Source organism: Lepidochelys kempii, chromosome 6, assembly GCF_965140285.1.
Source record: "Lepidochelys kempii isolate rLepKem1 chromosome 6, rLepKem1.hap1, whole genome shotgun sequence".
NCBI lineage: Eukaryota > Metazoa > Chordata > Testudines > Cheloniidae > Lepidochelys > Lepidochelys kempii.
Window position 1 is genome coordinate 5823259 of NC_136385.1, and position 288358 is coordinate 6111616.

General features: G+C 45.8%; 2 protein-coding genes and 5 pseudogenes across 2 annotated transcripts; all 7 read right to left on the reverse strand.

Moving 5' to 3' along the window:
- Nucleotides 1-32169: 32169 nt before the first annotated feature.
- On the reverse strand, nt 32170-110249 carry LOC144930609 (up-regulator of cell proliferation pseudogene; annotated as a pseudogene).
- Nucleotides 110250-111079: 830 nt separating this feature from the next.
- On the reverse strand, nt 111080-195494 carry LOC140912728 (up-regulator of cell proliferation pseudogene; annotated as a pseudogene).
- A 3619-nt stretch (nt 195495-199113) lies between these two features.
- On the reverse strand, nt 199114-206944 carry LOC140912712 (up-regulator of cell proliferation pseudogene; annotated as a pseudogene).
- Nucleotides 206945-261466: 54522 nt separating this feature from the next.
- Nucleotides 261467-262423, reverse strand: LOC140912731 (olfactory receptor 5AR1). The gene has a single exon (XM_073347697.2). The coding sequence runs from the start codon at nt 262403-262405 to the stop codon at nt 261467-261469; it is 939 nt and encodes a 312-aa protein (XP_073203798.2). The 5' UTR covers nt 262406-262423.
- A 15860-nt stretch (nt 262424-278283) lies between these two features.
- LOC140912732 (olfactory receptor 5AP2-like) lies at nt 278284-279215 on the reverse strand (annotated as a pseudogene).
- Nucleotides 279216-283279: 4064 nt separating this feature from the next.
- Nucleotides 283280-284224, reverse strand: LOC140912741 (olfactory receptor 5J3). The gene has a single exon (XM_073347726.1). The coding sequence runs from the start codon at nt 284222-284224 to the stop codon at nt 283280-283282; it is 945 nt and encodes a 314-aa protein (XP_073203827.1).
- Nucleotides 284225-285367: 1143 nt separating this feature from the next.
- Nucleotides 285368-286425, reverse strand: LOC140912750 (olfactory receptor-like protein COR4; annotated as a pseudogene).
- Between the last annotated feature and the right edge of the window lie 1933 nt (nt 286426-288358).

Here is a 288358-nt window from a genome sequence, read left to right on the forward strand (position 1 = left end):
TTTTACCGAATCAAATGGCCACATGATGGAACTGACTCTCATAGATCACCTGACCACGATGGCGTGCTTCATCCTCTTCTGAACATGTACCGTCGATTGATAGGACAGATCAGTTCCAAATTTGCAAAGGCCATTGAAACCTTTATTTTGCTAAATGTAGATTTCCCACTGATTTCATGTCATGCTACAAATGACCTCTCCGAAATTCCCAGCTATCGACCTGGGTCAATGAATCCATCACCTGCAAGAAGAATGAAGGGAGCCCCTTCAGGACACTTGGAAGGAGTTCAGATACTGTATGGACTGCTGATGACAAGAGGGAAGCCATTTGCTGAAGGGAGGTACAAAGTCCCTGGCACTGACCAAATCCCTAAGCTCTGTCCATGGCAGCAGTTCCTGGCCCATCCCCTTTGCTGACCTTCTGATAACATCTTCCTCCTCTGGGTCTAGGGAGCAAACTCTGGGTCCCTTCCCTCACTCTGGCACAATCTGTGCCCAGAGTGTCTGAGTCCCTCACCGAAAATGGGTCTCTCCTCCCTTCTCCTCCCTGTGGGGCGGGGGAGACTTGTACCCCCATTTTAAGGACAGGGAATGAAAGTGAGGAAGTGACGTCTCCAAGGTCACACCGAGCAATGTCGGGGAGAGCTGGGAACTGACTGGGTTCTACAGGAGTGCCCTCCCCAGAGGGGCAGCTTCACTTTCGGCCCTTCCTCCTCTCCTTCCCTCTTGACCCGTCTTTGAAGGGGGCTCTGAAAGGGAAATGAGCAAGGGTTTCCTCCCTGCTCTGTCTTCCAGGTTCTGGGATCTGTCCATGTCGCCAACAGCAATGCAGCCTGCAGCTGGCCCGGCTTGGGGAGCCATGGCCTCATCCTGTGAAATCGAGAAGTACTGGCTCTCAGGGATGCTTAGATGGAAAACCACACACCCCACCCGGAGGTAGGAGCCACCCATTCCCAGGTTGTCCTGAGGAGCCGCAATTCCTCCAGGAGCTGGGGAAGGGCACAGTGATCAGTTTATCAAAAGGTAGGGAAGGATCGTGTAAGAAGAAGGTCTAAGAGAGAAGGAGCATGAGCTACTCTCTGTATTTGGGCGTGGCAGGGATCAAGAGAAGGGACAGGGGCTGTTAGAGAGCAATGGTGAGGTACAAGGGGTGTCAGAGGTGGGGGCAAGGCCTGAAAAGTTCAGATACATTAGAACAATTGTGCCAGAGACTCACCGGTTGACGTGACTGAAAGCTCTGAACTTGGGTTGGCCAAAATCATCCTCCTCCGATGGGAACATCCCAAAAGTCTGTAGAAGCTTAGCCTCTGAGGTGAACGTTGTGGCCCCAACCTCTCTGCTCTGTACCTCACAGGATTCCCACTGGCTGTTCCAATCCAGGATGAAAACTATGCCACCGAAGTCTCACAGCACCTGGGCAGTGAAGTGGCCACTTAAACCCACTGTGATGCACAGACCTTGCCCTGGCTGTCTGCACAGGGCTGAATTTCACCCATTCAGAGTGTAAGGAAATAATTGGCTGAAGGCCTTTTTCTGCTCGGATGTGGTTCTAGGGGGAAAGAACCATGGAGATTTTTAACCCGTATTGCTCCCGGGACTGGTGCTGCAGTGATGCAGAGAAGTGCTGATGCACTGGATTTTTTTGGATCCCCCCCCACTATTAATCCATTCTCTTCCTCTCTTTTAACTGGTAGTCTAAGGGCACCCCATGCTTCATGTGGGTATTCTTGGGTGGGCAGATTGCATCAGACCTGCACCACAATAAATACTTGTGAACGACATATGCAGACACTAAAGTTCTGAAGCCTAATTCTCAGAAACTTTTCTCTTCAATGTAGAATCAGGATTTTGTTTTTAATTTATTTTTTGAAGGTGCTAAGCAGATGCTATCCTGTAATAAGAGGAAACAGAAGCAAAAACGGAAAGAATGTTACTTAAACCAATGAACAGATGCAGAGAGTGGAAACACAGGAAAGCAAACGAATGAATCCTGTGAGTAAATAACCTGGAAGCAAATGGGGGAGAAAACCTCATCTGGGTAATTGTGGTTCTTGGGATAAAGATCAGGTTCCTGGTGCGTAGCCTGGCTGAGATTCTGCCTTTTCCCTGGATCCCAGACCTGGGCTTCACACGTCATTCTCCTTATTTTATTCTTAGGGAAAAAGGATCCCCAAAGCAGGTGTGAGGATCTTCGACTAATGTCTGCAAGAAGCTTCAGCCACCTTCACAGGTAGAAGTCACTGTCTTTCCTACAACGCCACTAGTGCCCTTTCTGCTCTCCAGACCTGCTCCCTGCAGCAGGACAGAGACACCCCTTAACTCCCCGAGTCCTGATTTCCTGCCATTCAAGGGGCTGGGGGCTTGCATTGCCCCCACCCCCACCATCAGATACTTTTCCGATGGGAATCTCCCTAGAGCAGGGGAGAAATCTGTTCTTCCCTTAGAACCAGTCTGCTCAGTAAATCAACCCACACTGACCTCATCTTGGCTGCTTTGTTTATCCATGATTAGTGGTGTTGCCGGCACCCAGCGCCGAGAGGCTGAACAACAGCTTGAGTTGGTTCGTTACCTGGTGTGCTGCACCCAATAATCACAGCGGGGTGGAGAAACAGAAAAGTTTATTTGCAGCTGCAAAAAGGTACAGGGAGAATAAAATCTCAAATCCTGCACACAGAGCAGGAAGTTACACAGGCTTTTATACATTCTTTTTTCCAGCATACTTATCCAATAGCAAGCTGCCCCAAGTATCCATATAGCCAGCCAATCCAGTTCCCAGCTAGTTCCCTGATTTTCTGTATCATTTGTTAAACTATACATAAAGCTGCTTTATTTAGCATTGTTCTTCCATCTTTCCCCTGTTTGGCCTTGCTTAGTTGCAGGCAGTCTGACTCTGCAACATATTGTTGCAGATTCTTAGCATAACTGCTGTGTGTGCCTCCAGGCGGGGGGTGGGGGGGGGCAAGGACACTTGGGCCTAGTACGCAGAGCTGCTGCGAGTGCCTCCAGGCAGGAGGGGGGGCCAAGGACACCTGGTCCTAGTGCGAGGGGGCTTTATCGACAGTCGTGGTCTTCCATCCCCTCGAGTTACCTAGTGGCCATGCCCCAGTGTCCCCAACAGTGGTATCTTTGGAAATTCCTTCGTGTGTGGGGGAGAGAGCTGGAGCGGGGGATACGGGAGCTCCAGCAGATTCCCCTGAAGAACACCACCCTGTCTTTCTCTGGTCAGGGTCAGACTAGCCGTCCATTGCAGAGGTGAAGACCAGATGGGAGCTGCTGGATTGACCTTGATATGCCATGTCCTTGTGTGGATGAAGGACCTACATCTCAGGGATGGCCAGCAGCAGATGTATCATGTGTCCAGGAATAGTCTGAACAACCTACACTGACAGGTAAGTAAAGTCGTGGCCACATGCAGTGGTGAGCTGGAGCCGGTTCGCACGAACCGGTTGTTACATTTTGAAGCCATTTTAGAACCAGTTGTTAACCCGCTTCCCTGCAGGGGGCGCTGAGGCTTTGATGGGCTCCGGCCGGGAAGTGATGTAATTCCTCCTCCGGCCGCCGGGGGCGCTGCGCTGTGGGAGCCACGTGGGCTGCCGCCTGGCCCTGGGCATGAGCCCTGGGGCTGCTGCTGCTCCCCTGGCCCTGGGGCTCCCACTACTGCCTGCTGGGTCCCTGGCTGCTCTGCTGGGCCTGGGCTGCGTCCTGCTGCTCTCCCCGTGAGCACCCACCACCCTGCCTGCAGCCACCCCCTGCCGCACCCCCTGCCCGCAGCCAGCCCCTGTCTCCAGCCACCCCCTGCTGCTCCCACCCCCACATCCACTCGTGCCCTGCTGTTCCCAGGGCAGTAACCCTGCACACCTGCTTCAATGGGGGGGGGGAGGGAGCAGCTGGGACCTACACATGTGCACACCCTAGGGTGACCAGACAGCAAGTGTGAAAAATCAGGACATGGGGTGGGGGGTAATAGGAGCCGGGGGGTAATAGGAGCCTATATAAGAAAGACCCCAAAATCAGGACTGTCCCTATAAAATCAGGACATCTGGTCACCCTAGCACACCCCCAGGGAGTGGCAGGGACCCACACATGTGAAACGGAGCTCATTTCTAGTACAGGCCCATCTTTTTAAAAAAGAACTTTAGGCAGGATTAATATACATCCATATTTTCCCAGACAGGTCAGGCTTTTTGGTTCTTAAATCGCCGTCCAGGAATACAGACGTATGCTGATCCTGTTTGTACAAAAAATACATACTGGGGCACATCCCTTAAATCAGAACTTTTTATAGGGAACCGGTTGTTAAGATTTTGGCAGCTCATCACTGGCCACATGTAGACACCACAGGAATTGGGGGGATTGAACCAGGGTCCTTCAGCACAAGCTCCGCTCACTCATTGTCAACCAATCCAGCTCCACCCACTAGATCTCACCCCCTTTCACAGTCACAGAATCCAGGAGCCCTAAGTCTCAGATCCATGCCTCACATCACAAGGCCAAACCTCCTCCCAAAATGGGTGCTGTAGAAGGGACCATCTGCACAGACCCCTCTACATTACCCATCAGAGACTGCAGCCACGGGTGACCAGTGAATGAGCAGAGATCTCCCCTGTGGGAATCCGAGGGGCTGCACATTTGGGGTTTCACAGGGAAGGCGTCTGGCAGCCATTAACAGAGTGACCCTGTGAAGAGATTTTCCATCTCTAACGAAGGGTTTCTGTTCCCCCAGATCTCAGCCGCTCAGCAGAATGCAGGAGAGCCGAGTGCTGATGGGCTAGAGGGGTCACAGGAGTCACCGTGCAGCAGCTGTGGTGTCTACAGTCAGCATGGGCCAAACCCTGTGCTCCAGGCTGTTTCTCTGGATTGCGAAGGGGAGTTTGGCTTGGGGAATCGGTTGCTGGTGCCTGTGTCCACAACTGGGATGTTTTCAGGTGGCTACTCAATGGTCCATGAAGCGCCATCCAAGCAAGTGGAGAGTGGACATTAAAGAGCGAGGCTGGGACCTCCGCAGAGCTGCTGCAGTCCACCATCCACAGCCAGAAGAGATACAATGGGAAAGGTACGGAGATGGCTGGCCACAGCAGCAGCCGCCATCTCATAAACCTCTGCTCATGCTCTACACAACAGAGGCAGGACAAAGAGCCACACAGTGAGAGCTTGGGTTGCAATGAGCAATACACGGTTTTTCAGTAGATTATGCTGCCCCGACAGTCTACTGCCTGTAATGTGCACATCCAGCCTCCCAGGCTGACCTCAGTGGGAGTTAGGTGCTCTGTGCCCACAGGACACGGCTGGCCTTACTAGGAGGTGAACTGAGGTGGCCGCCTCAGGTGCCAGACTGTGGGGGGCGCCACTAGGACCCAGAGTGTAGAAAACTGTGTCTGCTGCTGGTGCATGTGGATTCTCTCTGCTCGAGATGCACAGAGAGGGTGGAGTGCTGTGCTGGAGGAAGGAGGGCACAAGAGACATAACAGGCAGGCAGGAGAAAAGGTGAGAGAGAATCACAGAAAGCAGCAGGAGCTGCAGGGAGAGAGAGGAGGAGGAGCCTCTTATGTACCTCTCTAGCATCCCCAGGAGCCTGGACTGATTAACCCCAGCTTCTCAGGGAGCTTCCTGTTTCCTGCTGCTTCCCTGAACCCACGTGAGGAGAACAGGAAGTCAGCTGAGGTAGTAGGAGCCAGTTAGGCCCTTAAGACGCTGATTTCTTCCCTCACTCAGGCCCTGCTACCAGCCTGCTTATTTGTCCCCTTCAACTGAGTGTTGAGAGCCACTATAGCTGGCACAGAACAGCAGTCATGAGTGAAAGAAGAAAACGTCCCTCTGAGGCAGCATTCAGAAAAAGAGAAATGCTTCTTTTGCTTTCTTTATCTAAGCAGGAAGGAGCTCTCCTGAGATACGTAGACACAAATGTTCACAGTGAGCCTTCCAGCCCCAGTGAGGATGTGAGTGGTGAGGAGATACCTGATCTTCCAGTTCATCAGAGTGCAGGTGACCTGGCAGCTACTGCAGCGTCCCTATCTGCATCTCCAATGGATGTAACCATGCACGTTCCTGAAGAAAAGTGTAGATCAGAGAAGAGTGTGGTGGAGGCGCAAGAAACTGCTGCTGCTGAGTTGAATTCCTTGAGTCTAGATGATCTAGGACTGTGGACCCACTTGAGCAGTAGCCTGAGGGACTTCCTTGTACTGCACGGGCCACAGCAAGTGAAAAACTTCATGTTCCCCAAAGACAATGAAAATAGTAGTTCCCATCCAACACATTACTGGCATGAAATCCCCAATGGTGAGAAAGTGGAGAGGCCACGGCTTATGTATTCAAAAATCGAGAATACTGCATTCTAATGTTCCAGCCTCTTGGGGCTCTACAGAAACAAAGGACTGGAGAAATCTGGCATGCCATGAGAAGGCAGCAAATCACCAGAGAGCATTCCATAGGTGGAAAGAGCTTGAGATGAGACTAAGGTTAAAGGCCTCCATAGATGATCAGCCTCAAGAGAAGATTGCATCAGAGTCTCTTTCCTGGCAAAATGTTCGGAAAAGGCTCCTTGCCATTGTGAGAATGCTTGCTACCCAAAACCTAGCACTGCGTGGCATGTCAGATCAGCTGTATGTGCCAAACAATGAAAACTTCCTTAAAATTGTGGAGCTGATGGCTGAGTTTGGTGCTGTACTCCAGGAGCTTCTAAGAAGTGTCATCACCCAAGAAATGTACACACACTACTACCTTGGAAAACCATTCAAAATGGGATCATTCAGTTACTGGCAACAAAAGTCAAATGGATGATTGTGGGAGATCTTAAGTCAGCAAGATATTACCCTTTTATTCTGGACTGCACACCTGACATCAGCCATACGAACACATGCCTTTAATGGTGAGTGTTGTGTGCAGGCCACAGAATCTCACCCACCCACTCCTAAAATAAACCTCTCACCTGCATCTGAGCCATTGAAGTCCTCAAATCATAGTTTAAAGACTTCAAGGTGCAGAGAATCCTCCAGCAAGTGACCCGTGCCCTATGCTGCAGAGGAAGGCAAAAGAACCCCAGGGCTTCTGCCAGTCTGCGCTGGGGGAAAATTCCTTCCTGACCCCAAATATGGCAATCAGCTGAACCCTGAGCATGTGGGCAAGATTCACCAGCCAGATACTACAGAGAATTCTTTTCTGGGTAACTCAGATCCCATTCCATCCAACATCCTGTCCCAGGCCACTAGGCCCCATCTACCACAAATAGTCAAAGATCAATTAATTGCCAAAATCATGTTAACCCATCATACTATCTCCTCCATAAATTTATCAAGCTTAATCTTGAAACCAGCTAGGTCTTTTGCCCCCACTGCTTCCCTTGGAAGGCTGTTCCAGAACTTCACTCCTCTGATGGTACTCTCCTCTAATTTCAAGTCTAAACTTCCTGTGGAAGTAACAAAAAGGGATTTAAGTTCAGCCATCTTAGTTCTGTTGAAAAGAAAGCAAAAGTCAGGCTAACTCTAATGCAAAACTTGTAAAGGCAAAACTGGTAAGCGTATAAAAATTGCAAAGCAAAGCTGGTTTTAACCTTGCCTTACAATAACAATAAAATGTAATTGTTTAACATTTTTGCTACAAATAAAATATAAACAAGTATAAACAAAACAAAGCTTTATTATTACATAAATAATAAAAAGGTATAAATACTTGCTTTACATTTTTTATACTTTAAAAATTTGCGTAAGGACACTCTGTCCAAATGGACATCTTCCTTCTTGCAATTGCCCAAAAATAAAACTGTCTCTAACTTGTTGCATCCAAACTAAAAGTAAGAACTTGTTTTCTTCCACAATTTGGTGCCGTGACTCGGATAACGATGCCCGGCTAAAACAGCAGCAACTACTACAAACCTTTCCCCTTCAAAGCCCAAAGCACCAAACAAAAGGTAAAAAAAAACCTATAAAAATCGATACTGGGGTATCAAAAAAAAAATCCTAACCATGGGACTGTCTGTCCCTTTGGGCTCGCGCCATGCAAACTTATTTATTATGCAACAAGGCCAAATGCAAAGTGGTGCTGAAAAACTTTTTTCCGCACCCCCAATATGAGGTTGAGGTCAAACCTAATCAAAGCTAAAAATTTTTGCTGCCTCAATAAGGGTGTATTACGTCGAAACATAAAACATTAAGGTTATAGATTAAAAAAATGCATCTAAATATAAAAGTAAATAAAATAAAAGTAAATAATAAATGTGTAAAAAGTAAGTGCTGTTATCAAGGTCTGGGACTTAAGCTAACCTCAGGCACACCAGGGCCCTCACTCTCTAAGTAAAAAAGTTCTAAACATAAGGGGGGAGGGGTCAGCCAAACCTCATGACCCAGCAAACAGTGCAAAAAAGTAAAAGCCCTTCCTACTTATAAGCTGCTACCCCGCAAACCCTTTCCCTAAAGTATGTAAAAATCTTTTTAGCTTTTAAGCAGCTAACACAGCAAACAAAATAAACTGGGGAAACTATTTTATAAGCCGCTAAGTGAACAAAATACTCCCTTGTGTAATTAAAAGTTTTACATAATAATCCCTCTAAACAATTCCCACTAAAAGGTACCTTCAATTTAAATAAAATCATACACATTAAAAAAAAAAGCTACAAAAACCTCCATAAGTCTCAAGTGCAAAAGCCAAAAAACTCCCTCCCCAAATTAAAAACTCAAGTACAAAATGTAAAAACTAAATGTAATGCAACCAAATGCCTCCCTACCCAAACTATATTGTTAACCCTCTCAGCTCTTTCATATCCCCAATTAGTTAAAGCTAAATGAAAATAAATAAATAAATAAATAAAGGGCGGGGGGGGGGGGAGGTTAATTTAAAAGTCAGTTTGGCCTAAAAATAAAAAAAGCTGCCCTGCATTCAAAAATCAAAAAACAGAGACCAAGCCAAGTAGAAAAAAACTGCTTTCACACCCAGCTGGCTGTAAAAAAAATATAAACACACATAAAACAAAAAGCAAATAAGTTGCAAAACTAAAATTACATTTGCAAAGATTGGCTGCCCGGTAAAACCCAACAGTCTGCCTTTGCAACCCTAAAGCCAGAATGGTTTGAAAACGCTAAAAAGGCCACAAACAGCCGGCGTAAACTAAAATACCAAGCAAAGATCCCTAAAAGGAACGCCCCAAAAAACCCAGGGCATAAAAATCCCTCCGAAAAGGAAAAGCAAGTTACAAAATTTTGCAGCGTACCTCTAAACAATCTATACACAAAACAACCTACCATCCACCTTTCTCTCTCTATCTCTCTCTCCTACCCCCAGGGCTGGCTAGCCCGGGCAGCGTGTGTACATGTATAAAAGTGGGTCAAGGTTTAAGTATTAACATTTTTTCTTTCTTTAAGTGACGTAAAAGCAATTCCTACACTCACCACTGTGTTAGTTTATTAATAAAGATTTAAAATTCAGTCACATGCTGTGTGCTCTTCATCTCCGCCCCTGCGATCCTGTGGTCTTAGCCTAATTAACTAAGGCACAGGCAAATTGGTAACAAAAAATCTGAGACAGTTGAAGAAAAAATTGCAAAGGGAAAAAGCCCTGAACAGTGCACCCCATCTATCTGTTTTATCCTTGTTATTTCACGTTTGCTTTGTTTGGCACTGTTGGTATTATAGGTTAAAAATTGCATAATTAAAAATAAGCCCCACTCTCCATTGTAGTATGCCTAAAAAACAAAACACAACAAAACGGTTTTGCATTCCGCTCTCCACCCCGGGCTGCAAACAAAGGGTGCAGGTGGGTCTACCCCAAGTCATAGCAAAACTAAGCAATAAAAAAAAATTAAAAAAATATGTGTACCCAACAGCTCAAGAAAATGAAGCAACTAAAAGCATAAATCACTATCCAAGCAGAAACTCAAACCTCCACCCAAACAAGTTGCAAGCCTTAAAACTAAACTTCCAGGCAAAAAAAGCGGAATGCACACTCCTGAAGCCCTGGCTAAGCAAGTACCAGCCTTTCAGGAACATGTGAAAATGTAACCATGTGGGCTCAGCATATGCCGCAATGGCCGTGTGTCTGCCGTAAAAAAACATGAAACAGTGACAACGCCAATTGGCCATGCATTCTGCCCAGGTGGCCAGCCTCACACGCCACCACCCGGGTAGCCCTTGGAAATAAAAATGTTTCCAAAAAATAACCCAAAGGGGTGGGGGCTAGTTAAAAAGCCCACCCTCCTTGCTAAAGTGGTAATAAAACAAGGCTTGTACCCATAAAAAGGAACGGTTCCGCAAAAAAAGCAAAATCGGGCCCAAGCAAGCAACACAACATTTTTTTTTAAAGTTAAAAACTTTAAAAGCATAGCTAATTACAAGCATCAAAAATTTAAATCCCTAGAACAATTAACTAACTTAGATTTTACTATTTTAAGTGTCATTTTAAAAAATAAGTAATTTAAAAAAACTAAAGTTAACTCTATAATTGTTAAAAAAATTAAGCAGATAAATTTTACAAAATGCTGGAAAAAAAAAGAAATTCTTGGTTTTTTTGCAGCCAGTCGGAAAAAAAAGGGGCCCTTTTCCAAAAAAAGGTCTGCAAATAAATCCAGGCAAAAAAATGATTTAATTAAAATCATTTGGCCATAAACATTTTAGTCAAATGAGCTAAAAATACATAAGGGGTTTTATTAAAACCTAACTGCCCCAAGAAAAAAACGGGGGCTTAAAATGGGTCTAAGCAGCCGTAAAATCTGCAGAACACTGCCAGGCATTAATAAAATGTGTTAGGTCTCTGTATTCACAGGTAAGAAAAGTCCTGCTCCAAGAAACCTCAACCAATCTGCTATTGGTTAAAAAACAGGTAACTGGGTCTATGTACAGGTCCATCAACACAAAACTGCTCTGGCCCCACGCTAAAAAGGCCCTTAGCAAGTCCTGCTAACTACCAACACTGCTGTAAAGTGCCAAGAGCTCACTGCCTGAACCCATGCTTCTTTCTGCAAAAAAGTCCCTCGGCCTCAAAATAACTCCACTTCAACTACTAATCAGCCGCTCCCTCCTTCTCGTATTGCTTTTCCTCCTTCTGGACAGCAAAACTAACAAACAAACAAACAAATTGAAGTGCTAGTAACCGCTCACATGTCCAGTAATGAAATTACCACACAGCCAGCATTTGCCAAAAAAACCCAGACCACTGCAGGGTAACGTGCTGGTCACTTCTCCCCTGCATGGTACTAAACCACAACTGCTTCAAGCAAAAAAACCCGCTCTCTCTGCTAAAACTGCCAACGTCCAAAAATTCCTAACTACAAAAAATATTAAAAACTAACCCTGGTAAAAAAACAAAAAAATATACACTGGCCAAAAAAGCCTTGTAAAACCCATGCTTAACAAAGTGGTATTAATTAAATGTGGGGCTTTATTCAACAGGCTGTGCCCTATGTTTTTAAATAAGTATCTTCAGCATATATTGTCCTTTCTGATTGGCTGTTAAATAACAACTACCAGAAACGCCTTGTTTCCACTGCCCCCGCCATTTTCTCCACTGTACTATCCCCCTGTAACACATCCAAGTACAGACAATACCATATAGTCTAATAACACCCAATAGCCAAGGCCTTCCCACTTTAGTAATTTATTTAAATATTGTTTAAAAATATTTTTAACGTTCAAAATATCCCATATAAGCAAACAATTAAGTAATACAAACCGGTCAGTAAAAGTAAAGGTATATCACATGACTACAAATAAGCCTAAAAAATTTAAAATGTAAATTAGTGGGTTTTATAATGGGGTTAATATAATGGCCATTCCAGGGATCTGTAGTATATATATATATAAAAAATGGGTCCTTATTGATTTTGGTGACCCAATTAGAAAATAATTAAATTCATATTTAAAAAAGGTGTGTTCTGCCACCAAAAAATTACCTGTACTAAAATAGTCCCAGTAATTAATAACCTAATCTGTACCATATTGCAATATACCCCTTCCTATGCTATTCATGTCAATGCTTCTTAAAGGTACATAAAAATTTTAAACAAATGTGGTACCGTATTTATTGAAAAAAAAGTTTTAAAATACTAATTTACAGTAATTTATGTTACATTAAAAAATGTAAAATTTGTTTGGCCCTATCTCATTTCAGGTCAATTTTATATATCCAAACTGCTCCAAGGGGGCTGCTGTTCTGTTGGCACAACAAAGGCCGTGGGTCTCCTCTAGAAAAAGGAAATCTGGTAAAACACCTATAAAATGGTGCCAGGAGTGCAGCAGCAATTTAAAACATTTCAAGGCCAACAGCATAATAAAAAATTAAAACAGCTAAAAAAGGCCACTGGTCTTATTACTAAAGGACAGTTAACCCAGGTACAGGCTAAAGTTGGTAAATTACATGTTATCTCCACCCTTAGTTCAAGGACCCAAAAGCGGTTAACAAAAATGGTATTAAATATCACTAAGGCAAAAAAAAAAATGCAGTAAAAACTGGCATGTTCAAACATGCAGAATTTCCCAGATAACCAGCTAACGGCCATTCAAAGTAACCTTAAGCATCAGGCTTGGTCCACTGCCCTTACTAGTGCTTCAAAAGTGCCATCTGATCTGTGGCCGTAAAAACAAACTTAAATGTTTTCAGGGTAAAGTTTCAGGCACTCGCAGTGCTCCTTCCAAGCCTACGGGCCGGTTAAAGGGGTGTGGGCTCCCACATACCAAATCCTGCCAGGTCCATAAAAAAATGCAGGTAAAGTTAAATAATTCACTGTAATATTTAAAAAATTAAACCACCTTGTATGCCTAGCCAATTTGTTGTCAGTGCTCCTAAAATAACACCTAATGTTTAAATAAAAATAAAAAATTAATAAACACTTTGGCCTTTAAAGCCCCCACAGCTTCAGTGCGTACAAAAGCTAAATCCAAAAAAAGTCGTCACTGTTTATAACAATGGTTGTTAAAAAGGTAGCAAACAGAAAACGACCCGAACAAAACACCTAATTTCCCAGTTAGTAACAGCCGTGTAAATGTTGAGGCCACCACTTTGTAAAATATACATTTTAATCTCATCACTGCTGCCAACAATTCCATTATTGGCCTGCAAATAAAGTCCTACAATTAAATCTTAGGTTTCAAATACCTTTGAATTAAACTACCTTCATACCAAACCAATTCCAAAACCTACACTCACTCCTACCAAAGGTTCAAAAAATCTCTAAATTACAAGGTCAAATTTATGTACTTCAAGTTATATTGTATTTATGTACTTCATTGATGTACATATATATTTATGTACTTCAAAGTATATTATATTATACTTCAAATTATATATTCAATTAAAAACCATGCATTCCACAATTTATAAAGTGTCTATCATAATGTAATGTGTTATGTAACTAAGGCTATAAATCAACCCCAGCAGATTGTTACAATAAAAACCGTAATGTTTATATTGTTTTTGTGTAGTTTAAAAATATGTTGTTGTAAAAAATGTAATAACAAAAATACCTTTCATGTTCAAACAGCGTGCTTTGTTGTTATATCCAGTCACAGTTGATAAGGCTAACCATTTAATCTAAAATCAAAAATACAAAATCTAATAAAAATAAAAAATTTAAAATGGTAGTTGTGCTAAAAAATGCACAAAAGGCGGGGGGGGGGGGTGTAAAAACAAAATTAAAAAACATTAAATGTCGGCCTCACAGTTGATTTAAAAACAAAGCAACAGTCAGGCTAATGCAGAACCATAATAACACAAAATTTGTAAAGGCAGACCTGCTTAAGCGTATAAAAAACTGCAAACAAAGCTGTTTAACCTTGCCTTAAAATAAAAATAAAATGTAATTGTTAGCAAAAAATTTTAAAAACAAATAAAATATCAAAAAAGTATAAACAAAGACACCATCTTATATAATCAAAGGGTATAAATACTGCTTTATATTGTTTATACTTTAAAAAACTACTAAGGCAAAGGTATTCTTCATCCATTGCATTTCTTCCCTTGCAATTGCTTAAAAATAAACTCTTTTTGGCTTGTTGCATTCAAACTAATATATTATGTGTGTATATATATATATTTATTTTCTTCCACAGTACTAAACCACAATTGCTCCAAAACAAACAAACAAACAAAACAAACAAACAAAGCCGCTCACTCTGCTAAAACCGCCAAAGTCCAAAAATTCCTAACTACAAAGAACATTAAAAACTGGCCCTGGTAAACAAGGCGAAGCGTTATACACTGGCAAAAAAAAAAAAACCCTTGTAAAATCCATGCTTAATAGTGTGGTATTAATTGGGTTTGGGGGTTTATTCCAAGGCTGCGCCCTGTGTTTTTCAATAAGTACCTTCAGCATGTATTGCCCTCCCTACTTCGCTTTCAAATAACAAATACCAAAGGTGCCTTGTTGCCACTGCCCCTGCCATTCCCTCCATGATACTTCTACCCCCGTAACACATCCAAATACAAACAACACCATATATTCTAATAAAACCCAATGGCCAAGGCCTTCACATTTTAATAATGTAATTAAATATTGTTTAAAAATTAGGTTAAAGGTTCAAAATATCCTATCTAAGAAAACAATTAAATAAAAAACAAACTAGTCCATAAAAAGAAAAGTATACAATATCACTACAAATAAGCCTCAAAAATCTAAAATTAAAATTCGTGGATTTTATAGCGGGGTTAATATAAAAGCCATCTTAGGGGTCTATAATATGTCATAAAAAAGGTCCTTATTGGTTTTGGTTGCCCAATTAGTAAATAATCAAATTCATATTTAAAAAAGGGTGTGTTCTGCCACCAAAAATTTACCTGTACTAAAATAGTCCCAGTAATTAATAACCTAATCTGTACCATATTGCAAAATACCCCTCCTATGCTATTCATGTCAATGCTTCTTAAAAGTATTTTAAATTATATAAACAACAAATGTGGTATGGTACTTTACTAAAAGAAATGTGTTAAAGTAAGAGTAATTAATGCTATATTAAAAACTATAAAATTTACTCTTCCCCTATTTAGCTTTCAGGTCACGTATATCTATCCCAACTGCTCCAAAAAACCTGCCATTCGGTTAGCAGAGCAAAGCGCCCGTGTCTCCTCTAAAAAAATATTTGGTCAAACACCTGTCAAGTGGGGCCAATAGTGCAGCAGCAATTGAAAACATTTATAAAAGCCAACAACATAATAAAAAATCAGGGCAGCTAAAAAAGGCCACTAGTCTTATGACTGAAGCACAGTTAACCCAAGTGCAAGCTGAAATGGATAAATTACATGTTATCTCCGCCCTTAGGTTAATAACCCAAAAGCTATTAATAAAAATGGTATTAAATATCACTAAGGCAAAAAAAATTGCAATAAAATCTGGCATGTTCCAAATTTCCTAAATAACCAGCTAGCGGCCATTCACAGTGACTTTAAGCACCAGGCCTGGCCCACTGCCCTTACTCGTGCTTCAAAAGTGCCATCTGATCTGTGGCCGTAAAAACAAACTTAAACGTTTTCAGGGTAAAGTTGCAGGCACTCGCAGTGCTCCTGCCAAGCCTACGGGCCGGTGAAAGGGGTGTGGGCTCCCACATACCAAATCCTGCCGGGTCCGTAAAAACAATGCATAGAACATGAAACAATTCACGGTAATATTAAAAAAATTAATTCCCCTGGTATGCCGAGCCAATTTGTTGTCAGTGCTCCTAAAATAACACCCAATGTTTACATAAAAATAAAAAGCCAATAAACATTTTTGGCCTTTAAAGCCCCCACAGCCTCAGTGCGTACAAAAGCTAAAGCCAAAAAAAATTTGTCACTGTTTCTAACAGCGTTTGTTAAAAAAGTAGAAAACAAACACCGACCCTAACAAAACACCGGCTCTTCCAAGCTAGTTACAGCTGTGTAAACGTTAAGGTCACCATTTGCAAAACATACATTTTAATTTCACCATTGCTGCAAAAAATCCTTATCTATTGGCCTGCAAATAAAATCCTATAATTAAATCTTAGGCTTCAAATACCCTTTCATTAAACCACCTTAATACCCGAACAATTCCAAAACCTACACTCACTCCTACCAAAGGTTCAAAAACTCTCTAAATTACAAGGCCAAATCTATGTGCTTCAAAATATATATCAAATTAAAAAACATGCCTTTCATACCATCTATAAAGCATTTATCTTATGGACTAATTATAATATATTGTGCTATGCAACTAAGGCTACAAAATAACTCCAGCATATTATTACACTAAACACATTAATGTTTGTATTGTTTTTGTTTAATTAAAAATATGTTATTGTTGTTATAAAAAACAGAATAACAAAAATACTTTTCATGTTCATACTAATTATGCATTATCGTTACATCCAACCAAAAGTTATGGAGCCGATCCTTTTAATCTAATATAAAAAATACAAGGTCTAATAACAATAAAAGTTTAAAAATGATGGTTGGGCTAAAAGCACTGAAGAGGGGAGTGTGAAAGTAAAAAAGGGCATTTAAGTGCAGCCATCTTAGTTCTGTTTAAAAAAAAAAAAAAAAAGCAAAAGTCAGGGTAACTCTAACCCCTAAGAATTCAAAACTTCTAAAGTCAAAACTGGTGTAAGCGTACAAAAATTGCAAAGCAAAAACCTTGCCTTAAAAGAACAATAAAATGTAATTGTAGCAAAAACATGTTAAAAACAAATACAATATAAAAAATGTATAGACAAAGCAGATTTTTATGTAATAAAAAGGTATAAATACTTGCTTTACATTGTTTATACTTTAAAAATTTGCATAAAAACAGACACCCTGTCCAAACGGCTGTCTTCCTTCTTGCAATTGCCTAAAAATAAAACTGTCTCTAACTTGTTGCATGCAAACTAAAAGTAAGAACTTGTCTTCTTCCACAGTATCCATTTGTTCTTGTGTCCACATTGGTACTGAGCTTAAAGAATTCCTCTCCCTCCATGGTATTTATCCCTCCGATGTATTTACAGAGAGCAATCACATGTTCCCTCAGCCTTCTTTTGGTTAGGCTAAAGCAGCCAAGCTCCTTGAGTCTCCTTTCATAAGACAGGTTTTCCATTTCTCGGATCATCCTAGTAGCTCTTCTCTGTACCTGTTCCTGTATCCTTCTTAAACATGGGAGATCAGAACTGCACACAGTCTTCCAGATGAGGTCTCACCAGTGCCTTGTAGAACGGTACTAACACCTCCTTATCTCTACTGGAAATACCTCACCTGATGCATGCCAAAACCGCATTAGCTTTCTTCACGGCCATATCACATTGGTGGCCCATAGTCATCCTGCGGTCAACCAATCCTCCAAGGGCCTTCTCCTCCTCTGTTACTTCCAATTGATGCATCTCCAGCTTATAACTAAAATTCTTGTTATTAATCCCTAAATGCATGACCTTACACTTCTCACTATTAATTTTCATCCTATGACTATTACTCCAGTTTACAAGGTCATTCAGGTCTTCCTGTATGATATCCCGGTCCTTCTCTGAATTGGCAATACCTCCCAGCTTTGTGTCATACACAAACATTATTAGCATATACTCACTTTTTGTGCCGAGGTCAGTAATAAAAAGATTAAATAAGATTGGCCCCAAAACCGATCCCTGAGGAACTCCACTGGTAACCTCCCTCCAGCCTGACAGTTCACCTTTCAGTAGGACCCTCTGTAATAATTTGTATTCTTGAACTAATAATTCCCCATGTGGCACCGTAACAAACGCCTTACTGAAATCTAGCTAAATTAGATCCACTGTGTTTCCTTTGTCTAAAAAATCTGTTACTGTCTCAAGGAAGGAGATCAGGTTGGTCTGGCACCATCTAACTTTTGTTAAACCATGTTGTATTTTGTCCCATTTACCATTGACCTCAATGTCCTTAACTACTTTCTCCTTCAAAATTTTTTCTATACTACAGATGTCAAACTAACAGGCCTGTAGTTACCCGGATCACTTGTTTTCCTTTCTTAAAAATAGGAACTATGTTAGCAATTCTCCAGTCATGTGGTACAACCTTTGCGTTTACAAATTCATTAAACATTCTTGCTCATGGGCTTGCAAGTTCATGTGCCAATTCCTTTAATATTCTTGGATGAAGATTATCTGGACCCCCCATTTAGTCCCATTCAGCTGTACAAGTTTGGCTTCTATCTCGGATATGGTAATCTCTACCTCCATAGCCTCATTCCCATTTGTCATGCTACCATTACCCTAAGATCCTCATTAGCCTCATTAAAGACAAAGGCAAAGTACTTGTTTAGCTATTGGGCCATGCCTAGATATTCTATGATTCTATGATTATCCTTAACTTCCATTCAGTCCTCAGTGTTTAACTGTCCCACTTCTTCTTTCTTTGTTTTCTTCTTATTTATATGGCTATAGCACCTTTTACTATTTGTTTTAATTCCCTTTGCAAGCTCCAACTCTACATGGCTTTTAGCCTTTCTCACTTTATCCCGACATGTTCTAACCTCAATAAGGTAGCTTTCCTTGCTGATCCCTCCCATCTTCCACACGCTGTATACTTTCTGCTTTGTCCTAATCACCTCTCTGAGATGCTTGCTTATCCAGCTTGGTCTACAAGTCCTGCCTATGAATTTTTTCCCCTTTCTTGGGATGCAGGCTTCTGACAGCTTCTGCAACTTTGACTTGCAGGAATCCCAGGCCTCCTCTGCCTTTAGATCCATAAGTTCTTCAGTCCAATCCACTTCCCTAACTAATGTCCTTCATTTTTTTAAAGTTAGCCCTTTTGAAATCAAAAACCCTACTCACAGATCTATTTTTTGTTATCCTTCCCTTCAGGTTAAGGTGAATTAGCTCATGATCACTGGAACCAAGGGTGTCCCCTACAACCATTTCTTCTAGGAGGTTCTCACAACTTACCAAAACCAAATCTAAAATGACATCCCCAGTTGTTGGTTCAGCAACTACTTGATGAAGGAATTCATCAGCTATCGCATCTATTAAAATCTGAGCCCTATTATTATTATTACTAGCACTTGTCCTCCAGTCTATATCTGGGAAGTTAAAGTCTCCCATGAGCTCACAGTTCCCATGAGTATTTACTTCATTAAAAACATTAAAGAGGGCAACAGTGGAAGAAAACATGAGTTTTTCATTGTGTCCTCCACCGCTTGGGTCACCACCACTGCTGCCTCTGTGTCTGCCTTTCCCTTCTCACCTCAGTCCTTCTCCTCCAGCAGAACTCCCCCTCAACCTCCCCTGTCTCCAGCTCTGTTGGCTGGCTCCTCTGCCGCTGCAGCCACCTACACTCCTTCCGGCCAGATGAGGGATTTCAAAACGTTCTGAAGAGTGCGCAGAAATGGGTAGAGGAGTTTCACACTGAAGCTATTTCCCCACCCATTCAAGAATACAAGAGTCACCAAAGAGGACGACATTTTGTATATGAGGCACGGGATAATCTCATAAGAGACCCCAAACAACAATTCAAAGCTGAATTCTTTAACCGGGTGCTAGACTGTGCGATACAATCAGTTGCAGAATGTTTCATGCAGCTCAAGGATCACAGCAGCATATTTGGGATGTTGTAGGATGTTCCCAAACTCCTCACTGTACCTGAAGAAGACCTAAACCAGCAATGCAGGGCACTAGAGACCCTGTTGACACATGATGACATGTGTGATATTGATGCAAGTGATATAGGTGATGAACTGAAAGCCCTTTTCAGATACATTCAACAGGATCAACTCCAAAGGCTGTTCTGGAATATGCATGCACAAATAAGATGACCACCATCTTTCCAAATTATTTTGTTGCTCTGTGCATATTTCTAACACTTCCTGTAACAGCTGCCAGTGGAGAACACAGCTTCTCCAAGCTGAAATTAGTAAAAACACATCTATGCTCCACAATGACCCAGGAGAGGCTAGTCAGCCTTGCAACCATCTCAATAGAGTATGAGTTGGCCCAGACTGTGGACCTTCAGGAAGCAGAAGCAGTTCAAATCTCTGCAACCAAGAAGGCACGGAAGCACCACTTTGATTATTCAAACATCAAAATGCCAGTGTTAACTTTCAAATGCCTGAACAGCAAATGTAACTTTTCTTGTCTGCATAATAAAGTGTACTGACAATTTTTGAACAAGGCATTTAAAGTTGTTAGTTCTCCTTTATTGGGGTAGGTAGCAGAGCAGTACCATGGGCGGAGTAGAACAGAAAGTAGGCAGAATTGAGACCTTTCAAAGTTTTGGCCCAAGCAAGGGGGCTTGGGGGTGTCATTTGAGCTCCCCGCCTGATAGGGTGACCAGACAGCAAATGTGAAAAATCAGGAGAGGGGGTGGGGGGTAATAGGAACCCATATAAGAAAAAGACCCAAAAGTCGGCACTGGCCCTATAAAGTTGGGACATCTGGTCACCCTAATGCCTGAGGTGCCAAAATGTTGTGGGCCGGCCCTGCCGGCAGGTGCAGTGTATTGAATAAAACAAACACATACAAAACAGGATGTGATTGAAGAGAATTAGTCATTAAATTACTTATTTCTTTTCTGTTTATCTTGATGGAGGTATTAAATCAGGAATCACAGACTCTGCAAGCCCCAAAGCTGTGGGAGAAAGGTGGCATAAATCCCGAGTTGGAATTAGACTTTCAACAAACCAGAGAGCCGGAGGAGACAGACCTTCCCCAAGACAATGTCCTCTTATCGCCCTTTGTTCTGTAGTGGCAGTGAACATGGTTAGAAGAGATTGGCACTGCCAGGTGTGAATGGGGCTTGTGAGAGTGAAGTATTTTCATTGTATTCTGCAGATAATATTGCTCAGATTCAAAAGGAGATGCCGAGTTAACTCAAGCTACACCTTATGCATTGCCCTAACTCGACTCCTGTCCACATAGAAAAACCCTAAAGATGTGCTGCTTATAACTCAAGTGAGCTGGCCCCTCGGGGCACAGGCTAAAGCCTAAGTTAGCACAACTCACCAGCTAACATGATCTTTCTGTAGTATGGATGCAAGCTAGCTGCACTTGAGTGCTTCTAATTCGCCAATGCCTTCCCACTCTTCCCCCTGTGTCCCAAGAAAGGACAGACAAGTTCTCCCACCATCCACTGGGGAAGAATCCATACAGTGGCTCAGCTCACTGCTGTGCAAAGAGCCTTAGGATGAGCTCCTAAAAGTCTGAGTGCCCCACCTGAGTGAGTGCAGTGCCAGTCTGGACACAGCAGGACCTTTGTTTATTCACAGTGTGGCTCTTCTCATGTGAGAGAGGCTGATTCAAGCCCAGTAATTGAGTGTAGAAAACTCAAGTTAACTCTGCAGTGAAGACAAAGCCTCAGCTCTTTCGGCTGACAGGGATCTATTCTACCACAGTGGTTCTCAACTGGGGGGGTCTGTGGCCCTGTGGGTGACGGGTGTCACAAGCAGGCTTAAGAGGATCTGCCCAAATAAACCAGAGAGCATGGCTGGCCTTAGACTCGGAGGCTTCTCTATCAAGCCTTAAAACCCACAGATTGTGTTAATCACTCCTATTTATGGACCAGGCGATTCCACAGGCTACTGCCCACTACCTCCAACTGTAACACAAACTTTAACTGTGACATCAGCAACATTAACATGAGCTTTCTAGAAACGTGAAGATACATGATCTATTCTTTTTGTGTGGGGGAAGTATGAATTCAGAGTTAAGGTTTTGTGTTGCAGTTCAAGCTAAAGGCATTTTTTTGTGTGTACTGTATTTCTTTATAGGGTTGCCTCTCGGTCCAAGTGCTTAGCAGTATTTGGGGCCTCTCCAGGTTGTTTCCATTAAGAGGAGAAATTGATTATAAATGTCCCATATTTCTTGGTACAATCTTGTTTACTTAAGAAGAAGGTGCACACAGTTCTGTTTCCCTGAACACAGTAGAAATGCAAACTTGCTTATAGCCAGTCCTGCGCCCTAACAAAGGGCTTTTTCTTGGCTTCCTCCACAGCCACATTACCAAGGCTTCTCTGGGTTTCTGCTGGCTTCCTTATTCCTTTCGATAGTTATCTGCAACATAAATCCATTCCCCAGCCCCTGCATTTTTGCAATCAGTCCTAGGGTTCTCCTCAGCCTGCTTGTCTCACCTACTACTCAGGCCTTGCCATGCTGGTCCATGCCTTGGGTGGTGGGTTCTGTTGTTTTTGCTCCCACTAAACCATGGGGTATTTAATTGCTCCCATATTTAGCCTAACTGAAAGGGTGCGTTGTCCACACCTGAACTTCAAAGGTGGCTATCAATGGACGGGATATATTTGACCTCCTTGTAGGAGGTGGAAAGAAGAAGAAACTGCAGTCGTAGGTGGGGAGGGAGAAAGAGCACAGATCCTAGCTCAGCTGCAAAGGCCTCCTTTGCCTTTCACAAAGATCATCAGTGCTGGGATCCCCAGTGATTGAACTAAGGATCTCTTGTACCATGGGCCAATCATCAGGGAGAGAACTCCTGACTAAGGATGCATGACATTAATGGGGGGGGGGGACATTTACAGAGGTTATAGCTGCCCCCACCATTCCTTCTCTCCCATGTTCCTCCCAGATATTCCTGCTCCCCCAGTCCTTCCATAGCATAGGCCAGAAGGGCCTCTCCTTGCCCCCCCAGTAACCTGCCTTTGCAGCTGGGGAGGTGTCCCATCAGCACTGGCTCCTCAGAGCAGGACATCCCTTCCCGCAAGCCGCAGGAGAAGCTCTCGGAGAGCAGAACTGGCACCTGAGCTCTGGAAACCGCTTCAGGGACAAGTTTCCTCTCTCTCAATTTGACAAGGGGCAGGAAGAAGAGGCATAAATCCCTGGAGCTGTGTCGAGAGCTGGAGGAAAGGACTGTGTGTCCATGGCTGAAGGTGGGAGGGGAATGGATGGAGATGTGGTTCTCTGCTCTCTCACACGGAACGTGTCAGCCAGCACAGCTGAGCCATCGTGGGGTTCTGTTAATTTTCTGCTGTTAGATGCCTGCCCTAAATTACTGCCTCCCATCTGAATGAAGGCAAAGCAAGAGGGGCACTGTGCCCTCACCCTTGACTGGACTTAGGGGATGTCTTCACCACCAAGCGTGGCAACGCTTTAATGTGGCTGTGTAGTCGCAGCACCAGCGCTGGGAAAGAGCTCTCCCAGTACTGTAAAAAAACCCACCCTGACCAGGGGAGTAGCTGCCAGTGCTGGGAGCATTTCCCCACCCCCGTGTCCCACCCAGCTACCAAGTGGCGGGAACTTTTACCAGCAGCAGAGGGTGGGGAACCCTGGTGGGCCAGCTTATATTCCATCTTAGTTCTGTTGAAGACTTGCCACTTTTAGGTCTGTAATCGAGTGACCAGAGAGATTGAAGTGTTCTCCAACCAGTTTTTGAATGTTATAATTCTTGACATCTGATTTGTGTCCATTTATTCTTTTACCTAGAGACTGTCCAGTTTGGCCAATGTACATGGCAGAGGGGCATTGCTGGCACATATCACATTGGTAGATGTGCAGATAAACGAGCCTCTGATAGTGTGGCTGATGTGATTAGGCCCTATGATGGTGTCCCCTGAATAGATATGTGGACACAGTTGGCAACGGGCTTTGTTGCAAGGATAGGTTCCTGGGTTAGTGGTTCTGTGGTGTGGTGTGTGGTTGCTGGTGAGTATTTGCCTCAGGTTGGGGGGCTGTCTGTAGGCAAGGACTGGCCTGTCTCCCAAGATTTGTGAGAATGATAGGTCGTCCCTCAGGATAGGTTGTAGATCCTTGCTGATGCGTTGGAGAGGTTTTAGTTGGGGGCTGAAGATGATGGCTAGTGGCGTTCTGTTATTTTCCTCATTGGGCCTGTCCTGTAGTAGGTGAATTCTGGGTACTCTTCTGTCTCTGTCAATTTGTTTCTTCGCTTCAGCAGGTGGGTATTGTAGTTGTAAGAATGCTTGATAGAGATCTTGTAGGTTTTTGTCCCTGTCTGAGGGGTTGGAGCAAATGCAGTTGTATCGTAGAGCTTGGCTATAGACAATGGATCGTGTGGTATGGTCTGGGTGAAAGCTGGAGGCATGTAGGTAGGAGCGGTCAGTAGGTTTCTGGTATAGGGTGGTGTTTATGTGACCATCGCTTATTAGCACCGTAGTGTCCAGGAAGTGGATCTCTTGTGTGGACTGGTCCAGGCTGAGGTTGATGGTGGGATGGAAATTGTTGAAATCATGGTGGAATTCCTCAAAGGCTACTTTCCCATGGGTCCAGATGATGAAGATGTCATCAATATAGCGCAAGTAGAGTAGGGGCAATAGGGGACGAGAGCTGAGGAAGCATTGTTCTAAGTCAGCCATAAAAATGTTTGCATACTGAGGGGCCATGCGGGTACCCATAGCAGTGCCGCTGATCTGAAGGTATACATTGTCCCCAAATGTGAAATAGTTATGGGTGAGGACAAAGTCACAAAGTTCAGCCACCAGGTTGGCCGTGACATTATTGGGGATAATGTTCCTGACAGCTTGTAGTCCATCTTTGTGTGGAATGTTGGTGTTGAGGGCTTCTACATCCATAGTGGCCAGGATGGTGTTATCAGGAAGATCACCGATGGATTGTAGTTTCCTCAGGAAGTCAGTGGTGTCTCGAAGATAGCTGGGAGTGCTGGTAGCGTAGGGCCTGAGGAGGGAGACTACATAGCCAGACAATCCTGCTGTCAGGGTGCCAATGACTCAGATGATGGGGCATCCAGGATTTCCAGGTTTATGGATCTTGGGTAGCAAATAGAATAGCCCTGGTCGGAGTTCCAGGGGTGTGTCTATGCGGATTTGTTCTTGTGCTTTTTCAGGGAGTTTCTTGAGCAAATGGTGTAGTTTCTTTTGGTAACTCTCAGTGGGATCAGAGGGTAATGGCTCGTAGAAAGTGGTGTTGGAGAGCTGCCGGGCAGCCTCTTGTTCATATGCTGACCTATTCATGATGACAACAGCACCTCCTTTGTCAGCCTTTTTGACTATGCTGTCAGAGTTGTTTCTGAGGCTGTGGATGGCATTGTGTTCTGCACAGCTGAGGTTATGGGGCAAGTGATGCTGCTTTTCAACAATTTCAGCCCATGCACGTCAGCGGAAGCACTCTGTGTAGAAATCCAGTCTCTTGTTTCGACCTTCAGGAGGAGTCCACCTAGAATCCTTCTTTTTGTAGTGTTGGTAGGAAGGTCTCTGTGGATTAGTATGTTGTTCAGAGGTGTGTTGGAAATATTCCTTGAGTCGGAGACGTTGAAAATAGGATTCTAGGTCACCGCAGAACTGTATGATGTTCGTGGGGGTGGAGGGGCAGAAGGAGAGGCCCCGAGATAGGACAGAGTCTTCTGCTGGGCTAAGAGTATAATTGGATAGATTAACAATATTGCTGGGTGGGTTAAGGGAACCATTGCTGTGGCCCCTTGTGGCATGTAGTAGTTTAGATAGTTTAGTGTCCTTTTTCTTTTGTAGAGAAGCAAAGTGTGTGTTGTAAATGGCTAGTCTAGTTTTTGTAAATTCCAGCCACGAGGAAGTTTGTGTGGAGGGTTGTTTTTTTATGAGAGTATCCAGTTCTGAGAGCTCATTCTTAATCTTTCCCTGTTTGCTGTAAAGGATGTTGATCAGGTGCTTCCGCAGTTTCTTTGAGAGCGTGTGGCACAAGCTGTCAGCATAGTCTGTGTGGTATGTAGATTGTAATGGATTTTTTACCTTCAGTCCTTTTGGTATGATGTCCATCTGTCTGCATTTGGAAAGGAAGATGATGCCTGTCTGTATCTGTACGAGTTTTTTCATGAATTTCCGATCTTCCAGTTTTGGACAGTTAAGATAGCGACCCTCATGTCTGTGATTGCGTGACCAGAGAGATGGAAGTGTTCTCCGACTGGTTTATGAATGTTATAATTCTTGACATCTGATTTGTGTCCATTTATTCTTTTACGTAGAGACTGTCCGGTTTGGCCAATGTACATGGCAGAGGGGCATTGCTGGCACATGATGGCATATATCATATTGGTGGATGTGCAGGTGAAGGAGCCTCTGATAGTGTGGCTGATGTGATTAGGCCCTTTGATGGTGTTCCCTGAATAGATATGTGGTAGATTGCGTGACCAGAGATCAGATATCACCATCGGCCCTTTACATGCTCCTCCTCCCACTGTCCTGTCCCTGCTTTGCCCCTTCACCCCCACAAGTCCTGCTGCTCCTCCATATCACCACCCCCCCCCCCCCGCACACACACACACAGCAGGACATATCCCACTCCCAGCGCTGTGCGGAGAACCAGCTCCTGTTTGGAGCACTGCACTTATTAACAGTCTGGCCGGCAGACTCCTTCCTTCCCCCACTGCCTCTGGCTGGGCCAGCACCCTGGGAAAGCCCAAGACCCTCCGGCCCGGGCCACTGGCCAGGAGGAGCCGAGCCCTCCGTGTGTCAAAGCCCTGGGCAATGCATGCATGGGGAAGCCGCTAAGCTCTGGACTGGGGTGGGAAACAATTTCCAGCCTGTTCCCAACCTGACCCTGCAGGCTTCACAGCAGCCCCCGGACAGGGGTTTAGTGCCCTCTTTGCCCTGCGGTCCAGCCCCCAAGGAGCGTGGGGCTGCTCTGTCCCCTAGGCACCCTCCCCTGCTGAGCTACCTCTCTGGCCGGGTTCTCTGAAGCCTCTGCAATCAGGTTACCTGGGCCCTGGTGCACAGTGCATTCTTAAGGCTTAACCCCTTCCTTCCCACGCTGTAGCCGGGGGGGACAGAAGGCATCTAGGTTATGTTGGTGGCCAGCAGAAGCATGGAGGTCTTAGCTGATTTATGTTACTGTGTGGGCAGGAAGGGACAAGCTGCTTCCAGCCACGGTGGGGGTGGGGGGAACAAGATGAGAATAGCTCTGCAAAGACGAGGGCCAGGTCATCATTTCCTCTCTACTCCTCCCCTGTGGCTGGAAGCAGCTCCTATCCCTTCCCTCCTGCACAGTGCCAATAGGCTGCTGGTGGCCACATGCCACATTTTGGTATAAGCCCTGGCAGAAATGGGGGGAGGCATGTGACCCTGCGTGCCCCCATCCATGTGTTGCCTTGGTAAGATGTGGCACCAGGTACCAGGAGAGGCAGGTCTGACCCGGGGGCCCAGCCAGGCATGGAGGGCAAAGAGCACCAGGCAGGGAAAGGGTCGAGTCCGTCAGTCACACACACATACACCCGTGTGAGAGAGGTGTATGGGCGTGTGTGTGCGTCACCTCACCCTGCAGGCGTGGGAAGGTGTGTGTGGGGGGGTGTCACACACCCCTAAATGTGAACCCTAAAGCCTTAAAGATAAGAAGATAAATAAAAAGAATCCAACTAGGCAGTATTTCTTTTTAATGGAGGCTCAGTCAACTTGATGCTAATTTGAATGTTTGTACTGCATAGTTCTGACTGATTGCCAGTGAACTCACGAGTAATTTTACGAGGTGTTCATATCCAGCATAGGGAAATATGGTCACCCTAATTATAAAACACACCACCATGTTGGGCTCTCTGCCCTATTTTCTGACAGTCTGCCCTGAGATTGGCACTCACAGTTGTGAGCCACTCCAGACAGCATGAAATTAGGAGAACCTGGTATAGGGGGAAGGGGGCACATAGCACCCCTAGCATGGAGGGAAGTTGGGAATGGGGGGCAGACAGAGCTCCTGGCCTGAGAGTGAAGGGAGGCCCTGGTTTAGAGGGAGGGAGTAATAGGGGGCACACAGAGCTCCTGGTGGGGGGAAGATTAGGGAAGTCTGGTATGGAGGGAGTGAAGGAAAATGGGGGGGGGGTAGGGGAATGGGAGCACATTCAGAACCCCTGCTATTGGGGGAGGAATGGGGGGAGTGAGGAATGGGGTACACAAAGCCCCTGGTATGGGGGGAATGGGAGTCACACAGAGCTGCTGTCATTGGAGGGGGAAACGGGGGGTAGTATGGGAGGAGGAGGGACTTTGGGGGGCACAGAGAGCCCCTGAAATAGAGGGGCATGGGAGCGTGGCATGCAGGAAGCTTGTGCGAGGGATGTGAGGGAATGGAGGGATGTGAGGATCCTCTGGGGTGTGAAATAAGTTCACCCGACAGTAGCAACTTAGTGTGTGACCCCCTTCGACACATACACTAAACCCAGAACATAAAGTTTGCAACATCAGCCTTATCCACAGGCCTGTGTCGGGGTACTGATATGGCAGGATGTAAGAGGCTGCACAGGGTGACTGTTGAAAAAAATGAGAAAACTGAATGAGATGATGGGGCTGGCTGCCTAGACAGGGAAAGGTACTTGGACAGAGCAGTGCTGGGGAAGGTCAGGGGGAGCTAGGGTAGCTCTGGCCTGACCAACTCCCAGGCTGAGGGCCTGATACAGGGCCTTGAGGAGGTATTAGGGCTGCAGAGGGGCAGCCAGGGGAGGAAGAGGCAGCAGATCCACCCCCTTACTGATGATGAGTGGCCAGTTCAGACTGCAGTTTGCCCCTGAGGGAAGGGGGCTAGGTGAAGAACGGCAGTGGGTCACTGAGGCGAGTGGTGGGATTAGGGGTAGCCAGTTCCCTGGAGGGGCAGCACCCAGAGAGTGGGGCACCGCCAGAGGGCAGTACCCCAGGAAAGTGCACCATGGTCTGGGAGGGATGTAGGGCCTAATGTGGTGGAGCTTGGAAAAGGGCAGGTAATTGTGGGCAAGACACCACCTGCAGAGGATGCTCCTGAGTGGCGAGAGCTAATGCCCTAGCCTGGCCAGCCTCGTATCTACCTCACAGTCTGTGTGAGAATCTAAAGAGATCCCCTCCCCCAACGAAGCGTCTGTGTTATGCAGTGGACGCTTATGGTAAGTCAGACATTTCAATAAGTATTCTGGGGAGAGCCGCTGGCCGGTGTCCCTCTGGGTTGACAGAAAATTGGCAGAAGAGAAGAAGTCACATCCCTAAAGAGCGCACATCATCCCCCTCTCCTGTGACCCTTGGCACCATCACAGGCTCTATTTGTATCCAGTCGTGAACCAAGAAGAAACTGAAAGGGTTTGAGCTCAGGTTCAGACTGTCCTTCATCAGAGAGCATGACTCGCAGGGCAAGAGCAGCTGCTTCGGGACACCGATATCTTTCTGCTCTCCTCCAGCTCCCAGGGACGTGCTCCCAGCCAGGAAGCTGGTATGGCAGGGCCAGGTCACTACTGAGCTGTGACTGAGAAAGGCCAAGAAACAAAACAGATCATAGCTAGAGACATAAAGGGTGACAAGAAAACATTCTACAACTACGTTAGAAGCAAGAGGAAGATCAAGGACAGGGTAGGCCCATTACTCAATGAAGAGGAAAAAAACAATAACAGAAAATGTGGAAATGGCAGCGGTGCTTAATGACTTCTTTGTTTCAGTGTTCAAGAAGAGGGTTAGTGGTAATTGGACATCTAGTATACTGAATGCCAGTGAAAGTGAGGTGGGATCCGAGGATAAAATAGGAAAAGAACAAGTAAAAAATTATTTAGACCAGTTAGATGTCTTCAGGTCACCAGGGCCTGATGAAATGCATCCTAGAATACTCAAGAAGCTGACTGAGGAGATATCTGAGCCATTAGTGATTATCTTTGAAAAGTCATGGAAAACGGGAGAGATTTCAGAAGACTTGAAAAGGGCATCTATAAAAAGGGAAATAAGGACAACCTGGGGAAATACAGACCAGTCAGCTTAACTTCTGTACCTGGAAAGATAATGGAGCAAATAATTAAGCTCTAAATTTGCAAACATCTGGAAGATAATAAGGTGATAAGTAATAGTCAGCATGGATTTGTCAAGAACAAATCCTGTCAAACCAACCTGATAGCTTTCTTTGACAGGGTAACGAGCCTTGTGGATGGGGAGAAGCAGTAGATGTGGTATATGTTGACGGTAGTAAGGCTTTTGATGCAGTCTCACATGACCTTCTCATAAACAAACTAACTAGGGAAAGACAACTTAGATGGAGTTACTATAAGATGCGTGCAAAACTGGTGGAAAACCATTCCCAGAGAGTAGCTATCAATGGCTAACTTCCTGTCAGGGTGGTTAAGCACTGAAATAAATTGCCTGTGGGGTTCTGGAATCTCCATCAGTGGAGATTTTTTAGAGTAGGTTAAACAAACACCTGTCTGGGATGATCTAGATAATGCTTAGTCATGCCATGAGTGCAGGGGACTGGATTAGATCAGTGGTTCTCAGCCGGGGGTCAGTGAGCCCTTTCAGGGGGGCCGCAGAGCCCCACGGCTGAAACCTGGAGCCCCAGTGCTGAAGCCTGGGGGCCCCCCTTCCTCCTAAGCCAGGAGCAGTGCAGGTCTGAAGCCAGTGGGCCCCCTGCCCTAGTTAGGAGCAGCGCGGGGCTGAAGCCCGTGGTGCCCTCCCCATGCCCCCCAAGCCGTGAGTGTCGCAGCCAGAAGCTAGGTGAGGCTGAAGCTGGCAGGGTCCCCACATCCCCTCCAAGCCAGGAGCAACGCGGTGCTCGAGCCAGCAAACCTCCCCTCCCCCACAAGCCAGGAGCAGCAGGGAGGCTGAAGCCGGGAGTCCCAGTGCCTTGCCCCTGAAGCTGGGCATTGCACTGGAAGCCCCCCTGCATGCATACAGCCCATAGCTACCCCCTGCCCATACACAGCCCTTAGCTATTCCCTCCCTGCACCGTGAGCTACTCCCCTCATTTCACACAGCCCCTAAATAACCTCCTGCCCGCACCTGAGCGGTTTTCAAACTTTTTGAACTGAGTCCCCCCTTTCAGTTATATTTTTGGTTGCATCCCCCCAGAGCCCAGACTAGCTGGGTGACCTCCTGAGTGAGACAGGGGGTGGAGATGGCACATCCTTCCTGCACCCTGCTGTGTGGAGCTGGAATGAGCCCTGCCAGGCCTTCCTCCCCCCAACCCCCCCAAAAATAGAAGTAAAACTATGCCTATGCCCAAGTGTGTCCCCCTGGCCTGGAGCCCATGTTTCCCCGCTGCTGGGCGCTGTTGTTTTTATAGGATGTTGAATGGGGCCTCAGCAAGAAAAAGGTTGAGAACCCCTGGATTTGATGATCTCTCAAGGTCCCTTCCAGTCCTATGATTCTATGTGGAAAGGAAAAATTTCTGGAGGCCGATCAGAGTGCAGTAATGCAACACCTCGTTCAGACTGACGCTGGGGCGTTTCAGCCGAGACGCACCAAGCGTTATGCTTCTGGTGGAGGTGGATTAGCAGGGGCACTCCCGCTACAAAGTCCAGGTGCTCTACGTGCCTTGCCAGTGTGGATGCGTCGTGAGTTAGGGTGCCTGGGGCTGCTTTAATGCACTCTAACTCACAAGTGTAGCCAAGTCCTTAGTGATTTTCAGCTATTAGGCTGGGCAGAAATGCTGTCCTGCCACAAGTAATTGTCAGCTCTTTTGAGCACTTAAAATAACAAAAGGCCCTATCTTCTGAACAGTGGGGAGAAACAGGTTAAACCAGACCAGGGACCCTTAGGGAGAGTTCACTCCTCCTGGCAGAGATACCTCTCCTCACCCCTCTTACCTTCACAGGAGTCAGGCATTCGAGCACCTGGCTTAATGAGTCCTTTCAGCTGTGGGTGACCCCTCATTTGAGACAGGTTAAGCACAGTTCTGCTCCCCTTTACTCATACAATAAATACAACAACACTGACAACAGCATTTCACTACCCCTTCATTCAGTACTAAAGTGATTTGTAACCCAACACAAGTCAATATTGATCACTTTGAGCAACACCTCTATATCTGATGGATATCTAGGCAGAGTAGGTGAGTTCATGTAAATACAATTTCCTCCTAAAGTCTCTCCCGCTAACAGCTAGTTGTCATGGGAGAACTCATTCGGACCCTGTTTACATAGTTATGTTAGGAAGAAGCTTCTCCTCTAAAAACGTTTCTATACAATTTCCATTAGATGGTTTCTTGCACCTCCCACTGAGACATTTTGTAATGGCCACTGTCAGAGACAGGATGGATCACTGGTTTGATCCAGTACAGCAGGGAGATGAGATACCGAGCTAGATGGCCTTTAGGTCTGATCCAATACAGCAAGGATGTGGGATACTAGGCTATATGGGTGATTGGTCTGATCCAGTACTGCAGAGAGGTGGGGATACCAGGCTAGATGGGCTGTTATTCTGGTTCAGCAAGGACACAGGGATACACGGACTATCAGTTTGCTTTGGTATGGCTGTTCCTGTGCAGCAGCCTTGCACTAACTGGAAGATGTGACCTGCAATTGATTTTTTGTTTTTAGTTTTCAATTTAAAAAACGGTACAGGCTGTCAGATTTGTTCATATTCCGTTTTTTTTTTAATTAAGGGTTTTGTTTTGTTGAAGTGTATCCTATTTAAAGAGACTCTTGGCATGTCTATTATTTCATGTAAAATGCTTCCTTTAGGCTCTTCAGCGCCTGCTCTTTCATTATATTTTTCCAGTCTCCTGGAAGTTCTGCTGCTTTAGCACCATACGCTCTAGCTAACTGGTCATTGAATGATTTGAAAACAAATTTCCGGAAATCAGAAGCATCAATGCTGGGATCAGGCTGAATGCGCCAGTCTGGGTAGTAATGGCGGTAATCTTTGTAGGGATGAAATTTCCCATCTGCGGCTGCAGTTCGGAATTCACGATTGGAAACCACATCAGAGGAGCATATGGAATGCTCAAGCTTTTGTGAATCACAATCCCTGAAGTTCCCTAACCCTTTGGGTCGATGGACTGATACAAAATGCTCTTTATGGTCAGTGCCTCCTGCTTCACAGGGGGCTTCACAGAACGGACACTGCTTCCCACAGCCAAACACTCGCTTGAAGATCTCATCCTGGGGTTTCACTGGCAGGCTGGAGAGTTTGGTCTCAAGTTCCAAATGATTAAACTGGGTTAAGATTTGTTGTTCCAGCTCCAGAAGGAAGATTTCAATGTTACCAGAAAGCTGCTCAATTTTTGCTGTGGTTTTAAACTGTACTCCAACTAAGCTATTGCTGGAAATGGCCAGGTCCTGCTGCAGCTCTTTGCAAAAGCTGTCTAAAAAGGCAGAAACTGTGTTATTGTTTTTATTTATGGAGTTTTTCAGAACTCCCTTGATTTTATTTATTATTCCGGATAGAATCCCTTTCTCCAAATCTCTCAAACTTGCCTTCCCTCCATAGTGGTCTATCAGACATCTCTGTATCCAGGATTTGACAAACTCTTCATAGTTACTTATGTATTTCACATAGTTGCCAAAGTTCATCTCTTCCAGCAGCTTCTTTAGCAAAAAGAACTGAAAGAAGCTTCGGCTGGCGTATTCAAGGGCCTGTTCACTGCTGAGAATATTGTCAACTATTTCTAGTCCGAGCCTTTTGTTGACATAACCCACCAGGGCAGGTTTGAGACACTGATCACAGAAATTCCTCACCCTTGTTTGGCTCTCTTTCTTTTCCAAATAGAGATCAGTAAATATGGAGAAATAATGAGGTTTCAGCTTCTCCAGACGTTGCTGAGGATCGTTTTCTTTGATAAAATCTTCATGCATCTTCTGAAATGCCCAAGCTGCTTCCCCCAAACGTGACGCTTCAGGTCAACTTCAAACAAAGGAGAAGTGTGAAGTTTCTCAATCTCCTCCTCTTTTAACCTCTCATTAACCATATGCAGCAGTTCTCCACAATAGGTTTCATCATAGTCTGTTTTGGATTTAACTTTTTCTTCAATGTATTTCTTGCATTCAGTCATTAAAGATAGAGCAAGCTCTTCAGTTTTACAGTAACATTCCTGTGAGAAGTATTCTACAACTGCTCTGGTCCATTTTAGGTTTAAGTATTCCTTCTTCATTGTGAAAGACTTCATTCTATAATCCAGCAGGCTTTTTGCATGTTGCAGTATCTGTCTGACAGCACCCGCTCTGTGCTTCAGATCCTTTCTCAGCTGGAGATCCATATCTTGAACAACTTGACATTTCTGTAAAGTACAGAGCGTTAACTCTGACAAGGTTTCTCGTCACATCGTTTCAAATTCTTTCTTCAGTTTCTCATGGTCGAGTTTATCTTCTCTGTTTCGGCATTCAGCCAAGAGTCTGGCAACTTCCCCTTCAATTTTCTGCTTGTACCCAGACTGGATATTGTCTATCTTGCGCTGTCCTCTTCGTATTCGAATTGCTTCCTCACAGTTACTGGTTGAATAATTTTCAAGTTCTCTTTTGAGGCTATTCGTGCTCCTTTTGAAATCTTCTCTGTACTTTTCTATCAGGTTCAAATTTGGAGCTTCACCTTTCAAATACTGTTCTAAGTTATTCAAGAGCTTCTGTTCTCCCTGCTGTAGTTTCCCTTGTGCTTCCATTTTTAAGCTGTGAAAGAGATCACCCTCTAGTGTCTCTGGCAGCTGATTCTAGATAAAAGTTTCTTTTTCAGATATCCAGAGATACATCTCCTTGCGGAAACCCCATTGCCATTCAGAATACTTCACAGACAGCAGGTTATAGGCTTCAGCTACAAGGCTGTTTCTAAAGCTAAAGATGAAGTTCTCATGTTTCACTGACTTCCACAAGCTCTTCAACCATACAATAAAATCAGGAATATCCTTTCCAGCTCTTTTCCGTGAACGGTTCTCTATGAATTCAAACAGTTATTTCTTTAGCTTTCACACCCTCTCACTGTATCCAGTGTTTACGGGAGCCATGGGAGGGACTTCATGCCACAAGCCAGGTATGTACCAATTGTGTTTTTCTGGGTCATACTCCATAATATCAGAAAATGTCATTTCCCTGCTTTGCTTTTCCATCCTTGCTGCAGCTTTGGTCATTTCATTCAGCTGCTCCAGGAGGTGTTTCCTGTCCCTCATATTTTGAACATGAGCAGACACATCACTGACGTTCTGGTGCACAAACTGGCAGTTTGGCTGTTTTCCTATTTCCTCCATTCTGAGAAATGCCTGGACCACAATTTGCAGAACATCCTTCATTTCTGTGGCATTCTCCATGGCCATGTTAACGATGGTGACGTCACTCAGTCCAATCACCAGGGTGGCCAGCTCATTGTCATGTTGATAACTGTCTTCCAGTGCTGTTAGTTCAGGGGCCTTCAGACCTTCAGTGTCTATCACCAGGATGAAATCACAGCCAAGCGGCTCCTGAACAGCTTCTGTAACTTTAATGAGCGTCATGAAGTCTCCTCGCGCACTTCGACCGCTACTCACTGCAAACTGCAGGCCGAATATGGTGTTGAGAGGATGGATTTCCCAGTGCTCTGCACTCTCAGCACTGTTATAACCACCATTCTGGATCTATCCCCTAGCCTGATATGGAGATGAGTTAGAACCTCTACTACCCAGTTCATGGGGATGTTGGAGGCATCTCCATCGGTCAGCTAAACAGGAAACCCTTCCAGCATCAGGTCAGCTGCTATGCATGGGAGACGGGTGAAATGTCTTTGGCTTTCTTCCATTTTCCCTTCTTTAACCATTGAGCATTCAGCTTCATAGAACTGCCCCAACTCACGCATGAAATACTCCACCCCCAAGGAACTATCAGATATTAATTCATCTAATTCCTCCAGCTGTTTTTGGTCCACTCCTGGAGTTTCACATTTCTCTTTATAGTCCGCCCGCATTTTAGAAAGATTCGCCTCGCAATATTATCCAGGATAAATTTCATCCATTTCAGAAAGTAATGTTTCTCCACTGGCTTCAGCTGTACTATTCCCTTGATGAACTTAGTCAAACCATTCGTACGGTCACACTGATTCTGCTGTCTGCGTATCTCTAACCATTTCTGTTTCAGTGCAGATTTATAGTCTTCAATGGCCATGACCCCTTGCCTTTTCATTCGGCACATCTCTTCTTCCACTTTAGCCAAGTTTTTCCATAGGTCTCCTTGCAGGCTCAGCATTTCCCTTTTGTATTTTGCCCCATCTCTTATTTCTGCAGTGATTTCTTCAGTATATTTGCTCACACATTGACATGCCTGACAGTCCTCATTCACCAGGATTCCTAGGTCAGGTGCCGTCACAGCCATGGCTTCCAAACTCACTGTCTTCAGAGATGAATTCACTATGGTTCCTATGGTGGACTGCACCTTTTTCACAAATCCTGCATTATTCATGGTACGATCTTTCACCAGTAGCTGTGATTTGCTCAGCTTCAACACTGAGGACAGCTTATTAAGGAATCCCAGAGTTTCTTTGGGTTTCTTATTCTTGTAGTTGAGGATGAAGTAATATTTAGAGCTGGATTCTTTCCAAGATGATATCAGTGCCTATTCTCTCTCACCGATGCTCTCGGTAACTATGAACACTGCGGAGGAGACCTCTGTTCAAAAGCTAAACTGTAGCCAGTGGGACTCAATGTCTCCACGCAGATTTGTAACTGCAATGGGTTCTGGGAAAAGATCAGAATTTTCCATCCCCCCAGGGAAATACCAGGCAATCTCAACCAGCCCATCTGCGATTTTCCGAAGGAAGTTCCCAGACTCCATGTCCCGCACTGATAAAGAAATCGTGGTGCTGCTGGGAGGGGCTGAGAACCTCATTGAGGAGGTGGGACTTGGAGAAGCTGCAGCTCCCCATCCACACAAAAGAAATGGTTGGCATTGACGTGAGCATCAAGCTCTCCTCTCTGAACCCTCTGTTCTCTGCCAGGGAGTGCGGCCTCCACTTCCGCACAATGTCCCTCATGGCCCACAGTATTAGGGTGCACTTGGGGGTGTCAAGGGTGAGTAGCAGCAGAGGAAAGGCAAACTGGCACATGGACATTTTGGACAGGATCTCCTGCTTTAGGAAGCTGTCTGAGCAAAGCAGAACAGCACAGAGAACATCAAGAGGTTGCAGAGAAATTTTCATCTCAGTGTCACTAAAACAGAAAGTGCCATCAATATGCAGCTTCTCCTCATAATCACCCATTTCTTCTGCAGGAGCCTTGTGCCCAATGCTTGTATTTCTGGCCGTCCCATTCAGAGCCATGACCTTCCTCAGGAAATGCCAAGGTAAATCATCTAATGCCTCTGGAATCTTGTTCTTGATGCTTTCTGGGCAAATCTCCAGGACATCCCTCAGCCTGATCTTGATGCTTCTGTGCTTCTCCAGGTTTAATCTGGACAGAACATCTTGAAATGCTTTACTTCTTTCTGCAGAAGGAAGTTAAAACAAACCAAAATTTCAGAGTAGAAAATGGTGACTTTATATACAGTTTACTCATTCCATAGACAGCCTGATGTTTGTAATTTAAAGAAAAGCAGTACCCAGTAAGTAACAGATGACTTATACATCCTGGGTTCAATTCTTCTCTTACTTATATTGATATAACAAAAATGAAGCCAATGGGATTACTTCTATACAAATAAAACATAGTTCTGGCCCACTTTGAACTCCGCTAATGTGAGGTTGGTTTGCATTTTTTGATCCCAATCCTTATCCTCAGTGCAGTGCAGAGTCCACTTTAAAATGGCTTAAGTGGCCAACTGAGAATTTCCTAGAAAATCTTCCAGTATAACCAGCTCTATGACATCGCAGCTCACAGCTACTGGAGGAGGGGGCATAGACTCAGGACCCTGTCTCTGTGGTGATCCCAGAAGCTGGAATGATCCCTTGGCTGCTCTAAGCTGCTGCTCAGGATCAGACTGGTGCCTGGCAGTCTGAGGATCAGGTGGCTGTGATGGTAGCCTTCACCCCTCACCCTGAGCTGTGCTGGGCATCAATGGCTCATCCGGAGGATCTGACCCTTGATTTCCCTTTCAGCAGTCAGTGCAGATTACACCTTCTGGGTTACGCCTTCATTTTTGATTTTCTTCATATCTTCCTCCATCTCTTTGCTGGGACATGTCTTTTACAGGTGTAGCTAACAGCACTGTGGCTTTGCTTACCTCCCAGCGACCAAATCAGTCCCTTCACTCACGCTACTTCCTCTCTCCTTTTGGGGAGCTGTGAGGACTGTCATTACTTACAAAGCAAATTTACCCACATTGCAACCTGGGGAGCTAATGCTAAGACACCTCCAGGCCAGTCCTGGTACGGTAATGTCTCCGGTGCAGTGTTAGGGTATTTGGACCTGATAAACGATTAACCCATTTATTATGTGTTATAGAGACATTATTAAGGTCACAAGAGCAAACTATTCCACTGCACAGGAAAGATAGGAAGAATGGCAAGAGACCACCCTGGCTTAACCAGGAGATCTTCCATGATCTAAAAATAAAAAAAAGAGTCCTACAAAAAGTGGAAACTAGGTCAGATGACAAAGGACGAATACAAACAAACAACACAAGTATGTAGGGGCAAAATTAGAAAGGCCAAGGCACAAAAGGAAATCAAACAAGCTAGGGACATAAAGGGTAACAAGAAAACATTCTACAAATACATTAGAAGCAAGAGGAAGACCAAGGACAGAGTAGGCCCATTACTCAAAGAAGACAAAAAACCAATAACAGAAAATGTGGAAATGGCAGACGTGCTTAATGACTTCTTTGTTTCGGTTTTCACCAAGAAGGTTGGTGGCGATTGGACACCTAACATAGTGAACACCAGTGAAAATGGGGTAGGTTCAAAACAGGAAAGAGCAAGGTGAAAATTACTTAGACAAGTGAGATGTCTTCAAGTCACTAGAGCCCAATGAAGTGCATCCTAGAATACACAAGGAGCTGACTGAGGAGATATCTGAGCCATTAGCTATTATCTTTGAAAAGTCATGGAAGTCGGGTGATATTCCAGAAGACTGGAAAAGGGCACATATAGTGCCTATCTATAAAAAGGGAAATAAGGACAACCCAGGGAATTACAGACCAGTCAGCTTAACTTCTGGACCCGGAAAGATAATGGAGCAAATAATGAAGGAATCAATTTGCAAACATCTAGAAGATAATAAGGCAATATGTAATAGTCAGCATGGATTTGTCAAGAACAAATCATATCAAACTGACTCGATAGTTTTCTTTGACAGGGTGACGGCCGTGTGGATGGGGGGAAGCGGTAGATGTGGTATATCGAGACTTTAGTAAGGCATCTGATATAGTCTCAAATGACCTTCTCATTAAAAAACTAGGGAAATACAACCATGATGGAGCTATTATAAGGTTGGTGCATAACTGGTTGGATAACCATTCCCAGAGTAGTTATCAATGGCTCACAGTCATGCTGGAAGGGCACAACGAGTCGGCTTCTGCAAGGATCAGTTCTGGGTCTAGTTCTGTTCAATATAGTCATCAATGATTTAGATAATGGCATAGAGAGTACACTTATAAAATTTGCAGACGATACCAAGGTGGGAGGAGTTGCAAGTGCTTTGGAGGATAGGATTATAATTGAAAAAGATCTGGACAAACTGGAGAAATGGTCTGAGGTAACTAGGACGAAATTCAATAAGAACAAATGCAAAGTATTCCACTTAGGAAGGAACAATCAGTTGTACATGTACAAAATGGAAAATGACTGCCTGGGAAGGATTACTGCAAAAAAGGGATCAAGAGGTCAGAGTGGACCACAAGCTAAATATGAGTTAACAGTGTAAGACTGTTGCAAAAAAAACCAAACATCATTCTGGGATGTATTAGCAGGAGTGTTGTAAGCAAGACATGCAAAGTAATTCTTCTGCTCCAGTCCACGTTGATTATGCCTCAGCTGGAGTATTGTGTCCAGTTCTGGGTGCCACATTTCAGTAAAGATGTGGACAAACTGGAAAAAGTCCAGAGAAGAGCAACAAAAATTATTCAAGATCTAGAAAGCATGACCTATGAGGGAAGATTGAAAAAATTGGGTTTGTTTAGTCTGGAAAAGAGAAGACTGAGAAGGGACATGATAACAGTTTTCAAGTACCTAAAAGGTTGTTTTAAGGAGGAGGAAGAAAAATTATTTTCCTATCCTCTGATGATTGGACAAGAAGCAATTGGCTTAAATTGCAGCAAGGGAAGTTTTGATAGGAAATTTTTCCTAATGTCCGAACTGTCAGGGTGGTTAAGCACTGGAATAAATTGGCTAGGGAGGTTGTGGAATCTCCGTCATTGGAGATTTTTAAGAGCAGGTTAGACAAACACCTGTCAGGGGTGGTCTATATGGTGCTTGGTCCTGCCTTGAGGGCAGGGGACTGGACTTGATGACCTCTCAAGGTCACTTCCAGGCCTATGATTGTATAATGAAGCACCAGCTCTGCTTTAGTTTAGGTTGAGAAGCCCTTTCTACTTAAATGTTATTTCTTCTTAGTGCTGTAAGATCTGTATGCTTACTTGGACTGTCTTGAAATTTGTTGTCTCATGGGGGAACAGGATAGGGTTAGTGACCCAAATTTCAGGGTCATTTGAGCAAGGAGTTCCCTAGGCACAGCTCGTCAAAAACACAGCATTTTGCAAAATCAGCAGTCTTATAATGGAGGGGATTGTGCACCACACAGCTCAAGATCCCCTACTTGATCTCAGTCACTCAGCATTTATTTCAGCCAGTGTGTGGCACTGACTGCCCGTTTGAGGAAGCAAAACTGAAAACATCTATTAAAGGAAACCTTTGTCTTTCTAGAACACTGCATGCAAACACTCATGAGCCAAAGAGATTGAAACGTGCATGGGCTGTGAGCCTAGGCAAGAGTCTTTCCAGACAGTCCACTCTCACAGTAGCTGGATGGCTCAAGTACATTTGAGCCCTACTCTACTCCACAGTATTAACAACCTTCCTCAGAATACCATCCTTGCCACCATGGATGTCACTTTCCTATACACCAATATCCCTCACAATGACAGGATAGCTGCCTGCCCCAAATATTTAAAAGACAATGGACAACCATCAATTATCCATCCCAAACACATAGCCAAACTCATCCAGTTCATCCTCGCCTGTCATAGATTTACCTTCAGCAATAAACATTTTGTCCAAAGCATGAGAACAGCCAGGGGTACTAGGATGGCTCCCCAATATGCTAACCTCTTCATGGGTCATCCTGAAGAAGAATTTCTGGAGAAGTGCATCATGAAACCAGTGATATACCTGAGAAATTTTCATCCTATGGGAAGACAGCTTAAACTCCCTCAGACTTCCACCACAACTTCAACAACCACCACCCATCCATTAAACTCTCTCTGGAGCTTTCCCACACTAGCATCAACTTCTGGACACCACAATCAGCTTCAGCAATGGAACCCTACAGACAACCATATACAAGAAACCCATGGATCACCACACCTACCTTCATAGATCTAGTAACCACCCCAACCATACCAAGAAATATGTTATTGACAGCCAGGCACTCAGATACCACAGAATGTGCTCTGAGGAGAAAGTAAGTGATATATACCTTAATGAAGGGATAGCCTATTTTTGTCAAGGTCCAAATTTCTTGGTCAAGGTACAGTCAAGGTCCAGAATCCAAGAAAAAAATGTTTAAAACCCCATAATGATAATAAAGAAATAAAAACATTGTGGGGTCCATTCAAAAGCATCTCGCATTCCGGATTTGGCCCACGGTCCACCTATTGACTATTCCTGGCTTAACACACTTGTTGTCGATATTGTGAAGGCCAAAACTATAACCGTGGTCAAAAAAGACCTAGGTAAATTGATGGAAGATAGGTCCATCAATGACTATTAGCCAGGATGGGCAGGGATGGTGTCCCTAGCCTCTCTTTGCCAGAAGTTGGGAATGGGTGACAGGGGATGGATCACTTGATGATTACCTTTTTTATTCATTCCTTCTGAAGCACCTGGCATTGGCCTCTGTCAGAAGACAGAACACTGAGCTAGATGGACTTTGGTCTGACCCAGTATGGCTGTTCTTATGTTCACTTAAAACCACCTTCACCAAACAAGGACACTTCATCAGAGAAGTAGATTGCATCATGCAACAGGCCACCCAAATACCCCAGGAGAATCTGCTTCAATACAGAAATAAACCCCCTTCTGACTGCATACCCCTATTTGTCACCTACCACCCCACACTGGAACCCATACAGTAAAGCTAGTGTAACCACCAATGGGTGTAAACAACTACACCCCATACTTGATGGGTACCCCATCATGAAAGAAATATTTCAAGAACCATCTCTTCTGGTCTTCGAACAATCTCTTCAAACTCATTGTTGCCCTGGTTTGAGGGATGTGTATACCCCATTATGTGATCAAACTAATTGCAACCATATTATGTGCATTCTGCCAATAGGAATTAATGAAATAGAACACCACATAGTTAAGGGTTAATTTGGAGACAGGCTTTTAGAAGCGAGGTCATATCTAGCTGATAGTTTTTTGCTAATCAGAATGGGAGGAGGGGACAGACAAGTAAACAACTGAGACTGAAAACCTTGGTGGTTGGAAAACTTTGAATCTAGGCACCTCTGATATGAAAAGTTGACTGAAAGTTAGAAAAGAGATGATCCAGTTGGGGTCATTATGACCTATGTGTTTTGTAGAAGTTAGTTATAAAAGATTAGCTAATAGAGTATATTGTGGAGCAGTCCTCTGAAGCCATCTTGAGACACTTTTTTCTGACACCCTTTCTCCCTGGTGGGTGAGCAACTGGCCACTGCAAACCTGCTGTTAATTACACAATACCATTCCAGATCTTAGGAAAAAGATCTGGGATGTTCTAAACCTATTGCTTATGTCTCTGTATGCTTAAATCTAATAAACTGCAGTGTTAGATAAGAGCATACTTACTTGCATTTAATCCTTGATCAGACAGAAGTGCTGTGTTCCTATTGATTGATTCCTGACACTGCATGGAGTGAAATAGTTAAGTTGCCCCTGCTGTGGGTTCTCAAAACCCCAGGTAACCCTCGTCATCAAGAGCAAGCTCCCCACAGACCAGGACACACCCACTCAAAGCAGCACCAGACTCTGCCAGAACTATAGATGCAAAACTTGCAGACATATCTCCATTACTATAATGATCAACATTCCACACAAAACACCTTTCAAGATCCCAGGATCTTATACATGCCTATCACATGTAGCACACTTCATCCAGTGCACTAAATGCCTGAATAATGATTATATGGATGAAACAGATAAGCATTATAAACTCAAATGAATATACACAGGAAAATGATAAAAGACAAAAACACCCTATCACCTGTGGGTGAACACTTTTCCTAAAGTAATCACTCTATATCTGACCTATCAGACCCAATCCTCAAAGGCAACTTGCACAGCATTTTCAAAAGAAGAACCAGGGAGCTTACATTCATTACTCTGCTGGACACCAAATCATGGATTATGGACATCATGGATTGAACAGAGACACTAGATTTATGGTTTATTAAAACAATCTGTAATCCACTAACCCCTTCTTTTTTTCCTATGTTTGCAGAGGTGCTAATGGCCCATTCTACTTTGAATGGTCCCTTACAATATTTGCTAACTACTTATGCTAAATAATCTGTTCCATCTTGCATTTTGCTCTGACATTGGGAGTAATGTTCCCAGACCTGAAGAAGAGCTCTTTGTGGCTCAAAAGCTTGTCACTCTCACCAACAGAAGTTGGTCTAAGAAAAGATATTACCTCACCCACATTGGCTTTCCAATATCCTGGGATCTACCCAGCTACATCTACACTGCAGACAACCCTATGCTTGTCAGAAATCTGAGAATCATCTCTAGGAATATTGACAGGTTTCAGAGTAGCAGCCGTGTTAGTCTGTATTCGCAAAAAGAAAAGGAGTCCTTCTGGCACCTTAGAGACTAACCAATTTATTTGAGAATAAGCTTTCGTGAGCTACAGCTCACTTCATTGGATGCATTCAGTGGAAAATACAGTGAGGAGATTTATGTACACACAGAACATGAAAAAATGGGTGTTATCATACACACTCACTTAAGATGAGCTATTACCAGCAGGAGAGTGGGGGCGGAGGGTGTGGGGAAGAAAACCATTCTTGATAACTTCTGGAAATGGCCCGCCTTGCTTATCACTACAAAAGGTTTTCTCCCGTGCCCCCCCCAGTGGTAATTATTATTTTCTGCGAGTATCTGCTGCTGTTCTTGTGACACAGTGCCCTCTGGTGGGCAAAAGGTGGAATGCAGCAACATTTTGGCAGAAGCTTTTTTTTTCTACACAAAAAATTAAAGATATGCATGGCTCATTAATTATGCATGCCTACAGTAGTACAGAATTCCTCCAGGAGTAACGTTTGGTGAAAACCTGATTTCACAACAGCTGTTCCTTTGTAGAAGATTTTCTTCTTTGATGAAACACAAATGCCTCATGATTAAAAAAATCCCATTCCCCATGCACCAAGTGAACACTCCAAGGGTTGAAATGCAGGACTATTCAAGTTCAAAATCTTGGTCTTTATCTTCAAGGTGCTCAATGGCCTTGGCCTAGTGTATCTAAAAAATCAACTAACGCTACAGGACAAAGACTGTGGTCAACATTTACTCTTGTCTGCCACAATGAAATGGAATTCTTTACAAGGTAAAGCTCGTCTAGGTAGGAGACAGAGTTTCCTTGAAAAGGTGACCAATAATTTAAATCTGATTGAATATCAGATGAGGAGTGAGCAGAGGGATTCAAAGAGGAAAGTGATGGGTTCAAATCAACAGGTAGAGAACATGCTTTTAGCAGCTCAACCTCAATACATTATTTCTTTAAAAAAATGCTTATGGATACACTGGACACAGAAATATTTTGGATTGCTTTTTCCCAAAATTGGCATTTCTGAATTGTTTGGGATATATACTCAATGTGTGTCCACCTCAGATACCCATCCTACCTGACCTTCAATGAAATTGAGGAGTTCAACATTAAAAATTAAACGTTGTTTTAAAACTAAGTATTTTAAATACTTGTGGCACCTTAGAGACTAACAAATTTATTTATATGCTCAAATACATTTGTTCGTCTCTAAGGTGACACAAGTCCTCCTTTTCTTTTTGCGAATACAGACTAACACGGCTGCTACTCTGAAACCTATTTTACATACATTATTCTTCCTCTATAATGTGGTCATGGCCTTTCCAGTGTGCAGTAAATCAGTTACTGAAATTGCGAACTGATGGTAGTTGGCTTATTTAGGCACATTATGGTACCTTTCCTCAGTCCTCAAGTCCATGCAGTTCCATCCCCCCTCTTGAGTCACATGAGCTTGGGGAGGAGAGAAACTATGGAGACAACCCAGAAACTCAGCTGAGGGGGACTGGGGCATGCAGCTCTAACGAGGACCTGCAGATTCTGATGGTGTCATCAATCACACGTTCATAGAATCATAGAATATCAGGGTTGGAAGGGACCTCAGGAGGTCATCTAGTCCAACCCCCTGCTCAAAGCAGGACCAATCCCCAATTAAATCATCCCAGCCAGGGCTTTGTCAAGCCTGACCGTGAAAACTTCTAAGGAAGGAGATTCTACCACCTCCAAAGGGAACGCATTCCAGTGTTTCACCACCCTCCGAGTGAAAAAGTTTTTCCTAATATCCAACCTAAACCTCCCCCACTGCAACTTGAGACCATTACTCCTTCTCCTGTCCTCTTCTACCACTGAGAATAGTCTAGAACCATCCTCTCTGGAACCACCTCTCAGGTAGTTGAAAGCAGCTATCAAATCCCCCCTCATTCTTCTCTTCTGCAGACTAAACAATCCCAGTTCCCTCAGCCTCTCCTCATAGGTCATGTGTTCCAGACTCCTAATCATTTTTGTTGCCCTTCGCTGGACTCTCTCCAATTTATCCACATCCTTCTTGTAGTGTGGGGCCCAAAACTGGACACAGTACTTCAGATGAGGCCTCACCAATGTCGAATAGAGGGGGACGATCACGTCCCTCGATCTGCTCGCTATGCCCCTACTTATACATCCCAAAATGCCACTGGCCTTCTTGGCAACAAGGGCACACTGCTGACTCATATCCAGCTTCTCGTCCACTGTCACCCCTAGGTCCTTTTCCGCAGAACTGCTGCCTAGCCATTCGGTCCCTAGTCTGTAGCTGTGCATTGGGTTTTTCCGTCCTAAGTGCAGGACCCTGCACTTATCCTTATTAAACCTCATCAGATTTCTTTTGGCCCAATCCTCCAATTTGTCTAGGTCCCTCTGTATCCTATCCCTGCCCTCCAGCGTATCAACCACTCCTCCCAGTTTAGTATCATCCGCAAATTTGCTGAGACTGCAATCCACACCATCCTCCAGATCATTTATGAAGATATTGAACAAAACCGGCCCCAGGACTGACCCCTGGGGCACTCCACTTGACACCGGCTGCCAACTAGACATGGAGCCATTGATCACTACACGTTGAGCCCGACAATCTAGCCAACTTTCTACCCACCTTATAGTGCATTCATCCAGCCCATACTTCTTTAACTTGCTGACAAGAATACTGTGGGAGACCATGTCAAAACCTTTGCTAAAGTCAAGAAACAACACATCCACTGCTTTCCCTTCATCCACAGAACCAGTAATCTCATCATAGAAGGCGATTAGATTAGTCAGGCATGACCTTCCCTTGGTGAATCCATGCTGACTGTTCCTGATCACTTTCCTCTCATGCAAGTGCTTCAAGATTGAATCTTTGAGGACCTGCTCCATGATTTTTCCGGGGACTGAGGTGAAAACCCGTTGTGGGTTTTTTATATATTTTCACTCTAGACATTAGTAGTATACAGCTCAATAGGATTCATCAATATATATATTTTTACAGGTTTCCACACCCTCTTTTGTCCTCCAGTTTCATATGTTGACACATACACATTTGGCACTGTTGACCATTTTTGAAGGAAAAAAAAGTATTTTTTCCTTTTCACAAGGCATATTTATTAGAGATGACTTGAAGAAGTCTTCTTCTGAAAGCAGTGAAATTGAGAAAGCCTTTACAAAATACATACACCACAGGAAGCTGAGTATTTTGTACATTGTGCAAAATGTGTTTTGCCAGGGGAAAAAAGACAAATGATTATTTTAAAAACAAAGTATATGGTTCTCTTTAAAACCATGGAGATAAACTGCAAGTTACAACCCAGGCATGGCAAACGTACCCTGGGAAAACACAATTCTTTTGGGAGGCTTTTGAGGATGCTATCAAAAAGCCCACAAGTTTCTGCTGGTGGATTTAAATGTTTTAGCACCCGAAGCCTACAGGTTAAGAACAAGCATTTCTCCCCCAGACTGGCCCTATGTATACACCTTGAAAAAAACAGAAAAGTAGTAATTTTTTTAACAATCCTTAGCCATTTTAAAAAAAAAGAGCATCCCCCTGATAAGCATGTCTAGCCATGTACACAGAAACCTAGCTCTTTTGAAACTCCTCATCAAAGCCAGACCGCATCAAAGGAAGGTTATTCTGTGCTCAGCCTCTGACAACCTGGTAGTGGCCAGCTCTGAAATAGCACTCAACTCTGTGAAAGGAAAAGTCCCCCAGAAACCCTAACAAGTAAGCATGCTAAAAAGAAAATGGGGGATTAGTAAAACACTGAGCGATTACAAAAACCTGTTCCTCAAAAGAATAAAAGATGATTGTAAAACAGATCAGGGGTTTTATCAAACATTTGTTGAGTTTTGCTGTCAGGCATTTTAAATAAAATGGTTGAAAAATTGTACCTCGTTCCTAGCCATCAGCTAGAACAAACACACCTCTAGTGATGAAACATGCCTCTAGTGATGAAGAAAATATCAGAACCACACCTCCTCACCAATTGGATTCAGAGATGAAAGACGTTCTTGAAAGATCCAGTTTATCAGACTCTGAAAAGGCTAAACTTTACGAGAGGGTCCTACAAAGGTATCTGGTATTGGCCAAGAAGGGTGAAGAGAAAAGACTAAAAGAAGTCTCTTTCTCCCAGAGTAAGAGGAGCAGGGGGCTGGGCCCATGGCCAAAAGGCGGAGGGTCATGGCCCCTTGGCCTCCCCATCTTCCAGCATCCCTGTCACCATGTGGTCATTTTCTGGCAGGGGCATGCCTATGGACAGAACTCTAAGGCTTTCAAGCCATGTGTAGGGCAGCTTGTGTTTGGAACAAAGGAAGCACAGGCTGCATGACAAAAGACTATAAAAGGCAGCTGCATCTTCTCCATTTTGTCTTCAGTCCTGCTTCTTATCTCTGGGTGAACTTTGCTACAAAATGAAGCTCTGAACAAAGGACTGAATGACCCATCCTAGCTGGGGTTGTGTTCCAGAGGGACATTCAAGCCAGCAAACTCACAAGTACTGATAGGAGCCTGATATATGGACTTTCAAATCTTTGTATATATGTAACTGCTTTACCATTTAACATCTATCTTCTTGTTCTTTCTTTTTTCTTTATAATAAACCTGGCTGGCAGAGTGGTATTTTGGGTAGTATCCAAACCTATACTGGCCTGGTGACATGGCTGACCCTTTGGGGTCAGAAGAACATTTTGTATATGTGAGCAGAGTTTTTAGATAACTTCTCACTGTACTGGACGTAGGTGTTGATTGGGAGCCAGAGACTGGAATGCAATTAAGGGGCTGTGTGATTTCATTTTTGCTTCTTGATAACCAGTGTGGGGGATTGGAAGCACAGTTTGTGACTGGTTGGGGAGTTTAACTTCAGTGTTACCCACCAGTCTGGGGAGTATCTGCTCTCCCCTTTGCAGCCTGCCCTGACATTGGCATTTCCAGTGAGGGGTTCCCCTCGCACTGCTGCTCACACCCCGTTTGGACTGTATCAGTTAGTCACCATGCCTTTTGGTTTCTGTGCGGCCGCAGCCACATTTCAGTGACTTACGGACAGGCTGCTGCAATCTCACCACCTATATGCAGCAGCCTACATAGACAATATAGTTGTAGACAGCCTCATGTGGGAAGAACATCTCCAACACCTCACAACCATCTTGCAAGCTATAGGGGAAGCCGGGCACACCATCAACCTAGTCAAGTGCCATCTTGGGCAGCGAGAGGTAACATAGTTGGGGTACAGTGTGGGCCAAGGTACCCTACACCCCCAGTTGGATAAAGTACAAGCCTTAGGGGACTGCCCGGCCCCTATGACAAAAAGGCCGGTAAGCCAAGTCTTGGGCCTAGCAGGATACTATTGCTACTTTCTGCCAAACCTTGCAACGCTCATGTCACCCTTACCCGACCTAAAAAAGAGCTTCCAGCTTCACAAGATACAGTAGTCAGCAGAGTGTGAGAGAGCTTTCCTGGAACTGAAGGATCGACTAACTAGGGATCCCATCCTATTCCACCCAGACTTTGACAGAGCCTTCATATTACAGACTGACGTGTCAGAAATGGGATTGGGAGCAGTGTTTTCTCAAGAAGCTGAGGGAGAGGAGCGTCCAGTTCTTTATTTGAGCAGGAAGTTGTTTCTCTGAGAGCAGAAGTATTCAACGATAGAAAAGGAGGTGTTGGTGGTGAAGTAGGCAATCAATGCACTTAGGTATCATCTACTGGGGAACCCCTTCCATTTGGTCACTGACCACATGCAACTTCGATTGCTTAACATTATGAAGGACATCAATGCCTGGGTCATGAGGTGGTAACTTTCACTGCAGCCCTACGATTTTCAAGTTGGCCACCGACCCGGTAAGGCCCATGCAAATGGCACACTTCTTTTCCCGAGTGGGCAGTAAAAACCCAGAAGAGAGACCACAACCAGATTCCCTCTTAAAGAGAGGTGTGCATGACGGGGCGCAGTGGTTGCCCTTGTAAGAACCATGACAAGTGCTATGTAAGTGAACTTAGCCAGTATGCCATGTTACCAACTCTTATTGTGAATTTAGAGTTACATGGTGTCTTTGTAAAGTCCAATAGGATCTCCTTATTCCTGGCTTTAAAATCCTGAAATTTCCCATAGTAGAAATAATCGCTGTCTCCCATTATTTGAAATGAGATTGATGCCAAACTGCCCTGGGATGAGACGACTATCATTCACTACAGGCTTTGCATGTGAAAGTAAGGCTGCCCCAAATAGAGATGGCTGCCATCTCCCACAGTTTTCCATTATACTGAAGCCAGGGTGCCCTCAGAGACAATGGCCACTTTCTGGACTCTGTGGTTAATGGCTGGACAAGTAACTCTGAGGAACTGGGAGGAACGTGGGAAGCAGGAGACATCCTCATGAGGAGAAGAGGCTATTCAGAGAGGTGGGGGGGAGGACTGAGGAGATCTCAGGGAAATAGGGGGTGAAAGAGGGAAAATGTGAGGGGTAAGATATTATAAGGGCAGGGGAGAGGGTGGGAAAATGTGGGGGCAAGCGAATGCAAGGTGGCACTGGGGACAGAAGCCTCTGGGGGACAATGGGAGGAGTGTGGAGTGGAGGAGGGGACTTAGTGGGGCAGGGAGGGGAAGGGGATAGGATAGGGGTAAAGGAGAGAGATGAAGAGGCACAAAATGGCAGCTCCACCCTTGCAGGGGTTAGGAGTAGATAAGGGGAGTCATCTTCAAGCAGATGGGGGGGAAGTCTGCAGTTTGCATATTTGTTTAGTGTTGAATTTGACCCTAAGGCACTCCACAGACTAAAGCAGGAGGCAGCTTTCCCCTAAAGGCTCACAAACCAGACAAGAAATTTACAAACCGTGAAGTATAGTATAATTATCGTTTTACTCTTGTGATATTTAGGCCAATCTCATGTGTATTTGCTTTTTGAAGGTCCTAATGGATCATTTTTGTAAACTTAAGTGAAGCATGTTGGGTGAAATTCTGGCTCCACTGAAGTCAGTGACAAATTCCTGTTGGAGGAGAGAGGTTCTTCAACAGCCACCCAATAGGAGAAGTGGGGGGAAACAACCTAACTAGTTTGAAGATGGAGCTTGAAAAGTTTATGAATGAAATGATGTCATGGGGTTGCCTATGACAGCAGGGACTGAATTCGATGACCGAGGAGATTCCTTCAAGTCCTATGTTCTATTGACTTCAAAGGCACCAGAATTTCACCCACTGAATTTAGGTACAGTGCAAAAATTATGAGAGGAAATACCGTAAAGTCCTTCTGTCTCCTCCAGCTCCAGGACCGGCTCAATGAACCCTTCTTGCTCCAGCTTTAAGACATCTTTCTGCCTTGACTTTGGAGCTCTCTGTGTCGCTGAATCTTGCTCCTGATTTAAACCATCTGATAGTGAAATTAAAGAAAATAAATTATCGGTACTTCATCAATAATTGACTTTCTCACTAGACACAAACACATGTATTTTCTTCCCCGTTTGTGTGAATACAAACAAACTGAAAATGTGGAAGGATCACTGCTAATTTCCTTGTAATAATCTGAGAAGTGCAATGTATAAGATGGAGTCCTCAGCTCTTTGTAGGGAATTTTACTATGAAATCCTGGGCCATATCTGAAATAGATGAAGTTGCAAAAATGCAACCTTTACTTCTGCAAAAATATATTAAATGTTGGGTTTGTTTGTGGGGGTTTTATTATTGTTTTGGTTTCACTCAAATAATTTTAAAAGCAGCTGAAGATTGCAGGTGAAAATTTCTTAGGAGGCTTTTCTATTCCTCACTGAGGCCCAATATCCAGGTTAATTTAGAAAAAAGAGGTGTTAAATAATAACAGTTATAACCAAAAGAAAAAAAAATGTTTTTGTCATACGGTAGAATGAAATGTCTTCTAAATTCAGAGGTGCTTTCCTATTTATAGGACTACTGAATGTCACACAGGTTACACGTTGCTATTTTACTGGGACGTTCTGCAAGCTTCATACACTTTTGACTTTGTGCAACTGTACAAGTACATAGTGAAATCAGGATAGACCGTTTTGTTTGTTTTTTGCTTGAGTTTATTTTATTTCTTTTTTCCCTGGGGAAAAAAAAAAGCACTGGGTGATATTTTCATTCCTGCTCTGGACCCTTTATGCTGGGTAAAAGGTTATGCTGGGAATGGTTCCAGCAGAGGGAGAATCCCCTCTATACAGGAAGTGATGCTTTGCCACTGTTAAAAAAAAATTACAACTGTTTCTTTGAGAAGGTCTAACAGCTCCATACTTTAGAACAGGGACTTGACATTTGGAGCAAGGGGGCCTTTCGCTGTCTCTAAGAAAATTCTTCCAGAACTACCCAATTTATACGCCTCTGAAAATAACTGTTGGCACATGCTCAGTAGAGGCTTGTTAGAAGCTGGCAGCCAAAATCTAAGATTCCATCCTCACTGAGCATGATCCATCCCCACACAGCTCCAAGTTAACCTTAGTGAATGCCCTCCATCCCTGAAATTCTCTGTGCCAACCTCACTGAGCATGATCTGCCTGCAAAGAACTCACAGAGTATGCTCTCGCCCAGGGCTTGAGGCTGACAAAAAACTTTCCCTGCAATTGCTCCTTGCAGTTACTGGTGGCCACCGTGGCATCGGGCATTGAACTGCTAGCAGGGTGAGTGTCTGCTGTGGTCTCAAAGCTCCCCCTGCTGGCACCCTGGCAGTGAGGATGAAAGCCTGATTCCACTGTAGATGGGGTGAGATGCAGAACAGGGACTGGGGCAGCTGGAGGATATTAATGGAATGTGGCAGAACGCAGTGTAATGGGAATCAGAGGCAGAATGGTGTAGGCGCCCCAGGTATCCGTCCCTTTTCTACCACCCCACCCAAAAAAACCTCATCCTCTTATACCCACAAGCTGCCTGTGATGGCCCCGATTTCCATGAGTTGCTTCAGGCTCCCAGCATTGCCGATAGTGCACCCGTCACAGTTCCTGGGAGTGAGGAGTAGAGCCCCAAACCAAGTGGGAAGAGTCCCGCTTACCTATAGATCCTTTGCTTTTTCTACGGAATGGGGAACATGGAAAGCATCCTTTTTTCTTCTTCCTTTTCCATTTTTCTTTGGGCTCTAGTGTCTCCTTAGCTAATAAAGAAGAACAGATTAAAAGAGTATTCAGTGGTTACCCTTGTAATAGGCATGATAAGTGAGATGTAAGTGAACTTGGCCAGTATACCATGTTGCCAACTCACATTGTGAATTTAGAGTTACATGGTGTCTTTTAAAAGTCCAATAGGATCTCCTTATTCCTGGCTTAAAAATCCTGAAATTTCCCATATTAGAAATGATTGCTGTCTCCCATTACTTTAAATGAGATTGACACCAAAATGTCCTCAGACGAGATGATTATCATTTACCACAGGCTTTGTGCTGGGTAAAATGTCCAGAGGAGTGTTTCCAGCTGGGATAGAATCCCCTCTACACAAGAACTGATGACAGCCGTAGGACCAAGGGTGCGGTCTGAATCCCTAGGGTAGGAGGCATACCCGGGGTGGAGCTGCAGGCAATCAAAACATATCAGGGATGGACCCACAAAATGTAGCACTGCAGAGATTGTGGGAAGTCCTGCTGCTCACAGGCAGTCAGGGACAGGCTGCTATTACTTAGAAAGCCCCTGCCTTGGAAGATGTTTTGGCCCCAGAGTAGCCCACAATCAGGAGTTTGTAAAGGTGGTTTAAAGCCATCTTGTCCTCCTCTTCATGGACTGCAAATAAAGGGCAGCACGGAATCTAAACCCATATGATCAATGTTACTATTTAATATTATTAATCATGTTTATTACATCAGTAAGGGCCTAAGGCAGGGGTAATCAATAGGCAGACCGCAGGCCAAATCCAGACTGCCAGATGCTTTTGAATGGAACCCCAAATCTTTTTATTTTCTTCTTCTTATAATTTTTTTTATTATGATTTCCTCTGGAGTCTGGACCTTGACTATACCTTGACTAACAAATTTGGACCGTGACAAAAAAAAATAATTGACTATCCCTGGCCTAACGTCTAACCGGAAGAAGCCCCATTGTGCTAGCAGACAGTCCCTGCCCTGAAGAGCTTGTAATTTAACTAGTCCGGACATGCCGGCAGAGTGAACAATGTAATGGCAGCAAACATGTTAGTTCCAAGATATATTTTTTGAGGGGGTATTTAGGAGGGGATCAATTAAATGTAAAGAAAAGGGCACAGGGTATGGGAGAGGCAGGTAGGAGGCAGGCGTGATACTGTGGTGATTCTATTCAGCACAGCTCTTTTCTCAGCCATTTCAAGAAATCATAATTAACACATACCTAGCTAGATTACTTACTAAAAGTTCTAAGACTCCTTTCCTGTTCTGTCCCCGACAAAAGCAGCATACAGACAGACACAGACCCTTTGTTTTTCTCCCTCCTCCCAGCTTTTGAAAGTATCTTGTCTCCTCATTGGTCATTTTGGTCAGGTGCCAGTGAGGTTACCTTTAGCTTCTTCACCCTTTACAGGTGAGAGGATTATTCCTCTGGCCAGGAGAGATTTTAAAGGGGTTTACCCTTCCCTTTATATTTGTGACAACTATTAATCGAAAGAAAGAAAGAAATTAGTAGTCCTTACATATCCTGCTTTCTTTGTATGTGTCCGTCTTCCTTAGATCATAAGGTCTTTGTATTGTTAAGGAAAAGTTAGCACATGTGACTCCATTTTGGTTTGGGGCCCACCATTGTCTAAAAGCAAGCACATCATGCACCAGGAGGAGTGTTCCTTAGACACTGCATCCCTGTGAAAATCCTCCTCCTTGTCTCCAGCCTGCATTGACTCCCAGTATCTGGTTTTTGTCAGTCTCTAACTCCGTATCTCCTGGCCTGTGATGTGAGGCCTCCCATCCTGATAAAAAAAGTTCCTGATGCATGGCTTTCGGACCATGCTGTGTAATTAACATACTGGTTTAGCACGAGGAATGCACCAAGCAGGGATAGGTGGTAGATAAGAAAAGGGTTTGTTTATTGGCTAAGGTTTCTGATGCACGAGGGCAATATGCTTTGCTAAAAAGTATATAACCTTTGTATAATCTGTATTCAGGGTCCCCTCCTGGCTAGCAGGGGCTCACCACGCTTGAGCGTAATAAACTTGGTGTTTTGTGGGAACTCTGCAGTTGTGGACTTTGTTTATGTGCCTCAGCCTAGATTCGAACAGTGCGTGACCTATCAGGTATAATTCGTAACAGCATTTGTGTGCGTGTCCTACCAGGTGTAATTCGCAGCATTTGTGTGCATGTCCTACCAGGTGTAATTCGCAGCATTTGTGTGCATGTCCTACCAGGTATAATTCGCAGCAGTTGTGTGCGTGTCCTATCAGGTATAATTCGTAACAGTTTTAGGGAGAGACCTTACTCTTTCTGTTTTGTAAAGCACACACGATTGGTACTGAACAGATAAATAATGGATACATCACCAAAAAACAAACAAAAAACAAAACAAAACCCACCTTTGTCATAAAGGTTGGTCTCCTCAGTAAAGTAAGCCATAACAATTAGGACAAAGGCTACGAAGTCAAGTACTCTCAAGTTAGGAAATACCAGAATGAGTATTGCCCATGAAACATTAACTCTGCAATAAATGAGGCAGGGATCCTGCAGACAACAGACTCCTTCAATACACAGCCACAGAGCAAAGAATTCTGTGCACTGAATAAGGCAGGGGTCGAGAGGGAAAAAAATAACATGGGATCATGTAATTAATGTCTGCATCATCGGGCAAAGGCACAAGAGGACTGAATTAAGGGTGCCACGGCAACACTTATTTGGACATTTGCTAACCTGAGAATGCTAAACTTCTTAACCTTTTAATCCTTTTGAAAACCTTGACTTTGTATTTCCTAATTATTTGATGGTTTAATTTATTGATGAAAGCTAAGCTAAGAAGCGTTAAATGAAGGGTTTTTGGTTTCTTAATTTCCTTCGTTTTTGAATAGAAAGAACATCTATTATATATGTGCTGTTTAAACAATGAAGCTCTTACTCATCTGTTGTTTTCAGTATATATTTTATTGCCATTCTTATCTTTGTGAAGGTCCCTTTTCACCACTCAGTGCTGTGTTGATCAGAGTATAGAAAGTAATTAAATTAAACTGTATTAAAATAAAATTCATTTTATGCAACTTCAGTATCAGTGAAAGTTCTAAGCTCTAATCCTCAATTTGTAAGAAGCAGATAAACAATATCCAAGTAAAAGAGCAGGAATTTTGCATCTTATTTTCACTGAGCCTTTACTAAGGAAAGTAGCAAACAATTGCTCTTTGAAAAGAAACACTGTACAGTACCACAGTACAAACCCAAATGAGCCCAGCAGGAGACTGTCCTGCTTATCCAAATCTGGTCCTGTTTCATTATAAACTTCCTTTCTGTGATGATGTTCTGGTAAGAAGGGGGCAATCAGTTGTCAAAGGTAGCTGTTGCCAATGCAGCCAGGGGCTAGTCATTCTCCCCAGGTGTGACAAGGAGCTGGAGGCAGGGAGCGCTGAGTGGTGGATTATCTCTGATGTCACAATGCTACTGCTCAGGCAGCACCAGTGGGCAGCGAATGTGCACTGTGTGTGTGGGGGGGGGGGGGGGAACAGGCTTTCCCAGTGCTCCCGTTTCCCCAGATTTCCTAAAGAAACCTACAACATAACACCGAATGCACATTAGTGATTGTTCCACACACATGCTAATTAGTAGCTGAAATTTGATTCAAAGTCCCGATGGCATGTTTAGAAACCAGTGTTCCAAAACAAGGAGAGACCTTGTAAAACAGAAAATTTGGATGCTCTGGTGTACTTGTGGTTGTGTTAAATATTGAATACTGCGACTTTAAATTTTGGGCACGGTTCCTGGACCTACTTGCATGCTAAGCAGCTCAGTGGGGGTGTAGCAGCAGTCAGTCAGCAGGTACCCAGTGAATTGTGCCTCTCTGTTATAGGCAGAAGCTTACATTCTCTCCTTCTGATTTTGGGGCTCTTGTGTGTTTTTGTTCTGGTCTTAAGAAACAAATTAGCGAGACATTGCAAACTTCCAGCAAGAATCATTTATGTTTTTCTCTAACTTCTCTGCTTGTGTGCCAGAAAACCTAAAAGACACAATCTCATAAAAAAATGAAATAGAATTCTGCAGCCAAAAGTCCTAACTTCCCCCATACTAATTTCCCCCTACTCTTACTGACACCTTCTGGTCAACTGTTTGAAATGGGCCACCCTCATTGCCACGACAAAAGTGATTTTTCCTCCTCTGGTATCCTACTCTTAACTGAATTGTCTCGTTGGAACATGTCCATCTCAATGATATTTCGTTTGCTGGGAGTCCCAACCACAATGGGATCGTGGGGGAGTTCAGAGGTTGTTGTAGGGGGGTTACAGCATTGCCACGCTCACTTCCGTGCTGCCTTCAGACCTGGGCTCTGAGGGCAGCAGCCAAGAATGTTTCTGAAGTGAGAGGAGGTTCTAAGATGTGCGGAGGGGTCCCTGCTGCTGAGAGCACCTCAGCTGGGGGCTCCTACCTACTAGTCCCCTGGCAAATTAATGCAAGGACCAATTTGGGGGCATCCAGAAAAATGGACCCCTGAGCCCCAGAAGGAACTGCAAGGAATGCCCTGAGCCCCAGCTGCAGATGCCGGGCAGAGACCCAGAGTGCTGAGAGCAGTGGGGAGGGGCATGAAAGTCCTGAGCTCAGCACCCCAGCCTTGGCTGCAGCCACGGGGGTCAGAAGCCCCTAGCCCAGACACCCAGAGACGTGGCTGGAGCAGAAGTCGCCAAGGCCAAACCCCTGAGCCCAACGCTGGGCTGATGCAGTGCACTCACTTCTGCATGCCTCTGGTGCACCTGACATCCCCAGCCCAGCAGACAAACAGCTAGGAGGCCCCTACTGGGTTCTCCTGGCTGGAGGGATCCCAGCAGGACAGGGAGATCGGATTTCATGGGGCAGGGCTAATTTGATCTTGCCAAGAAAGGCAAAACAAGAACCAACAGCTGTCAGTTGAAGCCAGAGAAATTCAGATGAGAAGTAAGGCACACATTTTTGACAGTGAGGGAGACTAACCACTGGAACAAACAGAAAAGGAGGACTTGTGGCACCTTAGAGACTAACACATTTATTTGAGCATAAGCATTCGTGAACTACAGCTCACTTCATCAGATGCATGCAGTGGAAAATACAGTGGGGAGATTTCATATACACAGAGAACATGAAACAATGGGTGTTAGCATACACACTGTAATGAGAGTGATCAGGTAAGGTGAGCTATTACCAGCAGGAGAGAGGGAAAAAAACAAAAAATAAAAAACCTTTTGTAGTGATAATCAAGGTGGGCCATTTCCAGCGGTTGACAAGACCGTCTGAGGAACAGCGGGTGGTGGCGGGGGGATAAACATGGGGAAATAGTTTTACTTTGTGTAATGACCCATCCACTCCCAGGCTATATTCAAGCCTAAATTAATTGTATCCAGTTTGCAAATTAATTCCAATTCAGCAGTCTCTCACTGGAGTCTGTTTTTGAAGTTTTTTTTTGTTGAAGACTTGCCACTTTTAGGTCTGTAATCGAGTGATCAGAGAGATTGAAGTGTTCTTCAACCAGTTTTTGAATGTTATAATTCTTGACATCTGATTTGTGTCCCTTTATTCTTTTACATAGAGACTGTCCAGTTTGGCCAATGTACATGGCAGAGGGGCATTGCTGGCACATGATGGCATATATCACATTGGTAGATGTGCAAGCGAACGAGCCTCTGATAATGTGGCTGATGTGATTAGGCCCTATGATGGTGTCCCCTGGATAGATATGTGGACACAGTTGGCAACGGGCTTTGTTGCAAGGATAGGTTCCTGGGTTAGTGGTTCTGTGGTGTGGTGTGTAGTTGCTGGTGAGTATTTGCTTCAGGTTGGGGGCCTGTCTGTAAGCAAGGACTGGCCTGTCTCCCAAGATCTGTGAGAGTGATGGGTCATTCTTAAAGATAGGTTGTAGATCCTTGATGATGCGTTGGAGAGGTTTTAGTTGGGGGCTGAAGGTGATGGCTAGTGGCGTTCTGTTATTTTCTTTGTTGGGCCTGTCCTGTAGTAGGTGAATACTGGGTACTCTTCTGGCTCTGTCAATCTGTTTCTTCACTTCAGCAGGTGGGTACTGTAGTTGTAAGAATGCTTGATAGAGATCTTGTAGGTGTTTGCCTCTGTGTGAGGGGTTGGAGCAAATGCAGTTGTATCGTAGACCTTGGCTGTAGACAATGGATTGTGTGGTGTGGTCTGGATGAAAGCGGGAGGCATGTAGGTAAGCATGGCGGTCAGTAGGTTTCCGGTATAGGGTGGTGTTTATGTGACCATCGCTTATTAGCACCGTAGTGTCCAGGAAGTAGATCTCTTGTGCGGACTGGTCCAGGCTGAGGTTGATGGTGGGATGGAAATTGTTGAAATCATGGTGGAATTCCTAAAGGGCTTCTTTTCCATGGGTCCAGATGATGAAGATGTCATTAGTGTAGCGCAAGTAGAGTAGGGGCATTAGGGGACGAGAGCTGAGGAAGCGTTGTTCTAAGTCAGCCATAAAAAATGTTGGCATACTGTCGGGCCATGCGGATACCCATGGCAGTGCCGCTGATTTGAAGGTATACATTGTCCCAAATGTGAAATAGTTATAGGTGAGGACAAAGTCACAAAGTTCAGCCACCAGGTTTGCCATGACATTATTGGTGATACTGTTCCTGATGGCTTGTAGTCCATCTTTGTGTGGAATGTTGGTGTAGAGGGCTTCTACATCCATGGTGGCCAGGATGGCCTTTTCTGGAAGATCACCGATGGATTGTAGTTTCCCCAGAATGTCGGTGGTGTCTCGAAGATAGCTGGGAGTGCTGGTAGCGTAGGGCCTGGGGAAGGGGTGGATTCTCTGTTTCCTGGTATCCTCCCATCACAACTGGTTATCATTCTGGAAGGTGCCATGGCACCTTTTTGTGAATTACAAGCAATTGGGCTTAATATGGTGGTAAGCGTGTGAAATGTCATAGCCAGTGAAATAGAGGCCGGATTAGGAGATCAAATAGTTTCACAACCGATGCCTCTATGAAAAACTCAGTGTGGGGTGAGGCATAGACTCTGCTGTTTTACTGGGTGGCCTGCTCGCTCCCCAGAATCAATAATGAGCAAGTGGGGTGATCCAGGGTGCAGCTGAAACATCCAACCGGGCTGGCCAGCGGCAGACATCAGGCCTGCAAGGGAAAGGTGAGTGTGGCAGTGACTTCACAAAGGCCTTTGGCAGGAACTCAGCCTATTGGGCAAAGATGATGAGGCGGGTGTGACCCCACAGAGCTCCCTTGACAACAGCCCGGCAGGACAGGGGTGCGGGGCAGGGGGAACCTCGGAGACCCCTGTAGCCTTGCTGCAGCAAGCCTCCATCTCGCGGTCTCTCAGTGGGGACCAAGAGACGGTTGGTGTGGAGGAGATTCTCGGGATTATTTTTATGACTGCATTGATTGTGTGGAAAGAAATCGTCATCTGTGTAGAAGGTAAGAAAAAATATAGGCTCTAAGTAGAAGATGGGGGACCCTATCCTAGGAGATTCAAAGGCATCCCCACCCTCCCAGTGAAAAAGTTTTTCCTAATATCCAAGCCTTCCACACTGCAACTTGAGATCATTGCTCCTTGTTCTGTCATCTGCCAGCTCTGTGAATTTCATGAGAATCAATCTTTCATTAGGAAAATAATTCAAAAATACAAAGACAAAAAATGTGAATTGAAATCTATCCATCCTGATCTTCAGTGTCTGGGGGGTGTGGGCCTCGGAGGCCAGACTGAGACCCTCATTGGCTAGGGACACCCAGGAAGCCAGTAAAAAAATTCCAGTCCTCTTTGCAACCAAGCCTCCATAATCCAAGGAACACCTGAGGGCTGCGGGAGATAAAGGAGTGCTGAGAATGTCTAACTTATGATTGAAAATACAGAGATGTGTTATTGGCTTTGGATGGGGGACAAGTATCAAATCTGTTGGGGTTCTTGCCCCAAACAACAATCACCCATTGTCCTTTAGAGCACAAGGGCTCTAACACGCCTGACGTGCTCAAATCTCTTGCCTGCTAGGACTTAGAGAATTTTCTCCATCTCCATGATAGAGAGGGAAAGAGAAAAGAAGTGACCTCTCTTTGGTCACAAACCACGGTCATGCTGGAGCTAGAAAGAGAAGTATAAGAAAAACATTGTATGAAAATGTTTTGCATTTAAAACTGATTTCTTAAACAAAGGAAATTTGAAGTGTGGTTAGTGAACTAAAATGATACGTTCTGGTTTTCACGTGTTTCTAGATTTATGAACTAGTATATCCATCCCCTCACACCTAGTTTTTATCCATAGATTGAGGGAGGAAAAGAAGTTGCCTGTTTTGTGAACTCTCAATGGCTTTCTTGAATTTCAACGAACGAGTCATTGAACTGAACTCTTTGAATAAACTGAAAAGAAGACAATAGTTTCTGCACCTTCCAAGGAAGCTATTGCTGTCCAAAGCTGGCTTAGCATTTCAGCTAACTTTGCTTCCAGGGCTTTAGCTATCATGTCAGTGGTGTGACTCTCTCAAAAACTTGGCAGTGAACATGTTCGATTTCATGTTATTTTTTCCTCTTCTCTTTAAATTATTGAAGAGATTTTCATAAATTTTGCCCTTAATTTAAAATAGATGATTTTTTTGGTCAAGCTGGGCCTTACAAATCTCTAAGGATGAAGATTCCACCACCTCCATAGGTCACACTCAGGGCCAGGGAGACTGGGAATAGAAGAAAATCACCAGTGAAAGCCAGGAATCCAGATTCCCACCCCCCTGCCTCAGTCACAACAACAAGTCACACTCAGAGCCAGGGAGACTGGGAATCGAGTCCCGCTGGCACTTCCCAGCTCTGGAAGGGACTGTTCCTCTAGTGGTTAGTGCAGGAGCCTGGACAAAGGCTCCATCCCCGGCTCTATCCCTGACTCCCTCAACGACCCTGAGGCAGTGGCTTCTCCTGCCCAGGCCTCTGTTTCCCTCACTGGGGCTGGGGACACTCCCCTACAGCCCTTGGGTCATCACGCTTCAGGAATGTGCTTGAGGTACGAGGAGACCTGGAGATGGGAGGTGTGCTGCTGGCCATAGGTCAATGTTGTAAACCCCCGATTGCTAGGCTGAGTTTATCCATCCCCTGACAATAAAATGTCATCTTGTTTTCACAGCCACTTTCGATCTGCAGGCTTCTACTCCCTGCTCTGCTGGCAGGGCATTGGGCAGCACCCTTTCCAGCCCACCTGGGTGCAGGAGATCAAGGACGAGGGCAAGAGACTAGGCCTCGGTGAGTTTCTGCCACCCAGCGCTTTCCCATCTAGAGCAAGTGAGTGGAGTTCTCCAGAGCCATCCCCAGTGTGGTGGGAATGGGCCAGCAAGAGGGCTCCCAGCCCTTCCCTTGCAGGAGATTGTTCCCCACGTCGAGAGTCTTTGGGGAGGGCAGAACCTGCCAGGTGCTGAACACCCACAACCGCAATCAGTGAAATCAGTGGGAACTGAGGGCGACTCCTCCCTCCCAGCATTGGCACCTTGTGAACTTTTGCTGGGGACTGTCCGGGTGCTGCTCTTTCCCTGGCCTGGGAGGGAGCGGGACCTTCTGGGGTGGAGGGAGCTGCTTGTCCAAACTAACAGAGAGCCCCACTGCTCTGAAAGGACGAGACTCCCCCGGTGTCACAGGGCCCCAGGGGTGAGGGGGAACATTGGGAGCAGCCTGTGCTGTGAGCTGCTGCCAGTGGGTGTGGACGGCAGCCCCCATGCTCTGGGGTGGGGTTTGTGGTGAGGAGAAATTGCCTCAGCGGAGGGGAGGTGGATGGAGGAACAGGCAGGCACATTAATGAGAGGCTGCCTTGAACCCAGACTCATGGCTGCTCCCCACTCATTCCCAGGATGCAGCGGCTGAGGCGGATGCTGAGGAGGAAGGCCGGGCTGGTGGCTCCGGAGCCGTTAGGGAGCAGCGGCCAGCTTTCCCAGGAGGAGAGCGGCCCCTCTGTCCCCGCGGGCGGGGAAGAGGCCAGTGGCCAGGCGAGGAGGAGGAGCTCCCTGGCTTTCTGGAGGAGGAGGAAGACACCAGCTCCCTTAGCATGCCCTGAGGCCCCTTCTGGTCCCAAATGGAGGTGGCCCAGGGTTATGCTATGTAGGAGGGAACCAAGAGAGGGTGGGAGCCTGGGAAGGTGGCTCTGCAGCTTCCTTCACAGGAAGCGGAGGAGCCAGGAGCCGCAACCCAGTGCCCAACCGGAGCCATCCACCAGCCTGGCCACCGAGGAGCCCCCAGCCAGCCCAGAGCAGGAGCTGGGCGACTCTGGCACAGGGACCAGCAGCTCCTCCTTCTCCCGAGGGGCCAGCAGCCCCTCCGTGGGGTCTGAGAGCCCTGAGGCTGAAGTCTCCCTCTGTGCAGGTGAGGGGAGACCCACGGGACAGGGGGGAGGACAGGGGCAGCGGGGGACTAGTAACACCCTGTCAAGGTTTCTTCCCTACTCTGAACTTTACGGTACAGAGGTAGGGACCTGCATGAAAGACCCCTAAGCTTATTTTTACCAGCTTAGGTTAAAAAAACTTTCCCAAGGTATAAACTTTGCCTTGTCCTTGAACAGTCTGCTGCCACCACGAAGCATTTTAAACAAAGAACAGGGAAAGAGACCACTTGGAGACGTTTTCCCCCAAAATATTTCCCCCAGCCCTACACCCCCTTTCCTGGGGAAGGCTTCATAATAATTTTTACCAATTGGTAAAGGTGAACACAGACCCAAAGTCTTGGATTTTAAGAACAATGAAAAATTAATTAGGTGTTTAAAAGACGAATTTTAATTAAAGAAAAGAGAAAAGAATCACCAATATATAGTTAGGATGGTAAATACCTTACAGGGTAATTAGATTTAAAACAGAGAATTTCTTGAGGCAAAACCTTAAGTTACAAAAAGACACAAAAACAGGAATATACATTTCCTTCAAAGTTAGTAACAGCCCGTTTGTTGAGCCATTTATGAAACAGATTTGTTATTTGGTTTACATAAGCCACATTAGTTCAGGCCTTTTTTAAGGGTTTGAAATTTAACTTTGTAAGTTTTAGGTGTAACTTGAAATTGGCAATTTGGCTGTATTGCGCAACAAATGGCCTGTAATATCTGGCCAAACCTAAGAAGGATTGGACCAGTTTTGTTTTTTTTTACTTTGGGACAGGCCACTTTTGGACAGCATTCACTTTGGCCTGTAGGGGGTTGATAGTTTCTTGACCCTCCTGATGTTCAAGGTAAGCTACTCTGTTTAGGCCTATTTGACACTTTTTAGTCTTAACAGTTAGTTTTGCTTCCCTTATGCTCTTGAAGACTTTTTGTAGGTGTTCCAGGTGTTTTGCCCAGGATTCCAAAAATATGGCCACATCATCAAGGTCTGTGACTGCACATTTTTCCAATTCCGCTAGGAGACCATCTACAAGTTTTTGGAAGGTGGCGGGTGCATTCTGCAGCCTGAAAGAGAGCACATTAAATTCATACAGCCCGACATGTGTGATGAAGGCGGACATTTTCTTGGCGGATTTATTTAGCGGTACCTGCCAGTACCCCTGGGTTAAGTCCAAGATAGGGATGAACTGGGCCCGTCCCAGTTTCTTCACTAGTTTATTTGTTCGTGGCATTGGATAGTTGTTTGGGAGCGTTACAGCATTCAGCTTATGGTAGTCCATGCAAAAACGTATTTCCCCATTTGGGTTGGGAACTAGAACCACTGGAGATGCCCATGCACTGCCAGAGGGGCAAATTACACCCATTTGTAGCATATCCTGGATCTTCCATTCTATAGCAGTTTTAGCTTGAGGAGACACCCAGTAAGGTCGGGCTCTAATTGGGTGAGCATTACCTATGTCAATGGAGTTGTATGCCCGTTCAGTCAGTCCTGGGTGGCTGAGAACGTCGGCGTGTAGCTAGTGCACAGCTCCTTGATTTGCTGTCGCTGCATATACCCAAGGGTCATGGAGAGGTTTACCTTTTCCACACCACCAGCACTTTTTCCTTTGTAGTAGACACCTTTAGGCCACTCAACGTTATCTCCTCCCTGGGCTGTAAACTGACAAATCTTTAATTCTTTGGAATAAAAGGGCTTTAGAGAATTAATATGGTACACCTTAGGCTTTCGGTTGGAGGTGGAGAATGCTATGAGAAAATTAACAGCTCCCAGGAGCTCTTGGACCATTAATGGCCCTTCCCACAACGCTTTTATTCTGTGGGCCTAGAGTGCCTTCAAGACCATGACCTGGTCCCCTACACTGAAGGAATGCTTTCTGGCATGTTTATCATACCAGGCTTTTGGCTCTTTTTGAGCATCCTGTAGGTTTTCTTTGGCAAGGGCTAAAGAGGTTTGGCAGGTGTTTTGCAGGTTAGTTACAAAGTTCAGAATGTTAGTTCCTGGAGAAGGTGTAAACCCCTCCCATTGCTGCTTTACCAACTGTAATGGCCCCTTAACCTTGTGGCCATATACAAGTTCAAATGGTGAAAACCCTAAACTGGGATGTGGTACAGCTTTGTAGTCAAAAAGCAACTGCTGCAACTCTAGGTCCCAATTATTGGAGTGCTTATTTACAAATTTACATATTATGGCCCCCAAAGTTTCATTAAACTTCTCCACCAGGCCATTTGTTTGATGGTGGTAAGGAGTGGCAACCAAGTGGTTCACCCCATGAGCTTCCCAAAGGCATTCCATAGTTCCTGCCAGGAAATTAGTTCCTGCATCTGTAAGGATGTCGGAGGGCCAACTTACACTGGCAAAAGTGTCTGCTAGTGCCTGGCACACACTTTTAGCCCTGGTGTTGCTTACAGCTACTGCTTCTGGCCATCGGGTGGCAAAATCCATTAAAGTCAGTATGTACTGCTTTCCTCTGGCTGTCTTTTTTGGAAAAGGAGCCAGAATATTTACAGCTACTTGCTGAAATGGAACCTCAATGATGGGGAGTGGCTGGAGAGGGGCTTTGCCCTGGTCTTGGGGTTTTCCCACTCTGTGGCACACCTCACAAGACCGGACATAGGTAGAAACATTCTTGCCCATTCCCTCCCAGTGGAACGACTTTCCCAAATGGTTTTTGGTTCTGTTCACCCCAGCATGGCCACTAGGATGATCATGGGCTAAGCTTAATAGCATTACCCGGTACTTAGTTGGAACTACCAACTGTCTCTGAGGATGCCAGTTTTCCTCGTATCCACCAGAAGAGCTTGCTTGTATAAAAGTCCTTTTTTTACAACAAACCTGGATTGATTCGAAGAGCTGAGAGGCGGTGGGTTGTTCCGTGCCGCCGTCCAAGCTCTCTGGAGGCTTTGATCTGCTTTCTGTTCGGTCTGGAACTGTTCCCTTGATGCTGGAGACATCAATTCCTGATTGGATTGTGGACCTGGGCTTGGTCCCTCTGGAAGCGATGCAGGTGATGGGGCTGTTTTAGTTGACTGTGAACCGCTCTTGGCTGGTGCACTATGTTGGGGTTCAGGCTCTGGCTGAGCCTCTTGTGTAGGGTTATCTGCTGCTGCCAGTGCAGGTTGGGTGGGGCCCTCTGGTGTTGGGGTTGCAAGTACTGGATTCAGTGCTGGCAATGGGTCTGGTGCTGTTTTTTTTGCCGGTTCCAGTTCCAGGACTGGCTCTGTCTGAGTCTCTGTGACTGGATTCACTACTGCTGTTGCAGACGTTTGTATGGGGTCTGGTTCCAATATCTTTGAGTGCGTCCTGATAGAAGTCTCCAAAATAGAGCTAGGTGTGACAGCTTGCTTAGCCTGTCTGCGGGTGACCATTCCCAACTTCTTGGCTTGCTTCACATGATTGGCCAAGTCTTCCCTCACCAGCATGGGGACGGGATAATTATCATAGACTGCAAAAGTCCACGTTCCTGACAAGCCCTTGTAGCAAACAGACAACTTGTCTGTAGGCAAGTAAAAACAGTTGGCCTTGAAGGGTTGAATTGTCACTTGGACCTCTGGGTCAATTAAATTGGGGTCCACTAAGGAAGCCTGGATAGCCAATACTCCGGTGTCCCTCCATTTTGTGACCTTCTTCCTGCCCACACTCACAGTTTCCCTCCACTCTGAGGGTGTCTGGGAGGCATCTGGGCCTGAGGACCTCTGGTGTGATTTTGGTGCAATGAACTATAATTTCCAGGGGTTCTTGGGGCAGTTGGGCTTGACATGTCCCGGCTTGTTACATTTAAAACTTTGCCCAGCTGACTGGTCACTGGGGCGAGGTGGGTTGCTGGAGAACGATGTGGTGGGACAACAAGGTGTCTGGAGTGTTCCTTGGGGTGTAGTTGGGGCCTTGGGCTGCCCCGGGTAGTAGGATGTGGTCTGAGGGTGTCCCTTCTGGTATCCGCTCCAACTGTGACCAGGGTTCTTCCTCTCTCCTCCCTCCACCCGTTTTGTTCCGGTTTGCCCCGCTTCTCTGGCAGTCTGGGACTGCTTGTATAGATCAGCATAAAAAGCAAGACTTCCTGCTGAGTCCATTTTTTTATCCCATAAACACTGCTATCTATCATCCTTGGACATATTCAGGAATTGCTCCTGTATTATCAAATCCCGTATTCCTCCAAAGCTAGTTACATCCTGTCCATTGAGCCATTTCTCAAACAGATCTGTTCTCTGGTTTACATAAGCCACATTACTTAGTCCAGGTCCTCTCTTAAGGGCTTTCACTTTTACTCTGTAAGTTTCAGGTGTAACTTGAAATTGTTTTAAAACCAAACCCTTGGATTTATTATAGTTCGAAGCCTCCTCAATCACCATCTTATTGAATATGTCCAGAGCTCTTCCAGGCAATTTTGCGGCCGACCTGGTCATCTTGTGAGCTTCAGGGATTTGATGGAGTGTGCAAAGTCTCTCAAAGGTGAGAAAATATTCAGCAATATCACTGGATTCATTATACTGTGGACATAGTGTAATGGATTGTTGGGGAAGGATTTGTGGATTGTTGGGGAAGGATTGTTAGGGTTATTTAGTATATTCTGCCGAGCCTTTGCCTTCTCCATCTCCACTGTATGCTTCCTCTCTTTTTCCTTCTTCTCCTCTGCATGCTTCTTTTCTTTTTTCCTCTCCTCCATTTCTTTTTCCTTTGCCTCCATTTCTTTTTTTGCCTTCATTTTCTCTGCCTCAGTTCGACCCATCTTTTATGTTCCTTTTGTTTTTCCTCAGCCTCAAATCTGGCTAATTGCAGCTTCTGTTGAACATGGCATTCTGTCCTCCTAACCTCTCTGTTTTTAACTCACTTTACACCCAAGAGTTAGAAATAAAGCAAAAAACCCAAAAACCCTGACTTGTAAAATTTTGCTGTGCTGTAACCCGATACCTTTTTTCTTTGATAGCTGTTCTCAGCCGACAGAAAACTCCTTTTGTTATGCCTGCTGCTCTGTCCCCCAGACAGAGAGACAAAATCTACAGCTGCAATCACCTTTTACAAAACCTTTTAAAATCCTGCTGTGCTTCTGGTCCAAAATGATCCCACCACTGCCACCATGTCAAGGTTCCTTCCCCACTCTGAACTTTAGGGTACAGATGTGGGGACCTGCATGAAAGACCCCCTAAGCTTGTTTTTACCAGTTTAGGTTAGAAACTTCCCCAAGGTACAAACTTTGCCTTGTCCTTGAACAGTATGCTGCCACCACCAAGCATTTTAAACAAAGAACAGGGAAAGAGACCACTTGGAGACATCTTCCCTCAAAATATCCCCCAAGGCTCTACACCCCCTTTCCTGCAAAGGCTTAATAATAATCCTCACCAATTGGTACAGGTGAACCGAGACCCAAGCCCTTGGTTCTTAAGAACAATGAAAAATTAGTTAGTTTTTTAAAAGAAGAATTTTAATAAAAGTAAAGGTAAAAGAATTATCTCTGTAAAATCAGGATGGTAAATACCTTACAGGATCATCAGATTTATAACACAGAGAATCCCTCTAGGCAAAACCTTAAGATACAAAAAGACACAAAAACAGGAATAGACATTCCCTCCAACACAGCTTATTTTACCAGCCATTAAACAAAAGAAAATCTAACACATTTGCTAGTTAGATTACTTACTAACTTAACAGGAGTTGGAAGGCTTGCATTTCTGATTTGTCCCCAGCAAAAGCATTACACAGACACACAAAACCCTTGATTAGTCCCCCGCCCCCCTCCAGATTTGAAAGTATTTTGTTCCCTCATTGGTCATTTTGGGTCAGGTGCTAGCGAGGTTATCTTAGCTTCTTAACCCTTTAGAGGTGAAAGGGTTTTGCCTCTGGCCAGGAGGGATTTTATAGCACTGTATACACAAAGGTGGTTACCCTTCCCTTGATCTTTATGACACACCCTGTGCCCATTGGCTCACCAAGGTGCCAGGACGGAGCCACGGGAGCCCCACTGACACCAGTGGGAGTGGCCCAGCCACACTCCATGGCAGGAGATGCTGGGCAGAGTTGGGGGAACTCCAGCCTCCCCTGATAATGTTGGGTGGGGACTGATGGCCACGGGGCCCTGAGGCTGATGGGGCTGAGGTCATCTCTGGGAAGGGCAGGGTGGGGACCTTGATGCCATGGGGTTCCTTGTTGAGGATGGGGGACATTGAGCCATTTCTCTACCCTGCATTCTCACAGCAGTAGCATAAATGATGCTTTTCTCCTTCTCTCCCTGGTGCAGAGACCCTCAGTGCCCAGCTGGAGGAGGAGGAGGAGGAGGAGGAGGAGGAGGAGGATGTGTCCCCTGAACAAGACACCATCAGGGTCATCCAGCAGCACCTCCAGGGCAGAGTTGAGGTACAAAAATCTTCCAGCTGCACTGCCCCCAAGTCTGTCCTGCCCCTTGTTCCATCCCCACCCACATTCGGGGTCTTGTCCCAGAGAATCCATCACCCGCAATGGGGGGCACTTCTCCCCTGTTACCTGGCACCCCAAAGTGGGGGTGTTCATCTCATGCAGGCCAAGGTGTCCGCTCCCCGCAGACACTGCCCCGGTTACAACCCTAGTCTGTGCAGGGTGACACTGGTTTTGGGAAGAGGGGCGGCTTTCCCTGTCCAACTCCAGGGAGGTCCTGAGACCTGGAGCTTTTGTAGGTGGGGTGGGGAGGTCCCTACCTGACCATCTCTCTCTCTCTCTCCCACAACCCCACTCTTAGTGGGTGGAGGACAGGGCCAAACAGCTCCGCTTCCTCCACGCTGTCCCACGTCTGTGCTTGTCGGCACAGCAGCAGGGGTGGGACACTCTGGAGCCGCACTTCTCCAAAGCGGCCCTTGTGGAGAGCATTGCGGTGAGTGGGACCCCGTGCCCGGCTCCTGGGGTGAGGGAGCCCAACATGGGAGGAAGAGTTAGTGGGGCTGGAGGGGGAAGCAGAGGACAGGGCTTACTGGGGATGAGGACTGGGGAGCAGGGAAAGAGGAAATTCTGACACTGATGGGGAACTGGCAGTGGGGAAACTGTAAGGCCGGAGGGGCAGCTGAGGCTGAGGGGAGGGAAGAATTGGGTGGGAGAGGAGGAAGGAAAGAGTAAGTTTGATGGATGGGAGGAATGGGGAGGCCAGCTGGTTGGGGGTGGGGGTGACACTGACTGTTTCTGCAGAGCACTTTGGCCTCCTCCCTGGGAAGCGCCTGTGGGTCTACAGGGCCTGAATCTCACATGCAATTTTATCTCCTTGGGGTCTCTCAGGAGCTGATTGAAGATCTGCCCATGGTGTCTGAGCCGAGTTCCATCGTCTCCAGCTCCATGGCCGCGGTTTGCAGCCTCAGGTACCAGGACCCTCCCATCCAGCTGCACTAACCCTGGTGCAGATCCTCTCAGGCTTAGATTAACCCCAGCCGTGTCTGTTTGCATCCCCCAGCAGAGGAGGTGGGGACATCCCCTCTTTCCTGGCTGGGGGTGATTTCACTCCTGTAACGTTACAGTGGCCATAGGGAGGGATCATTGCAGGGGAGGAGGATCATGTGCATGACACTGCCAGCGCCACTCCGGTGCTGCCAAGCATAACACGGGCTCCTCTTTCCCTCCAGCAAACTGAAGCCACCACTTGCCCTGGAGCTGGAGTCACGCCTCCTGCGGGCTCTACAATACACCATTTTCACCATGGGCACGGGGCAGGACACCACCCACTTCCGGGTAGGTCATGATCCTACTTCTCTGTCCCAGGAGCAGGAGCGGCCTCTGGTCCCTGCCCCCTCGGTTTGATGGAGCTGCTGAGAATAGGGGAGGGGTGAGCAGAGCGGGGGGCAAGCCCGGGCAGGGCGTGTGGGGTCGGGGGGATGACACAAACTGCAAGGGAGGGCCCCTTCCCGCCAGTGAGGATTGCGTTACCCCTCTGTGGCTGATCCCAGCCTTCCCTCTTCTCCTCATTGTGTGCTCTGCTGCCTGGACTTTCCCAGGGATCCTACCTCCCACCCATTGCGGTTTGGCTTTTCCATATTCTGCTGGGTACCAGGCCCTGCGCAGAGAACTGCTAAGGGCAAGGATTGAAGAGCCAGCAGGCATCCAGCCATGAACTCTTGCTAAGTGTCCTTGCAGTGATGTGAATGGCAGAGGCCAGGATGTACCTTTTGGGTCTGGCCAGGGCTCCCCAGAGAACCCTCCTGGTCCCCTGAGAGGGGTAGCCCCATGTCCCATGACTGACGGGCGCTCCCTCTTCTTGCAGGCTCTCAAGGTTCCTTCCCCACTCTGAACTCTAGGGTACAGTTGTGGGGACCTGCATGAAGACCTCCTAAGCTTACTTTTACCAGTTTAGGTTAAAACTTCCCCAAGGTACAAACTATTTTACCCTTTGCCCTTGGATTTCCACTACCAAACTTTATCTGGGTTTACTGGGAAAACAAAGTTTGGACACGCCTTTCCACCCAAAATCCTTCCAACCCTTGCACACCACTTCCTGGGGAAGGTTTAGTAAAAATCCTCACCAATGTGCATAGGTGACCACAGACCCAAGCCCTTGGATCTTAGAAGAATGAAAAAGTATTCAGTTTCCTTACAAGAAGACTTTTAATAGAAGTAAAAAGAAAAGAATTACCTCTGTAAAATCAGGATGGTAAATACCTTACAGGGTAATTAGATTCAAAACATAGAGAATCCCTCTAGGTAAAACCTTAAGTTACAAAAAAGACACAGAGACAGGAATATTCATTCTATTCAGCAAAGCTCTTTTCTCAGCCATTTCAAGAAATCATAATCTAACACCCACCTAGCTAGATTACTTACTAAGTTCTAAGACTCCATTCCTGTTCTGTCTCCGGCAAAAGCATCACACAGACAGACACAGACCCTTTGTTTTTCTCCCTCTTCCCAGCTTTTGAAAGTATCTTGTCTCCTCATTGGTCATTTTGGTCAGGTGCCAGAGAGGTTACCTTTAGCTTCTGAACCCTTTACAGGTGAGAGGATTTTTCCTCTGGCCAGGAGGGATTTTAAAGGGGTTTACCCTTGCCTTTATATTTATGACACAGGCTCTGCACAACACCTACTTAGAGAGCCTGGACACCATGATCGGGGGCCTGCTGGCAGAGACCCCCACCACGGACAAGCTGCAGCACCTCTTGGAAGTGAGCAGAATGGGAGGGTCTGGGGGGGAATTTACCATGAACCCCGTGGGAGGGCTGCAAAGGAGAGACTATCCTCCCAGCTTGGACCCAGATGGCCACGCTTTCCCAGAGCCATCAGTGCAGTTGAATGCTGGGACCCTTCCGCCATCCGGGGTAGTGGTGGCGGGGAAGGGGCGGGGGCAGAGGGAAGGAGCTGGGACTGTCAGCCAGAGCTCTGCATGGTTCCATTGAGCACTAAAAGTGAGCACCAGGCCTGGCTGGGGACTGACAGATTGAAACCCCTGTGCGACCTGGGACACAGGCCTCTGAGAAAAGTTACTGGCTCCTTTCTAGGGAGACCCTGAGATACAGGAGAAGACTGAGGGAATCAGCTCTTCTGTCCTAGGGACACGGCAGTTCCTGGAGTGATTGTCCCCACGGCCCCTCCATCCATCCTACCAAGGCCTGTGGAGCTGGGGTCTGGGGGCACAGGGCATGTGCCTCGATCCTGATGGGCTGTTGATGGATCAGGGGTTCAGAGCAAATAGACCAGCCCCAAGGCTGAGCTTTGTCCCAGGCTGGAGAGACAGTGACAGCTTGTGCCCAGCAAGATGTGGGCAGTGTCATGAACCCCCACATGAGGAGTCAGATATTCCACCCTGAGCACAAGTTCTCTGCCCCATGTGGAGTGGGAGAGGCTCGTTTGTAGAGCATGTAAGCCTGCCGGCTGACTGTCCCCTGCCTTCTTCTCCCGCAGCACCTCCATTTCTGGCTCGACTCCAGAAACACCCAGGAGAGAGCTAGGGCCATACGGAGCAGCGCTGCCCTGCTCCGATTTGCCACCTCCCTCTCCGGATTTGACGTAAGTGACCTTTGACCCCAGCATCCTGCAGAGCCAGGGCTTGAGTTAAATTCCTCATCCCCTGGTTAAGTGGTCCCCCCTGGCTCCGTAAGGGACTGCGACATTCCATAGGCCACTGGCTGGCAGGGTCGTGTCTGGCCTCAGTGCCCTTGTTACTCTGGAGAAGCCTGGCAGCTAGTGCTCATAGAGGGCCCAGGCCGTGGGTCTCTTTGCTCCAAGCTCCCTTGGGGGCAGAGAGAAAGAGGGCTCTAGTTCCTCTCCCTCGGTGCCTCCTACAGATGGATGGGAGCAGAGCTCTAGCCCCGGGGAGCTGGGGAGCTGAAGGCAGAATGTTGATGGATTCCCCCCTTCTCCTCCTCCACCAGACCTCCTCCGATTTCCCCAAGGCGGGCAACTTTGTGCTGCGGCTGGGTCTCTACCTCTCTGACCCAGCCGATGACATCAGCCGGCAAGCCAGGGCTGGGATCTATTGGCTGCAGAGGCTCCTGCTGCAGAGGAGGGGTAAGAAACTCAGCTGGGCAATGGGACCCCATAGAAATGAGTCCCTTGGAGACTAGCTCCAGCTGGCCATTGGGACACCAATAGAACTAAGGCCTCTGCTCTTAGACCAACTGCAGGAGGGCAGAGGGACCCCAATGGAAAGAAGGCCCCTGTTTTGGGCCCCCCACTTACTGGCCAAGGGACCCTACAGAAAGAAGCTCCCTCCTCTGAGACTGACCCCAGCTTAGCTGATGACTCACACTCATCTCCCTAATTCAGGGAGAGAGGAAGGGGACGAAGATGCCAGGGAAATTGGCTGCTTTACGTCATAGCCTGGCTCTGTCCCCCAGTCCAGAGAAATCAGCCCCCCCAGGGGGCTGCCAGCTGGTGAGGGGACAGGAACGGACCTATTGAGACACATGGAGGGAAAGAGCCCATCATGAAGGCAGGGGCAGGGACCACAGGGGATGGACACAAAGCTTGTAGAATGTCACCAGTTGGGTAGCTAGGGCCAGATCCTGAAGTCAGTGGCTGTGGGGCGTTTTCAGCATTAGCAGCCACCATTAACAGGCACCCATGCCCAGAGCAGAATGACCGTAAGGGTCACCTGATTACTGTGATGAATGAGACAAATCCCCCTTCAGGTACTAAAGCACCTGGTGGGGACCCTGCCAGTCCATTGGGCCGTGGATGCCATGAGAACCCCAGCCAGTGTTCACCCAGCAAAGGGAAGAGAAGGAAACAGGCATTAAAGCCAGATGCCAAACCTCCCCAATGGGTGTGTCTTTCTCCCCCAGGGCTGAACATCAGAGAGGAGAGCTATCTGTGGTGTCAGGACGGGCTCCAAGACACCGAGCGCCTGGCGTACAGAAACATGGCCAGGGTGGGGGAGGTAAGGACTCTCCGCCAGGGCATTGCAGTAGCTCAGGTGTGGAGCTGTCTCCCCCTGCAGTGAGTGTGTTCTGTAGGGGGAGGGATAGCTCAGTGGTTTGAGCATTGGCCTGCTAAACCTAGGGTTATGAGTTCAATCCTTGAGGGGGCCATTTAGGGACCTGGGACAAAAATCTGTTGGATGATTTAGTTGAGGATTGGTCCTGCTTTGAGCAGGGGGTTGGACTAGATGAACTCCTGAGGTCCCATCCAAACCTGATATTCTGTGATACTTATTTCCAGCAGACAGTGTTTGGCTGCAAGAGGCCGAGGAGCCTGGGCTGGACCCTTGCTAACGATCCAGGCTTGTGTGTGTTGCATGGATCCATGGTTACATGGCATAAAAGGGATCCTCTGGTGGGTTGAGTTAATGAAGGATTGTATCTCCAGGAATCTGGCTCTGCTCACTGTCTCTCTGGCTGACACCCTGGTGTCTGAGAGGTGAGCCCCTGGGTCAGTGAGTTGGGAAGCTCACACGAGCAATTGCTGGACCAGATCCTTGTTGGATTCCCTGCACCTCTGGAAGCACAGGCAGGGTGTGGGGTTTGCCGAGCACCAGGGCGAGTCAGGATGCAGAACCTGCCCCTGCCCTGGGCCTTGTGTGAGGGACACTGAGCTCCTTTCCTGGGCTGAGTCACTGCAGCATATGTGATGCTCGTGGGATTGTTGGTGGGATGGGGAGCAGGAACAGAAGCAGATCGAAAAGGTCCCTAACCTCTAGCGGGTGAGCTGCAGAAAATAGCACTGCTGGGAGCAGTAGCGGGTCCTTTGTTGTCTTTGTGAGCTGGGTTCCAGACTGCGCCGACACGTTCCCAGCCTGTCATGGCACCTGTGGTGACTCCCGCTCCAGAAAGAGCTATTCCTCAGTGCCTGCAACCTCTTCCTGAAGGGGGCTCCTTGGTCCATGGGACCCCAAAAGTTGGCTGCACAAGGAGGACTCTTGTCCACCTTGTGAGATACTAGAGGGATTTGGAGCCTGGTTCTGGACAATTGACAAGGGCTCTGGTGCTGTTGGTTTTAGGTCTTTGGAGAGATCTTCACAGAAGGCCAGAAAAGATCTTTCCTCCAGGCAGCGCTTCTGGCCATACATGACCCCCAGCTCCGTGTCAGCCAGGCTGGGCTTGTGCTGACATATTCTATCCTGGGGGAAGCCGGCCAGCTGATCGGGAATGAGGTAACCAAAGAAGGATCAATTGGGGAGGGACACCCAGGGCCTTTCACCTCCAGGCCATTGACAGTCACTCCCATCCCATCCCCTTGCACTGACCCGGGCAGGTGCCATTGGTAGGTGTCAGCTTCTCCCCTGAGCAGCTCAAAGCAGAGCAGACCCAGCTTGGCTATTTCCTAACAGGTGTCACATCAACATGACACGCTGCTATTGCTCATGCTAGGGGCTGCCAACTCCCCCTGTGAGAGTTTCATACCCCTCCAGGCCTCAGGCTGGTTCCTAGGGCCCTAGTATTATGTTATCCCAGCCACCACCTGCTCTGGGAGAACTGGAGGAGTCAGTCAGCAGAGGCTGCTGAAGTGCCCCATTCCCCAGAGCTACTGTCCATGGCATCATCTTAATAACAGGGGGGGGGTCCCCTTGGGAAAGGTTTCCACCTCCTCTCACCCCATAGCACTGCTGTCCAGAGCCTTCCAGCCCCTCAGCTGGAGGGGGAGAGGGTGGATAAGGGGATTCTGGGGAGTGGAGCTTAATCCCTGGCTGGTTTGGAAGGTAGAATAGCTCTCACAGGGGGACTGAGAGGAAGGGGACAGGAGTTCATTCCACAGTGGTGGGAGTGGGGTTGGAGGTCACTCGAGAGGAGAAAAGAGTTCGTCTCGGAGGGTTGGGTGCGGGAATCTGTCCCTTGGATGTGGGGAGGGTTGGGGTGGAAATTTTGCTGGCTCCCAGTGCCGTTCATGCCCTTCATTGCCATGGGTGTCGGAGGCTCTGACCGATCCTTGTTCCCTTGCAGCAGGAGGACGTGACAGCAGCGATCATGGCGCACCTGTTCTACATCCGGTGCTTGCGCCAGGTGCCCAAAGCGCTGCAGGGGCTGTGCTCCGTGGGACAGCCTTGAAGGGCCCCCCCTTCCCATGCCCAGAAGCTCCCACTCCCTGCTGCAGGTAATGCTCTTTCCTGCTGGGCCTGGGGGAGAAGGGCTAGGGGGAGGGGCCATAAACCCCACAGCACTGAGAGAAACCCAGGCTGAGCATCTCGCTCTCACCACCCTGCCCCACCCTGACCCCTGGAGCTGGGGCCAGGCCAGATACGGTCCCTGCCCCCATGCCCAGAGGCCAGTTTCAGAAGCATCAGGCTTTCAGGGCCATGGGACTGGCCCAGAAATGGGAGCATCCGCAGAGCCAGGGTTTATCCTCAGTAATCATTGCATTCTGGGAGGGGTGGCCCGATGTGGAGCCCTCCCCTGTCGTCACTGCTCAGACCTCCCCATTGCCCATGTTACCCCGTCGCAGTGAATGTCTGACCATCCCCCACCTGGAGCCCAAGCCACACACATGGTATCTGAACCCTTCCCAGACAGGAATGAAACTCCCCCCTAACACCTTGGGGCAAGGAAGGATCCTCCCCATCTGGCAGGTGGGGACTGAGACACAGAAGAAGGGCTGCGATCCTGGTCACACACTCCTGGGGGTAGATCTGGGAACTGGAGTGGATCCCAGGCTAGTCCCTTTCCCCAAGAGGCAACTTCACTTTCTGCCCTTTATTCTCCCCTCCTGCTGGGGGGGCGGGTCTCTGAGTGTGAAATGAACCAGGAGGGGGATGGGGTCCTGGCACAATGCTTGGGTGGGAGCTCCCCTTGGCTTGGACCCCAGGGTCAGAGACATCTTTGTCATCTTGCTCTCCTTCTTTTATTCCTAGGAAGGGAGTCCCCCGATTAGGGGTCTCTAGGGATCCAGCTGGGCAGTGCCTAGGAGAACCTGTCAGTCATCCTGGTTCCCGCCTGCATGCACCACCCTGTCCTGCCCTGCCCTCCGGTTCTTCATTGTTGACTCTGCTTTGACCCTTGGCTCCGGTCTCTGATTATGACTTTGGCGTGACCCTTCTTGGCTCCAGATGTTGCCTGCCCACCTTGATTCCATATCTCCTTGCCCTTCTTTAGCCCCACTCCAGGCCCTCCACTGACCCGCTCCAGCATTGCCTTCTCCTCCTGATCTTCCCCAACCACTCGGACGTTGACTACCCGGCTTTGACCCTCGGCCTGTATCTGGACTCTGGCTTGACACTGACTTGGCTGATCTTTGCTCTCTGACTACCGGGCTATGACCTTTGGCATGGATTTAGACTCTGGCCCTGGTTCTGCTTCTGCTTTGTCGATGGACTCTGATCTCGGTTTTGACCCTGCTGTGTCCCTGGACCTTGATTCTAGGACCACTCTTAGCCTCGGCACAATCCTGCACCTTGCTGCGACCTGTGCTCCCACCCCTGGGCATCATTATCAGATGCAATACGTGACATTAGGTGGTGCAACTTTTTGGAGAAAAGCAGGATCTCCGCAAGTCAGTGGCCTGTATGCAACAGGGACACACCACACCAGGTGTGAACCAGGGCCTCACTACATGAGCCTGGCCCGATGATGTCCCTGCTGGAGCTGCACAATGGAAATGATTGAAAATGTCGGGGTTCCTTGAACCAGCCTCTGCCTCTGGACCTACTCCACCTTCTTGACTCGGACACCCGGCATTCCTGATCAATACCCGGATTACATGGATACCTTTGAAAGAAATGGGGACTTGTTGCCTCTGCACCAGGACTATGACTGCCCCCTTGACCTGCAACCTTGGTTGAAAGTTGCCTTCACCAGTATTTACACATTGGTGGAACCAGAATTAGTGGCTCTCCCTGCGTACAGGCTTGAAAACTGGTCCTAAGAGTTTATGAGCAAATTAGCGTTTCCCACGGGTGCCCAGGCCCTTTTGGGGAAGAAGAAATGTGGGACTCTACTCTGTCTCTCTTTAGACAATCAGCCCCTGAAAAAAAGGATCATTTGGAACTATAACCCCCAGTTAGGAATCCCACGATTGTTTGCTCGCAGGAAATCTGCAAAGTTGTTCATCAAACTTCATCTGTGAGGATTTCCAATCTAACACTCATTTGGGCAGGGGACAAATGGAAGGCAGATTTCAATGCACACTATGGACATTTTAACTGTCAGACATGCCATTTGAGCTAACTAACGGTCCCCTGCCCTTGCAACACTTCATCAGTGATGTATTTGGGGCCATTGTGGATCTGCACAGTGTCATCTATTCAGGTGACAGACTTCTTTTTTTTTGGAGAACCAAGAGCAGCATGCGCACTATACCTGAACCTGGAGAGGTTTCGGCAGCATGGTCTCAGCACAGAATTGGAAAAGCGTAACTCCGGCCAACTCTCCACAGAGTTTTTGGGCTACATCCTCTCCCCGGAAAATGTTACGATTGATCCAAATAAGGTGGAAGCCATTCATAGATGGGACACCCGCTTTACTGCCGCTTTACTGCTGCTTCGGCCCAGGGTTCTCAGAGCCAATAACCCCGACGAGTGCTCTCCTCCACATAATGGCCACGTTTGTTTGGTCACCCAAGTTCCAAAAAGCCCACAAATAGCTCACAACTGCCTTCACTACTGCACCTATTTGGAGGCTCAGTGCTCATCCTGCAAGTAGATGCATCTACTATGACCACCAGGGCCTGCTTCATTAGCTGGTGCCAGATGTGGGCTGAAATTCAGACTTAGCTTGACTGATGTGACTTCTGCGCTTTCAGCAAGGCACCACGCACCAAACTCCTTGGCATTTCAGGCCTCTGGAGACCCTGCCCTGGCCATGGGCAGTCATTGCCAGGAATTTTACCGAATCAAATGGCCACATGATGGAACTGACTCTCATAGATCACCTGACCACGATGGCGTGCTTCATCCTCTTCTGAACATGTACCGTCGATTGATAGGACAGATCAGTTCCAAATTTGCAAAGGCCATTGAAACCTTTATTTTGCTAAATGTAGATTTCCCACTGATTTCATGTCATGCTACAAATGACCTCTCCGAAATTCCCAGCTATCGACCTGGGTCAACGAATCCATCACCTGCAAGAAGAATGAAGGGAGCCCCTTCAGGACACTTGGAAGGAGTTCAGATACTGTATGGACTGCTGATGACAAGAGGGAAGCCATTTGCTGAAGGGAGGTACAAAGTCCCTGGCACTGACCAAATCCCTAAGCTCTGTCCATGGCAGCAGTTCCTGGCCCATCCCCTTTGCTGACCTTCTGATAACATCTTCCTCCCCTGGGTCTAGGGAGCAAACTCTGGGTCCCTTCCCTCACTCTGGCACAATCTGTGCCCAGAGTGTCTGAGTCCCTCACCGAAAATGGGTCTCTCCTCCCTTCTCCTCCCTGTGGGGCGGGGGAGACTTGTACCCCCATTTTAAGGACAGGGAATGAAAGTGAGGAAGTGACGTCTCCAAGGTCACACCCAGCAATGTCGGGGAGAGCTGGGAACTGACTGGGTTCTACAGGAGTGCCCTCCCCAGAGGGGCAGCTTCACTTTCTGCCCTTCCTCCTCTCCTTCCCTCTTGACCCGTCTTTGAAGGGGGCTCTGAAAGGGAAATGAGCAAGGGTTTCCTCCCTGCTCTGTCTTCCAGGTTCTGGGATCTGTCCATGTCGCCAACAGCAATGCAGCCTGCAGCTGGCCCGGCTTGGGGAGCCATGGCCTCATCCTGTGAAATCGAGAAGTACTGGCTCTCAGGGATGCTTAGATGGAAAACCACACACCCCACCCGGAGGTAGGAGCCACCCATTCCCAGGTTGTCCTGAGGAGCCGCAATTCCTCCAGGAGCTGGGGAAGGGCACAGTGATCAGTTTATCAAAAGGTAGGGAAGGATCGTGTAAGAAGAAGGTCTAAGAGAGAAGGAGCATGAGCTACTCTCTGTATTTGGGCGTGGCAGGGATCAAGAGAAGGGACAGGGGCTGTTAGAGAGCAATGGTGAGGTACAAGGGGTGTCAGAGGTGGGGGCAAGGCCTGAAAAGTTCAGATACATTAGAACAATTGTGCCAGAGACTCACCGGTTGACGTGACTGAAAGCTCTGAACTTGGGTTGGCCAAAATCATCCTCCTCCGATGGGAACATCCCAAAAGTCTGTAGAAGCTTAGCCTCTGAGGTGAACGTTGTGGCCCCAACCTCTCTGCTCTGTACCTCACAGGATTCCCACTGGCTGTTCCAATCCAGGATGAAAACTATGCCACCGAAGTCTCACAGCACCTGGGCAGTGAAGTGGCCACTTAAACCCACTGTGATGCACAGACCTTGCCCTGGCTGTCTGCACAGGGCTGAATTTCACCCATTCAGAGTGTAAGGAAAGAATTGGCTGAAGGCCTTTTTCTGCTCGGATGTGGTTCTAGGGGGAAAGAACCATGGAGATTTTTAACCCGTATTGCTCCCGGGACTGGTGCTGCAGTGATGCAGAGAAGTGCTGATGCACTGGATTTTTTTGGATCCCCCCCCACTATTAATCCATTCTCTTCCTCTCTTTTAACTGGTAGTCTAAGGGCACCCCATGCTTCATGTGGGTATTCTTGGGTGGGCAGATTGCATCAGACCTGCACCACAATAAATACTTGTGAACGACATATGCAGACACTAAAGTTCTGAAGCCTAATTCTCAGAAACTTTTCTCTTCAATGTAGAATCAGGATTTTGTTTTTAATTTATTTTTTGAAGGTGCTAAGCAGATGCTATCCTGTAATAAGAGGAAACAGAAGCAAAAACGGAAAGAATGTTACTTAAACCAATGAACAGATGCAGAGAGTGGAAACACAGGAAAGCAAACGAATGAATCCTGTGAGTAAATAACCTGGAAGCAAATGGGGGAGAAAACCTCATCTGGGTAATTGTGGTTCTTGGGATAAAGATCAGGTTCCTGGTGCGTAGCCTGGCTGAGATTCTGCCTTTTCCCTGGATCCCAGACCTGGGCTTCACACGTCATTCTCCTTATTTTATTCTTAGGGAAAAAGGATCCCCAAAGCAGGTGTGAGGATCTTCGACTAATGTCTGCAAGAAGCTTCAGCCACCTTCACAGGTAGAAGTCACTGTCTTTCCTACAACGCCACTAGTGCCCTTTCTGCTCTCCAGACCTGCTCCCTGCAGCAGGACAGAGACACCCCTTAACTCCCCGAGTCCTGATTTCCTGCCATTCAAGGGGCTGGGGGCTTGCATTGCCCCCACCCCCACCATCAGTTACTTTTCCGATGGGAATCTCCCTAGAGGAGGGGAGAAATCTGTTCTTCCCTTAGAACCAGTCTGCTCAGTAAATCAACCCACACTGACCTCATCTTGGCTGCTTTGTTTATCCATGATTAGTGGTGTTGCCGGCACCCAGCGCCGAGAGGCTGAACAACAGCTTGAGTTGGTTCGTTACCTGGTGTGCTGCACCCAATAATCACAACGGGGTGGAGAAACAGAAAAGTTTATTTGCAGCTGCAAAAAGGTACAGGGAGAATAAAATCTCAAATCCTGCACACAGAGCAGGAAGTTACACAGGCTTTTATACATTCTTTTTTCCAGCATACTTATCCAATAGCAAGCTGCCCCAAGTATCCATATAGCCAGCCAATCCAGTTCCCAGCTAGTTCCCTGATTTTCTGTATCATTTGTTAAACTATACATAAAGCTGCTTTATTTAGCATTGTTCTTCCATCTTTCCCCTGTTTGGCCTTGCTTAGTTGCAGGCAGTCTGACTCTGCAACATATTGTTGCAGATTCTTAGCATAACTGCTGTGTGTGCCTCCAGGCGGGGGGTGGGGGGGGCAAGGACACTTGGGCCTAGTACGCAGAGCTGCTGCGAGTGCCTCCAGGCAGGAGGGGGGGCCAAGGACACCTGGGCCTAGTGCGAGGGGGCTTTATCGACAGTCGTGGTCTTCCATCCCCTCGAGTTACCTAGTGGCCATGCCCCAGTGTCCCCAACAGTGGTATCTTTGGAAATTCCTTCGCGTGTGGGGGAGAGAGCTGGAGCGGGGGATACGGGAGCTCCAGCAGATTCCCCTGAAGAACACCACCCTGTCTTTCTCTGGTCAGGGTCAGACTAGCCGTCCATTGCAGAGGTGAAGACCAGATGGGAGCTGCTGGATTGACCTTGATATGCCATGTCCTTGTGTGGATGAAGGACCTACATCTCAGGGATGGCCAGCAGCAGATGTATCATGTGTCCAGGAATAGTCTGAACAACCTACACTGACAGGTAAGTAAAGTCGTGGCCACATGCAGTGGTGAGCTGGAGCCGGTTCGCACGAACCGGTTGTTACATTTTGAAGCCATTTTAGAACCAGTTGTTAACCCGCTTCCCTGCAGGGGGCGCTGAGGCTTTGATGGGCTCCGGCCGGGAAGTGATGTAATTCCTCCTCCGGCCGCCGGGGGCGCTGCACTGTGGGAGCCACGTGGGCTGCCGCCTGGCCCTGGGCATGAGCCCTGGGGCTGCTGCTGCTCCCCTGGCCCTGGGGCTCCCACTACTGCCTGCTGGGTCCCTGGCTGCTCTGCTGGGCCTGGGCTGCGTCCTGCTGCTCTCCCCGTGAGCACCCACCACCCTGCCTGCAGCCACCCCCTGCCGCACCCCCTGCCCGCAGCCAGCCCCTGTCTCCAGCCACCCCCTGCTGCTCCCACCCCCACATCCACTCGTGCCCTGCTGTTCCCAGGGCAGTAACCCTGCACACCTGCTTCAATGGGGGGGGGGGGGGAGGGAGCAGCTGGGACCTACACATGTGCACACCCTAGGGTGACCAGACAGCAAGTGTGAAAAATCAGGACATGGGGTGGGGGGTAATAGGAGCCGGGGGGTAATAGGAGCCTATATAAGAAAGACCCCAAAATCAGGACTGTCCCTATAAAATCAGGACATCTGGTCACCCTAGCACACCCCCAGGGAGTGGCAGGGACCCACACATGTGAAACGGAGCTCATTTCTAGTACAGGCCCATCTTTTTAAAAAAGAACTTTAGGCAGGATTAATATACATCCATATTTTCCCAGACAGGTCAGGCTTTTTGGTTCTTAAATCGCCGTCCAGGAATACAGACGTATGCTGATCCTGTTTGTACAAAAAATACATACTGGGGCACATCCCTTAAATCAGAACTTTTTATAGGGAAGCGGTTGTTAAGATTTTGGCAGCTCATCACTGGCCACATGTAGACACCACAGGAATTGGGGGGATTGAACCAGGGTCCTTCAGCACAAGCTCCGCTCACTCATTGTCAACCAATCCAGCTCCACCCACTAGATCTCACCCCCTTTCACAGTCACAGAATCCAGGAGCCCTAAGTCTCAGATCCATGCCTCACATCACAAGGCCAAACCTCCTCCCAAAATGGGTGCTGTAGAAGGGACCATCTGCACAGACCCCTCTACATTACCCATCAGAGACTGCAGCCACGAGTGACCAGTGAATGAGCAGAGATCTCCCCTGTGGGAATCCGAGGGGCTGCACATTTGGGGTTTCACAGGGAAGGCGTCTGGCAGCCATTAACAGAGTGACCCTGTGAAGAGATTTTCCATCTCTAACGAAGGGTTTCTGTTCCCCCAGATCTCAGCCGCTCAGCAGAATGCAGGAGAGCCGAGTGCTGATGGGCTAGAGGGGTCACAGGAGTCACCGTGCAGCAGCTGTGGTGTCTACAGTCAGCATGGGCCAAACCCTGTGCTCCAGGCTGTTTCTCTGGATTGCGAAGGGGAGTTTGGCTTGGGGAATCGGTTGCTGGTGCCTGTGTCCACAACTGGGATGTTTTCAGGTGGCTACTCAATGGTCCATGAAGCGCCATCCAAGCAAGTGGAGAGTGGACATTAAAGAGCGAGGCTGGGACCTCCGCAGAGCTGCTGCAGTCCAGCATCCACAGCCAGAAGAGAGACAATGGGAAAGGTACGGAGATGGCTGGCCACAGCAGCAGCCGCCATCTCATAAACCTCTGCTCATGCTCTACACAACAGAGGCAGGACAAAGAGCCACACAGTGAGAGCTTGGGTTGCAATGAGCAATACACGGTTTTTCAGTAGATTATGCTGCCCCGACAGTCTACTGCCTGTAATGTGCACATCCAGCCTCCCAGGCTGACCTCAGTGGGAGTTAGGTGCTCTGTGCCCACAGGACACGGCTGGCCTTACTAGGAGGTGAACTGAGGTGGCCGCCTCAGGTGCCAGACTGTGGGGGGCGCCACTAGGACCCAGAGTGTAGAAAACTGTGTCTGCTGCTGGTGCATGTGGATTCTCTCTGCTCGAGATGCACAGAGAGGGTGGAGTGCTGTGCTGGAGGAAGGAGGGCACAAGAGACATAACAGGCAGGCAGGAGAAAAGGTGAGAGAGAATCACAGAAAGCAGCAGGAGCTGCAGGGAGAGAGAGGAGGAGGAGCCTCTTATGTACCTCTCTAGCATCCCCAGGAGCCTGGACTGATTAACCCCAGCTTCTCAGGGAGCTTCCTGTTTCCTGCTGCTTCCCTGAACCCACGTGAGGAGAACAGGAAGTCAGCTGAGGTAGTAGGAGCCAGTTAGGCCCTTAAGACGCTGATTTCTTCCCTCACTCAGGCCCTGCTACCAGCCTGCTTATTTGTCCCCTTCAACTGAGTGTTGAGAGCCACTATAGCTGGCACAGAACAGCAGTCATGAGTGAAAGAAGAAAACGTCCCTCTGAGGCAGCATTCAGAAAAAGAGAAATGCTTCTTTTGCTTTCTTTATCTAAGCAGGAAGGAGCTCTCCTGAGATACGTAGACACAAATGTTCACAGTGAGCCTTCCAGCCCCAGTGAGGATGTGAGTGGTGAGGAGATACCTGATCTTCCAGTTCATCAGAGTGCAGGTGACCTGGCAGCTACTGCAGCGTCCCTATCTGCATCTCCAATGGATGTAACCATGCACGTTCCTGAAGAAAAGTGTAGATCAGAGAAGAGTGTGGTGGAGGCGCAAGAAACTGCTGCTGCTGAGTTGAATTCCTTGAGTCTAGATGATCTAGGACTGTGGACCCACTTGAGCAGTAGCCTGAGGGACTTCCTTGTACTGCACGGGCCACAGCAAGTGAAAAACTTCATGTTCCCCAAAGACAATGAAAATAGTAGTTCCCATCCAACACATTACTGGCATGAAATCCCCAATGGTGAGAAAGTGGAGAGGCCACGGCTTATGTATTCAAAAATCGAGAATACTGCATTCTAATGTTCCAGCCTCTTGGGGCTCTACAGAAACAAAGGACTGGAGAAATCTGGCATGCCATGAGAAGGCAGCAAATCACCAGAGAGCATTCCATAGGTGGAAAGAGCTTGAGATGAGACTAAGGTTAAAGGCCTCCATAGATGATCAGCCTCAAGAGAAGATTGCATCAGAGTCTCTTTCCTGGCAAAATGTTCGGAAAAGGCTCCTTGCCATTGTGAGAATGCTTGCTACCCAAAACCTAGCACTGCGTGGCATGTCAGATCAGCTGTATGTGCCAAACAATGAAAACTTCCTTAAAATTGTGGAGCTGATGGCTGAGTTTGGTGCTGTACTCCAGGAGCTTCTAAGAAGTGTCATCACCCAAGAAATGTACACACACTACTACCTTGGAAAACCATTCAAAATGGGATCATTCAGTTACTGGCAACAAAAGTCAAATGGATGATTGTGGGAGATCTTAAGTCAGCAAGATATCACCCTTTTATTCTGGACTGCACACCTGACATCAGCCATACGAACACATGCCTTTAATGGTGAGTGTTGTGTGCAGGCCACAGAATCTCACCCACCCACTCCTAAAATAAACCTCTCACCTGCATCTGAGCCATTGAAGTCCTCAAATCATAGTTTAAAGACTTCAAGGTGCAGAGAATCCTCCAGCAAGTGACCCGTGCCCTATGCTGCAGAGGAAGGCAAAAGAACCCCAGGGCTTCTGCCAGTCTGCGCTGGGGGAAAATTCCTTCCTGACCCCAAATATGGCAATCAGCTGAACCCTGAGCATGTGGGCAAGATTCACCAGCCAGATACTACAGAGAATTCTTTTCTGGGTAACTCAGATCCCATTCCATCCAACATCCTGTCCCAGGCCACTAGGCCCCATCTACCACAAATAGTCAAAGATCAATTAATTGCCAAAATCATGTTAACCCATCATACTATCTCCTCCATAAATTTATCAAGCTTAATCTTGAAACCAGCTAGGTCTTTTGCCCCCACTGCTTCCCTTGGAAGGCTGTTCCAGAACTTCACTCCTCTGATGGTACTCTCCTCTAATTTCAAGTCTAAACTTCCTGTGGAAGTAACAAAAAGGGATTTAAGTTCAGCCATCTTAGTTCTGTTGAAAAGAAAGCAAAAGTCAGGCTAACTCTAATGCAAAACTTGTAAAGGCAAAACTGGTAAGCGTATAAAAATTGCAAAGCAAAGCTGGTTTTAACCTTGCCTTACAATAACAATAAAATGTAATTGTTTAACATTTTTGCTACAAATAAAATATAAACAAGTATAAACAAAACAAAGCTTTATTATTACATAAATAATAAAAAGGTATACATACTTGCTTTACATTTTTTATACTTTAAAAATTTGCGTAAGGACACTCTGTCCAAATGGACATCTTCCTTCTTGCAATTGCCCAAAAATAAAACTGTCTCTAACTTGTTGCATCCAAACTAAAAGTAAGAACTTGTTTTCTTCCACAATTTGGTGCCGTGACTCGGATAACGATGCCCGGCTAAAACAGCAGCAACTACTACAAACCTTTCCCCTTCAAAGCCCAAAGCACCAAACAAAAGGTAAAAAAAAACCTATAAAAATCGATACTGGGGTATCAAAAAAAAAATCCTAACCATGGGACTGTCTGTCCCTTTGGGCTCGCGCCATGCAAACTTATTTATTATGCAACAAGGCCAAATGCAAAGTGGTGCTGAAAAACTTTTTTCCGCACCCCCAATATGAGGTTGAGGTCAAACCTAATCAAAGCTAAAAATTTTTGCTGCCTCAATAAGGGTGTATTACGTCCAAACATAAAACATTAAGGTTATAGATTAAAAAAATGCATCTAAATATAAAAGTAAATAAAATAAAAGTAAATAATAAATGTGTAAAAAGTAAGTGCTGTTATCAAGGTCTGGGACTTAAACTAACCTCAGGCACACCAGGGCCCTCACTCTCTAAGTAAAAAAGTTCTAAACATAAGGGGGGAGGGGTCAGCCAAACCTCATGACCCAGCAAACAGTGCAAAAAAGTAAAAGCCCTTCCTACTTATAAGCTGCTACCCCGCAAACCCTTTCCCTAAAGTATGTAAAAATCTTTTTAGCTTTTAAGCAGCTAACACAGCAAACAAAATAAACTGGGGAAACTATTTTATAAGCCGCTAAGTGAACAAAATACTCCCTTGTGTAATTAAAAGTTTTACATAATAATCCCTCTAAACAATTCCCACTAAAAGGTACCTTCAATTTAAATAAAATCATACACATTAAAAAAAAAAAGCTACAAAAACCTCCATAAGTCTCAAGTGCAAAAGCCAAAAAACTCCCTCCCCAAATTAAAAACTCAAGTACAAAATGTAAAAACTAAATGTAATGCAACCAAATGCCTCCCTACCCAAACTATATTGTTAACCCTCTCAGCTCTTTCATATCCCCAATTAGTTAAAGCTAAATGAAAAAAAAAAAAAGGGGGGGGGGGAGGGTTAATTTAAAAGTCAGTTTGGCCTAAAAATAAAAAAAGCTGCCCTGCATTCAAAAATCAAAAAACAGAGACCAAGCCAAGTAGAAAAAAACTGCTTTCACACCCAGCTGGCTGTAAAAAAAATATAAACACACATAAAACAAAAAGCAAATAAGTTGCAAAACTAAAATTACATTTGCAAAGATTGGCTGCCCGGTAAAACCCAACAGTCTGCCTTTGCAACCCTAAAGCCAGAATGGTTTGAAAACGCTAAAAAGGCCACAAACAGCCGGCGTAAACTAAAATACCAAGCAAAGATCCCTAAAAGGAACGCCCCAAAAAACCCAGGGCATAAAAATCCCTCCGAAAAGGAAAAGCAAGTTACAAAATTTTGCAGCGTACCTCTAAACAATCTATACACAAAACAACCTACCATCCACCTCTCTCTCTCTATCTCTCTCTCCTACCCCCAGGGCTGGCTAGCCCAGGCAGCGTGTGTACATGTATAAAAGTGGGTCAAGGTTTAAGTATTAACATTTTTTCTTCCTTTAAGTAACGTAAAAGCAGTTCCTACACTCACCACTGTGTTAGTTTATTAATAAAAATTTAAAATTCTGTCACATGGTGGGTGCTCTTCATCTCCGCCCCTGCGATCCTGTGGTCTTAGCCTAATTAACTAAGGCACAGGCAAATTGGTAACAAAAAATCTGAGACAGTTGAAGAAAAAATTGCAAAGGGAAAAAGCCCTGAACAGTGCACACCATCTATCTGTTTTATCCTTGTTATTTCACGTTTGCTTTGTTTGGCACTGTTGGTATTATAGGTTAAAAATTGCATAATTAAAAATAAGCCCCACTCTCCATTGTAGTATGCCTAAAAACCAAAAAAAAAAAAAAAAAAAAAGTTTAGCATTCCGCTCTCCACCCCGGGCTGCAAACAAAGAGTGCAGGTGGGTCAACCCCAAGTCATAGCAAAACTAAGCAATAAAAAAAAATTAAAAAAATATGTGTACCCAACAGCTCAAGAAAATGAAGCAACTAAAAGCATAAATCACTATCCAAGCAGAAACTCAAACCTCCACCCCAAACAAGTTGCAAGCCTTAAAACTAAACTTCCAGGCAAAAAAAGCGGAATGCACACTCCTGAAGCCCTGGCTAAGCAAGTACCAGCCTTTCAGGAACATGTGAAAATGTAACCATGTGGGCTCAGCATATGCCGCAATGGCCGTGTGTCTGCCGTAAAAAAACATGAAACAGTGACAACGCCAATTGGCCATGCATTCTGCCCAGGTGGCCAGCCTCACACGCCACCACCCGGGTAGCCCTTGGAAATAAAAATGTTTCCAAAAAATAACCCAAAGGGGTGGGGGCTAGTTAAAAAGCCCACCCTCCTTGCTAAAGTGGTAATAAAACAAGGCTTGTACCCATAAAAAGGAACGGTTCCGCAAAAAAAGCAAAATCGGGCCCAAGCAAGCAACACAACATTTTTTTTTAAAGTTAAAAACTTTAAAAGCATAGCTAATTACAAGCATCAAAAATTTAAATCCCTAGAACAATTAATTAACTTAGATTTTACTATTTTAAGTGTCATTTTAAAAAATAAGTAATTTAAAAAAACTAAAGTTAACTCTATAATTGTTAAAAAAATTAAGCAGATAAATTTTACAAAATGCTGGGAAAAAAAAGAAATTCTTGGTTTTTTTGCAGCCAGTCGGAAAAAAAAGGGGCCCTTTCCCAAAAAAAGGTCTGCAAATAAATCCAGGCAAAAAAATGATTTAATTAAAATCATTTGGCCATAAACATTTTAGTCAAATGAGCTAAAAATACATAAGGGGTTTTATTAAAACCTAACTGCCCCAAGAAAAATACGGGGGCTTAAAATGGGTCCAAGCAGCCGTAAAATCTGCAGAACACTGCCAGGCATTAATAAAATGTGTTAGGTCTCTGTATTCACAGGTAAGAAAAGTCCTGCTCCAAGAAACCTCAACCAATCTGCTATTGGTTAAAAAACAGGTAACTGGGTCTATGTACAGGTCCATCAACACAAAACTGCTCTGGCCCCACGCTAAAAAGGCCCTTAGCAAGTCCTGCTAACTACCAACACTGCTGTAAAGTGCCAAGAGCTCACTGCCTGAACCCATGCTTCTTTCTGCAAGAAAGTCCCTCGGCCTCAAAATAACTCCACTTCAACTACTAATCAGCCGCTCCCTCCTTCTCGTATTGCTTTTCCTCCTTCTGGACAGCAAAACTAACAAACAAACAAACAAATTGAAGTGCTAGTAACCGCTCACATGTCCAGTAATGAAATTACCACACAGCCAGCATTTGCCAAAAAAACCCAGACCACTGCAGGGTAACGTGCTGGTCACTTCTCCCCTGCATGGTACTAAACCACAACTGCTTCAAGCAAAAAAACCCGCTCTCTCTGCTAAAACTGCCAACGTCCAAAAATTCCTAACTACAAAAAATATTAAAAACTAACCCTGGTAAAAAAACAAAAAATTATACACTGGCCAAAAAAGCCTTGTAAAACCCATGCTTAACAAAGTGGTATTAATTAAATGTGGGGCTTTATTCAACAGGCTGTGCCCTATGTTTTTAAATAAGTATCTTCAGCATATATTGTCCTTTCTGATTGGCTGTTAAATAACAACTACCAGAAACGCCTTGTTTCCACTGCCCCCGCCATTTTCTCCACTATACTATCCCCCTGTAACACATCCAAGTACAGACAATACCATATAGTCTAATAACACCCAATAGCCAAGGCCTTCCCACTTTAGTAATTTATTTAAATATTGTTTAAAAATATTTTTAACGTTCAAAATATCCCATATAAGCAAACAATTAAGTAATACAAACCGGTCAGTAAAAGTAAAGGTATATCACATGACTACAAATAAGCCTAAAAAATTTAAAATGTAAATTAGTGGGTTTTATAATGGGGTTAATATAATGGCCATTCCAGGGGTCTGTAGTATATATATATATATAAAAAATGGGTCCTTATTGATTTTGGTGACCTAATTAGAAAATAATTAAATTCATGTTTAAAAAAGGTGTGTTCTGCCACCAAAAAATTACCTGTACTAAAATAGTCCCAGTAATTAATAACCTAATCTGTACCATATTGCAATATACCCCTTCCTATGCTATTCATGTCAATGCTTCTTAAAGGTACATAAAAATTTTAAACAAATGTGGTACCGTATTTATTGAAAAAAAAGTTTTAAAATACTAATTTACAGTAATTTATGTTACATTAAAAAATGTAAAATTTGTTTGGCCCTATCTCATTTCAGGTCAATTTTATATATCCAAACTGCTCCAAGGGGGCTGCTGTTCTGTTGGCACAACAAAGGCCGTGGGTCTCCTCTAGAAAAAGGAAATCTGGTAAATCACCTATAAAATGGTGCCAGGAGTGCAGCAGCAATTTAAAACATTTCAAGGCCAACAGCATAATAAAAAATTAAAACAGCTAAAAAAGGCCACTGGTCTTATTACTAAAGGACAGTTAACCCAGGTACAGGCTAAAGTTGGTAAATTACATGTTATCTCCACCCTTAGTTCAAGGACCCAAAAGCGGTTCACAAAAATGGTATTAAATATCACTAAGGCAAAAAAAAAAATGCAGTAAAAACTGGCATGTTCAAACATGCAGAATTTCCCAGATAACCAGCTAACGGCCATTCAAAGTAACCTTAAGCATCAGGCTTGGTCCACTGCCCTTACTAGTGCTTCAAAAGTGCCATCTGATCTGTGGCCGTAAAAACAAACTTAAATGTTTTCAGGGTAAAGTTGCAGGCACTCGCAGTGCTCCTTCCAAGCCTACGGGCCGGTTAAAGGGGTGTGGGCTCCCACATACCAAATCCTGCCAGGTCCATAAAAAAATGCAGGTAAAGTTAAATAATTCACTGTAATATTTAAAAAATTAAACCACCTTGTATGCCTAGCCAATTTGTTGTCAGTGCTCCTAAAATAACACCTAATGTTTAAATAAAAATAAAAAATTAATAAACACTTTGGCCTTTAAAGCCCCCACAGCTTCAGTGCGTACAAAAGCTAAATCCAAAAAAAGTCGTCACTGTTTATAACAATGGTTGTTAAAAAGGTAGCAAACAGAAAACGACCCGAACAAAACACCTAATTTCCCAGTTAGTAACAGCTGTGTAAATGTTGAGGCCACCACTTTGTAAAATATACATTTTAATCTCATCACTGCTGCCAACAATTCCATTATTGGCCTGCAAATAAAGTCCTACAATTAAATCTTAGGTTTCAAATACCTTTGAATTAAACTACCTTCATACCAAACCAATTCCAAAACCTACACTCACTCCTACCAAAGGTTCAAAAAATCTCTAAATTACAAGGTCAAATTTATGTACTTCAAGTTATATTGTATTTATGTACTTCATTGATGTACATATATATTTATGTACTTCAAAGTATATTATATTATACTTCAAATTATATATTCAATTAAAAACCATGCATTCCACAATTTATAAAGTGTCTATCATAATGTAATGTGTTATGTAACTAAGGCTATAAATCAACCCCAGCAGATTGTTACAATAAAAACAGTAATGTTTATATTGTTTTTGTGTAGTTTAAAAATATGTTGTTGTAAAAAATGTAATAACAAAAATACCTTTCATGTTCAAACAGCGTGCTTTGTTGTTATATCCAGTCACAGTTGATAAGGCTAACCATTTAATCTAAAATCAAAAATACAAAATCTAATAAAAATAAAAAATTTAAAATGGTAGTTGTGCTAAAAAATGCACAAAAGGCGGGGGGGGGTGTAAAAACAAAATTAAAAAACATTAAATGTCGGCCTCTCAGTTGATTTAAAAACAAAGCAACAGTCAGGCTAATGCAGAACCATAATAACACAAAATTTGTAAAGGCAGACCTGCTTAAGCGTATAAAAAACTGCAAACAAAGCTGTTTAACCTTGCCTTAAAATAAAAATAAAATGTAATTGTTAGCAAAAAATTTTAAAAACAAATAAAATATCAAAAAAGTATAAACAAAGACACCATCTTATATAATCAAAGGGTATAAATACTGCTTTATATTGTTTATACTTTAAAAAACTACTAAGGCAAAGGTATTCTTCATCCATTGCATTTCTTCCCTTGCAATTGCTTAAAAATAAACTCTTTTTGGCTTGTTGCATTCAAACTAATATATTATGTGTATATATATATTTTCTTCCACAGTACTAAACCACAATTGCTCCAAAACAAACAAACAAACAAACAAAGCCGCTCACTCTGCTAAAACCGCCAAAGTCCAAAAATTCCTAACTACAAAGGACATTAAAAACTGGCCCTGGTAAACAAGGCGAAGCGTTATACACTGGCAAAAAAAAAAACCCTTGTAAAATCCATGCTTAATAGTGTGGTATTAATTGGGTTTGGGGGTTTATTCCAAGGCTGCGCCCTGTGTTTTTCAATAAGTACCTTCAGCATGTATTGCCCTCCCTACTTCGCTTTCAAATAACAAATACCAAAGGTGCCTTGTTGCCACTGCCCCTGCCATTCCCTCCATGATACTTCTACCCCCGTAACACATCCAAATACAAACAACACCATATATTCTAATAAAACCCAATGGCCAAGGCCTTCACATTTTAATAATGTAATTAAATATTGTTTAAAAAATTAGGTTAAAGGTTCAAAATATCCTATCTAAGAAAACAATTAAATAAAAAACAAACTAGTCCATAAAAAGAAAAGTATACAATATCACTACAAATAAGCCTCAAAAATCTAAAATTAAAATTCGTGGATTTTATAGCGGGGTTAATATAAAAGCCATCTTAGGGGTCTATAATATGTCATAAAAAAGGTCCTTATTGGTTTTGGTTGCCCAATTAGTAAATAATCAAATTCATATTTAAAAAAGGGTGTGTTCTGCCACCAAAAATTTACCTGTACTAAAATAGTCCCAGTAATTAATAACCTAATCTGTACCATATTGCAAAATACCCCTCCTATGCTATTCATGTCAATGCTTCTTAAAAGTATTTTAAATTATATAAACAACAAATGTGGTATGGTACTTTACTAAAAGAAATGTGTTAAAGTAAGAGTAATTAATGCTATATTAAAAACTATAAAATTTACTCTTCCCCTATTTAGCTTTCAGGTCACGTATATCTATCCCAACTGCTCCAAAAAACCTGCCATTCGGTTAGCAGAGCAAAGCGCCCGTGTCTCCTCTAAAAAAATATTTGGTCAAACACCTGTCAAGTGGGGCCAATAGTGCAGCAGCAATTGAAAACATTTATAAAAGCCAACAACATAATAAAAAATCAGGGCAGCTAAAAAAGGCCACTAGTCTTATGACTGAAGCACAGTTAACCCAAGTGCAAGCTGAAATGGATAAATTACATGTTATCTCCGCCCTTAGGTTAATAACCCAAAAGCTATTAATAAAAATGGTATTAAATATCACTAAGGCAAAAAAAATTGCAATAAAATCTGGCATGTTCCAAATTTCCTAAATAACCAGCTAGCGGCCATTCACAGTGACTTTAAGCACCAGGCCTGGCCCACTGCCCTTACTCGTGCTTCAAAAGTGCCATCTGATCTGTGGCCGTAAAAACAAACTTAAACGTTTTCAGGGTAAAGTTGCAGGCACTCGCAGTGCTCCTGCCAAGCCTACGGGCCGGTGAAAGGGGTGTGGGCTCCCACATACCAAATCCTGCCGGGTCCGTAAAAACAATGCATAGAACATGAAACAATTCACGGTAATATTAAAAAAATTAATTCCCCTGGTATGCCGAGCCAATTTGTTGTCAGTGCTCCTAAAATAACACCCAATGTTTACATAAAAATAAAAAGCCAATAAACATTTTTGGCCTTTAAAGCCCCCACAGCCTCAGTGCGTACAAAAGCTAAAGCCAAAAAAAATTTGTCACTGTTTCTAACAGCGTTTGTTAAAAAAGTAGAAAACAAACACCGACCCTAACAAAACACCGGCTCTTCCAAGCTAGTTACAGCTGTGTAAACGTTAAGGTCACCATTTGCAAAACATACATTTTAATTTCACCATTGCTGCAAAAAATCCTTATCTATTGGCCTGCAAATAAAATCCTATAATTAAATCTTAGGCTTCAAATACCCTTTCATTAAACCACCTTAATACCCGAACAATTCCAAAACCTACACTCACTCCTACCAAAGGTTCAAAAACTCTCTAAATTACAAGGCCAAATCTATGTGCTTCAAAATATATATCAAATTAAAAAACATGCCTTTCATACCATCTATAAAGCATTTATCTTATGGACTAATTATAATATATTGTGCTATGCAACTAAGGCTACAAAATAACTCCAGCATATTATTACACTAAACACATTAATGTTTGTATTGTTTTTGTTTAATTAAAAATATGTTATTGTTGTTATAAAAAACAGAATAACAAAAATACTTTTCATGTTCATACTAATTATGCATTATCGTTACATCCAACCAAAAGTTATGGAGCCGATCCTTTTAATCTAATATCAAAAATACAAGGTCTAATAACAATAAAAGTTTAAAAATGATGGTTGGGCTAAAAGCACTGAAGAGGGGAGTGTGAAAGTAAAAAAGGGCATTTAAGTGCAGCCATCTTAGTTCTGTTTAAAAAAAAAAAAAAAAAAGCAAAAGTCAGGGTAACTCTAACCCCTAAGAATTCAAAACTTCTAAAGTCAAAACTGGTGTAAGCGTACAAAAATTGCAAAGCAAAAACCTTGCCTTAAAAGAACAATAAAATGTAATTGTAGCAAAAACATGTTAAAAACAAATACAATATAAAAAATGTATAGACAAAGCAGATTTTTATGTAATAAAAAGGTATAAATACTTGCTTTACATTGTTTATACTTTAAAAATTTGCATAAAAACAGACACCCTGTCCAAACGGCTGTCTTCCTTCTTGCAATTGCCTAAAAATAAAACTGTCTCTAACTTGTTGCATGCAAACTAAAAGTAAGAACTTGTCTTCTTCCACAGTATCCATTTGTTCTTGTGTCCACATTGGTACTGAGCTTAAAGAATTCCTCTCCCTCCATGGTATTTATCCCTCCGATGTATTTACAGAGAGCAATCACATGTTCCCTCAGCCTTCTTTTGGTTAGGCTAAAGCAGCCAAGCTCCTTGAGTCTCCTTTCATAAGACAGGTTTTCCATTTCTCGGATCATCCTAGTAGCTCTTCTCTGTACCTGTTCCTGTATCCTTCTTAAACATGGGAGATCAGAACTGCACACAGTCTTCCAGATGAGGTCTCACCAGTGCCTTGTAGAACGGTACTAACACCTCCTTATCTCTACTGGAAATACCTCACCTGATGCATGCCAAAACCGCATTAGCTTTCTTCACGGCCATATCACATTGGTGGCCCATAGTCATCCTGCGGTCAACCAATCCTCCAAGGGCCTTCTCCTCCTCTGTTACTTCCAATTGATGCATCTCCAGCTTATAACTAAAATTCTTGTTATTAATCCCTAAATGCATGACCTTACACTTCTCACTATTAATTTTCATCCTATGACTATTACTCCAGTTTACAAGGTCATTCAGGTCTTCCTGTATGATATCCCAGTCCTTCTCTGAATTGGCAATACCTCCCAGCTTTGTGTCATACACAAACATTATTAGCATATACTCACTTTTTGTGCCGAGGTCAGTAATAAAAAGATTAAATAAGATTGGCCCCAAAACCGATCCCTGAGGAACTCCACTGGTAACCTCCCTCCAGCCTGACAGTTCACCTTTCAGTAGGACCCTCTGTAATAATTTGTATTCTTGAACTAATAATTCCCCATGTGGCACCGTAACAAACGCCTTACTGAAATCTAGCTAAATTAGATCCACTGTGTTTCCTTTGTCTAAAAAATCTGTTACTGTCTCAAGGAAGGAGATCAGGTTGGTCTGGCACCATCTAACTTTTGTTAAACCATGTTGTATTTTGTCCCATTTACCATTGACCTCAATGTCCTTAACTACTTTCTCCTTCAAAATTTTTTCTATACTACAGATGTCAAACTAACAGGCCTGTAGTTACCCGGATCACTTGTTTTCCTTTCTTAAAAATAGGAACTATGTTAGCAATTCTCCAGTCATGTGGTACAACCCTTGCGTTTACAAATTCATTAAACATTCTTGCTCATGGGCTTGCAAGTTCATGTGCCAATTCCTTTAATATTCTTGGATGAAGATTATCTGGGCCCCCCATTTAGTCCCATTCAGCTGTACAAGTTTGGCTTCTATCTCGGATATGGTAATCTCTACCTCCATAGCCTCATTCCCATTTGTCATGCTACCATTACCCTAAGATCCTCATTAGCCTCATTAAAGACAAAGGCAAAGTACTTGTTTAGCTATTGGGCCATGCCTAGATATTCTATGATTCTATGATTATCCTTAACTTCCATTCAGTCCTCAGTGTTTAACTGTCCCACTTCTTCTTTCTTTGTTTTCTTCTTATTTATATGGCTATAGCACCTTTTACTATTTGTTTTAATTCCCTTTGCAAGCTCCAACTCTACATGGCTTTTAGCCTTTCTCACTTTATCCCGACATGTTCTAACCTCAATAAGGTAGCTTTCCTTGCTGATCCCTCCCATCTTCCACACCCTGTATACTTTCTGCTTTGTCCTAATCACCTCTCTGAGATGCTTGCTTATCCAGCTTGGTCTACAAGTCCTGCCTATGAATTTTTTCCCCTTTCTTGGGATGCAGGCTTCTGACAGCTTCTGCAACTTTGACTTGCAGGAATCCCAGGCCTCCTCTGCCTTTAGATCCATAAGTTCTTCAGTCCAATCCACTTCCCTAACTAATGTCCTTCATTTTTTTAAAGTTAGCCCTTTTGAAATCAAAAACCCTACTCACAGATCTATTTTTTGTTATCCTTCCCTTCAGGTTAAGGTGAATTAGCTCATGATCACTGGAACCAAGGGTGTCCCCTACAACCATTTCTTCTAGGAGGTTCTCACAACTTACCAAAACCAAATCTAAAATGACATCCCCAGTTGTTGGTTCAGCAACTACTTGATGAAGGAATTCATCAGCTATCGCATCTATTAAAATCTGAGCCCTATTATTATTATTACTAGCACTTGTCCTCCAGTCTATATCTGGGAAGTTAAAGTCTCCCATGAGCTCACAGTTCCCATGAGTATTTACTTCATTAAAAACATTAAAGAGGGCAACAGTGGAAGAAAACATGAGTTTTTCATTGTGTCCCCCACCGCTTGGGTCACCACCACTGCTGCCTCTGTGTCTGCCTTTGCCTTCTCACCTCAGTCCTTCTCCTCCAGCAGAACTCCCCCTCAACCTCCCCTGTCTCCAGCTCTGGTGGCTGGCTCCTCTGCCGCTGCAGCCACCTACACTCCTTCCGGCCAGATGAGGGATTTCAAAACGTTCTGAAGAGTGCGCAGAAATGGGTAGAGGAGCTTCACACTGAAGCTATTTCCCCACCCATTCAAGAATACAAGAGTCACCAAAGAAGACGACATTTTGTATATGAGGCACGGGAGAATCTCATAAGAGACCCCAAACAACAATTCAAAGCTGAATTCTTTAACCTGGTGCTAGACTGTGCGATACAATCAGTTGCAGAATGTTTCATGCAGCTCAAGGATCACAGCAGCATATTTGGGATGTTGTAGGATGTTCCCAAACTCCTCACTGTACCTGAAGAAGACCTAAACCAGCAATGCAGGGCACTAGAGACCCTGTTGACACATGATGACATGTGCGATATTGATGCAAGTGATATAGGTGATGAACTGAAAGCCCTTTTCAGATACATTCAACAGGATCAACTCCAAAGGCTGTTCTGGAATATGCATGCACAAATAAGATGACCACCATCTTTCCAAATTATTTTGTTGCTCTGTGCATACTTCTAACACTTCCTGTAACAGCTGCCAGTGGAGAACACAGCTTCTCCAAGCTGAAATTAGTAAAAACACATCTATGCTCCACAATGACCCAGGAGAGGCTAGTCGGCCTTGCAACCATCTCAATAGAGTATGAGTTGGCCCAGACTGTGGACCTTCAGGAAGCAGAAGCAGTTCAAATCTCTGCAACCAAGAAGGCACGGAAGCACCACTTTGATTATTCAAACATCAAAATGCCAGTGTTAACTTTCAAATGCCTGAACAGCATATGTAACTTTTCTTGTCTGCATAATAAAGTGTACTGACAATTTTTGAACAAGGCATTTAAAGTTGTTAGTTCTCCTTTATTGGGGTAGGTAGCAGAGCAGTACCATGGGCGGAGTAGAACAGAAAGTAGGCAGAATTGAGACCTTTCAAAGTTTTGGCCCAAGCAAGGGGGCATGGGGTGTCATTTGAGCTCCCCGCCTGATAGGGTGACCAGACAGCAAATGTGAAAAATCAGGAGAGGGGGTGGGGGGTAATAGGAACCCATGTAAGAAAAAGACCCAAAAGTCGGCACTGGCCCTATAAAGTTGGGACATCTGGTCACCCTAATGCCTGAGGTGCCAAAATGTTGTGGGCCGGCCCTGCCGGCAGGTGCAGTGTATTGAATAAAACAAACACATACAAAACAGGATGTGATTGAAGAGAATTAGTCATTAAATTACTTATTTCTTTTCTGTTTATCTTGATGGAGGTATTAAATCAGGAATCACAGACTCTGCAAGCCCCAAAGCTGTGGGAGAAAGGTGGCATAAATCCCGAGTTGGAATTAGACTTTCAACAAACCAGAGAGCCGGAGGAGACAGACCTTCCCCAAGACAATGTCCTCTTATCGCCCTTTGTTCTGTAGTGGCAGTGAACATGGTTAGAAGAGATTGGCACTGCCAGGTGTGAATGGGGCTTGTGAGAGTGAAGTATTTTCATTGTATTCTGCAGATAATATTGCTCAGATTCAAAAGGAGATGCCGAGTTAACTCAAGCTACACCTTATGCATTGCCCTAACTCGACTCCTGTCCACATAGAAAAACCCTAAAGATGTGCTGCTTATAACTCAAGTGAGCTGGCCCCTCGGGGCACAGGCTAAAGCCTAAGTTAGCACAACTCACCAGCTAACATGATCTTTCTGTAGTATGGATGCAAGCTAGCTGCACTTGAGTGCTTCTAATTCGCCAATGCCTTCCCACTCTTCCCCCTGTGTCCCAAGAAAGGACAGACAAGTTCTCCCACCATCCACTGGGGAAGAATCCATACAGTGGCTCAGCTCACTGCTGTGCAAAGAGCCTTAGGATGAGCTCCTAAAAGTCTGAGTGCCCCACCTGAGTGAGTGCAGTGCCAGTCTGGACACAGCAGGACCTTTGTTTATTCACAGTGTGGCTCTTCTCATGTGAGAGAGGCTGATTCAAGCCCAGTAATTGAGTGTAGAAAACTCAAGTTAACTCTGCAGTGAAGACAAAGCCTCAGCTCTTTCGGCTGACAGGGATCTATTCTACCACAGTGGTTCTCAACTGGTGGGGTCTGTGGCCCTGTGGGTGACGGGTGTCACAAGCAGGCTTAAGAAGATCTGCCCAAATAAACCAGAGAGCATGGCTGGCCTTAGACTCGGAGGCTTCTCTATCAAGCCTTAAAACCCACAGATTGTGTTAATCACTCCTATTTATGGACCAGGCGATTCCACAGGCTACTGCCCACTACCTCCAACTGTAACACAAACTTTAACTGTGACATCAGCAACATTAACATGAGCTTTCTAGAAACGTGAAGATACATGATCTATTCTTTTTGTGTGGGGGAAGTATGAATTCAGAGTTAAGGTTTTGTGTTGCAGTTCAAGCTAAAGGCATTTTTTTGTGTGTACTGTATTTCTTTATAGGGTTGCCTCTCGGTCCAAGTGCTTAGCAGTATTTGGGGCCTCTCCAGGTTGTTTCCATTAAGAGGAGAAATTGATTATAAATGTCCCATATTTCTTGGTACAATCTTGTTTACTTAAGAAGAAGGTGCACACAGTTCTGTTTCCCTGAACACAGTAGAAATGCAAACTTGCTTATAGCCAGTCCTGCGCCCTAACAAAGGGCTTTTTCTTGGCTTCCTCCACAGCCACATTACCAAGGCTTCTCTGGGTTTCTGCTGGCTTCCTTATTCCTTTCGATAGTTATCTGCAACATAAATCCATTCCCCAGCCCCTGCATTTTTGCAATCAGTCCTAGGGTTCTCCTCAGCCTGCTTGTCTCACCTACTACTCAGGCCTTGCCATGCTGGTCCATGCCTTGGGTGGTGGGTTCTGTTGTTTTTGCTCCCACTAAACCATGGGGTATTTAATTGCTCCCATATTTAGCCTAACTGAAAGGGTGCGTTGTCCACACCTGAACTTCAAAGGTGGCTATCAATGGACGGGATATATTTGACCTCCTTGTAGGAGGTGGAAAGAAGAAGAAACTGCAGTCGTAGGTGGGGAGGGAGAAAGAGCACAGATCCTAGCTCAGCTGCAAAGGCCTCCTTTGCCTTTCACAAAGATCATCAGTGCTGGGATCCCCAGTGATTGAACTAAGGATCTCTTGTACCATGGGCCAATCATCAGGGAGAGAACTCCTGACTAAGGATGCATGACATTAATGGGGGGGGGGGGACATTTACAGAGGTTATAGCTGCCCCCACCATTCCTTCTCTCCCATGTTCCTCCCAGATATTCCTGCTCCCCCAGTCCTTCCATAGCATAGGCCAGAAGGGCCTCTCCTTGCCCCCCAGTAACCTCCCTTTGCAGCTGGGGAAGTGTCCCATCAGCACTGGCCCCTCAGAGCAGGACATCCCTTCCCGCAAGCCGCAGGAGAAGCTCTCGGAGAGCAGAACTGGCACCTGAGCTCTGGAAACCGCTTCAGGGACAAGTTTCCTCTCTCTCAATTTGACAAGGGGCAGGAAGAAGAGGCATAAATCCCTGGAGCTGTGTCGAGAGCTGGAGGAAAGGACTGTGTGTCCATGGCTGAAGGTGGGAGGGGAATGGATGGAGATGTGGTTCTCTGCTCTCTCACACGGAACGTGTCAGCCAGCACAGCTGAGCCATCGTGGGGTTCTGTTAATTTTCTGCTGTTAGATGCCTGCCCTAAATTACTGTCTCCCATCTGAATGAAGGCAAAGCAAGAGGGGCACTGTGCCCTCACCCTTGTCTGGACTTAGGGGATGTCTTCACCACCAAGCGTGGCAACGCTTTAATGTGGCTGTGTAGTCGCAGCACCAGCGCTGGGAAAGAGCTCTCCCAGTACTGTAAAAAAACCCACCCTGACCAGGGGAGTAGCTGCCAGTGCTGGGAGCATTTCCCCACCCCCGTGTCCCACCCAGCTACCAAGTGGCGGGAACTTTTACCAGCAGCGGAGGGTGGGGAACCCTGGTGGGCCAGCTTATATTCCATCTTAGTTCTGTTGAAGACTTGCCACTTTTAGGTCTGTAATCGAGTGACCAGAGAGATTGAAGTGTTCTCCAACCAGTTTTTGAATGTTATAATTCTTAACATCTGATTTGTGTCCATTTATTCTTTTACCTAGAGACTGTCCAGTTTGGCCAATGTACATGGCAGAGGGGCATTGCTGGCACATATCACATTGGTAGATGTGCAGATAAACGAGCCTCTGATAGTGTGGCTGATGTGATTAGGCCCTATGATGGTGTCCCCTGAATAGATATGTGGACACAGTTGGCAACGGGCTTTGTTGCAAGGATAGGTTCCTGGGTTAGTGGTTCTGTGGTGTGGTGTGTGGTTGCTGGTGAGTATTTGCCTCAGGTTGGGGGGCTGTCTGTAGGCAAGGACTGGCCTGTCTCCCAAGATTTGTGAGAGTGATAGGTCGTCCCTCAGGATAGGTTGTAGATCCTTGCTGATGCGTTGGAGAGGTTTTAGTTGGGGGCTGAAGATGATGGCTAGTGGCGTTCTGTTATTTCCTCATTGGGCCTGTCCTGTAGTAGGTGAATTCTGGGTACTCTTCTGTCTCTGTCAATTTGTTTCTTCGCTTCAGCAGGTGGGTATTGTAGTTGTAAGAATGCTTGATAGAGATCTTGTAGGTGTTTGTCCCTGTCTGAGGGGTTGGAGCAAATGCAGTTGTATCGTAGAGCTTGGCTATAGACAATGGATCGTGTGGTATGGTCTGGGTGAAAGCTGGAGGCATGTAGGTAGGAGCGGTCAGTAGGTTTCCGGTATAGGGTGGTGTTTATGTGACCATCGCTTATTAGCACCGTAGTGTCCAGGAAGTGGATCTCTTGTGTGGACTGGTCCAGGCTGAGGTTGATGGTGGGATGGAAATTGTTGAAATCATGGTGGAATTCCTCAAGGGCTACTTTCCCATGGGTCCAGATGATGAAGATGTCATCAATATAGCGCAAGTAGAGTAGGGGCAATAGGGGACGAGAGCTGAGGAAGCATTGTTCTAAGTCAGCCATAAAAATGTTTGCATACTGAGGGGCCATGCGGGTACCCATAGCAGTGCCGCTGATCTGAAGGTATACATTGTCCCCAAATGTGAAATAGTTATGGGTGAGGACAAAGTCACAAAGTTCAGCCACCAGGTTGGCCGTGACATTATTGGGGATAATGTTCCTGACAGCTTGTAGTCCATCTTTGTGTGGAATGTTGGTGTAGAGGGCTTCTACATCCATAGTGGCCAGGATGGTGTTATCAGGAAGATCACCGATGGATTGTAGTTTCCTCAGGAAGTCAGTGGTGTCTCGAAGATAGCTGGGAGTGCTGGTAGCGTAGGGCCTGAGGAGGGAGTCTACATAGCCAGACAATCCTGCTGTCAGGGTGCCAATGACTCAGATGATGGGGCATCCAGGATTTCCAGGTTTATGGATCTTGGGTAGCAAATAGAATAGCCCTGGTCGGAGTTCCAGGGGTGTGTCTGTGCGGATTTGTTCTTGTGCTTTTTCAGGGAGTTTCTTGAGCAAATGGTGTAGTTTCTTTTGGTAACTCTCAGTGGGATCAGAGGGTAATGGCTCGTAGAAAGTGGTGTTGGAGAGCTGCCGGGCAGCCTCTTGTTCATATGCTGACCTATTCATGATGACAACAGCACCTCCTTTGTCAGCCTTTTTGACTATGCTGTCAGAGTTGTTTCTGAGGCTGTGGATGGCATTGTGTTCTGCACAGCTGAGGTTATGGGGCAAGTGATGCTGCTTTTCAACAATTTCAGCCCATGCACGTCAGCGGAAGCACTCTATGTAGAAGTCCAGTCTCTTGTTTCGACCTTCAGGAGGAGTCCACCTAGAATCCTTTTTGTAGTGTTGGTAGGAAGGTCTCTGTGGATTAGTATGTTGTTCAGAGGTGTGTTGGAAATATTCCTTGAGTCGGAGACGTTGAAAATAGGATTCTAGGTCACCGCAGAACTGTATGATGTTCGTGGGGGTGGAGGGGCAGAAGGAGAGGCCCCGAGATAGGACAGAGTCTTCTGCTGGGCTAAGAGTATAATTGGATAGATTAACAATATTGCTGGGTGGGTTAAGGGAACCATTGCTGTGGCCCCTTGTGGCATGTAGTAGTTTAGATAGTTTAGTGTCCTTTTTCTTTTGTAGAGAAGCAAAGTGTGTGTTGTAAATGGCTTGTCTAGTTTTTGTAAATTCCAGCCACGAGGAAGTTTGTGTGGAGGGTTGTTTTTTTTTGAGAGTATCCAGTTCTGAGAGCTCATTCTTAATCTTTCCCTGTTTGCTGTAGAGGATGTTGATCAGGTGCTTCCGCAGTTTCTTTGAGAGCGTGTGGCACAAGCTGTCCGCATAGTCTGTGTGGTATGTAGATTGTAATGGATTTTTTACCTTCAGTCCTTTTGGTATGATGTCCATCTGTCTGCATTTGGAAAGGAAGATGATGCCTGTCTGTATCTGTACGAGTTTTTTCATGAATTTCCGATCTTCCAGTTTTGGACAGTTAAGATAGCGACCCTCATGTCTGTGATTGCGTGACCAGAGAGATGGAAGTGTTCTCCGACTGGTTTATGAATGTTATAATTCTTGACATCTGATTTGTGTCCATTTATTCTTTTACGTAGAGACTGTCCGGTTTGGCCAATGTACATGGCAGAGGGGCATTGCTGGCACATGATGGCATATATCACATTGGTGGATGTGCAGGTGAACGAGCCTCTGATAGTGTGGCTGATGTGATTAGGCCCTTTGATGGTGTTCCCTGAATAGATATGTGGTAGATTGCGTGACCAGAGATCAGATATCACCATTGGCCCTTTACATGCTCCTCCTCCCACTGTCCTGTCCCTGCTTTGCCCCTTCACCCCCACAACTCCTGCTGCTCCTCCATATCAACCCCCACCCCCAAACACACAGCAGGACATATCCCACTCCCAGCGCTGTGCGGAGAACCAGCTCCTGTTTGGAGCACTGCACTTATTAACAGTCTGGCCGGCAGACTCCTTCCTTCCCCCACTGCCTCTGGCTGGGCCAGCACCCTGGGAAAGCCCAAGACCCTCCGGCCCGGGACACTGGCCAGGAGGAGCCGAGCCCTGCGTGTGTCAAAGCCCTGGGCAATGCATGTATGGGGAAGCCGCTAAGCTCTGGACTGGGGTGGGAAACAATTTCCAGCCTGTTCCCAACCTGACCCTGCAGGCTTCACAGCAGCCCCCGGACAGGGGTTTAGTGCCCTCTTTGCCCTGCGGTCCAGCCCCCAAGGAGCCTGGGGCTGCTCTGTCCCCTAGGCACCCTCCCCTGCTGAGCTACCTCTCTGGCCGGGTTCTCTGAAGCCTCTGCAATCAGGTTACCTGGGCCCTGGTGCACAGTGCATTCTTAAGGCTTAACCCCTTCCTTCCCACGCTGTAGCCGGGGGGGACAGAAGGCATCTAGGTTATGTTGGTGGCCAGCAGCAGCATGGAGTCTTAGCTGCTTTATGATACTGTGTGGGCAGGAAGGGACAAGCTGCTTCCAGCCACGGTGGGGGTGGGGGGAACAAGATGAGAATAGCTCTGCAAAGACGAGGGCCAGGTCATCATTTCCTCTCTACTCCTCCCCTGTGGCTGGAAGCAGCTCCTATCCCTTCCCTCCTGCACAGTGCCAATAGGCTGCTGGTGGCCACATGCCACATTTTGGTATAAGCCCTGGCAGAAATGGGGGGAGGCATGTGACCCTGCGTGCCCCCATCCATGTGTTGCCTTGGTAAGATGTGGCACCAGGTACCAGGAGAGGCAGGTCTGACCCGGGGGCCCAGCCAGGCATGGAGGGCAAAGAGCACCAGGCAGGGAAAGGGTCGAGTCCGTCAGTCACACACACATACACCCGTGTGAGAGAGGTGTATGGGCGTGTGTGTGCGTCACCTCACCCTGCAGGCGTGGGAAGGTGTGTGTGGGGGGGTGTCACACACCCCTAAATGTGAACCCTAAAACCTTAAAGATAAGAAGATAAATAAAAAGAATCCAACTAGGCAGTATTTCTTTTTAATGGAGGCTCAGTCAACTTGATGCTAATTTGAATGTTTGTACTGCATAGTTCTGACTGATTGCCAGTGAACTCACGAGTAATTTTACGAGGTGTTCATATCCAGCATAGGGAAATATGGTCACCCTAATTATAAAACACACCACCATGTTGGGCTCTCTGCCCTATTTTCTGACAGTCTGCCCTGAGATTGGCACTCACAGTTGTGAGCCACTCCAGACAGCATGAAATTAGGAGAACCTGGTATAGGGGGAAGGGGGCACATAGCACCCCTAGCATGGAGGGAAGTTGGGAATGGGGGGCAGACAGAGCTCCTGGCCTGAGAGTGAAGGGGGGCCCTGGTTTAGAGGGAGGGAGTAATGGGGGGCACACAGAGCTCCTGGTGGGGGGAAGATTAGGGAAGTCTGGTATGGAGGGAGTGAAGGAAAATGGGGGGGGGGAAGGGGAATGGGAGCACATTCAGAACCCCTGCTATTGGGGGAGGAATGGGGGGAGTGAGGAATGGGGTACACAAAGCCCCTGGTATGGGGGGAATGGGAGTCACACAGAGCTGCTGTCATTGGAGGGGGAAACGGGGGGTAGTATGGGAGGAGGAGGGACTTTGGGGGGCACAGAGAGCCCCTGAAATAGAGGGGCATGGGAGCGTGGCATGCAGGAAGCTTGTGCGAGGGATGTGAGGGAATGGAGGGATGTGAGGATCCTCTGGGGTGTGAAATAAGTTCACCCGACAGTAGCAACTTAGTGTGTGACCCCCTTCGACACATACACTAAACTCAGAACATAAAGTTTGCAACATCAGCCTTATCCACAGGCCTGTGTCGGGGTACTGATATGGCAGGATGTAAGAGGCTGCACAGGGTGACTGTTGAAAAAAATGAGAAAACTGAATGAGATGATGGGGCTGGCTGCCTAGACAGGGAAAGGTACTTGGACAGAGCAGTGCTGGGGAAGGTCAGGGGGAGCTAGGGTAGCTCTGGCCTGACCAACTCCCAGGCTGAGGGCCTGATACAGGGCCTGGAGGAGGTATTAGGGCTGCAGAGGGGCAGCCAGGGGAGGAAGAGGCAGCAGATCCACCCCCTTACTGATGATGAGTGGCCAGTTCAGACTGCAGTTTGCCCCTGAGGGAAGGGGGCTAGGTGAAGAACGGCAGTGGGTCACTGAGGCGAGTGGTGGGATTAGGGGTAGCCAGTTCCCTGGAGGGGCAGCACCCAGAGAGTGGGGCACCGCCAGAGGGCAGTACCCCAGGAAAGTGCACCATGGTCTGGGAGGGATGTAGGGCCTAATGTGGTGGAGCTTGGAAAAGGGCAGGTAATTGTGGGCAAGACACCACCTGCAGAGGATGCTCCTGAGTGGCGAGAGCTAATGCCCTAGCCTGGCCAGCCTAGTATCTACCTCACAGTCTGTGTGAGAATCTAAAGAGATCCCCTCCCCCAACGAAGCGTCTGTATTATGCAGTGGACGCTTATGGTAAGTCAGACATTTCAATAAGTATTCTGGGGAGAGCCGCTGGCCGGTGTCCCTCTGGGTTGACAGAAAATTGGCAGAAGAGAAGAAGTCACATCCCTAAAGAGCGCACATCATCCCCCTCTCCTGTGACCCTTGGCACCATCACAGGCTCTATTTGTATCCAGTCGTGAACCAAGAAGAAACTGAAAGGGTTTGAGCTCAGGTTCAGACTGTCCTTCATCAGAGAGCATGACTCGCAGGGCAAGAGCAGCTGCTTCGGGACACCGATATCTTTCTGCTCTCCTCCAGCTCCCAGGGACGTGCTCCCAGCCAGGAAGCTGGTATGGCAGGGCCAGGTCACTACTGAGCTGTGACTGAGAAAGGCCAAGAAACAAAACAGATCATAGCTAGAGACATAAAGGGTGACAAGAAAACATTCTACAACTACGTTAGAAGCAAGAGGAAGATCAAGGACAGGGTAGGCCCATTACTCAATGAAGAGGAAAAAAACAATAACAGAAAATGTGGAAATGGCAGCGGTGCTTAATGACTTCTTTGTTTCAGTGTTCAAGAAGAGGGTTAGTGGTAATTGGACATCTAGTATACTGAATGCCAGTGAAAGTGAGGTGGGATCCGAGGATAAAATAGGAAAAGAACAAGTAAAAAATTATTTAGACCAATTAGATGTCTTCAGGTCACCAGGGCCTGATGAAATGCATCCTAGAATACTCAAGAAGCTGACTGAGGAGATATCTGAGCCATTAGTGATTATCTTTGAAAAGTCATGGAAAACGGGAGAGATTTCAGAAGACTTGAAAAGGGCATCTATAAAAAGGGAAATAAGGACAACCTGGGGAAATACAGACCAGTCAGCTTAACTTCTGTACCTGGAAAGATAATGGAGCAAATAATTAAGCTCTAAATTTGCAAACATCTGGAAGATAATAAGGTGATAAGTAATAGTCAGCATGGATTTGTCAAGAACAAATCCTGTCAAACCAACCTGATAGCTTTCTTTGACAGGGTAACGAGCCTTGTGGATGGGGAGAAGCAGTAGATGTGGTATATGTTGACGGTAGTAAGGCTTTTGATGCAGTCTCACATGACCTTCTCATAAACAAACTAACTAGGGAAAGACAACTTAGATGGAGTTACTATAAGATGCGTGCAAAACTGGTGGAAAACCATTCCCAGAGAGTAGCTATCAATGGCTAACTTCCTGTCAGGGTGGTTAAGCACTGAAATAAATTGCCTGTGGGGTTCTGGAATCTCCATCAGTGGAGATTTTTTAGAGTAGGTTAAACAAACACCTGTCTGGGATGATCTAGATAATGCTTAGTCATGCCATGAGTGCAGGGGACTGGATTAGATCAGTGGTTCTCAGCCGGGGGTCAGTGAGCCCTTTCAGGGGGGCCGCAGAGCCCCACGGCTGAAACCTGGAGCCCCAGTGCTGAAGCCTGGGGGCCCCCCTTCCTCCTAAGCCAGGAGCAGTGCAGGTCTGAAGCCAGTGGGCCCCCTGCCCTAGTTAGGAGCAGCGCGGGGCTGAAGCCCGTGGTGCCCTCCCCATGCCCCCCAAGCCGTGAGTGTCGCAGCCAGAAGCTAGGTGAGGCTGAAGCTGGCAGGGTCCCCACATCCCCTCCAAGCCAGGAGCAACGCGGTGCTCGAGCCAGCAAACCTCCCCTCCCCCACAAGCCAGGAGCAGCAGGGAGGCTGAAGCCGGGAGTCCCAGTGCCTTGCCCCTGAAGCTGGGCATTGCACTGGAAGCCCCCCTGCATGCATACAGCCCATAGCTACCCCCTGCCCATACACAGCCCTTAGCTATTCCCTCCCTGCACCGTGAGCTACTCCCCTCATTTCACACAGCCCCTAAATAACCTCCTGCCCGCACCTGAGCGGTTTTCAAACTTTTTGAACTGAGTCCCCCCTTTCAGTTATATTTTTGGTTGCATCCCCCCAGAGCCCAGACTAGCTGGGTGACCTCCTGAGTGAGACAGGGGGTGGAGATGGCACATCCTTCCTGCACCCTGCTGTGTGGAGCTGGAATGAGCCCTGCCAGGCCTTCCTCCCCCCAACCCCCCCAAAAATAGAAGTAAAACTATGCCTATGCCCAAGTGTGTCCCCCTGGCCTGGAGCCCATGTTTCCCCGCTGCTGGGCGCTGTTGTTTTTATAGGATGTTGAATGGGGCCTCAGCAAGAAAAAGGTTGAGAACCCCTGGATTTGATGATCTCTCAAGGTCCCTTCCAGTCCTATGATTCTATGTGGAAAGGAAAAATTTCTGGAGGCCGATCAGAGTGCAGTAATGCAACACCTCGTTCAGACTGACGCTGGGGCGTTTCAGCCGAGACGCACCAAGCGTTATGCTTCTGGTGGAGGTGGATTAGCAGGGGCACTCCCGCTACAAAGTCCAGGTGCTCTACGTGCCTTGCCAGTGTGGATGCGTCGTGAGTTAGGGTGCCTGGGGCTGCTTTAATGCACTCTAACTCACAAGTGTAGCCAAGTCCTTAGTGATTTTCAGCTATTAGGCTGGGCAGAAATGCTGTCCTGCCACAAGTAATTGTCAGCTCTTTTGAGCACTTAAAATAACAAAAGGCCCTATCTTCTGAACAGTGGGGAGAAACAGGTTAAACCAGACCAGGGACCCTTAGGGAGAGTTCACTCCTCCTGGCAGAGATACCTCTCCTCACCCCTCTTACCTTCACAGGAGTCAGGCATTCGAGCACCTGGCTTAATGAGTCCTTTCAGCTGTGGGTGACCCCTCATTTGAGACAGGTTAAGCACAGTTCTGCTCCCCTTTACTCATACAATAAATACAACAACACTGACAACAGCATTTCACTACCCCTTCATTCAGTACTAAAGTGATTTGTAACCCAACACAAGTCAATATTGATCACTTTGAGCAACACCTCTATATCTGATGGATATCTAGGCAGAGTAGGTGAGTTCATGTAAATACAATTTCCTCCTAAAGTCTCTCCCGCTAACAGCTAGCTGTCATGGGAGAACTCATTCGGACCCTGTTTACATAGTTATGTTAGGAAGAAGCTTCTCCTCTAAAAACGTTTCTATACAATTTCCATTAGATGGTTTCTTGCACCTCCCACTGAGACATTTTGTAATGGCCACTGTCAGAGACAGGATGGATCACTGGTTTGATCCAGTACAGCAGGGAGATGAGATACCGAGCTAGATGGCCTTTAGGTCTGATCCAATACAGCAAGGATGTGGGATACTAGGCTATATGGGTGATTGGTCTGATCCAGTACTGCAGAGAGGTGGGGATACCAGGCTAGATGGGCTGTTATTCTGGTTCAGCAAGGACACAGGGATACACGGACTATCAGTTTGCTTTGGTATGGCTGTTCCTGTGCAGCAGCCTTGCACTAACTGGAAGATGTGACCTGCAATTGATTTTTTGTTTTTAGTTTTCAATTTAAAAAACGGTACAGGCTGTCAGATTTGTTCATATTCCGTTTTTTTTTTAATTAAGGGTTTTGTTTTGTTGAAGTGTATCCTATTTAAAGAGACTCTTGGCATGTCTATTATTTCATGTAAAATGCTTCCTTTAGGCTCTTCAGCGCCTGCTCTTTCATTATATTTTTCCAGTCTCCTGGAAGTTCTGCTGCTTTAGCACCATACGCTCTAGCTAACTGGTCATTGAATGATTTGAAAACAAATTTCCGGAAATCAGAAGCATCAATGCTGGGATCAGGCTGAATGCGCCAGTCTGGGTAGTAATGGCGGTAATCTTTGTAGGGATGAAATTTCCCATCTGCGGCTGCAGTTCGGAATTCACGATTGGAAACCACATCAGAGGAGCATATGGAATGCTCAAGCTTTTGTGAATCACAATCCCTGAAGTTCCCTAACCCTTTGGGTCGATGGACTGATACAAAATGCTCTTTATGGTCAGTGCCTCCTGCTTCACAGGGGGCTTCACAGAACGGACACTGCTTCCCACAGCCAAACACTCGCTTGAAGATCTCATCCTGGGGTTTCACTGGCAGGCTGGAGAGTTTGGTCTCAAGTTCCAAATGATTAAACTGGGTTAAGATTTGTTGTTCCAGCTCCAGAAGGAAGATTTCAATGTTACCAGAAAGCTGCTCAATTTTTGCTGTGGTTTTAAACTGTACTCCAACTAAGCTATTGCTGGAAATGGCCAGGTCCTGCTGCAGCTCTTTGCAAAAGCTGTCTAAAAAGGCAGAAACTGTGTTATTGTTTTTATTTATGGAGTTTTTCAGAACTCCCTTGATTTTATTTATTATTCCGGATAGAATCCCTTTCTCCAAATCTCTCAAACTTGCCTTCCCTCCATAGTGGTCTATCAGACATCTCTGTATCCAGGATTTGACAAACTCTTCATAGTTACTTATGTATTTCACATAGTTGCCAAAGTTCATCTCTTCCAGCAGCTTCTTTAGCAAAAAGAACTGAAAGAAGCTTCGGCTGGCGTATTCAAGGGCCTGTTCACTGCTGAGAATATTGTCAACTATTTCTAGTCCGAGCCTTTTGTTGACATAACCCACCAGGGCAGGTTTGAGACACTGATCACAGAAATTCCTCACCCTTGTTTGGCTCTCTTTCTTTTCCAAATAGAGATCAGTAAATATGGAGAAATAATGAGGTTTCAGCTTCTCCAGACGTTGCTGAGGATCGTTTTCTTTGATAAAATCTTCATGCATCTTCTGAAATGCCCAAGCTGCTTCCCCCAAACGTGACGCTTCAGGTCAACTTCAAACAAAGGAGAAGTGTGAAGTTTCTCAATCTCCTCCTCTTTTAACCTCTCATTAACCATATGCAGCAGTTCTCCACAATAGGTTTCATCATAGTCTGTTTTGGATTTAACTTTTTCTTCAATGTATTTCTTGCATTCAGTCATTAAAGATAGAGCAAGCTCTTCAGTTTTACAGTAACATTCCTGTGAGAAGTATTCTACAACTGCTCTGGTCCATTTTAGGTTTAAGTATTCCTTCTTCATTGTGAAAGACTTCATTCTATAATCCAGCAGGCTTTTTGCATGTTGCAGTATCTGTCTGACAGCACCCGCTCTGTGCTTCAGATCCTTTCTCAGCTGGAGATCCATATCTTGAACAACTTGACATTTCTGTAAAGTACAGAGCGTTAACTCTGACAAGGTTTCTCGTCACATCGTTTCAAATTCTTTCTTCAGTTTCTCATGGTCGAGTTTATCTTCTCTGTTTCGGCATTCAGCCAAGAGTCTGGCAACTTCCCCTTCAATTTTCTGCTTGTACCCAGACTGGATATTGTCTATCTTGCGCTGTCCTCTTCGTATTCGAATTGCTTCCTCACAGTTACTGGTTGAATAATTTTCAAGTTCTCTTTTGAGGCTATTCGTGCTCCTTTTGAAATCTTCTCTGTACTTTTCTATCAGGTTCAAATTTGGAGCTTCACCTTTAAAATTCTGTTCTAAGTTATTCAAGAGCTTCTGTTCTCCCTGCTGTAGTTTCCCTTGTGCTTCCATTTTTAAGCTGTGAAAGAGATCACCCTCTAGTGTCTCTGGCAGCTGATTCTAGATAAAAGTTTCTTTTTCAGATATCCAGAGATACATCTCCTTGCGGAAACCCCATTGCCATTCAGAATACTTCACAGACAGCAGGTTATAGGCTTCAGCTACAAGGCTGTTTCTAAAGCTAAAGATGAAGTTCTCATGTTTCACTGACTTCCACAAGCTCTTCAACCATACAATAAAATCAGGAATATCCTTTCCAGCTCTTTTCCGTGAACGGTTCTCTATGAATTCAAACAGTTATTTCTTTAGCTTTCACACCCTCTCACTGTATCCAGTGTTTACGGGAGCCATGGGAGGGACTTCATGCCACAAGCCAGGTATGTACCAATTGTGTTTTTCTGGGTCATACTCCATAATATCAGAAAATGTCATTTCCCTGCTTTGCTTTTCCATCCTTGCTGCAGCTTTGGTCATTTCATTCAGCTGCTCCAGGAGGTGTTTCCTGTCCCTCATATTTTGAACATGAGCAGACACATCACTGACGTTCTGGTGCACAAACTGGCAGTTTGGCTGTTTTCCTATTTCCTCCATTCTGAGAAATGCCTGGACCACAATTTGCAGAACATCCTTCATTTCTGTGGCATTCTCCATGGCCATGTTAACGATGGTGACGTCACTCAGTCCAATCACCAGGGTGGCCAGCTCATTGTCATGTTGATAACTGTCTTCCAGTGCTGTTAGTTCAGGGGCCTTCAGACCTTCAGTGTCTATCACCAGGATGAAATCACAGCCAAGCGGCTCCTGAACAGCTTCTGTAACTTTAATGAGCGTCATGAAGTCTCCTCGCGCACTTCGACCGCTACTCACTGCAAACTGCAGGCCGAACATGGTGTTGAGAGGATGGATTTCCCAGTGCTCTGCACTCTCAGCACTGTTATAACCACCATTCTGGATCTATCCCCTAGCCTGATATGGAGATGAGTTAGAACCTCTACTACCCAGTTCATGGGGATGTTGGAGGCATCTCCATCAGTCAGCTAAACAGGAAACCCTTCCAGCATCAGGTCAGCTGCTATGCATGGGAGACGGGTGAAATGTCTTTGGCTTTCTTCCATTTTCCCTTCTTTAACCATTGAGCATTCAGCTTCATAGAACTGCCCCAACTCACGCATGAAATACTCCACCCCCAAGGAACTATCAGATATTAATTCATCTAATTCCTCCAGCTGTTTTTGGTCCACTCCTGGAGTTTCACATTTCTCTTTATAGTCCGCCCGCATTTTAGAAAGATTCGCCTCGCAATATTATCCAGGATAAATTTCATCCATTTCAGAAAGTAATGTTTCTCCACTGGCTTCAGCTGTACTATTCCCTTGATGAACTTAGTCAAACCATTCGTACGGTCACACTGATTCTGCTGTCTGCGTATCTCTAACCATTTCTGTTTCAGTGCAGATTTATAGTCTTCAATGGCCATGACCCCTTGCCTTTTCATTCGGCACATCTCTTCTTCCACTTTAGCCAAGTTTTTCCATAGGTCTCCTTGCAGGCTCAGCATTTCCCTTTTGTATTTTGCCCCATCTCTTATTTCTGCAGTGATTTCTTCAGTATATTTGCTCACACATTGACATGCCTGACAGTCCTCATTCACCAGGATTCCTAGGTCAGGTGCCGTCACAGCCATGGCTTCCAAACTCACTGTCTTCAGAGATGAATTCACTATGGTTCCTATGGTGGACTGCACCTTTTTCACAAATCCTGCATTATTCATGGTACGATCTTTCACCAGTAGCTGTGATTTGCTCAGCTTCAACACTGAGGACAGCTTATTAAGGAATCCCAGAGTTTCTTTGGGTTTCTTATTCTTGTAGTTGAGGATGAAGTAATATTTAGAGCTGGATTCTTTCCAAGATGATATCAGTGCCTATTCTCTCTCACCGATGCTCTCGGTAACTATGAACACTGCGGAGGAGACCTCTGTTCAAAAGCTAAACTGTAGCCAGTGGGACTCAATGTCTCCACGCAGATTTGTAACTGCAATGGGTTCTGGGAAAAGATCAGAATTTTCCATCCCCCCAGGGAAATACCAGGCAATCTCAACCAGCCCATCTGCGATTTTCCGAAGGAAGTTCCCAGACTCCATGTCCCGCACTGATAAAGAAATCGTGGTGCTGCTGGGAGGGGCTGAGAACCTCATTGAGGAGGTGGGACTTGGAGAAGCTGCAGCTCCCCATCCACACAAAAGAAATGGTTGGCATTGACGTGAGCATCAAGCTCTCCTCTCTGAACCCTCTGTTCTCTGCCAGGGAGTGCGGCCTCCACTTCCGCACAATGTCCCTCATGGCCCACAGTATTAGGGTGCACTTGGGGGTGTCAAGGGTGAGTAGCAGCAGAGGAAAGGCAAACTGGCACATGGACATTTTGGACAGGATCTCCTGCTTTAGGAAGCTGTCTGAGCAAAGCAGAACAGCACAGAGAACATCAAGAGGTTGCAGAGAAATTTTCATCTCAGTGTCACTAAAACAGAAAGTGCCATCAATATGCAGCTTCTCCTCATAATCACCCATTTCTTCTGCAGGAGCCTTGTGCCCAATGCTTGTATTTCTGGCCGTCCCATTCAGAGCCATGACCTTCCTCAGGAAATGCCAAGGTAAATCATCTAATGCCTCTGGAATCTTGTTCTTGATGCTTTCTGGGCAAATCTCCAGGACATCCCTCAGCCTGATCTTGATGCTTCTGTGCTTCTCCAGGTTTAATCTGGACAGAACATCTTGAAATGCTTTACTTCTTTCTGCAGAAGGAAGTTAAAACAAACCAAAATTTCAGAGTAGAAAATGGTGACTTTATATACAGTTTACTCATTCCATAGACAGCCTGATGTTTGTAATTTAAAGAAAAGCAGTACCCAGTAAGTAACAGATGACTTATACATCCTGGGTTCAATTCTTCTCTTACTTATATTGATATAACAAAAATGAAGCCAATGGGATTACTTCTATACAAATAAAACATAGTTCTGGCCCACTTTGAACTCCGCTAATGTGAGGTTGGTTTGCATTTTTTGATCCCAATCCTTATCCTCAGTGCAGTGCAGAGTCCACTTTAAAATGGCTTAAGTGGCCAACTGAGAATTTCCTAGAAAATCTTCCAGTATAACCAGCTCTATGACATCGCAGCTCACAGCTACTGGAGGAGGGGGCATAGACTCAGGACCCTGTCTCTGTGGTGATCCCAGAAGCTGGAATGATCCCTTGGCTGCTCTAAGCTGCTGCTCAGGATCAGACTGGTGCCTGGCAGTCTGAGGATCAGGTGGCTGTGATGGTAGCCTTCACCCCTCACCCTGAGCTGTGCTGGGCATCAATGGCTCATCCGGAGGATCTGACCCTTGATTTCCCTTTCAGCAGTCAGTGCAGATTACACCTTCTGGGTTACGCCTTCATTTTTGATTTTCTTCATATCTTCCTCCATCTCTTTGCTGGGACATGTCTTTTACAGGTGTAGCTAACAGCACTGTGGCTTTGCTTACCTCCCAGCGACCAAATCAGTCCCTTCACTCACGCTACTTCCTCTCTCCTTTTGGGGAGCTGTGAGGACTGTCATTACTTACAAAGCAAATTTACCCACATTGCAACCTGGGGAGCTAATGCTAAGACACCTCCAGGCCAGTCCTGGTACGGTAATGTCTCCGGTGCAGTGTTAGGGTATTTGGACCTGATAAACGATTAACCCATTTATTATGTGTTATAGAGACATTATTAAGGTCACAAGAGCAAACTATTCCACTGCACAGGAAAGATAGGAAGAATGGCAAGAGACCACCCTGGCTTAACCAGGAGATCTTCCATGATCTAAAAATAAAAAAAAGAGTCCTACAAAAAGTGGAAACTAGGTCAGATGACAAAGGACGAATACAAACAAACAACACAAGTATGTAGGGGCAAAATTAGAAAGGCCAAGGTACAAAAGGAAATCAAACAAGCTAGGGACATAAAGGGTAACAAGAAAACATTCTACAAATACATTAGAAGCAAGAGGAAGACCAAGGACAGAGTAGGCCCATTACTCAAAGAAGACAAAAAACCAATAACAGAAAATGTGGAAATGGCAGACGTGCTTAATGACTTCTTTGTTTCGGTTTTCACCAAGAAGGTTGGTGGCGATTGGACACCTAACATAGTGAACACCAGTGAAAATGGGGTAGGTTCAAAACAGGAAAGAGCAAGGTGAAAATTACTTAGACAAGTGAGATGTCTTCAAGTCACTAGAGCCCAATGAAGTGCATCCTAGAATACACAAGGAGCTGACTGAGGAGATATCTGAGCCATTAGCTATTATCTTTGAAAAGTCATGGAAGTCGGGTGATATTCCAGAAGACTGGAAAAGGGCACATATAGTGCCTATCTATAAAAAGGGAAATAAGGACAACCCAGGGAATTACAGACCAGTCAGCTTAACTTCTGGACCCGGAAAGATAATGGAGCAAATAATGAAGGAATCAATTTGCAAACATCTAGAAGATAATAAGGCAATATGTAATAGTCAGCATGGATTTGTCAAGAACAAATCATATCAAACTGACTCGATAGTTTTCTTTGACAGGGTGACGGCCGTGTGGATGGGGGGAAGCGGTAGATGTGGTATATCGAGACTTTAGTAAGGCATCTGATATAGTCTCAAATGACCTTCTCATTAAAAAACTAGGGAAATACAACCATGATGGAGCTATTATAAGGTTGGTGCATAACTGGTTGGATAACCATTCCCAGAGTAGTTATCAATGGCTCACAGTCATGCTGGAAGGGCACAACGAGTCGGCTTCTGCAAGGATCAGTTCTGGGTCTAGTTCTGTTCAATATAGTCATCAATGATTTAGATAATGGCATAGAGAGTACACTTATAAAATTTGCAGACGATACCAAGGTGGGAGGAGTTGCAAGTGCTTTGGAGGATAGGATTATAATTGAAAAAGAGCTGGACAAACTGGAGAAATGGTCTGAGGTAACTAGGACGAAATTCAATAAGAACAAATGCAAAGTATTCCACTTAGGAAGGAACAATCAGTTGTACATGTACAAAATGGAAAATGACTGCCTGGGAAGGATTACTGCAAAAAAGGGATCAAGAGGTCAGAGTGGACCACAAGCTAAATATGAGTTAACAGTGTAAGACTGTTGCAAAAAAAACCAAACATCATTCTGGGATGTATTAGCAGGAGTGTTGTAAGCAAGACATGCAAAGTAATTCTTCTGCTCCAGTCCACGTTGATTATGCCTCAGCTGGAGTATTGTGTCCAGTTCTGGGTGCCACATTTCAGTAAAGATGTGGACAAACTGGAAAAAGTCCAGAGAAGAGCAACAAAAATTATTCAAGATCTAGAAAGCATGACCTATGAGGGAAGATTGAAAAAATTGGGTTTGTTTAGTCTGGAAAAGAGAAGACTGAGAAGGGACATGATAACAGTTTTCAAGTACCTAAAAGGTTGTTTTAAGGAGGAGGAAGAAAAATTATTTTCCTATCCTCTGATGATTGGACAAGAAGCAATTGGCTTAAATTGCAGCAAGGGAAGTTTTGATAGGAAATTTTTCCTAATGTCCGAACTGTCAGGGTGGTTAAGCACTGGAATAAATTGGCTAGGGAGGTTGTGGAATCTCCGTCATTGGAGATTTTTAAGAGCAGGTTAGACAAACACCTGTCAGGGGTGGTCTATATGGTGCTTGGTCCTGCCTTGAGGGCAGGGGACTGGACTTGATGACCTCTCAAGGTCACTTCCAGGCCTATGATTGTATAATGAAGCACCAGCTCTGCTTTAGTTTAGGTTGAGAAGCCCTTTCTACTTAAATGTTATTTCTTCTTAGTGCTGTAAGATCTGTATGCTTACTTGGACTGTCTTGAAATTTGTTGTCTCATGGGGGAACAGGATAGGGTTAGTGACCCAAATTTTGGGGTCATTTGAGCAAGGAGTTCCCTAGGCACAGCTCGTCAAAAACACAGCATTTTGCAAAATCAGCAGTCTTAGAATGGAGGGGATTGTGCACCACACAGCTCAAGATCCCCTACTTGATCTCAGTCACTCAGCATTTATTTCAGCCAGTGTGTGGCACTGACTGCCCGTTTGAGGAAGCAAAACTGAAAACATCTATTAAAGGAAACCTTTGTCTTTCTAGAACACTGCATGCAAACACTCATGAGCCAAAGAGATTGAAACGTGCATGGGCTGTGAGCCTAGGCAAGAGTCTTTCCAGACAGTCCACTCTCACAGTAGCTGGATGGCTCAAGTACATTTGAGCCCTACTCTACTCCACAGTATTAACAACCTTCCTCAGAATACCATCCTTGCCACCATGGATGTCACTTTCCTATACACCAATATCCCTCACAATGACAGGATAGCTGCCTGCCCCAAATATTTAAAAGACAATGGACAACCATCAATTATCCATCCCAAACACATAGCCAAACTCATCCAGTTCATCCTCGCCTGTCATAGATTTACCTTCAGCAATAAACATTTTGTCCAAAGCATGAGAACAGCCAGGGGTACTAGGATGGCTCCCCAATATGCTAACCTCTTCATGGGTCATCCTGAAGAAGAATTTCTGGAGAAGTGCATCATGAAACCAGTGATATACCTGAGAAATTTTCATCCTATGGGAAGACAGCTTAAACTCCCTCAGACTTCCACCACAACTTCAACAACCACCACCCATCCATTAAACTCTCTCTGGAGCTTTCCCACACTAGCATCAACTTCTGGACACCACAATCAGCTTCAGCAATGGAACCCTACAGACAACCATATACAAGAAACCCATGGATCACCACACCTACCTTCATAGTAACCACCCCAACCATACCAAGAAATATGTTATTGACAGCCAGGCACTCAGATACCACAGAATGTGCTCTGAGGAGAAAGTAAGTGATATATACCTTAATGAAGGGATAGCCTATTTTTGTCAAGGTCCAAATTTCTTGGTCAAGGTACAGTCAAGGTCCAGAATCCAAGAAAAAAATGTTTAAAACCCCATAATGATAATAAAGAAATAAAAACATTGTGGGGTCCATTCAAAAGCATCTCGCATTCCGGATTTGGCCCACGGTCCACCTATTGACTATTCCTGGCTTAACACACTTGTTGTCGATATTGTGAAGGCCAAAACTATAACCGTGGTCAAAAAAGACCTAGGTAAATTGATGGAAGATAGGTCCATCAATGACTATTAGCCAGGATGGGCAGGGATGGTGTCCCTAGCCTCTCTTTGCCAGAAGTTGGGAATGGGTGACAGGGGATGGATCACTTGATGATTACCTTTTTTATTCATTCCTTCTGAAGCACCTGGCATTGGCCTCTGTCAGAAGACAGAACACTGAGCTAGATGGACTTTGGTCTGACCCAGTATGGCTGTTCTTATGTTCACTTAAAACCACCTTCACCAAACAAGGACACTTCATCAGAGAAGTAGATTGCATCATGCAACAGGCCACCCAAATACCCCAGGAGAATCTGCTTCAATACAGAAATAAACCCCCTTCTGACTGCATACCCCTATTTGTCACCTACCACCCCACACTGGAACCCATACAGTAAAGCTAGTGTAACCACCAATGGGTGTAAACAACTACACCCCATACTTGATGGGTACCCCATCATGAAAGAAATATTTCAAGAACCATCTCTTCTGGTCTTCGAACAATCTCTTCAAACTCATTGTTGCCCTGGTTTGAGGGATGTGTATACCCCATTATGTGATCAAACTAATTGCAACCATATTATGTGCATTCTGCCAATAGGAATTAATGAAATAGAACACCACATAGTTAAGGGTTAATTTGGAGACAGGCTTTTAGAAGCGAGGTCATATCTAGCTGATAGTTTTTTGCTAATCAGAATGGGAGGAGGGGACAGACAAGTAAACAACTGAGACTGAAAACCTTGGTGGTTGGAAAACTTTGAATCTAGGCACCTCTGATATGAAAAGTTGACTGAAAGTTAGAAAAGAGATGATCCAGTTGGGGTCATTATGACCTATGTGTTTTGTAGAAGTTAGTTATAAAAGATTAGCTAATAGAGTATATTGTGGAGCAGTCCTCTGAAGCCATCTTGAGACACTTTTTTCTGACACCCTTTCTCCCTGGTGGGTGAGCAGCTGGCCACTGCAAACCTGCTGTTAATTACACAATACCATTCCAGATCTTAGGAAAAAGATCTGGGATGTTCTAAACCTATTGCTTATGTCTCTGTATGCTTAAATCTAATAAACTGCAGTGTTAGATAAGAGCATACTTACTTGCATTTAATCCTTGATCAGACAGAAGTGCTGTGTTCCTATTGATTGATTCCTGACACTGCATGGAGTGAAATAGTTAAGTTGCCCCTGCTGTGGGTTCTCAAAACCCCAGGTAACCCTCGTCATCAAGAGCAAGCTCCCCACAGACCAGGACACACCCACTCAAAGCAGCACCAGACTCTGCCAGAACTATAGATGCAAAACTTGCAGACATATCTCCATTACTATAATGATCAACATTCCACACAAAACACCTTTCAAGATCCCAGGATCTTATACATGCCTATCACATGTAGCACACTTCATCCAGTGCACTAAATGCCTGAATAATGATTATATGGATGAAACAGATAATCATTATAAACTCAAATGAATATACACAGGAAAATGATAAAAGACAAAAACACCCTATCACCTGTGGGTGAACACTTTTCATAAAGTAATCACTCTGTATCTGACCTATCAGACCCAATCCTCAAAGGCAACTTGCACAGCATTTTCAAAAGAAGAACCAGGGAGCTTACATTCATTACTCTGCTGGACACCAAATCATGGATTATGGACATCATGGATTGAACAGAGACACTAGATTTATGGTTTATTAAAACAATCTGTAATCCACTAACCCCTTCTTTTTTTCCTATGTTTGCAGAGGTGCTAATGGCCCATTCTACTTTGAATGGTCCCTTACAATATTTGCTAACTACTTATGCTAAATAATCTGTTCCATCTTGCATTTTGCTCTGACATTGGGAGTAATGTTCCCAGACCTGAAGAAGAGCTCTTTGTGGCTCAAAAGCTTGTCACTCTCACCAACAGAAGTTGGTCTAAGAAAAGATATTACCTCACCCACATTGGCTTTCCAATATCCTGGGATCTACCCAGCTACATCTACACTGCAGACAACCCTATGCTTGTCAGAAATCTGAGAATCATCTCTAGGAATATTGACAGGTTTCAGAGTAGCAGCCGTGTTAGTCTGTATTCGCAAAAAGAAAAGGAGTCCTTCTGGCACCTTAGAGACTAACCAATTTATTTGAGAATAAGCTTTCGTGAGCTACAGCTCACTTCATTGGATGCATTCAGTGGAAAATACAGTGAGGAGATTTATGTACACACAGAACATGAAAAAATGGGTGTTATCATACACACTCACTTAAGATGAGCTATTACCAGCAGGAGAGTGGGGGCGGAGGGTGTGGGGAAGAAAACCATTCTTGATAACTTCTGGAAATGGCCCGCCTTGCTTATCACTACAAAAGGTTTTCTCCCGTGCCCCCCCCAGTGGTAATTATTATTTTCTGCGAGTATCTGCTGCTGTTCTTGTGACACAGTGCCCTCTGGTGGGCAAAAGGTGGAATGCAGCAACATTTTGGCAGAAGCTTTTTTTTTCTACACAAAAAATTAAAGATATGCATGGCTCATTAATTATGCATGCCTACAGTAGTACAGAATTCCTCCAGGAGTAACGTTTGGTGAAAACCTGATTTCACAACAGCTGTTCCTTTGTAGAAGATTTTCTTCTTTGATGAAACACAAATGCCTCATGATTAAAAAAATCCCATTCCCCATGCACCAAGTGAACACTCCAAGGGTTGAAATGCAGGACTATTCAAGTTCAAAATCTTGGTCTTTATCTTCAAGGTGCTCAATGGCCTTGGCCTAGTGTATCTAAAAAATCAACTAACGCTACAGGACAAAGACTGTGGTCAACATTTACTCTTGTCTGCCACAATGAAATGGAATTCTTTACAAGGTAAAGCTCGTCTAGGTAGGAGACAGAGTTTCCTTGAAAAGGTGACCAATAATTTAAATCTGATTGAATATCAGATGAGGAGTGAGCAGAGGGATTCAAAGAGGAAAGTGATGGGTTCAAATCAACAGGTAGAGAACATGCTTTTAGCAGCTCAACCTCAATACATTATTTCTTTAAAAAAATGCTTATGGATACACTGGACACAGAAATATTTTGGATTGCTTTTTCCCAAAATTGGCATTTCTGAATTGTTTGGGATATATACTCAATGTGTGTCCACCTCAGATACCCATCCTACCTGACCTTCAATGAAATTGAGGAGTTCAACATTAAAAATTAAACGTTGTTTTAAAACTAAGTATTTTAAATACTTGTGGCACCTTAGAGACTAACAAATTTATTTATATGCTCAAATACATTTGTTCGTCTCTAAGGTGACACAAGTCCTCCTTTTCTTTTTGCGAATACAGACTAACACGGCTGCTACTCTGAAACCTATTTTACATACATTATTCTTCCTCTATAATGTGGTCATGGCCTTTCCAGTGTGCAGTAAATCAGTTACTGAAATTGCGAACTGATGGTAGTTGGCTTATTTAGGCACATTATGGTACCTTTCCTCAGTCCTCAAGTCCATGCAGTTCCATCCCCCCTCTTGAGTCACATGAGCTTGGGGAGGAGAGAAACTATGGAGACAACCCAGAAACTCAGCTGAGGGGGACTGGGGCATGCAGCTCTAACGAGGACCTGCAGATTCTGATGGTGTCATCAATCACACGTTCATAGAATCATAGAATATCAGGGTTGGAAGGGACCTCAGGAGGTCATCTAGTCCAACCCCCTGCTCAAAGCAGGACCAATCCCCAATTAAATCATCCCAGCCAGGGCTTTGTCAAGCCTGACCGTGAAAACTTCTAAGGAAGGAGATTCTACCACCTCCAAAGGGAACGCATTCCAGTGTTTCACCACCCTCCGAGTGAAAAAGTTTTTCCTAATATCCAACCTAAACCTCCCCCACTGCAACTTGAGACCATTACTCCTTCTCCTGTCCTCTTCTACCACTGAGAATAGTCTAGAACCATCCTCTCTGGAACCACCTCTCAGGTAGTTGAAAGCAGCTATCAAATCCCCCCTCATTCTTCTCTTCTGCAGACTAAACAATCCCAGTTCCCTCAGCCTCTCCTCATAGGTCATGTGTTCCAGACTCCTAATCATTTTTGTTGCCCTTCGCTGGACTCTCTCCAATTTATCCACATCCTTCTTGTAGTGTGGGGCCCAAAACTGGACACAGTACTTCAGATGAGGCCTCACCAATGTCGAATAGAGGGGGACGATCACGTCCCTCGATCTGCTCGCTATGCCCCTACTTATACATCCCAAAATGCCACTGGCCTTCTTGGCAACAAGGGCACACTGCTGACTCATATCCAGCTTCTCGTCCACTGTCACCCCTAGGTCCTTTTCCGCAGAACTGCTGCCTAGCCATTCGGTCCCTAGTCTGTAGCTGTGCATTGGGTTTTTCCGTCCTAAGTGCAGGACCCTGCACTTATCCTTATTAAACCTCATCAGATTTCTTTTGGCCCAATCCTCCAATTTGTCTAGGTCCCTCTGTATCCTATCCCTGCCCTCCAGCGTATCAACCACTCCTCCCAGTTTAGTATCATCCGCAAATTTGCTGAGACTGCAATCCACACCATCCTCCAGATCATTTATGAAGATATTGAACAAAACCGGCCCCAGGACTGACCCCTGGGGCACTCCACTTGACACCGGCTGCCAACTAGACATGGAGCCATTGATCACTACACGTTGAGCCCGACAATCTAGCCAACTTTCTACCCACCTTATAGTGCATTCATCCAGCCCATACTTCTTTAACTTGCTGACAAGAATACTGTGGGAGACCATGTCAAAACCTTTGCTAAAGTCAAGAAACAACACATCCACTGCTTTCCCTTCATCCACAGAACCAGTAATCTCATCATAGAAGGCGATTAGATTAGTCAGGCATGACCTTCCCTTGGTGAATCCATGCTGACTGTTCCTGATCACTTTCCTCTCATGCAAGTGCTTCAAGATTGAATCTTTGAGGACCTGCTCCATGATTTTTCCGGGGACTGAGGTGAAAACCCGTTGTGGGTTTTTTATATATTTTCACTCTAGACATTAGTAGTATACAGCTCAATAGGATTCATCAATATATATATTTTTACAGGTTTCCACACCCTCTTTTGTCCTCCAGTTTCATATGTTGACACATACACATTTGGCACTGTTGACCATTTTTGAAGGAAAAAAAAGTATTTTTTCCTTTTCACAAGGCATATTTATTAGAGATGACTTGAAGAAGTCTTCTTCTGAAAGCAGTGAAATTGAGAAAGCCTTTACAAAATACATACACCACAGGAAGCTGAGTATTTTGTACATTGTGCAAAATGTGTTTTGCCAGGGGAAAAAAGACAAATGATTATTTTAAAAACAAAGTATATGGTTCTCTTTAAAACCATGGAGATAAACTGCAAGTTACAACCCAGGCATGGCAAACGTACCCTGGGAAAACACAATTCTTTTGGGAGGCTTTTGAGGATGCTATCAAAAAGCCCACAAGTTTCTGCTGGTGGATTTAAATGTTTTAGCACCCGAAGCCTACAGGTTAAGAACAAGCATTTCTCCCCCAGACTGGCCCTATGTATACACCTTGAAAAAAACAGAAAAGTAGTAATTTTTTTAACAATCCTTAGCCATTTTAAAAAAAAAGAGCATCCCCCTGATAAGCATGTCTAGCCATGTACACAGAAACCTAGCTCTTTTGAAACTCCTCATCAAAGCCAGACCGCATCAAAGGAAGGTTATTCTGTGCTCAGCCTCTGACAACCTGGTAGTGGCCAGCTCTGAAATAGCACTCAACTCTGTGAAAGGAAAAGTCCCCCAGAAACCCTAACAAGTAAGCATGCTAAAAAGAAAATGGGGGATTAGTAAAACACTGAGCGATTACAAAAACCTGTTCCTCAAAAGAATAAAAGATGATTGTAAAACAGATCAGGGGTTTTATCAAACATTTGTTGAGTTTTGCTGTCAGGCATTTTAAATAAAATGGTTGAAAAATTGTACCTCGTTCCTAGCCATCAGCTAGAACAAACACACCTCTAGTGATGAAACATGCCTCTAGTGATGAAGAAAATATCAGAACCACACCTCCTCACCAATTGGATTCAGAGATGAAAGACGTTCTTGAAAGATCCAGTTTATCAGACTCTGAAAAGGCTAAACTTTACGAGAGGGTCCTACAAAGGTATCTGGTATTGGCCAAGAAGGGTGAAGAGAAAAGACTAAAAGAAGTCTCTTTCTCCCAGAGTAAGAGGAGCAGGGGGCTGGGCCCATGGCCAAAAGGCGGAGGGTCATGGCCCCTTGGCCTCCCCATCTTCCAGCATCCCTGTCACCATGTGGTCATTTTCTGGCAGGGGCATGCCTATGGACAGAACTCTAAGGCTTTCAAGCCATGTGTAGGGCAGCTTGTGTTTGGAACAAAGGAAGCACAGGCTGCATGACAAAAGACTATAAAAGGCAGCTGCATCTTCTCCATTTTGTCTTCAGTCCTGCTTCTTATCTCTGGGTGAACTTTGCTACAAAATGAAGCTCTGAACAAAGGACTGAATGACCCATCCTAGCTGGGGTTGTGTTCCAGAGGGACATTCAAGCCAGCAAACTCACAAGTACTGATAGGAGCCTGATATATGGACTTTCAAATCTTTGTATATATGTAACTGCTTTACCATTTAACATCTATCTTCTTGTTCTTTCTTTTTTCTTTATAATAAACCTGGCTGGCAGAGTGGTATTTTGGGTAGTATCCAAACCTATACTGGCCTGGTGACATGGCTGACCCTTTGGGGTCAGAAGAACATTTTGTATATGTGAGCAGAGTTTTTAGATAACTTCTCACTGTACTGGACGTAGGTGTTGATTGGGAGCCAGAGACTGGAATGCAATTAAGGGGCTGTGTGATTTCATTTTTGCTTCTTGATAACCAGTGTGGGGGATTGGAAGCACAGTTTGTGACTGGTTGGGGAGTTTAACTTCAGTGTTACCCACCAGTCTGGGGAGTATCTGCTCTCCCCTTTGCAGCCTGCCCTGACATTGGCATTTCCAGTGAGGGGTTCCCCTCGCACTGCTGCTCACACCCCGTTTGGACTGTATCAGTTAGTCACCATGCCTTTTGGTTTCTGTGCGGCCGCAGCCACATTTCAGTGACTTACGGACAGGCTGCTGCAATCTCACCACCTATATGCAGCAGCCTACATAGACAATATAGTTGTAGACAGCCTCATGTGGGAAGAACATCTCCAACACCTCACAACCATCTTGCAAGCTATAGGGGAAGCCGGGCACACCATCAACCTAGTCAAGTGCCATCTTGGGCAGCGAGAGGTAACATAGTTGGGGTACAGTGTGGGCCAAGGTACCCTACACCCCCAGTTGGATAAAGTACAAGCCTTAGGGGACTGCCCGGCCCCTATGACAAAAAGGCCGGTAAGCCAAGTCTTGGGCCTAGCAGGATACTATTGCTACTTTCTGCCAAACCTTGCAACGCTCATGTCACCCTTACCCGACCTAAAAAAGAGCTTCCAGCTTCACAAGATACAGTAGTCAGCAGAGTGTGAGAGAGCTTTCCTGGAACTGAAGGATCGACTAACTAGGGATCCCATCCTATTCCACCCAGACTTTGACAGAGCCTTCATATTACAGACTGACGTGTCAGAAATGGGATTGGGAGCAGTGTTTTCTCAAGAAGCTGAGGGAGAGGAGCGTCCAGTTCTTTATTTGAGCAGGAAGTTGTTTCTCTGAGAGCAGAAGTATTCAACGATAGAAAAGGAGGTGTTGGTGGTGAAGTAGGCAATCAATGCACTTAGGTATCATCTACTGGGGAACCCCTTCCATTTGGTCACTGACCACATGCAACTTCGATTGCTTAACATTATGAAGGACATCAATGCCTGGGTCATGAGGTGGTAACTTTCACTGCAGCCCTACGATTTTCAAGTTGGCCACCGACCCGGTAAGGCCCATGCAAATGGCAGACTTCTTTTCCCGAGTGGGCAGTAAAAACCCAGAAGAGAGACCACAACCAGATTCCCTCTTAAAGAGAGGTGTGCATGACGGGGCGCAGTGGTTGCCCTTGTAAGAACCATGACAAGTGCTATGTAAGTGAACTTAGCCAGTATGCCATGTTACCAACTCTTATTGTGAATTTAGAGTTACATGGTGTCTTTGTAAAGTCCAATAGGATCTCCTTATTCCTGGCTTTAAAATCCTGAAATTTCCCATAGTAGAAATAATCGCTGTCTCCCATTATTTGAAATGAGATTGATGCCAAACTGCCCTGGGATGAGACGACTATCATTCACTACAGGCTTTGCATGTGAAAGTAAGGCTGCCCCAAATAGAGATGGCTGCCATCTCCCACAGTTTTCCATTATACTGAAGCCAGGGTGCCCTCAGAGACAATGGCCACTTTCTGGACTCTGTGGTTAATGGCTGGACAAGTAACTCTGAGGAACTGGGAGGAACGTGGGAAGCAGGAGACATCCTCATGAGGAGAAGAGGCTATTCAGAGAGGTGGGGGGGAGGACTGAGGAGATCTCAGGGAAATAGGGGGTGAAAGAGGGAAAATGTGAGGGGTAAGATATTATAAGGGCAGGGGAGAGGGTGGGAAAATGTGGGGGCAAGTGAATGCAAGGTGGCACTGGGGACAGAAGCCTCTGGGGGGCAATGGGAGGAGTGTGGAGTGGAGGAGGGGACTTAGTGGGGCAGGGAGGGGAAGGGGATAGGATAGGGGTAAAGGAGAGAGATGAAGAGGCACAAAATGGCAGCTCCACCCTTGCAGGGGTTAGGAGTAGATAAGGGGAGTCATCTTCAAGCAGATGGGGGGGAAGTCTGCAGTTTGCATATTTGTTTAGTGTTGAATTTGACCCTAAGGCACTCCACAGACTAAAGCAGGAGGCAGCTTTCCCCTAAAGGCTCACAAACCAGACAAGAAATTTACAAACCGTGAAGTATAGTATAATTATCGTTTTACTCTTGTGATATTTAGGCCAATCTCATGTGTATTTGCTTTTTGAAGGTCCTAATGGATCATTTTTGTAAACTTAAGTGAAGCATGTTGGGTGAAATTCTGGCTCCACTGAAGTCAGTGACAAATTCCTGTTGGAGGAGAGAGGTTCTTCAACAGCCACCCAATAGGAGAAGTGGGGGGAAACAACCTAACTAGTTTGAAGATGGAGCTTGAAAAGTTTATGAATGAAATGATGTCATGGGGTTGCCTATGACAGCAGGGACTGAATTCGATGACCGAGGAGATTCCTTCAAGTCCTATGTTCTATTGACTTCAAAGGCACCAGAATTTCACCCACTGAATTTAGGTACAGTGCAAAAATTATGAGAGGAAATACCGTTAAGTCCTTCTGTCTCCTCCAGCTCCAGGACCGGCTCAATGTACCCTTCTTGCTCCAGCTTTAAGACATCTTTCTGCTTTGACTTTGGAGCTCTCTGTGTCGCTGAATCTTGCTCCTGATTTAAACCATCTGATAGTGAAATTAAAGAAAATAAATTATCGGTACTTCATCAATAATTGACTTTCTCACTAGACACAAACACATGTATTTTCTTCCCCGTTTGTGTGAATACAAACAAACTGAAAATGTGGAAGGATCACTGCTAATTTCCTTGTAATAATCTGAGAAGTGCAATGTATAAGATGGAGTCCTCAGCTATTTGTAGGGAATTTTACTATGAAATCCTGGGCCATATCTGAAATAGATGAAGATGCAAAAATGCAACCTTTACTTCTGCAAAAATATATTAAGTGTTGGGTTTGTTTGTGGGGGTTTTATTATTGTTTTGGTTTCACTCAAATAATTTTAAAAGCAGCTGAAGGTTGCAGGTGAAAATTTCTTAGGAGGCTTTTCTATTCCTCACTGAGGCCCAATACCCAGGTTAATTTAGAAAAAAGAGGTGTTAAATAATAACAGTTATAACCAAAAGAAAAAAAATGTTTTTGTCATACGGTAGAATGAAATGTCTTCTAAATTCAGAGGTGCTTTCCTATTTATAGGACTACTGAATGTCACACAGGTTACACATTGCTATTTTACTGGGACGTTCTGCAAGCTTCATACACTTTTGATTTTGTGCAACTGTACAAGTACATAGTGAAATCAGGATAGACCGTTTTGTTTGTTTTTTGCTTGAGTTTATTTTATTTCTTTTTTCCCTGGGGAAAAAAAAAGCACTGGGTGATATTTTCATTCCTGCTCTGGACCCTTTATGCTGGGTAAAAGGACCAGAGGAATGGTTCCAGCGGAGGGAGAATCCCCTCTATACAGGAAGTGATGCTTTGCCACTGTTAAAAAAATTACAACTGTTTCTTTGAGAAGGTCTAACAGCTCCATACTTTAGAACAGGGATTTGACATTTGGAGCAAGGGGGCCTTTTGCTGTCTCTCAGAAAATTCTTCCAGAACTACCCAATTTATACGCCTCTGAAAATAACTCTTGGCACATGCTCAGTAGAGGCTTGTTAGAAGCTGGCAGCCAAAATCTAAGATTCCATCCTCACTGAGCATGATCCATCCCCACACAGCTCCAAGTTAACCTTAGTGAATGCCCTCCATCCCTGAAATTCTCTGTGCCAACCTCACTGAGCATGATCTGCCTGCAAAGAACTCACAGAGTATGCTCTCGCCCAGGGCTTGAGGCTGACAAAAAACTTTCCCTGCAATTGCTCCTTGCAGTTGCTGGTGGCCACCGTGGCATCGGGCATTGAACTGCTAGCAGGGTGAGTGTCTGCTGTGGTCTCAAAGCTCCCCCTGCTGGCACCCTGGCAGTGAGGATGAAAGCCTGATTCCACTGTAGATGGGGTGAGAAGCAGAACAGGGACTGGGGCAGCTGGAGGATATTAATGGAATGTGGTAGAACGCAGTGTAATGGGAATCAGAGGCAGAATGGTGTAGGCGCCCCAGGTATCCGTCCCTTTTCTACCACCCCACCCAAAAAAACCTCATCCTCTTATACCCACAAGCTGCCTGTGATGGCCCCGATTTCCATGAGTTGCTTCAGGCTCCCAGCATTGCCGATAGTGCACCCGTCACAGTTCCTGGGAGTGAGGAGTAGAGCCCCAAACCAAGTGGGAAGAGTCCCGCTTACCTATAGATCCTTTGCTTTTTCTACGGAATGGGGAACATGGAAAGCATCCTTTTTTCTTCTTCCTTTTCCATTTTTCTTTGGGCTCTAGTGTCTCCTTAGCTAATAAAGAAGAACAGATTAAAAGAGTATTCAGTGGTTACCCTTGTAATAGGCATGATAAGTGAGATGTAAGTGAACTTGGCCAGTATACCATGTTGCCAACTCACATTGTGAATTTAGAGTTACATGGTCTCTTTTAAAAGTCCAATAGGATCTCCTTATTCCTGGCTTAAAAATCCTGAAATTTCCCATATTAGAAATGATTGCTGTCTCCCATTACTTTAAATGAGATTGACACCAAAATGTCCTCAGATGAGACGATTATCATTTACCACAGGCTTTGTGCTGGGTAAAATGTCCAGAGGTGTGTTTCCAGCTGGGATAAAATCCCCTCTACACAAGAACTGATGATAGCCGCAGGACCAAGGGTGTGGTCTGAATCCCTAGGGTAGGAGGCATACCCGGGGTGGAGCTGCAGGCAATCAAAACATATCAGGGATGGACCCACAAAACGTAGCTCTGCAGAGATTGTGGGAAGTCCTGCTGCTCACAGGCAGTCAGGGACAGGCTGCTATTACTTAGAAAGCCCCTGCCTTGGAAGATGTTTTGGCCCCAGAGTAGCCCACAATCAGGAGTTTGTAAAGGTGGTTTAAAGCCATCTTGTCCTCCTCTTCATGGACTGCAAATAAAGGGCAGCACGGAATCTAAACCCATATGATCAATGTTACTATTTAATATTATTAATCATGTTTATTACATCAGTAAGAAGGGCCTAAGGCAGGGGTAATCAATAGGCAGACCGCAGGCCAAATCCAGACTGCCAGATGCTTTTGAATGGAACCCCAAATCTTTTTATTTTCTTCTTCTTATAATTTTTTTTATTATTATTTCCTCTGGAGTCTGGACCGTGACAAAAAAAAATAATTGACTATCCCTGGCCTAACGTCTAACCGGAAGAAGCCCCATTGTGCTAGCAGACAGTCCCTGCCCTGAAGAGCTTGTAATTTAACTAGTCCGGACATGCCAGCAGAGTGAACAATGTAATGGCAGCAAACATGTTAGTTCCAAGATACATTTTTGAGGGGGTATTTAGGAGGGGATCAATTCAATGTAAAGAAAAGGGCACAGGGTATGGGAGAGGCAGGTAGGAGGCAGGCGTGATACTGTGGTGAACAGACTGGGAGGGAGGGTTGGAACAAACAGCCAATTAAGGGACTGCTGCACTAAGGTGAGGGGATAAAATTGGACCCCATCAAGGCTACCCCTCCCTCCAGTACCTGGACACAGAATGTGCCCTGGAAGTTAAGGTTAATATGAGAAGTTAAGGTTAATATGAGAATCTTAACTTGAGCATTTCTTGACTTTATTAAAAATTGTAACCTTAATATTACATTAATGTAATCTGTGTGTACACATAATGATGATAATTGTGAGACAAGTTATAGAGGGAGCTAGTAACAAACCCTATATTTAGATTGCCTCACTATAAAAGATTCTCATGATTCCCTCTCCCCGACACACACAATATCTAAGACCTCCATTGTTGGAAGCAGAACAGAAAGATAGTCCCTGCCCCAAACAGCTGACAATCTAAATATAAGACAAGATAGTGCAGTAAGTACTTTAGCTTTCAGCCAAAAACTTTTTCTTTCTAATATGGACACATTTCTTTCTCAAACCTATATACAATTACTGATAGCTCAGAATTATACTGGATGAAGATCATGACAGGCAATGATAGACTTACCCCATTCGTACCTTTTACAAAAGACCAGGTCTAAACTTTTGACTGAAATGTTCCAACTGGAAAGTTTGGTTTGGATATAATCAAACTTTTTTTTTTTTTTGAAACTCAAAAGCCACTCCTGGAAAACACTATTGAGTAAGGCAACAATTACAAGGGTACTATGAAAGGAGGTTTATTAATTGATGATAGTCCTTTAACTATATCTTAAAAATACCTTTTAATATTTTATTTATATGCTAGTTTATATCATATTTGGGGAGGTGTCAAGGTTCCTTCCCCACTCTGAACTCTAGGGTACAGATGTGGGGACCTGCATGAAAACCTCCTAAGCTTACTTTTACCAGCTTAGGTTAAAACTTCCCCAAGGTACAAAATTATTTTACCCTTGGATTTCCACTGCCACCACCAAACTTTATCTTGGTTTCTGAAAAAATGGAGTTTGGAAACGTCTTTCGCCCCGAAATCCTCCCAACCCTTGCACACCACTTCCTGGGGAAGGTTTGGTAAAAATCCTCACCAATGTGCATAGGTGACCACAGACCCAAAGCCTTGGATCTTAGAACAATGAAAAAGCATTCATTGAAATGAATTACATTTAATGAATTTACATGAAATGAATTACATGAAATTACATGAAATGAATTGAAAAAGCATTACAAGAAGACTTTTAATAGAAGTAAAGGAATCACCTCTGTAAACTCAGGATGGTAGAAATCTTGCAGGGTAATTAGATTCAAAACATAGAGAATCCCTCTAGGCAAAACCTTAAGATACAAAAAAGACACACAGACAGGAATAGTCATTCTATTCAGCACAGCTCTTTTCTCAGCCATTTCAAGAAATCATAATTAACACATACCTAGCTAGATTACTTACTAAAAGTTCTAAGACTCCTTTACTGTTCTGTCCCCGGCAAAAGCAGCATACAGACAGACACAGACCCTTTGTTTTTCTCCCTCCTCCCAGCTTTTGAAAGTATCTTGTCTCTTCATTGGTCATTTTGGTCAGGTGCCAGCGAGGTTACCTTTAGCTTCTTCACCCTTTACAGGTGAGAGGATTATTCCTCTGGCCAGGAGAGATTTTAAAGGGGTTTACCCTTCCCTTTATATTTGTGACAACTATTAATCGAAAGAAAGAAAGAAATTAGTAGTCCTTACATATCCTGCTTTCTTTGTATGTGTCCGTCTTCCTTAGATCATAAGGTCTTTGTATTGTTAAGGAAAAGTTAGCACATGTGACTCCATTTTGGTTTGGGGCCCACCATTGTCTAAAAGCAAGCACATCATGCACCAGGAGGAGTGTTCCTTAGACACTGCATCCCTGTGAAAATCCTCCTCCTTGTCTCCAGCCTGTCTTGACTCCCAGTATCTGGTTTTTGTCAGTCTCTAACTCCCTATCTCCTGGCCTGTGATGTGAGGCCTCCCATCCTGATAAAAAAAGTTCCTGATGCATGGCTTTTGGACCATGCTGTGTAATTAACATACTGGTTTAGCAGGAGGAATGCACCAAGCAGGGATAGGTGGTAGATAAGAAAAGGGTTTGTTTATTGGCTAAGGTTTCTGATGCACGAGGGCAATATGCTTTGCTAAAAAGTATATAACCTTTGTATAATCTGTATTCGGGGTCCCCTCCTGGCTAGCAGGGGGGCACCACGCTCGAGCGTAATAAACTTGGTGTTTCGTGGCAACTCTGCAGTTGTGGACTTTGTTTATGTGCCTCAGCCTAGATTCGAACTGTGCGTGACCTATCAGGTATAATTCGTAACAGCATTTGTGTGCGTGTCCTACAAGGTGTAATTCGCAGCATTTGTGTGCGTGTCCTACCAGGTGTAATTCGCAGCATTTGTGTGCATGTCCTACCAGGTATAATTCGCAGCAGTTGTGTGCGTGTCCTATCAGGTATAATTCGTAACAGTTTTAAGGAGTGTCCTTACTCTTTCTGTTTTGTAAAGCACACACGATTGGTACTGAACAGATAAATAATGGATACATCACCAAAAAACAAACAAAAAACAAAACAAAACCCACCTTTGTCATAAAGGTTTGTCTCCTCAGTAAAGTAAGCCATAAAAATTAGGACCAAGGCTACGAAGTCAAGTACTCTCAAGTTAGGAAATACCAGAATGAGTATTGCCCATGAAACATTAACTCTGCAATAAATGAGGCAGGGATCCTGCAGACAACAGACTCCTTCAATACACAGCCACAGGGCAGAGAATTCTGTGCACTGAATAAGGCAGGGGTCGCGAGGGAAAAAAATAACATGGGATCATGTAATTAACGTCTGCATCATCGGGCAAAGGCACAAGAGGACTGAATTAAGGGTGCCACGGCAACACTTATTTGGACATTTGCTAACCTGAGAATGCTAAACTTCTTAACCTTTTAATCCTTTTTAAAACCTTGACTTTGTATTTCCTAATTATTTGATGGTTTAATTTATTGATGAAAGCTAAGCTAAGAAGCGTTAAATGAAGGGTTTTTGGTTTCTTAATTTCCTTCGTTTTTGAATAGAAAGAACATCTATTATATATGTGCTGTTTAAACAATGAAGCTCTTACTCATCTGTTGTTTTCAGTATATATTTTATTGCCATTCTTATCTTTGTGAAGGTCCCTTTTCACCACTCAGTGCTGTGTTGATCAGAGTATAGAAAGTAATTAAATTAAACTGTATTAACATAAAATTCATTTTATGCAACTTCAGTATCAGTGAAAGTTCTAAGCTCTAATCCTCAATTTGTAAGAAGCAGATAAACAATATCCAAGTAAAAGAGCAGGAATTTTGCCTCTTATTTTCACTGAGCCTTTACTAAGGAAAGTAGCAAACAATTGCTCTTTGAAAAGAAACACTGTACGGTACCACAGTACAAACCCAAATAAGCGCAGCAGGCGGCTGCCCTGCTTATCCAAATCTGGTCCTGTTTCATTACAAACTTCCTTTCTGTGAGGATGTTCTGGTAAGAAGGGGGCAATCAGTTGTCACAGGTAGCTGTTGCCATGGCAGCCAGGGGCTAGTCATTCTCCCCAGGTGTGACAAGGAGCTGGAGGCAGGGAGCGCTGAGTGGTGGATTATCTCTGATGTCACAATGCTACTGCTCAGGCAGCACCAGTGGGCAGCAAATGTGCAGTGTGTGTGGGGGGGGGGAATAGGCTTTCCCAGTGCTCCTGTTTCCCCAAATTTCCTAAAGAAACCTACAACATAACACCGAATGCACATTAGCAATTGTTCCACACACATGCTCATTAGTAGCTGAAATTTGATTCAAAGTCCCGATGGCGTGTTTAGAAACCAGTGTTCCAAAACAAGGAGAGACCTTGTAAAACAGAAAATTTGGAGGCTCTGGTGTATTTGTGGTTGTGTTAAAATTGAATACTGCGATTTTAAATTTTGGGCACGGTTCCTGGACCTACTTGCATGCTAAGCAGCTCAGTGGGGGTGTAGCAGCAGTCAGTCAGCAGGTACCCAGTGAATTGTGCCTCTCTGTTGTAGGCAGAAGCTTACATTCTCTCCTTCTGATTTTGGGGTTCTTATGTGTTTTTGTTCTGGTCTTAAGAAACAAATTAGCGAGACATTGGAAACTTCCAGCAAGAATCATTTATGTTTTTCTCTAACTTCTCTGCTTGTGTGCCAGAAAACCTAAAAGACACAATCTCATAAAAACTGAAATAAAATTCTGCAGCCAAAAGTCCTAACTTCCCCCATACTAATTTCCCCCTACTCTTACTGACATCTTCTGGTCAACTGTTTGAAATGGGCCACCCTCATTGCCACGACAAAAGTGATTTTTCCTCCTCTGGTATCCTACTCTTAATTGAATTGTCTCGTTGGAACATGTCCATCTCCATGATATTTCGTTTGCTGGGAGTCCCAATGAAAATGGGATAGTGGGGGAGTTCAGAGGTTGTTGTAGGGGTGTTACAGCATTGCCACGCTCACTTCTGTGCTGCCTTCAGACCTGGGCTCTGAGGGCAGCAGCCAAGAAACTTTCTGAAGTGAGAGGAGGTTCTAAGATGTGCGGATGGGTCCCTGCTGCTGAGAGCACCTCAGCTGGGGGCTCCTACCTACTAGTCCCCTGGCAAATTAACGCAAGGACCAATTTGGGGGCATCCAGAAAAATGGACCCCTGAGCCCCAGAAGGAACTGCAAGGGAAGCCCTGAGCCCCAGCTGCGGATGCCGGGAAGACACCCAGAGTGCCGAGAGCAGTGGGGAGGGGCATGAAAGTCCTGAGCTCAGCACCCCAGCCTTGGCTGCAGCCACGGGGGTCAGAAGCCCCTAGCCCAGACACCCAGAGATGTGGCTGGAGCAGAAGTTGCCAAGGCCAAACCCCTGAGCCCAACGCTGGGCTGATGCAGTGCACTCACTTCTGCATGCCTCTGGTGCATCTGATATCCCCAGCCCAGCAGACAAACAGCTAGGAGGCCCCTACTGGGTTCTCCTGGCTGGAGGGATCCCAGCAGGACAGGGAGATCGGATTTCATGGGGCAGGGCTAATTCGATCTTGCCAAGAAAGGCACAACAAGAACCAACAGCTGTCAGTTGAAGCCAGAGAAATTCAGATGAGAAGTAAGGCACACATTTTTGACAGTGAGGGAGACTAACCACTGGAACAAACAGAAAAGGAGGACTTGTGGCACCTTAGAGACTAACACATTTATTTGAGCATAAGCATTCGTGAACTACAGCTCACTTCATCAGATGCATGCAGTGGAAAATACAGTGGGGAGATTTCATATACACAGAGAACATGAAACAATGGGTGTTAGCATACACACTGTAATGAGAGTGATCAGGTAAGGTGAGCTATTACCAGCAGGAGAGAGGGAAAAAAACAAAAAATAAAAAATCTTTTGTTGTGATAATCAAGGTGGGCCATTTCCAGCAGTTGACAAGACCGTCTGAGGAACAGCGGGTGGTGGCGGGGGGATAAACATGGGGAAATAGTTTTATTTTCTGTAATGACCCATCCACTCTCAGGCTATATTCAAGCCTAAATTAATTGTATCCAGTTTGCAAATTAATTCCAATTCAGCAGTCTCTCACTGGAGTCTGTTTTTGAAGTTTTTTTTTTTGAAGACTTGCCACTTTTAGGTCTGTAATCGAGTGACCAAAGAGATTGAAGTGTTCTCCAACCCAGTTTTTGAATGTTATAATTCTTGACATCTGATTTGTGTCCATTTATTCTTTTACATAGAGACTGTCCAGTTTGGCTAATGTACATGGCAGAGGGGCATTGCTGGCACATGATGGCATATATCACGTTGGTAGATGTGCAGCTGAACGAGCCTCTGATAGTGTGGCTGATGTGATTAGGCCCTATGATGGTGTCCCCTGGATAGATATGTGGACACAGTTGGCAACGGGCTTTGTTGCAAGGATAGGTTCCTGGGTTAGTGGTTCTGTGGTGTGGTGTGTAGTTGCTGGTGAGTATTTGCTTCAGGTTGTGGGCCTGTCTGTAAGCAAGGACTGGCCTGTCTCCCAAGATCTGTGAGAGTGATGGGTCATTCTTAAAGATAGGTTGTAGATCCTTGATGATGCGTTGGAGAGGTTTTAGTTAGGGGCTGAAGGTGATGGCTAGTGGCGTTCTGTTATTTTCTTTGTTGGGCCTGTCCTGTAGTAGGTAACTTCTGGGTACTCTTCTGGCTCTGTCAATCTGTTTCTTCCCTTCAGCAGGTTGGTATTGTAGTTGTAAGAATACTTGATAGAGATCTTGAAGGTGTTTGTCTCTGTGTGAGGGGTTGGAGGAAATGCAGTTGTATCGTAGAGCTTGGCTGTAGACAATGGATTGTGTGGTGTGGTCTGGATGAAAGCTGGAGGCATGTAGGTAAACATGGCGGGCAGTAGGTTTCCGGTATAGGGTGGTGTTTATGTGACCATCCCTTCTTAGCACCGTAGTGTCCAGGAAGTAGATCCATTGTGCGGACTGGTCCAGGCTGAGGTTGATGGTGGGATGGAAATTGTTGAAATCATGGTGGAATTCCTCAAGGGCTTCTTTTCCATGGGTCCAGATGTTGAAGATGTCATCAATGTAGCGCAAGTAGAGTAGGGGCATTAGGGGACGAGAGCTGAGGAAGCATTGTTCTAAGTCAGCCATAAAAATGTTGGCATACTGTCAGGCCATGCGGATACCCATGGCAGTGCCGCTGATTTGAAGGTATACATTGTCCCAAATGTGAAATAGTTATAGGTGAGGACAAAGTCACAAAGTTCAGCGACCAGGTTTGCCATGACATTATCGGTGATACTGTTCCTGATGGCTTGTAGTCCATCTTTGTGTGGAATGTTGGTGTAGAGGGCTTCTACATCCATAGTGGCCAGGATGGCCTTTTCTGGAAGATCACCGATGGATTGTAGTTTCCCCAGGATGTTGGTGGTGTCTCGAAGATAGCTGGGAGTGCTGGTAGCGTAGGACCTGGGGAAGAGGTGGATTCTCTGTTTCCTGGTATCCTCCCATCACAACTGGTTATCATTCTGGAAGGTGCCATGGCACCTTTTTGTGAATGACAAGCAATTGGGCTTAATATGGTGGTAAGTGTGTGAAATGTCATAGCCAGTGAAATAGAGGCCGGATTAGGAGATCAAATAGTTTCACAATCTATGTCTGTGTGGAAAACCCAGTGTGGGGTGAGGAATAGACTCTGCTGTTTTACTGGGTGGCCTGCTCGCTCCCCAGAATCAATAATGAGCAAGCGGGGAGATCCAGGGTGCAGCTCAAACATCCAGCTGGGCTGGCCAGGGGCAGACATCAGGCCTGCAAGGGAAAGGTGAGTGTGGCAGTGACTTCACAAAGGCCTTTGGCAGGAACTCAGCCTATTGGGCAAAGATGATGAGGCGGGTGTGACCCCACAGAGCTCCCTTGACAACAGCCCGGCAGGACAGGGGTGTGGGGCAGGGGGAACCTCGGAGACCCCTGTAGCCTTGCTGCAGCAAGCCTCCATCTCGCGGTCTCTCAGTGGGGACCAAGAGACGGTTGGTGTGGAGGAGATTCTCGGGATTATTTTTATGACTGTATTGATTGTGTGGAAAGAAATCGTCATCTGTGTAGAAGGTAAGAAAAAATATAGGCTCTAAGTAGAAGATGGGGGACCCTATCCTAGCAGATTCAAAGGCATCCCCACCCTCCCAGTGAAAAAGTTTTTCCTAATATCCAAGCCTTCCACACTGCAACTTGAGATCATTGCTCCTTGTTCTGTCATCCGCCAGCTCTATGAATTTCATGAGAATCAATCTTTCATTAGGAAAATAATTCAAAAATACAAAGACAAAAAATGTGAATTGAAATCTATCCATCCTGATCTTCAGTGTCTGGGGGGTGTGGGCCTCGGAGGCCAGACTGAGACCATCATTGGCTAGGGACACCCAGGAAGCCAGTAAAAAAATTCCAGTCCTCTTTGCAACCAAGCCTCCATAATCCAAGGAACACCTGAGGGCTGCGGGAGATAGAGGAGTGCTGAGAATGTCTAACTCATGATTGAAAATACAGAGATGTGTTATTGGCTTTGGATGGGGGACAAGTATCAAATCTGTTGGGGTTCTTGCCCCAAACAACAATCACCCATTGTCCTTTAGAGCACAAGGGCTCTAACACGCCTGACGTGCTCAAATCTCTTGCCTGCTAGGACTTAGAGAATTTTCTCCATCTCCATGATAGAGAGGGAAAGAGAAAAGAAGTGACCTCTCTTTGGTCACAAACCACGGTCATGCTGGAGCTAGAAAGAGAAGCATAAGAAAAACGTTGCATGAAAATGTTTTGCATTTAAAACTGATTTCTTAAACAAAGGAAATTTGAAGTGTGGTTAGTGAACTAAAATGATACGTTCTGGTTTTCACGTGTTTCTAGATTTATGAACTAGTATATCCATCCCCTCACACCTAGTTTTTATCCATAGATTGAGGGAGGAAAAGAAGTTGCCTGTTTTGTGAACTCTCAATGGCTTTCTTGAATTTCAACGAACGAGTCATTGAACTGAACTCTTTGAATAAACTGAAAAGAAGACAATAGTTTCTGCACCTTCCAAGGAAGCTATTGCTGTCCAAAGCTGGCTTAGCATTTCAGCTAACTTTGCTTCCAGGGCTTTAGCTATCATGTCAGTGGTGTGACTCTCTCAAAAACTTGGCAGTGAACATGTTCGATTTCATGTTATTTTTTCCTCTTCTCTTTAAATTATTGAAGAGATTTTCATAAATTTTGCCCTTAATTTAAAATAGATGATTTTTTTGGTCAAGCTGGGCCTTACAAATCTCTAAGGATGAAGATTCCACCACCTCCATAGGTCACACTCAGGGCCAGGGAGACTGGGAATAGAAGAAAATCACCAGTGAAAGCCAGGAGTCCAGATTCCCACCCCCCTGCCTCAGTCACAACAACAAGTCACACTCAGAGCCAGGGAGACTGGGAATCGAGTCCCGCTGGCACTTCCCAGCTCTGGAAGGGACTGTTCCTCTAGTGGTTAGTGCGGGAGCCTGGACAAAGGCTCCATCCCCGGCTCTATCCCTGACTCCCTCAACGACCCTGAGGCAGTGGCTTCTCCTGCCCAGGCCTCTGTTTCCCTCACTGGGGCTGGGGACACTCCCCTACAGCCCTTGGGTCATCACGCTTCAGGAATGTGCGTGAGGTACGAGGAGACCTGGAGATGGGAGGTGTGCTGCTGGCCATAGGTCAGTGTTGTGAACCCCCGGTTGCTAGGCTGAGTTTATCCATCCCCTGGCAGTAAAACATCATCTTGTTTTCACAGCCACTTTCGATCTGCAGGCTTCTACTCCCTGCTCTGCTGGCAGGGCATTGGGCAGCACCCTTACCAGCCCACCTGGGTGCAGGAGATCAAGGAGGAGGGCAAGAGACTAGGCCTCGGTGAGTATCTGCCACCCAGCGCTTTCCCATCTAGAGCAAGTGAGTGGAGTTCTCCAGAGCCATCCCCAGTGTGGTGGGAATGGGCCAGCAAGAGGGCTCCCAGGCCTTCCCTTGCAGGAGATTGTTCCCCACGTCGAGAGTCTTTGGGGAGGGCAGAACCTGCCAGGTGCTGAACACCCACAACCGCAATCAGTGGGAACTGAGGGCGACTCCTCCCTCCCAGCATTGGCACCTTGTGAACTTTTGCTGGGGACTGTCCGGGTGCTGCTCTTTCCCTGGCCTGGGAGGGAGCGGGACCTTCTGGGGTGGAGGGAGCTGCTTGTCCAAACTAACAGAGAGCCCCACTGCTCTGAAAGGACGAGACTCCCCTGGTGTCACAGGGCTCCAGGGGTGAGGGGGAACGTTGGGAGCAGCCTGTGCTGTGAGCTGCTGCCAGTGGGTGTGGACGGCAGCCCCCATGCTCTGGGGTGGGGTGTGTGGTGAGGAGAAATTGCCTCAGCGGAGGGGAGGTGGATGGAGGAACAGGCAGGCACATTAATGAGAGGCTGCCTTGAACCCAGACTCATGGCTGCTCCCCACTCATTCCCAGGATGCAGCGGCTGAGGCGGATGCTGAGGAGGAAGGCCGGGCTGGTGGCTCCCGAGCTGGTAGGGAGCAGCGGCCGGCTTTCCCAGGAGGAGAGCGGCCCCTCTGTCCCCGCGGGCGGGGAAGAGGCCAGTGGCCAGGCGAGGAGGAGGAGCTCTCTGGCTTTCTGGAGGAGGAGGAAGAAGACACCAGCTCCCTTAGCATGCCCTGAGGCCCCTTCTGGTCCCAAATGGAGGTGGCCCAGGGTGATGCTATGTAGGAGGGACCCAAGAGAGGGTGGGAGCCTGGGAAGGTGGCTCTGCAGCTTCCTTCACAGGAAGCGGAGGAGCCAGGAGCCGCACCCCAGTGCCCAACCGGAGCCATCCGCCAGCCTGGCCACCGAGGAGCCCCCAGCCAGCCCAGAGCAGGAGCTGGGCGACTCTGGCACGGGGACCAGCAGCTCCTCCTTCTCCCGAGGGGCCAGCAGCCCCTCCGTGGGGTCTGAGAGCCCTGAGGCTGAAGTCTCCCTCTGTGCAGGTGAGGGGAGACCCATGGGACAGGGGGGAGGACAGGGGCAGCGGGGGACTAGTAACACCCTGTCAAGGTTTCTTCCCTACTCTGAACTTTACGGTACAGAGGTAGGGACCTGCATGAAAGACCCCTAAGCTTATTTTTACCAGCTTAGGTTAAAAAAACTTTCCCAAGGTATAAACTTTGCCTTGTCCTTGAACAGTCTGCTGCCACCACGAAGCATTTTAAACAAAGAACAGGGAAAGAGACCACTTGGAGACGTTTTCCCCCAAAATATTTCCCCCAGCCCTACACCCCCTTTCCTGGGGAAGGCTTCATAATAATTTTTACCAACTGGTAAAGGTGAACACAGACCCAAAGTCTTGGATTTTAAGAACAATGAAAAATTAATTAGGTGTTTAAAAGATGAATTTTAATTAAAGAAAAGAGAAAAGAATAACCTATATAAAGTTAGGATGGTAAATACCTTACAGGGTAATTAGATTTAAAACAGAGAATTTCTTGAGGCAAAACCTTAAGTTACAAAAAGACACAAAAACAGGAATATACATTTCCTTCAAAGTTAGTAACAGCCCGTTTGTTGAGCCATTTATGAAACAGATTTGTTATTTGGTTTACATAAGCCACATTAGTTCAGGCCTTTTTTAAGGGTTTGAAATTTTACTTTGTAAGTTTTAGGTGGAACTTGAAATTGGCGATTTGGCTGTATTGCGCAACAAATGGCCTGTAATATCTGGCCAAGCCTAAGAAGGATTGGACCAGTTTTTTTTTTTTTTTTTACTTTGGGACAGGCCACTTTTGGATAGCATTCACTTTGGCCTGTAGGGGGTTGATAGTTTCTTGACCCTCCTGATGTTCAAGGTAAGCTACTCTGTTTAGGCCTATTTGACACTTTTTAGTCTTAACAGTTAGTTTTGCCTCCCTTATGCGCTTGAAGACTTTTTGTAGGTGTTCCAGGTGTTTTGCCCAGGATTCCAAAAATATGGCCACATCATCAAGGTCTGTGACTGCACATTTTTCCAATTCCGCTAGGAGACCATCTACAAGTTTTTGGAAGGTGGCGGGTGCATTCTGCAGCCTGAAAGAGAGCACATTAAATTCATACAGCCCGACATGTGTGATGAAGGCGGACATTTTCTTGGCGGATTTATTTAGCGGTACCTGCCAGTACCCCTGGGTTAAGTCCAAGATAGGGATGAACTGGGCCCGTCCCAGTTTCTTCACTAGTTTATTTGTTCGTGGCATTGGATAGTTGTTTGGGAGCGTTACAGCATTCAGCTTATGGTAGTCCATGCAAAAATGTATTTCCCCATTTGGGTTGGGAACTAGAACCACTGGAGATGCCCATGCACTGCCAGAGGGGCAGATTACACCCATTTGTAGCATATCCTGGATCTTCCATTCTATAGCAGTTTTAGCTTGAGGAGACACCCGGTAAGGTCGGGCTCTAATTGGGTGAGCATTACCTGTGTCAATGGAGTTGTATGCCCGTTCAGTCAGTCCTGGGTGGCTGAGAACGTCGGCGTGTAGCTAGTGCACAGCTCCTTGATTTGCTGTCGCTGCATATGCCCAAGGGTCATGGAGAGGTTTACCTTTTCCACACCACCAGCACTTTTTCCTTTGTAGTAGACACCTTTAGGCCACTCAGCGTTATCTCCTCCCTGGGCTGTAAACTGACAAATCTTTAATTCTTTGGAATAAAAGGGCTTTAGAGAATTAATATGGTACACCTTAGGCTTTCGGTTGGAGGTGGGGAATGCTATGAGAAAATTAACAGCTCCCAGGAGCTCTTGGACCATTAATGGCCCTTCCCACAACGCTTTTATTCTGTGGGCCTAGAGTGCCTTCAAGACCATGACCTGGTCCCCTACACTGAAGGAATGCTTTCTGGCATGTTTATCATACCAGACTTTTGGCTCTTTTTGAGCATCCTGTAGGTTTTCTTTGGCAAGGGCTAAAGAGGTTTGGCAGGTGTTTTGCAGGTTAGTTACAAAGTTCAGAATGTTAGTTCCTGGAGAAGGTGTAAACCCCTCCCATTGCTGCTTTACCAACTGTAATGGCCCCTTAACCTTGTGGCCATATACAAGTTCAAATGGTGAAAACCCTAAACTGGGATGTGGTACAGCTTTGTAGTCAAAAAGCAACTGCTGCAACACTAGGTCCCAATTATTGGAGTGCTTATTTACAAATTTACATATTATGGCCCCCAAAGTTTCATTAAACTTCTCCACCATGCCATTTGTTTGATGGTGGTAAGGAGTGGCAACCAAGTGGTTCACCCCATGAGCTTCCCAAAGGCATTCCATAGTTCCTGCCAGGAAATTAGTTCCTGCATCTGTAAGGATGTCGGAGGGCCAACTTACACTGGCAAAAATGTCTGCTAGTGCCTGGCACACACTTTTAGCCCTGGTGTTGCTTACAGCTACTGCTTCTGGCCATCGGGTGGCAAAATCCATGAAAGTCAGTATGTACTGCTTTCCTCTGGCTGTCTTTTTTGGAAAAGGAGCCAGAATATTTACAGCTACTTGCTGAAATGGAACCTCAATGATGGGGAGTGGCTGGAGAGGGGCTTTGCCCTGGTCTTGGGGTTTTCCCACTCTGTGGCACACCTCACAAGACCGGACATAGGTAGAAACATTCTTGCCCATTCCCTCCCAGTGGAACGACTTTCCCAAATGGTTTTTGGTTCTGTTCACCCCAGCATGGCCACTAGGATGATCATGGGCTAAGCTTAATAGCATTACCCGGTACTTAGTTGGAACTACCAACTGTCTCTGAGGATGCCAGTTTTCCTTGTATCCACCAGAAAGAGTTTGCTTGTATAAAAGTCCTTTTTTTACAACAAACCTGGATTGATTCGAAGAGCTGAGAGGTGGTGGGTTGTTCCGTGCCGACATCCAAGCTCTCTGGAGGCTTTGATCTGCTTTCTGTTCGGTCTGGAACTGTTCCATTGATGCTGGAGACATCAATTCCTGATTGGATTGTGGACCTGGGCTTGGTCCCTCTGGAAGCGATGCAGGTGATGGGGCTGTTTTAGTTGACTGTGAACCGCTCTTGGCTGGTGCACTATGTTGGGGTTCAGGCTCTGGCTGAGCCTCTTGTGTAGGGTTATCTGCTGCTGCCAGTGCAGGTTGGGTGGGGCCCTCTGGTGTTGGGGTTGCAAGTACTGGATTCAGTGCTGGCAATGGGTCTGGTGCTGTTTTTTTTGCCGGTTCCAGTTCCGGGACTGGCTCTGTCTGGATCTCTGTGACTGGATTCACTACTGCTGTTGCAGACGTTTGTATGGGGTCTGGTTCCAATATCTTTGAGTGCATCCTGATAGAAGTCTCCAAAATAGAGCTAGGTGTGACAGCTTGCTTAGCCTGTCTGTGGGTGACCATTCCCAACTTCTTGGCTAGCTTCACATGATTGGCCAAGTCTTCCCTCACCAGCATGGGGATGGGATAATTATCATAGACTGCAAAAGTCCACGTTCCTGACAAGCCCTTGTAGCGAACAGACAACTTGTCTGTAGGCAAGTCAAAACAGTTGGCCTTGAAGGGTTGAATTGTCACTTGGACCTCTGGGTCAATTAAATTGGGGTCCACTAAGGAAGCCTGGATAGCCAATACTCCGGTGTCCCTCCATTTTGTGACCTTCTTCCTGCCCACACTCACAGTTTCCCTCCACTCTGAGGGTGTCTGGGAGGCATCTGGGCCTGAGGACCTCTGGTGTGATTTTGGTGCAATGAACTATAATTTCCAGGGGTTCTTGGGGCAGTTGGGCTTGACATGTCCCGGCTTGTTACATTGAAAACTTTGCCCAGCTGACTGGTCACTGGGGCGACGTGGGTTGCTGGAGAACGGTGTGGTGGGACAACAAGGTGTCTGGAGTGTTCCTTGGGGTGTAGTTGGGGCCTTGGGCTGCCGCGGGTAGTAGGATGTGGTCTGAGGGTGTCCCTTCTGGTATCCGCTCCAACTGTGACCAGGGTTGTTCCTCTCTCCTCCCTCCACCCGTTTTGTTCCGGTTTGCCCCGCCTCTCTGGCAGTCTGGGACTGCTTGTATAGATCAGCATAAAAAGCAAGACTTCCTGCTGAGTCCATTTTTTTATCCCATAAACACTGCTATCTATCATCCTTGGACATATTCAGGAATTGCTCCTGTATTATCAAATCCCGTATTCCTCCAAAGCTAGTTACATGCTGTCCATTGAGCCATTTCTCAAACAGATCTGTTCTCTGGTTTACATAAGCCACATTACTTAGTCCAGGTCCTCTCTTAAGGGCTTTCACTTTTACTCTGTAAGTTTCAGGTGTAACTTGAAATTGTTTTAAAACCAAACCCTTGGATTTATTATAGTTCGAAGCCTCCTCAATCACCATCTTATTGAATATGTCCAGAGCTCTTCCAGGCAATCTTGCGGCCGATCTGGTCATCTTGTGAGCTTCAGGGATTTGATGGAGTGTGCAAAGTCTCTCAAAGGTGAGAAAATATTCAGCAATATCACTGGATTCATTATACTGTGGACATAGTGTAATGGATTGTTGGGGAAGGATTTGTGGATTGTTGGGGAAGGATTGTTAGGGTTATTTAGTATATTCTGCCGAGCCTTTGCCTTCTCCATCTCCACTGTATGCTTCCTCTCTTTTTCCTTCTTCTCCTCTGCATGCTTCTTTTCTTTTTTCCTCTCCTCCATTTCTGTTTCCTTTGCCTCCATTTCTTTTTTTGCCTTCATTTTCTCTGCCTGAGTTCGACCCATCTTTTATGTTCCTTTTGTTTTTCCTCAGCCTCAAATCTGGCTAATTGCAGCTTCTGTTGAACATGGCATTCTGTCCTCCTAACCTCTCTGTTTTTAACTCACTTTACACCCAAGAGTTAGAAATAAAGCAAAAAACCCAAAAACCCTGACTTGTAAAATTTTGCTGTGCTGTAACCCGATACCTTTTTTCTTTGATAGCTGTTCTCAGCCGACAGAAAACTCCTTTTGTTATGCCTGCTGCTCTGTCCCCCAGACAGAGAGACAAAATCTACAGCTGCAATCACTTTTTACAAAACCTTTTAAAATCCTGCTGTGCTTCTGGTCCAAAATGATCCCACCACTGCCACCATGTCAAGGTTCCTTCCCCACTCTGAACTTTAGGGTACAGATGTGGGGACCTGCATGAAAGACCCCCTAAGCTTGTTTTTACCAGTTTAGGTTAGAAACTTCCCCAAGGTACAAACTTTGCCTTGTCCTTGAACAGTATGCTGCCACCACCAAGCATTTTAAACAAAGAACAGGGAAAGAGACCACTTGGAGACATCTTCCCTCAAAATATCCCCCAAGGCTCTACACCCCCTTTCCTGCAAAGGCTTAATAATAATCCTCACCAATTGGTACAGGTGAACCGAGACCCAAGCCCTTGGTTCTTAAGAACAATGAAAAATTAGTTAGTTTTTTAAAAGAAGAATTTAAATAAAAGTAAAGGTAAAAGAATTATCTCTGTAAAATCAGGATGGTAAATACCTTACAGGATCATCAGATTTATAACACAGAGAATCCCTCTAGGCAAAACCTTAAGATACAAAAAGACACAAAAACAGGAATATATATTCCCTCCAACACAGCTTATTTTACCAGCCATTAAACAAAAGAAAATCTAACACATTTGCTAGTTAGATTACTTACTAACTTAACAGGAGTTGGAAGGCTTGCATTTCTGATTTGTCCCCAGCAAAAGCATTACACAGACAGACAAAACCCTTGATTAGTCCCCCGCCCCCCTCCAGATTTGAAAGTATTTTGTTCCCTCATTGGTCATTTTGGGTCAGGTGCTAGCGAGGTTATCTTAGCTTCTTAACCCTTTAGAGGTGAAAGGGTTTTCCCTCTGGCCAGGAGGGATTTTATAGCACAGTATACACAAAGGTGGTTACCCTTCCCTTGATCTTTATGACACACCCTGTGCCCATTGGCTCACCAAGGCGCCAGGACGGAGCCACGGGAGCCCCACTGACACCAGTGGGAGTGGCCCAGCCACACTCCATGGCAGGAGATGCTGGGCAGAGTTGGGGGAACTCCAGCCTCCCCTGATAATGTTGGGTGGGGGCTGATGGCCACGGGGCCCTGAGGCTGATGGGGCTGAGGTCATCTCTGGGAAGGGCAGGGTGGGGACCTTGATGCCATGGGGTTCCTTGTTGAGGATGGGGGACATTGAGCCATTTCTCTACCCTGCATTCTCACAGCAGTAGCATAAATGATGCTTTTCTCCTTCTCTCCCTGGTGCAGAGACCCTCAGTGCCCAGCTGGAGGAGGAGGAGGAGGAGGAGGATGTGTCCCCTGAACAAGACACCATCAGGGTCATCCAGCAGCACCTCCAGGGCAGAGTTGAGGTACAAAAATCTTCCAGCTGCACTGCCCCCAAGTCTGTCCTGCCCCTTGTTCCATCCCCACCCACATTCGGGGTCTTGTCCCAGAGAATCCATCACCCACAATGGGGGGCACTTCTCCCCTGTTACCTGGCACCCCAAAGTGGGGGTGTTCATCTCATGCAGGCCAAGGTGTCCGCTCCCCGCAGACACTGCCCCAGTTACAACCCCAGTCTGTGCAGGGTGACACTGGTTTTGGGAAGAGGGGCGGCTTTCCCTGTCCAACTCCAGGGAGGTCCTGAGACCTGGAGCTTTTGTAGGTGGGGTGGGGAGGTCCCTACCTGACCATCTCTCTCTCTCCCACAACCCCACTCTTAGTGGGTGGAGGACAGGGCCAAACAGCTCCGCTTCCTCCACGCTGTCCCACGTCTGTGCTTGTCGGCACAGCAGCAGGGGTGGGACACTCTGGAGCCGCACTTCTCCAAAGCGGCCCTCGTGGAGAGCATTGCGGTGAGTGGGACCCCGTGCCTGGCTCCTGGGGTGAGGGAGCCCAACATGGGAGGAAGAGTTAGTGGGGCTGGAGGGGGAAGCAGAGGACAGGGCTTCCTGGGGCTGAGGACTGGGGAGCAGGGAAAGAGGAAATTCTGACACTGATGGGGAACTGGCAGTGGGGAAACTGTAAGGCCGGAGGGGCAGTTGAGGCTGAGGGGAGGGAAGAATTGGGTGGGAGAGGAGGAAGGAAAGAGTAAGTTTGATGGATGGGAGGAATGGGGAGGCCAGCTGGTTGGGGGTGGGGGTGACACTGACTGTTTCTGCAGAGCACTTTGGCCTCCTCCCTGGGAAGCGCCTGTGGGTCTACAGGGCCTGAATCTCACATGCAATTTTATCTCCTTGGGGTCTCTCAGGAGCTGATTGAAGATCTGCCCATGGTGTCTGAGCCGAGTTCCATCGTCTCCAGCTCCATGGCCGCGGTTTGCAGCCTCAGGTACCAGGACCCTCCCATCCAGCTGCTCTAACCCTGGTGCAGATCCTCTCAGGCCTAGATTAACCCCAGCCGTGGCTGTTTGCATCCCCCAGCAGAGGAGTTGGGAACATCCCCTCTTTCCTGGCTGGGGGGTGATTTCACTCCCGTAACGTTACAGTGGCCATAGGGAGGGATCATTGCAGGGGAGGAGGGTCATGTGCATGACACTGCCAGCGCCACTCCGGTGCTGCCAAGCATAACACGGGCTCCTCTTTCCCTCCAGCAAACTGAAGCCACCACTTGCCCTGGAGCTGGAGTCACGCCTCCTGCGGGCTCTACAATACACCATTTTCACCATGGGCACGGGGCAGGACACCACCCACTTCCGGGTAGGTCATGATCCTACTTCTCTGTCCCAGGAGCAGGAGCGGCCTCTGGTCCCTGCCCCCTTGGTTTGATGGAGCTGCTGAGAATAGGGGAGGGGTGAGCAGAGCGGGGGGCAAGCCCGGGCAGGGCGTGTGGGGTCGGGGGGATGACACAAACTGCAAGGGAGGGCCCCTTCCCGCCAGTGAGGATTGCGTTACCCCTCTGTGGCTGATCCCAGCCTTCCCTCTTCTCCTCATTGTGTGCTCTGCTGCCTGGACTTTCCCAGGGATCCTACCTCCCACCCATTGCGGTTTGGCTTTTCCATATTCTGCTGGGTACCAGGCCCTGCACAGAGAACTGCTAAGGGCAAGGATTGAAGAGCCAGCAGGCATCCAGCCATGAACTCTTTTTAAGTGTCCCTGCAGTGATGTGAATGGCAGAGGCCAGGATGTACCTTTTGGGTCTGGCCAGGGCTCCCCAGAGAACCCTCCTGGTCCCCTGAGAGGGGTAGCCCCATGTCCCATGACTGACGGGTGCTCCCTCTTCTTGCAGGCTGTCAAGGTTCCTTCCCCACTCTGAACTCTAGGGTACAGTTGTGGGGACCTGCATGAAAACCTCCTAAGCTTACTTTTACCAGCTTAGGTTAAAACTTCCCCAAGGTACAAACTATTTTACCCTTTGCCCTTGGATTTCCACTACCACCACCAAACTTTATCTGGGTTTACTGGGAAAACAAAGTTTGGACACGCATTTCCACCCAAAATCCTCCCAACCCTTGCACACCACTTCCTGGGGAAGGTTTGGTAAAAATCCTCACCAATGTGCATAGGTGACCACAGACCCAAGCCCTTGGATCTTAGAAGAATGAAAAAGTATTCAGTTTCCTTACAAGAAGACTTTTAATAGAAGTAAAAAGAAAAGAATTACCTCTGTAAAATCAGGATGGTAAATACCTTACAGGGTAATTAGATTCCAAACATAGAGAATCCCTCTAGGTAAAACCTTAAGTTACAAAAAAGACACACAGACAGGAATAGTCATTCTATTCAGCAAAGCTCTTTTCTCAGCCATTTCAAGAAATCATAATCTAACACCCACCTAGCTAGATTACTTACTAAGTTCTAAGACTCCATTCCTGTTCTGTCTCCGGCAAAAGCATCACACAGACAGACACAGACCCTTTGTTTTTCTCCCTCTTCCCAGCTTTTGAAAGTATCTTGTCTCCTCATTGGTCATTTTGGTCAGGTGCCAGAGAGGTTACCTTTAGCTTCTGAACCCTTTACAGGTGAGAGGATTTTTCCTCTGGCCAGAAGGGATTTTAAAGGGGTTTACCCTTGCCTTTATATTTATGACACAGGCTCTGCACAACACCTACTTAGAGAGCCTGGACACCATGCTCGGGGGCCTGCTGGCAGAGACCCCCACCACGGACAAGCTGCAGCACCTCTTGGAGGTGAGCAGAATGGGAGGGTCTGGGGGGGAATTTCCCATGAACCCCGTGGGAGGGCTGCAAAGGAGAGACTAGAAGAACCATGTTTCCATTGTGTCCTCCCAGCTTGGACCCAGATGGCCACGCTTTCCCAGAGCCATCAGTGCAGTTGAATGCTGGGACCCTTCCGCCATCCGGGGTAGCGGTGGCGGGGAAGGGGCGGGGGCAGAGGGAAGGAGCTGGGACTGTCAGCCAGAGCTCTGCATGGTTCCATTGAGCACTAACAGTGAGCACCAGGCCTGGCTGGGGACTGACAGACTGAAACCCCTGTGCGATATGGGACACAGGCCTCTGAGAAAAGTTTCAGGCTCCTTTCTAGGGAGACCCTGAGATACAGGAGAAGACTGAGGGAATCAGCTCTTCTGTCCTAGGGACACGGCAGTTCCTGGAGTGATTGTCCCCACGGCCCCTCCATCCATCCTACCAAGGCCTGTGGAGCTGGGGTCTGGGGGCCCAGGGCATGTGCCTCGATCCTGATGGGCTGTTGATGGATCAGGGGTTCAGAGCAAATAGACCAGCCCCAAGGCTGAGCTTTGTCCCAGGCTGGAGAGACAGTGGCAGCTTGTGCCCAGCAAGATGTGGGCAGTGTCACGAACCCCCACATGAGGAGTCAGATATTCCACCCTGAGCACAAGTTCTCTGCCCCATGTGGAGTGGGAGAGGCTCGTTTGTAGAGCATGTAAGCCTGCCGGCTGACTGTCCCCTGCCTTCTTCTCCCGCAGCACCTCCATTTCTGGCTCGACTCCAGAAACACCCAGGAGAGAGCTAGGGCCATACGGAGCAGCGCTGCCCTGCTCCGATTTGCCACCTCCCTCTCCGGATTTGACGTAAGTGACCTTTGACCCCAGCATCCTGCAGAGCCAGGGCTTGAGTCAAATTCCTCATCCCCTGGTTAAGTGGTCCCCCCTGGCTCCGTAAGGGACTGTGACATTCCATAGGCCACGGGCTGGCAGGGTCGTGCCTGGCCTCAGTGCCCTTGTTACTCTGGAGAAGCCTGGCAGCTAGTGCTCATAGAGGGCCCAGGCCGTGGGTCCCTTTGCTCCAAGCTCCCTTGGGGGCAGAGAGAAAGAGGGCTCTAGTTCCTCTCCCTCAGTGCCTCCTACAGATGGATGGGAGCAGAGCTCTAGCCCCGGGGAGCTGGGGAGCTGAAGGCAGAATGTTGATGGATTCCCCCCTTCTCCTCCTCCACCAGACCTCCTCCGATTTCCCCAAGGCGGGCAACTTTGTGCTGCGGCTGGGTCTCTACCTCTCTGACCCAGCCGATGACATCAGCCGGCAAGCCAGGGCTGGGATCTATTGGCTGCAGAGGCTCCTGCTGCAGAGGAGGGGTAAGAAACTCAGCTGGGCAATGGGACCCCATAGAAATGAGTCCCTTGGAGACTAGCTCCAGCTGGCCATTGGGACACCAATAGAACTAAGGCCTCTGCTCTTAGACCAACTGCAGCAGGGCAGAGGGACCCCAATGGAAAGAAGGCCCCTGTTTTGGGCCCCCCACTTACTGGCCAAGGGACCCTACAGAAAGAAGCTCCCTCCTCTGAGACTGACCCCAGCTTAGATGATGACTCACACTCATCTCCCTTATTCAGGGAGAGAGGAAGGGGACGAAGATGCCAGGGAAATTGGCTGCTTTACCTCATAGCCTGGCTCTGTCCCCCAGTCCAGAGAAATCAGCCCCCCCAGGGGGCTGCCAGCTGGTGAGGGGACAGGAACGGACCTATTGAGACACATGGAGGGAAAGAGCCCATCATGAAGGCAGGGGCAGGGACCACAGGGGATGGACACAAAGCTTGTAGAATGTCACCAGTTGGGTAGCTGGGGCCAGATCCTGAAGTCAGTGGCTGTGGGGCGTTTTCAGCATTAGCAGCCACCATTAACAGGCACCCATGCCCAGAGCACAAGGACCGTAAGGGTCACCTGATTACTGTGATGAATGAGACAAATCCCCCTTCAGGTACTAAAGCACCTGGTGGGGACCCTGCCAGTCCATTGGGCCGTGGATGCCATGAGAACCCCAGCCAGTGTTCACCCAGCAAAGGGAAGAGAAGGAAACAGGCATTAAAGCCAGATGCCAAACCTCCCCAATGGGTGTGTCTTTCTCCCCCAGGGCTGAACATCAGAGAGGAGAGCGATCTGTGGTGTCGGGACGGGCTCCAAGACACCGAGCGCCTGGCGTACAGAAACATGGCCAGGGTGGGGGAGGTAAGGACTCTCCGCCAGGGCATTGCAGTAGCTCAGGTGTGGAGCTGTCTCCCCCTGCAGTGAGTGTGTTCTGTAGGGGGAGGGATAGCTCAGTGGTTTGAGCATTGGCCTGCTAAACCTAGGGTTATGAGTTCAATCCTTGAGGGGGCCATTTAGGGACCTGGGACAAAAATCTGTTGGATGATTTAGTTGGGGATTGGTCCTGCTTTGAGCAGGGGGTTGGACTAGATGAACTCCTGAGGTCCCATCCAAACCTGATATTCTATGATACTTATTTCCAGCAGACAGTGTTTGGCTGCAAGAGGCCGAGGAGCCTGGGCTGGACCCTTGCTAACGATCCAGGCTTGTGTGTGTTGCATGGATCCATGGTTACATGGCATAAAAGGGATCCTCTGGTGGGTTGAGTTAATGAAGGATTGTATCTCCAGGAATCTGGCTCTGCTCACTGTCTCCCTGGCTGACAGCCTGGTGTCTGAGAGGTGAGCCCCTGGGTCAGTGAGTTGGGAAGCTCACACCAGCAATTGCTGGACCAGATCCTTGTTGGATTCCCTGCACCTCTGGAAGCACAGGCAGGGTGTGGGGTTTGCCGAGCACCAGGGCGAGCCAGGAAGCAGAACCTGCCCCTGCCCTGGGCCTTGTGTGAGGGACACTGAGCTCCTTTCCTGGGCTGAGTCACTGCAGCATATGTGACGCTCGTGGGATTGTTGGTGGGATGGGGAGCAGGAACAGAAGCAGATCGAAAAGGTCCCTAACCTCTAGCGGGTGAGCTGCAGAAAATAGCACTGCTGGGAGCAGTAGCGGGTCCTTTGTTGTCTTTGTGAGCTGGGTTCCAGACTGCGCCGACACGTTCCCAGCCTGTCATGGCACCTGTGGTGACTCCCGCTCCAGAAAGAGCTATTCCTCAGTGCCTGCAACCTCTTCCTGAAGGGGGCTCCTTGGTCCATGGGACCCCAAAAGTTGGCTGCACAAGGAGGACTCTTGTCCACCTTGTGAGATACTAGAGGGATTTGGAGCCTGGTTCTGGACAATTGACAAGGGCTCTGGTTCTGTTGGTTTTAGGTCTTTGGAGAGATCTTCACAGAAGGCCAGAAAAGATCTTTCCTCCAGGCAGCGCTTCTGGCCATACATGACCCCCAGCTCCGTGTCAGCCAGGCTGGGCTTGTGCTGACATATTCTATCCTGGGGGAAGCCGGCCAGCTGATCGGGAATGAGGTAACCAAAGAAGGATCAATTGGGGAGGGACACCCAGGGCCTTTCACCTCCAGGCCATTGACAGTCACTCCCATCCCATCCCCTTGCACTGACCCGGGCAGGTGTCATTGGTAGGTGTCAGCTTCTCCCCTGAGCAGCTCAAAGCAGAGCAGACCCAGCTTGGCTATTTCCTAACAGGTGTCACATCAACATGACACGCTGCTATTGCTCATGCTAGGGGCTGCCAACTCCCCCTGTGAGAGTTTCATACCCCTCCAGGCCTCAGGCTGGTTCCTAGGGCCCTAGTATTATGTTATCCCAGCCACCACCTGCTCTGGGAGAACTGGAGGAGTCAGTCAGCAGAGGCTGCTGAAGTGCCCCATTCCCCAGAGCTACTGTCCATGGCATCATCTTAATAACAGGGGGGGGGGTCCCCTTGGGAAAGGTTTCCACCTCCTCTCACCCCATAGCACTGCTGCCCAGAGCCTTCCAGCCCCTCAGCTGGAGCGGGAGAGGGTGGATAAGGGGATTCTGGGGAGTGGAGCTTAATCCCTGGCTGGGTTGGGAGGTAGAATAGCTCTCACAGGGGGACTGAGAGGAAGGGGACAGGAGTTCATTCCACAGTGGTGGGAGTGGGGTTGGAGCTCACTCGAGAGGAGACAAGAGTTAGTCTCGGAGGGTTGGGTGCGGGAATCTGTCCCTTGGATGTGGGGAGGGTTGGGGTGGAAATTTTGCTGGCTCCCAGTGCCGTTCATGCCCTTCATTGCCATGGGTGTCGGAGGCTCTGACCGATCCTTGTTCCCTTGCAGCAGGAGGACGTGACAGCAGCGATCATGGCGCACCTGTTCTACATCCGGTGCTTGCGCCAGGTGCCCAAAGCGCTGCAGGGGCTGTGCTCCGTGGGACAGCCTTGAAGGGCCCCCCCTTCCCATGCCCAGAACCTCCCACTCCCTGCTGCAGGTACTGCTCTTTCCTGCTGGGCCTGGGGGAGAAGGGCTAGGGGGAGGGGCCATAAACCCCACAGCACTGAGAGAAACCCAGGCTGAGCATCTCGCTCTCACCACCCTGCCCCACCCTGACCCCTGGAGCTGGGGCCAGGCCAGATACGGTCCCTGCCCCCATGCCCAGAGGCCAGTTTCAGAAGCATCAGGCTTTCAGGGCCATGGGACTGGCCCAGAAATGGGAGCATCCGCAGAGCCAGGGTTTATCCTCAGTAATCATTGCATTCTGGGAGGGGTGGCCCGATGTGGAGCCCTCCCCTGTCGTCACTGCTCAGACCTCCCCATTGCCCATGTTACCCCGTCGCAGTGAATGTCTGACCATCCCCCACCTGGAGCCCAAGCCACACACATGGTATCTGAACCCTTCCCAGACAGGAATGAAACTCCCCCCTAACACCTTGGGGCAAGGAAGGATCCTCCCCATCTGGCAGGTGGGGACTGAGACACAGAAGAAGGGCTGCGATCCTGGTCACACACTCCTGGGGGTAGATCTGGGAACTGGAGTGGATCCCAGGCTAGTCCCTTTCCCCAAGAGGCAACTTCACTTTCTGCCCTTTATTCTCCCCTCCTGCTGGGGGGGCGGGTCTCTGAGTGTGAAATGAACCAGGAGGGGGATGGGGTCCTGGCACAATGCTTGGGTGGGAGCTCCCCTTGGCTTGGACCCCAGGGTCAGAGACATCTTTGTCATCTTGCTCTCCTTCTTTTATTCCTAGGAAGGGAGTCCCCCGATTAGGGGTCTCTAGGGATCCAGCTGGGCAGTGCCTAGGAGAACCTGTAAGTCATCCTGGTTCCCGCCTGCATGCACCACCCTGTCCTGCCCTGCCCTCCGGTTCTTCATTGTTGACTCTGCTTTGACCCTTGGCTCCGGTCTCTGATTATGACTTTGGCGTGACCCTTCTTGGCTCCAGATGTTGCCTGCCCACCTTGATTCCATATCTCCTTGCCCTTCTTTAGCCCCACTCCAGGCCCTCCACTGACCCGCTCCAGCATTGCCTTCTCCTCCTGATCTTCCCCAACCACTCGGACGTTGACTACCCGGCTTTGACCCTCGGCCTGTATCTGGACTCTGGCTTGACACTGACTTGGCTGATCTTTGCTCTCTGACTACCGGGCTATGACCTTTGGCATGGATTTAGACTCTGGCCCTGGTTCTGCTTCTGCTTTGTCAATGGACTCTGATCTCGGTTTTGACCCTGCTGTGTCCCTGGACCTTGATTCTAGGACCACTCTTAGCCTCGGCACAATCCTGCACCTTGCTGCGACCTGTGCTTCCACCCCTGGGCATCATTATCAGATGCAATACGTGACATTAGGTGGTGCAACTTTTTGGAGAAAAGCAGGATCTCCGCAAGTCAGTGGCCTGTATGCAACAGGGACACACCACACCAGGTGTGAACCAGGGCCTCACTACATGAGCCTGGCCCGATGATGTCCCTGCTGGAGCTGCACAATGGAAATGATTGAAAATGTCGGGGTTCCTTGAACCAGCCTCTGCCTCTGGACCTACTCCACCTTCTTGACTCGGACACCCGGCATTCCTGATCAATACCCGGATTACATGGATACCTTTGAAAGAAATGGGGACTTGTTGCCTCTGCACCAGGACTATGACTGCCCCCTTGACCTGCAACCTTGGTTGAAAGTTGCCTTCACCAGTATTTACACATTGGTGGAACCAGAATTAGTGGCTCTCCCTGCGTACAGGCTTGAAAACTGGTCCTAAGAGTTTATGAGCAAATTAGCGTTTCCCACGGGTGCCCAGGCCCTTTTGGGGAAGAAGAAATGTGGGACTCTACTATGTCTCTCTTTAGACAATCAGCCCCTGAAAAAAAGGATCATTTGGAACCATAACCCCCAGTTAGGAATCCCACAATTGTTTGCTCGCAGGAAATCTGCAAAGTTGTTCATCAAACTTCATCTGTGAGGATTTCCAATCTAACACTCATTTGGGCAGGGGACAAATGGAAGGCAGATTTCAATGCACACTATGGACATTTTAACTGTCAGACATGCCATTTGAGCTAACTAACGGTCCCCTGCCCTTGCAACACTTCATCAGTGATGTATTTGGGGCCATTGTGGATCTGCACAGTGTCATCTATTCAGGTGACAGACTTCTTTTTTTTTGGAGAACCAAGAGCAGCATGCGCACCATACCTGAACCTGGAGAGGTTTCGGCAGCATGGTCTCAGCACAGAATTGGAAAAGCGTAACTCCGGCCAACTCTCCACAGAGTTTTTGGGCTACATCCTCTCCCCGGAAAATGTTACGATTGATCCAAATAAGGTGGAAGCCATTCATAGATGGGACACCCGCTTTACTGCCGCTTTACTGCTGCTTCGGCCCAGGGTTCTCAGAGCCAATAACCCCCACGAGTGCTCTCCTCCACATAATGGCCACGTTTGTTTGGTCACCCAAGTTCCAAAAAGCCCACAAATAGCTCACAACTGCCTTCACTACTGCACCTATTTGGAGGCTCAGTGCTCATCCTGCAAGTAGATGCATCTACTATGACCACCAGGGTCTGCTTCATTAGCTGGTGCCAGATGTGGGCTGAAATTCAGACTTAGCTTGACTGATGTGACTTCTGCGCTTTCAGCAAGGCACCACGCACCAAACTCCTTGGCATTTCAGGCCTCTGGAGACCCTGCCCTGGCCATGGGCAGTCATTGCCAGGAATTTTACCGAATCAAATGGCCACATGATGGAACTGACTCTCATAGATCACCTGACCACGATGGCGTGCTTCATCCTCTTCTGAACATGTACCGTCGATTGATAGGACAGATCAGTTCCAAATTTGCAAAGGCCATTGAAACCTTTATTTTGCTAAATGTAGATTTCCCACTGATTTCATGTCATGCTACAAATGACCTCTCCGAAATTCCCAGCTATCGACCTGGGTCAACGAATCCATCACCTGCAAGAAGAATGAAGGGAGCCCCTTCAGGACACTTGGAAGGAGTTCAGATACTGTATGGACTGCTGATGACAAGAGGGAAGCCATTTGCTGAAGGGAGGTACAAAGTCCCTGGCACTGACCAAATCCCTAAGCTCTGTCCATGGCAGCAGTTCCTGGCCCATCCCCTTTGCTGACCTTCTGATAACATCTTCCTCCCCTGGGTCTAGGGAGCAAACTCTGGGTCCCTTCCCTCACTCTGGCACAATCTGTGCCCAGAGTGTCTGAGTCCCTCACCGAAAATGGGTCTCTCCTCCCTTCTCCTCCCTGTGGGGCGGGGGAGACTTGTACCCCCATTTTAAGGACAGGGAATGAAGGTGAGGAAGTGACGTCTCCAAGGTCACACCGAGCAATGTCGGGGAGAGCTGGGAACTGACTGGGTTCTACAGGAGTGCCCTCCCCACAGGGGCAGCTTCACTTTCTGCCCTTCCTCCTCTCCTTCCCTCTTGACCCGTCTTTGAAAGGGGCTCTGAAAGGGAAATGAGCAAGGGTTTCCTCCCTGCTCTGTCTTCCAGGTTCTGGGATCTGTCCATGTCGCCAACAGCAATGCAGCCTGCAGCTGGCCCGGCTTGGGGAGCCATGGCCTCATCCTGTGAAATCGAGAAGTACTGGCTCTCAGGGATGCTTAGATGGAAAACCACACACCCCACCCGGAGGTAGGAGACACCCATTCCCAGGTTGTCCTGAGGAGCCGCAATTCCTCCAGGAGCTGGGGAAGGGCACAGTGATCAGTTTATCAAAAGGTAGGGAAGGATCGTGTAAGAAGAAGGTCTAAGAGAGAAGGAGCATGAGCTACTCTCTGTATTTGGGCGTGGCAGGGATCAAGAGAAGGGACAGGGGCTGTTAGAGAGCAATGGTGAGGTACAAGGGGTGTCAGAGGTGGGGGCAAGGCCTGAAAAGTTCAGATACATTAGAACAATTGTGCCAGAGACTCACCGGTTGACGTGACTGAAAGCTCTGAACTTGGGTTGGCCAAAATCATCCTCCTCAGATGGGAACATCCCAAAAGTCTGTAGAAGCTTAGCCTCTGAGGTGAACGTTGTGGCCCCAACCTCTCTGCTCTGTACCTCACAGGATTCCCACTGGCTGTTCCAATCCAGGATGAAAACTATGCCACCGAAGTCTCACAGCACCTGGGCAGTGAAGTGGCCACTTAAACCCACTGTGATGCACAGACCTTGCCCTGGCTGTCTGCACAGGGCTGAATTTCACCCATTCAGAGTGTAAGGAAATAATTGGCTGAAGGCCTTTTTCTGGCCGGATGTGGTTCTAGGGGGAAAGAACCATGGAGATTTTTAACCCGTATTGCTCCCGGGACTGGTGCTGCAGTGATGCAGAGAAGTGCTGATGCACTGGATTTTTTTGGATCCCCCCCCCACTATTAATCCATTCTCTTCCTCTCTTTTAACTGGTAGTCTAAGGGCACCCCATGCTTCATGTGGGTATTCTTGGGTGGGCAGATTGCATCAGACCTGCACCACAATAAATACTTGTGAACGACATATGCAGACACTAAAGTTCTGCAGCCTAATTCTCAGAAACTTTTCTCTTCAATGTAGAATCAGGATTTTGTTTTTAATTTATTTTTTGAAGGTGCTAAGCAGATGCTATCCTGTAATAAGAGGAAACAGAAGCAAAAACTGAAAGAATGTTACTTAAACCAATGAACAGATGCAGAGAGTGGAAACACAGGAAAGCAAACGAATGAATCCTGTGAGTAAATAACCTGGAAGCAAATGGGGGAGAAAACCTCATCTGGGTAATTGTGGTTCTTGGGATAAAGATCAGGTTCCTGGTGCGTAGCCTGGCTGAGATTCTGCCTTTTCCCTGGATCCCAGACCTGGGCTTCACATGTCATTCTCCTTATTTTATTCTTAGGGAAAAAGGATCCCCAAAGGAGGTGTGAGGATCTTCGACTAATGTCTGCAAGAAGCTTCAGCCACCTTTACAGGTAGAAGTCACTGTCTTTCCTACAACGCCACTAGTGCCCTTTCTGCTCTCCAGACCTGCTCCCTGCAGCAGGACAGAGACACCCCTTAACTCCCCGAGTCCTGATTTCCTGCCATTCAAGGGGCTGGGGGCTTGCATTGCCCCCACCCCCACCATCAGATACTTTTCCAATGTGAATCTCCCTAGAGCAGGGGAGAAATCTGTTCTTCCCTTAGAACCAGTCTGCTCAGTAAATCAACCCACACTGACCTCATCTTGGCTGCTTTGTTTATCCATGATTAGTGGTGTTGCCGGCACCCAGCGCCGAGAGGCTGAACAACAGCTTGAGTTGGTTCGTTACCTGGTGTGCTGCACCCAATAATCACAACGGGGTGGAGAAACAGAAAAGTTTATTTGCAGCTGCAAAAAGGTACAGGGAGAATAAAATCTCAAATCCTGCACACAGAGCAGGAAGTTACACAGGCTTTTATACATTCTTTTTTCCAGCATACTTATCCAATAGCAAGCTGCCCCAAGTATCCATATAGCCAGCCAATCCAGTTCCCAGCTAGTTCCCTGATTTTCTGTATCATTTGTTAAACTATACATAAAGCTGCTTTATTTAGCATTGTTCTTCCATCTTTCCCCTGTTTGGCCTTGCTTAGTTGCAGGCAGTCTGACTCTGCAACATATTGTTGCAGATTCTTAGCATAACTGCTGTGTGTGCCTCCAGGTGGGGGGGGGGGGCAAGGACACTTGGGCCTAGTACGCAGAGCTGCTGCGAGTGCCTCCAGGCAGGAGGGGGGGCCAAGGACACCTGGGCCTAGTGCGAGGGGGCTTTATCGACAGTCGTGGTCTTCCATCCCCTCGAGTTACCTAGTGGCCATGCCCCAGTGTCCCCAACAGTGGTATCTTTGGAAATTCCTTCGCGTGTGGGGGAGAGAGCTGGAGCGGGGGATACGGGAGCTCCAGCAGATTCCCCTGAAGAACACCACCCTGTCTTTCTCTGGTCAGGGTCAGACTAGCCGTCCATTGCAGAGGTGAAGACCAGATGGGAGCTGCTGGATTGACCTTGATATGCCATGTCCTTGTGTGGATGAAGGACCTACATCTCAGGGATGGCCAGCAGCAGATGTATCATGTGTCCAGGAATAGTCTGAACAACCTACACTGACAGGTAAGTAAAGTCGTGGCCACATGCAGTGGTGAGCTGGAGCCGGTTCGCACGAACCGGTTGTTACATTTTGAAGCCATTTTAGAACCAGTTGTTAACCCGCTTCCCTGCAGGGGGCGCTGAGGCTTTGATGGGCTCCGGCCGGGAAGTGATGTAATTCCTCCTCCGGCCGCCGGGGGCGCTGCACTGTGGGAGCCACGTGGGCTGCCGCCTGGCCCTGGGCATGAGCCCTGGGGCTGCTGCTGCTCCCCTGGCCCTGGGGCTCCCACTACTGCCTGCTGGGTCCCTGGCTGCTCTGCTGGGCCTGGGCTGCGTCCTGCTGCTCTCCCCGTGAGCACCCACCACCCTGCCTGCAGCCACCCCCTGCCGCACCCCCTGCCCGCAGCCAGCCCCTGCCGCACCCCCTGCCCGCAGCCAGCCCCTGTCTCCAGCCACCCCCTGCTGCTCCCACCCCCACATCCACTCGTGCCCTGCTGTTCCCAGGGCAGTAACCCTGCACACCTGCTTCAATGGGGGGGGGAGGGAGCAGCTGGGACCTACACATGTGCACACCCTAGGGTGACCAGACAGCAAGTGTGAAAAATCAGGACATGGGGTGGGGGGTAATAGGAGCCGGGGGGTAATAGGAGCCTATATAAGAAAGACCCCAAAATCAGGACTGTCCCTATAAAATCAGGACATCTGGTCACCCTAGCACACCCCCAGGGAGTGGCAGGGACCCACACATGTGAAACGGAGCTCATTTCTAGTACAGGCCCATCTTTTTAAAAAAGAACTTTAGGCAGGATTAATATACATCCATATTTTCCCAGACAGGTCAGGCTTTTTGGTTCTTAAATCGCCGTCCAGGAATACAGACGTATGCTGACCCTGTTTGTACAAAAAATACATACTGGGGCACATCCCTTAAATCAGAACTTTTTATAGGGAACCGGTTGTTAAGATTTTGGCAGCTCATCACTGGCCACATGTAGACACCACAGGAATTGGGGGGATTGAACCAGGGTCCTTCAGCACAAGCTCCGCTCACTCATTGTCAACCAATCCAGCTCCACCCACTAGATCTCACCCCCTTTCACAGTCACAGAATCCAGGAGCCCTAAGTCTCAGATCCATGCCTCACATCACAAGGCCAAATATCCTCCCAAAATGGGTGCTGTAGAAGGGACCATCTGCACAGACCCCTCTACATTACCCATCAGAGACTGCAGCCACTGGTGACCAGTGAATGAGCAGAGATCTCCCCTGTGGGAATCAGAGGGGATGCACATTTGGGGTTTCACAGGGAAGGCGTCTGGCAGCCATTAACAGAGTGACCCTGTGAAGAGATTTTCCATCTCTAACGAAGGGTTTCTGTTCCCCCAGATCTCAGCCGCTCAGCAGAATGCAGGAGAGCCGAGTGCTGATGGGCTAGAGGGGTCACAGGAGTCACCGTGCAGCAGCTGTGGTGTCTACAGTCAGCATGGGCCAAACCCTGTGCTCCAGGCTGTTTCTCTGGATTGCGAAGGGGAGTTTGGCTTGGGGAATCGGTTGCTGGTGCCTGTGTCCACAACTGGGATGTTTTCAGGTGGCTACTCAATGGTCCATGAAGCGCCATCCAAGCAAGTGGAGAGTGGACATTAAAGAGCGAGGCTGGGACCTCCGCAGAGCTGCTGCAGTCCAGCATCCACAGCCAGAAGAGACAATGGGAAAGGTACGGAGATGGCTGGCCACAGCAGCAGCCACCATCTCATAAACCTCTGCTCATGCTCTACACAACAGAGGCAGGACAAAGAGCCACACAGTGAGAGCTTGGGTTGCAATGAGCAATACACGGTTTTTCAGTAGATTATGCTGCCCTGACAGTCTACTGCCTGTAATGTGCACATCCAGCCTCCCAGGCTGACCTCAGTGGGAGTTAGGTGCTCTGTGCCCACAGGACACGGCTGGCCTTACTAGGAGGTGAACTGAGGTGGTCGACTCAGGTGCCAGACTGTGGGGGGCGCCACTAGGACCCAGAGTGTAGAAAACTGTGTCTGCTGCTGGTGCATGTGGATTCTCTCTGCTCGAGATGCACAGAGAGGGTGGAGTGCTGTGCTGGAGGCAGGAGGGCACAAGAGACATAACAGGCAGGCAGGAGAAAAGGTGAGAGAGAATCACAGAAAGCAGCAGGAGCTGCAGGGAGAGAGAGGAGGAGGAGCCTCTTATGTACCTCTCTAGCATCCCCAGGAGCCTGGACTGATTAACCCCAGCTTCTCAGGGAGCTTCCTGTTTCCTGCTGCTTCCCTGAACCCACCTGAGGAGAACAGGAAGTCAGCTGAGGTAGTAGGAGCCAGTTAGGCCCTTAAGATGCTGATTTCTTCCCTCACTCAGGCCCTGCTACCAGCCTGCTTATTTGTCCCCTTCAACTGAGTGTTGAGAGCCACTATAGCTGGCACAGAACAGCAGTCATGAGTGAAAGAAGAAAACGTCCCTCTGAGGCAGCATTCAGAAAAAGAGAAATGCTTCTTTTGCTTTCTTTATCTAAGTAGGAAGGAGCTCTCCTGAGATACGTAGACACAAATGTTCACAGTGAGCCTTCCAGCCCCAGTGAGGATGTGAGTGGTGAGGAGATACCTGATCTTCCAGTTCATCAGAGTGCAGGTGACCTGGCAGCTACTGCAGCGTCCCTATCTGCATCTCCAATGGATGTAACCATGCACGTTCCTGAAGAAAAGTGTAGATCAGAGAAGAGTGTGGTGGAGGCGCAAGAAACTGCTGCTGCTGAGTTGAATTCCTTGAGTCTAGATGATCTAGGACTGTGGACCCACTTGAGCAGTCGCCTGAGGGACTTCCTTGTACTGCACGGGCCACAGCAAGTGAAAAACTTCATGTTCCCCAAAGACAATGAAAATAGTAGTTCCCATCCAACACATTACTGGCATGAAATCCCCAATGGTGAGAAAGTGGAGAGGCCACGGCTTATGTATTCAAAAATCGAGAATACTGCATTCTAATGTTCCAGCCTCTTTGGGCTCTACAGAAACAAAGGACTGGAGAAATCTGGCATGCCATGAGAAGGCAGCAAATCACCAGAGAGCATTCCATAGGTGGAAAGAGCTTGAGATGAGACTAAGGTTAAAGGCCTCCATAGATGATCAGCATCAAGAGAAGATTGCATCAGAGTCTCTTTCCTGGCAAAATGTTCGGAAAAGGCTCCTTGCCATTGTGAGAATGCTTGCTACCCAAAACCTAGCACTGCGTGGCATGTCAGATCAGCTGTATGTGCCAAACAATGAAAACTTCCTTAAAATTGTGGAGCTGATGGCTGAGTTTGGTGCTGTACTCCAGGAGCTTCTAAGAAGTGTCATCACCCAAGAAATGTACACACACTACTACCTTGGAAAACCATTCAAAATGGGATCATTCAGTTACTGGCAACAAAAGTCAAATGGATGATTGTGGGAGATCTTAAGTCAGCAAGATATTACCCTTTTATTCTGGACTGCACACCTGACATCAGCCATACGAACACATGCCTTTAATGGTGAGTGTTGTGTGCAGGCCACAGAATCTCACCCACCCACTCCTAAAATAAACCTCTCACCTGCATCTGAGCCATTGAAGTCCTCAAATCATAGTTTAAAGACTTCAAGGTGCAGAGAATCCTCCAGCAAGTGACCCGTGCCCTATGCTGCAGAGGAAGGCAAAAGAACCCCAGGGCTTCTGCCAGTCTGCCCTGGGGGAAAATTCCTTCCTGACCCCAAATATGGCAATCAGCTGAACCCTGAGCATGTGGGCAAGATTCACCAGCCAGATACTACAGAGAATTCTTTTCTGGGTAACTCAGATCCCATTCCATCCAACATCCTGTCCCAGGCCACTAGGCCCCATCTACCACAAATAGTCAAAGATCAATTAATTGCCAAAATCATGTTAACCCATCATACTATCTCCTCCATAAATTTATCAAGCTTAATCTTGAAACCAGCTAGGTCTTTTGTCCCCACTGCTTCCCTTGGAAGGCTGTTCCAGAACTTCACTCCTCTGATGGTACTCTCCTCTAATTTCAAGTCTAAACTTCCTGTGGAAGTAACAAAAAGGGATTTAAGTTCAGCCATCTTAGTTCTGTTGAAAAGAAAGCAAAAGTCAGGCTAACTCTAATGCAAAACTTGTAAAGGCAAAACTGGTAAGCGTATAAAAATTGCAAAGCAAAGCTGGTTTTAACCTTGCCTTACAATAACAATAAAATGTAATTGTTTAACATTTTTGCTACAAATAAAATATAAACAAGTATAAACAAAACAAAGCTTTATTATTACATAAATAATAAAAAGGTATAAATACTTGCTTTACATTTTTTATACTTTAAAAATTTGCGTAAGGACACTCTGTCCAAATGGACATCTTCCTTCTTGCAATTGCCCAAAAATAAAACTGTCTCTAACTTGTTGCATCCAAACTAAAAGTAAGAACTTGTTTTCTTCCACAATTTGGTGCCGTGACTCGGATAACGATGCCCGGCTAAAACAGCAGCAACTACTATAAACCTTTCCCCTTCAAAGCCCAAAGCACCAAACAAAAGGTAAAAAAAAACCTATAAAAATCGATACTGGGGTATCAAAAAAAAAATCCTAACCATGGGACTGTCTGTCCCTTTGGGCTCGCGCCATGCAAACTTATTTATTATGCAACAAGGCCAAATGCAAAGTGGTGCTGAAAAACTTTTTTCCGCACCCCCAAAATGAGGTTGAGGTCAAACCTAATCAAAGCTAAAAATTTTTGCTGCCTCAATAAGGGTGTATTACGTCCAAACATAAAACATTAAGGTTATAGATTAAAAAAATGCATCTAAATATAAAAGTAAATAAAATAAAAGTAAATAATAAATGTGTAAAAAGTAAGTGCTGTTATCGAGGTCTGGGACTTAAGCTAACCTCAGGCACACCAGGGCCCTCACTCTCTAAGTAAAAAAGTTCTAAACATAAGGGGGGAGGGGTCAGCCAAACCTCGTGACCCAGCAAACAGTGCAAAAAAGTAAAAGCCCTTCCTACTTATAAGCTGCTACCCCGCAAACCCTTTCCCTAAAGTATGTAAAAATCTTTTTAGCTTTTAAGCAGCTAACACAGCAAACAAAATAAACTGGGGAAACTATTTTATAAGCCGCTAAGTGAACAAAATACTCCCTTGTGTAATTAAAAGTTTTACATAATAATCCCTCTAAACAATTCCCACTAAAAGGTACCTTCAATTTAAATAAAATCATACACATTAAAAAAAAAAAGCTACAAAAACCTCCATAAGTCTCAAGTGCAAAAGCCAAAAAACTCCCTCCCCAAATTAAAAACTCAAGTACAAAATGTAAAAACTAAATGTAATGCAACCAAATGCCTCCCTACCCAAACTATATTGTTAACCCTCTCAGCTCTTTCATATCCCCAATTAGTTAAAGCTAAATGAAAAAAAAAATAAAGGGGGGGGGAGGGTTAATTTAAAAGTCAGTTTGGCCTAAAAATAAAAAAAGCTGCCCTGCATTCAAAAATAAAAAAACAGAGACCAAGCCAAGTAGAAAAAAACTGCTTTCACACCCAGCTGGCTGTAAAAAAAATATAAACACACATAAAACAAAAAGCAAATAAGTTGCAAAACTAAAATTACATTTGCAAAGATTGGCTGCCCGGTAAAACCCAACAGTCTGCCTTTGCAACCCTAAAGCCAGAATGGTTTGAAAACGCTAAAAAGGCCACAAACAGCCGGCGTAAACTAAAATACCAAGCAAAGATCCCTAAAAGGAACGCCCCAAAAAACCCAGGGCATAAAAATCCCTCCCAAAAGGAAAAGCAAGTTACAAAATTTTGCAGCGTACCTCTAAACAATCTATACACAAAACAACCTACCATCCAGCTCTCTCTCTCTATCTCTCTCTCCTACCCCCAGGGCTGGCTAGCCCAGGCAGCGTGTGTACATGTATAAAAGTGGGTCAAGGTTTAAGTATTAACATTTTTTCTTCCTTTAAGTAACGTAAAAGCAGTTCCTACACTCACCACTGTGTTAGTTTATTAATAAAGATTTAAAATTCTGTCACATGGTGGGTGCTCTTCATCTCCGCCCCTGCGATCCTGTGGTCTTAGCCTAATTAACTAAGGCACAGGCAAATTGGTAACAAAAAATCTGAGACAGTTGAAGAAAAAATTGCAAAGGGAAAAAGCCCTGAACAGTGCACACCATCTATCTGTTTTATCCTTCTTATTTTACGTTTGCTTTGTTTGGCACTGTTGGTATTATAGGTTAAAAATTGCATATTAAAAATAAGCCCCACTCTCCATTGTAGTATGCCTAAAAACCAAAAAAAAAACAAAACAAAAAGGTTTAGCATTCCGCTCTCCACCCCGGGCTGCAAACAAAGGGTGCAGGTGGGTCTACCCCAAGTCATAGCAAAACTAAGCAATAAAAAAAAATTAAAAAAATATGTGTACCCAACAGCTCAAGAAAATGAAGCAACTAAAAGCATAAATCACTATCCAAGCAGAAACTCAAACCTCCACCCCAAACAAGTTGCAAGCCTTAAAACTAAACTTCCAGGCAAAAAAAGCGGAATGCACACTCCTGAAGCCCTGGCTAAGCAAGTACCAGCCTTTCAGGAACATGTGAAAATGTAACCATGTGGGCTCAGCATATGCCGCAATGGCCGTGTGTCTGCCGTAAAAAAACATGAAACAGTGACAACGCCAATTGGCCATGCATTCTGCCCAGGTGGCCAGCCTAACAGGCCACCACCCGGGTAGCCCTTGGAAATAAAAATGTTTCCAAAAAATAACCCAAAGGGGTGGGGGCTAGTTAAAAAGCCCACCCTCCTTGCTAAAGTGGTAATAAAACAAGGCTTGTACCCATAAAAAGGAACAGTTCCGCAAAAAAAGCAAAATCGGGCCCAAGCAAGCAACACAACATTTTTTTTTAAAGTTAAAAACTTTAAAAGCATAGCTAATTACAAGCACCAAAAATTTAAATCCCTAGAACAATTAATTAACTTAGATTTTACTATTTTAAGTGTCATTTTAAAAAATAAGTAATTTAAAAAAACTAAAGTTAACTCTATAATTGTTAAAAAAATTAAGCAGATAAATTTTACAAAATGCCGGAAAAAAAAAGAAATTCTTGGTTTTTTTGCAGCCAGTCGGAAAAAAAAGGGGCCCTTTTCCAAAAAAAGGTCTGCAAATAAATCCAGGCAAAAAAATGATTTAATTAAAATCATTTGGCCATAAACATTTTAGTCAAATGAGCTAAAAATACATAAGGGGTTTTATTAAAACCTAACTGCCCCAAGAAAAAAACGGGGGCTTAAAATGGGTCCAAGCAGCCGTAAAAACTGCAGAACACTGCCAGGCATTAATAAAATGTGTTAGGTCTCTGTATTCACAGATAAGAAAAGTCCTGCTCCAAGAAACCTCAACCAATCTGCTATTGGTTAAAAAACAGGTAACTGGGTCTATGTACAGGTCCATCAACACAAAACTGCTCTGGCCCCACGCTAAAAAGGCCCTTAGCAAGTCCTGCTAACTACCAACACTGCTGTAAAGTGCCAAGAGCTCACTGCCTGAACCCATGCTTCTTTCTGCAAAAAAGTCCCTCGGCCTCAAAATAACTCCACTTCAACTACTAATCAGCCGCTCCCTCCTTCTCGTATTGCTTTTCCTCCTTCTGGACAGCAAAACTAACAAACAAACAAACAAATTGAAGTGCTAGTAACCGCTCACATGTCCAGTAATGAAATTACCACACAGCCAGCATTTGCCAAAAAAACCCAGACCACTGCAGGGTAACGTGCTGGTCACTTCTCCCCTGCATGGTACTAAACCACAACTGCTTCAAGCAAAAAAACCCGCTCTCTCTGCTAAAACTGCCAACGTCCAAAAATTCCTAACTACAAAAAATATTAAAAACTAGCCCTGGTAAAAAAACAAAAAATTATACACTGGCCAAAAAAGCCTTGTAAAACCCATGCTTAACAAAGTGGTATTAATTAAATGTGGGGCTTTATTCAACAGGCTGCGCCCTATGTTTTTAAATAAGTATCTTCAGCATATATTGTCCTTTCTGATTGGCTGTTAAATAACAAATACCAGAAACGCCTTGTTTCCACTGCCCCCGCCATTTTCTCCACTATACTATCCCCCGTAACACATCCAAGTACAGACAATACCATATAGTCTAATAACACCCAATAGCCAAGGCCTTCCCACTTTAGTAATTTATTTAAATATTGTTTAAAAATATTTTTAACGTTCAAAATATCCCATATAAGCAAACAATTAAGTAATACAAACCGGTCAGTAAAAGTAAAGGTATATCACATGACTACAAATAAGCCTAAAAAATTTAAAATGTAAATTAGTGGGTTTTATAATGGGGTTAATATAATGGCCATTCCAGGGGTCTGTAGTATATATATATAAAAAATGGGTCCTTATTGATTTTGGTGACCCAATTAGAAAATAATTAAATTCATATTTAAAAAAGGTGTGTTCTGCCACCAAAAAATTACCTGTACTAAAATAGTCCCAGTAATTAATAACCTAATCTGTACCATATTGCAATATACCCCTTCCTATGCTATTCATGTCAATGCTTCTTAAAGGTACATAAAAATTTTAAACAAATGTGGTACCGTATTTATTGAAAAAAAAGTTTTAAAATACTAATTTACAGTAATTTATGTTACATTAAAAAATGTAAAATTTGTTTGGCCCTATCTCATTTCAGGTCAATTTTATATATCCAAACTGCTCCAAGGGGGCTGCTGTTCTGTTGGCACAACACAGGCCGTGGGTCTCCTCTAGAAAAAGGAAATCTGGTAAAACACCTATAAAATGGTGCCAGGAGTGCAGCAGCAATTTAAAACATTTCAAGGCCAACAGCATAATAAAAAATTAAAACAGCTAAAAAAGGCCACTGGTCTTATTACTAAAGGACAGTTAACCCAGGTACAGGCTAAAGTTGGTAAATTACATGTTATCTCCACCCTTAGTTCAAGGACCCAAAAGCTGTTCACAAAAATGGTATTAAATATCACTAAGGCAAAAAAAAAAATGCAGTAAAATCTGGCATGTTCAAACATGCAGAATTTCCCAGATAACCAGCTAACAGCCATTCAAAGTAACCTTAAGCATCAGGCTTGGTCCACTGCCCTTACTAGTGCTTCCAAAGTGCCATCTGATCTGTGGCTGTAAAAACAAACTTAAATGTTTTCAGGGTAAAGTTTCAGGCACTCTCAGTGCTCCTTCCAAGCCTACGGGCCGGTTAAAGGGGTGTGGGCTCCCACATACCAAATCCTGCCAGGTCCATAAAAAAAATGCAGGTAAAGTTAAATAATTCACCGTAATATTTAAAAAATTAAACCACCTTGTATGCCTAGCCAATTTGTTGTCAGTGCTCCTAAAATAACACCTAATGTTTAAATAAAAATAAAAAATTAATAAACACTTTGGCCTTTAAAGCCCCCACAGCATCAGTGCGTACAAAAGCTAAAGCCAAAAAAAGTCGTCACTGTTTATAACAATGGTTGTTAAAAAGGTAGCAAACAGAAAACGACCCGAACAAAACACCGAATTTTCCAGTTAGTAACAGCTGTGTAAATGTTGAGGCCACCACTTTGTAAAATATACATTTTAATCTCATAACTGCTGCCAACAATTCCATTATTGGCCTGCAAATAAAGTCCTACAATTAAATCTTAGGTTTCAAATACCTTTGAATTAAACTACCTTCATACCAAACCAATTCCAAAACCTACACTCACTCCTACCAAAGGTTCAAAAAATTTCTAAATTACAAGGTCAAATTTATGTACTTCAACTTATATTGTATTTATGTACTTCATTGATGTACATATATATTTATGTACTTCAAAGTATATTATATTATACTTCGAATTATATATTCAATTAAAAACCATGCATTCCACAGTTTATAAAGTGTCTATCATAATGTAGTGTGTTATGTAACTAAGGCTATAAATCAACCCCAGCAGATTGTTACAATAAAAACAGTAATGTTTATACTGTTTTCATGTAGTTTAAAAATATGTTGTTGTAAAAAATGTAATAACAAAAATACCTTTCATGTTCAAACAGTGTGCTTTGTTGTTATATCCAGTCACAGTTGATAAGGCTAACCATCAACTAAAATCAAAAATACAAAATCTAATAAAAATAAAAAATTTAAAATGGTAGTTGTGCTAAAAAATGCCCAAAAGGCGGGGGGAGAGTGTAAAAACAAAATTAAAAAACATTAAATGTCGGCCTCTCAGTTGATTTAAAAACAAAGCAACAGTCAGGCTAATGCAGAACCATAATAACACAAAATTTGTAAAGGCAGACCTGGTAAAGCGTATAAAAAACTGCAAACAAAGCTGTTTAACCTTGCCTTAAAATAAAAATAAAATGTAATTGTTAGCAAAAAATTTTAAAAACAAATAAAATATCAAAAAAGTATAAACAAAGACACCATCTTATATAATCAAAGGGTATAAATACTGCTTTATATTGTTTATACTTTAAAAAACTACTAAGGCAAAGGTATTCTTCATCCATTGCATTTCTTCCCTTGCAATTGCTTAAAAATAAACTCTTTTTGGCTTGTTGCATTCAAACTAATATATTATGTGTGTATATATATATATTTATTTTCTTCCACAGTACTAAACCACAATTGCTCCAAAACAAACAAACAAACAAACAAAGCCGCTCACTCTGCTAAAACCGCCAAAGTCCAAAAATTCCTAACTACAAAGAACATTAAAAACTGGCCCTGGTAAACAAGGCGAAGCGTTATATACTGGCAAAAAAAAAAAACCCTTGTAAAATCCATGCTTAATAGTGTGGTATTAATTGGGTTTGGGGGTTTATTCCAAGGCTGCGCCCTGTGTTTTTCAATAAGTACCTTCAGCATGTATTGCCCTCCCTACTTCGCTTTCAAATAACAAATACCAAAGGTGCCTTGTTGCCACTGCCCCTGCCATTCCCTCCATGATACTTCTACCCCCGTAACACATCCAAATACAAACAACACCATATATTCTAATAAAACCCAATGGCCAAGGCCTTCACATTTTAATAATGTAATTAAATATTGTTTAAAAAATTAGGTTAAAGGTTCAAAATATCCTATCTAAGAAAACAATTAAATAAAAAACAAACTAGTCCATAAAAAGAAAAGTATACAATATCACTACAAATAAGCCTCAAAAATCTAAAATTAAAATTCGTGGATTTTATAGCGGGGTTAATATAAAAGCCATCTTAGGGGTCTATAATATGTCATAAAAAAGGTCCTTATTGGTTTTGGTTGCCCAATTAGTAAATAATCAAATTCATATTTAAAAAAGGGTGTGTTCTGCCACCAAAAATTTACCTGTACTAAAATAGTCCCAGTAATTAATAACCTAATCTGTACCATATTGCAAAATACCCCTCCTATGCTATTCATGTCAATGCTTCTTAAAAGTATTTTAAATTATATAAACAACAAATGTGGTATGGTACTTTACTAAAAGAAATGTGTTAAAGTAAGAGTAATTAATGCTATATTAAAAACTATAAAATTTACTCTTCCCCTATTTAGCTTTCAGGTCACATATATCTATCCCAACTGCTCCAAAAAAGCTGCCATTCGGTTAGCAGAGCAAAGCGCCCGTGTCTCCTCTAAAAAAATATTTGGTCAAACACCTGTCAAGTGGGGCCAATAGTGCAGCAGCAATTGAAAACATTTATAAAAGCCAACAACATAATAAAAAATCAGGGCAGCTAAAAAAGGCCACTAGTCTTATGACTGAAGCACAGTTAACCCAAGGGCAAGCTGAAATGGATAAATTACATGTTATCTCCGCCCTTAGGTTAATAACCCAAAAGCTATTAATAAAAATGGTATTAAATATCACTAAGGCAAAAAAAATTGCAATAAAATCTGGCATGTTCCAAATTTCCTAAATAACCAGCTAGCGGCCATTCACAGTGACTTTAAGCACCAGGCCTGGCCCACTGCCCTTACTCGTGCTTCAAAAGTGCCATCTGATCTGTGGCCGTAAAAACAAACTTAAACGTTTTCAGGGTAAAGTTGCAGGCACTCGCAGTGCTCCTGCCAAGCCTACGGGCCGGTGAAAGGGGTGTGGGCTCCCACATACCAAATCCTGCCGGGTCCGTAAAAACAATGCATAGAACATGAAACAATTCACGGTAATATTAAAAAAATTAATTCCCCTGGTATGCCGAGCCAATTTGTTGTCAGTGCTCCTAAAATAACACCCAATGTTTACATAAAAATAAAAAGCCAATAAACATTTTTGGCCTTTAAAGCCCCCACAGCCTCAGTGCGTACAAAAGCTAAAGCCAAAAAAAATTTGTCACTGTTTCTAACAGCGTTTGTTAAAAAAGTAGAAAACAAACACCGACCCTAACAAAACACCGGCTCTTCCAAGCTAGTTACAGCTGTGTAAACGTTAAGGTCACCATTTGCAAAATATACATTTTAATTTCACCATTGCTGCAAAAAATCCTTATCTATTGGCCTGCAAATAAAATCCTATAATTAAATCTTAGGCTTCAAATACCCTTTCATTAAACCACCTTAATACCCGACCAATTCCAAAACCTACACTCACTCCTACCAAAGGTTCAAAAACTCTCTAAATTACAAGGCCAAATCTATGTGCTTCAAAATATATATCAAATTAAAAAACATGCCTTTCATACCATCTATAAAGCATTTATCTTATGGACTAATTATAATATATTGTGCTATGCAACTAAGGCTACAAAATAACTCCAGCATATTATTACACTAAACACATTAATGTTTGTATTGTTTTTGTTTAATTAAAAAATATGTTATTGTTGTTATAAAAAACAGAATAACAAAAATACTTTTCATGTTCATACTAATTATGCATTATCGTTACATCCAACCAAAAGTTATGGAGCCGATCCTTTTAATCTAATATCAAAAATACAAGGTCTAATAACAATAAAAGTTTAAAAATGATGGTTGGGCTAAAAGCACTGAAGAGGGGAGTGTGAAAGTAAAAAAGGGCATTTAAGTGCAGCCATCTTAGTTCTGTTTAAAAAAAAAAAAAAAAAAAGCAAAAGTCAGGGTAACTCTAACCCCTAAGAATTCAAAACTTCTAAAGTCAAAACTGGTGTAAGCGTACAAAAATTGCAAAGCAAAAACCTTGCCTTAAAAGAACAATAAAATGTAATTGTAGCAAAAACATGTTCAAAACAAATACAATATAAAAAATGTATAGACAAAGCAGATTTTTATGTAATAAAAAGGTATAAATACTTGCTTTACATTGTTTATACTTTAAAAATTTGCATAAAAACAGACACCCTGTCCAAACGGCTGTCTTCCTTCTTGCAATTGCCTAAAAATAAAACTGTCTCTAACTTGTTGCATGCAAACTAAAAGTAAGAACTTGTCTTCTTCCACAGTATCCATTTGTTCTTGTGTCCACATTGGTACTGAGCTTAAAGAATTCCTCTCCCTCCATGGTATTTATCCCTCCGATGTATTTACAGAGAGCAATCACATGTTCCCTCAGCCTTCTTTTGGTTAGGCTAAAGCAGCCAAGCTCCTTGAGTCTCCTTTCATAAGACAGGTTTTCCATTTCTCGGATCATCCTAGTAGCTCTTCTCTGTACCTGTTCCTGTATCCTTCTTAAACATGGGAGATCAGAACTGCATACAGTCTTCCAGATGAGGTCTCACCAGTGCCTTGTAGAACGGTACTAACACCTCCTTATCTCTACTGGAAATACCTCACCTGATGCATGCCAAAACCGCATTAGCTTTCTTCACGGCCATATCACATTGGTGGCCCATAGTCATCCTGCGGTCAACCAATCCTCCAAGGGCCTTCTCCTCCTCTGTTACTTCCAATTGATGCATCTCCAGCTTATAACTAAAATTCTTGTTATTAATCCCTAAATGCATGACCTTACACTTCTCACTATTAATTTTCATCCTATGACTATTACTCCAGTTTACAAGGTCATTCAGGTCTTCCTGTATGATATCCCGGTCCTTCTCTGAATTGGCAATACCTCCCAGCTTTGTGTCATACACAAACATTATTAGCATACACTCACTTTTTGTGCCGAGGTCAGTAATAAAAAGATTAAATAAGATTGGCCCCAAAACCGATCCCTGAGGAACTCCACTGGTAACCTCCCTCCAGCCTGACAGTTCACCTTTCAGTAGGACCCTCTGTAATAATTTGTATTCTTGAACTAATAATTCCCCATGTGGCACCGTAACAAACGCCTTACTGAAATCTAGCTAAATTAGATCCACTGTGTTTCCTTTGTCTAAAAAATCTGTTACTGTCTCAAGGAAGGAGATCAGGTTGGTCTGGCACCATCTAACTTTTGTTAAACCATGTTGTATTTTGTCCCATTTACCATTGACCTCAATGTCCTTAACTACTTTCTCCTTCAAAATTTTTTCTATACTACAGATGTCAAACTAACAGTCCTGTAGTTACCCGGATCACTTGTTTTCCTTTCTTAAAAATAGGAACTATGTTAGCAATTCTCCAGTCATGTGGTACAACCCCTGCGTTTACAAATTCATTAAACATTCTTGCTAATGGACTTGCAATTTCATGTGCCAATTCCTTTAATATTCTTGGATGAAGATTATCTGGGCCCCCCATTTAGTCCCATTCAGCTGTACAAGTTTGGCTTCTATCTCGGATATGGTAATCTCTACCTCCATAGCCTCATTCCCATTTGTCATGCTACCATTACCCTAAGATCCTCATTAGCCTCATTAAAGACAAAGGCAAAGTACTTGTTTAGCTATTGGGCCATGCCTAGATATTCTATGATTCTATGATTATCCTTAACTTCCATTCAGTCCTCAGTGTTTAACTGTCCCACTTCTTCTTTCTTTGTTTTCTTCTTATTTATATGGCTATAGCACCTTTTACTATTTGTTTTAATTCCCTTTGCAAGCTCCAACTCTACATGGCTTTTAGCCTTTCTCACTTTATCCCGACATGTTCTAACCTCAATAAGGTAGCTTTCCTTGCTGATCCCTCCCATCTTCCACACGCTGTATACTTTCTGCTTTGTCCTAATCACCTCTCTGAGATGCTTGCTTATCCAGCTTGGTCTACAAGTCCTGCCTATGAATTTTTTCCCCTTTCTTGGGATGCAGGCTTCTGACAGCTTCTGCAACTTTGACTTGCAGGAATCCCAGGCCTCCTCTGCCTTTAGATCCATAAGTTCTTCAGTCCAATCCACTTCCCTAACTAATGTCCTTCATTTTTTTAAAGTTAGCCCTTTTGAAATCAAAAACCCTACTCACAGATCTATTTTTTGTTATCCTTCCCTTCAGGTTAAGGTGAATTAGCTCATGATCACTGGAACCAAGGGTGTCCCCTACAACCATTTCTTCTAGGAGGTTCTCACAACTTACCAAAACCAAATCTAAAATGACATCCCCAGTTGTTGGTTCAGCAACTACTTGATGAAGGAATTCATCAGCTATCGCATCTATTAAAATCTGAGCCCTATTATTATTATTACTAGCACTTGTCCTCCAGTCTATATCTGGGAAGTTAAAGTCTCCCATGAGCTCACAGTTCCCATGAGTATTTACTTCATTAAAAACATTAAAGAGGGCAACAGTGGAAGAAAACATGAGTTTTTCATTGTGTCCCCCACCGCTTGGGTCATCACCACTGCTGCCTCTGTGTCTGCCTTTGCCTTCTCACCTCAGTCCTTCTCCTCCAGCAGAACTCCCCCTCAACCTCCCCTGTCTCCAGCTCTGGTGGCTGGCTCCTCTGCCGCTGCAGCCACCTACACTCCTTCCGGCCAGATGAGGGATTTCAAAACGTTCTGAAGAGTGCGCAGAAATGGGTAGAGGAGCTTCACACTGAAGCTATTTCCCCACCCATTCAAGAATACAAGAGTCACCAAAGAAGACGACATTTTGTATATGAGGCACGGGATAATCTCATAAGAGACCCCAAACAACAATTCAAAGCTGAATTCTTTAACCGGGTGCTAGACTGTGCGATACAATCAGTTGCAGAATGTTTCATGCAGCTCAAGGATCACAGCAGCATATTTGGGATGTTGTAGGATGTTCCCAAACTCCTCACTGTACCTGAAGAAGACCTAAACCAGCAATGCAGGGCACTAGAGACCCTGTTGACACATGATGACATGTGCGATATTGATGCAAGTGATATAGGTGATGAACTGAAAGCCCTTTTCAGATACATTCAACAGGATCAACTCCAAAGGCTGTTCTGGAATATGCATGCACAAATAAGATGACCACCATCTTTCCAAATTATTTTGTTGCTCTGTGCATATTTCTAACACTTCCTGTAACAGCTGCTAGTGGAGAACACAGCTTCTCCAAGCTGAAATTAGTAAAAACACATCTGTGCTCCACAATGACCCAGGAGAGGCTAGTCAGCCTTGCAACCATCTCAATAGAGTATGAGTTGGCCCAGACTGTGGACCTTCAGGAAGCAGAAGCAGTTCAAATCTCTGCAACCAAGAAGGCACGGAAGCACCACTTTGATTATTCAAACATCAAAATGCCAGTGTTAACTTTCAAATGCCTGAACAGCATATGTAACTTTTCTTGTCTGCATAATAAAGTGTACTGACAATTTTTGAACAAGGCATTTAAAGTTGTTAGTTCTCCTTTATTGGGGTAGGTAGCAGAGCAGTACCATGGGCGGAGTAGAACAGAAAGTAGGCAGAATTGAGACCTTTCAAAGTTTTGGCCCAAGCAAGGGGGCATGGGGGTGTCATTTGAGCTCCCCGCCTGATAGGGTGACCAGACAGCAAATGTGAAAAATCAGGAGAGGGGGTGGGGGGTAATAGGAACCCATATAAGAAAAAGACCCAAAAGTCGGCACTGGCCCTATAAAGTTGGGACATCTGGTCACCCTAATGCCTGAGGTGCCAAAATGTTGTGGGCCGGCCCTGCCGGCAGGTGCAGTGTATTGAATAAAACAAACACATACAAAACAGGATGTGATTGAAGAGAATTAGTCATTAAATTACTTATTTCTTTTCTGTTTATCTTGATGGAGGTATTAAATCAGGAATCACAGACTCTGCAAGCCCCAAAGCTGTGGGAGAAAGGTGGCATAAATCCCGAGTTGGAATTAGACTTTCAACAAACCAGAGAGCCGGAGGAGACAGACCTTCCCCAAGACAATGTCCTCTTATCGCCCTTTGTTCTGTAGTGGCAGTGAACATGGTTAGAAGAGATTGGCACTGCCAGGTGTGAATGGGGCTTGTGAGAGTGAAGTATTTTCATTGTATTCTGCAGATAATATTGCTCAGATTCAAAAGGAGATGCCGAGTTAACTCAAGCTACACCTTATGCATTGCCCTAACTCGACTCCTGTCCACATAGAAAAACCCTAAAGATGTGCTGCTTATAACTCAAGTGAGCTGGCCCCTCGGGGCACAGGCTAAAGCCTAAGTTAGCACAACTCACCAGCTAACATGATCTTTCTGTAGTATGGATGCACGCTAGCTGCACTTGAGTGCTTCTAATTCGCCAATGCCTTCCCACTCTTCCCCCTGTGTCCCAAGAAAGGACAGACAAGTTCTCCCACCATCCACTGGGGAAGAATCCATACAGTGGCTCAGCTCACTGCTGTGCAAAGAGCCTTAGGATGAGCTCCTAAAAGTCTGAGTGCCCCACCTGAGTGAGTGCAGTGCCAGTCTGGACACAGCAGGACCTTTGTTTATTCACAGTGTGGCTCTTCTCATGTGAGAGAGGCTGATTCAAGCCCAGTAATTGAGTGTAGAAAACTCAAGTTAACTCTGCAGTGAAGACAAAGCCTCAGCTCTTTCGGCTGACAGGGATCTATTCTACCACAGTGGTTCTCAACTGGGGGGGTCTGTGGCCCTGTGGGTGACGGGTGTCACAAGCAGGCTTAAGAGGATCTGCCCAAATAAACCAGAGAGCATGGCTGGCCTTAGACTCGGAGGCTTCTCTATCAAGCCTTAAAACCCACAGATTGTGTTAATCACTCCTATTTATGGACCAGGCGATTCCACAGGCTACTGCCCACTACCTCCAACTGTAACACAAACTTTAACTGTGACATCAGCAACATTAACATGAGCTTTCTAGAAACGTGAAGATACATGATCTATTCTTTTTGTGTGGGGGAAGTATGAATTCAGAGTTAAGGTTTTGTGTTGCAGTTCAAGCTAAAGGCATTTTTTTGTGTGTACTGTATTTCTTTATAGGGTTGCCTCTCGGTCCAAGTGCTTAGCAGTATTTGGGGCCTCTCCAGGTTGTTTCCATTAAGAGGAGAAATTGATTATAAATGTCCCATATTTCTTGGTACAATCTTGTTTACTTAAGAAGAAGGTGCACACAGTTCTGTTTCCCTGAACACAGTAGAAATGCAAACTTGCTTATAGCCAGTCCTGCGCCCTAACAAAGGGCTTTTTCTTGGCTTCCTCCACAGCCACATTACCAAGGCTTCTCTGGGTTTCTGCTGGCTTCCTTATTCCTTTCGATAGTTATCTGCAACATAAATCCATTCCCCAGCCCCTGCATTTTTGCAATCAGTCCTAGGGTTCTCCTCAGCCTGCTTGTCTCACCTACTACTCAGGCCTTGCCATGCTGGTCCATGCCTTGGGTGGTGGGTTCTGTTGTTTTTGCTCCCACTAAACCATGGGGTATTTAATTGCTCCCATATTTAGCCTAACTGAAAGGGTGCGTTGTCCACACCTGAACTTCAAAGGTGGCTATCAATGGACGGGATATATTTGACCTCCTTGTAGGAGGTGGAAAGAAGAAGAAACTGCAGTCGTAGGTGGGGAGGGAGAAAGAGCACAGATCCTAGCTCAGCTGCAAAGGCCTCCTTTGCCTTTCACAAAGATCATCAGTGCTGGGATCCCCAGTGATTGAACTAAGGATCTCTTGTACCATGGGCCAATCATCAGGGAGAGAACTCCTGACTAAGGATGCATGACATTAATGGGGGGGGGGCATTTACAGAGGTTATAGCTGCCCCCACCATTCCTTCTCTCCCATGTTCCTCCCAGGTATTCCTGCTCCCCCAGTCCTTCCATAGCATAGGCCAGAAGGGCCTCTCCTTGCCCCCCCAGTAACCTGCCTTTGCAGCTGGGGAGGTGTCCCATCAGCACTGGCTCCTCAGAGCAGGACATCCCTTCCCGCAAGCCGCAGGAGAAGCTCTCGGAGAGCAGAACTGGCACCTGAGCTCTGGAAACCGCTTCAGGGACAAGTTTCCTCTCTCTCAATTTGACAAGGGGCAGGAAGAAGAGGCATAAATCCCTGGAGCTGTGTCGAGAGCTGGAGGAAAGGACTGTGTGTCCATGGCTGAAGGTGGGAGGGGAATGGATGGAGATGTGGTTCTCTGCTCTCTCACACGGAACGTGTCAGCCAGCACAGCTGAGCCATCGTGGGGTTCTGTTAATTTTCTGCTGTTAGATGCCTGCCCTAAATTACTGCCTCCCATCTGAATGAAGGCAAAGCAAGAGGGGCACTGTGCCCTCACCCTTGTCTGGACTTAGGGGATGTCTTCACCACCAAGCGTGGCAACACTTTAATGTGGCTGTGTAGTCGCAGCACCAGCGCTGGGAAAGAGCTCTCCCAGTACTGTAAAAAAAACCACCCTGACCAGGGGAGTAGCTGCCAGTGCTGGGAGCATTTCCCCACCCCCGTGTCCCACCCAGCTACCAAGTGGCGGGAACTTTTACCAGCAGCGGAGGGTGGGGAACCCTGGTGGGCCAGCTTATATTCCATCTTAGTTCTGTTGAAGACTTGCCACTTTTAGGTCTGTAATCGAGTGACCAGAGAGATTGAAGTGTTCTCCAACCAGTTTTTGAATGTTATAATTCTTGACATCTGATTTGTGTCCATTTATTCTTTTACCTAGAGACTGTCCAGTTTGGCCAATGTACATGGCAGAGGGGCATTGCTGGCACATATCACATTGGTAGATGTGCAGATAAACGAGCCTCTGATAGTGTGGCTGATGTGATTAGGCCCTATGATGGTGTCCCCTGAATAGATATGTGGACACAGTTGGCAACGGGCTTTGTTGCAAGGATAGGTTCCTGGGTTAGTGGTTCTGTGGTGTGGTGTGTGGTTGCTGGTGAGTATTTGCCTCAGGTTGGGGGGCTGTCTGTAGGCAAGGACTGGCCTGTCTCCCAAGATTTGTGAGAGTGATAGGTCGTCCCTCAGGATAGGTTGTAGATCCTTGCTGATGCGTTGGAGAGGTTTTAGTTGGGGGCTGAAGATGATGGCTAGTGGCGTTCTGTTATTTTCCTCATTGGGCCTGTCCTGTAGTAGGTGAATTCTGGGTACTCTTCTGTCTCTGTCAATTTGTTTCTTCGCTTCAGCAGGTGGGTATTGTAGTTGTAAGAATGCTTGATAGAGATCTTGTAGGTGTTTGTCCCTGTCTGAGGGGTTGGAGCAAATGCAGTTGTATCGTAGAGCTTGGCTATAGACAATGGATCGTGTGGTATGGTCTGGGTGAAAGCTGGAGGCATGTAGGTAGGAGCGGTCAGTAGGTTTCCGGTATAGGGTGGTGTTTATGTGACCATCGCTTATTAGCACCGTAGTGTCCAGGAAGTGGATCTCTTGTGTGGACTGGTCCAGGCTGAGGTTGATGGTGGGATGGAAATTGTTGAAATCATGGTGGAATTCCTCAAGGGCTACTTTCCCATGGGTCCAGATGATGAAGATGTCATTAGTGTAGCGCAAGTAGAGTAGGGGCAATAGGGGACGAGAGCTGAGGAAGCATTGTTCTAAGTCAGCCATAAAAATGTTTGCATACTGAGGGGCCATGCGGGTACCCATAGCAGTGCCGCTGATCTGAAGGTATACATTGTCCCCAAATGTGAAATAGTTATGGGTGAGGACAAAGTCACAAAGTTCAGCCACCAGGTTGGCCGTGACATTATTGGGGATAATGTTCCTGACAGCTTGTAGTCCATCTTTGTGTGGAATGTTGGTGTAGAGGGCTTCTACATCCATAGTGGCCAGGATGGTGTTATCAGGAAGATCACCGATGGATTGTAGTTTCCTCAGGAAGTCAGTGGTGTCTCGAAGATAGCTGGGAGTGCTGGTAGCGTAGGGCCTGAGGAGGGAGTCTACATAGCCAGACAATCCTGCTGTCAGGGTGCCAATGACTCAGATGATGGGGCATCCAGGATTTCCAGGTTTATGGATCTTGGGTAGCAAATAGAATAGCCCTGGTCGGAGTTCCAGGGGTGTGTCTATGCGGATTTGTTCTTGTGCTTTTTCAGGGAGTTTCTTGAGCAAATGGTGTAGTTTCTTTTGGTAACTCTCAGTGGGATCAGAGGGTAATGGCTCGTAGAAAGTGGTGTTGGAGAGCTGCCGGGCAGCCTCTTGTTCATATGCTGACCTATTCATGATGACAACAGCACCTCCTTTGTCAGCCTTTTTGATTATGCTGTCAGAGTTGTTTCTGAGGCTGTGGATGGCATTGTGTTCTGCACAGCTGAGGTTATGGGGCAAGTGATGCTGCTTTTCAACAATTTCAGCCCATGCACGTCAGCGGAAGCACTCTATGTAGAAGTCCAGTCTCTTGTTTCGACCTTCAGGAGGAGTCCACCTAGAATCCTTCTTTTTGTAGTGTTGGTAGGAAGGTCTCTGTGGATTAGTATGTTGTTCAGAGGTGTGTTGGAAATATTCCTTGAGTCGGAGACGTTGAAAATAGGATTCTAGGTCACCGCAGAACTGTATGATGTTCGTGGGGGTGGAGGGGCAGAAGGAGAGGCCCCGAGATAGGACAGAGTCTTCTGCTGGGCTAAGAGTATAATTGGATAGATTAACAATATTGCTGGGTGGGTTAAGGGAACCATTGCTGTGGCCCCTTGTGGCATGTAGTAGTTTAGATAGTTTAGTGTCCTTTTTCTTTTGTAGAGAAGCAAAGTGTGTGTTGTAAATGGCTAGTCTAGTTTTTGTAAATTCCAGCCACGAGGAAGTTTGTGTGGAGGGTTGTTTTTTTATGAGAGTATTTAGTTCTGAGAGCTCATTCTTAATCTTTCCCTGTTTGCTGTAGAGGATGTTGATCAGGTGCTTCCGCAGTTTCTTTGAGAGCGTGTGGCACAAGCTGTCAGCATAGTCTGTGTGGTATGTAGATTGTAATGGATTTTTTACCTTCAGTCCTTTTGGTATGATGTCCATCTGTCTGCATTTGGAAAGGAAGATGATGCCTGTCTGTATCTGTACGAGTTTTTTCATGAATTTCCGATCTTCCAGTTTTGGACAGTTAAGATAGCGACCCTCATGTCTGTGATTGCGTGACCAGAGAGATGGAAGTGTTCTCCGACTGGTTTATGAATGTTATAATTCTTGACATCTGATTTGTGTCCATTTATTCTTTTACATAGAGACTGTCCGGTTTGGCCAATGTACATGGCAGAGGGGCATTGCTGGCACATGATGGCATATATCACATTGGTGGATGTGCAGGTGAACGAGCCTCTGATAGTGTGGCTGATGTGATTAGGCCCTTTGATGGTGTTCCCTGAATAGATATGTGGTAGATTGCGTGACCAGAGATCAGATATCACCATCGGCCCTTTACATGCTCCTCCTCCCACTGTCCTGTCCCTGCTTTGCCCCTTCACCCCCACAAGTCCTGCTGCTCCTCCATATCACCACCACCACCCCCGCACACACACACACAGCAGGACATATCCCACTCCCAGCGCTGTGCGGAGAACCAGCTCCTGTTTGGAGCACTGCACTTATTAACAGTCTGGCCGGCAGACTCCTTCCTTCCCCCACTGCCTCTGGCTGGGCCAGCACCCTGGGAAAGCCCAAGACCCTCTGGCCCGGGCCACTGGCCAGGAGGAGCCAAGCCCTGCGTGTGTCAAAGCCCTGGGCAATGCATGTATGGGGAAGCCGCTAAGCTCTGGACTGGGGTGGGAAACAATTTCCAGCCTGTTCCCAACCTGACCCTGCAGGCTTCACAGCAGCCCCCGGACAGGGGTTTAGTGCCCTCTTTGCCCTGCGGTCCAGCCCCCAAGGAGCGTGGGGCTGCTCTTTCCCCTAGGCACCCTCCCCTGCTGAGCTACCTCTCTGGCCGGGTTCTCTGAAGCCTCTGCAATCAGGTTACCTGGGCCCTGGTGCACAGTGCATTCTTAAGGCTTAACCCCTTCCTTCCCACGCTGTAGCCGGGGGGGACAGAAGGCATCTAGGTTATGTTGGTGGCCAGCAGAAGCATGGAGGTCTTAGCTGATTTATGATACTGTGTGGGCAGGAAGGGACAAGCTGCTTCCAGCCACGGTGGGGGGAACAAGATGAGATGAGCTCTGCAAAGACAAGGGCCAGGTCATCATTTTCTCTCTACTCCTCCCCTGCGGCTGGAAGCAGCTCCTATCCCTTCCCTCCTGCACAGTGCCAAAAGGCTGCTGGTGGCCACATGCCACATTTTGGTATAAGCCCTGGCAGAAATGGGGGGAGGCATGTGAGCCTGCGTGCCCCCATCCATGTGTTGCCTTGGTAAGATGTGGCACCAGGTACCAGGAGGGGCAGGTCTGACCCGGGGACCCAGCCAGGCGTGGAGGGCAAAGAGCACCAGGCAGGGAAAGGGTCGAGTCCGTCAGTCACACACACATACACCCGTGTGAGAGAGGTGTATGGGCGTGTGTGTGTGTCACCTCACCCTGCAGGTGTGGGAACGGGTGTGTGGGGGGGTGTCACACACCCCTAAATGTGAACCCTGAAGCCTTAAAGATAAGAAGGTAAATAAAAAGAATCCAACTAGGCAGTATTTCTTTTTAATGGAGGCTCAGTCAACTTGATGCTAATTTGAATGTTTGTACTGCATAGTTCTGATTGATTGCCAGTGAACTCACGAGTAATTTTACGAGGTGTTCATATCCAGCACAGGGAAATATGGTCACCCTAATTATAAAACACACCACCATGTTGGGCTCTCTGCCCTATTTTCTGGCAGTCTGCCCTGAGATTGGCACTCACAGTTGTGAGCCACTCCAGACAGCATGAAATTAGGAGAACCTGGTATAGGGGGAAGGGGGCACATAGCACCCCTAGCATGGAGGGAAGTTGGGAATGGGGGGCAGACAGAGCTGGCCTGAGAGTGAAGGGGGGCCCTGGTTTAGAGGGAGGGAGTAATGGGGGGCACACAGAGCTCCTGGTGGGGGGAAGATTAGGGAAGTCTGGTATGGAGGGAGTGAAGGAAAATGGGGGGGGTAGGGGAATGGGAGCACATTCAGAACCCCTGCTATTGGGGGAGGAATGGGGGGAGTGAGGAATGGGGTACACAAAGCCCCTGGTATGGGGGGAATGGGAGTCACACAGAGCTGCTGTCATTGGAGGGGAAAACGGGGGGGGGGTAGTATGGGAGGAGGAGGGACTTTGGGGGGCACAGAGAGCCCCTGAAATAGAGGGGCATGGGAGCATGGCATGCAGGAAGCTTGTGGGTGGGAATGGAGGGAATGGACGGATGTGAGGATCCTCTGGGGTGTGAAATAAGTTCACCCAACAGTAGCAACCTAGTGTGTGACCCCCTTCGACACATACACTAAACCCAGAACATAAAGTTTGCAACATCAGCCTTATCCACAGGCGTGTGTCGGGGTACTGATATGGCAGGATGTACGAGGCTGCACAGGGTGACTGTTGAAAAAAAATGAGAAAAGTGAATGAGGTGATGGGGCTGGCTGCCTAGACAGGGAAAGGTACTTGGACAGAGCAGTGCTGGGGAAGGTCAGGGGGAGCTAGGGTAGCTCTGGCCTGACCAACTCCCAGGCTGAGGGCCTGATACAGGGCCGTGAGGAGGAATTAGGGCTGCAGAGGGGCAGCCAGAGGAGGAAGAGGCAGCAGGTCCACCCCCCTTGCTGATGATGAGTGGCCAGTTCAGACTGCAGTTTGCCCCTGAGGGAAGGGGCTAGGTGAAGAACGGCAGTGGGTCACTGAGGCGAGTGGTGGGATTAGGGGTAGCCAGTTTCCTGGAGGGGCAGCACCCAGAGAGTGGGGCACCGCCAGAGGGCGGTACCCCAGGAAAGTGCACCATGGTCTGGGAGGGATGCAGGGCCTAATGTGGTGGAGCTTGGAAAAGGGCAGGTAATTATGGGCAAGACACCACCTGCAGAGGGTGCTCCTGAGTGGCGAGAGCTAATGCCCTAGGTTGGCCAGCCTCGTATCTACCTCACAGTCTGTGTGAGAATCTAAAGAGATCCCATCCCCCAACGAAGTGTCTGTATTATGCAGTGGACGCTTATAGTAAGTCAGACATTTCAAGAAGTATTTTGGGGAGAGCCGCTGGCTGGTGTCCCTCTGGGTTTACAGGAAATTGGCAGAAGAGAAGAAGTCACATCCCTAAAGAGCACACATCATCCCCCTCTCCTGTGACCCTTGGCACCATCACAGGCTCTATTTGTATCCAGTGGTGAACCAAGATGAAACTGAAAGGGTTTAAGCTCAGGTTCAGACTGTCCTTCATCAGAGAGTGTGACTGGCAGGGCAAGAGCAGCTGTTTCGGGACACTGATATCTTTCTGCTCTCCCCCTGCTCCCAGGGACGTGCTCCAAGCCAGGATGCTGGTATGGCAGGGCCAGGTCACTACTGAGCTGTGACTAAGTCTACAGAATTAACAGTTTTCAGAGTAACAGCCGTGTTAGTCTGTACTCGCAAAAAGAAAAGGAGGACTTGTGGCACCTTAGAGACTAACCAATTTATTTGAGCATGAGCTTTCGTGAGCTACAGCTCACTTCATCGGATGCATACCGTGGAAACTGCAGCAGACTTTATATATACACAGATAATATGAAACAATACCTCCTCCCACCCCACTGTCCTCCTGGTAATAGCTTATCTAAAGTGATCATCAGGTGGGCCATTTCCAGCACAAATCCAGGTTTTCTCACCCTCCACCCCCCCACACAAATTCACTCTCCTGCTGGTGATAGCCCATCCAAAGTGACAACTCTTTACACAATGTGCATGATAAACAAGTTGGGCTATTTCCTGCACAAATCCAGGTTTTCTCACATCCCCCCCACCCCCATACACACACACAAACTCACTCTCCTGCTGGTAATTAACAGTGATGATCAGATTGTGTCTGGCAAAACTGAACTGAGTTTATCAGAGTGGGTTCAGTCCAGACCTAGGCCAATCACATAACTCCCTTTCCCCTCAGGCACAGCCCTGGATCAGTTATTAGCAATCAGGTTAGAGTTCCACTCTTGGGGAGGTGACTCATTTATTAGCCTAGTCAGTCACTAGGGTTGCCAATTTTAGTTAGATGTATTCCTGGAGGTAAACTCCTCATGTTACATATCTTTAATTCAAGATTAATCTTTAATTCCTGGAGACTCCAGGGCAATCCTGGAGGGTTGGCAACCCCAGAGGGTTGGCAACCCTACAGTCAATCTGTAATTATATGCTACTGACACACCTAAGAGATGTGGGGAGTGTTTGTTCCCCACATTTCTAGTCACATGCCATCATGCCATGCAGTAGAGAGTCCTCCTTAACTTGGGGTCTTGAAACAAATGACCTGTTCTTTTATCACTGAGATTAATAACAAAGGGGAAGAAGTTTCAGTCATGTGTGTTGCAGTCGTACCTAGTGACCAACTGAGATCGGGGCCCCATTGTACTGGAAACTATACAAACAGAGGATGGCAGACAGTGCTAGTCTGAGGAACAATTCTAAATAGACCAGACAAAGACAGGGTAGGGGGAAGCGATATAACTCACAGACAGAACCATCAATGGGATGGCAGCAGACCCCATGTTAGTGCCAGTGGGATGTGTGTTTTTTGGCAGTGGTGGTGCTGGGTTTAAATAGGAAGGGAGAAACTAAACAGAAAGACAAGAGAAGGGAGGATGCAGTGAGGAGGAAGGGAGGAAGGTCTGAGGGGCAGCAGTTTTGTGATATTACAGTCATTTTCTTTTTATCTCCATTATTATTTGGATCAGGTTCCGCACAGCCTGAGTGCCTCCCTCCCACATTCCCGGCTGCAGTGTACAGCCCAGTGAGCCTTAGCCCTGCTCTGGGGAGTGGGGTACACGAGTAGGACTTAGATTTGCTCTCTCGCTAACACCTATGCTATATATTTTTATTGGAGGTCGTTGGGCTTCTTCACAAGCAATATTATCACAAGCAGTAAGGTATAAACCCTTATAACTGTTACAAAATCTTCCTCTCCAGTCACCCACAAGGGAGAAAGCTTGGGAGCAAGTGCTGTGTTGGAGTTAAAATTTTGATCCCACCAGATCTTTTATACAAATATCCATCGTCAGAGAGTTACATATTAAATATAGACATTGCAGCTGTCACTTCTCTGTCTGCTGGGCTATGGGAGCCAAGAAACCCTTGGCAAACTTCCAGCCATGTTAGACAGAAGAGAGCAGGACCAGCCGGTCAGATATAAACATTTATAAACAGCCTCAGAGTAACTGAGGATTAAGGTTCGTGTTGATGTGATTAGATCAGCCACTGACCTCGCTACTGTTGATCATGACATGCTGTGAACTCACCTGTGTATGTTATTAGTAGGTTTTCACACACTGTGGACCAAAGCAGGGGTGGTCAGGGCTGCTCGTGGGTGGCTCCATCCCTACCTTTGCTGAGAGAAAAGGAGTACTTGTGGCACCTTAGAGACTAACCAATTTATTTGAGCATAAGCTTTTGTGAGCTACAGCTCACTTCATCGGATGTGTACAGTGGAAAATACAGTGAGGATGTTTTTATACACACAGACCATGAGAAAATGGGTGTTTATCACTTCAAAAGGTTTTCTCTCCCCCCACCCCACTCTCCTGCTGGTAATAGCTTATCTAAAGTGATCACTCTCCTTACAATGTGTATGATAATCAAGGTGGGGCATTTCCAGCACAAATCCAGGGTTTAACAAGAACATCTGAGGAACGGGGGGCGGGGGGGGGGAGGAGGAAGGAATAAACAAGGGGAAATAGGTTACTTTTTATGATGACTCAACCACTCCCAGTCTCTATTCAAGCCTAAGTTAATTGTATCCAATTTGCAAATTAATTCCAATTCAGCAGTCTCTCCTTGGAGTCTGTTTCTGAAGTTTTTCTGTTGTAATATCGCAACTTTCATGTCTGTAATCGCGCGACCAGAGAGATTGAAGTGTTCTCCGACTGGTTTATGAATGTTATAATTCTTGACATCTGATTTGTGTCCATTTATTCTTTTACGTAGAGACTGTCCAGTTTGACCAATGTACAGGACAAAGGGCCATTGCTGGCACATGATGGCATATATCACATTGGTGGATGTGCAGGTGAACGAGCCTCTGATAGTGTGGCTGATGTTATTAGGCCCTGTGATGGTGTCCCCTGAATAGATAGGTGGACACAGTTGGCAACGGGCTTTGTTGCAAGGATAGGTTCCCGGGTTAGTGGTTCTGTGGTGTGGTATGTGGTTGCTGGTGAGCATTCGCTTCAGGTTGGGAGGCTGTCTGTAGGCAAGGACTGGCCTGTGTCCCAAGATTTGTGAGAGTGATGGGTCGTCCCTCAGGATAGGTTGTAGATCCTTGATGATGCATTGGAGAGGTTTTAGTAGGGGCTGAAGGTGATGGCTAGTTCAGCAGGTGGGTATTGTAGTTGTAAGAATGCTTGATAGTGAAGAAACAGATTGACAAGCCAGAAGAGTACCCAGAAGTCACCTACTACAGGACAGGCCTAACAAAGAAAATAACAGAACGCCACTAGCCATCACCTTCAGCCCCCAACTAAAACCTCTCCAACGCATTATCAAGGATCTACAACCTATCCTGAAGGAGCTCACAAAAGCTTATGCTCAAATTAATTGGTTAGTCTCTAAGGTGCCACAAGTACTCCTTTTCTTTTTGCAAATATAGACTAACACGGCTGCTACTCTGAAACATGCCTTAGAGTGATTTAGCTTAACAAAGAGAAGGTGAAGGGGTGACTTGATTACAGTCTATAAGTATCTAAATGGGGAACAAATATTTTCTCTAGCAGAGATGGTATAACTCGCTCCAATGGATGGAAGTTGAAGCTACACAAATTCAGACTGGGAATAAGTTGTACATTTTTGACAGTGAGGGTAATTAGCCACTGGAACAATTTACCAAGGGTCATGGTGGATTCTCTATCACTGATCATTTTTAATTCAAGTTTGGCCATTAAAAAAAATCTGCTCTATGAATTATGGGGCAGTTCTCTGGCCTGTGTTATACAGAAGGTCAGACTAGACTAGACAATCACAATTGTCCCTTCTGGCCTTGGAATCAATGAATAAGCCCATCAGGAACTGATTAAATACTTAGGTTCCTGGGCAGGGTAAAGGGATGTACAGTAGGGAGAGGGCTGATGGGAGTTGTTGTGCCCTCATTAGCAAAGCCATCATACTTGTAAAGTATCCTTTTCCCATGTCTATCTTTCACAGTTCTGTTAAAGTTCTCCACATCTCCTTGCTGATGAAGAATGTAAGCCATACTTACAGGATGGGGAACTCTATCCTGGGAAGGGTACCAATATCCCACCTTCATTAAATAAGTCATTATTGACTAGAGCCTAAGCTACTTACACAGTTTTACTTAGGGTACGTCTACACTTCAAGCTGGGGGTCTGATTCCCAGCTCAGGTAGAGATACACACACTAGCTCTGATCCAGGTTGGGCACTAAAAATAACATTGCTGCAGCAGTGTGAGTGGCAGGAGGGACTAGCTGCCAGAGGATGTGGCTAGCATCATGGATGGGTGTTTACACCTAGCCACTTGTGCCCCTACGACTACACTCTGGTTTTAGTGCACTAGAATGGGTTAGTGTCCTCGAGCTTGGAATCCTGAAAATGTAGCCAAGCCCCCACTAAAACTTACTGAGGCAATTGCCATTTGAAATCCTGAGTAAGGAGTTCAGGGTTTGAGCCATGTGTCTTTATTCTGTGCTCTGTCAGCATCTAGAGATCCCAACAAAGTGCCTGCTCTGCTTGATATACAGCAAGGTCTCAGGCTGTCAGAAATGTAAATCAATTTAAATTTAGTAAATGAGTCAGGAACAGGATATGGAGAGGAAGGTATTTTGGGCAGAGTGGACAAACAGCTTTTCCCAGGGTTTATGGGAAATCACTGCAAGAGAATCATAGAATATCAGAGTTGAAAGGAACCTCTGGAGGTCATCTAGTCCAACCCCCTGCCCAGAGCAGGACCAATCCCCAATTAAATCATCCCAGCCAGGGCTTTGTCAAGCCTGACCTTAAAAACTTCTAAGGAAGGAGATTCCACCACCTCCAAAGGGAACGCATTCCAGTGTTTCACCACCCTCCGAGTGAAAAAAGTTTTTCCTAATATCCAACCTAAACCTCCCCCACTGCAACTTGAGACCATTACTGCTTGTCCTGTCATCTGCTATCACTGAGAATAGTCTAGATCCATCCTCCTTGGATCCACCTTTCAGGTAGTTGAAAGCAGCTATCAAATCCCCCCTCATTCTTCTCTTCTGTAGACTAAACAATCCCAGATCCCTCAGCCTCTCCTCATAACTCATGTGTTCCAGACCCCTAATCATTTTTGTTGCCCTTCGCTGGACTCTCCAATTTTTCCACATCCTTCTTGTAGTGTGGGGCCCAAAACTGGACACAGTACTCCAGATGAGGCCTCACCAATGTCGAACAGAGGGGAACGATCACGTCCCTCGATCTGCTCGCTATGCCCCTACTTATACATCCCAAAATGCCATTGGCCTTCTTGGCAACAAGGGCACAATGTTGACTCATATCCAGCTTCTCGTACACTGAAACCCCTTGGCCCTTTTCCGTAGAACTGCTGCCTAGCCATTCGGTCCCTAGTCTGCAGTGGTGCATTGGATTCAGTCAGAAGGATGGGGGTCGATGCCAGCAGGAGGGGACGGCTCTTTCACTGGATGAGAATGTGGGAGGCTTGCAACCCATGAAACGAAAAGCTAAAAATAATGAAGTGTTTTATTAAAGGGGCCCCCGCTGTTACCCCAGCATTATGACTGAGACTGGGGTATGAATGAAGCCCAGTTTGTCCTCCCTTACAGGGGGGATCCCAAGCGTGTGACAAATGCTCCAGACCTCTCCCCTGGAGCCCCACAGAGGGGGAGCTGCAGTGACTGGGGCCTCTTGTACCCAGCTCTTGCCCCACCCTGCGCAGCACCAGAGCCTCCCGCTTCCCCTCCCGGATCTGGGGCTGGGCCCAGACCCCTCCCTGACCCTGCAGCCCGGGCTCCCAGCACAGCCACAGCCCTGCCCAGGGGTCTGCAAGCCCTGAGGAGCCCTTTATAGCCCCCCCGGCACCCAGGCCAGCCCCTGATTGGCTGCTCCATTATCCTCTGTGCAAATTAGCTCCCACCCCCGAGGCTAATGAGGGCCCAGGTGGCTGTAAGGGGGGAGGGGAGCTTGGCATGTCCTGGGGTGACAGTTAAACCGACACAGCAGAGTCACCCTGTGGAGCTGGGGGTCACTAGGGAAGGGAGGGGGCAGTTCAGGGGGGCTGAGGTGCAGGAGGGGCTGCAGGGGTCAGGAGATGGGTTCAGGGGAGCAGAGGGGGTTGGGGGTTCATACAGGGCTCATTAGAGGGACTGAGGAGGGGGCCAGGATGGGGGAGGGGCAGAGTCCAGGCATGGGGTAGATTTGGGGGGCAGAGTTGAGGGGATTGTTGAGGAGGGGGAAGTTCGGGGGCAGTTTACGGGGGTCAGTGTTGGGGAGGGGGAGAAGTTCAGGCTGATCCCCTCCCTCCCCAAGGCAGGGCTGTGGGGCACAAACTGGCTTTATTTTCAGGCAAGGACTTTCTCCTCCTCCCAGCCCCATGCGGTTTGGGGCTGGGGGCACAGAGGTTGGAGCAGGGGAGGGGTGTTATCAAGCCAAAGGGCGGGGGGTTGTTTGCTTCAGGACAGGGAGCAGAATGGGGCGGGTGCCGTCCAAAGGGCAAGCGAAGGAGATGGAAGCAGGAGGCGGCAGGTGGCAGTTCAGGGGGCATGAGGGGGAAAAGGCTTTTTGGGGGTCACTGAAGGGCAGGAGGTGCAGGGCGAGGGAGGTTGTCAGGAGGCGGATTCAGGGGAGCAGAGAGGATTTGGGGGGGTTAGTAGAAGACCCATGGGGAGATTTGTGGGGGGAGGGTGTGGGAAAGGTCAGATTACAGGAACTACTGCTGCTTCCCCCTGCCCCCCCCCCCAATTAGCCCAGCTGGGCCCCTCTGCCCTGGGGTGGGGAACTCCCAGGGGCTGCTAGGGTGCCCAAATAGCAAGTTTGAAAAATCGGGACAGAGTGTGTGTGGGGTAATAGGCACCTATACAAGAAAAAAGCCCAGAATATTGGGACATCTGGTCACCCAAGCCCCTGCAGCGTCCCTGCCCCAGGAGACCTGTTGCCCCATTGCCCCCAGGCCGAGCTGTGGGGAGGGAGACCTGAGCCACCCAAAGGAGGGAGGCCGGAGAGCCTCAGTGCAGCAGCAGGAGGGGAAAAGGGCCCAGTGCTGGGAGCAGCGGAGAGACAGAGCCCATATGTGAGGTGTAAGAATTGGATGGGGAGAGGTGGGAATTAATGATCACCTCGAGAGTGGGAGGCCCTGAGTGGCAACACTAGGATTGGTCATGTTCTGTGTGTTTATTATTGACTTGGAATAATGGTCTAAAAACTTGAGATAGGAAAACTTGCCCGGGCCACCGAATTCTTTTGTTTGGGTGGATTGTGAGGAATTTCAAAAAGAGCTTGATAATGTCAGGCAACATTCAATGTGTCTGTGCAAGGTGCTGCCTTTCAAGAAGGCTGACTTAAGAAAATTCAGGGAGTTGGTAGGTAAGATCCCTGGGTAGCAAGTCTAAAGGGAAAAACAGTTCAAGAGTTGGCAGTTTTTCAGAGACATTATTACTTGCCTGTAGCAAGGCGAAGGCTCACCGGCATAGCGCCTCCTGCTGGTCATCTTGGAAGTTAGCTCTTCAGCACTGGGAGCCCCCTCTGCAGGCTGGTGTCTTGCCTGCCTTAGGGCCCCCATATCCCTCCTGGACCTCAGTGCCCCTTTACCTTGGTGTGCTGCCCCCTAGCTGTACCCCCACACTCTGGGTCTCCCCTCCCAGGGGAACCCCCAACCCTCTAAACCCACCTTGCCTCAGTGGCTACTGCCAGTCATCATCTAGCCCCTGCTCACTGGAGCAGACTGCAGTCTGTAATAGCCACTCATAATTGGCAAGGGGGTAGGATCTGCTGCCTTTGCCTATCCCCAGGCTGCCCCTCTGCCTCCCCAGTACCTTTCTTAGGCCTTCAACAAGGCCTTAGCCTGGGGATTTACCAGGCTGCTGCTCCCCAGCTCCCTTTGCCCTTTCCCAGCACTGCTCCACTTCAGGTACATTGCTCCCAGGCAGCTAGCCCTTCTCCCTCCAGGGCTAGAGTGATACTCCTCTCACTTCTGGCCCCAAGCCCTCTTATAAGGGCCAGCTGGACCCTGATTGAGCTGGCCACAGCTGTGGCTGCTTCCCGAATCAGCCTAGCCCAGCCACAGCCCTCTCTAGGGATGCTTTTAACCCCTGTTTTACTGGAGTGGGGCAGTTGCCCCACAACAAGGCCTAAAAGCAAACTATTCCACTGCACAGGAAAGATAGGAAGTATAGCCAGAGACCATGCTGGCTTAACCAGGAGATCCTCAATGATCTAAAAATCAAAAAATTGTTGTACGCAAAGTGGAAACTAGGTCAAATTACGGCAAAGGATGAACATAAATAACACAAGAATGTAGGGACAAAACGAGAAAGGCCAAGGAAAAAAACAGATAATAGCTAGAGACATAAAGGGTGACAAGAAAACATTCTACAAATACGTTAGAAGCAAGAGGAAGATCAAGGACAGGGTAGGCCCATTACTCAATGAAGAGGGAAAAAAACAATAACAGAAAATGTGGAAATGGCAGAGGTGCTTAATGACTTCTTTGTTTCAGTGTTCAAGAAGAGGGTTAGTGGTAATTGGACATCTAGCATACTGAATGCCAGTGAAAATGAGGTGGGATCTGAGGATAAAATAGGAAAAGAACAAGTAAAAAATTATTTAGACCAATTAGATGTCTTCAGGTCACCAGGGCCTGATGAAATGCATCCTAGAATACTCAAGAAGCTGACTGAGGAGATATCTGAGCCATTAGTGATTATCTTTGAAAAGTCATGGAAAATGGGAGAGATTCCAGAAGACTGGAAATGGGCATCTATAAAAAGGAAAATAAGGACAACCTGGGGAAATACAGACCAGTCAGCTTAACTTCTGTACCTGGAAAGATAATGGAGCAAATAATTAAGCTCTAAATTTGCAAACATCTGGAAGATAATCAGGTGATAAGTAATAGTCAGCATGGATTTGTCAAGAACAAATCGTGTCAAACCAACCTGATAGCTTTCTTTGACAGGGTAACGAGCCTTGTGGATGGGGAGAAGCAGTAGATGTGGTATATGTTGATGGTAGTAAGGCTTTTGATGCAGTCTCACATGACCTTCTCATAAACAAACTAGGGAAAGACAACTTAGATGGAGCTACTATAAGATGCGTGCAAAACTGGTGGAAAACCATTCCCAGAGAGTAGCTATCAATGGCTAACTTCCTGTCAGGGTGGTTAAGCACTGAAATAAATTGCCTGAGGGGTTCTGGAATCTCCATCAGTGGAGATTTTTAAGAGAAGGTTAGACAAACACCTGTCCAGGATGATCTAGATAATGCTTAGTCATGCCATGAGTGCAGGGGACTGGATTAGATCAGTGGTTCTCAGCTGGGGGTCAGTGAGCCCTTTCAAGGGGGCCGCGGAGCCCCACGGCTGAAACCTGGAGCCCCAGTGCTGAAGCCTACCCCCCCTTCCCCCTAAGCCAGGAGCGGTGCGGGTCTGAAGCCAGTGGGCCCCCTGCTGTAGTTAGGAGCGGTGCGGGGCTGAAGCCCGTGGTGCCCTCCCCATCCCCCCCAAGCCGGGAGTGGCGCAGCCAGAAGCTAGGTGGGGCTGAAGCCGGCAGGGTCCCCACACCCCCTCCAAGCCAGGAGCAACGTGGTGCTCGAGCCGGAAAGCCTACCCTCCCCCACAAGCCAGGAGCAGCAGGGAGGCTGAAGCCGGGAGTCCCAGTGCCTTGCCCCTGAAGCTGGGCATTGCACTGGAAGCCCCCCTGCCTGCATACAGCCCATAGCTACCCCCTGCCTGCACCCTGAGCTACCCCCTGCCCATACACAGCCCTTAGCTATCCCCTCCCTGCACCCTGAGCTACTCCCCTCATTTCACACAGCCCCTAACTAACCCCCTGCCCGCACCCTGAGCGGTTTTCAAACCTTTTGAACTGAGTCCCCCCTTTGAGATATATTTTTGGTTGCATCGCCCCAGAGCACAGACAAGCTGGGTGCCCTCCTGAGTGAGTCAGGGGGTGGAGATGGCACATCCTCCCTGGACCCTGCTCTGTGGAGATGGGATGAACCATGCCAGGCATTCCTCCCCCCGCCCCCCCAAAAAAATTAGAAGTAAAACTATGCCTATGCCCAAGTGTGTCCCCTTGGCCTGGAGCCCACGCTTCCCCCCTGCCGGGCCCTATTGTTTTTATAGGATGTTGAATGGGGCCTCAGCAAGAAAAAGGTTGAGAACCCCTGGATTTGATGATCTCTCAAGGTCCCTTCCAGTCCTATGATTCTATGTGGAAAGGAACAACTGAAACCGGGTGACATGGGCAAATCCACTGAGCAGCTGGGCTGACAGATAGAGTACGGCAACTGCGTGGCATGTGGCAATGAAGAGAAGAGATTCCCCCGTGGGACAGTACACGGAGCCACTGCCCAATCCAGCTACACTCACAGCCCCACTGTCGAGAAGAGACACAGAGAGGGAGTGTCATGGTTTGGGGTCACTGCAGAGAGTTTGGGCCATCAGTGTTGTTACTGGGGATTTCTAACCCTACATATTTCAGTCTGTTTGTGTGTGTGTGTGTGTGTATAGTTATCTAATTTCCCTTGTAACTGTGGAAACTCCAGTCTTTGGGTTGGGGTTTAACTGCTTCACCTGAGGGTTGCTCTGTTGACTCCAGAGCTGGCCCTGCCTATCCCACCACAGCGGTTACTAACTTGTGCCCCATTGGGTCTCCACCCCATCCCCCCCAGTGAGAGCTCAGGGCTCCGTGAAATTTTCTCACTGTTTAAGTGAGAAAACAAAGCCCGTTTTTCATGAGGTCAGTCATTCTTATCAGCATCAGGCCTCTCAGAAGGGCTAATTTAAATGTTAAGGGTTCCTGCATCACTTGGGATCTTGGGTTTGTTCTTTGGAAGTATCACATCTCCTGAAATGTTTGCTGACCTCACCCACTATCCTTCCTCTCAGGGCTAAATAAAACAAAAAGTTCCAAGGCAACATTTCAAAATAAATAAGCCAGCACAAAAAAGTCCGTTCCCAAGTTTATTTTGTTTAACTGTAAATGGTTTTCTGTTGCTTCTTATGCGTGATTACATTAAAACAAGAATACTAATTTCTTAATGCACAATAGGGAGAGTAAATGACAGTCATGCTCTAAATATAGCAGTTTAATTGTCTTCAACGGATTCTAATTGTCTTCAACTAAGCTATTGCTGGAAATGGCCAGGTCCTGCTGCAGCTCTTTGCAAAAGCTGTCTAAAAAGGCAGAAACTGTGTTATTGTTTTTATTTATGGAGTTTTTCAGAATTCCCTTGATTTTATTTATTATTCTGGATAGAATCCCTTTCTCCAAATCTCTCAAACTTGCCTTCCCTCCATAGTGGTCTATCAGACATCTCTGTATCCAGGATTTGACAAACTCTTCATAGTTACTTATCTATTTCACATAGTTGTCAAAGTTCATCTCTTCCAGCAGCTTCTTTAGCAAAAAGAACTGAAAGAAGCTTTGGCTGGCGTATTCAAGGGCCTGTTCACTGCTGAGAAAATTGTCAACTATTTCTAGTCCGAGCCTTTTGTTGACATAACCCACCAGGGCAGGTTTGAGACACTGATCGCAGAAATTCCTCGCCCTTGTTTGGCTTTCCTTCTTTTCCAAATAGAGATCAGTAAATATGGAGAAATAATGAGGTTTCAGCTTCTCCAGACGTTGCTGAGGATCGTTTTCTTTGATAAAATCTTCATGCATCTTCTGAAATGCCAAGCTGCTTCCCCCAAAACGTGACGCTTCAGGTCAACTTCAAACAAAGGAGAAGTGTGAAGTTGCTCAATCTCCTCCTCTTTTAACCTCTCATTAACCATATGCAGCAGTTCTCCACAATAGGTTTCATCATAGTCTGTTTTGGATTTAACTTTTTCTTCAATGTATTTCTTGCATTCAGTCATTAAAGATACTGTAAAACTGAAGAGTTTGCTCTAACATTCCTGTGAGAAGTATTCTGCAACTGCTCTGGTCCATTTTAAGTTTAAGTACTCCTTCTTCATTGTGAAAGACTTCATTCTATAATCCAGCAGGCTTTTTGCATGTTGTAGTATCTGTCTGACAGCACCCCCTCTGTGCTTCAGATCCTTTCTCAGCTGGAGATCCATATCTTGAACAACTTGACGTTTCTGTAAAGTACAGAGCGTTAACTCTGACAAGGTTTCTCGCCACATCGTTTCAAATTCTTTTTTCAGTTTCTCATGGTCTAATTTATCTTCTCTGTTTCGGTATTCAGCCAAGAGTCTGTCAACTTCCCCTTCAATTTTCTGCTTGTACTCAGACTGGATATTGTCTATCTTGTGCTGTCCTCTTCGTATTCGAATTGCTTCCTTACAGTTACTGGTTGAAGAATTTTCAAGTTCTCTTTTGAGGCTATTTGCGCTCCTTTTGAAATCTTCTCTGTACTTTTCTATCAGGTTCAAATTTGGAGCTTCACTTTTAAAATACTGTTCTCAGTTATTCAAGAGCTTCTGTTCTCCCTGCTCTAGCTTCCCTTGTGCTTCCATTTTTAAGCTGTGAAAGAGATCACCCTCTAGTGTCTCTGGCAGCTGATTCTGGATAAAAGTTTCTTTTTCAGATATCCAGAGATACATCTCCTTGCGGAAACCCCATTCCCATTCAGAATACTTCATAGACAGCTGGTGATAGGCTTCAGCTACAAGGCTATTTCTAAAGCTAAAGATGAAGTTCTCATGTTTCACTGACTTCCACAGGCTCTTCAACCATACAATAAAATCAGGAATATCCTTTCCAGCTCTTTTCCGTGAACGGTTCTCTATGAATTCAAACAGGTATTTCTTTAGCTCACACACACTCTCACTGTATCCAGTGTTTACGGGAGCCATGGGAGGGACTCCATGCCGCAAGCCAGGCATGTACCAATTGTGTTTTTCTGGGTCATACTCCATAATATCAGAAAATGCCATTTCCCTGCTTTGCTTTTCCATCCTTGCTGCAGCTTTGGTCATTTCATTCAGCTGCTCCAGGAGGTGTTTCCTGTCCCTCATGTTTTGATCATGAGCAGACACATCACTGACATTCTGGTGCACAAACTGGCAGTTTGGCTGTTGTCCTATTTCCTTCATTCTGAGAAATGCATGGACCACAATTTGCAGAACATCCTTCATTTCTGTGGCATTCTCCATGGTCATGTTAACGATGGTGATGTCACTCAGTCCAATCACCAGGGTGGCCAGCTCATTGTCATGTTGATAACTGTCTTCCAGTGCTGTTAGTTCAGGGGCCTTCAGACCTTCAGTGTCTATCACCAGGATGAAATCACAGCCAAGCAGCTCCTGAACAGCTTCTGTAACTTTAATGAGTGTCATGAACGCTCCTCGCGTACATCGATCGCTACATTGATCAACTGCAGGCAGAACATGGTGTTGAGAAGAGTGGATTTCCCAGTACTCTGCACTCCCAGCACTGTTATAACCACCATTCTGGATCTACCCCCTAGTCTGATATGGAGATGAGTTAGAACATCTACTACCCAGCTCATGGGGATGTTGGAGGCATCTCCATCGATCAGCTCCACAGGAAACCCTTCCAGCATCAGGTCAGCTGCTGTGCATGGGAGATGGGAGAATGGTCTTTGGCTTTCTTCCATTTCCCCTTCTTTAACCATTGAGCATTCAGCGTCATAGAACTGTCCCAACTCACGCATGAAATGCTCCACCCCCAAGGAACTATCAGATATTAATTTATCTAATTCCTCCAGCTGTTTTCGGTCCACTCCTGGAGTTTCACATTTCTCTTTATAGTCTGCCCACATTTCAGAAAGATTCCCCCTAGCAATATTATCCAGGCTAAATTTCATCCATTTCAGAAAGTAATGTTTCTCCACTGGATTCAACTGTACTATTCCATTGATAAACTTAGTCAAACCATTAGTACGGTCACACTGATTGTGCTGTCTACGTATCTCTAACCATTTCTGTTTCAGCGCAGATTTATAGTCTTCAATGGCCACGTCCCCTTGCCTTTTCATTTGGCACATCTCTTTTTCCAATTGAGCCAAGTTTTTCCATGGGTCTCCTTGCAGGCTCAGCATTCCCCTTTTGTATTTCGCCCCATCTCTTATTTCTGCAGTGATTTCTTCAGTATATTTCCTCGCACACTGACATGCCTGACACTCCTCATCCACCTGGATTCCTAGGTCACGTGCCGTCACAGCCATGGCTTCCAAACTCACTGTCTTCGGAGATGAATTCACTATGGTTCCTATGGTGGACTTCACCTTTTTCCACAAATCCTGCATTATTCATGGTACTATCTTTCACCAGTACTAGTGATTTGCTCAGTTTCAACACTGAGGACAGCTTATTAAGAAATCCCAGAGTTTCTTTGGGTTTCTTATTCTTGCAGTTGAGGATGAAGTAATATTTAGAGCTGGATTTTTTCAGAGATGATAACAGCTCGTATTCTCTCTCACCGATGCTCTCGGTAACTATGAACACTGCGGAGGAGACCGCTGTTAAAAAGCTAAACTGTAGCCAGTGGGACTCAATGTCTCCGTGCAGATTTGTAACTGCAATGGGTTCTGGGAAAAGATCAGAAATTTCCGTCCCCCCAGGGAAATACCAGGAAATCTCAACCAGCCCATCTGCGATTTTCTGAAGGAAGTTCCCAGACTCCATGTCCCAATGGATAAAGAAATCGTGGTGCTGCTGGGAGGGGCTGAGAACCTCATTGAGGAGTTGGGACTTGGAGAAGCTGCAGCTCCCCATCCACAGAAAAGAAATCATTGGCATTTCTGTGAGCACCAGGCTCTCCTCTCTGAACCCTCTGCTCTGTGCCAGGGAGTGCGGCCTCCACTTCCTCACAATGTCCCTGATGACCCACAGTAGTAGGGTGCCCTTGGGGGTGTTGAGGGTGGGTAGCAGCAGAGGGAGGGCAAACTGGCACATGGACATTTTGGACAGGATCTCCTGCTGTAGGAAACTGAGCAAAGCAGAACAGCACAAAGAACATCAAGAGATTGCAGAGAAACTTTCATCTCAGTGTCACTAAAACAGAAAGTGCCATCAGTATGCAGTTTCTCCTCATAATCATCCATTTCTTCTTCAGGAGCCTTGTGCCCAATGCTTGTATTTCTGGCCGTCCCATTCAGAGCCATGACCTTCCTCAGGAAATGCCAAGGTAAATCACCTAATGCCTCTGGAATCCTGTTCTTGATGCTTTCTGGGCAGATCTCCAAAACATCCCTCAGCCTGATCTTGATGCTTCTGTGCTTCTCCAGGTTTAATCTGGACAGAACATCTTGAAATACTTTACTTCTTTCTGCAGAAGGAAGTTAAAACAAACCAAAATTTCAGAGTAGAAAATGGTGACTTTATATACAGTTTACTCATTCCATAGACAGCCTGATGTTTGTAATTTAAAGAAAAGCAGTACCCAGTAAGTAACAGATGACTTATACATCCTGGGTTCAATTCTTCTCTTACTTATATTGATATAACAAAAATGAAGCCAATGGGATTACTTCCATGCAAATAAAACATAGTTCTGGCCCACTTTGAACTCCACTAGGTTGGTTTGCATTGTTTGATCCCAATCCTTATCCTCAGCGCAGTGCAGAGTCCACTTGAAAATGGCTTAAGTGGCCAACTGAGAATTTCCTAGAAAATCTTCCAGTATAACCAGCTCTATGACATCCCAGCTCACAGCTACTGGAGGAGGGGGCATAGACTCAGGACCCTGTCTCTGTGGTGATCCCAGAAGCTGGAATGATCCCTTGGCTGCTCTAAGCCGCTGCTCAGGATCAGACTGGTGCCTGGCAGTCTGAGGATCAGGTGTCTGTGATGGTAGCCTACACCCGTCACCCTGAGCTGTGCTGGGCATCAATGGCTCATCCGGAGGATCTGACCCTTTATTTCCCTTTCAGCAGTCAGTGCAGATTACACCTTCTGGGAAGACTTATTTTTGATTTTCTTCATATCTTCCTCCATCTCTTTGCTGGGACATGTCTTTTACAGGTGTAGCTAACAGCACTGTGGCTTTGCTTACTTCCCAGCGACCAAATCAGTCCCTTCACTCACGCTACTTTCTCTGTCCTTTTGGGGAGCTGTGAGTACTGTCATTACTTACAAAGCAAATTTACCCACATTGCAACATGGGGAGCTAATGCGAAGACACCTCCAGGCCAGTCCTGGTACGGTAATGTCTCCAGTGCAGTGTTAGGGTATTTGGACCTGATAAACAATTAACCCATTTATTATGTGTTATAGAGACATTATTAAGGTCACAAGAGCAAACTATTCCACTGCACAGGAAAGATAGGAAGAGTGGCAAGAGACCACCCTGGCTTAACCAGGAGATCTTCCATGATCTAAAAATAAAAAAAAGAGTCCTACAAAAAGTTGAAACTAGGTCAGATTACAAAGGATGAATACAAACAAACAACGCAAGAATGAAGGGGCAAAATTAGAAAGGCCAAGGCACAAAAGGAAATCAAACAAGCTAGGGACATAAAGGGTAACAAGAAAACATTCTACAAATACATTAGAAGCAAGAGGAAGACCAAGGACAGAGTAGGCCCATTACTCAAAGAAGACAAAAAAGCAATAACAGAAAATGTGGAAATGGCAGACGTGCTTAATGACTTCTTTGTTTCGGTTTTCACCAAGAAGGTTGGTGGCGATTGGACGCCTAACATAGTGAACACCAGTGAAAATGGGGTAGGTTCAAAACAGGAAAGAGTAAGTTGAAAATTACTTAGACAAGTGAGATGTCTTCAAGTCACTTGAGCCCAATGAAGTGCATCCTAGAATACACAAGGAGCTGACTGAGGAGATATCTGAGCCATTAGCTATTATCTTTGAAAAGTCATGGAAGACGGGTGATATTCCAGAAGACTGGAAAAGGGCACATATGGTGCCTAACTATAAAAAGGGAAATAAGGACAACCCAGGGAATTACAGACCAGTCAGCTTAACTTCTGGACCCGGAAAGATAATGGAGCAAATAATGAAGGAATCAATTTGCAAACATCTAGAAGATAATAAGGCAATATGTAATAGTCAGCATGGATTTGTCAAGAACAAATCATATCAAACCGACCCGATAGTTTTCTTTGACAGGGTGACGGCCGTGTGGATGGGGGGAAGCAGTAGATGTGGTATATCGAGACTTTAGTAAGGCATCTGATATAGTCTCAAATGACCTTCTCATTAAAAAACTAGGAAAATACAACCAAGATGGAGCTATTATAAGGTAGGTGCATAACTGGTTGGATAACCATTCCCAGAGTAGTTCTCAATGGCTCACAGTCATGCTGGAAGGGCACAACGAGTGGGCTTCTGCAAGGATCAGTTCTGGGTCTAGTTCTGTTCAATATAGTCATCAATGATTTAGATAATGGCATAGAGAGTACATTTATACAATTTGCAGACGATACCAAGGTGGGAGGAGTTGCAAGTGCTTTGGAGGATAGGATTATAATTGAAAAAGAGCTGGACAAACTGGAGAAATGGTCTGAGGTAACTAGGACAAAATTCAATAAGAACAAATGCAAAATATTCCACTTAGGAAGGAACAATCAGTTGGACATGTACAAAATGGAAAATGACTGCCTGGGAAGGATTACTGCAAAAACGGGATCTAGAGGTCAGAGTGGACCACAAGCTAAATATGAGTTAACAGTGTAAGACTGTTGCAAAAAAACCAAATATCATTCTGGGATGTATTAGCAGCAGTGTTGTAAGCAAGACATGCAAAGTAATTCTTCTGCTCCAGTCCACGTTGATTATGCCTCAGCTGGAGTATTGTGTCCAGTTCTGGGTGCCACATTTCAGTAAAGATGTGGACAAACTGGAAAAAGTCCAGAGAAGAGCAACAAAAATGATTCAAGATCTAGAAAGCATGACCTATGAGGGAAGATTGAAAAACTTGGGTTTGTTTAGTCTGGAAAAGAGAAGACTGAGAAGGGACATGATAACCGTTTTCAAGTACCTAAAAGGTTGTTATAAGAAGGAGGAAGAAACATTATTTTCCTATCCTCTGATGATTGGACAAGAAGCAATTGGCTTAAATTGCAGCAAGGGAAGTTTTGATAGGAATTTTTTCCTAATGCCCGAACTGTCAGGGTGGTTAAGCACTGGAATAAATTGCCTAGGGAGGTTGTGGAATCTCCGTCATTGGAGATTTTTAAGAGCAGGTTAGACAAACACCTGCTAGATGGTGCTTGGTCCTGCCATGAGGGCAGGGGACTGGACTTGATGACCTCTCAAGGTCCCTTCCAGTCCTATGATTCTATAATGAAGCACCAGCTCTGCTTTAGTTTAGGTTGAGAAGCCCTTTCTACTTAAATGTTATTTCTTCTTAGTGCTGTAAGATCTCTATGCTTACTTGGACTATCTTGAAATTTGTTGTCTCATGGGGGAACAGGATAGGGTTAGTGACCCAAATTTCGGGGTCATTTGAGCAAGGAGTTCCCCAGACACAGCTCGTCAAAAACACAGCATTTTGCAAAATCAGCAGTCTTACAATGGAGGGGATTGTGCTCCACAGAGCTCAGCATCCCCTACTAGATCTCAGTCACTCAGCATTTATTTCAGCCAGTGTGTGGCACTGACTGCCCGTTTCAGGAAGCAATACTGAAAACATCTATTAAAGGAAACCTTTGGCTTTCTAGAACAGTGCGTGCAAACACTCATAAGCCAAAGAGATTGAAACGTGCATGTGCTGTGAGCCTAGGCAAGAGTCTTTCCAGACAGTCCACTCTCACAGTACCTGGATGGCTCAAGTACATTTGAGCCCTACTCTACTCCACAGTATTAACAACCTTCCTCAGAATACCATCCTTGCCGCCATGGATGTCACTTTCCTATACACCAATATCCCTCACAATGACAGGATAGCTGCCTGCCCCAAATATTTAAAAGACAGTGGACAACCATCAATTATCCATCCCAAACACATAGCCAAACTCATCCAGTTCATCCTCGCCTGTCATAGATTTACCTTCAGCAATAAACATTTTGTCCAAAGCATGAGAACAGCCAGGGGTACTAGGATGGCTCCCCAATATGCTAACCTCTTCATGGGTCATCCTGAAGAAGAATTTCTGGAGAAGTGCATCATGAAACCAGTGATATACCTAAGAAATTTTCATCCTATGGGAAGACAGCTTAAACTCCCTCAGACTTCCACCACAACTTCAACAACCACCACCCATCCATTAAACTCTCTCTGGAGCTTTCCCACACTAGCATCAACTTCTGGACACCACAATCAGCTTCAGCAATGGAACCCTACAGACAACCATATACAAGAAAGCCATGGATCACCACACCTACCTTCATAGATCTAGTAACCACCCCAACCATACCAAGAAATATGTTATTGACAGCCAGGCACTCAGATACCACAGAATGTGCTCTGAGGAGAAAGTAAGTGATATATACCTTAATGAAGGGATAGCCTATTTTTGTCAAGGTCCAAATTTCTTGGTCAAGGTATAGTCAAGGTCCAGACTCCAAGAAAAAAATGTTTAAAAACCCATAATGATAATAAACAAATAAAAACATTTTGGGGTCCATTCAAAAGCATCTCGCATTCCAGATTTGGCCCATGGTCCGCCTATTGACTATCCCTAGCTTAACACACTTGTTGTCGATATTGTGAAGGCCAAAACTATAACAGTGGTCAAAAAAGACCTAGGTAAATTGATGGAAGATAGGTCCATCAATGGCTATTAGCCAGGATGGGCAGGGATGGTGTCCCTAGCCTCTCTTTGCCAGAAGTTGGGAATGGGTGACAGGGGATGGATCACTTGATGATTACCTTTTTTATTCATTCCTTCTGAAGCACCTGACATTGGCCTCTGTCAGAAGACAGAATACTGAGCTAGATGGACTTTGGTCTGACCCAGTACGGCCACCCAGTATGGTCACTTAAAACCACCTTCACCAAACAAGGACACTTCATCAGAGAAGTAGATTGCATCATGCAACAGGCCACCCAAATACCCCAGGAGAACCTGCTTCAATACAGAAATAAACCCCCTTCTGACTGCATACCCCTATTTGTCACCTACCACCCCACACTGGAACCCATACAGTAAAGCTAGTGTAACCACCAATGGGTGTAAACAACTACACCCCATACTCGATGGGTACCCCATCATGAAAGAAATATTTCAAGAATCATCTCTTCTGGTCTTCGAACAATCTCTTGAAACTCATTGTTGCCCTGGTTTGAGGGATGTGTATACCCCATTATGTGATCAAACTAATTGCAACCATATTATGTGCATTCTGCCAATAGGAATTAATGAAATAGAACACCACATAGTTAAGGGTTAATTTGGAGACAGGCTTTTAGAAGCGAGGTCATATCTAGCTGATAGTTTTTGCTAATCAGAATGGGAGGAGGGGACAGACAAGTAAACAACTGAGACTGAAAACCTTGGTGGTTGGAAAACTTTGAATCTAGGCACCTCTAATATGAAAAGTTGACTGAAAGTTAGAAAAGAGATGATCCAGTTGGGGTCATTATGACCTATGTGTTTTGTAGAAGTTAGTCATAAAAGATTAGCTAATAGAGTATATTGTGGAGCAGTCCTCTGAAGCCATCTTGAGACACTTTTTTCTGACACCCTTTCTCCCTGGTGGGTGAGCAACTGGTCACTGCAAACCTGCTGTTAATTACTCAATACCATTCCAGATCTTAGGAAAAATATCTGGGATGTTCTAAACCTATTGCTTATGTCTCTGTATGCTTAAATCTAATAAACTGCAGTGTTAGATAAGAGCATACTTACTTGCATTTAATCCTTGATCAGACAGAAGTGCTGTGTTCCTGTTGATTGATTCCTGACACTACATGGAGTGAAATAGTTAAGTTGCCCCTGCTGTGGGTTCTGAAAACCCCAGATAACACTCGTCATCAAGAGGAAGCTCCCCACAGACCAGGACACACCCACTCAAAGCAGCACCAGACTCTGCCAGAACTATAGATGCAAAACTTGCAGACATATCTCCATTACTATAATGATCAACATTCCACACAAAACACCTTTCAAGATCCCAGGATCTTATACATGCCTATCACATGTAGCATACTTCATCCAGTGCACTAAATGCCTGAATAATGATTATATGGATGAAACAGATAACCACTATACACTCAAATGAATATACATAGGAAAATGATAAAAGACAAAAACAACCGATCACCTGTGGGTAAACACTTTTCAGAAAGTAATCATTCTGTATCTGACCTATCAGACCCAATCCTCAAAGGCAACTTGCACAGCATTTTCAAAAGAAGAACCAGGGAGCTTACATTCATTACTCTGCTGGACACCAAATCGTGGATTATGGACATCATGGATTGAACAGAGACACTAGATTTATGGTTTATTAAAACAATCTGTAATCCACTAACCCCTTCTTTTTTTTCTATTTGCAGCGGTGCTAATGGCCCATTCTACTTTGAATGGTCCCTTACAATATGTGCTAATTAATTATGCTAAATAATCTGTTCCATCTTGCATTTTGCTCTGACATTGGGAGTAATGTTCCCAGACCTGAAGAAGAGCTCTTTGTGGCTCAAAAGCTTGTCACTCTCACCAACAGAAGTTGGTCTAAGAAAAGATATTACCTCACCCACATTGGCTTTCCAATATCCTGGGATCTACCCAGCTACAACTACGCTGCAGACAACCCTATGCTTGTCAGAAATCTGAGAATAATCTCTAGGAATATTGACAGGTTTCAGAGTAGCAGCCGTGTTAGTCTGTATTCACAAAAAGAAAAGGAGTCCTTCTGGCACCTTAGAGACTAACCAATTTATTTGAGCGTAAGCTTTCGTGAGCTACAGCTCACTTCATTGGATGCATTCAGTGGAAAATACAGTGAGGAGATTTATGTACACACAGAACATGAAAAAATGGGTGTTATCATACACACTCACTTAAGATGAGCTATTCAAGTTGCAGTGGGGGAGGTTTAGATTGGATATTAGGAAAAACTTTTTCACTAAGAGGGTGGTGAAACACTGGAATGCGTTACCTAGGGAGGTGGTAGAATCTCCTTCCTTAGAGGTTTTTAAGGTCAGGCTTGACAAAGCCCTGGCTGGGATGATTTAACTGGGAATTGGTCCTGCTTTGAGCAGGGGGTTGGACTAGATGACCTTCTGGGGTCCCTTCCAACCCTGATATTCTATGATTCTATGATTCTATGATTACCAGTAGGAGAGTGGGGGCGGGGGGTGGGGGGAAGAAAACCTTTCTTGATAACTTCTGGAAATGGCCCACCTTGCTCATCACTACAAAAGGTTTTCTCCCGTGCCCCCCCACCCCCCCGGTGGTAATTATTATTTTCTGTGGGTATCTGCTGCTGTTCTTGTGACACAGTGCCCTCTGGTGGGCAAAAGGTGGAATGCAGCAACATTTTGGCAGAAGCTTTTTTTTTTCTACACAAAAAAATTAAAGATATGCATGGCTCATTAATTATGCATGCCTACAGTAGTACAGAATTCCTCCAGGAGTAACGTTTGGCGAAAACCTGATTTCACAACAGCTGTTCCTTTGTAGAAGATTTTCTTCTTTGATGAAACACAAATGCCTCATGATCAAAAAAATCCCATTCCCCATGCACCAAGTGAACACTCCAAGGGTTGAAATGCAGTAGCATTCAAGTTCAAAATCTTGGTCTTTATCTTCAAGGTGCTCAATGGCCTTGGCCTAGTGTATCTAAAAAATCAACTAACGCTACAGGACAAAGACTGTGGTCAACATTTACTCTTGTCTGCCACAATGAAATGGAATTCTTTACAAGGTAAAGCTCGTCTAGGTAGGAGACAGAGTTTCCTTGAAAAGGTGACCAATAATTTAAATCTGATTGAATATCAGATTAGGAGTGAGCAGAGGGATTCAAAGAGGAAAGTGATGGGTTCAAATCAACAGGTAGAGGACATGCTTTTAGCAGCTCAACCTCAATACATTATTTCTTTAAAAAAATGCTTATGGATACACTGGACACAGAAATATTTTGGATTGCTTTTTCCCAAAATTGGCATTTCTGAATTGTTTGGGATATATACTCAATGTGTGTCCACCTCAGATACCCATCCTACCTGACCTTCAATGAAATTGAGGAGTTCAACATTAATAATTAAACATTGTTTTAAAACTAAGTATTTTAAATACTTGTGGCACCTTAGCGACTAACAAATTTATTTATATGCTCAAATAAATTTGTTCATCTCTAAGGTGCCACAAGTCCTCCTTTTCTTTTTGAGAATACAGACTAACACGGCTGCTACTCTGAACCCTATTTTACATACGTTATTCTTCCTCTATAATGTGGTCATGGCCTTTCCAGTGTGCAGTAAATCAGTTACTGAAATTGCGAACTGATGGTAGTTGGCTTATTTAGGCACATTATGGTGCCTTTCCTCAGTCCTCAAGTCCATGCAGTTCCATCCCCCCTCTTGAGTCACATGAGCTTGGGGAGGAGAGAAACTACGGAGACAACCCAGAAACTCAGCTGAGGGGGACTGGGGCATGCAGCTCTAATGAGGACCTGCAGATTCGGATGGTGTCATCAATCACACGTTCATAGAATCATAGAATATCAGGGTTGGAAGGGACCTCAGGAGGTCATCTAGTCCAACCCCCTGCTCAAAGCAGGACCAATCCCCAATTAAATCATCCCAGCCAGGGCTTTGTCAAGCCTGACCGTGAAAACTTCTAAGGAAGGAGATTCTACCACCTCCAAAGGGAACGCATTCCAGTGTTTCATCACCCTCCGAGTAAAAAAGTTTTTCCTAATATCCAACCTAAACCTCCCCCACTGCAACTTGAGACCATTACTCCTTGTCCTGTCCTCTTCTACCACTGAGAATAGTCTAGAACCATCCTCTCTGGAACCACCTCTCAGGTAGTTGAAAGCAGCTATCAAATCCCCCCTCATTCTTCTCTTCTGCAGGCTAAACAATCCCAGTTCCCTCAGCCTCTCCTCATAAGTCATGTGTTCCAGACCCCTAATCATTTTTGTTGCCCTTCGCTGGACTCTCTCCAATTTATCCACATCCTTCTTGTAGTGTGGGGCCCAAAACTGGACACAGTACTCCAGATGAGGCCTCACCAATGTGGAATAGAGGGGGACGATCACGTCCCTCGATCTGCTTGCTATGCCCCTACTTATACATCCCAAAATGCCACTGGCCTTCTTGGCAACAAGGGCACACTGCTGACTCATATCCAGCTTCTCGTCCACTGTCACCCGTAGGTCCTTTTCCGCAGAACTGCTGCCTAGCCATTCGGTCCCTAGTCTGTAGCTGTGCATTGGGTTTTTCCGTCCTAAGTGCAGGACCCTGCACTTATCCTTATTAAACCTCATCAGATTTCTTTTGGCCCAATCCTCTAATTTGTCTAGGTCCCTCTGTATCCTATCCCTGCCCTCCAGCATATCTACCACTCCTCCCAGTTAGTATCATCCGCAAATTTGCTGAGACTGCAATCCACACCATCCTCCAGATCATTTATGAAGATATTGAACAAAACCGGCCCCAGGACCGACCCCTGGGGCACTCCACTTGACACCGGCTGCCAACTAGACATGGAGCCATTGATCACTACCCGTTGAGCCCGACAATCTAGCCAACTTTCTACCCAACTTATAGTGCATTCATCCAGCCCATACTTCTTTAACTTGCTGACAAGAATACTGTGGGAGACAGTGTCAAAAGCTTTGCTAAAGTCAAGAAACAACACATCCACTGCTTTCCCTTCATCCACAGAACCAGTAATATCATCATAGAAGGTGATTAGATTAGTCAGGCATGACCTTCCCTTGGTGAATCCATGCTGACTGTTCCTGATCACTTTCCTCTCATGCAAGTGCTTCAGGATTGAATCTTTGAGGACCTGCTCCATGATTTTTCCGGGGACTGAGGTGAAAACCCATTGTGGGTTTTTTATATATTTTCACTCTAGACATTAGTATTATACAGCTCAATAGGATTCATCAATATATATATTTTTACAGGTTTCCACACCCTCTTTTGTCCTCCAGTTTCATATGTTGACACATACACATTTGGCACTGTTGACCATTTTTGAAGGAAAAAAAAGTATTTTTTCCTTTTCACAAGGCATATTTATTAGAGATGACCTGAAGAAGTCTTCTTCTGAAAGCAGTGAAATTGAGAAAGCCTTTACAAAATACATACTCCACAGGAAGCTGAGTATTTTGTACATTGTGCAAAATGTGTTTTGCCAGGGGAAAAAAAGACAAATGATTATTTTAAATACAAAGTATATGGTTCTCTTTAAAACCATGGAGATAAACTGCAAGTTACCACCCAGGCATGGCAAACGTACCCTGGGAAAACACAATTCTTTTGGGAGGCTTTTGAGGATGCTATCAAAAAGCCCAGAAGTTTCTGCTGGTGGATTTAAATGTTTTAGCACCCGAAGCCTACAGGTTAAGAACAAGCATTTCTCCCCCAGACTGGCCCTACGTATACACCTTGAAAAAAAAAGAAAAGTAGTAATTTTTTTAACAATCCTTAGCCATTTTTAAAAAAAGAGCATCCCCCTGATAAGCATGTCTAGCCATGTACACAGAAACCTAGCTCTTTTGAAACTCCTCATCAAAGCCAGACCGCATCAAAGGAAGGTTATTCTGTGCTCAGCCTCTGACAACCTGGTAGTGGCCAGCTCAGAAATAGCACTCAACTCTGTAAAAGGAAAAGTCCCCCAGAAACCCTAACAAGTAAGCATGCTAAAAAGAAAATGGGGGATTAGTAAAACACTGAGCGATTATAAAAAACTGTTCCTCAAATAATAAAAGATGATTGTAAAACAGATCAGGGGTTTTATCAAACCTTTGTTGAGCTTTGCTGTCAGGCATTTTAAATAACATGGTTGAAAAATTGTACCTCGTTCCTAGCCATCAGCTAGAACAAACACGCCTCTAGTGATGAAACATGCCTCTAGTGATGAAGAAAATATCAGAACCACAGCTCCTCACCAATTGGATTCAGAGATGAAAGACGTTCTTCAAAGATCCAGTTTATCAGACTCTGAAAAGGCTAAACTTTACGAGAGGGTCCTACAAAGGTATCTGGTATTGGCCAAGAAGGGTGAAGAAAAAAGACTAAAAGAAGTCTCTTTCTCCCAGAGTAAGAGGAGCAGGGGGCTGGGCCCATGGCCAAAAGGCGGAGGGTCATGGCCCCTTGGCCTCCCCATCTTCCAGCATCCCTGTCACCATGTGGTCATTTTCTGGCAGGGGCATGCCTATGGACAGAACTCTAAGGCTTTCAAGCCATGTGTAGGGCAGCTTGTGTTTGGAACAAAGGAAGCACAGGCTGCATGGCAAAAGACTATAAAAGGCAGCTGCATCTTCTCCATTTTGTCTTCAGTCCTGCTTCTTATCTCTGGGTGAACTTTGCTACAAAATGAAGCTCTGAACAAAGGACTGAATGACCCATCCTAGCTGGGGTTGTGTTCCAGAGGGACATTCAAGCCAGCAAACTCACAAGTACTGATAGGAGCCTGATATATGGACTTTCAAATCTTTGTATATATGTAACTGCTTTACCATTTAACATCTATCTTCTTGTTCTTTCTTTTTTCTTTATAATAAACCTGGCTGGCAGAGTGGTATTTTGGGTAGTATCCAAACCTATACTGGCCTGGTGACATGGCTGACCCTTTGGGGTCAGAAGAACATTTTGTATATGTGAGCAGAGTTTTTAGATAACTTCTCACTGTACTGGACGTAGGTGTTGATTGGGAGCCAGAGACTGGAATGCAATTAAGGGGCTGTGTGATTTCATTTTTGCTTCTTGATAACCAGTGTGGGGGATTGGAAGCACAGTTTGTGACTGGTTGGGGAGTTTAACTTCAGTGTTACCCACCAATCTGGGGAGTATCTGCTCTCCCCTTTGCAGCCTGCCCTGACATTGGCATTTCCAGTGAGGGGTTCCCCTCGCACTGCTGGTCACACCCCGTTTGGACTGTATCAGTTAGTCACCATGCCTTTTGGTTTCTGTGCGGCCGCAGCCACATTTCAGTGACTTACGGACAGGCTGCTGCAATCTCACCACCTATATGCAGCAGCCTACATAGACAATATAGTTGTAGACAGCCTCATGTGGGAAGAACATCTCCAACACCTCACAACCATCTTGCAAGCTATAGGGGAAGCCGGGCACACCATCAACCTAGTCAAGTGCCATCTTGGGCAGCGAGAGGTAACATAGTTGGGGTTCAGTGTGGACCGAGGTACCCTACACCCCCAGTTGGATAAAGTACAAGCCTTAGGGGACTGCCCGGCCCCTATGACAAAAAGGCCGGTAAGCCAAGTCTTGGGCCTAGCAGGATACTATTGCTACTTTGTGCCAAACCTTGCAACGCTCATGTCACCCTTACCCGACCTAAAAAAGAGCTTCCAGCTTCACAAGGTACAGTAGTCAGCAGAGTGTGAGAGAGCTTTCCTGGAACTGAAGGATCGACTAACTAGGGATCCCATCCTATTCCACCCAGACTTTGACAAAGCCTTCATATTACAGACTGACGTGTCAGAAATGGGATTGGGAGCAGTGTTTTCTCAAGAAGCTGAGGGAGAGGAGCGTCCAGTCCTTTATTTGAGCAGGAAGTTGTTTCCCTGAGAGCAGAAGTATTCAACGATAGAAAAGGAGGTGTTGGTGGTGAAGTAGGCAATCAATGCACTTAGGTATCATCTACTGGGGAACCCCTTCCATTTGGTCACTGACCACATGCAACTTCGATTGCTTAACATTATGAAGGACATCAATGCCCGGGCCATGAGGTGGTAACTTTCACTGCAGCCCTACGATTTTCAAGTTGGCCACCGACCCGGTAAGGCCCATGGAAATGGCAGACTTCTTTTCCCGAGTGGGCAGTAAAAACCCAGAAGAGAGACCACAACCAGATTCCCTCTTAAAGAGAGGTGTGCATGACGGGGCGCAGTGGTTGCCCTTGTAAGAACCATGATAAGTGCAATGTAAGTGAACTTAGCCAGTATGCCATGGTACCAACTCTTATTGTGAATTTAGAGTTACATGGTGTCTTTGTAAAGTCCAATAGGATCTCCTTATTCCTGGCTTTAAAATCCTGAAATTTCCCATATTAGAAATAATCGCTGTCTCCCATTACTTGAAATGAGATTGATGTCAAACTGCCCTGGGATGAGACGACTATCATTCACTGCAGGCTTTGCATGTGGAAGTAAGGCTGCCCCAAATAGAGATGGCTGCCATCTCCCACAGTTTTCCATTACACTGAAGCCAGGGTGCCCTCAGAGACAATGGCTACTTTCTGGACTCTGTGGTTAATGGCTGGACAAGTAACTCTGAGGAACTGGGAGGAACGTGGGAAGCAGGAGACATCCTCATAAGGAGAAGAGGCTATTCAGAGAGGTGGGGGGGAGGACTGAGGAGATCTCAGGGAAATAGGGGGTGAAAGAGGGAAAATGTGAGGGGTAAGATACTGTAAGGGCAGGGGAGAGGGTGGGAAAATGTGGGGGCAAGTGAATGCAAGGTGGCACTGGGGACAGAAGCCTCTGGGGGCAATGGGAGGAGTGTGGAGTGGAGGAGGGGACTTAGTGGGGCAGGGAGGGGAAGGGGATAGGATAGGGGTAAGGGAGAGAGATGAAGAGGCACAAAATGGCAGCTCCACCCTTGCAGGGGTTAGGAGTAGATAAGGGGAGTCATCTTCAAGCAGATGGGGGGAAGTCTGCAGTTTGCATATTTGTTTAGTGTTGAATTTGACCCTAAGGCACTCCACAGACTAAAGCAGGAGGCAGCTTTCCCCTAAAGGCTCACAAACCAGACAAGAAATTTACAAACCGTGAAGTATAGTATAATTATAGTTTTACTCTTGTGATATTTAGGCCAATCTCATGAGTATTTGGTTTTTGAAGGTCCTAATGGATCATTTTTGTAAACTTAAGTGAAGCATGTTGGGTGAAATTCTGGCTCCACTGAAGTCAGTGACAAATTCCTGTTGGAGGAGAGAGGTTCTTCAACAGCCACCCAATAGGAGAAGTGGGGGGAAACAACCTAACTAGTTTGAAGATGGAGCTTGAAAAGTTTATGAATGAAATAATGTCATGGGGTTGCCTATGACAGCAGGGACTGAATTCGATGACCGAGGAGATTCCTTCAAGTCCTATGTTCTATTGACTTCAAAGGCACCAGAATTTCACCCACTGAATTTAGGTACAGTGCAAAAATTATGAGAGGAAATACCGTGAAGTCCTTCTGTCTCCTCCAGCTCCAGGACCGGCTCAATGAACCCTTCTTGCTCCAGCTTTAAGACATCTTTCTGCCTTGACTTTGGAGCTCTCTGTGTCGCTGAATCTTGCTCCTGATTTAAACCATCTGATAGTGAAATGAAAGAAAATAAATTATCGGTACTTCATCAATAATTGACTTTCTCACTAGACACAAACAAATGTATTTTCTTCTCCGGTTTGTGTGAATACAAACAAACTGAAAATGTGGAAGGATCACTGCTAATTTCCTTGTAATAATCTGAGAAGTGCAATGTATAAGATGGAGTCCTCAGCTATTTGTAGGGAATTTTACTATGAAATCCTGGGCCATATATGAAATAGATGAAGATGCAAAAATGCAACCTTTACTTCTGCAAAAATATATTAAGTGTTGGGTTTGTTTGTGGGGGTTTTATTATTGTTTTGGTTTCACTCAAATAATTTTAAAAGCAGCTGAAGATTGCAGGTGAAAATTTCTTAGGAGGCTTTTCTATTCCTCACTGAGGCCCAATACCCAGGTTAATTTAGAAAAAAAAGAGGTGTTAAATAATAACAGTTATAACCAAAAGAAAAAAAAATGTTTTTGTCATACGGTAGAATGAAATGTCTTCTAAATTCAGAGGTGCTTTCCTATTTATAGGACTACTGAATGTCACACAGGTTACACATTGCTATTTTACTGGGACGTTCTGCAAGCTTCATACACTTTTGACTTTGTGCAACTGTACAAGTACATAGTGAAATCAGGATAGACCGTTTTGTTTGTTTTTTGCTTGAGTTTATTTTATTTCTTTTTTCCCTGGGGAAAAAAAAAGCACTGGGTGATATTTTCATTCCTGCTCTGGACGCTTTATGCTGGGTAAAAGGGCCAGAGGAATGGTTCCAGCGGAGGGAGAATCCCCTCTATACAGGAAGTGATGCTTTGCCACTGTTAAAAAAAAATTACAACTGTTTCTTTGAGAAGGTCTAACAGCTCCATACTTTAGAACAGGGACTTGACATTTGGAGCAAGGGGGCCTTTCGCTGTCTCTCAGAAAATTCTTCCAGAACTACCCAATTTATACGCCTCTGAAAATAACTCTTGGCACATGCTCAGTAGAGGCTTGTTAGAAGCTGGCAGCCAAAATCTAAGATTCCATCCTCACTGAGCATGATCCATCCCCACACAGCTCCAAGTTAACCTTAGTGAATGCACTCCATCCCTGAAATTCTCTGTGCCAACCGCACTGAGCATGATCTGCCTGCAAAGAACTCACAGAGTATGCTCTCGCCCAGGGCTTGAGGCTGACAAAAACTTTCCCTGCAATTGCTCCTTGCAGTTGCTGGTGGCCACCATGGCATCGGGCATTGAACTGCTAGCAGGGTGAGTGTCTGCTGTGGTCTCAAAGCTCCCCCTGCTGGCACCCTGGCAGTGAGGATGAAAGCCTGATTCCACTGTAGATGGGGTGAGATGCAGAACAGGGACTGGGGCAGCTGGAGGATATTAATGGAATGTGGCAGAACACAGTGTAATGGGAATCAGAGGCAGAATGGTGTAGGCGCCCCCGGTATCCGTCCCCTTTCTACCACCCCACCCAAAAAAACCTCATCCTCTTATACCCACAAGCTGCCTGTGATGGCCCCCGATTTCCACGAGTTGCTTCAGGCTCCCAGCATTGCCGATAGTGCACCCGTCACAGTTCCTGGGAGTGAGGAGTAGAGCCCCAAACCAAATGGGAAGAGTCCCGCTTACCTATAGATCCTTTGCTTTTTCTACGGAATGGGGAACATGGAAAGCATCCTTTTTTCTTCTTCCTTTTCCATTTTTCTTTGGGCTCTAGTGTCTCCTTAGCTAATAAAGAAGAACAGATTAAAAGAGTATTCAGTGGTTACCCTTGTAATAGGCATGATAAGTGAGATGTAAGTGAACTTGGCCAGTATACCATGTTGCCAACTCGCATTGTGAATTTAGAGTTACATGGTGTCTTTTAAAAGTCCAATAGGATCTCCTTATTCCTGGCTTAAAAATCCTGAAATTTCCCATATTAGAAATGATTGCTGTCTCCCATTACTTTAAATGAGATTGACACCAAAATGTCCTCAGACGAGAAGATTATCATTTACCACAGGCTTTGTGCTGGGTAAAATGTCCAGAGGAGTGTTTCCAGCTGGGATAGAATCCCCTCTACACAAGAACTGATGACAGCCGCAGGACCAAGGGTGCGGTCTGAATCCCTAGGGTAGGAGGCATACCCGGGGTGGTGCTGCAGGCAATCAAAACATATCAGGGATGGACCCACAAGATGTAGCTCTGCAGAGATTGTGGGAAGTCTTGCTGCTCACAGGCAGTCAGGGACAGGCTGCTATTACTTAGAAAGCCCCTGCCTTGGAAGATGTTTTGGCCCCAGAGTAGCCCACAATCAGGAGTTTGTAAAGGTGGTTTAAAGCCATCTTGTCCTCCTCTTCATGGACTGCAAATAAAGGGCAGCACGGAATCTAAACCCATTTGATCAATGTTACTATTTAATATTATTAATCATGTTTATTACATCAGTAAGAAGGGCCTAAGGCAGGGGTAATCAATAGGCAGACCGCAGGCCAAATCCAGACTGCCAGATGCTTTTGAATGAAACCCCAAATCTTTTTATTTTCTTCTTCTTATAATTTTTTTTATTATTATTTCCTCTGGAGTCTGGACCTTGACTATACCTTGACCAACAAATTTGGACCGTGACAAAAAAATAATTGACTATCCCTGGCCTAACGTCTAACCGGAAGAAGCCCCATTGTGCTAGCAGACAGTCCCTGCCCTGAAGAGCTTGTAATTTAACTAGTCCGGACATGCCAGCAGAGTGAACAATGTAATGGCAGCAAACATGTTAGTTCCAAGATATATTTTTTGAGGGGGTATTTAGGAGGGGATCAATTCAATGTAAAGAAAAGGGCACAGGGTATGGGAGAGGCAGGTAGGAGGCAGGCGTGATACTGTGGTGAAGAGACTGGGAGGGAGGGTTGGAACAAACAGCCAATTAAGGGACTGCTGCACTAAGGTGAGGGGATAAAATTGGACAACGTCAAGACTACCCCTCCCTCCAGTACCGGGACACAGAATGTGCCGTGGAAGTTAAGGTTAATATGAGAAGTTAAGGTTAATATGAGAATCTTAACTTGAGCATTTCTCGACTTTATTAAAAATTGTAACCTTAATATTACATTAATGTAATCTGTGTGTACACGTAGTGATGATAATTGTGAGACAAGTTATAGAGGGAGCTAGTAACAAACCCTTTATTTAGATTGCCTCACTATAAAAGATTCTCATGATTCCCTCTCCCCGCCACACACAATATCTAAGACCTCCATTGTTGGAAGCAGAACAGAAAGATAGTCCCTACCCCAAACAGCTGACAATCTAAATATAAGACAAGATGGTGCAGTAAGTACTTTAGCTTTCAGCCAAAAACTTTTTCTTTCTAATATGGACACATTTCTTTCTCAAACATATATACAATTACTGATAGCTCAGAATTATACTGGATGAAGATCATGACAGGCAATGATAGACTTACCCCATTCGTACCTTTTACAAAAGACCAGGTCTAAACTTTTGACTGAAATGTTCCAACTGGAAAGTTTGGTTTGGATATAATCAAACTTTTTTTTTTTGAAACTCAAAAGCCACTCCTGGAAAACACTAGTGAGTAAGGCAACAATTACAAGGGTACTATGAAAGGAGGTTTATTAATTGAGGATAGTCCTTTAACTATATCTTAAAAATACCTTTTAATATTTTATTTATATGCTAGTTTATATCATATTTGGGGAGGTGTCAAGGTTCCTTCCCCACTTTGAACTCTAGGGTACAGATGTGGGGACCTGCATGAAAACCTCCTAAGCTTACTTTTACCAGCTTAGGTTAAAACTTCCCCAAGGTACAAAATTATTTTACCCTTGGATTTCCACTGCCACCACCAAACTTTATCTGGGTTTCTGAAAAAATGGAGTTTGGACACATCTTTCCCCCTAAAATCCTCCCAACCCTTGCACCCCACTTCCTGGGGAAGGTTTGGTAAAAATCCTCACCAATGTGCATAGGTGACCACAGACCCAAAGCCTTGGATCTTAGAACAATGAAAAAGCATTCAGTTTCCTTACAAGAAGACTTTTAATAGAAATAAAGGAATCACCTCTGTAAACTCAGGATGGTAGAAACCTTGCAGGGTAATGAGATTCAAAACACAGAGAAAAATCCCTCTAGGCAAAACCTTAAGTTACAAAAAAGACACACAGACAGGAACAGTCATTCTATTCAGCACAGCTCTTTTCTCAGCCATTTCAAGAAATCATAATCTAACACATACCTAGCTAGATTACTTACTGAAAGTTCTAAGACTCCATTCCTGTTCTGTCCCAGGCAAAAGCAGCATACAGACAGACACAGACCCTTTGTTTTTCTCCCTCGTCCCAGCTTTTGAAAGTATCTTGTCTCCTCATTGGTCATTTTGGTCAGGTGCCAGCGAGGTTACCTTTAGCTTCTTCACCCTTTACAGGTGAGAGGATTATTCCTCTGGCCAGGAGAGATTTTAAAGGGGTTTACCCTTCCCTTTATATTTGTGACAACTATTAATCGAAAGAAAGAAAGAAAGAAAGAAATTAGTAGTCCTTACATATCCTGCTTTCTTTGTATGTGTCTGTCTTCCTTAGATCATAAGGTCTTTGTATTGTTAAGGAAAAGTTAGCACATGTGACTCCATTTTGGTTTGGGCCCACCATTGTCTAAAAGCAAGCCCATCATGCACCAGGAGGAGTGTTCCTTAGACACTGCATCCCTGTGAAAATCCTCCTCCTTGTCTCCAGCCTGCCTTGACTCCCAGTATCTGGTTTTTGTCAGTCTCTAACTCCCTGTCTCCTGGCCTGTGATGTGAGGCCTCCCATCCTGATAAAAAAAGTTCCTGACGCATGGCTTTCGGACCATGCTGTGTAATTAACATACTGGTTTAGCACGAGGAATGCACCAAGCAGGGATAGGTGGTAGATAAGAAAAGGGTTTGTTTATTGGCTAAGGTTTCTGATGCACGAGGGCAATATGCTTTGCTAAAAAGTATATAACCTTTGTATAATCTGTATTTGGGGTCCCCTCCTGGCTAGCAGGGGGTCACCACGCTCGAGCGTAATAAACTTGGTGTTTTGTGGGAACTCTGCAGTTGTGGACTTTGTTTATGTGCCTCAGCCTAGATTCGAACTGTGCGTGTCCTATCAGGTGTAATTCACAGCATTTGTGTACATGTCCTACCAGGTATAATTCGCAGCAGTTGTGTGCGTGTCCTATAAGGTATAATTCGTAACAGTTTTAGGGAGTGTCCTTACACTTTCTGTTTTGTAAAGCACACACGATTGGTACTGAACAGATAAATAATGGATACATCACCAAAAAACAAACAAAAAACAAAACAAAACCCACCTTTGTCATAAAGGTTGGTCTCCTCAGTAAAGTAAGCCATAACAATTAGGACAAAGGCTACGAAGTCAAGTACTCTCAAGTTAGGAAATACCAGAATGAGTATTGCCCATGAAACATTAACTCTGCAATAAATGAGGCAGGGATCCTGCAGACAACAGACTCCTTCAATACACAGCCACAGAGCAAAGAATTTTGTGCACTGAATAAGGCAGGGGTTGCGAGGGAAAAAAATAACATGGGATCATGTAATTAACGTCTGCATCATCGGGCAAAGGCACAAGAGGACTGAATTAAGGGTGCCACGGCAACACTTATTTGGACATTTGCTAACCTGAGAATGCTAAACTTCTTAACCTTTTAATCCTTTTTAAAACCTTGACTTTGTATTTCCTAATTATTTGATGGTTTAATTTATTGATGAAAGCTAAGCTAAGAAGCGTTAAATGAAGGGTTTTTGGTTTCTTAATTTCCTTCATTTTTTAATAGAAAGAACATCTATTATATATGTGCTGTTTAAACAATGAAGCTCTTACTCATCTGTTGTTTTCAGTATATATTTTATTGCCATTCTTATCTTTGTGAAGGTCCCTTTTCACCACTCAGTGCTGTGTTGATCAGAGTATAGAAAGTAATGAAATTAAACTGTATTAAAATAAAACTCATTTTCTGCAACTTCAGTATCAGTGAAAGTTCTAAGCTCTAATCCTCAATTTGTAAGAAGCAGATAAACAATATCCAAGTAAAAGAGCAGGAATTTTGCATCTTATTTTCACTGAGCCTTTACTAAGGAAAGTAGCAAACAATTGCTCTTTGAAAAGAAACACTGTACAGTACCACAGTACAAACCCAAATGAGCCCAGCAGGAGACTGTCCTGCTTATCCAAATCTGGTCCTGTTTCATTACAAACTTCCTTTCTGTGAGGATGTTCTGGTAAGAAGGGGGCAATCAGTTGTCAAAGGTAGCTGTTGCCATGGCAGCCAGGGGCTAGTCATTCTCCCCAGGTGTGACAAGGAGCTGGAGGCAGGGAGCGCTGAGTGGTGGATTATCTCTGATGTCACAATGCTACTGCTCAGGCAGCACCAGTGGGCAGCAAATGTGCAGTGTGTGTGTCGGGGGGGGGGGGGGGAACAGGCTTTCCCAGTGCTCCTGTTTCCCCAAATTTCCTAAAGAAACCTACAACATAACACCAAATGCACATTAGTGATTGTTCCACACACATGCTAATTAGTAGCTGAAATTTGATTCAAATTCCCGATGGCATGTTTAGAAACCAGTGTTCCAAAACAAGGAGAGACCTTGTAAAACAGAAAATTTGGATGCTCTGGTGTACTTGTGGTTGTGTTAAATATTGAATACTGCGACTTTAAATTTTGGGCACGGTTCCTGGACCTACTTGCATGCTAAGCAGCGCAGTGGGGGTGTAGCAGCAGTCAGTCAGCAGGTACCCAGTGAATTGTGCCTCTCTGTTATAGGCAGAAGCTTACATTCTCTCCTTCTGATTTTGGGGTTCCTATGTGTTTTTGTTCTGGTCTTAAGAAACAAATTAGTGAGACATTGCAAACTTCCAGCAAGAATCATTTATGTTTTTCTCTAACTTCTCTGCTTGTGTGCCGGAAAACCTAAAAGACACAATCTCATAAAAACTGAAATAAAATTCTGCAGCCAAAAGTCCTAACTTCCCCCATACTAATTTCCCCCTATTCTTACTGACACCTTCTGGTCAACTGTTTGAAATGGGCCACCCTCATTGCCACGACAAAAGTGATTTTTCCTCCTCTGGTATCCTACTCTTAATTGAATTGTCTCGTTGGAACATGTCCATCTCCATGATATTTCGTTTGCTGGGAGTCCCAACCAAAATGGGATAGTGGGGGAGTTCAGAGGTTGTTGTAGGGGCGTTACAGCATTGCCACGCTCACTTCCGTGCTGCCTTCAGACCTGGGCTCTGAGGGCAGCAGCCAAGAAACTTTCTGAAGTGAGAGGAGGTTCTAAGATGTGCGGATGGGTCCCTGCTGCTGAGAGCACCTCAGCTGGGGGCTCCTACCTACTAGTCCCCTGGCAAATTAACGCAAGGACCAATTTGGGGGCATCCAGAAAAATGGACCCCTGAGCCCCAGAAGGAACTGCAAGGGAAGCCCTGAGCCCCAGCTGCGGATGCCGGGAAGACACCCAGAGTGCCGAGAGCAGTGGGGAGGGGCATGAAAGTCCTGAGCTCAGCACCCCAGCCTTGGCTGCAGCCACGGGGGTCAGAAGTCCCTAGCCCAGACACCCAGAGACGTGGCTGGAGCAGAAGTTGCCAAGGTCAAACCCCTGAGCCCAACGCTGGGCTGATGCAGTGCACTCACTTCTGCATGCCTCTGGTGCATCTGATATCCCCAGCCCAGCAGACAAACAGCTAGGAGGCCCCTACTGGGTTCTCCTGGCTGGAGGGATCCCAGCAGGACAGGGAGATCAGATTTCATGGGGCAGGGCTAATTCGATCTTGCCAAGAAAGGCACAACAAGAACCAACAGCTGTCAGTTGAAGCCAGAGAAATTCAGATGAGAAGTAAGGCACACATTTTTGACAGTGAGGGAGACTAACCACTGGAACAAACAGAAAAGGAGGACTTGTGGCACCTTAGAGACTAACACATTTATTTGAGCATAAGCATTCGTGAACTACAGCTCACTTCATCAGATGCATGCAGTGGAAAATACAGTGGGGAGATTTCATATACACAGAGAACATGAAACAATGGGTGTTTCTATACACACTGTAATGAGAGTGATCAGGTAAGGTGAGCTATTACCAGCAGGAGAGAGGGAAAAAAACAAAAAATAAAAAATCTTTTGTTGTGATAATCAAGGTGGGCCATTTCCAGCAGTTGACAAGACCGTCTGAGGAACAGCGGGTGCTGGCGGGGGGATAAACATGGGGAAATAGTTTTATTTTCTGTAATGACCCATCCACTCCCAGGCTATATTCAAGCCTAAATTAATTGTATCCAGTTTGCAAATTAATTCCAATTCAGCAGTCTCTCACTGGAGTCTGTTTTTGAAGTTTTTTTTTGTTGAAGACTTGCCACTTTTAGGTCTGTAATCGAGTGACCAAAGAGATTGAAGTGTTCTCCCACCCAGTTTTTGAATGTTATAATTCTTGACATCTGATTTGTGTCCATTTATTCTTTTACATAGAGACTGTCCAGTTTGGCCAATGTACATGGCAGAGGGGCATTGCTGGCACATGATGGCATATATCACGTTGGTAGATGTGCAGGTGAACGAGCCTCTGATAGTGTGGCTGATGTGATTAGGCCCTATGATGGTGTCCCCTGGATAGATATGTGGTCACAGTTAGCAACGAGCTTTGTTGCAAGGATAGGTTCCTGGGTTAGTGGTTCTGTGGTGTGGTGTGTAGTTGCTGGTGAGTATTTGCTTCAGGTTGTGGGCCTGTCTGTAAGCAAGGACTGGCCTGTCTCCCAAGATCTGTGAGAGTGATGGGTCATTCTTAAAGATAGGTTGTAGATCCTTGATGATGCGTTGGAGAGGTTTTAGTTGGGGGCTGAAGGTGATGGCTAGTGGCGTTCTGTTATTTTCTTTGTTGGGCCTGTCCTGTAGTAGGTAACTTCTGGGTACTCTTCTGGCTCTGTCAATCTGTTTCTTCCCTTCAGCAGGTTGGTATTGTAGTTGTAAGAATGCTTGATAGAGATCTTGAAGGTGTTTGTCTCTGTGTGAGAGGTTGGAGGAAATGCAGTTGTATCGTAGAGCTTGGCTGTAGACAATGGATTGTGTGGTGTGGTCTGGGTGAAAGCTGGAGGCATGTAGGTAGGAATAGCGGTCAGTAGGTTTCCGGTATAGGGTGGTGTTTATGTGACCATCCCTTCTTAGCACCGTAGTGTCCAGGAAGTAGATCCGTTGTGCGGACTGGTCCAGGCTGAGGTTGATGGTGGGATGGAAATTGTTGAAATCATGGTGGAATTCCTCAAGGGCTTCTTTTCCATGGGTCCAGATGTTGAAGATGTCATCAATGTAGAGCAAGTAGAGTAGGGGCATTAGGGGACGAGAGCTGAGGAAGCATTGTTCTAAGTCAGCCATAAAAATGTTGGCATACTCTCAGGCCATGCGGATACCCATGGCAGTGCCGCTGATTTGAAGGTATACATTGTCCCAAATGTGAAATAGTTATAGGTGAGGACAAAGTCACAAAGTTCAGCCACCAGGTTTGCCATGACATTATCGGTGATACTGTTCCTGATGGCTTGTAGTCCATCTTTGTGTGGAATGTTGGTGTAGAGGGCTTCTACATCCATGGTGGCCAGGATGGCCTTTTCTGGAAGATCACCGATGGATTGTAGTTTCCCCAGGATGTCCGTGGTGTCTCGAAGATAGCTGGGAGTGCTGGTAGCGTAGGGCCTGGGGAAGAGGTGGATTCTCTGTTTCCTGGTATCCTCCCATCACAACTGGTTATCATTCTGGAAGGTGCCATGGCACCTTTTTGTGAATGACAAGCAATTGGGCTTAATATGGTGGTAAGCGTGTGAAATGTCATAGCCAGTGAAATAGAGGCCGTATTAGGAGATCAAATAGTTTCACAATCTATGTCTGTGTGGAAAACCCAGTGTGGGGTGAGGAATAGACTCTGCTGTTTTACTGGGTGGCCTGCTCGCTCCCCAGAATCAATAATGAGCAAGTGAGGAGATCCAGGGTGCAGCTCAAACATCCAGCTGGGCTGGCCAGGGGCAGACATCAGGCCTGCAAGGGAAAGGTGAGTGTGGCAGTGACTTCACAAAGGCCTTTGGCAGGAACTCAGCCTATTGGGCAAAGATGATGAGGCGGGTGTGACCCCACAGAGCTCCCTTGACAACAGCCCGGCAGGACAGGGGTGCGGGGCAGGGGGAACCTCGGAGACCCCTGTAGCCTTGCTGCAGCAAGCCTCCATCTCGCGGTCTCTCAGTGGGGACCAAGAGACGGTTGGTGTGGAGGAGATTCTCGGGATTATTTTTATGACTGTATTGATTGTGTGGAAAGAAATCGTCATCTGTGTAGAAGGTAAGAAAAAATATAGGCTCTAAGTAGAAGATGGGGGACCCTATCCTAGCAGATTCAAAGGCATCCCCACCCTCCCAGTGAAAAAGTTTTTCCTAATATCCAAGCCTTCCACACTGCAACTTGAGATCATTGCTCCTTGTTCTGTCATCTGCCAGCTCTGTGAATTTCATGAGAATCAATCTTTCATTAGGAAAATAATTCAAAAATACAAAGACAAAAAATGTGAATTGAAATCTATCCATCCTGATCTTCAGTGTCTGGGGGGTGTGGGCCTCGGAGGCCAGACTGAGACCCTCATTGGCGAGGGACACCCAGGAAGCCAGTAAAAAAATTCCAGTCCTCTTTGCAACCAAGCCTCCATAATCCAAGGAACACCTGAGGGCTGCGGGAGATAGAGGAGTGCTGAGAATGTCTAACTCATGATTGAAAATACAGAGATGTGTTATTGGCTTTGGATGGGGGACAAGCATCAAATCCGTTGGGGTTCTTGCCCCAAACAACAATCACCCATTGTCCTTTAGAGCACAAGGGCTCTAACACGCCTGACGTGCTCAAATCTCTTGCCTGCTAGGACTTAGAGAATTTTCTCCATCTCCATGATAGAGAGGAAAAGAGAAAAGAAGTGATCTCTCTTTGGTCACAAACCACGGTCATGCTGGAGCTAGAAAGAGAAGCATAAGAAAAACGTTGTATGAAAATGTTTTGCATTTAAAACTGATTTCTTAAACAAAGGAAATTTGAAGTTTGGTTAGTGAACTAAAATGATACGTTCTGGTTTTCACATGTTTCTAGATTTATGAACTAGTATATCCATCCCCTCACACCTAGTTTTTATCCATAGATTGAGGGAGGAAAAGAAGTTTGCCTGTTTTGTGAACTCTCAATGGCTTTCTTGAATTTCAACGAATGAGTCGTTGAACTGAACTCTTTGAATAAACTGAAAAGAAGACAATAGTTTCTGCACCTTCCAAGGAAGCTATTGCTGTCCAAAGCTGGCTTAGCATTTCAGCTAACTTTGCTTCCAGGGCTTTAGCTATCAATTCAGTGGTGTGACGCTCTCAAAAACTTGGCAGTGAACATGTTCGATTTCATGTTATTTTTTCCTCTTCTATTTAAATTATTGAAGAGATTTTCATAAATTTTGTCATTAATTTAAAATAGATGACTTTTTTGGTCAAGCTGGGCCTTACAAATCTCTAAGGATGAAGATTCCACCACCTCCATAGGTCACACTCAGGGCCAGGGAGACTGGGAATAGAAGAAAATCACCAGTGAAAGCCAGGAGTCCAGATTCCCACCCCCCTGCCTCAGTCACAATAACAAGTCACACTCAGAGCTATGGAGACTCGGAATCGAGTCCCGCTGGCACTTCGCAGCTCTGGAAGGGACTGTTCCTCTAGTGTTTAGTGCGGGAGCCTGGACAAAGGCTCCATCCCCGGCTCTATCCCTGACTCCCTCGGCAACCGTGAGGCAGTGGCTTCTCCTGCCCAGGCCTCTGTTTCCCTCACTGGGGCTGGGGACACTCCCCTACAGCCCTTGGGTCATCACGCTTCAGGAATGTGCTTGAGATACGAGGAGACCTGGAGATGGGAGGTGTGCTGCTGGCCATAGGTCAGTGTTGTAAACCCCCGGTTGCTAGGCTGAGTTTATCCATCCCCTGACAATAAAACGTCATCTTGTTTTCACAGCCACTTTCGATCTGCAGGCTTCTACTCCCTGCTCTGCTGGCAGAGCATTGGGCAGCACCCTTTCCAGCCCACCTTGGTGCAGGAGATCAAGGAGGAGGGCAAGAGACTAGGCCTCGGTGAGTATCTGCCATCCAGCGCTTTCCCATCTAGAGCAAGTGAGTGGAGTTCTCCAGAGCCATCCCCAGTGTGGTGGGAATGGGCCAGCAAGAGGGCTCCCAGGCCTTCCCTTGCAGGAGATTGTTCCCCACGTCGAGAGTCTTTGGGGAGGGCAGAACCTGCCAGGTGCTGAACACCCACAACCGCAATCAGTGAAATCAGTGGGAACTGAGGGCGACTCCTCCCTCCCAGCATTGGCACCTTGTGAACTTTCGCTGGGGACTGTCCGGGTGCTGCTCTTTCCCTGGCCTGGGAGGGAGCGGGACCTTCTGGGGTGGAGGGAGCTGCTTGTCCAAACTAACAGAGAGCCCCACTGCTCTGAAAGGACGAGACTCCCCTGGTGTCACAGGGCCCCAGGGGTGAGGGGGAACGTTGGGAGCAGCCTGTGCTGTGAGCTGCTGCCAGTGGGTGTGGACGGCAGCCCCCATGCTCTGGGGTGGGGTGTGTGGTGAGGAGAAATTGCCTCAGCGGAGGGGAGGTGGATGGAGGAACAGGCAGGCACATTAATGAGAGGCTGCCTTGAACCCAGACTCATGGCTGCTCCCCACTCATTCCCAGGATGCAGCGGCTGAGGCGGATGCTGAGGAGGAAGGCCGGGCTGGTGGCTCCCGAGCCGGTAGGGAGCAGCGGCCGGCTTTCCCAGGAGGAGAGCGGCCCCTCTGTCCCCGCGGGCGGGGAAGAGGCCAGTGGCCAGGCGAGGAGGAGGAGCTCCCTGGCTTTCTGGAGGAGGAGGAAGACACCAGCTCCCTTAGCATGCCCTGAGGCCCCTTCTGGTCCCAAATGGAGGTGGCCCAGGGTGATGCTATGTAGGAGGGACCCAAGAGAGGGTGGGAGCCTGGGAAGGTGGCTCTGCAGCTTCCTTCACAGGAAGCGGAGGAGCCAGGAGCCGCACCCCAGTGCCCAACCGGAGCCATCCACCAGCCTGGCCACTGAGGAGTCCCCAGCCAGCCCAGAGCAGGAGCTGGGCGACTCTGGCACGGGGACCAGCAGCTCCTCCTTCTCCCGAGGGGCCAGCAGCCCCTCCGTAGGGTCTGAGAGCCCTGAGGCTGAAGTCTCCCTCTGTGCAGGTGAGGGGAGACCCACGGGACAGGGGGGAGGACAGGGGCAGCGGGGGACTAGTAACACCCTGTCAAGGTTTCTTCCCTACTCTGAACTTTATGGTACAGAGGTAGGGACCTGCATGAAAGACCCCTAAGCTTATTTTTACCAGCTTAGGTTAAAAAAAACTTTCCCAAGGTATAAACTTTGCCTTGTCCTTGAACAGTCTGCTGCCACCACAAAGCATTTTAAACAAAGAACAGGGAAAGAGACCACTTGGAGACGTTTTCCCCCAAAATATTTCCCCCAGCCCTACACCCCCTTTTCTGGGGAAGGCTTCATAATAATTTTTACCAATTGGTAAAGGTGAACACAGACCCAAAGTCTTGGATTTTAAGAACAATGAAAAATTAATTAGGTGTTTAAAAGACGAATTTTAATTAAAGAAAAGAGAAAAGAATCACCTATATAAAGTTAGGATGGTAAATACCTTACAGGGTAATTAGATTTAAAACAGAGAATTTCTTGAGGCAAAACCTTAAGTTACAAAAAGACACAAAAACAGGAATATACATTTCCTTCAAAGTTAGTAACAGCCCGTTTGTTGAGCCATTTATGAAACAGATTTGTTATTTGGTTTACATAAGCCACATTAGTTCAGGCCTTTTTTAAGGGTTTGAAATTTTACTTTGTACGTTTTAGGTGTAACTTGAAATTGGCGATTTGGCTGTATTGCGCAACAAATGGCCTGTAATATCTGGCCAAGCCTAAGAAGGATTGGACCAGTTTTTTGTTTTTTTTTTTACTTTGGGACAGGCCACTTTTGGATAGCATTCACTTTGGCCTGTAGGGGGTTGATAGTTTCTTGACCCACCTGATGTTCAAGGTAAGCTACTCTGTTTAGGCCTATTTGACACTTTTTAGTCTTAACAGTTAGTTTTGCCTCCCTTATGCGCTTGAAGACTTTTTGTAGGTGTTCCAGGTGTTTTGCCCAGGATTCCAAAAATATGGCCACATCATCAAGGTCTGTGACTGCACATTTTTCCAATTCCGCTAGGAGACCATCTACAAGTTTTTGGAAGGTGGCGGGTGCATTCTGCAGCCTGAAAGAGAGCACATTAAATTCATACAGCCCGACATGTGTGATGAAGGCGGACATTTTCTTGGCGGTTTTATTTAGCGGTACCTGCCAGTACCCCTGGGTTAAGTCCAAGATAGGGATGAACTGGGCCCGTCCCAGTTTCTTCACTAGTTTATTTGTTCGTGGCATTGGATAGTTGTTTGGGAGCGTTACAGCATTCAGCTTATGGTAGTCCATGCAAAAACCTATTTCCCCATTTGGGTTGGGAACTAGAACCACTGGAGATGCCCATGCACTGCCAGAGGGGCAGATTACACCCATTTGTAGCATATCCTGGATCTTCCATTCTATAGCAGTTTTAGCTTGAGGAGACACCCGGTAAGGTCGGGCTCTAATTGGGTGAGCATTACCTGTGTCAATGGAGTTGTATGCCCGTTCAGTCAGTCCTGGGTGGCTGAGAACGTCGGCGTGTAGCTAGTGCACAGCTCCTTGATTTGCTGTCGCTGCATATGCCCAAGGGTCATGGAGAGGTTTACCTTTTCCACACCACCAGCACTTTTTCCTTTGTAGTAGACACCTTTAGGCCACTCAGCGTTATCTCCTCCCTGGGCTGTAAACTGACAAATCTTTAATTCTTTGGAATAAAAGGGCTTTAGAGAATTAATATGGTACACCTTAGGCTTTCGGTTGGAGGTGGGGAATGCTATGAGAAAATTAACAGCTCCCAGGAGCTCTTGGACCATTAATGGCCCTTCCCACAACGCTTTTATTCTGTGGGCCTAGAGTGCCTTCAAGACCATGACCTGGTCCCCTACACTGAAGGAATGCTTTCTGGCATGTTTATCATACCAGGCTTTTGGCTCTTTTTGAGCATCCTGTAGGTTTTCTTTGGCAAGGGCTAAAGAGGTTTGGCAGGTGTTTTGCAGGTTAGTTACAAAGTTCAGAATGTTAGTTCCTGGAGAAGGTGTAAACCCCTCCCATTGCTGCTTTACCAACTGTAATGGCCCCTTAACCTTGTGGCCATATACAAGTTCAAATGGTGAAAACCCTAAACTGGGATGTGGTACAGCTTTGTAGTCAAAAAGCAACTGCTGCAACACTAGGTCCCAATTATTGGAGTGCTTATTTACAAATGTACATATTATGGCTTCCAAAGTTTCATTAAACTTCTCCACCAGGCCATTTGTTTGATGGTGGTAAGGAGTGGCAACCAAGTGGTTCACCCCATGAGCTTCCCAAAGGCATTCCATAGTTCCTGCCAGGAAATTAGTTCCTGCATCTGTAAGGATGTCGGAGGGCCAACTTACACTGGCAAAAATGTCTGCTAGTGCCTGGCACACACTTTTAGCCCTGGTGTTGCTTACAGCTACTGCTTCTGGCCATGGGGTGGCAAAATCCATGAAAGTCAGTATGTACTGCTTTCCTCTGGCTGTCTTTTTTGGAAAAGGAGCCAGAATATTTACAGCTACTTCCTGAAATGGAACCTCAATGATGGGGAGTGGCTGGAGAGGGGCTTTGACCTGGTCTTGGGGTTTTCCCACTCTGTGGCACACCTCTCAAGGCCGGACATAGGTAGAAACATTCTTGCCCATTCCCTCCCAGTGGAACGACTTTCCCAAATGGTTTTTGGTTCTGTTCACCCCAGCATGGCCACTAGGATGATCATGGGCTAAGCTTAATAGCATTACCCGGTACTTAGTTGGAACTACCAACTGTCTCTGAGGATGCCAGTTTTCCTCGTATCCACCAGAAAGAGTTTGCTTGTATAAAAGTCCTTTTTTTACAACAAACCTGGATTGATTCGAAGAGCTGAGAGGCGGTGGGTTGTTCCGTGCCGCCGTCCAAGCTCTCTGGAGGCTTTGATCTGCTTTCTGTTCGGTCTGGAACTGTTCCCTTGATGCTGGAGACATCAATTCCTGATTGGATTGTGGACCTGGGCTTGGTCCCTCTGGAAGCGATGCAGGTGATGGGGCTGTTTTAGTTGACTGTGAACCGCTCTTGGCTGGTGCACTATGTTGGGGTTTAGGCTCTGGCTGAGCCTCTTGTGTGGGGTTATCTGCTGCTGCCAGTGCAGGTTGGGTGGGGCCCTCTGGTGTTGGGGTTGCAAGTACTGGATTCAGTGCTGGCAATGGGTCTGGTGCTGGTTTTTTTTGCCGGTTCCAGTTCTGGGACTGGCTCTGTCTGGGTCTCTGTGACTGGATTCACTACTGCTGTTGCAGACGTTTGTATGGGGTCTGGTTCCAATATCTTTGAGTGCGTCCTGGTAGAAGTCTCCGAAATAGAGCTAGGTGTGACAGCTTGCTTAGCCTGTCTGCGGGTGACCATTCCCAACTTCTTGGCTAGCTTCACATGATTGGCCAAGTCTTCCCTCAACAGCATGGGGATGGGATAATTATCATAGACTGCAAAAGTCCACGTTCCTGACAAGCCCTTGTAGCGAACAGACAACTTGTCTGTAAGCAAGTAAAAACAGTTGGCCTTGAAGGGTTGAATTGTCACTTGGACCTCTGGGTCAATTAAATTGGGGTCCACTAAGGAAGCCTGGATAGCCAATACTCCGGTGTCCCTCCATTTTGTGACCTTCTTCCTGCCCACACTCACAGTTTCCCTCCACTCTGAGGGTGTCTGGGAGGCGATCTGGGCCTGAGGACCTCTGGTGTGATTTTGGTGCAATGAACTATAATTTCCAGGGGTTCTTGGGGCAGTTGGGCTTGACATGTCCCGGCTTGTTACATTTAAAACTTTGCCCAGCTGACTGGTCACTGGGGCAAGGTGGGTTGCTGGAGAACGGTGTGGTGGGACAACAAGGTGTCTGGAGTGTTCCTTGGGGTGTAGTTGGGGCCTTGGGCTGCCCCGGGTAGTAGGATGTGGTCTGAGGGTGTCCCTTCTGGTATCCGCTCCAACTGTGACCAGGGTTGTTCCTCTCTCCTCCCTCCACCCGTTTTGTTCCGGTTTGCCCCGCCTCTCTGGCAGTCTGGGACTGCTTGTATAGATCAGCATAAAAAGCAAGACTTCCTGCTGAGTCCATTTTTTTATCCCATAAACACTGCTTTCTATCATCCTTGGACATATTCAGGAATTGCTCCTGTATTATCAAATCCCGTATTCCTCCAAAGCTAGTTACATGCTGTCCATTGAGCCATTTCTCAAACAGATCTGTTCTCTGGTTTACATAAGCCACATTACTTAGTCCAGGTCCTCTCTTAAGGGCTTTCACTTTTACTCTGTAAGTTTCAGGTGTAACTTGAAAGTGTTTTAAAACCAAACCCTTGGATTTATTATAGTTCGAAGCCTCCTCAATCACCATCTTATTGAATATGTCCAGAGCTCTTCCAGGCAATCTTGCGGCCGATCTGGTCATCTTGTGAGCTTCAGGGATTTGATGGAGTGTGCAAAGTCTCTCAAAGGTGAGAAAATATTCAGCAATATCACTGGATTCATTATACTGTGGACATAGTGTAATGGATTGTTGGGGAAGGATTTGTGGATTGTTGGGGAAGGATTGTTCGGGTTATTTGGTATATTCTGCCGAGCCTTTGCCTTCTCCATCTCCACTGTATGCTTCCTCTCTTTTTCCTTCTTCTCCTCTGCATGCTTCTTTTCTTTTTTCCTCTCCTCCATTTCTTTTTCCTTTGCCTCCATTTCTTTTTTTGCCTTCATTTTCTCTGCCTGAGTTCGACCCATCTTTTATGTTCCTTTTGTTTTTCCTCAGCCTCAAATCTGGCTAATTGCAGCTTCTGTTGAACATGGCATTCTGTCCTCCTAACCTCTCTGTTTTTAACTCACTTTACACCCAAGAGTTAGAAATAAAGCAAAAAACCCAAAAACCCTGACTTGTAAAATTTTGCTGTGCTGTAACCCGATACCTTTTTTCTTTGGTAGCTGTTCTCAGCCGACAGAAAACTCCTTTTGTTATGCCTGCTGCTCTGTCCCCCAGACAGAGAGACAAAATCTACAGCTGCAATCACCTTTTACAAAACCTTTTAAAATCCTGCTGTGCTTCTGGTCCAAAATGATCCCACCACTGCCACCATGTCAAGGTTCCTTCCCCACTCTGAACTTTAGGGTACAGATGTGGGGACCTGCATGAAAGACCCCCTAAGCTTGTTTTTACCAGTTTAGGTTCGAAACTTCCCCAAGGTACAAACTTTGCCTTGTCCTTGTACAGTATGCTGCCACCACCAAGCATTTTAAACAAAGAACAGGGAAAGAGACCACTTGGAGACATCTTCCCTCAAAATATCCCCCAAGGCTCTACACCCCCTTTCCTGCAAAGGCTTAATAATAATCCTCACCAATTGGTACAGGTGAACCGAGACCCAAGCCCTTGGTTCTTAAGAACAATGAAAAATTAGTTAGTTTTTTAAAAGAAGATTTTAATAAAAGTAAAGGTAAAAGAATTATCTCTGTAAAATCAGGATGGTAAATACCTTACAGGATCATCAGATTTATAACACAGAGAATCCCTCTAGGCAAAACCTTAAGATACAAAAAGACACAAAAACAGGAATAGACATTCCCTCCAACACAGCTTATTTTACCAGCCATTAAACAAAAGCAAATCTAACACATTTGCTAGTTAGATTACTTACTAACTTAACAGGAGTTGGAAGGCTTGCATTTCTGATTTGTCCCCAGCAAAAGCATTACACAGACAGACAAAACCCTTGATTAGTCCCCCGCCCCCCTCCAGATTTGAAAGTATTTTGTTCCCTCATTGGTCATTTTGGGTCAGGTGCTAGCGAGGTTATCTTAGCTTCTTAACCCTTTAGAGGTGAAAGGGTTTTGCCTCTGGCCAGGAGGGATTTTATAGCACTGTATACACAAAGGTGGTTACCCTTCCCTTGATCTTTATGACACACCCTGTGCCCATTGGCTCACCAAGGCGCCAGGACTGAGCCACGGGAGCCCCACTGACACCAGTGGGAGTGGCCCAGCCACACTCCATGGCAGGATATGCTGGGCAGAGTTGGGGGAACTCCAGCCTCCCCTGATAATGTTGGGTGGGGGCTGATGGCCACGGGGCCCTGAGGCTGATGGGGCTGAGGTCATCTCTGGGAAGGGCAGGGTGGGGACCTTGATGCCATGGGGTTCCTTGTTGAGGATGGGGGACATTGAGCCATTTCTCTACCCTGCATTCTCACAGCAGTAGCATAAATGATGCTTTTCTCCTTCTCTCCCTGGTGCAGAGACCCTCAGTGCCCAGCTGGAGGAGGAGGAGGAGGAGGAGGAGGATGATGATGTGTCCCCTGAACAAGACACCATCAGGGTCATCCAGCAGCACCTCCAGGGCAGAGTTGAGGTACAAAAATCTTCCAGCTGCACTGCCCCCAAGTCTGTCCTGCCCCTTGTTCCATCCCCACCCACATTCGGGGTCTTGTCCCAGAGAATCCATCACCCGCAATGGGGGGCACTTCTCCCCTGTTACCTGGCACCCCAAAGTGGGGGTGTTCATCTCATGCAGGCCAAGGTGTCCGCTCCCCGCAGACACTGCCCCAGTTACAACCCTAGTCTGTGCAGGGTGACACTGGTTTTGGGAAGAGGGGCGGCTTTCCCTGTCCAACTCCAGGGAGGTCCTGAGACCTGGAGCTTTTGTAGGTGGGGTGGGGAGGTCCCTACCTGACCATCTCTCTCTCTCTCTCCCACAACCCCATTCTTAGTGGGTGGAGGACAGGGCCAAACAGCTCCGCTTCCTCCACGCTGTCCCACGTCTGTGCTTGTCGGCACAGCAGCAGGGGTGGGACACTCTGGAGCCGCACTTCTCCAAAGCGGCCCTCGTGGAGAGCATTGCGGTGAGTGGGACCCCGTGCCCGGCTCCTGGGGTGAGGGAGCCCAACATGGGAGGAAGAGTTAGTGGGGCTGGAGGGGGAAGCAGAGGACAGGGCTTCCTGGGGATGAGGACTGGGGAGCAGGGAAAGAGGAAATTCTGACACTGATGGGGAACTGGCAGTGGGGAAACTGTAAGGCCGGAGGGGCAGCTGAGGCTGAGGGGAGGGAAGAATTGGGTGGGAGAGGAGGAAGGAAAGAGTAAGTTTGATGGATGGGAGGAATGGGGAGGCCAGCTGGTTGGGGGTGGGGGTGACACTTACTGTTTCTGCAGAGCACTTTGGCCTCCTCCCTGGGAAGCGCCTGTGGGTCTACAGGGCCTGAATCTCACATGCAATTTTATCTCCTTGGGGTCTCTCAGGAGCTGATTGAAGATCTGCCCATGGTGTCTGAGCCGAGTTCCATCGTCTCCAGCTCCATGGCCGCAGTTTGCAGCCTCAGGTACCAGGACCCTCCCATCCAGCTGCTCTAACCCTGGTGCAGATCCTCTCAGGCCTAGATTAACCCCAGCCGTGTCTGTTTGCATCCCCCAGCAGAGGAGTTGGGAACATCCCCTCTTTCCTGGCTGGGGGTGATTTCACTCCCGTAACGTTACAGTGGCCATAGGGAGGGATCATTGCAGGGGAGGAGGGTCATGTGCATGACACTGCCAGCGCCACTCCGGTGCTGCCAAGCACAACACGGGCTCCTCTTTCCCTCCAGCAAACTGAAGCCACCACTTGCCCTGGAGCTGGAGTCACGCCTCCTGCGGGCTCTACAATACACCATTTTCACCATGGGCACGGGGCAGGACACCACCTACTTCCAGGTAGGTCATGATCCTACTTCTCTGTCCCAGGAGCAGGAGCGGCCTCTGGTCCCTGCCCCCTCGGTTTGATGGAGCTGCTGAGAATAGGGGAGGGGTGAGCAGAGCGGGGGGCAAGCCCGGGCAGGGCGTGTGGGGTGGGGGGGATGACACAAACTTGAAGGGAGGGCCCCTTCCCGCCAGTGAGAATTGCGTTACCCCTCTGTGGCTGATCCCAGCCTTCCCTCTTCTCCTCATTGTGTGCTCTGCTGCCTGGACTTTCCCAGGGATCCTACCTCCCACCCATTGCGGTTTGGCTTTTCCATATTCTGCTGGGTACCAGGCCCTGCGCAGAGAACTGCTAAGGGCAAGGATTGAAGAGCCAGCAGGCATCCAGCCATGAACTCTTGCTAAGTGTCCCTGCAGTGATGTGAATGGCAGAGGCCAGGATGTACCTTTTGGGTCTGGCCAGGGCTCCCCAGAGAACCCTCCTGGTCCCCTGAGAGGGGTAGCCCCATGTCCCATGACTGACGGGCGCTCCCTCTTCTTGCAGGCTGTCAAGGTTCCTTCCCCACTCTGAACTCTAGGGTACAGTTGTGGGGACCTGCATGAAAACCTCCTAAGCTTACTTTTACCAGCTGAGGTTAAAACTTCCCCAAGGTACAAAGTATTTTACCCTTTGCCCTTGGATTTCCACTACCACCACCAAACTTTATCTGGGTTTACTGGGAAAACAAAGTTTGGACACGCCTTTCCACCCAAAATCCTCCCAACCCTTGCACCCCACTTCCTGGGGAAGGTTTGGTAAAAATCCTCACCAATGTGCATAGGTGACCACAGACCCAAGGCCTTGGATCTTAGAAGAATGAAAAAGTATTCAGTTTCCTTACAAGAAGACTTTTAATAGAAGTAAAAAGAAAAGAATTACCTCTGTAAAATCAGGATGGTAAATACCTTACAGGTTAATTAGATTCCAAACATAGAGAATCCCTCTAGGTAAAACCTTAAGTTACAAAAAAGACACACAGACAGGAATAGTCATTCTATTCAGCAAAGCTCTTTTCTCAGCCATTTCAAGAAATCATAATCTAACACCCACCTAGCTAGATTACTTACTAAGTTCTAAGACTCCATTCCTGTTCTGTCTCCGGCAAAAGCATCACACAGACAGACACAGACCCTTTGTTTTTCTCCCTCCTCCCAGCTTTTGAAAGTATCTTGTCTCCTCATTGGTCATTTTGGTCAGGTGCCAGAGAGGTTACCTTTAGCTTCTGAACCCTTTACAGGTGAGAGGATTTTTCCTCTGGCCAGGAGGGATTTTAAAGGGGTTTACCCTTGCCTTTATATTTATGACACAGGCTCTGCACAACACCTACTTAGAGAGCCTGGACACCATGCTCGGGGGCCTGCTGGCAGAGACCCCCACCACGGACAAGCTGCAGCACCTCTTGGAGGTGAGCAGAATGGGAGAGTCTGGGGGGGAATTTCCCATGAACCCCGTGGGAGGGCTGCAAAGAGGAGACTAGAAGAACCATGTTTCCATTGTGTCCTCCCAGCTTGGACCCAGATGGCCACGCTTTCCCAGAGCCATCAGTGCAGTTGAATGCTGGGACCCTTCCGCCATCCGGGGTAGTGGTGGCGGGGAAGGGGCGGGGGCAGAGGGAAGGAGCTGGGACTGTCAGCCAGAGCTCTGCATGGTTCCATTGAGCACTAACAGTGAGCACCAGGCCTGGCTGGGGACTGACAGACTGAAACCCCTGTGCGACCTGGGACACAGGCCTCTGAGAAAAGTTACTGGCTCCTTTCTAGGGAGACCCTGAGATACAGGAGAAGACTGAGGGAATCAGCTCTTCTGTCATAGGACACGGCAGTTCCTGGAGTGATTGTCCCCACGGCCCCTCCATCCATCCTACCAAGGCCTCTAGAGCTGGGGTCTGGGGGCACAGGGCATGTGCCTCGATCCTGATGGGCTGTTGATGGATCAGGGGTTCAGAGCAAATAGACCAGCCCCAAGGCTGAGCTTTGTCCCAGGCTGGAGAGACAGTGACAGCTTGTGCCCAGCAAGATGTGGGCAGTGTCATGAACCCCCACATGAGGAGTCAGATATTCCACCCTGAGCACAAGTTCTCTGCCCCATGTGGAGCGGGAGAGGCTCATTTGTAGAGCATGTAAGCCTGCCGGCTGACTGTCCCCTGCCTTCTTCTCCCGCAGCACCTCCATTTCTGGCTCGACTCCAGAAACACCCAGGAGAGAGCTAGGGCCATACGGAGCAGCGCTGCCCTGCTCCGATTTGCCACCTCCCTCTCCGGATTTGACGTAAGTGACCTTTGACCCCAGCATCCTGCAGAGCCAGGGCTTGAGTCAAATTCCTCATCCCCTGGTTAAGTGGTCCCCCCTGGCTCCGTAAGGGACTGCGCCATTCCATAGGCCACTGGCTGGCAGGGTCGTGCCTGGCCTCAGTGCCCTTGTTACTCTGGAGAAGCCTGGCAGCTAGTGCTCATAGAGGGCCCAGGCCGTGGGTCCCTTTGCTCCAAGCTCCCTTGGGGGCAGAGAGAAAGAGGGCTCTAGTTCCTCTCCCTCAGTGCCTCCTACAGATGGATGGGAGCAGAGCTCTAGCCCCGGGGAGCTGGGGAGCTGAAGGCAGAATGTTGATGGATTCCCCCCTTCTCCTCCTCCACCAGACCTCCTCCGATTTCCCCAAGGCGGGCAACTTTGTGCTGCGGCTGGGTCTCTACCTCTCTGACCCAGCCGATGACATCAGCCGGCAAGCCAGGGCTGGGATCTATTGGCTGCAGAGGCTCCTGCTGCAGAGGAGGGGTAAGAAACTCAGCTGGGCAATGGGACCCCATAGAAATGAGTCCCTTGGAGACTAGCTCCAGCTGGCCATTGGGACACCAATAGAACTAAGGCCTCTGCTCTTAGACCAACTGCAGGAGGGCAGAGGGACCCCAATGGAAAGAAGGCCCCTGTTTTGGGCCCCCCACTTACTGGCCAAGGGACCCTACAGAAAGAAGCTCCCTCCTTTGAGACTGACCCCAGCTTAGCTGATGACTCACACTCATCTCCCTAATTCAGGGAGAGAGGAAGGGGACGAAGATGCCAGGGAAATTGGCTGCTTTACCTCATAGCCTGGCTCTGTCCCCCAGTCCAGAGAAATCAGCCCCCCCAGGGGGCTGCCAGCTGGTGAGGGGACAGGAACGGACCTATTGAGACACATGGAGGGAAAGAGCCCATCATGAAGGCAGGGGCAGGGACCACAGGGGATGGACACAAAGCTTGTAGAGTGTCACCAGTTGGGTAGCTAGGGCCAGATCCTGAAGTCAGTGGCTGTGGGGCGTTTTCAGCATTAGCAGCCACCATTAACAGGCACCCATGCCCAGAGCACAAGGACCGTAAGGGTCACCTGATTACTGTGATGAATGAGACAAATCCCCCTTCAGGTACTAAAGCACCTGGTGGGGACCCTGCCAGTCCATTGGGCCGTGGATGCCATGAGAACCCCAGCCAGTGTTCACCCAGCAAAGGGAAGAGAAGGAAACAGGCATTAAAGCCAGATGCCAAACCTCCCCAATGGGTGTGTCTTTCTCCCCCAGGGCTGAACATCAGAGAGGAGAGCGATCTGTGGTGTCGGGACGGGCTCCAAGACACCGAGCGCCTGGCGTACAGAAACATGGCCAGGGTGGGGGAGGTAAGGACTCTCCGCCAGGGCATTGCAGTAGCTCAGGTGTGGAGCTGTCTCCCCCTGCAGTGAGTGTGTTCTGTAGGGGGAGGGATAGCTCAGTGGTTTGAGCATTGGCCTGCTAAACCTAGGGTTATGAGTTCAATCCTTGAGGGGGCCATTTAGGGACCTGGGACAAAAATCTGTTGGATGATTTAGTTGGGGATTGGTCCTGCTTTGAGCAGGGGGTTGGACGAGATGAACTCCTGAGGTCCCATCCAAACCTGATATTCTGTGATACTTATTTCCAGCAGACAGTGTTTGGCTGCAAGAGGCCGAGGAGCCTGGGCTGGACCCTTGCTAACGATCCAGGCTTGTGTGTGTTGCATGGATCCATGGTTACATGGCATAAAAGGGATCCTCTGGTGGGTTGAGTTAATGAAGGATTGTATCTCCAGGAATCTGGCTCTGCTCACTGTCTCCCTGGCTGACACCCTGGTGTCTGAGAGGTGAGCCCCTGGGTCAGTGAGTTGGGAAGCTCACACCAGCAATTGCTGGACCAGATCCTTGTTGGATTCCCTGCACCTCTGGAAGCACAGGCAGGGTGTGGGGTTTGCCGAGCACCAGGGCGAGCCAGGAAGCAGAACCTGCCCCTGCCCTGGGCCTTGTGTGAGGGACACTGAGCTCCTTTCCTGGGCTGAGTCACTGCAGCATATGTGATGCTCGTGGGATTGTTGGTGGGATGGGGAGCAGGAACAGAAGCAGATCGAAAAGGTCCCTAACCTCTAGCGGGTGAGCTGCAGAAAATAGCACTGCTGGGAGCAGTAGCGGGTCCTTTGTTGTCTTTGTGAGCTGGGTTCCAGACTGCGCCGACACGTTCCCAGCCTGTCATGGCACCTGTGGTGACTCCCGCTCCAGAAAGAGCTATTCCTCAGTGCCTGCAACCTCTTCCTGAAGGGGGCTCCTTGGTCCATGGGACCCCAAAAGTTGGCTGCACAAGGAGGACTCTTGTCCACCTTGTGAGATACTAGAGGGATTTGGAGCCTGGTTCTGGACAATTGACAAGGGCTCTGGTGCTGTTGGTTTTAGGTCTTTGGAGAGATCTTCACAGAAGGCCAGAAAAGATCTTTCCTCCAGGCAGCGCTTCTGGCCATACATGACCCCCAGCTCCGTGTCAGCCAGGCTGGGCTTGTGCTGACATATTCTATCCTGGGGGAAGCCGGCCAGCTGATCGGGAATGAGGTAACCAAAGAAGGATCAATTGGGGAGGGACACCCAGGGCCTTTCACCTCCAGGCCATTGACAGTCACTCCCATCCCATCCCCTTGCACTGACCCGGGCAGGTGCCATTGGTAGGTATCAGCTTCTCCCCTGAGCAGCTCAAAGCAGAGCAGACCCAGCTTGGCTATTTCCTAACAGGTGTCACATCAACATGACACGCTGCTATTGCTCATGCTAGGGGCTGCCAACTCCCCCTGTGAGAGTTTCATACCCCTCCAGGCCTCAGGCTGGTTCCTAGGGCCCTAGTATTATGTTATCCCAGCCACCACCTGCTCTGGGAGAACTGGAGGAGTCAGTCAGCAGAGGCTGCTGAAGTGCCCCATTCCCCAGAGCTACTGTCCATGGCATCATCTTAATAACAGGGGGGGGGGTCCCCTTGGGAAAGGTTTCCACCTCCTCTCACCCCATAGCACTGCTCTCCAGAGCCTTCCAGCCCCTCAGCTGGAGGGGGAGAGGGTGGATAAGGGGATTCTGGGGAGTGGAGCTTAATCCCTGGCTGGGTTGGGAGGTAGAATAGCTCTCACAGGGGGACTGAGAGGAAGGGGACAGGAGTTCATTCCACAGTGGTGGGAGTGGGGTTGGAGGTCACTCGAGAGGAGAAAAGAGTTCGTCTCGGAGGGTTGGGTGCGGGAATCTGTCCCTTGGATGTGGGGAGGGTTGGGGTGGAAATTTTGCTGGCTCCCAGTGCCGTTCATGCCCTTCATTGCCATGGGTGTCGGAGGCTCTGACCGATCCTTGTTCCCTTGCAGCAGGAGGACGTGACAGCAGCGATCATGGCGCACCTGTTCTACATCCGGTGCTTGCGCCAGGTGCCCAAAGCGCTGCAGGGGCTGTGCTCCGTGGGACAGCCTTGAAGGGCCCCCCCTTCCCATGCCCAGAAGCTCCCACTCCCTGCTGCAGGTACTGCTCTTTCCTGCTGGGCCTGGGGGAGAAGGGCTAGGGGGAGGGGCCATAAACCCCACAGCACTGAGAGAAACCCAGGCTGAGCATCTCGCTCTCACCACCCTGCCCCACCCTGACCCCTGGAGCTGGGGCCAGGCCAGATACGGTCCCTGCCCCCATGCCCAGAGGCCAATTTCAGAAGCATCAGGCTTTCAGGGCCATGGGACTGGCCCAGAAATGGGAGCATCCGCAGAGCCAGGGTTTATCCTCAGTAATCATTGCATTCTGGGAGGGGTGGCCCGATGTGGAGCCCTCCCCTGTCGTTACTGCTCAGACCTCCCCATTGCCCATGTTACCCCGTCGCAGTGAATGTCTGACCATCCCCCACCTGGAGCCCAAGCCACACACATGGTATCTGAACCCTTCCCAGACAGGAATGAAACTCCCCCCTAACACCTTGGGGCAAGGAAGGATCCTCCCCATCTGGCAGGTGGGGACTGAGACACAGAAGAAGGGCTGCGATCCTGGTCACACACTCCTGGGGGTAGATCTGGGAACTGGAGTGGATCCCAGGCTAGTCCCTTTCCCCAAGAGGCAACTTCACTTTCTGCCCTTTATTCTCCCCTCCTGCTGGGGGGGCGGGTCTCTGAGTGTGAAATGAACCAGGAGGGGGATGGGGTCCTGGCACAATGCTTGGGTGGGAGCTCCCCTTGGCTTGGACCCCAGGGTCAGAGACATCTTTGTCATCTTGCTCTCCTTCTTTTATTCCTAGGAAGGGAGTCCCCCGATTAGGGGTCTCTAGGGATCCAGCTGGGCAGTGCCTAGGAGAACCTGTCAGTCATCCTGGTTCCCGCCTGCATGCACCACCCTGTCCTGCCCTGCCCTCCGGTTCTTCATTGTTGACTCTGGTTTGACCCTTGGCTCCGGTCTCTGATTATGACTTTGGCGTGACCCTTCTTGGCTCCAGATGTTGCCTGCCCACCTTGATTCCATATCTCCTTGCCCTTCTTTAGCCCCACTCCAGGCCCTCCACTGACCCGCTCCAGCATTGCCTTCTCCTCCTGATCTTCCCCAACCACTCGGACGTTGACTACCCGGCTTTGACCCTCGGCCTGTATCTGGACTCTGGCTTGACACTGACTTGGCTGATCTTTGCTCTCTGACTACCGGGCTATGACCTTTGGCATGGATTTAGACTCTGGCCCTGGTTCTGCTTCTGCTTTGTCGATGGACTCTGATCTCGGTTTTGACCCTGCTGTGTCCCTGGACCTTGATTCTAGGACCACTCTTAGCCTCGGCACAATCCTGCACCTTGCTGCGACCTGTGCTCCCACCCCTGGGCATCATTATCAGATGCAATACGTGACATTAGGTGGTGCAACTTTTTGGAGAAAAGCAGGATCTCCGCAAGTCAGTGGCCTGTATGCAACAGGGACACACCACACCAGGTGTGAACCAGGGCCTCACTACATGAGCCTGGCCCGATGATGTCCCTGCTGGAGCTGCACAATGGAAATGATTGAAAATGTCGGGGTTCCTTGAACCAGCCTCTGCCTCTGGACCTACTCCACCTTCTTGACTCGGACACCCGGCATTCCTGATCAATACCCGGATTACATGGATACCTTTGAAAGAAATGGGGACTTGTTGCCTCTGCACCAGGACTATGACTGCCCCCTTGACCTGCAACCTTGGTTGAAAGTTGCCTTCACCAGTATTTACACATTGGTGGAACCAGAATTAGTGGCTCTCCCTGCGTACAGGCTTGAAAACTGGTCCTAAGAGTTTATGAGCAAATTAGCGTTTCCCACGGGTGCCCAGGCCCTTTTGGGGAAGAAGAAATGTGGGACTCTACTATGTCTCTCTTTAGACAATCAGCCCCTGAAAAAAAGGATCATTTGGAACCATAACCCCCAGTTAGGAATCCCACAATTGTTTGCTCGCAGGAAATCTGCAAAGTTGTTCATCAAACTTCATCTGTGAGGATTTCCAATCTAACACTCATTTGGGCAGGGGACAAATGGAAGGCAGATTTCAATGCACACTATGGACATTTTAACTGTCAGACATGCCATTTGAGCTAACTAACGGTCCCCTGCCCTTGCAACACTTCATCAGTGATGTATTTGGGGCCATTGTGGATCTGCACAGTGTCATCTATTCAGGTGACAGACTTCTTCTTTTTTGGAGAACCAAGAGCAGCATGCGCACCATACCTGAACCTGGAGAGGTTTCGGCAGCATGGTCTCAGCACAGAATTGGAAAAGCGTAACTCCGGCCAACTCTCCACAGAGTTTTTGGGCTACATCCTCTCCCCGGAAAATGTTACGATTGATCCAAATAAGGTGGAAGCCATTCATAGATGGGACACCCGCTTTACTGCCGCTTTACTGCTGCTTCGGCCCAGGGTTCTCAGAGCCAATAACCCCGACGAGAGCTCTCCTCCACATAATGGCCACGTTTGTTTGGTCACCCAAGTTCCAAAAAGCCCACAAATAGCTCACAACTGCCTTCACTACTGCACCTATTTGGAGACTCAGTGCTCATCCTGCAAGTAGATGCATCTACTATGACCACCAGGGCCTGCTTCATTAGCTGGTGCCAGATGTGGGCTGAAATTCAGACTTAGCTTGACTGATGTGACTTCTGCGCTTTCACCAAGGCACCACGCACCAAACTCCTTGGCATTTCAGGCCTCTGGAGACCCTGCCCTGGCCATGGGCAGTCATTGCCAGGAATTTTACCGAATCAAATGGCCACATGATGGAACTGACTCTCATAGATCACCTGACCACGATGGCGTGCTTCATCCTCTTCTGAACATGTACCGTCGATTGATAGGACAGATCAGTTCCAAATTTGCAAAGGCCATTGAAACCTTTATTTTGCTAAATGTAGATTTCCCACTGATTTCATGTCATGCTACAAATGACCTCTCCGAAATTCCCAGCTATCGACCTGGGTCAACGAATCCATCACCTGCAAGAAGAATGAAGGGAGCCCCTTCAGGACACTTGGAAGGAGTTCAGATACTGTATGGACTGCTGATGACAAGAGGGAAGCCATTTGCTGAAGGGAGGTACAAAGTCCCTGGCACTGACCAAATCCCTAAGCTCTGTCCATGGCAGCAGTTCCTGGCCCATCCCCTTTGCTGACCTTCTGATAACATCTTCCTCCCCTGGGTCTAGGGAGCAAACTCTGGGTCCCTTCCCTCACTCTGGCACAATCTGTGCCCAGAGTGTCTGAGTCCCTCACCGAAAATGGGTCTCTCCTCCCTTCTCCTCCCTGTGGGGCGGGGGAGACTTGTACCCCCATTTTAAGGACAGGGAATGAAAGTGAGGAAGTGACGTCTCCAAGGTCACACCGAGCAATGTCGGGGAGAGCTGGGAACTGACTGGGTTCTACAGGAGTGCCCTCCCCAGAGGGGCAGCTTCACTTTCTGCCCTTCCTCCTCTCCTTCCCTCTTGACCCGTCTTTGAAGGGGGCTCTGAAAGGGAAATGAGCAAGGGTTTCCTCCCTGCTCTGTCTTCCAGGTTCTGGGATCTGTCCATGTCGCCAACAGCAATGCAGCCTGCAGCTGGCCCGGCTTGGGGAGCCATGGCCTCATCCTGTGAAATCGAGAAGTACTGGCTCTCAGGGATGCTTAGATGGAAAACCACACACCCCACCCGGAGGTAGGAGCCACCCATTCCCAGGTTGTCCTGAGGAGCCGCAATTCCTCCAGGAGCTGGGGAAGGGCACAGTGATCAGTTTATCAAAAGGTAGGGAAGGATCGTGTAAGAAGAAGGTCTAAGAGAGAAGGAGCATGAGCTACTCTCTGTATTTGGGCGTGGCAGGGATCAAGAGAAGGGACAGGGGCTGTTAGAGAGCAATGGTGAGGTACAAGGGGTGTCAGAGGTGGGGGCAAGGCCTGAAAAGTTCAGATACATTAGAACAATTGTGCCAGAGACTCACCGGTTGACGTGACTGAAAGCTCTGAACTTGGGTTGGCCAAAATCATCCTCCTCCGATGGGAACATCCCAAAAGTCTGTAGAAGCTTAGCCTCTGAGGTGAACGTTGTGGCCCCAACCTCTCTGCTCTGTACCTCACAGGATTCCCACTGGCTGTTCCAATCCAGGATGAAAACTATGCCACCGAAGTCTCACAGCACCTGGGCAGTGAAGTGGCCACTTAAACCCACTGTGATGCACAGACCTTGCCCTGGCTGTCTGCACAGGGCTGAATTTCACCCATTCAGAGTGTAAGGAAATAATTGGCTGAAGGCCTTTTTCTGGTCGGATGTGGTTCTAGGGGGAAAGAACCATGGAGATTTTTAACCCGTATTGCTCCCGGGACTGGTGCTGCAGTGATGCAGAGAAGTGCTGATGCACTGGATTTTTTTGGATCCCCCCCCACTATTAATCCATTCTCTTCCTCTCTTTTAACTGGTAGTCTAAGGGCACCCCATGCTTCATGTGGGTATTCTTGGGTGGGCAGATTGCATCAGACCTGCACCACAATAAATACTTGTGAACGACATATGCAGACACTAAAGTTCTGAAGCCTAATTCTCAGAAACTTTTCTCTTCAATGTAGAATCAGGATTTTGTTTTTAATTTATTTTTTGAAGGTGCTAAGCAGATGCTATCCTGTAATAAGAGGAAACAGAAGCAAAAACGGAAAGAATGTTACTTAAACCAATGAACAGATGCAGAGAGTGGAAACACAGGAAAGCAAACGAATGAATCCTGTGAGTAAATAACCTGGAAGCAAATGGGGGAGAAAACCTCATCTGGGTAATTGTGGTTCTTGGGATAAAGATCAGGTTCCTGGTGCGTAGCCTGGCTGAGATTCTGCCTTTTCCCTGGATCCCAGACCTGGGCTTCACACGTCATTCTCCTTATTTTATTCTTAGGGAAAAAGGATCCCCAAAGCAGGTGTGAGGATCTTCGACTAATGTCTGCAAGAAGCTTCAGCCACCTTCACAGGTAGAAGTCACTGTCTTTCCTACAACGCCACTAGTGCCCTTTCTGCTCTCCAGACCTGCTCCCTGCAGCAGGACAGAGACACCCCTTAACTCCCCGAGTCCTGATTTCCTGCCATTCAAGGGGCTGGGGGCTTGCATTGCCCCCACCCCCGCCATCAGATACTTTTCCGATGGGAATCTCCCTAGAGCAGGGGAGAAATCTGTTCTTCCCTTAGAACCAGTCTGCTCAGTAAATCAACCCACACTGACCTCATCTTGGCTGCTTTGTTTATCCATGATTAGTGGTGTTGCCGGCACCCAGCGCCGAGAGGCTGAACAACAGCTTGAGTTGGTTCGTTACCTGGTGTGCTGCACCCAATAATCACAACGGGGTGGAGAAACAGAAAAGTTTATTTGCAGCTGCAAAAAGGTACAGGGAGAATAAAATCTCAAATCCTGCACACAGAGCAGGAAGTTACACAGGCTTTTATACATTCTTTTTTCCAGCATACTTATCCAATAGCAAGCTGCCCCAAGTATCCATATAGCCAGCCAATCCAGTTCCCAGCTAGTTCCCTGATTTTCTGTATCATTTGTTAAACTATACATAAAGCTGCTTTATTTAGCATTGTTCTTCCATCTTTCCCCTGTTTGGCCTTGCTTAGTTGCAGGCAGTCTGACTCTGCAACATATTGTTGCAGATTCTGAGCATAACTGCTGCGAGTGCCTCCAGGCAGGAGGGGCCAAGGACACGTGGGCCTAGTGTGAGGGGGCTTCATCAACACTCGTGGTCTTCCATCCCCTCGAGTTACCTAGTGGCCATGCCCCAGTGTCCCCAACAGTGGTATCTTCGGAAATTCCTTCGCGTGCGGGGGAGCGAGGTGGAGTGGGGGATACGGGAGCTCCAGCAGATTCCCCTGAAGAACACCACCCTGTCTTTCTCTGGTCAGGGTCGGACTAGCCGTCCATTGCAGAGGTGAAGACCAGATGGGAGCTGCTGGATTGACCTTGATATGCCATGTCCTTGTGTGGATGAAGGACCGACATCTCAGGGATGGCCAGCAGCAGATGTACCATGTGTCCAGGAAGAGTCTGAACAAGCGACACTGACAGGTAAGTAGAGTCATGGCCACATGCCGTGGGGAGCTGGAGCCGGTTCGCGCCAACCGGTTCTTACATTTTGAAGCCATTTTAGAACCAGTTGTTAACCCGCTTCCCTGCAGGGGGCACTGAGGCTTTGAAGGGCTCCGGCCGGGAAGTGATGTAATTCCTCCTCCGGCCACCGGGGGCGCTGCGCTGTGGGAGCCACGTGGGCTGCCGCCCGGCCCTGGACACGAGCCCTGGGGCTGCTGCTGCTCCCCTGGCCCTGGGGCTCCCACTACTGGCTGCTGGGTCCCCGGCTGCTCTGCTGGGCCTGGGCTGCGTCCTGCTGCTCTCCCCGTGAGCACCCATCACCCAGCCTGCAGCCAGGCCCTGCCTCCAGCCAGCCCCTGCCACTCCCCCTGCCTCCAGCTAGCCCCTGGTCCTGCTGCTGCTCCCCTGGCCCTGGGGCTCCCACTACTGCCTGCTGGGTCCCCGGCTGCTCTGCTGGGCCTGGGCTGTGTCCTGCTGCTCTCCCCATGAGCACCGATCACTCTGCCTGCAGGCAGCCCCTGTCTCCAGCCACCCCCTGCTGCTCCCACCCCCACATCCACTGGTGCCCTGCTGTTCCCAGGGCAGTAACCCTGCACACCTGCTTCAATGAGGGGGGCAGGGGGCAGCTGGGACCCACACATGTGCACACCCTAGGGTGACCAGACAGCAAGTGTGAAAAATCAGGACACGGTATGGGGGGTAATAGGAGCCAGGGTGTAATAGGAGCCTATATAAGAAAAAGACCGCAAAATCGGGACTGTCCCTATAAAATCAGGACACCCTAGCACAACTCCAGGGACTGGCGGGGACCCACACATGTGAAACAGAGCTCATTTCTAGTACAGGCCCATTTTTTCAAAAAAGAACTTTAGGCAGGGTTAATATACATCCATATTTTCCCAGACAGGTCAGGATTTTTGGTTCTTAAATCGCCGTCCAGGAGGAATTTTTAAATTTCAAAAATTCCTCCTGGACGGCGATTTAAGAACCAAAAATCCTGACCTGTCTGGGAAAATATGGATGTATATTACATACATCTGGGAAAATACAGACGTTTCGTAACCCTGTTGGTACAAAAAATACATACTGGGGCACATCCCTTAAATCAGAACTTTTTATAGGGAACCGGTTGTTAAGATTTTGGCAGCTCATCAGTGGCCACATGTAGACACCAAAGACATTGCTGGGGATTGAACCAGGGTCCTTCAGCACAAGCTCCGCTCACTCATTGTCAACCAATCCAGCTCCACCCACTAGACCTCGCCCCCTTCCAGAGTCACAGAATCCAGGAGCCCTAAGTCTCAGATCCATGCCTCACATCACAAGGCCAAACCTCCTCCCATTATGGGTGCTGCAGAAGGGACCATCTGCAGAGACCCCTCTACCTTCCCCATCAGAGACTGCAGCCACTGGTGACCAGTGAATGAGCAGAGATCTCCCCTGTGGGAATCGGAGGGGCTGCACATTTGGGGTTTCACAGGGAAGGCGTCTGGCAGCCATTAACAGAGTGACCCTGTGAAGAGATTTTCCATCTCTAACAAAGGGTTTCTGTTCCCCCAGATCTCAGCCACTCGGCAGAATGCAGGAGAGCCGAGTGCTGATGGGCTAGAGGGGTCACAGGAGTCACTGTGCAGCAGCTGTGGTGTCTACAGTCAGCATGGGCCAAACCCTGTGCTCCAGGCTGTTTCTCTGGATTGCGAAGGGGAGTTTGGCTTGGGGAATCGGTTGCTGGTGCCTGTGTCCACAACTGGGATGTTTTCAGGAGGCTACTCAATGGTCCATGAAGCACCATCCAAGCAAGTGGAGAGTGGACATTAAAGAACGAGGCTGGGACCTCTGCGGAGCTGCTGCAGTCCAGCATCCACAGCCAGAAGAGAGACAATAGGAAAGGTACTGAGATGGCTGGCCACAGCAGCAGCCGCCATCTCATAAACCTCTGCTCATGCGCTACACAACAAAGGCAGCACAGTGAGAGCTTGGGTTGCAATGAGCAATACATGTTTTTTCAGTAGATTATGCTGCCCTGACAGTCTACTGCCTGTAATGTGCACATCCAGCCTCCCAGGCTGCCCTCAGTGGGAGTTAGGTGCTCTGTGCCCACAGGACACGGCTGGCCTTACTAGGAGGTGAACTGAGGTGGCCGCCTCAGGTGCCAGACTGTGGGGGGCGCCACTAGGACCCAGAGTGTAGAAAACTGTGTCTGCTGCTGGTGCATGTGGATTCTCTCTGCTCGAGATGCACAGAGAGGGTGGAGTGCTGTGCTGGAGGCAGGAGGGCACAAGAGACATAACAGGCAGGCAGGAGAAAAGGTGAGAGAGAATGACAGAAAGCAGCAGGAGCTGCAGGGAGACAGAGGAGGAGGAGCCTCTTATGTACCTCTCTAGCATCCCCAGGAGCTTGGACTGATTAACCCCAGCTTCTCAAGGAGCTTCCTGTTTCCTGCTGCTTCCCTGAACCCACCTGAGGAGAACAGGAAGTCAGCTGAGGTAGTAGGAGCCAGTTAGGCCCTTAAGACGCTGATTTCTTCCCTCACTCAGGCCCTGCTACCAGCATGCTTATTTGTCCCCTTCAACTGAGTGTTGAGAGCCACTATAGCTGGCACAGAACAGCAGTCATGAGTGACAGAAGAAAACGTCCCTCTGAGGCAGCATTCAGAAAAAGAGAAATGCTTCTTTTGCTTTCTTTATCTAAGCAGGAAGGAGCTCTCCTGAGATACGTAGACACAAATGTTCACGGTGAGCCTTCCGGCCCCAGTGAGGATGTGAGTGGTGAGGAGATGCCTGATCTTCCAGTTAGTCAGAGTGCAGGTGACCTGGCAGCTACTGAAGCGTCCCTATCTGCATCTCCAATGGATGTAACCATGCACGTTCCTGAAGAAAAGTGTAGATCAGAGAAGAGTGTGGTGGAGGCGCAAGAAACTGCTGCTGCTGAGTTGAATTCCTTGAGTCTAGATGATCCAGGACTGTGGACCCACTTGAGCAGTAGCCTGAGGGACTTCATTGTACTGCATGGGCCACAGCAAGTGAAAAACTTCATGTTCCCCAAAGACAATGAAAATAGTAGTTCTCATCCAACACATTACTGGCATGAAAGACCCAATGGTGAGAAAGTGGAGAGGCCACGGCTTATGTATTCAAAAATTGAGAATTCTGCATTCTAATGTTCCAGCCTCTTTGGGCTCTACAGAAACAAAGGACTGGAAAAATCTGGCTAGAAATCTGGCATGCCATGAGAAGGCAGCAAATCACCAGAGAGCATTCCATAGGTGGAAAGAGCTTGAAATGAGACTAAGGTTAAAGGCCTCCATAGATGATCAGCATCAAGAGAAGATTGCATCAGAGTCTCTTTCCTGGCAAAATGTTTGGAAAAGGCTCCTTGCCATTGTGAGAATGCTTGCTACCCAAAACCTAGCACTGCGTGGCATTTCAGATCAGCTGTATGTGCCAAACAATGGAAACTTCCTTAAAATTGTGGAGCTGATGGCTGAGTTTGGTGCTGTACTCCAGGAGCTTCTAAGAAGTGTCATCACCCAAGAAATGTACACACACTACTACCTTGGAAAACCATTCAAAATGGGATCATTCAGTTACTGGCAACAAAAGTCAAATGGATGATTGTGGGAGATCTTAAGTCAGCAAGATATTACCCTGTTATTCTGGACTGCACTCCTGACATCAGCCATACGAACACATGCCTTTAATGGTGAGTGTTGTGTGCAGGCCACAGAATCTCACCCACCCACTCCTGCAATAAACCTCTCACCTGCATCTGAGCTATTGAAGTCCTCAAATCATGGTTTAAAGACTTCAAGGTGCAGAGAATCCTCCAGCAAGTGACCCGTGCCCTATGCTGCAGAGGAAGCCAAAGAACCCCAGGGCTTCTGCCAGTCTGCCCTGGGGGAAAATTCCTTCCTGACCCCAAATATGGCAATCAGCTGAACCCTGAGCATGTGGGCAAGATTCACCAGCCAGATACTACAGAGAATTCTTTTCTGGGTAACTCAGATCCCATTCCATCCAACATCCCGTCCCAGGCCACTAGGCCCCATCTACCTCAAATAGTCAAAGATCAATTAATTGCCAAAATCATGTTAACCCATCATACTATCTCCTCCACAAATTTATCAAGCTTAATCTTGAAACCAGCTAGGTCTTTTGCCCCCACTGCTTCCCTTGGAAGGCTGTTCCAGAACTTCACTCCTCTGATGGTTAGAAACCTTCATCTAATTTCAAGTCTAAACTTCCTGTGGAAGTAACAAAAAGGGATTTAAGTGCAGCCATCTTAGTTCTGTTGAAAAGAAAGCAAAAGTCAGGCTAACTCTAATGCAAAACTTGTAAAGGCAAAACTGGTAAGCGTATAAAAATTGCAAAGCAAAGCTGGATTTAACCTTGCCTTACAATAACAATAAAATGTAATTGTTTAACATTTTTTGCTACAAATAAAATATAAACAAGTATAAACAAAACAAAGCTTTATTATTACATAAATAATAAAAAGCTATAAATACTTGCTTTACATTTTTTGTACTTTAAAAATTTGCGTAAGGACACTCTGTCCAAACGGACGTCTTCCTTCTTGCAATTGCCGAAAAATAAAACTGTCTCTAACTTGTTGCATCCAAACTAAAAGTAAGAACTTGTTTTCTTCCACAATTTGGTGCCATGACTCGGATAACGATGCCCGGCTAAAACAGCAGCAACTACTACAAACCTTTCCCCTTCAAAGCCCAAAGCACCAAACAAAAGGTAAAAAAACCCCTATACAAATCGATACTGGGGTATCAAAAAAAAAATCCTAACCATGGGACTGTCTGTCCCTTTGGGCTCACGCCATGCAAACTTATTTATTATGCAACAAAGCCAAATGCAAAGTGGTGCTGAAAAACTTTTTTCCGCACCCCCAATATGAGGTTGAGGTCAAACCTAATCAAAGCTAAAAATTTTTGCTGCCTCAATAAGGGTGTATTACGTCCAAACATAAAACATTAAGGTTATAGATTAAAAAAAAGCATCTAAAGATAAAAGTAAATAAAATAAAAGTAACTAATAAATGTGTAAAAAGTAAGTGCCGTTATCGAGGTCTGGGATTTAAGCTAACTTCAGGCTCACCAGGGCCCTCACTCTCTAAGTAAAAAAGTTCTAAACATAAGGGGGGAGGGGTCAGCCAAACCTCATGACCCAGCAAACAGTGCAAAAAAGTAAAAGCCTTTCCTACTTATAAGCTGCTACCCCGCAAACCCTTTCCCTAAAGTATGTAAAAATCTTTTTAGCTTTTAAGCCGCTAACACAGCAAACAAAATAAACTGGGGAAACTATTTTATAAGCCACTAAGTGAACAAAATACTCCCTTGTGTAATTAAAATTTTTACATAATAATCCCTCTAAACAATTCCCACTAAAAGGTACCTTCAATTTAAATAAAATCATACACATAAAAAAAAAAAAGCTAAAAAAACCTCCATAAGTCTCAAGTGCAAAAGCCAAAAAACTCCCTCCCCAAATTAAAAACTCAAGTACAAAATTTAAAAACTAAATGTAATGCAACCAAATGCCTCCCTACCCAAACTATATTGTTAACCCTCTCAGCTCTTTCATATCCCCAATTAGTTAAAGCTAAATGAAAAAAAAAAATAAAGCGGGGGGGGGGGTTAATTTAAAAAGTCAGTTTGGCCTAAAAATAAAAAAAGCTGCCTTGCATTCAAAAATCAAAGAACAGAGACTAAGCCAAGTAGAAAAAAAACTGCTTTCACACCCAGCTGGCTGTAAAAAAAATATAAACACACATAAAACGAAAAGCAAATAAGTTGCAAAACTAAAATTACATTTGCAAAGATTGTCTGCCCGGTAAAACCCAACAGTCTGCCTTTGCAACCCTCAAGCCAGAATGGTTTGAAAACGCTAAAAAGGCCAAACAAACAGCCGGCGTAAACTAAAATACCAAGCAAAGATCCCTAAAAGGAACGCCCCAAAAAACCCAGGGCATAAAAATCCCTCCCAAAAGGAAAAGCAAGTTACAAAATTTTGCAGCGTACCTCTAAACAATCTATACACAAAACAACCTACCATCCACCTCTCTCTCTCTATCTCTCTCTCCTACCCCCAGGGCTGGCCAGCCTGGGCAGCGTGTGTACATGTATAAAAGTGGGTCAAGGTTTAAGTATTAAAGTTTTTTCTTCCTTTAAGTAACGTAAAAGCAGTTCCTACACTCACCACTGTGTTAGTTTATTAATAAAGATTTAAAATTCAGTCACATGGTGTGTGCTCTTCATCTCCGCCCCTGCGATCCTGTGGTCTTAGCCTAATTAACTAAGGCACAGGCAAATTGGTAACAAAAAATCTGAGACAGTTTAAGAAAAAACTGCAAAGGGAAAAAGCCCTGAACAGTGCACACCATCTATCTGTTTTATCTTTGTTATTTTACGTTTGCTTTGTTTGGCACTGTTGGTATTATAGGTTAAAAATTGCATCATTAAAAATAAGCCCCACTCTCCATTATAGTATGCCTAAAAAACAAAACAAAACAAAAAACAAAAAAAAAGGTTTAGCATTCCGCTCTCCACCCCGGGCTGCAAACAAAGGGTGCAGGTGGGTCTACCCCAAGTCATAGCAAAACTAAGCAATAAAAAAAAAATAAAAAAATATGTGTACCCAACAGCTCAAAAAAATGAAGCAACTAAAAGCATAAATCACTATCCAAGCAGCAACTCAAACCTCCGCCCAAAACAAGTTGCAAGCCTTAAAACAAAACTTCCAGGCAAAAAAAGCGGAACGCACACTCCTGAAGCCCTGGCTAAGCAAGTACCAGCCCTTCAGGAACATGTGAAAATGTAACCATGTGTGCTCAGCATATGCCGCAATGGCCGTGTGTCTGCCGTAAAAAAACATGAAACAGTGACAACGCCAATTGGCCATGAATTCTGCCCAGGTGGCCAGCCTCACACTCCACCACCCGGGTAGCCCTTGGAAATAAAAATGTTTCCAAAAAATAACCCAAAGGGGTGGGGGCTAGTTAAAAAGCCCACCCTCCTTGCTAAAGTGGTAATAAAACAAGGCTTGTACCCATAAAAAGGAACGGTTCCGCAAAAAAATCAAAATCGGGCCCAAGCAGGCAACACAACATTTTTTTTTAAAGTTAAAAACTTTAAAAGCATAGCTAATTACAAGCATCAAAAATTTAAATCCCTAGAACAATTAATTAACTTAGATTTTACTATTTTAAGTGTCATTTTAAAAAAATAAGGAATTTAAAAAAATAAAGTTAACTCTATAATTGTTAAAAAAATTAAGCAGATAAATTTTACAAAATGCTGGGAAAAAAAAGAAATTCTTGGTTTCTTTGCAGCCAGTCGAAAAAAAAAAGGGGGCCCTTTTCCAAAAAAAGGTCTGCAAATAAATCCAGGCAAAAAAATGATTTAATTAAAATCATTTGGCCATAAACATTTTAGTCAAGTGAGCTAAAAATACATAAGGGGTTTTATTAAAACCTAACTGCCCCAAGAAAAAAACGAGGGCTTAAAATGGGTCCAAGCAGCCGTAAAATCTGCAGAACACTGCCAGGCATTAATAAAATGTGTTAGGTCTCTGTATTCACAGGTAAGAAAAGTCCTGCTCCAAGAAACCTCAACAATTTGCTATTGGTTAAAAAACAGGTAACTGGGTCTATGTACAGGTCCATCAACACAAAACTGCTCTGGCCCCACTCTAAAAAGGCCCTTAGCAAGTCCTGCTAACTACCAACACTGCTGTAAAGTGCCAAGAGCTCACTGCTTGAACCCATGCTTCTTTCTTCAAAAAAGCCCATCGGCCTCAAAATAACTCCAACTACTAATCAGCCGCTCCCTCCTTCTGGTATTGCTTTTCCTCCTTCTGGACAGCAAAACAAACAAACAAACCAACAAACTGAAGTGCTTGTAACCGCTCACTTGTCCAGTAATGAAATTACCACACAGCCAGCATTTGCCAAAACAACCCAGACCACTGCAGGGTAACGTGCTGGTCATTTCTCCCCTGCATGGTACTAAACCACAACTGCTTGAAACAAAAAAAAAAAAAAACCCGTTCTCTCCGCTAAAACTGCCAACGTCCAAAAATTCCTAACTACAAAAAATATTAAAAACTAACCCTGGTAAAAAAACAAAAAAATATACACTGGCCAAAAAAGCCTTGTAAAACCGCTTAACAAAGTGGTATTAATTAAATGTGGGGCTTTATTCCACAGGCTGTGCCCTGTGTTTTTAAATAAGTATCTTCAGCATGTATTGTCCTTTCTGATTGGCTGTTAAATAACAAATACCAGAAAGGCCTTGTTGCCACTGCCCCCGCCATTTTCTCCACTATACTATCCCCCCGTAACACATCCAAGTACAGACAATACCATATAGTCTAATAACACCCAATAGCCAAGGCCTTCCCACTTTAGTAATTTATTTAAATATTGTTTAAAAATATTTTTAATGTTCAAAATATCCCATATAAGCAAACAATTAAATAAAACAAACCGGTCAGTAAAAGTAAAGATATATCACATGACTACAAATAAGCCTAAAAAATTTAAAATGTAAATTAGTGGGTTTTATAATGGGGTTAATACAATGGCCATTCCAGGGGTCTGTAGTATATATATATAAAAAATGGGTCCTTATTGATTTTGGTGACCCAATTAGTAAATAATCAAATTCATATTTAAAAAAGGTTTGTTCTGCCACCAAAAATTTACCTGTACTAAAATAGTCCCAGTAATTAATAACCTAATCTGTACCATATTGCAATATACCCCTTCCTATGCTATTCATGTCAATGCTTCTTAAAGGTACATGAAAAAAATTAAACAAATGTGGTATCGTATTTATTAAAAAAAAGTTTTAAAATACTAATTAACAGTAATTAATGTTACATTAAAAATTGTAAAATTTGTTTGGCCCTGTCTCGTTTCAGGTCGATTTTATATATCCAAACTGCTCCAAGGGGGCTGCTGTTCTGTTGGCACAACAAAGGCCCTGGGTCTCCTCTAGAAAAAGGAAATCTGGTAAAACACCTGTAAAATGGTGCCAGGAGTGCAGCAGCAATTTAAAACATTTCAAGGCCAACAGCATAATAACAAATTAAAACAGCTAAAAAAGGCCACTGGTCTTATTACTAAAGGCCAGTTAACCCAGGGACAGGCTAAAGTTGGTAAATTACATGTTATCTCCACCCTTAGTTCAAGGACCCAAAAGTGGTTAACAAAAATGGTATTAAATATCACTAAGGCAAAAAAAAAATGCAGTAAAATCTGGCATGTTCAAACATTCAGAATTTCCCAGATAACCAGCTAACGGCCATTCAAAGTAACCTTAAGCACTAGGCTTAGTCCACTGTCCTTACTAGTGCTTCAAAAGTGCCATCTCATCTGTGGCCGTAAAAACAAACTTAAACGTTTTCAGGGTAAAGTTGCAGTCACTCGCAGTGCTCCTTCCAAGCCTACAGGCCAGTGAAAGGGGTGTGGGCTCGCCCATACCAAATCCTGCCGGGTCCATAAAAAAATGCATAGAACATGAAACAATTCACGGTAATATTAAAAGAAATTCATTCCCCTGGTATGCCTAGCCAATTTATAGTCAGTGCTCCTAAAATAACACCCAGTGTTTACATAAAAATAAAAAGCCAATAAACATTTTTGGCCTTTAAAGCCCCCACAGCCTCAGTGCGTACAAAAGCTAAAGCCAAAAAAGATTGTCACGGTTTATAACAGCGTTTGTTAAAAAAGTAGAAAACAAAAAGCGACCCTCACAAAACACCTGCTCTTCTAAGAGAAATTACAGCTGTGTAAACGTTAAGGTCACCACTTTGCAAAACATACATTTTAATTTCACCACTGCTGCAAAAAATCTTTATCTATTGGCCTGCAAATAAAGTCCTACAATTAAATCTTAGGCTTCAAATACCCTTTAATTAAGCCACCTTCATACCCGACCAATTCCAAACCCTACACTCACTCCTACCACAGGTTCAAAAAAATCTGTAAATTACAAGGCCAAATCTATGTGCTTCAAAATATATATCAAATTAAAACACATGCCTTTCATACCATCTGTAAAGCATTTATCTTATGGACTAATTATAATGTATGGTGCTATGTAACTAAGGCTATAAAATAACCCCAGCTTACTATTACAATAAACACATTGTTTTTGTTTAATTTAAAAATATGTTATTGTGGTTATAAAAAACAAGAACAACAAAACTACCTTTCATGTTCATACTAATTATGCATTATCATTACATCCAACCAAAAGTTATGGGGCTAAACCTGATCCTTTTAATCTAATATCAAAAATACAAGGTCTAATAAAAATAAAAGTTTAAAAATGATGGTTGTGCTAAAAGCACTAAAGGGGGGAGTGTGAAAAAAGGGATTTAAGTGCAGCCATCTTAGTTCTGTTAAAAAAAAAAAAAGCAAAAGTCAGGCTAACTCTAACCCCAAAGAACGCAAAACTTATCAAGGCAAAACTGGTGCAAGCGAACAAAAATTGCAAAGCAAAGCTGTTTTTAACCTTGCCTTAAAATAATAAAATGTAATTGTAGTAAAAAAATATTTAAAAGAAATAAAATATTTTAAAAAATGTATAAACAAAGCAGAGCTTTATGTAATAAAAAGGTATAAATACTTGCGTTGCATTGTTTATACTTTAAAAATTAGCATAAAAACGGACACTATCCAAACGGCTGTCTTCCTTCTTGCAATTGCCTAAAAATAAAACTGTCTCTAACTTGTTGCATGCAAACTAAAAGTAAGAACTTGTTTTCTTCTACAATATCCATTTGTTCTTTTGTCCACATTGGTACTGAGCTTAAATAATTCCTCTCCCTCCATGGTATTTATCATTTACCTAGATTTCAGTAAGGCGTTTGATACAGTGCCACATGGGGAATTATTAATTTAATTGGAAAAGATGGGGATCAATATGAAAATTGAAAGGAATAAGGAATTGGTTAAAGGGGAAAGACTACAGAGGGTCATACTGAAAGGCAAACTGTCAGGCTGGAGGAAGTTACCAGTGGAGTTCCTCAAGGATCGGTTTTGGGACCAACAGCAATTGTCCTTTAAGCCAAATGCCAGAGCATCTTGCCAATTCTACGTAGTGTAACAGACCCTCATTCGTGGATCTTGAAAACATCAATTTCTAACATTATATTTTCTGTACACAGTTCAATACAACGTAACATCACATGGAGTAGCTGAGTCAGAGAACTAAGGATAATGATACACAGAATTCATTCTTCTATCTGCTGTTTATTGGTTAAAATATAATAATGATTATAATTACCAAGAAAATATCTTCCTGTATAACACCCTTTTAAAGGCATCATTTACCTCCTTGTTTCTCAGGCTGTAGATCAGGGGGTTCAACATGGGGATCACAAGGGCATAAAACACAGAGGTAACCTTGTCTTGGTCCATCAAATAGCTGGAACTGGGTCTTAAATATATACATATCAGTGTCCCATAAAACATAGTGACAACTGTTAGGTGGGAGGCGCAGGTGGAAAAGGTTTTGCGTCTCCCCTTGGAAGAATGGATCCTGAGAATGGCCACAAGGATGCACATGTAGGAGATTAGGACACCCAGGAAAGTAGTCGTGACAATTACAGTCGAGAAAGTGAAAAGTACAAGGTCAGTGACCTGGGTGTCGGAGCAAGACAGCTTCAGCATGGGGGGCACGTCACAGAAGAAATGGTTGACAACACTGGAGCTGCAGAAGGACAGACTGAATATAAATAGAGTTTGCACAATTGAATTCACAGAGCCACAGACATATGTGCCAGCCACCAACAGGACACAGTGTCTCTTGGACATAATGGTTCTGTAGAGCAGTGGATTACAGATAGCTTTGAAGCGGTCATACGCAATCACAGCCAGGAGGCAACATTCACTGGTCACAAAAAAACAGACAAAGAATAGTTGTGCCGCACACTCAATGAAAGGAATGGTTCTTGTCTCTGCTACAAAGGTCATGAGCAGCCTGGGAGCTATGGCTGTGGAATATCCAATATCTACAATGGACATCTGGCTTAGGAAAAAGTACATGGGGGTATGAAGTCGGGTTTCAACCATGATTAACGCTATCATCCCAAGATTCCCCATCAGGCTGACCACATACATCACTAGGAACAACATAAAGAGGGGGATCTGTAGATCTGGATGATCTGTGAATCCTACGAAAATGAACTCTGTCACCGTGGTATGGTTTCTCTCTGCCATTTATTCCAGAAACTCTCTCCTCTGCTGGTGAAAAATAAAAAATAAGGATTACAGTTAATCATGGGACAATAAAGTATTGAGTACAGATCCCTCATAATCCCTGTGATTGTTCCTGTGAAACAGTGTATAAACATAACACATCAAAGGACACTCCTAGGGAATGTTCTCTTTGTATTTCCCACATGCTTTCCATTAGAGATAGGATATGACCCAGCTACAGAAATATTGTATACTCTGTGTTAATATGCATGAAACCATCCAGTGGGTCAAATCTTCTATAAAATAAGAGATATATAGATTGGGAGTGTTTAGTTTAGAAGGGAGGCAAATAATCTGCTATCAGTGTACGCAAATAATCAATGCTATAGAGTTTATTCATGGTCATTGATTTTCTCTTCCTAATCCAAACGACCTCAAAGGGCACAAGGGATGCTCAGTGCCCCTTTTATATAGGTGCCTAAATAGAAATTTAGGTGCCTACTATGAGGCAGCCCCAGCGGAAAAGTTTGGTATCACTGTCTATGCAGCCTTAAAGTGTCACTGTCCTATTGGAGTCAGTCTATGTTTTACAGACATTCTTTGTCACCATGTGCATTATTTTTCCTCCCTCTTACAAATCCTCTCAGAGGTACTAACATTTGTAAGTGGTATGGACTGTAACTGATTCTATGGTTACTTTTGACTCTCAGATTCCCAGAGCCTAGAAATGAGAAAATGCATCTCCTAGGGATAAATACTAAGTCAATCTGTGGAACTCCTTGCCAGAAGATATTTTGAGGGCCAAGACTATAGCAGGGTTCAAAAAAGAACTAGATAAGCTCATGGAGGATAGGTCCATCAATGGCTATTAGCCAGGATGGGCAGGGATGGTGTCCCTAGCCTCTGTTTGCCAGAAGCTGGGAATGGGCGACGGGACGGATCACTTGATGATTGCCTGTTCTGTTCATTCCCCCTGGGGCACCTGGCACTGGCCACTGTCAGAAGACAGGAGACTGGGCTAGATGGACCTTTGGTCTGACCCAGTATGGCCGTTATGTTTCTATGGAATTTCACTGCCACATTCACAAAGAGATGCTCAAAAGATAATAATTATGACATTTCTTACCAGTCATGGTGTAGGTGTACACTCAGTAAATTCCATTGTGGTTTGTATTTGGTGGAGGAAGTTATGGGCTGGTTTGACTCCTCATTAACCAATTGACTTCAGCTGAGCTACTCTACCTTCACACTAGTGAGACTGAGATCAGAATCTGGCTAGTGACACGGTAACACAATGTGAGATCTGTGCTGATGGGCACAAAGCATCTCATGCCCGTTTGTAATCTTTAGGATAGAAAGAAAATGAGTTGGAGATAATGTGGGAGTTTCCTAGTTACTGGAAAAAACAGAGGTCTCGGTATTCTGCATATTCCCTCTCTCTTTACATCTCTGCTAGACAAGTAAAAAAAAATGAAAATTTTAGTCAATATAGGGAACATAGGAATTGCCATACCAGATCAGACAAATGATGCATCTTATTGAGTATTGACTATGCATTGGCAGTCTTTGCAGTGTGCTTCAGGGAAAGGGGCAAAGCCCTCACGGTAGGAAGTTATTCAATAACAGGCCTATAGGGGTATTTTCATCCTACATCCAGGCAATTAGTGGTTGCCTCATGCTCTGAAGCATGAAGGTTTACATCCCTTGCAAATGTCTGTATCATACCTAATGTAACTGTTCTTAATATTCATACTGTGAATCAATCCCTCCTCCCCCGGCCTCCCAAAATAAAACATACCAAAAAAACCAACCCTGCTCAAAAAGTCTTTACGGTTGAAAACTTCAGCAACTGAAAATTAGGAAATGCCAGATTTGTGGTTGCCTATGCAACCTTAATTCTGCCCTCTTGGGTGTTTGCATTATGATAGTCTTTAATTGCATTATCACATGCTGTTTTTTTCTTAAAACCACTGGACCCGTGCCTTATTCAGTGTATAGGGCAGACTAACTTTTGTGTGACTGAACAGACAACCTAAATGATGTTCTGTTAATATAGTTTTGCATATGTAATTTCCTAGGTTTTTAAAAAGACAAAACTCAATTCTGTCACAACACCTCCATTCTGCATCCTCTTGGTTTGCACCTGTAACCACCTGCACTGCATTACAGACTTCCACCACTTCTGTTACAGGCCTTTGCAAGAGCAAGCTATTTTCCTATAGATGACCAGGGAGATGTGTAGGATCTGTGGAGAGCCTGTCACAGTATTCTGCCCCTCTTCCTCTGGGGAAACTGAGGGAGAGCCTGACCACGTAAAATCCCCAGAGAAGGGAATGAACCACTGGGCCCTATATGTAATGCAGAGGTGGCTCTCTCCTGCTCCAATCAACTCTGGTTGAGAAGGTCCAGAAGCAGTCACTATTCCAGGTGTAACATTGTCAATGTCTGCTGATTTTTTTGGTGGTAACACGGGCCCATCTGTTTAGAATACAGGTGTTATACTAGCCGGAAGCTCAAATTTTGCTCACAACTGAAACAAAAAATGGTGACAGTGGTTATCAAAAGCTAAAACTCAGCTAAACCTGAAGAGAATTTCATGGGGAAAACAAAAAAAACAAACAAACAAAAATGCTCTTCTCAAGTCCAAGGGCTTTCTCCCAACTGAAGTTCAAAAACTTGCTGCAAACAATGGAGGTGTTTTAGCTTCTCAAAAACAAGAATCTGTTTGAATGGAAAGTGCTCGGTAACCTAATACAGAAAACACCACCAGCTCCTCCAGTAGTAAATGTCCGATTCTTTTTATGATTATTAAATATAGAGCTGATAAAGGTGCTTGATTTTGTAACCTAAACTCACACTTCATAGCTCTCTGTCCTTCTCCAGAGACTGGACCACGCAGAGCTAACAAACAGAGGCATTTTAAATCAGGTAGTTCGTTTTTTCAGATCCTGAAGTCCTGGACTTCATCTCCAGTGCCAATGACAAGAACCAAGAGCATTGTGTTACAAGTGATATTAAGTGGAGACAGAAATATTATGTTCCTCCCCAAACCAGGCATAGAACCAGGTGTGTGACAAAGTTTTCTGAGGACTCTGGGTCTGATCCTCTTACCTGCTGTTGTGTATCTGCCTTGACCTGCAGACTGTCAGAAGGAGATGTAGTATTGTAGACTGGAATCTTGAGTTGCCTTTAATTTATGCTGTACCCATTCAGTGTGTAAATAGAGAACTTCAGTTCTGAAAATTGTCACTGCAGCACCAGATCCTCTCAAGAATTGTTGAGTTAACACCACAATTCGTCATGCGAAAGACGACATTTGAGACTAAATAAATGAGATGGCAAAATAAGACAAAAGAAAACAAGAGATTATATTTTATGTTTTTGCCTGTCTGTTATTTATCTTACACTATTTGATTCTTCTGCAAATAGATACCGTCAACATAAGCAATCCTGTAGCTTCATGTACCTTTTCCCACTGTGTATTAGTCTGAAGCAGAAAAGCCAAAAATAAATATCAATGTCAAAATATCTGAAAAGCTGATGACAGGGAATCTAATTTAAAGTCCAAAAGCAAAAGATTAAGAGAATATTTCTTCCTACTCTGTGAGAGCTGAGTGGATTAAGCCTACCTGTGGAGAAAGAGGTATGTTATCACTTATCCCAGTAGAATGGTGTGGGGCTGACACAAGGGGTTCTTATTTGGTTCGGTGGCAACTAGGGACAAAATCCCTGAAGCAGCATGAACCTCAGAATGTCAGAAAAACAACAAGGAGTCCGGTGGCACCTTAAAGACTAACAGATTTATTTGGGCATAAACTTTCGTGGGTAAAAAAACCCCATTTCTTCAGATGCATGAAGTGAAAATTATAGATACAGGCATTGTTACACTGACACATGAAGAGAAGGGAGTTACCTCACAAGTACCAATTCGATCAGGGTGGATATGGTCCACTCCCAATAATTGATGAGGAGGTGTCAATTCCAGGAGAGGCAAAGCTGCTTTTGTAGTGAGCCAGCCACTCCCAGTCCCTATTCAACTAGTGACGCCATCAGAGGACCCAACCACATCAGCCAACCATCAGGGGCTCATTCACCTGCACGTCTACTAATGTTATATATGCCATCATGTGCCAGCAATGCCCCTCTACCATGTCCATTGGCCAGACTGGACACCTCCTCATCAATTATTGGGAGTGGACCACATCCACCCTGATTGAACTGGCCCTGCCAACACTGGCTCTCCACTTGTGAGGGAACTCCCTTCTCTTCATGTGTCAGGATAACAATGCCTGCATCTGTAATTTTCACTCCATGCATCTGAAGTGGTGGGTTTTTTACCCACAAAAGCTTATGCTCAAATAAATCTGTTAGCCTTTAAGGTGCCACCGGACACCGTGTTGTTTTTGTGGACACAGACGAACATGGCTACCCCCTGATAGAATGTCAGAAGAGATCATTAAAATGTCTTTGATGTCTCCTGGAGGCTGGGGTTAATAAATCACAGATTCCAAATAGAACAGCTCTAACAGGAGAGATTGAGGGAGAACCACACCAGAATATCCCATATTTCAGCAACTAGAGTGCCCACAGGAGAGGTGGGAGACCCCCGGTGAAATCTCTTCTCCTTGGAGGTGGAAGGGGTAGGCATCTGGATGCTCAGAAAGAAGTAGCTGTGTGCATCCTCAGAGGCAGAAACAGGCACAAAGGAGCTTTTACTGCAAAAATGTAGGTGCCAAGTGAGTTTAGGCACCTATGGGGTTTGGCCTCAGCTGAGAGGTGATTTCAGGAATAGCAATGGGGCCTGGTTCTGGATTGAGATGCCCAAAGTGTCAATTAGATTTAGGAGTACAGGTTTCATCTCTGCCATGTGCCAACACTTAGATCTGGCCTACAGCCGAAAGATTTACAGGTGTTGCTATATCTGTTAGGGATGTGCTTCTCCTCTGATATACTTATACTGGTATAAGCATCAGTGTGGATGAAGTTATATCAATATAAAGGTGCCATATACTGAATAGGTCCACAGATTATAGGCCAGAGAGGACCACTGTAATCAGCTAGTCTGACCTCCTGCGTAATACAGGCCATAAAGGAAATGTTGAAAGGATTGACTCAGGTGAATCCCCAATCTGTGCATCTCCACCTCCATTAGCAGGGATCATGGACTAGCCATTGCACCACAGAGCTACCTATCGCATTGCATTAGTGCTTTCTCCCTAGTGCTACCCTAGAACAAAGCACCTTTACCCTGCTGTAGCTGAGTCTATTCTACAGGGCAGAGCTGAGTGAAATTCAGAATTTCCATGCCATGGGAAAAACTGACTTGGGATGCAAACCAATGTTGACAAATCAAGGAAAAAAGTTAAAATATTAACATTTTGTACAGAATGGAAATTCTGAAAAATGTCTATTTGCAAATGTCAAAATCTTTGGTTTTCAAATTTTTGATCAGTATGAAACATGTGGACGTTCCAAAATTGACATGCTTCCTGTCGGTGTATTGACCTGACTTAAAAGGCTGCTGCCTGCCTCAGATTGAAATGTATTTAGTTGGAAAGTTTCAGCCTGTTCTGCCATTTCTGAGACCAAAGCTAGGGGAAAAGACATTGTTGTGCCCACATTAAAAAAAACCACTCCACCACAGATGACTTTTCCTCTGAAAAGCTCTGGTGACCCCAAGCTTTGCAGCAGTGATGTGAAATTTGACAGGGCAGTGCCTTATGCCAATCTGATGAAAATCTGCCCAAATTTGACCCTATAAAAATTGCTGCTCACACAGGATCAATCGAGATTTGCTAGAGCTTCCCAGTTTAATCCCCCCAAGAGTCCATCTGCCCTGGGCAGGCAACATCCCAGGGATTCCAGGGGCTGAGCAGGGGATTTTCCCAGCAATTCCAGTTCTGGGCTGCTGCAGGGTCTCAAATTGGGCACCCAAAATTAGTGGCAAGTTTTGACCTTAATTTCTCTGTGCCTCACTTCCCTGCCTCACAGGGGCATTTTGAAAATAAATTCAGACACTACAGTAATAAACACCCTGGAAAAGCACATGAGCAAATTATGAATTCTGTCTCCAGAGCAAGGCTGGAAGAGTTTAAATAAGGCCTGGTGTAGAAGGGCTCTGCAGGGCCCTCTTAGCTCCTACCAGGCTGACAATGTCCCTAGGAGACCCTGGGGTTCAATAATCACTGGTGTCATTTATTTACAGGTTGTGTTCCCACCACCTTTTCACCATACACAGCTTTAGGTTCCCATGTCAACCTAGGAGAGATGCACTATCTCTGCCTCCACTCCCTTACTCTCCCCCACTTTTGGCGGCTGTTCTCCCAGCCTTTTCTATAGCCCCAGGCTAATTGGGTGGGTAAGTGTCTCCCATTCACCAACTCGGTGCAGGTTTTTCTAGCCAGCTCCAATTTGCTTCCCTTAATGGGAGCTGGCCTGACAGAGGGCTGAGTCAGCAGCTCTTGCCTCTCTGTCACACCTGGGCCCACACATTGAATGATGAGGCTAAAACAAAATACTGAACAGCTGCTTACAAAGTGGGCACTTTCCATTCTCTGCAGTCAAGCTGGCTGGGAACTTTTTAATAAAATGGATTTTCCCCCACAAATATGGATTTGCCAAATAGGAATCTTTTAATTGGAATGTCTCAGTTTTGATTCAACATTTCTCAGGTTCAGGATGGAATTTGTGATTAAACTCCAGAGACATAGAGAGAGCAACTCCAAAATAGCCAAATCCCAGCTAGCAGGGCACTCACCTGGGATGTGGGAGACCCCTATTCAAGTCACTTCTCTGCCTAATTAAGAGCAGGGAAATAGATCTATGTTTCCAATATCACAGGTGAGTGCCCTAATGTCTGCCCTGTTTTCTATTCTATGGTGCATCTCTGTCTCTCAATATCTCCTGTTGGGTGAATAATAAAGGATTCATTGGGACACACAAAGAGAAAGTCTATCTTGATAGCCCATTGATTGTAAGCCTGATCTGGGATGTGAGAGACCCAAGTCCAAGTGCCTGATTTGGAATGGGGGAGAAGGAGTTGTGATCAGCTTGGTGGGAGAGATAGTGAGTTTGTGGAGAGTTAGGTGTGGCCCGGGGAAGAGCATCCACAAGAAACTGTGGGTTTGCCTAGCCAAGAGAGCTATGGGGAATGGTACTGCAGGTGATGGACATGGATGATGACAAACTGATGCCCCCCCTTTCTATAAGTGTTACTAGAGTCTCTCCAGCACCCTTTCTCCCCCAACCTTTTCTGTGGTGGTCAAGTCATCCTGACCCACCAGGCAATTGCTTGGTGGCATTTTGAGTGGTAGTATCCGGGACTTATCTGGAGGGCCAAGTCACATTAGTGACTGTCAGCGAGTCTCCCTGGAACTGTTGAAAATCCACCAGTTCATCCCTTAACCTAGATGAGTACCCTAACCACTGGGCTAGTGGTTATTCATGGGTCAAGCTTCTCTATCTCTCACTTTCTGTGAAGTTTTTGCAGAAGACCTGGTTTCATCTCAATGTAGAATGGGAAAATATTTTGAAATCTTGAATATGTTCAGGAGACAGGAAATTCTTTTCTCACCTATGTCTACTTTGTACCCACTTATAATATTACCACTTAAAATAATTATCCTTTAAAACAATTGTTAAAGTTAGGTTTTTGGGCCTACACCACTTCCGTAGAGATTGAGGAATACCCAAGCTGAAATTACACCTTGGAATGGCGCATAGATATACCCAATGAGGGGGGGGGGGGAAACAATGTTTAGAACTTGCTACAGTCCTTATGTTAGCTATCACTTATGGTCATCTACATGTATTATTGCCCTTTGGTGCTAGTGACTCTCTGAAGTTGAGCAGATCTTTCCATTTAAAATCTAGCCTTCAGGAAGAAAAAAAAGACATTCAATGACATGAATGTCTCTACAGGTACATATTAGCCCTGCAACATCTTTCTGCTGGGGATTCCCAACGTTAGACACAGATCCTTTGTAGGACCTTTGCTTTGAGTTTCATTGATGCCAAGTGCCATCAACTCCCACTGACATTGATGGGAGCCAGAAGAGAAAACCAGTGTAAATGAAAAAGTTCTACACCATTCATTATTGTCTATACATTTACAAGAGATGATTTACTTCCTTTCCAAACTAATCTGATTTAACAACAGAGAGGGTGGGCAGGAGAGACATGGATGGCAAAGCCCTGTGCCCTAAGGGATATTTCTGGCATGGGAACGATTCAGATTTGGACAGTCTCTCGTATTTTGGCGGGATCTCTGCACATATTTAATTGAATGCAAAACAATGCACGGTGTTTTGCGTTTCTGTAAGGAGACAGTGCACTAGCTCCAGGGCGAAGTGTGTGCATAACCCATAATACATTCCCCAAGACACACTATTTCACAGGAGCAGTCAGAGTTGTTACAAGGAATCTACACATGCTCCCTTTTTGGCTCCAGTTTATTTGCAAACTTAGATTTCCCACCCACGGCGCCTCATACCATGGTGACACAGTTGATTTTTCTGGGATTCATGGACCACCCAGAGCTGCAGGTCCCACTCTTCATGTTGTTCCTACCGAGCTATGTTATCACACTGGTAGGGAATCTTGGGATGACTGTTTTAATCAGGATTGACTCCATCTTCACACCCCTCTGTGCTTCTTCCTCAGTAATCTGTCCATTGTAGATGTTGGTTATTCCTCTGTCATTGCGCCTAGGGTGCTCATGACTTCTGTAGCAGAGAGTAATAGAATCATTTCATTCACTGAGTGTGCTGTGCAATTTTTCTTTGTCTGTGTCTTTGTAACCAATGAATGATGCCTCCTGGCCACCATGGCCTCTCACCGCTTCGCAGTCATCTGTAACCCACTGCTCTAGAGGGTCATCATGTCCAGGACACTCTGTGTGCTGATAGTTGTTGTGTCTTTGTGAATTCAACGGCCCGAACAATTTGTATATTCAGCTTGTCTTTCTCTCACCCCAGGGTCAGCAATCATTTCTTCTCTGACATCCCTCCCCATCCTTAAGCTGTCCTGTTTCTGACATACACAACGCAATGATGTTATTCATTTCACCTTGTTGACTATATTTGTCAAGATTACTATGCTACTTTTTCTAGTCTCTTATATGTACAGCCTCTTTTACAGATTCTTTTACGTAGAGACCTACGTAGAGACGTACGTAAAAGAATAAATGGACACAAATCAGATGTCAAGAATTATAACATTCATAAACCAGTCGGAGAACACTTCAATCTCTCTGGTCACGCAATCACAGACATGAAGGTCGCTATCTTAAAACAAAAAAACTTCAAATCCAGACTCCAGCGAGAAACTGCTGAATTGGAATTCATTTGCAAATTGGATACTATTAATTTAGGCTTAAATAGAGACTGGGAGTGGCTAAGTCATTATGCAAGGTAGCCTGTTTCCTCTTGTTTTTTCCTCCCCCCCCCCCAGATGTTCTGGTTTACCTTGGATTTAAACTTGGAGAGTGGTCAGTTTGGATGAGCTATTACCAGCAGGAGAGTGAGTTTGTGTGTGTATGGGGGTGGGGGGGGATGTGAGACAACCTGGATTTGTGCAGGAAATAGCCAGACTTGATTATCATACATTGTGTAAAGAGTTGTCACTTTGGATGGGCTATCACCAGCAGGAGAGTGGATTTGTGGGGGGGTGGGGGGTGGAGGGTGAGAAAACCTGGATTTGTGCTGGAAATGGCCCACCTGATGATCACTTTAGATAAGCTATTACCAGCAGGACAGTGGGGTGGGAGGAGGTATTGTTTCATATTCTCTGTGTATATATAAAGTCTGCTGCAGTTTCCACGGTATGCATCCGATGAAGTGAGCTGTAGCTCACGAAAGCTCATGCTCAAATAAATTGGTTAGTCTCTAAGGTGCCACAAGTACTCCTTATCTTTATACACAAATACAAACAAGTGACGTATTGCCCCTGATGTATCAGAGTGACACCCTCTGCTGCATTAGGGTGCCTCCCATTGAGGGATCCAAGGGCTGCCCATTACCTTGTACATGTTGGTTTGATTAAAACATCTCTATCCATCATGCTGTCATCCTGACCTTATTCTTAAGATGGGTCAGCGTGCTCCTGTTATCTCTGGGGCATGTGGTTGGTATCGAGGTGTTCTGGTACCGCCTTTCTGGAATGTGCTGGCGTATATATACTTGTGCCTAGCACTACTTAAGCACATGTGATTCTGCAATATCAGCCCTGGTCTTGCCAGATTCTGAGAACGGGGCCTGCCTCTTGCTCACAGCTTGGCTTTGCTTTAGATCTGCAAAGTTTTGGTTACTTTAGCTCAGGCTTTAGGCCTCACACCAGGAATCTGATACACGGCCTTATGTTTCTGGCCATCTTCTTAATACACCATCCTGAAGATCCACTCAAAGCCATTTGTACTTTTGCCTCTCACCTGACAGCTGTCACTACCTTCTACAGTACTCTGATTTTATGTATTTATGACCCAGTTTTGGCTACACCTTGGACCAAAACAATGTCATCTCTGTGTTCCCTATGCTGAACCCTCTGATCTACAGCCTTAGAAACATGGAGTGAAGGACGCCTTTAGAAGGATGATATACAGGAAGATATTTTCTCAATAAATGTAGTTACTGATTTTTTTAAAAATCAATAAACAGCTGTGAGAGAGGGGGCAAGTTTTCTGGGTCACCATCCTGATTTCTCGGATTGCACCATTTCTTTGAATTGCACAAAAATGATTGTGCATAACGCAGGCTTGTTAATATTGGCAATCCCAAGAGCAACATAGGACAGGAAGTGACCCGCTGAGGTCATTGAGTCCAGTCTACTGCTGTTGCAGGCAGCAACGTGATATAATCCCATTCATAAACTTATTCAGCTCCACTTTAAATCGTTGTATAACTCCACTAATTCCAGTGGGAGGCTGTTCCTGAACCTCCCTTCTCTGATGGTTAGAAACTTTCTTCCACTTTCCAGACTAACTTTAGTCATGGGCATTTTATACCCGTAAATAATAAACAGGCCAGGGCTAGCTGACCCTGGTTTCAATCCACTGACCACTGGGTTATTATGGGAGTAGCACACTTCCAGCATTCTACTTAGAGGGCGCCTGCAGTTTGTTGTACTCAGTAAGGCTAGACCTCATGAGATTCTGTTTGTAAATCACAGGCCTCTTATTCTTGATTTAAAGGTGAATTACAATTACCATTAGTGCTTTAGGTTGGGTGTCCTCTGTAGATTGAAACTCAGGTAAAAGGATGCTGAAATCATACAAATACCTGAGCTGTTCTGAAATTTCATCTCAATAGAGTACGCTGTTAAATATACAGGCCCATCTATTTTATATTCTCTTTTGTTAGACTGTGCTCAACTCCAGGTGTGCTAAGATCACACAATCTCAATTCCAGCACTACTGTGACAGAATTTTGAGGCCAGGACTGCAGAGAACAGTACATCTCAATCATGTGGGATCAGAGAGAGAACTCAGGGCCTGGTATGTGGAAAATATTTCCATCAAACTCATAGATCATGTGAAGTTCACTCTGATCCCAGTGCAGACTCAGATATGGACCTATAAAAAGTTAGGGTGGGTTGTAGACAAAGTTGACAGTGCAGATGATTCTTAGGGAGAACTGGTTAAACAATGTCAGAATAACCACTGCATGGTCCTCTGACAAAATGCCAAGATGGAAACAGACCATCACCTAATATACCACTATTTTCATTCTCCAATGACCTAATGTTGGGAGAAGATTATCCCATATCTGCCTACTATGATCTTCTTCCGCTTTCCTTAGAAGTATCTGGTATAAGCCACTGTCATAGACAGGCTATTGGACTAGATAGACCTTGTGTATGATCCTGTCTGGCAATCCCCATGTTTCTATGAGACGGAGGGGAACTGGTAGCTTCTACAGGTTAGCTCAGTCATGGAACAAGAGTCTGCCCCAGAACTTCCCCAAACTCTGCAGGGGTATGGTTAGGATTAAGGTTAATGTTGGGAAGCTATGAACATCAGACAATTCACACTTGCCCCTGTGGGTGGATAATTTGATGTGCATCTGTAACACCGACAGGCCCCAGTCTTCAGTGGGCGGGATGGAATTTGGGACCTCTGCAGCTTAGTACATGAGCCTCTACCACATGAGCTAAAAGCCACATGGCTCTTGACTAAGGATGTAGGGTAGACTCATTAAACTCTCTCTGAGTGGTCTCAGTGCCAGCAGATGGGACAGAGCACCACACCCAGGCGGTGCGTGGGTTACATATCTACACCAGGTTACAAGTTAAGGACATGATTTGGATAGAACAAGCCAGACTGCTCCCCCCGCCCCAATAAGGGGCTTTTGCCCGTAAGTCATTTATGTGCCTTGGGAAATCCTATGGTCATAAGGGCCAGATCCTTTTCTTGTATAAATGTGTGTAGCCACACTGACTTCAATGGAATGACACCAATTTTGACTAGTTATGGTTCTGGCCCAATGCGTTCAGTAGCGCTCCACCTATTTACTTTGGGGTCTCACGCATTAGCACTAATGGAGCTAATGCTGATTTTCACCTGCTGGGGATCTGGCCCCATTGATTGCAATGTAGTGAGGCTAGCTTACACCAACTGGAGCTGGAGCGCCATTGATTTCAGTCTGTATCTGTGAGTTTTTTGTTGAGGTTGATGGATTTCCACTCAATTTAGCCATATGGAATTGATTTCAATGGGGCAAAGATGATTTACACCCACTGGAGATATAGCCACATTAATTTAAGTGGCACTCCATCTAGTTACATTAGCTGGGGTTTCTGCCCCTTTGGCTTCAATGGGGTGATGCTGATTTGCACTAGCTTAGAATCTGGCCAATTGTATTTCACTTCACCATCAGTTTCAATACTGATTTGTATTAATGTTGAATTGACACAAAACATTCTGAGGATTGCACTGTTTCTTCCAGATTAAATAAGATATTCTGCTTATTTCCCTTACATAGTTTTGTGGCTTTTTAATGGCAGATTTTTATGCCCTTACCCACAGTTTTTCAGCAGGTGGAAGTCCATGAGACCACTCTCACAGTAAGGGGCTATTCAGTGTAAGGACAACAGAATCGAGCCTATAGTTTCGAGATGCTCTAACATGTTGTTATGTATGGGATAAAGCCCCTTCTTGTCTCTCTTGTGCACATTAAAATTTTTAGTTTATTTGGAACCTAAGCCGATCTTGCTTTACTTGCACTGAGTAGAACTTGATCTCATTGGGGCTCCTGCTATGAGTAAGTGCAAGTCAATGTGAGCAAGGATCATAGGCTCATGCCCACAGTGACCTGGTTTGATTTGTCATGGCTTTGGACACAATAGGCCAAATATAGCCCTGGAGTAAAAGAATGATGCCAGAGATGACTTTGGCCCGAAAGTGAAGATATTGAAAGGGGAAAAAAAGGGAAAGAGTAAATGCTATTGTCCAGCACTGGTTATGCCAGTAATGTTCATATTGACATAATTCTCCAAAGTTTGCAGAACTTTGTAGACAGCATCCATTATTATGGATTATAATAAGCTGCTGTGGGCCTCATTAAAACATTGTTTTTTGAGCAATTCTGTCATTATCTAATTAGGCAAGAAAACGTATTGGGAATGGTTAGGAAAACAACATATGAGTCATGATACAGAAATAATGTCAATATTAACACTTGCTCTGCCAGAGTAATGAATAAGTAAACCTATTTGTAGTGTAACTGAAGTTAAGACAATTTGCCAAGACAATTTGTACAGTGGCACCTTCTCCCAGAGAACGGCGGTGTATAAAAAAAATAGCTGCCACTTCTCATTCAAATCAATCTGAAAAAAATATACCAGCCCCCTTGTCATTCATAAAGGACCAGAACCATTGACCATTGAACTCAATGGAGTCTCTCCAGTGCATATTAGTTCAGCACCATAGATCTCAGTCCTGAACATTTTTATGGGAATGCTTCAATTTACTTCTTTATCTTCTCTCCAACCCATGAAAGAGTTTCTCTGGTGATCATGAAATTATATCAAGGGTCTGCTTTGTTTGGCTTTCTTTGGACTTTGTAAACCCTGAGACAGATTCATCCCAGAAGTAACTCCATTGACTTGCGAGTATGATGTGGGGACAGATAAAGGGTACATGTAGTCCAATCAAATTTATAAAGATGTACGATTGTGATGTCCTAGTACCCGTTATGAAGTACTAGTGTGATGGGGCTACCAATATTCATAGCACTAGCAAGCTTGCTCACACACTGATATTTGAATATTCATCTGCTCTGGTTAGTCCAGGGAAGTTTTCTCTGAATCATCAATCACTTAAATCCACTTCTTGTGCTCCTAGAAATACTACTTATGATTTTTCCATAGATGTGCAAAATGGAATGAAGCTATAGTGTCATAACATAAAAAGACATCAAAGTCACTCTGTTGATTAACATCGTGATGTTCTTAAACTGGCAATACGTGTGTGGGCCAAAGTCATTTGGCTTCCAATGCTATTTTCCTTTCAACACTTTAATACCGGTCCAGGATTGGAAACCCCATAGTGCAATCAACAACTGCCCATGAGCAAATGCACATTTTCAATGAGCAGTTAGACATCCAGTTCCCTGGACAACTCCCTGGAATGGGAGTTTGGTGCCTTTTGAATATCCCCACTTAAACTCCGACAGACTGAGCCAAATATTGACTGAAGTCAATCGGAGTCTTTTCATTGGCTTCAATGAGCTTTGGATTTGTTTCTGGCAGGGGGTGATTGAAAATTTCCCATCTAAACTTTCTGTTGATGCGGCCGGGGCGGGTGTGGGGGAAGCAGTGGTTGTCTGGTAGGGGTATCTGGTCATCCGCAGAGGTTGATCATGAGGTCACCTGACAGAGAGTAAGATGGTTATAAAAGGGCAAAAGCTGCTCAATTTGGGCTCTACCTGGCCATGTTTGACCAGCTAGAACTGAGAGGAGCTGCATGTAGGAGCTAGATGAGGAGGGAGAGGAGCAGTCTTTCTGAACATAGATGAATACACAAGGGGACTCCCAAGGAAAGGATGAGCTAGTGAGGCCCATTGAAGTTAGGATGTGTGTCCTTTTCTAAATAAGTTTGTGCTTTATTGGTGAAGTGTTAGCTCTGCCGTGTTAGATTCCTGTTCAGAGTGTCTCTCTCTGTGTGTTATATTCTTTACACATACTGTGTGGCCCTATGGGAGAGTTCAGCTGTAACCTAGAAGGCTCACACTGTTTGGTGGCATTCTAGGACAGGAGATGTTTAAGCTATGGCAGAGTCTGAAAAGTCATCCCTGAGCCCAGGGACTAGGCAGCTAGATAGCAGGTTCTAGCTCTCCAGAAAGGGCGCTAGGCAGAGGGCCTGCACCCTGATTGCGTGCCTAGGAACCCCAAGACTGCAGCAGTGACTGGCTCCATTCAATCTCTGGCACCTGAAAACAGCTGGGGATCCAAGATGGGATTCCCCTCAACACAAGTCAGTGCATATCCAGCAAAGGGAGTCAGAGGGGAACTGTGACAAATGCTCCCTTACAATAGTGCACAGACTCTCCCCGAGTTACGCAAATCCAAGATTATGGAAAAAGTTCCATAAACTAGAAATAGGAGTTTCTTTTGGGTTTTTTTGAGCATAATGGTCGGAGTTACGTTTCCGACTTACGCAAAACTCGAGGTACACGAGGCATTCTGGAACGGAATGCTTGCATAAGTCAGGGAGCGTCTGTATTCTTTGCAGCCTCGCAGTCATTCCTGAACATGGGAAACTGAATTTCCAAGATTAACAGTCTTGGATTCTTTTTTTTTTTTGTACAAGCCACAGAATACAGTTAAAACAAAGAAATCAGAGCTATGACACAGAGAATTCACTATTAATTCATCACTTGTTTATTGATAAGCACAAATCCCAATAATTATATTAACTGAGAACAAACCTTCCTGTTTATCATCCTTCTAAAGGCGTCCTTCACCTCCTTGTTCCTCAAGCTGTAGATCAGGGGATTCAGCATGGTAATTATGAGTATATAAAACACAGAGATGATCTTGTCTGGGTCTGTGGTGTAGTCGGAACTGGGTTGTAAATACATGAAGATCAAAGTCCCGTAGAAAATTGTTACGGCCATCAGGTGGGAGGCGCAGGTGGAGAAGGTTTTGTGTCTGCCCTTGGCAGAGAGGATCTTCAGAATGGCAATGAGGATGTACATGTAGGAGAATAGTACAATGAGAATCGTAGTCATGACCACTATAGTGGACAAGGTGAAATACACCGTGTTAGCGTTGTGTGTGTCGGAGCAGGACAGCTTAAGGATTGGGGGGATGTCACAGAAGAAATGGTGGATGACATTGGAGTCACAGAAGGGCAAGGTAAATTATAAATGGAGTCTGAACAACTGCGTTCACAAAGCCACATATGTTGGAAGCAACCACTAGTAACACACACAGTCTCGTTGACACGACGAGGCTCTAGAGCAAGGGGCTACCGAGTGCTAGGAAGTGATCAGATGCCATTACCGCCACCAGGCAAAGCTTCCTTGGTCAGAAAGTTACAGACAAAGAAAACCTGTGCTCGGCACGCAGCGGGAGAAATGGGTTTGGCCTGAACCCCAAAGTCATCAGCAACCGAGGCATTACCAATGTCAGCAAGAGACAATCTGCTGAGGAAATAGTGCCTGGGGGTGTGGAGTCAGGAGTTGAACCTGATCAAGATGATCATCCCTAGATTCCCCGCCCGCGTGATAACATAGATCATTGGAAACAACACAAAGAGGGGGACCTGAAGCTCCAGATGATCCATGAATCCCTGGAAAAGGAAGTCTGTAACCATAGTGTAATTTCCCTCCGCCATTTCTTCCACCCATGTTCTCCTCCTTTACAGGGGAAAAGTGAAACGTACAATTAAACAGGAGCCAAGAAAGGACCAAGAGTGAATCCTTCGCACTCATTCTGACTCCCCTCGGCCTGAGCGGCCACAATGTACTTTTCATTCCCTATGCTCGCTAGCTGCAAGTTGGGCCTGGGCACAGGCTCCCTCCTACCTGGAGCAACTCAGGCTGTCTGGTCCAATTAACTCCCCCTGGGCAAGGTGACAGGAAACAAAATGTGAGGTGCCTGGCTGCTCTATGGCATCCTGGAGGGGGAAGACCCCCCACACATGGAGACCCCAGAGCTCTGATTAAGATGAATGGGACTGTTAATACTTCTCAGAGCTATTGTTTTAGGCAGCCTGCAGACTCAGGCAGATGGCACTGCATTGGCTATGCATTGAAGGTCAATTCCACAAAGGGCTAGACACCTGAGGCCTATTTAATGAAAGTGGAGTTTCTGGGCCACCATTCTGGAAGCAACAGGGTGAATTCCATGGCAAACTTTGTGACCACAGAATCACACTAGTGCAGAAGGACTTGTACTAGCTGAAGATTTATTTAAAGTTTTTTTTTCTGATGTTAAGGTGTCAAGAAGGTAGACATTTATCAGCTGAGAAAGATAAAATCACCTTTGTATGGTAGCATTGATCCAATATTGTGCTCTGATATTTTTCATTGAAACTGTATTAATACAAGATAAAAAAGAAGCCCCATGAATGGGGTTGGGTACGGGGTCAACTCTTGAATCCTGGAGGAAGCTGCATCTGAGTGTTCTTCTGTGGGTTTCTGTCCTCTCACTATTACTCACCATGGGCTAAACCCTATTATCCCTTGGCTCGAGTCTACCGAGCAGAGCTTAAGGGTAAGGCATTTCCATGGTGTAGAAAGGATCCTAATGACAGCTGGGCAAAATTCTTTGGCTGAAACTTTTTTTCAGAGAAAAATGCGGATTCAGCTACACCAGAATGTTTGCAAAATTGTTTTGGGTTCTTCGGGTGGGAAAAACATCAAATAAATTCATTTCCCCACTGATAAACCTTGCTGTTCAGTGTCCCACCTCTGCATGGAGGGGCGAAAGGACAGCTCCAAATCAGTGTTGGTGAGAACAGGGGCTTGTCTGCACTGGGAAGTTATTCCTGAGCAAGGTAATAGGTGAATGTAAGGCACTAGAGCTATTCTGGAATAGCTCCTGGTATGGACCCTCTTAATCCACTGGATTAAACTAAACCGGAAAAAGAAAAGTGGCCACATAGGGAGTTACATTAGGTACCTGTAGAGTCAGTTTCCCATATCAACCAGCCCTAAAGCTTTGATGATTTAACTGGGAATTGGTCCTGCTTCGAGCAGGGGGTTGGACTAGATGACCTTCTGGGGTCCCTTCCAACCCTTATATTCTATGATTCTATGATTCTATGATTCTAAAGCAATAGAATTGTATCACTGGTGAGAATAGGGCTAATCAGTAGATAGCAATGATGAGAAAAAAAATGTATGATCAAAAGAGCTGTGTGAATACCTGATTTCTTGGTTTGCTGGCTCTTCTGAGACATAAATGAAAAATTTAGTTTCTGGTTGACTCAAATTGATGTGTTTTTTTCAAAAATTTCAATTTTTTTGGCTGACTGACAAGTTGAATGAAATGTTTTGTTTGATCAGTTGCTGTTTTTCCAATTGTTAAATTTTTTAATAAAATTAAAGTAAATTTTGAAACAAAGTCTTTTAAATGGGAAACTTAAACTATTTAGACCTTTTAGATTTTTCTGAGGTTTTAGTTCAAAGCAAAATAATTCAGCTCATTTGACACAAATTCATAAAATATTTCAGTTAACCCAAATCTGCGTTGCTCAGAAAAACAAGTATTTTGGCCCAATTTCCCCCTACCCCCAGTTCTGCTGAACAATATGTCATGTTGCTCAGAGCAAAACTATCCCAATTCAATTTAGTCATGAGGCTCACATTTTCAACAGTGAGGGTGGTTAACCGCTGGAATGAACTACCATGGGAAGTGGTGGATTCTCCAGCTAGAGATGCTGTGAAATCAAGACCCGATGGCTCTCTGGAAGACACACTTAATAAAACACAAGTTAATGGGTTTAATACAGAGGGTAACTGTATCAAAGTGTGACCTGAGTTACACAGTCAGACTAAATGATCTCGTTGTCCCTTCTAGTTCCTAAAATATACGATCAATTTATAGCATTGCTGTTAGTAAACCTATAAAATCACTATATGGCATTGATAACGAGGAGCCCTGTGGCACCTTAAAGACTGACACATTTATTTGGGCATAAGCTACTGTGGACTGGAACCCAGAAGTGGGTTATAGCTCATGATAGCTTGTGCCCAAATAAATGTGTTAGTCTTTAAGGTGCCACAGGACTCCTCCTTGTCTTTGCTGAAACAGACTAACACAGCTACCCCTCTGAAATATACGGCATTGGTGGGAGTAACATTACACGAACATTATTATTGATAGTACTTAATTAATTCATTAGAATTAGGCTTAATCCCAACCCCCTTCTGTTAGGTGCTGTACAAACATATAACAAAAAGACAACCTCTGGCCAAAGGAACTTGTGATGTAAGCTTAAAATAAGAGACAAGTACAGATGGAGAACAGATGGAGAGCAGAATAAGGTGACAAAAAGATGATTGAAAATAAAGCTGTATAACAAGTATAGAAAGCCTTGTCATAATTTGTTTTTTTTTATAATTTTAATTTTTTAATAATTTTAATTGATAATATCAATGTTTATTTTAAGCCTTTTTGTTTTAAATGCTTAAACCTTTACAGTTGCAGGAAATTATGGGGGATCAGACAATGGGAGGTCAGACATATTCTTTTTAATGACAGCCAACACTGAGATTCAAAAAGTTAAAGCTTTGTAACTATTAAAACACAAATTGTCAACATCACATGTCAAAATAAATATCCTTAAATCAAACTCTAGTACATTCTCAAGCAGCAATTTTTCTTCCTCTTGCCTAGCTGTAAATTTCAATTATTGAAGGCAATATTTTTTTCATTGGTTTGTGTGCTTGTGGGGAAATCAACATTTACCAACATTTATTGAGAAAAGTCTATTCCTTCCAAGCCTAAGTATATGTGATAACACTGTTGAGAATAGATGTATATAGCACTGGTATGAATATAGATGTGATCAATATAAAGACAAGTGCAAAGTACTTCACTCTGGAAGGAAAAATCAAATGCACAAATACACTGTGGGGAATAACCAGCTAGGGAGAAGTGCAGCTGAGATGGATCTGAGAGTTCAAGTGGTTCACAAGTTGAGTATCAGCCAACAATGAGATGCAGTTGTGAAAAAGGCTGTCTGGGGTTTATTACCATGAGTGTTGTATGTAAGACAAGGGCAGTAACTGTTTGGCTCTACTTGGCACTGGTGAGGCCGCAGTTGAAATTCTGTGTCTAGGTTTGGGAGTCACACTTTAGAAAAGATGTGGGCAAATAGGAGAAAGTCCAGAGGGGACCAAGAAAAATGACAAAAAGGGTTTGCACAACTTGATTTATTAGTAAAGGTTTAAAAAAATTGGGCATGTCTTGTTTTGAGACAAGATGACTGAGGAGGGACCTCATAGGCTTCAACTACGTTAAGGGCTGTTATAAGGGAGATAGAGATTAATTTTGTCAGACTCACAAAGCCCTTATGAGGCCCAGACGCTAAAGAGAGCAAAAGTATTGAATTCTCATAGTGCAAGTTACATACTGAGCATTAATCAGAGCAACACATGAAGAAATTAAAGTTAGAGGCAAGTTTTATTTTATTTTAAATCTCAGATAACCTTTCAGGGCAGCATTTCAAATAGATTAATGGTCAAGAAACAAGGAAGGGTGTCTGTTGCAACAGCCACATAATGACAGGACATTAGGTAACATTGTTCCTCTAAAGCAATTGTAAAACATAATTTTCATATGCTACATCAGTTCTTTGAGTTTCATTTAATTCCTGTACAACATTTGAGATACACAAATGAAGGCAGTGACACATAGACGATACTCCTCTCCTTCTTCCAATTGTTCTTCTCAATTGACTGGAATTGTCATGGTGAACAAATTAGCTGAGAATGTTTTCCAGTCTATCACCCTCTTAAGAGAATCCTTAACCTCCTTGTTCCTCAGGCTGTAAATAAGGGGGTTCAGCATGGGGACCACCAGGGTATAAAACACAGCAGAGATTTTCTCCTGTTCCAGCGAGTAGGTGGAACTGGGTTGTATGTGGCTTAAGCTTACAGGTCCATAGAGCATGGTGACAGCTGTCAAATGAGAGGTGGAGAAGGCTTTCTGCCTGTCCATGGCAGAGTGGATCCTCAGGATAGAGAAGAGGATGTACATATAAGAGATGATGACAATCAGGAGGGTGGACATGGCAATAACCCCAGAGAACATTATGAGGAAAATCTCACTGATGTGGTTATCAGAGCAGGCGACCTTCAGCAATGGGTTAGTGTCACAAAAGTAATGACTGATGACATTGGGCCCATAGAATGACAACTTCAGCAAGCCACATGTGTGGGTCAGTGAGTTCACAAGCCCCCCTACATATGAGCTGGTCACTAGATGAATACAGACTCTCTTAGATATAACAGCAGTGTAGAGCAGAGGGTTACAGATGGCTACATAGTGGTCGTACGCCATCAGAGCCAGCAGGAACCCTTCTTTGGTCAAAAACATGACGAAAGAGAAGTGTTGGGCAATGCAGGCAGAATAAAAAATGTTTTTACACTCCACTAAGAAATTCACTAGCATCCTTGGAGCAAAGACTGAGGAGTAGCAGAGGTCAACCACAGACAGGTTACTGAGGAAGAAGTACATGGGGGTATGGAGTCGGGCATCAACCCTGATCAATACGATCATCCCGAGATTCCTCACCAGCGTAAGAACATAGATCACCAGGAATGCTGTGAAGAAGGGTATCCTGCATCCCAGGAGGATGAACTGGGTCACCATGCTGTGATTGCCCCCAGCCATTTATACAGGGGTACATGAAACCATACCTGTCGGGATAACAAGAGCGAGCAGCATGGAAGAAGGAAATTTCATGGCATGAATTAAATTTGAATGACACCACCGGGCTTGAGTGTGGGTAGTGAATATCTGACAGGAAACCAGCTGCCGTGATGTCTGGGAAAAGTTTGGATGGACCTTTAGATTTACACTCACTTTTCATGAGGACTGAGATTTTCAAGGCTGAGTAGGAGATTTTGACATCCAAGTCTCTGTAAATGTGACTGGAATTAGGCATTCAGTTCCCTGTAGGGAGTTTCCAGATTCATGTACATTATCACAAATTTTCCCCAATGAAATATACCTGGCGTGTGTTTGAGTTTAGGAACTAGGTACTTTATATTGTCTGCTCACTGAGGGTAAATTAGAAAGCACTCATAATTTAGTTCATCCCAGATAATCCTTTTAGATGACTACAGTTATGTCCAGTCACTTGGTTACTGCTGCTTCATAACACATCCCCTGGCAGTGTTGCTGATCCCAAGCATTTGAAAACCATGAATCAGGCTTCCAAAAATCATGCGATTGGCTTAAAATCTTGAGATCTTTTAAAAATAATACACGAAGGGTTTAGAGAGAGGGAGGGGAAAGGTAGTTCTTTTTTTGTGCAGGATTTTGATATTTCAGAATTTGTTTGGATTAGGAACAAAACCCCAGTATTTGAAGTCTCTGAAAAGGGAATGGATCCCTGGAGCCATGTACATTGGAAATGTTGGATGTCCCCAGCCCCCAGGGCAATCGGCAAGTGTGGTGACTCCAAGGCCATGGACTCTGGAAGCTCTGAGGTTGCTAGCAGGCCACAAGACAGGTTGCCAAGGAGCTGGGCAGGTTAGCTAGCAGGAAACCAGGCAGGATTCTGATGTAGGCAGTGTTTCCCTGATTCCATGGCGCTGCAAGAAATGCTTCAAGAAATGCTCCAATTTCACTCAGTCAGCAAATTGCAATGGAGCAATGTTTCATTGGAATTTTTCTGACCAGTTCTAATTGTGGTCTTTTGATTTGCTTGCTGGTTTCTGGGCCCTGAAGGGGGTCATGTTTTTAAGCTTTTCTTAGCAACCCTGAGGGCTAGAAACATACTTTAAAAAAAAATCTGAGATTCCTAAGTGATCACATGGCTGAAGGAGCTGGGGCTTTAAGAGAAGCACCAGATATTATGAGAATTGGTAACTGTGCCTTTGTAGTGGAGACAAGCCCTATGTGTACAGAGTAGCCATTGAAAGATTTGGTTGTCCTACTATGACACCCTTTGAGGAACAAATGGGCCCTCGATTTTGTCTCTATTTCTCTCCTCAGGGTGTCCTTCACATCCTTGTCTTCAAGCTGTAATTCAAGGGGTTCAGCATGGGGATCACCACCATGTAGAACACGGAGGCCATTTTGTCTGTGTGCAGTGAGTAGCTGTCGCTGGGTCGGAAGTACATGAAGAGAATTGTCCCATGGAAGATGGAGACGGCCATCAGGTGGGAGGCGCAGGTGTAGAAGGTTTTGCACCTGCCCTCGGTGGAGTGGATCCACAGCACAGTCGCAATAATTAAGATGTATGAGGATGGTCACTCAGACTGCCAAAGAGGAAAACAAGGATCTGGTTGATGGCTAGAAGAGGGGAGCTTTAGAACTGGGTTGATATCACAGAAAAAATGATTCAGGATACTGGAGTGGCAGTAGGATAATCTTAGCAAACCGCTCGTGTATATCACAGAGGTCAGGAAGGCCCATAGATATGAACCAGCCGCCAGCCGTAGGCAGTGCTTTGGTGACACGATGACCGTATACAGCAGCGGGTTACAGATGGCTACATAATGGTCATACGCTATTACTGCCAGCAAAAGGCACTCAGAGATGACAAACAATAGGAAGCTAAAATATTGGATGATGCAAGCTGTGTAGGAAATAGCTTTCCTCTCTGCTAAGAAGCTCATCAGCATCTTGGGAGCTATGACTGTGGAATAAAAGGCATCCACAAGGGACAAATTCTTGAGGAAGAAGTACATGGGGGTGTGAAGTAGGAGGTTGATCCTGATTAAAACCATCATCCCCAGACTCCACACCAGGGTGATACCATAGATCACTAGGAACACCACAAAGAGGGGGACCTGCAGCTCTGGGTGTTCTGTCAGTCCTGTGAGAATGAACTCGGTCACTGCCGTACAATTTCCTCCAGCCATTCATTCAGCCTTGGGCGCTAGCTGCTTGATCAACCATAAAGGAAGGCATTAGTTCTTATGCAAATGGTGTATCTATTATAAAGAACTGTGGTCATATGCGTCAAGACCTTTTGAGTTGTGGAATGGAACCTGGAACAACTGATGGGAAAACCCAGAACTCCTTCACTTCTTCTAAAGGAGAAAAAATTTCTTATCTCTAGGAAAGTGCATTACCCTGCCATTTAGTCTGATTTACACATTGTGACCCTGATTCGGCTGATATTTTAATTTCACGTATGAATGTAGCCCCACAGACTCAGTGGAATGCCTCACATGCATAAAATTAAAGAATACGTGCAAGTTTGAGGGACTGGTGCCTTAGACAGTAGTAGGATCCATGGATCTCCATTATACCTGGAAACAATAACATGGATAGAGGTACGCACAGTTTGCATCACACTTACTGGTTATTGGGTGACACCGAAATATACCTCCATGTTTTTAAATCATCGGCTACCAGGCAGTACACATTATGCACATACATTCATTGAGGAAATGTTTCAAAACTTGAGCTTCTAAATTTATCCCTTCTGGACACTGCAGCCATGCTATTTTCCGACTAAATCCTGTAGCTTCTTGTTCTTTGGCTGCTAAAAAATTACCACACATACACTTGTGATGATCAGACTAAAAGTATGTAGCCAGGGGTGAATATTTCTGAGAAAATTAACAACAGTGAACATATTTTTAGAAACATATATCTGGAGGAAAAATCTAGCAGGCCTAAACTTATAGGCCTAAAACTTTGGTCAGGCTAACTGCGTACACAGAGCATAAGAAGAGGGTGAGGAAAATTCCATTGTAGAGCAGTTACAACAGCACGGCTTAAGAAATGGAACCATAGCAGCTAGAAGTTAGGAAAGACCGTTAACCGCAAAAGAACAAACCTGTCAATAACAGGAAAAGCTTGTTTTGCTGTATTCCAAATAAGGCAGAGCAACTGTTAAAAGCTTACATTATATACCAAATAAGGGAAAATGGAGATGGTGCAAGTGCGCTTGACCAATTGTGGTTTGGGGACAGAACAAATTTGCAACAGTCAAGCTTATGAAACATATAGCCGCAACAATTGTGTTAGCAAGGTCACTGACCGCAAAAGAATGGACAGTGAATAACAAGAGGGACCTAGTGGGAGAGACGCATGTTTTTGCTTTTGACCCGTGTTAATTTTGCAATGTATTCCAAATAAGGTAATTAATACAGAAGTATGTGTAATTTGTCTGTGGTTTTAAGCTTTAAAAAGCTGTGTGTGCTTTGCTTCGGGGGGCAGCTACTTTGAGCTGTTACCCCCTCCTGCACTTGTAATCAATAAAGGGGCCTCAGGCCTGTTTCTGATCCAAACACAACAAGTGGTTAATTTTCCACCATACATCTTGGTGCCCGTGACTCGGATAGACGGCGACCCCCAAGAGATGGAGGACCGCGAGCTGTTCCCCACCAGACCCCGGGCCCATCAGAAAGGTAAGAGATCTTTGGAAATCTCTATATTGGGTTTCTGGTAGAGGACTGCCCGTAGGCTCTGGGCTTGGGTGAGTTGTACGCTCTATCTGGGCTTTTTTGCTGTCAGACACGCCTGATGCCCTTGGGGTAGGTTAGAGTCCCATCCAGGTTTGGTTTTCCAGGGAAGAGCCACTGGTTGTGGCTGGGCAGGTCATGGATATACCTTGGTCCGTGTGCCAGTGTGAAAGTGAAGGTCGGTAGACCGGTGTGAGTGTGAGTCACAGGAAGATGCTCAGAGTGCCCTGCAAAGTCAGAGGTATCTCTAAAGCAAGGCCTGTGACTCCATCTAGTGGACATCATGATAAATGCCCTGACCTTGGCTGTTTTCCTCTGCATGGCATGGCCGGCGAGGGGCCTGTCTGGGTCTAGAAGTGTGTGTGATCCCATCCCTTCC

Coding starts and splice junctions, on each gene's coding strand:
- LOC140912731 (XM_073347697.2), bottom strand. CDS start 262,405: ATGGCAGAGAGAAACCATACCACGGTGACAGAGTTCATTTTCGTAGGA.
- LOC140912741 (XM_073347726.1), bottom strand. CDS start 284,224: ATGGCTGGGGGCAATCACAGCATGGTGACCCAGTTCATCCTCCTGGGA.